The sequence below is a fragment of the Aotus nancymaae genome, unplaced genomic scaffold (assembly GCF_030222135.1).
Source record: "Aotus nancymaae isolate 86718 unplaced genomic scaffold, 86718_ANA_hifiasm-v0.15.2.pri h1tg000010l, whole genome shotgun sequence".
In the NCBI taxonomy this organism is placed as follows: Eukaryota; Metazoa; Chordata; class Mammalia; order Primates; family Aotidae; genus Aotus; species Aotus nancymaae.
The window spans coordinates 76039329-76327686 of record NW_026988421.1 but is presented as its reverse complement, the minus strand read 5'-3'; the positions used below and the strand labels follow the sequence as shown (position 1 = coordinate 76327686).

General features: G+C 38.1%; 1 protein-coding gene and 2 pseudogenes across 7 annotated transcripts; 1 reads left to right on the top strand and 2 right to left on the bottom strand.

Moving 5' to 3' along the window:
- Window positions 1-58121: 58121 nt before the first annotated feature.
- CCSER2 (coiled-coil serine rich protein 2) lies at window positions 58122-269827 on the bottom strand. 7 transcript variants are annotated; one of them, XM_021672267.2, is made up of 12 exons: window positions 269609-269827; window positions 222146-223601; window positions 220766-220962; window positions 160873-160963; window positions 152977-153139; window positions 143353-143548; window positions 114308-114391; window positions 108456-108542; window positions 95145-95234; window positions 76327-76459; window positions 69685-69724; window positions 58122-63237 (listed from the first exon to the last, which is right to left on the bottom strand). In XM_021672267.2, the coding sequence occupies exons 2-12, from the start codon at window positions 223560-223562 to the stop codon at window positions 63174-63176; spliced, it is 2562 nt and encodes an 853-aa protein (XP_021527942.2). In that variant the 5' UTR covers window positions 223563-223601; window positions 269609-269827; the 3' UTR covers window positions 58122-63173. The 7 variants fall into 7 exon arrangements, with proteins under 7 accessions (XP_021527942.2, XP_012294419.2, XP_012294420.2 ...); XM_012438996.3 differs by having other exon boundaries at window positions 76375-76459; XM_012438997.2 differs by lacking the exon at window positions 69685-69724 and having other exon boundaries at window positions 76375-76459.
- On the top strand, window positions 121900-123039 carry LOC110568590 (calcyclin-binding protein-like; annotated as a pseudogene).
- On the bottom strand, window positions 197551-201953 carry LOC105707922 (transportin-1-like; annotated as a pseudogene).
- Window positions 269828-288358: the final 18531 nt, after the last annotated feature.

The window sequence follows — 288358 nt, the reverse complement described above, 5'->3', positions numbered from 1 at the left end:
GAGGCCAAGATCACCTGAGGTCAAGAGTTCGAGACCAGCCTGGCCAAAATGGTGAAACCCCATCTGTACTAAAAATACAAAATTTAGCTGAGCGTGGTGGCGCATGACTGTAGTCCCAGCTACTCAGGAGGCGAAGTCAGGAGAATCGCTTGAACCCGGGAGGCGAAGGTTGCAGTGAGCAGAGATTGCACCACTGCACTCCAGCCTGGGCAACAGAGCGACACTCTGTCTCAAATAAATAAATTAATTTTAAAAAGTGCCAAGATCACGCAACCCAAGGAAAGTCTGAAAACAGCCATAGATTGGAGGAGACCTGAGACCTGACAACTGGGGAAATCCAAATGAAGTCTGTAATGGGTGACTAACTGTCCTGGTTTGCTGGGAACTGAGGGATCCTGGGGCATGGAACTTTCAGTTTTGGAAGATTTTGTTTTTGTTTTTGTTTTTTTTTTTTGAAAGAGAATCTTGCTCTGTCGCCCAGGCTGAAGGGCAGTCGCATAATCTCAGTTCACTGCAACCCCTGGCTCCCAGGTTCAAACAGTTCTCATGCCTCAGCCTCCCGAGTCAGGACTACAGGCTTGCACCACCATGCCTGGCCCTCAGTTTTAAAATCAAAACAGCCCAGTTTGTCTGGAACTGAAGGCTTTCCTAGGATGCAAGGTTTTCAGTGCTAAAAATAAAAAAGGAAGTCCCAGGAAAACCTGGACGAGTTGATTACCCTAGTAATACAGTAATAGATTTCACCAAGGTTCATTTCTTAACTTTGACTAACGTATCATGGTTGTGTAAGACGTCAATATTTAGGGAAGCTGGATGAAGTGTTTACAAGAACACTCTGTGTCATCTTTCTAACTCTCCAGTAAATCTAAAATGAGTTCAAAGTGAAACAAAACAATTGAACTAATTTTTAAAAGTGGGGCTGGTGTGAGAATATAAATATCCTAGTATCTTCACTTTTCAGGGTAAAGCATTGTCAGATGCGCGCCTTCTTCAGGAAGGGACTAGAAATGGAAAAGTCTGGAACTAGACTCCCTTTTCTGTCTCTCCATGCTGCAGAGTCATATCCCACTCCTCTCGCAGCCCTTCGTCTCCCAGCACCCCTGCTTTAGTCTTCTGCCCACCCAGCTTTCTCTTTCTCCACGCACATAGCTGTCCAGCTCTCCATGACTGCCTGCTCTCAGTCTTGGCACTCAGCTAGTAGAGTCTCTGAGTCTCACTGTAAATTTCAAGTTGAGCAAAGCTGGGTCTTGTGCCCAGCTCTGACCCCGATCACTAATACCCAGAGTGTGGGTGACACAGGCTGTGCCCTTCCATCTGCAGAGTCTGAGGAGGTGGGTTATAGGGCAGGGAAATTGTCATCAGAGTGGTAATGTTCATAGTGGTAAGATGTGAAAAAAAATACTGATAATGTTTATTTTGAGCATCTTAGTGTTGCCTCAAGTAAGCAAAGCCATTTTTTAAACAAAAATAAATTTAAAGTACACAATCATGAATAGTCAAGTCAAAGACCAACAGCCACCATTACCTGCCTGGGTCACATGCAGACTCCCATGCAAGACCCCCTACAAGCCCCTGCCTCTCTCTGCTTCCAAGTGGCACGGGAGGGGTGGCCTCCTACTTCCTCTACTTTTTTTCCAGTCTTGTTGTGATGCCTTATGCCTCAGGTTTACCCTTTTGAATTTTGTTATTGTTGTTGTTTTTATTGTTTTTGAGACGGAGTCTCACTCTGTCACCTAGGCTGGAGTGCAGTGGCACAATCTTGGCTCACTGCAACCTCTGCCTCCCAGGTTCAAGTGATTTCTTCTGCCTCAGCCTCCTCAGTAACTGGGACTACAGGCGTGCGCCACCACACCCATCTAATTTTTGTATTTTTCGTAGAAATGGGATTTCACCATATTGGCCAGGCTGGTATCCAACTCCTGACCTTTTGATCTGCCCACTTCGGCCTCCCAAAGTGCTGGGATTATAGATGTGAGCCACCACATCCGGCCTTCCCTTTTGAATCTTAAAGGCCTGTTTGAGGAATCAACTGAAATTTGACTATTTCTTGTTATTGTCCTTCCTACTTACCTTACTTAGCCTGAAGATTGTGTGAGCATCTTGATTGACTACAAGTAGAAATCAGGGGACATGCATGAGGAACTGGACAGGGGAAACATTAAAAGTAACCTTTTGAATTGGACATGCAAAAGGTGTGCCTGAAGAAAATAATGTGAGGAAAGCCTGCAACAGACCTACATGTTTTAAATGTGTTTAGAGGTGGTTCCATCTTGGAGAGAAAAAATAAATATCTTCTGTAATCCCCAGTTACTTCTCTCAAAAGATACAGCATCTTTGCCTCTATTCCTTAATTTTATTCTTTTCCTTCACAACCAGACCATCAACTGGTTCAAGCTGTTCAAGCCCAATAAGTGTCTGATTCTGGAATAAGATTTATTACTTTCGGCATGCCTAACAATTTCCATCTTTATTGCTTTAAATTTATGAAATTACACTTCATGTCTACACTTTCATTTTTTTCCATCTTTCCTTCATTTTTATAAAACAGGGACAAAATGCCATCAAACATTTAAGCAATTCATAAAGGTGCACTGCACAAAGAAGGTATGCTATAGCCAAAACTGGACTGCTGGCCAGTGGACAGTGCCAGAAGCACTTGTTGAAAGGGTCATTCATCAGCTAATGAGCAGATGTGTACATTCAATAATGTGTTTCTTCCTCTTCTTATGTACTGTATTAGGTAAGTTTAATTTCATAACATTTTATGCATTCATTGTAAAAAGCTAAACAACAGAGTTGTATGAAAAACCATTCTCCACCCCTCTCCCATGCCCCTCCATACCCATACATGGAAATATCCAATGTTCATTGCTTGGTGTGTTTCTTTCCAAACCTTTCTCTATACAAACATAAATGTATGTAAATATATGTACACAAACATTTTGTGCTTTGTTGTGTTATTTTTAATCTCAACGGATTCATACTGTAAACATTATCTTGTTAACATTCATACTGTTAACATATATTTTAGTCAATGGCATATAATGGACAGCCTTTTAGATCTCTGTATAGAAACCTAATTAACTTTACCTTATGCACAATATTTCACATTATGGATGCATCATAATTTATTTATCCATTCCTCAAGATGAACCTTCAGATTAGTTCTAGTTTTTTGACACCACTATAAATTACCTCATATATTTACAGAAAAAATAATGACCTATTATTTCTGTGAGAATGAGGGTCCAAAGTAATTTTACTAAATCAAAGGATTTGTGTGTTATTTATATCATTAGACATCCCATATTTGTTTCCCAAAGTTTATGGAAATTCACACTTCCACCAGCAATGTTTCAAAGTGCTTATTTCTCACTACCATGAGGTGTTGTTACTATAGGGGTAAAGAGGATTTTCCTCTCCCTCTGAAGGTTTGAGTCTGCTGAAATGAACTGAAAATAGATCAACAGGAGAAAAGGCATACAAATGTATTAATATGCATAAGCTCACAAGCCATACAAGATATGAGACTCAAAGACAGACCAGATGGTTGAGTCTTAAATACCTTCTTCCCAGGGGAAAGGAAAATGGGTGATGCAGGCAATGATGAGGGGGTAGTAAATGATTTTCAAGGGAAATGAATGGGTCTGAAGAGCAGACAGTAGTTTTTAAACGATTGCTTTAGGAAATTGAATGGGACTGGCAAGTTGTGGGAAGGTGAGGAGTAGAATTGCACTGCGAACAAAGGTCATCTTATTTTGCAGAGAAACTCTTTTAAGGCAGTCTTGGAGATGCCCTCAAAAAAAAAAAGATGAAAAGTCTGTCTGGGTATGGTGATGATGTTTAGTCTTTTCTCTTCTCTGGTGGTTAATCTTTCCTGGTTATTTAATGAGATTCCTAGGGAGGGGGATTAAGACAATTGCATTTCTTTTAGAAAGAAGTTTCTTCATACAGATAAGGAAATTCCAGAGAGCTTCTCTCCCTATACATTGGGGACAGGGGAGAAACAAAACAAGATTAGCAAATCCTTGGTTGTGAAGCAGCTTCTGAGATCTTTCAATTTATTTTAATTCCAGTGCTCTACATGCCAAAGCACCATAACCATACTTTTGGGTATTGTTTTCTGAGCACCAACATTATCAATTGTTTTAACATTTGCGAATTTAATGAGTGAAGAATGAAATCTCATTGTTTTCATTTGCATTTACCTGCTTCATTAGTGAGATTAAGCATCTCTTCAAATGTTAATTAGCTAATACTGTGAATCATCTCTTCCTAATCTTTGCTGGTTTTTTTTTTTCCTGTTGTCTTTTTCTTCCTTCATTAGTTTTCTATTGATACCATAATAAATTACCAGCAGCTTTAACAACACAATCTTATTTTCTTACAGTTCTAGAGGTCAGAAGTCAAAAATGGGTCTCAATTGGATTAAAATCAAGGTGCCAGCTTTCTTTCTGAACATTCTAGGGAAGAAGTTTCCTTGCTTTGTCCAGCTTTTCAAAGCTACTCACATTCTTTGGCTTAGACCCTCTCATCATCTTCAAAGTCAGCAATGGCAGGGGAAGTCTTTCTCACACTATTGTTTCTCTTGTTCTCTGCAGCCAGAAAAAGTTTTTACACTTATGGTCACATTAGATTGAGCCCACTGGGATAATCCAGGATAAATCCTGCATCTCAGGCCTATTAATCACCTCTGCAAAGCCCTATTCATAGGCTCAGGGGATTAGGACATGGACATCTTGGGGGCTGTGACTCTGTCTAATACACTGGTCAATGTATGGAAGCACTTTTTTAAAAGAATATAATCCCATTGTTGGCATAAATGTTGCACACATTCTTTAACCTACCATTTGACCTTTCATGTTGTTTATGACGCTACCCTTTTGAGCATGATGTCTGCTCTCTTCAGACTTGCAAATAACTTTACATTTTACCTTTCTTATGGCTGTATACTTGTGAGACAAATAACAGTTTCTTGAATTTCCTAATTTAAAGCATAAGTAGCATGAAGAGCCAGAATTACAATGTAAGTGATATTCGCACCCTCACCAGGTATCTGAGGAAAAATTTAGGGTAACAATGCAAATTAATCCTGACAATGAGGTCATTTGGGTAGACTTGGATTAATCTGAATACCTTGGACTCTCAAATTCTTCTGAATCATCCTTTACCAATAGAAGTCTCCCCTGTCCCCTCAGTTCTGACATGCATAGCTCTGCCTTACTTCACAATCCTAAGCCAGGCAGGGGTTTTCTGTGTTACCGGAAACGGGTCTTAATCCAGATCCCAAAAGGAAGTTCTTGGATCTCACACAAGAAAGAATTCAGGGCAAGTCCATAGAGTGAAGTGAAAGCAAGTTTATTAAGAAAGTAAAGGGATAAATGGTGACTGCTTCATAGGCAAAGCAGCACTGAGGGCAGCTGGTTAGCAATTTTTATAGTTACTTCTTGATTACATGCTAAACAAGGGATGGATTATTCATGAGATTTCCAGGAAAGGACAGGCAATTCCTGGGACTAAGGGGGGTCCTTCCCTTGTTAGACCATACAAGGTAACTTCTAGACATTACCATGGCATTTGTGAACTGTAATGGTGCTGATAGGAGTGACTTTTAGCATGCTAATGCATTATAATTAGCATATAATGAGCAGTGAAGATGACCAGAGAGGTCAATTCATCACCATCTTGGTTTTGGTGGGTTTTGGTTTTCTTCATTACTGCATCCTGTTTTATCAGCAAGGTCTTTGTGACCTCTATCTTGTGCCAACCTTCTATCTCATCCTAACTTATCTCGGGAGATTAGAATGCTTAACTTCTTTGGAATGCATCCTTATTTTGACCAGCCCCTCTTCAAGAGGGAGTCACTCTGATTCAATTGCCTCTGACAATTAACTACCTGCAATCCATAGGATAATAATTGTGAAAGGATTCTCATTCTCCAGCCCCCACCACTCCTTCTTTCTTGAAAACTCCTAATTAGGATCAGATCCCAGCCTAACTTAGGGGTGTGGATATAAATATGACATTAAAAAGGAGCTAACACCCTGAATTCCAATCTTCTGCTACTTTCTATCAGCAAATACTTGTGGAGTATTTATGGAAAGGGATGCTAAGGGAACTAGACCAGGGAGAAAAGAATATAATTGTGATCCCAGATTAACATATCCATATGGCTACTCTAACCAGACATTCTGATTCACTATATTAGATAAAGCAGTGGCTCTCTTAGACTTCAAGACTGTAACCTAAACCGTGGCGTCAGTGATGGCCTGTATTAAATCAAGTGGAAGTGCTAAGATGTTTTGGTGTAATTTTCTTGGAGAAAATAACTCAAAGATTAGAAACACAGAAATGTTGCCGTGGATTTACATGTGTGACCCACTCATGCACACGCTAAATACATCTCCCAGAAGAAACAGAGAAACCTTCATTAATGAGGCATTAAGAAGTATATTGATGGCTGGGCACCATTGCTCATGCCTGTAATTCCAGCACTTTGGGAAGCCGAGGCACATGTACCACCTGAGGTCAGGTGTTCAAGACTAGCCTGGCCAACGTGGCAAAACCCTGTCTCTACTAAAAATTCAAAAATTAGCCAGGCATCATGGCAGGTGCCTATTATAGTTCCAGTTACTTGGGAGGCTGAGGCAAGAGAATCGCTTGAACCCAGGAGGCAAAGGTTGCAGTGAGCTGTGATTGCACCACTGCACTCCAGCCTGGGCAAAAAGAGTGAGACTCCCTCTCAAAAAAAAAAAAAGGATATTGGTTAGGAACACCAGCATTATTATCAAAGCTCAGTAGTGACATCCTTCACTGGCCAGGAGTGATACTAGTTGATATTGCCACAGAAATGGATCCTTTCTTTCAGTAGAGATGGTGGGATATTGGAGTATTTCTCAGACATTAGCATGCAGCAGAATCACCTGGAGGCTTATAAAAACATAGATTGCTGGGCTCCATCTGCAAAGTTGCTGATACAGTAGGTCTGGGTGGGGCCTGAGAATTTGCACTTCTAACAAGTTATCAGATGATGCTGATGTTATTGGCTTAGGGATCACAACTTGGGAACCAGAGAGCATATCTGAAAGGAATAGAGGAAGCAGAGACACTCACCACAGAGATAAGGGAGGGTGGGTACAATAATTGGCAGCAGATTTAAATGATTTCAAAATGTTTTAACCCATGGAGATATCTGTCAGTGATCAAATCATCTTACTGTTCCTATGACTGAAATAGACTGGGAGACTACCAAAGTCCCATTTCTTTCTGTTCAGCTAATCAGTAACCAAAAAAAAAAAAAAAGATTAGGTCTGGTGACAGCACAAAGATTTCCGGCTTCTCATAATTCTCAGTGTTTTGCTACTTCACTGGTGTGGAGCTGCTTGACTGAAAGGGAATCCAGCTCCCATGTGGAAGAGTCCTAGGACACTGCCACATCCCTCCTTCATACCCACCATGGGACCTTCAGGCACAGGACTGATGGCGCATGGAGAAGGGACTGCCCGGGCTTGTTAGAGATTACTGGACATTGACTCTAAATTGACAGTAATTTCCAAGGATTCAAAACGCCACTGCAGTTCAGCTGTTGAACTGGGGCTTTTTGAAGGCAGGTGATACACTGAGTTTCTGCCTTAGTCCATTTTTACAGTCGGCCAATGGCCATAAACCCACTCTGTAGATATTTATCGAGTCACTGAATACAAAATATATGCTTTCAGTTCTCACTATGTGGAGCTCTACTGGTTTAAAGCCCAGGACTGCTATGGAAGACATGTTTCCACCAGAGGACACTGTAAGCTGAAACTTCGGCTTAACAACTTTGAGCTCCACATGCCACTGAATTAGCAAGCAACAAAGGAGACTTAACTATACAGGCTGGGTTCCCTGATCCTAATTATCAAAGAGAAATGGGACTGCTGATAACCAATAGGGACAGAGGGGAGAATGTCTGAAACAATGGAACATATATTTATTTATATATATTATATATTATTCATATATACACACATATAAACAAAATAATTGCCATCTAAAAATTTTGTAGCCATCATAAGTCTTTTATGTCCTTCAAAATAAAGACAGAATAGATACTTTCTTTCAGGTAATGAAAAACCTAACAGACCTGTGTTGAAACACTCAACACTAAAGGAAATTTTTTCAGGCAGAAGAAAAGCAATTCTAGATGAAATTATAGATTTCCAGAAAGAAATTAAAAACATTAGAAAGAGGCCAGGCGCGGTGGTTCATGCCTGTAATCCCAGCATTTTGGGAGGCTGAGACAAGTAGATCATGAGCTCACGAGATCAACATCATCCTGGACAACATGACAAAACCCCGTCTCTACTAAAAATATAAAAATTAACTGGGCATGGTGGTGTGAGCCTGTAGTTCCAGCTACTCAGGAGGCTGAGGCAGGAGAATGGCTTGAAACCAGAAGGCAGACATTTCAGTGAGCCAAGATCACACTCCTGCACTCCAGCCTGGCAAGAGAGTGATTCCGTCTCAAAAAAAAAAAAGGCATTAGAAAGAATATTATAAATACACACACACAGAGATCTAAATGAATACTGACTGTATGAAACAGTAATAATTATGATGTCATGTGGGGTTTAAAAAACAGACATGCAATTTTTAAGATATGTGAGAATGAACAGTACAAATGGCAAGAAATACATGAAGTACTTGAAAGCCCTTGAATTATCAGGTGTGTAAGATAATTTTTGCTAGGTTTTAATAAGTCAAGAATGCCTACTGTAATCTAAGGTAACCATATATTTTAACTTCAAAGAAATGTAAAAATATCAAACTAATAGAGAAGAATGAAATAAATAAAAACTACCTGATGATTCAACATGAGATTTTTGGCAGGGAACAAAAATTAAAAAATAAAAAACTATTTGATGAATCGATAAGAAAGCAAGAAAGGAAAGAGAACGAAATATAGAACAGGTGGGACCAATAGAAAAAAGTAAATAAGATGATAGATTTAAACTCAAATATATTCATAATTATATTTAAAATAAATTAAATATTCCAATTAAGCTGTAAAGGTTATTATATGGATTAAAACTCAACTATCGTATATCTTTTACAAGAGATACACACAAAATAAATGGATATTAAAAAGATGAAAGTAAAAGACAGAAAAAATGTACCATATAAACACTAATTTAAAGAAAGTGGTATGACTGTAGTAATTAATATCAGACAAAATGAACTTTAGGACCAACAGGCTATATATAATAACGTGGGGTATTTCATAATTATCAAAAAGTCAACAATCAGTACAACTGAAAAAAAATCTAACTTCATATGCACCTAATAGTATAGCATCAAAATATATACTTGGGTAATTAACACACCTAAAAGAAAAAAATAAGAGTTCATAACTGTAGTGTGAAATTTTTAATATAATTCCCTCATAATTGAAAGAGCAGATAAACAAAAATTTAAAAATGAGAATACTTAAACAACATGTTTAGCATACATTACCTAACTGACATATATAAAATACAATAACCTAAACTATAGGTTATTGCAAAATATAACACTATTTTCCAATGCATACTGAAAATTTACCAAAATCAATCATATACTAACTCATAAAGGAAGTATCAACAATATTTAAGAGATTAAAATTGGAGGAAGATCCAAGATGGCCAATTAGGAGCAGCTCAGGATTGCAGCTCCCAGTGAAAGTGCAGAGGGTGAGTGGACGCCGCATTTCCAGATGGATTTTCATTGCCAACAGACCAGGAGATTCCCAGGCAGAGGAGCCCCACGGGTCGCCAGCACGGCTGTTTTGCCGGCACCCCAGCACAGCGGTTCTCCATACAAAATACACTGGTCTGGGTGCCCTTTTAAGCTGGCGGTTGGAGTTCTAGGAAGGCAGAATCACCCATTCATCTGATTAAAAAGGGGACTGAAATAGGGAGACAGGCCAGGAGATTCCCGGGCAAAAAAGCACCACGAATCTCAGCGCCACTCTTTCAGCTGGTGCAGTGGGTCGCCACACGGGAAATAACACAGATCCTGGCACCTTTTCAACAGGCGACTAGAACACCTGGGAGAGAGTCAACTGTTTGACTGAAAAAAAAGGCTCTGAGGTAGGGAGCCAGGTGATCAGGCTCGGCTGGTCCCAACCCCACAAAAACAAAACAAAAAAAAAAAAACAGCAATTGGAAACGCTCTGGATTAAGAGTTTCACAGCAAACACAGCTGAAACCAGGATGGTCCAGCTTTATGGGGGAGGGGCATCCGCAATTACCAAGGTACTCCACCACTACGGAGGTAGTCCACCATTGCTGAGGCAGCCCGCAATTGCTGAGGCAACCCGCCATTACAGAAAGAGTCTGCCATTACAGAGGTGGGCCACCATTGCTGAGGCAGTTCTAACTACACCCATACAAACAGGACTGCAGGGAAGTTCACATGGCAGCTGGGCAGAGCCCACAGCAGCTCAGCGAAGCCTCTGCAGGCAGACAGTGACCAGGCTGCCTCCTTGCTGGGCAGAGCAGCCCTGATAAAAAGGCAGCAGCACAACGGAAACTCATAAATAAAGCCCTAACTCCCTGGAACAGAGCACCTGGGAAAAAAAAGGGGTTTATGAGTTCTGCTGCAGCAGACTTAAATGTACCTGCCCAGCAGCTCTGAATGAACAACAGAGCTCACAGCTCAGCACTTGAGCTCCTATAAAGGACAGGCTGTCTCCTCAAGCAGCTCCCTGACCTCTGTATATCCAAAGAGTCACCTCATAAAAGAGAGATCAGACTGACATTTGGTGGTCATCCTTCTGGGACAAAGATAGCAGAAGAAGAAACTGGTAGCAACCCTTACTGTTCTGCAGCTGCTGCAGGTGATCCCCAGGCAAGCAGGGCCTGGAGTGGACCTCAGCAGTCCTACAGCAGAGGGGCCAGACTGTTAGAAGGAAAATTAAGAAACAGAAATAACTTCGTCATCAACAAACAGGACATCCACTCAGAGACCCAATCTGAAAGTCAGCAATTACAAAGATGACAGATGGATATATCCACAAAGATGGGAAGAAACCAGCACAAAAGGATGAAAACACCCAAAACCAGAACACCTCTCCTCCTACAAGGGATCATAACTCCTCACCAACAAGGGAACAAAGCTGGATGGAGAATGAGTGTGATGAAATGAAAGAATCAGGCTTCAGAAGGTGGGTAATAAGAAACTTCTGTGAGCTAAAGAACATGTTCTAACCCAATGCAAAGAAACCAAGAACCTTGAAAAAAGACTTGACAAAATGGGAATGAGAATGGACAACTTAGAGAGGAATATAAGTGAATTGATGGAGCTGAAAAACACAAAATGAGAACTTAGCGAAGCATGCGTAAGTTTCAACAGCCAAATTGACCAAGCAGAAGAAAGGATATCAGAGGTCAAAGATCAACTCAATGAAATAAAATGAGAAGGCAAGATTAGAGAAAAAAGGGTAAAAAGGAATGAACAAAGTCTCCAAGAAATATGGGACTATGTGAAAAGACCTAATCTACGTTTCATAGGTGTACCTGAATGTGATGAAGAGAATGAATCCAAGTTGGAAAATACTCTTCAGGATATTATTCAGGAAAATTTCCCCAACCTAGCAAGGCAGGCCAATATTCAAGTCCAGGAAATACAGAGAACACCACAAAGATATTCCTCAAGAAGAACAACCCCAAGGCACATAATCGTCAGATTCATTAGGGTTGAAATAAAGGAGAAAATGTTAAAGACAGCCAGAGAGAAAGGTCAGGTTACCCACAAAGGGAAGCCCATCAGACTCACAGCAGATCTCTCAGCAGAAACCCTACAGCCAGAAGAGAGTGGGGACCAATATTCAACATCCTTAAAGAAAAGAACTTTCGGCCGGGCGCGGTGGCTCAAGCCTGTAATCCCAGCACTTTGGGAGGCCGAGGCGGGTGGATCACGAGGTCAAGAGATCGAGACCATCCTGGTCAACATGGTGAAACCCCGTCTCTACTAATACAAAAAAAAAAAAAAAATTAGCTGGGCACGGTGGCGCGTGCCTGTAATCCTAGCTACTCAGGAGGCTGAGGCAGGAGAATTGCCTGAACCCAGGAGGCGGAGATTGCGGTGAGCCGAGATCGCGCCATTGCGCTCCAGCCTGGGTATCAAGAGCGAAACTCCGTCTCAAAAAAAAAAAAAAAAAAAAAAAAAAAGAAAAGAACTTTCAACCCAGAATTTCATATCCAGCCAAACTAAGCTTCATAAGTGAAGGAAAAATAAAATCATTTGCGAACAAGCAAGTACTCAGAGATTTCATCACCACCAGGCCTGCTTTACAAGAGCTCCTGAAAGAGGCACTACACATAGAAAGGAACAACCAGTACCAGCCACTCCAAAAACATACCAAATGGTAAAGAGCATCAACACACCGAAGAATCAGCATCAACTAATGGGCAAAACAGCCAGCTAGCATCAAAATGGCAGGATCAAATTCACACATAACAATATTAACCCTAAATGTAAACGGACTAAATGTGTCAATCAAAAGACACAGACTGGCAAATTGGATAAAAAGCCAAAACCCATCAGTGTGCTGTATCCAGGAAACCCATCTCACATGCAAGGATACACAAAGGCTCAAAATAAAGGGATGGAGGAAGATTTACCAAGCAAATGGAGAGCAAAAAAAAGCAGGAGTTGCAATTCTCATCTCTGATAAAATAGACTTTAAAGCAACAAAGATCAAAAGAGACAAAGAAGGACATTACATAATGGTAAAAGGATCAATGCAACAAGAAGAGCTAACAGTCCTAAATATATACGCACCCAATCCAGGAGCACCCAGATACATAAGGCAAGTTCTTAATGACTTACAAAGAGACTTAGACTCCACACAATAATAGTGGGAGACTTTGACACCCCATTGTCAATATTAGACAGATCAACCAGACAGAAAATTAACAAGGATATCCAGGACTTGAACTCAGACCTGGAACAAGCAAACCTAATAGATATTTAAAGAACTCTCCACCACAAATCCACAGAATATGCATTCTTCTCAGCACCACATCACACCTACTCTAAAATTGACCACATAATTGGAAGTAAATTACTCCTCAGCAAATGTAAAAGAATGGAAATCATAACAAACAGTCTCTCAGACCACAGTGCAATCAAGTTAGAACTCAGAATTCAGAAACTAACTCAGAACTGCACAGCTTCATGGAAACTGAACAACTGGCTCTAGAATGTTGACTGGATAAACAATGAAATGAAGGCAGAAATAAAGATATTCTTCGAAACTGACGAGAATGAAGACACAACATACCAGAATCTCTGGGACACATTTAAAGCCATCTCTAGAGGAAAATCTATAGCAATAAGTGCCCACATGAGAAGAAAGGAGAGATCTAAAATTGACACCCTATCATCAAAATTGAAAGAGCTAGAGGAGCAAGATCAAAAAAACTCAAAACCTAGCAGAAGACAAGAAATAACTAAGATCAGAGCAGAAGTGAAAGAGATAGAGACACAAAAAAAAACCTTCAAAAAATCAACAAATCCAAGAGCTGGTTTTTCGAAAAGGTCAACAAAATAGACAGACCACTAGCCAGATTAATAAAAAAGAAAAGAGAGAATAACCAAATAGATGCAATAAAAAATGATAAAGGGGATATCACCACAGATTCCACAGAAATTGAAACCATCATCAGAGATTATTACAAACAACTCTATGCACATAAACTAGTAAACCTGGAAGAAGTCGAAACCTTGAATAGACCAATAAAAAGGTCTGAAGTTGAGGCAGCAATTAAGAGCCTACCACCCAAAAAAAGCCCAGATCCAGATGGGTTCACAGCTGAATTCTACCGGACATACAAAGAGGAGCTGGTACCATTCCTTCTGAAACTATTCCAAATAATCCAAAAAGAGGGACTCCTTCCCAAATCATTTTATGACACCAATATCATCCTAATACCAAAACCTGGCAGAGATTCAACAAGAAAAGAAAACTTCAAGCCAATATCCATGATGAACATAGATGCAAAAATCCTCAATAAAATACTGGCAAGCTGATTGCAACAGCACATCAAAAAGCTTATCCACCATGATCAAGTAGGATTCCTCCCGGGGATGCAAGGCTGGTTCAACATATGCAAGTCTACAAACGTAATTCACCACATAAACAGAACCAAAGAAAAAAACCACAGGATTATCTCAATTGATGCAGAGAAGGCCTTCGACAAAATTCAACAGCACTTTATGCTAAAAACCCTCAATAAACTAGGTATTGATGGAACGTATCTCAAAATAATAAAAGCTATTTACAACAAACCAACAGCCAATATCATACTGAATGGGCAAAAACTGGAAGCATTCCCTTTGAAATCTGGCACTAGACAAGGATGCCCTCTCTCACCACTCCTATTCTATATAGTACTGGAAGTTCTAGCCAGATCAATCAGGCAAGAAAAAGAAATAAAGGGTAGTGAAATAGGAAAGGAGGAAGCCAAATTGTCTCTATTTGCAGACAACATGATTGTATATCTAGAAGACCCCATCATCTCAGCCCAAAATCTCCTGAAACTGATAAGCAACTTCAGCAAAGTCTCAGCATACAAAATCAACATGCAAAAATCACAAGCATTCCTATACACCAATAACAGACTTCAAGAGAGCCAAGTCAAGAACGAACTGCCATTCACAATTGCTACAAAGAGAATAAAATATCTAGGAATACAACTAACAAAGGATGTAAAGGACCTCTTCAAGGAGAACTACAAACCATTGTTCAACGAAATAAGATAAGACACAAACAGATGGAGAACCATTCCATGTTCATGGTTAGGATGATTCCATATCGTGAAAGTGGCCATACTGCCCAAAGTAATTTACAGATTCAACACTATCCCCATCAAGCTACCAATGACCTTCTTCACAGAACTGGAAAAAACCACCTTAAACTTCATATGGAACCAAAAGAGAGCCCGCATAGCCAAGTCAATTCTAAGCAAAAAGAACAAAGTGGGAGGCATCACACTACTGGACTTCAAACTATACTACAAAGCTACAGTAATCAAAACAGCATGGTACTGGTACCAAAACAGAGATATAGACCAATGGAACAGAACAGAGGCCTAGGAGGCAACAAAACATATCTACAACCATCCGATCTTTGACAAACCTGACAAAAACAAGCAATGAGGAAAGGATTCCCTGTTAAATAAATGGTGTTGGGAAAATTGGCTAGCCATATGCAGAAAGCAGAAACTGGACGCCTTCCTGACACCTTACACCAAAATTAACTCTAGATGGATTAAAGGCTTAAACATAAGACCTAACACCATAAAAAGCATAGAAGAAAATCTAGGCAAAACCATTGAGGACATAGGCGTAGGCAAGGACTTCATGACCAAAACACCAAAAGCATTGGCAACAAAAGCCAAAATAAACAAATGGGATCTAATCAAACTCCACAGCTTCTGCACAGCAAAAGAAACAGTCATTAGAGTGAATCGGCAACCAACAGAATGGAAAAAATTTTTGCAGTTTATCCATCTGACAAAAGGCTGATATCCAGAATTTACAAAGAACTAAAACAGATTTACAAGAAAAAAACAAACAAGCCCATTCAAGAGTGGGCAAAGAATATGAACAGACACTTTACAAAAGAAGACATACATGAGGCCAACAAACATATGAAAAAATGCTCATCATCACTGGTCATTAGAGAAATGCAAATCAAAACTACATTGAGGTACCATCTCACTCCAGTTAGAATGGCGATCATTAAAAAATCTGGAGACAACAGATGCTGGAGAGGATGTGGAGAAATAGGAACACTTTTACACTGTTGGTGGGAGTGTAAATTAGTTCAACCATTGTGGAAGACAGTGTGGCGATTCCTCAAGGACCTAGACATAGAAATTCCATTTGACCCAGCAATCCCATTACTGGATATATATCCAAAGGATTATAAATCATTCTACTATAAGGACACATGCACACGAATGTTCATTGCAGCACAGTTTACAATAGCAAAGACCTGGAACCAACCCAAATGCCCATCGATGATAGACTGGACAGGGAAAATGTGGCACATATACACCATGGAATATTATGCAGCCATCAAAAACGATGAGTTCGCATCCTTTGTAGGGACATGGATGAACCTGGAAACCATCATTCTCAGCAAACTGACACAAGAACACAAAATCAAACACCGCATGTTCTCACTCATAGGTGGGTGTTGAACAATGAGAACACATGGACACAGGGAGGGGAGCACTACACACTGGGGTCTGTTGGGGGAAATAGGGGAGGGACAGTGGGGGGTGAGGAGCTGGGGAGAGACAGCATGGGGAGAAATGCCAGATACAGGTAAAGGGGAGGAAGGCCGCAAATCACACTGCCATGTGTGTACCTATGCAACAATCTTGCATGTCCTTCACATGTACCCCAAATCCTAAAATGCAATAAAAAATAAATAAATAAATAAATAGAGATTAAAATCTTTCAAAGTGTATTCTTTAACTGTAATGGAAATAAGCTAGAAATTACTTCTTTTTATAAATAAAAAGGGTAACTAAAAGATTGCCAAATGTTTGGAAGTTAAGCAGTATACTTCTATATGGTACATAGGTGAAAGAAAGTGTTACAAAGCAAATTAGAAAACGTTTGGAACTGAATGGCAATGAAAACATGGCATATCAAAATTTATGGGATTCAGTTAAAGTTATGAATAGAAGAAATGGTTTACCATTAAGTGAACATATGAGAAAAGATGAAATGCCAAAAGGCAAGGCTCTAAACATTCATCTCAAGAAGCTAGAAAAGAACTGCAAATTAAACTCAAATAAAGTGGAAGAAAATAATAAAGAGTAGAAATTAATAAAATGTAAAACAAATGTAGAACAGAGAAAAATCAAAAAAGCCAGAGTTCAAAATCAAGACTTGCCCTTTGAACACTTTAATAAAATCTGTAAATTTATAAATCACTGGAAAAATTAATCATTAAAAAAAGAAGGCACAAGAAACCACTATCAGGAATGGAAAGGGGAATTAAAAAGAAAATCAAGTGAAAATAATGTGTAATCTGTTGTCGGTACATTTACCTATTTAGATTAAAAAATGAATTTCTAAGAAAAAAATAAATAGAAATTTTAATTGTACTATAAATTTTAAAGAAATTAAATCCATATCTGAAAACCTTTTATCAAAAGGACTTAGGCTCACATAACTACATTGGTGAATTCTTCCAAACATTTAAAGAAAAATAATGCCAGTCACACCCAAACTTTTCCAGAGAACAGCAACTAGGAAACACTTTCCTGCTTGTTCATGTAGAAGCATAACCTTAGATTCCAACCTCTGACAAGGTTATTATAAGAAAAGAAAATCAGGAGCCAATCTGTCTTAAAACATAGAATTGAAAACATTACATATCTAGCAGTTTATAAAAATAATAATACATCATAACCCTAGATGTGCATATTCCAACAAAGGGAACTTAACATTTAAAACTCAATTAATTTAATTTACTACATAAAGAGAATAAGGGAGAAAAATTACAAGATCATTTTAATAAACAAAGATAAATCATTTGATAAATTTTATATTTATTCAGGAAAAAATCTTTTAGCAAAATAAGATTAAAAGGGGATATTCTTCATCTGTTAATTTAGAGATACCAAAAAACTACAACCAACAATACACCCAAATGTAAAATCCTAAAAGCTTTCCCTCTAAGATTAGAAATAAGACAAAAATGGCTGGGCATGATGGTGCATGCCTGTAATCCCAACTACTTGGGAAGCTGAGGCAGGAAAGTTGCTTGAACCAATGAGGCAGAGGTTGCAGTAAGTCAAGATTGCATCACTGCATTCCAGCCTGGGTGACAGAGCAAGCATCGATGAAAGAAAGAAGAAAGAAGGAAAGAAAGAGAGAGAGAAGGAAGGAAGGAAGAAAGGAGAGAGAGAGAGAAAGAAAGAAAGAAAGAAAGAGAAAGAAGGAAAGAGAGGAAGGAAGGCAAAGAGAGAGGAAGGAAGGAAAAAAGAAAGAAGACAAAAACACTTGCTGTCACCACTTCTATTCAACATTATACTAGAGATCCTAACTAGTGCGATAAAGCAAGAACAATAAATGAAAGATTTAAGAATTGGAAAGAAAGGCATAAAACAGTCATAACAGATGACTACATAGACTACACAGTACAAAATAGAAAATACACAAAAACTTATAGACCAACTATTAGAATTAATAAGCAAACTTAGCAAAATCAGTAGATAAAAAGTCAGTATACAAAAAGCAGTGGTAGCATTAGATTCTAACAAATAAGTAGAGAAAAAATTTTAATGTTTCAATTATAATATTGTAAATTTTAAAACCAGAGAATAAATCTAACAAAGAAGATACAAGAAAACTATTCAACATTTTGAAAAATTGAAAAATTATCTAAATAAATGGAGAGATATACATATTCATGAACTGGAAGAGAACATTATACAGGTATTAATTTTGTCTCAAATTAATCTATAGATTCAATGCAATTTCTATCAAAATATCAGCAGGGTTTTCCAATTTGGCTTAGAAATTTATGAGCTGATTTTAAAATGTATATGGAAATACAAAAGTGCAAGAAAAGTGAAGACCCTCTTAAAGTTTTTATGAAAATCTTGCCAAGACTTAGGAAAAAGAACCAGGAAGATCTTAGAAAGAAAAACTATGGAATAATATGAGCTTCTCAATATCAGACTTAGAAGACAAAATAATTAAAGCAGTAATTAAGTCAATGAAATAAGAAACAGAGTCCAGAAATAAAATCCACACAATATGAGGACTTGGTTTATAACAAAAGTAATGTTGCATATCAGAGGAGAATATGATTGTCTTTTATTTTATTTTATTTTATTTATTTTTAAGACTCAGTTTCACTCTTGTTTCCCAGGCTGGAGTGCAATGGCATGACCTCGGCTCACTGCAACCTCTATCTCTCAGGTTCAAGCGATTCTCTGCCTCAGCCTTCCGAGTAGGTGGGATTACAAATATGTGCCACCATGCCTGGCTAATTTTGTATTTCTAGTAAAGACAGTCTTTCTCCATGTTGGTCAGGCTGGTATTGTTGAACTCCTGACCTCAGGTGATCCACCTGCCTCAGCCTCCCAAAGTGCTGGGATTACAGGCATGAGCCACTGCACCTGGCCAATGGTCTTTTAATAAACATGGTGCTGGGTCAACTAGATACACATTTGGGAAAAAAAATTATCTTAACTTCTACTTTGTACCATTCACAAAGAAATCAAACATACAGATTGTAGATTTAAAAAGAAACAGGCTGGATGTGGTGGCTCACACGTGTAATCCCAACACTTTGGTGGGTCAAACCAGGAGAATAGCTTGAGCCTAACAGTTCCAGACAAGTTGCAGCAACATAAGGAGACCTAGTCCCTACAAATATATATATATATATATTTCCAAGATGGAGTCTTGCTCTGTCACCCAGGCTGGAGTGCAGTGGCGTGATCTGAGCTCGCTGCAACCTCCACCTCCCAGGTTCAGGCAGTTCTCCTGCCTCAGCCTCCCAAGTAGCTGGGACTACAGGCATTCACCACCACACCCAGCTAATTTTTATATTTTTAGTACAAATGTTGGCCCTGCTGGTCTCAAACTCCTGAACTCATGATCCACCTGCCTCGGCCTCCTAAAGTGCTGGGATTACAGGTGTGAACCACTGTGCCCAGCCAAAAAAAAATTTTTTAATTAGCAGGGCATGGTGGTACACACCGTTGGTACGTGTTCTTGATTTTCTCAGCTGTGAGACAAAGAACTTCAATACAAAAAAGTTAGGCAGGTGTGGTGCTATTCCCTAAGGCAGGAATATCACCCGACCTTGGCAAGTAGAGGCTGCAGTGTGCTGTGATCACACCACTGCATTCGAGTCTGGGTGACAGAGAAAGACCCCATCTCAAAAAAGAAAATGAAAAATAAACAAAAATTGAAAGAAACATAAAACGATAAGATCCTAGAAGACAATGTAAGATCATTTTTGTATTATTTAAGGATATAAAGATATTAACTAAACAGGACCCCAAAGGTACTAACTATAAAGGAAATAATTGCTAAATTAGACCTGATTAAAACTGGGGACTGCTGTACTCCAAAAAATACCATTAAGAGAATCAGAAGTCACAGAATGAGAGAACTTTTGCTACATATGCATACATACACACACACATATGTATGTGTATGTAGCAAAAGTTACAATATAATATATATTATATATGTATGATTTTAAAAGGGCTTAAGGGCCGGGTGCAGTGGCTCACGCCTGTAATCCCAGCACTTTGGGAAGCCAAGGTGGGTGGATCATGAGGTCAACAGATCGAGACCATCCTGGTCAACATGGTGAAACCCCGTCTCTACTAAAAATACAAAAAATTAGCTGGGCATGGTGGCGCATGCCTGTAATCCCAGCTACTCAGGAGGCTGAGGCAGGAGAATTGCCTGAACCCAGGAGGTGGAGGTTGTGGTGAGCTGAGATCGCGCCATTGCACTCCAGCCTGGATAACAAGAGCAAAACTCCGTCTCAAAAAAAAAAAAAAAGGGCTTAAATCCAGAATATATAAAGATCTACAAGTCCATAACACAGATAATGCAATAGAAAAATGAGACACTTGAACAAGTGCTTCACAAAAGTATATAAAAATGGCCAATAAACATTAAAATGTACAAATTTTATTAGTCATTAAGAAATTATATATTAAAGCCACAGTGAAATATCATTTTATACCCATGGAGACTGTCTAAACTTAAAAAGGCTGGCAATACTAAGCATTGTTCAGTATAGCTATTAGAATTCGTTCTCTTTTTTTTTTTTTTTATTATGGTTTAGGAGTCAAGCAGCTGGAGGCTACCAGATTCTGACCCTCCCTCATCCACTCCTAAAATCAGTGCTAGAGATTTTGAATTTTTTTTTTAAATGACTTGCTTGATAGTTCATATGTGCCAGTGCCAGTACTTGAATATGTTTTCTTTGGCTCTCAGGAATGGTGTGCTTTCCATTAAATCACAGCTGCCAAAGTAGAAATGGAGGCAGAGTAAATATACCAACAGTTACCTAGTGAGACATCTTTTTTTTTTTTAAGGAAGAAAGAAAGAGAGAAAGAAAAAAAAAGAATGAAGGAGAGGAAGAAAAAGGAAGAGAAAGAGGGAGAGAGAACGGGAGTATTGTTTTATTGCCCAGGCTAGAATGCAGTCTAAAAATGGGAATTGAAAACCTCTTTTATGCCAATAATTGTGTTTAACAAAGGAGATAGGAAGGAATAAGGGAAGAAAATAACAAACAAGCAGCCAACCAATATTTCATTTAAACCTATGAAATGCTATGCAATTACTGAGGAGTGATTTACTTCCAATTATATAGTCACTTTTGGAATAGGTGTGATGTGGTACTGATAAGAATGCATGTTTTGTGTATTTGAAGTGGAGAGTTCTATAAATGTTTATTAAATTTACATGTTCTGGGTCTGTTACAGTCTCCCACTATTATTGTGTGGGAGGCTAAGTCTCTTTATAAGTAACTTGTCTTATGTATCTGGGTGCTCCCATATTGGGTGCATATATATTTAGGATCATTAGCTCTTCTTGTTGCATTGATCCTTTTACCATTATGTAATGTCCTTCTTTGCCTCTTGATCTTTGTTGCTTTAAAGTCTAATTTATCAGAGGTGAGAATTGCAACTCCTGCTTTTTATTTATTTATTTATTTATTTTTGCTCTCTGGTTGGTTGGTAAATCTTCCTCCATCCCTTTGTTTTGAGTCTTTGTGTATCGTTGCATGTGAGATGGGTCTGGATGCAGCATACCGATGGGTTTTGGCTTTTTATCCAATTTGAATAATAATATATATGAGTTTAAAACTGCCATTTGATGCTAGCTGGCTGTTTTGCCCATTAGGTGGTGTAAATTCTTCATTATGTTGATGCTCTTTACTTTTTGATATATTTTTGGAAAGGCTGATACTGGTTGTTCCTTTATATGTGTAGTGCTTCTTTCAGAAGCTCTTGCAAAGCAGGCCTGGTGGTGGTGAAATCTCTAAGTACTTGCTTGTTCGCAAAAGATTTTATTTTTCCTTCACTTATAAAGCTTAGTTTGGCTGGATATGAAATTCGGGTTGAAAGTTCTTTTCTTTAAGGATGTTGAATATTGGCCCCCACTCTTTTCTGGCTTGTAGGGTTTCTGCTGAGAGATCTGCTGTGAGTCTGATGGGCTTCCCTTTGTGGGTAACCCGACCTTTCTCTCTGGCTGCCCTTAGTATTTTCTCCTTCATTTCAACCCTAATGAATCTGACGATTATGTGCCTTGGGGTTGGTCTTCTTGAGGAATATCTTTGTGGTGTTCTCTGTATTACCTGGAGTTGAATATTGTCCTGCCTTACTAGGTTGGGAAAGTTTTCCTGAATGATATCCTGAAGAGTATTTTCCAACTTGGATTCATTCTCTTCATCACATTCAGGTACACCTATCAAACATAGATTAGGTCTTTTCACATAGTCCCATATTTCTTGGAGACTTTGTTCATTCCTTTTTATGCTTTTTTCTTTAATCTTGTCTTCTCTTTTTATTTCATTAAGTTTGTCTTCTACCTCTGATATCCTTTCTTCTGCCTGATCAATTCAACTGTTAAAACTTGTGCATACTTCGTGAAGTTCTCCTGTTGTGTTTTTCAGCTCCATTAATTCACTTATATTCCTCTCTAAATTGTTTGTTCTCATTAGCATTTCATCAAAACTTTTTTCAAAGTTCTTAGTTTCTTTGCATTGGGTTAGAACAAGTTCTTTTAATTCACAGAAGTTTCTTATCATCCACCTTTTGAAGCCTACTTCTGTTAATGGAATGCATTCATTCTGCATCAGGCCTTGTTCCGTTGCTGATGAGAAACTGTGATCCCGTGTAGAGGGAGAGGCGTTCTGATTTTGAGTATTCTCTGCCTTTTTAGGCTGGTTTTTTCCCTTCATTATATATTTATCCATCTGTCATCTTTGTAATTACCGACTTTCTAATTAGGTCTCTGAGTGGACATCCAACTTGTTGATTCCCAGCGCCAAAATCTGAGCAATCCACTGCACCAGCCAAAACAGCGGTGTTAAGATTGATGGTCCTTTTCTGCCCAGTAATCTCCGGTCTGGCTCCCTTCTTGAGTCCGTCCTTCAATCAGCTGAATAGGAGACTCTGTCTTCCTGGAGCTCCAAATGTTGGCCAAAAGGGGATCCAGTCCCTCTTACTCTGCACCAAGAACCGCTGCACCGGGGCACCGGCAAAACCGCCGCACCAGCCACAAGAGTCACCCTGGCAACCCGTGGGCCTCCTCCACTGGGAATCTCTTGGTCCGTGAGCAACAAAAATTCATCTGAAAGTGTGGCATCCTCTCGTTCTCTGCGCTTTCACTGGGAGCTACGATCCCAAGCTGCTAGTGATCAGCCATCTTGGATCTCTCTCTCTCTTTTTTTTTTTAATTTTTTTTCCACAGGTCTCAGAAACTATCATTTTATTACTTTTACTATTAGATATGTTTTCAATAAAGAATTTTGTTAATACAGTTTAAGAGTTCTGATTTCTAGTTGAGCACAGTCTCGGCTCACTGCAACCGCTGCCTCCTGGGTTCAAGCAATTCTTCCATCTCAGCCTCCCGAGTAGCTGGGACTACAGATGCGTGCCACCACACCCAGCTAATTTCTGTATTTTTAGTAGAGACAGGGTTTCATCATGACCAGGATGGTCTCAATCTCTTGACCTTGTGATCCACCCGCCTCGGCCTCCCAAAGTTCAGGTAATTCTTTATAGCAATGCAAGAATGGACTGATACACACACAATGGAATACCACTTGACTTTTTAAAAAGAATGAAGTATTTATATGTGCCTGCACAGAAAGAATTCCAATTCATGTTTTTTGAATGATTAGAGTAAAAGGACAAATAGTATATTTCTTATATGTATTAAAAATGGAAAGGGTACAAATATATAAATATTTACATATATTAATGCACTATAATTTTATAAATCTTTTTGGAAATATACAGAGAAAGTGTTAGTAGTGGCTACTTTTAAGGAATAGTACTGAAAATAAAAGAAGGCTTTTACCTTTTATAGTGTTAAATTTACTGCGTGTATTTATTTATAGTGAGTTATGTATATAAACCACACTCATATACACAATATATATATACACAAACACATGCACACATTTATGCAGACTTTTCTTGCTTTAATGCCTAAACTTTTTTAAAAGGTTTCTATATACTTTTTAAATTTCAGCAGACATTTATAAAAAATAATGACTTGGGTTTTGGAATATTGATCTAATGTCCTAGTTCTGGCAATGATTAGATAATAGTCCAATCTACCTCTGAGGACAGGCTTAATTCAGTGCAATAAAACATTTCCTCCCATTTGGGAGTTTAGCCCTGCTGTAAGCATATAATCAAACTAACTGCAGAGTGGAGAGTCAAAGCAGGAGTCTGGTTCTGTGGGAATGAACTCTGGGCATCTGTGGTTTGTTCAAGCAATTCACACACTACTCATCTTATAATGAAGAGGTGAACCGGAGACTACAGATCATTGCTCAACCACCTAATACTTCTCTTGTTTTGCTTTTAGTCTTTTTCCTGATGCATCCCAGTCCTTCCTGGTTCCTGGTTCTGAGTTCACTTTATCTTTCTCTCGGCTTTCTCCTGACTTTTACAATTTTAATAAAGTCTTTTTTAGCTTGTCCTTCCTTAAGTATTTTGGTTCATTCTACTTTTAGCTGCATTTTGTAGGTAACCATTTCTACTCATTAGGATCCATTTACATTTTATAGTATTTATATTTGGCCATCACCAAGCCAAGCGTACAGACAAGGGCGTTTTGGTATTGGTTATGTTCAAGCAAAAACTTGCTTTATCTTAGACCACAGCAATCCCTAGTCTGCTCACAGGAGTGCCTTGAGTAAAGGAATACAGGAACCTAGCATTTGCAGCCAGTTGAACAGACACAAGAAATAGTGGCTATTGATTAATTCTACCATCCATATTTTCATCCGTTATATTACTTGGTAAAAAAAGAAAGAAAATTTTCTTAATTTATACATGGCACAATGGTATTCCTTGATAATTGAAGAGACTCATTTTAAAAGTACTGTCATGATGAATTCAAGTGAATGTGATTTGGTGACTGGATACAAGAAAATTATACAAAGATCACCAAACCAGTTTGTCATCATTGTACTGCTTGTTGTTTTTCCTGTAGCAGTCAGAATTCTTAAATGTAAACAATTAAGTCAAGCTATTTTAACCAGAAATAAAATGTGTTGAAAGATAGGAAAACTCTGGCAGGACCAGAAAATCAGGCCTGGCATTTCGTCAGAGAAAGCTCCCAAATTACTCCACAGAACTGCAACAGTGGAGTCACCGTTCCCATCTTCCCTGGGCACAGACATTGCGGCTTGCCTCATCAACCCAATGGAGGTAAAGCACTGTATGTCACAATGAGAAAATCTGCCTCTGCAGGCTTAAAGTATTGGCCTCAAACCATGCCAGAATGCCTCAGCACATCTTTCTATGTTATTAGCTTCTGAATCCAAATCTGGAAAATGATAACTAAGTGGTAAAGCCAGAGTCAGATGCCTCAGTTTCAGCTACAAGGGAGGCTAGGATATTTCCATAGAGGAGATAGTCTTTACCGCTCACCAAGATACATAAAGTGGGAAATTCCTCAAGCTTCCTGTGCATCTGGATGGCCAAAGAGAATGAGAAATGTCTATTGTAGTTCACTTCTTTAACTGTTCAACAACAGCATATGACCTTCTTCTGTATTTAATCTTCCCAATCACAACAATAATGGTCTCATCTGAAATCATAAAACTATTTACCCCAAAAAATGTACCCATGCTCCCTAAAACAAAGCCTCATTGGGTATTTCATCCAGCTCCATATCTAGGCTCACTGTGTAATGCCCAATCTTCTTCTAGTTCTATATATTGGTATTCTGCATACAATACTCTACATAAAATTACATCAAAAAAGTAGATGGATAAAGAATATAATTAAAATATATTATGTATGACACACCAAGGAAAAAATGCCCATATTTAAGCTTCCAAGTAATAACACGCTTCTACCTAACATAATGCAACTAGTACAGAAGTGTACTAACTGTCTCCCCAAAAAGGGAAGGCCCGGAGCCCATAAGTTACTGTGTCCATGTTTGAGTGATATTTACTCTTCGTGTTATTTAATTACAATTCTATTTTGCTCTCCTGGGTAGCCTAAGTTATATTATAAGGTTAACTCCAACACACATAATATAAACCAGTAGTGAGACAGGGGGAAGAAAAGAGGAATTAATTAATATATAAAAATATATGCATATCAAGATGAGAAAGAATATGTATAGACATCACAATCCTCAATTCTTCAACCAGATATGAGGCTACATTTAGAGATTAGAAATTTCCATTACCATCCCATAATCTTTTTGTCTTCACCATCCTGACCATGTTGTTTTTTTCTTCCTAGATGTTTCCCAGGCTGGCTTAATTCTGTTCAGTAGTATTCAGCAAGTGTCAGAAAACGCTTGCTGGAAAAGAAGCCCCCAGTGTGAGGCTGAGCAGGTAGGATGTGGGAGACCAGTTCCACCTGCTGCTGACACCTGTCCCATCCATACTCCGGCCTTCTCAAGGCCCATCTTCTGTCCTACAAATACCTGGAGGGACCCACTAGAGCAGGATGAGTTCTTGTGACTGTGACTGCATGTGATGGCTCTACAGAGAAGAAAATGGGCCTGCCTGATTTGTTCCCAGAAGCCATTGCAATGCTTGACTCATAGTTAGAAGGCAAGGTGAGGTTTGGGTCACAGCATAGATCCGGAGCTGTACAAATCTAGATATGAAGACCATCTCTGATTATTTGTGAGCTCTGTGATCTTGGCCAGACTTCTTAATGTCTCTGAGCCTCAGTGCTTTGTAAAATAGGAATTTAAATGGCAACTCCTTGCTCAGAATGGTTCTGGGACACAGTGAATGTTCAATATATTCAGTTAATATTATTTCTTTTTACTACTATGAGCACAAAATAAATATTTTTTAATGAATAAGTGAACCTATATTCAGGGAACCTGGAGTCCCTAGCTCAGGCTGAGTGCCAGAGTCTGTCCCCAGCCTCTGACAATTTTGTTTTGTTCCTAAAGAGAGGTCTGGGGCTGAAGAGGGACCCTGCCCCATAGCTCTACCTATTGTCCTGGGCCCAGGCTACTTCCTCTGAGCTGCTTCTGCATGTCCTGTTCTTGGCAGTGTTTGGGGTCTGCCTTAGAGGTAAGCATGTCTCTAGGAACAGAGAGCTACCACTGGTTCAATCATTAATCTGACCACCACCCAGAGGCTGTTGGACCCCACTCCCCACCCTAAGGTTTCCCTGCCCCAGCCCTGGCTGAGATGTAGATGTCAGTCCCGATGCCAACTTCTGCACCTGTTCTCTATGGACAGATGGCTGCCCTCTCTAAATGGGCTTTTCTTACCTCAGTATTAGCATACCTGAGGGCTAAGCTATAGCAGGGAAGGAAATAAGACTGATTCACTGAAAATCTGTTTGCCACAGCCAATTTGTAAATGATTGAGCCACCAAATTATTGAGAATTGATTTTTGTTTTAGTTTTAGCATCACTTTCTTACGGGTATTTAACCACAGAACAGTCTGCCCAGGTAACTGCATATGAAATCCTTGTCTATTTCATGGTTCAAAGGCAGAGCACTTCTAAAGTGGACATCAGTTAACTGTGAACCGTTGGACTTTCTCGTAGATTCAGCTTCCCATCATCTTTACTTTTAGGTACATTTGCCTTACACTTTGAGTAGGTTCTGAGCCCACTTTTACACATGTTTCTTGCTCTGACAGCAAGCTGTCTGCAGCCACCGAGCCTACATACGGCTAAGTGTTGGACAGTGTTCAGGGAATTGGCCATTCAGTAATTTGATGATTCCGCAAATGGATTTTCAGCAAATTAACTCTTGGTGAGTTGGCTTTTGGCAAATTAGCCATTCAGTAAATTAGTTTTCATTGAATTGACCTAGATCCATTGGCAATCTAAGTTCCCAGGTAAAAGAATAGAATACTAACTTATTCTATTAGCAAAGAAAGACACATTTTTCTTGTACTCTAAAGGAATTAGGACTCACTAACTCCTAATCACTGTGTGTACTTATATGCAAGTGCACACACACACACATGCACACACACACATGTGCGATCTTTTAACAAAGCATGCATGTTAAATCTTTTAACACGTGTGCGATCTTTTAACAAGGCATGTTACAGCAGCCAGTCTGTCTGAAATGATCCAGAATTCCAGGAGACAAAGGAGAGGGAATGAGGCCACTTGTCGCATTGCCAGCTAAAAACCAGAGACTGTGGAAGCCTGAATCCACTCAAGAGTTAGTTGCTGGGAAAAAAATAATACCTGGCCGGGCACGGTAGCTCACGCCTGGGAGCACTTTGGGAGGCTGAGGTGGGCAGATCACGAGGTCAAGAGATTGAGACCATCCTGGCCAATATGGTGAAACCCCGTCTCTACTAAAAATACAAAAATTAGCTGGGCGTGGTGGCGCGTGCCTGTAATCCCAACTACTCAGAAGGCTGAGGCAGGACAATTGCTTGAACCTGGGAAGCAGAGGTTGCAGTGAGCCGAGATCGCACCACTGCATTCCAGCCTGGCGCCTGGTGACGGAGTGAGACTCTGTCTCAAAAAAAGAAAAAAAAAATACCTGACTGAGAATCAAATTCAGTGGCTTCACCCTGGACTGCTGGGTCTAATGTTTACGATGTTTGTAAGCTGGTATATGCTGAGCACTATCCACGCACAAGCACCATCCTAACTGCTTGCATCAACCTACAAGTAAGTACTATTATTATCCCCACAACACAGATGAGAAAACCAAACAACAGAGAGGTGAAGTAACTGACTCAGGGTCACACAGCTAATGAATGGTGGAACCGCTCTTAAATCCCAAGCTCAAGCCACACTAGTTCTCTGATGGTAGTCAGAGCTTGGTCTCAGCTCAGATGGAGGGCTAAGAACCATGGCATCAGGACCACAGTCCAACAGTGTGGAACGAAGCCACAGCCCAGGAGTAGGAATAGGAGACCAGAAGGGAAAGGGAGGAGAGAGAACAGAAAATGAAAGGTACTGAACTCCTGCTCTGTGCTAAAAATTGAGGTCACCACTTTCTTCCCATTAGTCCTAATACTTGGGCAAGATTTCTGTTGCAGAAAGGGGAAACTGAAGCCCAGAGTCAGGGCCTACAGCTGGAAAATGGTGGAGACAGGTTTAGTGTTCGAATAGGCTTGACTGTAAAGCCCATAGAAATTGGAGTTTTACTGAAATGTGGAGCTACACAGACAGAGAAGACGGATGATGGGAAGATGAAGGTATTGGTCATTGAAGGTAAGCCAGACCAGGTTCCCTCAGAAGGGTGACATATTTTCCCATAAGCAACAAGGAAAAGTCAATCTCTTGACCCTGGAAGTATTTCCCAAGGAGTAGCAGGATGTTCTGGAGAGATCCACAGCCATCTGGGGGATGTCAGGCACTTGCAGTCGTGTAATTAACCCCCTCCCAGCTGTCAAACACAGCCCACTGAGGCATTTAATTTGGCAGAGCAAACATTGGTTATCAGTTAGAATGCTTATCAAATGTCAATTAGCATTCTGTCATAATTGATGTCTAATTAACATGCCATTGTATGTTGTTGGGTGCCAATTAAATGCCTAAACAGTCCTTTCTATTTTATTGCATCAACAAGACAGTAATTGTACATTTCTCAGTTCAGTAACTTTGGAGTTAATTTTATTGCAAGCCTTTTGGAATATAGAAACCCAGAGAGAATTCTCAGGCAGATATTTAATCGATGTGCTGCTTTGATATCGCTAAAGCCTACCTTATGTTCACTACTTTCCTGAGAAATCAAATTATTCATTTCTAGAAAGGTCAAACTCCACAAGGTGTCGGTGCCACGCTCAGGCAAACACATATGACAGGAATGAGCTGGACAGGCTGGGGAGGAAAGGGACCAAAGCGTGGGTTCAGCTGTCCTCCCTCCCTGCCAGCCTCAGTGTCTCTGGGAAGGTGCTTGCCAAATGCCTGGGACTTACAGTTAGCAGAATATGGACTCCAAGGTAACCAGAGTGGCGATATGTACACGGCTGAGTCTCAGGCCCTGCATGCAGAGGATGTATTAGGTATACACATTTCTCAGTTCCATTTGGAGAGAGACCTTGACACTCTGCCATCGGCTCCCCATGGAAGAGGAACAATAACTACGTGAAAATTAGAAGCATTACAGAACTGCCCAAAAGCTTAGTAGAGAGGAAATGGTTGAGGAGCATATCCTGAAGTCTAAGAGACAAGGCTTCAACCTTGGCCACAGAAAAGTGTACTGTTTACTAAGTAATTGTCTCTCAGCTCCAAACCCACCTTTTTTTTTTTTTTTTGAGACCAAGTCTCACTGCAACCTCCACCTCCCGCCAAACCCACCCTTCTATCTCAGCTCAGTGACGCTGAGGCTAAGATGCTGCAAACCACATTTCTGCTTTGCCTGCTGCTCCCTGCTGGACTTTACCAGTAAAGGGCACTGCAGAGAGAATGGGAACCTGGAGGATGGAGCAGAACTTGCTCTTTCCCATTGGTTTCTGCTCCTGTGAGCATCGCCCCAGCAATGCTTCTTCCCCCCAGCAAAGGCAGTTCCTTCCTGTAGCAGCAGCTGGATTCATTCTGCAGTTTTTTTCATCCCATCTACCCTCCCACCCATTGCAGAAACCCAAGCACCAGCCAGCACTCCCTACTCAATCTGAGTTCCAGTTCCAGGGGGCTTTGCCTAAGCCTTAAGTTTTAATAATTTCATTCTCTTCCCTTATTCCTCCAGCCCTAGCTGTGAGTGCTGCTTCCCGCAGTCATCAAGTCTGTGATACTTTAGATTCTTTTTTATGTCCTTTCAGTTATGGAGTTAACAATGTTTTGCCTAGTAAACAATTCTTTATATTAAATACTCTCTGCTCAAATAACTGCTGTGGTTCTGGCTCCCAGGGGGACCCTGACTAATATGGAAGGAAGGACTAGAACCAGAAGGAGGCCTTGCAGAGTCTACATGAAACGCACTTGTACCAAAAGGAGGAGAAAATACTAGGGGCGAAGGATGGAGGAAGCAGAGGAGTGCAGGTAAGCCCACCTGCATTGGGCATCAGGGGAGAGTTAGCCTGCAGGGCGGAACCCAGCTCTGCTCTGTGCTGTCTGTGCAACCTAGGGCAAGTTGCTCAGCGTCTCTCTGCCCCTCTTTTCTCATCTGTAGAATGGAGATGATACACAAACGTACTACCTCATAAATTTGCTTTGTGTATTTGGTGATGGTTTCCATGAAAGCATCTGACCGAGTGCCTGGCATAGAAGTGCTCAAATGTTGCCTGCTGTCATGACCATCATGAGAGGCTGACGGGAAAAAGGAGGGTAGGAGAATGCACAGAAAGGGAAGTTGCTTGCTCACCTTGGACTCTCACTGGGAAGTATCACTGAGTCCCTTTACACAGAGCTCCTCTGAAGAGGGAGGAGGTGATCCCACCAGCTGTAGCTGCTGAAGTTGCCAACAGGGACTTATTTTATAAATGAATCAAAGATGGCCTTTGTACATTAGCCGGTAGGTTGCTTATTTCTACACTGCAGGCTGAGATCTATTAGCTCAAAAGCCTGCCAGCACCCAACTAAAATTTTTACACATCCAATTATTTTTAAAATAGCTCAAACAAGCAATTTTGTATCCATATTAAAACTGCTAGCTTTGCAAACCTCTCCCCATCTCACCCAACAGCTGTCACCTCTTGATAAGATAGGGTCTTGCAATTATAAGGCCCCAAACTGCTAAGACCCTTCAGAGCTCTGGGCTCAGAGACTCCCCACTTTGAGGCTGAATAATCATTTTCTACCCTTTTAAAACACCATGTCTACTATGAACTAAATTATTGCATTTCTTGGGTATATTTCAGCAATTTAAAATTGCCCACTGATATATCTACTGCTATGCCAGTACCATATTCTTTCAATTATTTTCCCTTTATAATAGATTTTAATATCTGAAGCAAGGTTAACATCTGGAAATTTTTCATACTAAGATTTCAGTGGATATTATTCTATGTTCATTATTTTAGATAAACTTTAAAAATAATTCAATTAAATGTTTTAAAAAATAAGATAATATTTATCTGTTAATATTTTACTTGAATGAATGCTATTTCTAGGTAAAGAGAATTACCACCTTGATAGTGTCAATTGTTCTGATTCCTTCATTCGTTTATTAGATAAGTCACTATTGAAGCCGGGCACAGTGGCTGACATCTGTAATCCCAGCACTTTGGGAGACCAAGGCAGGCAGATCACCTGAGGTCAAGAGTTTGAGACCAGCCTGGCCAACATGGTAAAACCCCATCTCTACTAAAAATGCAGAAATTAGCCAGGCATGGTGGCAGGTGCCTGTAGTCCCAGCTACTTGGGAAGCTGAGGCAGAATCACTCCAATCCAGGAGGCGGAAGTTGCAGTGAGCGGAGAATGCGCCATTACACTACAGCCTGGGGGACAGAGCAAGATTCCGTCTCAAAAAAAAAAAAAAGAAAGAAAGAAAAAACATCATTATTGAGGCCTCCTAAGTGCCAGGTACATTATAGGTGCTGGGACACTGGGCAACGTCAGTTATAATTCCTGTCCTCTCCAAGCTTATTTTAAACTGTATTTATTGAAAGAATCATTTACAGGTGGGTAAGAGTTGAATTCTGGACACAAAGTGGCTGCAAGTGATGCTTGGTAATTAAGGACGTGATGAAGCCTGGATTGGGCTCCACACTTCGCTCAGGCAGTGCTTGAAGGGGGGGCTGTTAGCGCATGTTCCCTGAAGAGCAGCCGGATGCCTCCACCAGCAAGTGAAGACAGTCTTGGACCCCATTTAATGACTCAGAACAGGAACAAGATTTGGAGAAACTGGAAATTAAATGTCTAACTCTGAGTCCTGAGGATTGTGGCTAATGCGCTCACCTTGGGAAGGGGATTGAGATCCTGGCATTTCATAGAAGTGACCAGATTTCTTACTGCCTTCCAGCGTTCTCAGGGAGGCCTCTTGACGAACTGTTGACAAGGAACTCAGCAAGGCTCAGAGACTCTTCATGGAGGGTGGAGCCCAGAAAGCATCCACTGGAATCAGCAGCTCCCTCCCGCTCATCGCCCTGCCCTGTCTGGATGTCGCTATTCTCTATCTGCTCAGACCCTATTACCTAGTGCCCGGATCCCAGACAGATACATCTCCTAAACAGGCCTACACTCATGCAGCTCACCCCCAGGGGACAGCCAGACCAGCTTCCCCGGTTCCAGAGGGCTTGTCTTCTTCATTTCTCCCTTTTCCAGTAAAAATGTACAAGGGCCGGCCCCGCGTCTGGCGCCGAGAGTGATGGAGGGATGTACTGATGGATAAGACAAGGTTGTGTATAACAAAGAAAGGAGTTGGCTCCCAGGCAACCCATTGATTAGGAAGACCAGCTATTTATGGAAGAGAAAACTTGAATGACCAACAAGCATATGAGAAAAGGCTTGACCCCGTCAGTCACCGGGCAAATACAAATGAATCAAATATTACATCATTTTCGTATAGTCAGATTGAACTTGAAGAAAACTCAGGTTTGTTTTTTTTTTTTCAGATGAAATTTGGCACTTGTTACCCAAGCTGGAGTGCAATGGTATGATCTCAGCTAACCGCAATCTTTGCCTCCCAGGTTTAAGCAATTCTCCTGCCTCAGCCTCCCAAGTAGCTGGGATTACAGGCATGTGCGACCACACACGACTAATTTTTGTATTTTTAGTGGAGAAGGGGTTTCTCCATGTTGGTCTAGCTGGTCTCGAACTCCTGACTTCAGGTGATCTGCCCACCTCAGCCTCCCAAAGTGCTGGGATTACAGGCGTGAGCCACCTTGGCGTAGTGGCTCACGCCTGTAATCCGAGCACTTTGGGAGGCCGAGGCGGGAGAATCACAAGCTCAAGAGATCGAGACCATCCTGGCCAACATGGTGAAACCCCATCTCTACTAAAATACGAAAAAAAATAGCTGGGCGTGGTGGCACACGCCTGCAGTCCCAGCTACTCGGGAGGCTGAGGCAGGAAAATTGCTTGAACCTGGGAGACGGAAGTTGCAGTGAGCCAAGATTGTGCCACTGTACTCCAGCCTGGCACCTGGCAACAGAGCAGGACTCCGTCTCAAAAATAAAAATAAAAAAAATAAATAAAGTTGAGGATGCACACATCCTACATAAAGCCAACAATTCCACCACTGGTGTACCTGCTGATGGATTCTTGTTTTGGCAACAGGAGATACAGGCGAGAGCATTCACTGCAGAAGGTTTAGAATGTTGAAAAGTCAGAGACAAATCTACTCACCAGGAGGGAAAAGGATGAGTAACCGTAGTTGATTCTTACAATCGAAAGCACTCCACTGTGGTACTAATGAACAAAACACATTTAGAAATTAACATGAATAATTCTCCAGAGTGCGAATTTCAATAGAGATTTAACACAATTTCAGAAGCCTGGAAGTAGAGGGGAATGGGATAGGGTATTGGGGCTTTAGTATATTTGTATATTTTTAATATTTTATTTCTTCAAAGAGAGAGACAAAGGTAAAACAAGTGTGACAAGCTCTTATCGTCTATTAAATCTGGGTGGTGAACACATATTTACATTTTTTGTGGTTTTTTTTAATGTTTGAAAATGTTTCATAATAAAAAACTGAAAAGAATATTTTGGCTGGGCACAGTGGCTCATGCCTGTAATCCCAATATTTTGAGAGACCACGGTGGGAGGATTGCTTGAGGCCAGGAGTTTGAGACCACCTGGGCAACACATCAAAGCCCCACCTCTACAAAAATAATTTTTTTTTTTTGAGACATAGTCTCACTCTGTCACCCAGGCTGGAGTGCAGTAGTGTGATCTCGGCTCACTGCAACCTCTGCCTCTTGGGTTCAAGTGATTATCTGCCTCAGCCTCCTGAGTAGCTGGGACTACAGGTGCCCGTCACCACGCCTGGCTAATGCTTTTTTTTTATTTTTAGTAGAGACAGGGTTTCACCATGTTGGCCAGGCTGGTCTCAAACTCCTGAACTCAGGTGATCCACCTGCCTTGGCCTTCCAAAGTGCTGGGATTACAGGTGTTTGTCCAGACAAAAATACCGTTTTAAAAAGTAACTGGGTGTAGTAGCACACCCTTATAGTCCTAGCTACTCAGGAGGCTGAGGCAGGAGGATCACTTGAGCCCAAGAGGTCAAGGGTGCAGTGAACAATGATCACACCACCACACTCCAGCCTGGGTGACAGAGTGAGATCCTGTCTCTAAAAAAAAAAAAAAAAAAAACGAAAAGAACTTTAAAACACAGTCTTCCTTGGATCATGAGATAACAATGTGATTAAGAGTTATATGGGGAGTCAGACCATCGCCTGGAAGGACTCAGGGAAGACATCACAGAAGGGGTGACAGTGTGGGTCCTGAGGTATCCATAGGAGTTTTTTGGTTGAAGGAGGAAAGTCTAGGCCCCTTGGACAGATGCACAGGGATGGAAAAGCGTGTTCTGTGGGGGACCTGGATGGGTCCGAGAGGCAGCTGAGGTGGGAGGGTAGAGGCCTAACCAGGAAGGCTCTGGGTCACTCTAAAGACCTCTTCCTATGGGACACTGGGAGAGGAGTGAGGTGCGCAGTTTCTCTGTTCTCGTGTCTCAGACAACAATGATTCGGGAAGGAAAAACAAACCAAAAAAAAAAAAAAAGTGATCCCAAAAGAAGCCGAGTATGATTCACTGGACTTCCGGCAATGGCTTACAAAAGACATCACCTGCAGACCATCTGACTCAGGTGGAGCTCATGGCTCAGGCCTGGCCAGTCAGAGTATTGCTTCTCAACTGATGCAGTTTTAGAGATGAACACACGGCCAATCTAAGTCACAGGGAGGGAGTGATACTTTTACTGGGTTTCCTAGAAAGGGACTCTCCCTCTCTCCCTAGAGCCTAAGAGGATGTGACTGTCCTGCCAGAGGTAGGAGCCTGAGACCAGACCTGACATGGAGGTGACAGGAGCACAAAGAAAGATGGAAAGAAACAGCATTCACTCGGCTTCCTTCAAACCCAGATCAAACCACACCTGAACTCCTCCCACTTAAGCCAATTTGGATCTGGTTCTCCGTCATCTACTTGAGTTAATCCCATCACTTTATCCCTTGTCTAGCTTAATGTCAGTTTCCCTATCTTCAGCTCTGAGCCCCTGAAAGCATGGTCTGTCTCCTCCCAGGTTGATGACCTGAGCTTTGTATCTATCTCCAAGACTCTCCTTGAATAATCCCAGGAGCCCGGCCTGTAGGCAGAGAGGGTCAGATGCCTGATGAGAGAAGGTGAGAAAGACGGCTTGAAAGATTGTGAGAGCAGAGCAAGGAGTGCTCAGAGAGGGGCACAAACACCCGCTTCTCCACAAAGCACACAAGTCACCCGCTGTTTGCTCAGCCCTCCCATTGAATGGGGCCTGCCATGGTGGCTGCATTGCAGAAGGCATATTTAACATCACCCTTGTCAATCTGTGACAGCCATGTCTGCATTCTCTTCTCATTGCCATTAACATAGAAATAGCTCCATAATGACACCAGGCCTTCCCCAGCATCGCTCTCTGCTTATCTCATTATCAATGAGACTATATTGTTATGTGGGTAAACTGGAAACAGGAACGTTCTGTCTCAGATGTCACGGGGCAATTCTCCCTCATTATTTCATCACACCGAGAGAAACTGGAGCGGCTGCTGAAATCTACTCCTGTTTTTGAGCTTTAGAAGCAACACTTTAGAAGAGAAGCAGCTCAGATGTCAGCTGCAGTAAGTCCTAGGGGGCCTGTGAGGGGCATATTTCCCGACAACTCCCTGGTATTATTTGTCTTTGCACAAAATAATGCCCCAGAAAGACACAGGGCAGTAAAGTCTGGGGAGAAGTGGCCAGACCTGGACAGAAATCCCCCCCAGTCAACCACTGTGGTCAGTTTTGCAACAAGGGAGGAAGAGGGGGCCACTGTGATGGCCAAAGCCCGGCTGTAGCGCTGACCTGCGGAGGGCTGCTAATGGCTAAAAGTAGAGGCGAAGGCTTGCCAATCTGTCTAGCCTCCCCTTTTCCTGAGTTCTAATCAGGACTCTTCACGGGATGCGATCTGCCCTTCACAACTCTGCCCACTGTTTGTAGAATGGCTTTTCCTGGCTGGTGGCTAATTGCATTAGAATACCTGCGTTGGGCCCCCGGGTCACCATCTGCTGTGTTTTATGGCTCTTGGAAAGGAAATTTGTATCAGGTGTGTAAACCTGAGGCCAATCAGGATGCTTAGAACATGCTGTTGTACTTGAGCTACGGGGCAGGAAAGCGATGATGCTTGGAAACACCGATATAACTGGCGGTGGTGACTTCCAGGGCTTTGAATGAAGACGAGACAGCTGCTTCAACCCCCGCCCACCAACAGAGAAAAGGAAAGAAAATCAGAATCTATCTATGGGGTGTCAATTGTTCCAGAAGTGGTGGCTACAAGATTTGGAAACAATAAGAATGTTGTATCAAGTTGGGCCCAGCTACCAAGTCTTTGCGGATTCCATCCCAGGGTGACGCTGGGCACCCGCCTGGCCCCTCACCTTGTCCTGGTGGTGCAGGGCATTTGTCTGAACTCTGAATGAAGATGGTGTCCTCCCCTGCCTACACACACACGCATATACACCATACATACCATACAAGCTCTTAGGAAGACAGACAGCTCTGTGGCTTGCACAATCTTCAAAATATCATTGTCTCAATGATATCATTTGTATCATGGAATTGGGCTCTGAGTCATTCAGTGCTGAGCAGTGTTTGGGGACCATGGCCTGTGGGAAGAAGGTCAACCCCTTCTACCTGAGCAGGGACAGCAGAGATTCTGGGCTGTCGGCCGAGGCCCAGCTAAAGACGGGAAATTGGAGGTGGGTGACACCCAGAGGTTCAGAGAGGAAATGACACCTGGATAGCTTGGCCGGTAAGTCCAGCATTTGCCCAGAGGGGTGGGAGCCCACAGGCCTTCTAGCTGGGTTTCCATAGGAGAGGCCTGGAGAATGGAGGGGAGAGCACTTTGGAGTCATCTGGACCTGCATTAAAATCTCAGCTCACTGCTTCCAGCCATGCAATGTAAATTCAATATTTTGTTCTCCCTAAGGCTCAGTTTCTTCCTCTGTAAAATGGGTCCATAGACAGGGTCTGTGGCCTACAAGTGTCTCTGTGGCAGCTCATCGCCCCCCTTCTTCTAGAAGTAGATGGTCATGATCACTAGTTACAGGACCATCAGCATCCTCCCTTGGGACTCCCACACTGAGGCCTGGGGGGAAACCTTCCTTTCCAACGTCCCCATCTCTACTAAAAATCCAATGTCCTCATTTGGCAGAAGGGGAGGCCAGGATGACCCCTAGGCAGTCTTACCCCCAATGAAGAAAGCCCATCTGCAAAGACAGAGCAAAGCCAAGGGAGGAGAGACCAGAGAGAGGAATGGTCAGCCAGTTCCAGTCCCTGGGAACTGGGACTAGCCACACACCTAGGCCAGTTCCAATTCTGCCCATGGAGAGCCAGTAGCCCACCTCCTGTGCTGAAGCCAGAGCCTGGGGTGTGGCCTGGCTGAGTGCCTGGGAAGAACTTAGTGTGTCTGGGCAAGAGGAGCTCCTTCCCTCTCCCCCTACAGGCAGCCCCACCCATGGAAGTTGGGTGGGGGCTCACAGCCTCCTTCGCAGACTGTGGTGAGTTGGAGACCACGTGCCTTGTCCTGGCCGAGGAGGCAGAGCTGTGAGTGTCAGCTCCCTTCAGAGCCCATACTCTGGCTGCCCACACACATGGGCTCTGCCTGGACCAGCCCAACCCTGCACTGTTTTCTTCAGCAAGAGAAAGCCAGGCAGGAGCTTCTCTCTGGCTGGTGACTAAGGTCTGAGAGGCAGGGCAGCAGCCACACTCCAGGACCTGAGAAGAAGCTCAGAAAGTGCTGCCTGAGATGGAGATGTCCCAGCACCACCCAGGGGCAGGGGCAGAGTCCCCTTCCCGTCCTTGTCCTGCCCACCAGGGAGGGGATGGGTGGAGGGGCCACGTTGTCCATTTGGTGTTTATTATTCTTTCCTCTTCCTTTGCTTTCAGACGGTCAGTGAGCAGGTGGGGACCAGGGCCACATAAAGGGGCACAGAAAAGGATCAGCTTGAGTGCTTGACTCTACGCTCATTCCTGTCCAGTCCCTCACCCTGCAGCCCTGGGGGATGACGCAGTCAGCAGATTCAGGACCAGCGCCAGGCATCATCCCACACCAGGCAGAGAGGCCAGTGGGAACCCCTAAGACTGAGGCATCCGGCAAAATAAGGAGCAGAGCCTGAATGACACACTGCACCCCTACTGAGGGGGTGGGCTGACACATGCATGCAACAGAACATGCACACATAGAAACACATGCATACATGCTCACACACAGAAATACATGTACACATTCACACACACACAAACACGCAGAAACACATACAAACACACACACATGCCCTTACACAGAAACACACACACTCCCACACAGAAAAAACACACTCACAGAAACACATGCATCCACACTCAGACACACCCATACACAGACACACACAGAAACCCACACAGACACACTTGACCACACACCCAAGGCTCCAGCTACTCATCTCCACAACCTAGAAGCCACATCTGACCACAAACACACACAGGTCCTGCTGTACCCATGAGCCGCAGAGGCATGCTTCGATACAGGCAATCAATCGGTGTGGAGGAAGGGCCTCCTGAGGGAGCAGAGGCCACCAGCCTACTGTCTGGGGAAGCTGGCTCCTACCCCTAAGGGCCAAGACATGAGCCTTGATTTTAGGGCAGCGGGCAGGGCAGTGGGGAGGCTTTTGCCAGAGGCAAATCCAGGGCACTTCCAGAATGTGCAGAGCCGGAGGAAGATTGCCCTGCACACATCTATGCAGGAGCAAAGGGGAGGTAAGCCCCCTTGAGCGACAGCCCCCATCTGCACCATAACTTCTACCCAGGCTTCTCCAGCACTGGCAGACACAGGGCGGAGGGCGGAGCTGTCTGGCTCCCCAGTGAAATGCCATCTTCTCCATGAGGCTGCCCTGGCCCCCTGATCAAAGATGGAATCACTCACACATATATCACACAGACACACACGTGGACATGTACGCATGCCACACACACACACACACACACACACACCCCACATAACCATGCTCCTTCTCTCCTGTTCTTTCTTTACAGCTCACATTACCATTGAATGGTCTGTTTAACTCATTCTTCTGCCTTATTTCCTGTCTTTCTCCCCAGAATCTAAGCTTCCTGAATGGAGCGGTTGGGGTCTTTTTCTTTTTCCTGCACTGGTGCATCTCTTACACACAGAACTGGCTCTGCTACAGCAGGCACTCTGTAAATATCTGTTGAGTGGAAGAACTCCAGACCTTCGCTTATAAAACAAACAAAAATCCCCCCGTCCTTTGAGATCCCTGCCCCTTGACACCTCCCAGACCCTTCAGGACTAGAACTCTAAGGTGGTCCTGGGCTGCGAACGGCCACAGTTCCGTCCTCCTGCCCGCAGCCCGGTCACCTGGCTAAACCTGGGCAGGGCCGGGCCCAGCCCTCCCCGGAGACCCCTGGAGACAGGCGCCCTGCCCCGCGTGGACGGGACCGAGGCTGGGGAATCCTTGCTTCTCAACGCAACTTTTCCCTCTGGAAAACGGGAGACAGAAACGTGTGGCACGGAAGCACCAGGAACGCGGCACGCCCATACCTCTGGCCTTGGCTCGGGACGCCGTCGGGGACCCCACCCCTCATTCCCAGGGAGACTCCCATGACCCCCGCGCCCTCTCACTCCCCTGCGCCTGAGAAGGACTTGGTGCCGCCAGGTGGCGGGAATCTTCATCGCCTCTGCAGCCCTGGAGGAGGGCGCCGTTTCCACCCCTCACCATAGGCTGCAGCCGCAGGCCAGGACAATGAGCTAGCCCCGCTGGGGCGTCCTTGCAGACAAAGTAGTCAAAGGGATCTCCAAGCGCAGCGAAGTCGCCCCTCGGATGCTCAGGCAGGGTCTGGGGACCCGGCCCTGGGATCCCGTGACCCTTAAGGGCCGCGGAACCAGCCTGACCCAGCCCAGGTGAGGCGGATCCGGAGCGGGAGCCGCGCGCCCTCGTGTGGCCGTGCCTGGGAACTCAGGTCCTGGAAACAGGCTTCCCCGGACTCCGGGCCGGCTGCCAAGGCCCCAGGGAAGGCAGGAGGCGAAGGTAGGGAAGCCCCAGAAGCCCCTCGACAGGCCTCACTCACACTCTGCATGTTGGAACGCCTTTGATAGAACTGAATCTCTTATGATGGCCACAGAGATGCATCCCCTTTGAAAGGAGGGCTGCCAGGTAGCACAGCCCCGCATCCTGTTCCCCAACTTTCCCTTTCCCCTGGAGACTCACTGAGCACCGAGTCACCCCACGAGTTTGCTCTCCCTTGAGAGCTCTAGCCTGACCCTGTGCAAGGCTCCTCCAAGCCTGCCCTGAAGGTTTGGGGGCAGCCTAGGAGAGATAGCCCAGGGTAACAGGAAACAAGACAGTAACAGACGACTATGTCCTGTGGAATCCATTCATTCCACAGGAGGTGGGGCGTGCCCACCATGAGCCAGCCACCCTGGAAGGCTCTGAAGTTGTGTCCTCTGCATGCTACAGAAGGCTTTCGAATTCGACCACCAAAATTCAGACTTATGAAAGGGCAAACCCCACAATGAGTCCTCTGCTCAGCTGGGGTCTTCTAGGCTCCTTCCCTGCTTTTAGCACAGGAAGAGACCTCACATACTTCTGGCCCTATGCACCTCTGATGTAATAACACATTTAAGGAGGAATTACTGTGTGAGGGGCACACACACCTTTCTGATCATTTGGGTGGGCACTGGTCCTACACAATTTCATTCAAGAATTAGAGTGCGATTGATATGGTTTCGCTGTGTCACCACCCAAATTTCATCTTGACTTCTCAGGTGTAGTGGGAGGGGCCTGGTGGGAAGTAATTGAATTATGGGGGCAGGTCTTTCCCGTGACGAGGTCTCGTCATAGTGAATAAGTCTCACAAAATCTGATGGTTTTAAAAACAGGAGTCTCCCTACACAAGCTCTCTTCTCTTGTCTGCCACCATGTGAGATGTGCCTTTCACCTCCTGCCGTGATTGTGAGGCCTTCCCAGCCATGTGGAACTGTAAGTCCATCATATCTCTTTCTTTTGTAAATTGCCCAGTCTCAGATATCTCTTTATCAGCAGCATGAAAATGGACTAATACCTTAGAAGTGCTAAGAGTAAACTGGAAACTTTGAAGGAGTTTATCCAGACAGGTTGCCTCCACATTTTGGCCAGCTGCCTGGGAGCTTGAAGCCATCTTTTGGATTTAGCCCAAGATTCTCAAACTTGTGATCAGTTATACTCCAAGGACTCTGTAAAGGCATTTCTCTTTATTTAGTCATTACATGGAGCATGATGCACTGGGATATGCTGAAATGTTGTTTGATGTGATTGCGAGTTTGTTATTGATATAATTGGTGCAGCCAGAGAAAAGCAGCTAAAGCTTCTGGGAAATTTACTCTTACTATTGTAACGTATAATATAAGGGGAAAGCAGAACCACGATAATGATTGGGGATGTGCTTGAAGATGCGTGTCCTTGGGATGTTGATAATTTACAAAGTTTCATGCCCTCATCTCCTTGCTTTCCAGCCTTTATAAGATCTGAAAGAAAATTCACAAAATGGTCTCTGAAAGCTGTAACTGAAACATCAGCAAATCAGAGCTGGCCTTGGCGAGTGAAGTCTAAATCCTGGGGCCCAGACCTGGACCCCAATGATGGAAGGAGCACTGTACACCTGGAGACCAAAGAGCCCTTTTCAAAAGAGACACCCACTTCAGGTGCAGGGGTGGTTCATTCCACTTCTGAAAAACAAACTTGCATTTCCCCTCTTCTCCCGTTGTTGATGTCACTCCCACCCCAATCTCTGGCCTGCTGACACAGAAAGCACATGTCCCAACTGGCAGAACAAAGTTGTCTGGGGCCACTGAACATTTTAGCCAAATTCTCCAACTCTAAGCCAGCCTGCATCTAGAGGACAAAGAAAAGTATTCTCCCCATGATAACACAGAAGGTTCTTAGGGCTTGGGGGCATTGCACATGTTGACCACAGTGCCTAGTCCACCTCTCTGGAGCCAAGAAGAGAGAGAAATAACCTCTCTGGAGTATTTCTTCTATCTCTAGACTAGAAAGAAATACAGTGTCAGCCACAGACGCATTTTTAAAAAGTCACATTTTATAATGTGAAAAATAAGTAAAATTAATTTTAATAACTTATTTTTTATTAATCCAATATGAAATAATTCATTTCAAGATGTAATGAGTATAACAATTATTAATGAGATATTTTACCTTTTTTATGTGAAATTGGCTGCGGATTTTATATTTCCGGGGAGTCTCAGTTCAGACCAGCTCCAATTCAAGTGCTCAGGAGCCACACGTAAGCTGTGACTGCCTTACTGGACAGTGCAAGTCTAGAGTGCATCTCTGGAGCTCATGGCACAACAGAGTACCATCACTGCCACCATCCAAAGTCCAAACCAGGGGGCCAGGCCCTCAGCACTGCCCTCAAAACATAACTGAAACAAAGCTACCATAAATGTGGGTTGTGTCTGGGCCTGAAAGACCTAGTGGATAGCATTTGCTGACGCCTTCATGGGGCATTCTCATCCCAGGAGTGACTGCTTGCGGAAAGACTGAGCCAGGGCCCCTGTATAAACCGGCTTACCTGTTCCATCGGGACCCTTGGTTGGTTTTTCTAGGTAAATGAATGTCCGCAGGAGAGCACCTACAACATCGTTGGTGCTGTTGTTGTTGAATCAAAAATGAAGTTCAAGGCTAGTCTTATGATGGATCAATCGACTTTTTGTTGTGTAATAAGCAATGGAACACACGTTTCCTTCTTAGCTTTGGCTGCCAGGAAACTCAGAGCCAAGTCGCCTTTCAGTTAAAAGCTACGGCCTCAGTTATACCTCCATTATGATATAGTTGTTGTCCTTTCACTCTTATTTTAATATTTTGGAGATTTGACAGGGTTTCTGTCTTCTGAATCTTTAAGCAATAGTAAATCATTTTTAGAAATGGACAGGTATGTATAGGAAAGTTTTCAGATTTTTACCACTAGATGGCAGCATTATACAATAGACCACCGACTTCAGTCATCCGCGCGCCCTCCCCACGAGCACTCCGGCCTATTCCACTATTTTAACAGCTCTATGACTTTGGGCTATTGACCTTTAACACTCTGAAACTCTGTTTTATCATGTGAAAAAGGAAACGCTATTGTGAAAATGAACTGAGATGAAATATAACTGGAGATGTAACCTTTTGATTAAGTGCATGGATTCTGAGGCAGATGACCTGGTTTCAAATTCTGTTTTGCCATTTAATAGCCATAAGGGCAGGCAAAGTATCTAACGTTAAGCCTTAGCTTCTACTCTGTAAAACGATGAGGCTAGTGCCTGCTTTTTAGGAATGTTGCAAGAATTTTAGGGCAATGTACAAAGCGCTTAGAACAATGCCTGGCCACACAGAACATCAAGGGTTAGTCGCTACCATCATTATTATCATCAACACATAAAGCACCCACCACAGAGCATGGCACACATGCTTTTAAACCCAGTGTGACACTCGTGTGCCTGTTGGTCTATGAGATGTTGGAAATAAGGCCTGCGTGTGGGCTCTTTGTGCCAAGGTGGGAGAATTGACTCCTGGCCCTGCTGCTCTCTGGGGTCAGAGACTGGGTGGGGAGGGAGGGGTGTGGTAGGTGTGCTAGGAAGAAAGATGCCTCGGAGCAGCTTGTGCCGTGGGGAAGGCTTGCGGGAAATGGGCTGGAGAGGTGAACAGGTCTCTACAGATGTCATTGTGCAGACAGTGTATTTGGATCCCATCACCGTTTTTGACAAAGCAAGTTGATAGCTGTTGTGTCTCCTGTCATCCGCTGTGAGTGGCAACTGGAGAATTGGCAGGTGGCATTAGTAACCACGATGGTGTTTTTTGGCTACATGGTCTTCAGTATCCTCTTTGGCCTCCTGGCTGACAGATACGGCCGCTGGAAGATTCTGCTTATCTCGTTCCTGTGGGGAGCCTGTTTCTCCTTGCTGACTTCGTTTGCTCCTTCGTACATCTGGTTTGTCTTCCTGCGGACGATGGTGGGCTGTGGTGTGTCCGGCCACTCACAAGGGTAAATATGTTACCCAGAGGACCCTGAGACAGAAACGCCTACCCCTGCAGGCCCTTACCCGAACCCTGCACTTAATAGACCAAAAGCATTGTGAACCCAGTAAAAAAAAAAAAAAAAAAAACATAATCTCCATGGCCTCAACCACCTTATCTCCCAAAGGAGATAATTCACTATTGTGAACTTTTGGCTGCTGGACTGTGTTTTAGTTTTTCCACCGCGCCCTTCGTCACCACTAAACAAGAGTGGTCCTTCATTTATAATGGTTGCGTGTATAAAGCACTCAACGAACATTAACTATTATTGTTGAGTGATAGAACACTCAATAAACATTACGTATCATTATGTGACCAGCCTCCTGCATTCCACACCCAACTGCGGGTATAATCCTGGGTTTTCTCCAGCGCAGTCTCCACCTGCAGGACCATAGAAAGCCCCAAACTCCCGATGTTTCCTTTGAGACTCACTGTATTTTGCTTTCAAGAACAAAAATGATTTTGTTGAATTTAATTTTCAAGTTTATATTACAGGAAAAGAAACAGATTTGGAAAACAAAATTACAATTGTAGTATTGAATATGCTTTCTTTAAACTCCACCTCCTCAGATAGTCTAATTAACCCTCTGAAGGCAGCTTAACTTTCCCTGAAGCCCCTTGGTTCCATGAGAAGTGATTTCCCCTTCAACTCCATCTCTAAATCTCTTCCTGTGTTAAAAAATCAATATTAGACATGAAGCCCCACCTCAGTTTGGGGAGGATATGTCTACACACCACAGGCCCTACAGTCTGGCATACTCAGCTTCCCAAATCCTCTGTGCTGTATCCCTAAGATTCCCACTACTTTACTCACCGATAAAGGATAATGTAAGACTAATTTTATTAAAACAATTTGGGAATTGTTTGGGGCCCAGACATCGCTCACTACAAAGTGCGATTGGAGGAATAAGGGAGAAATCAGACACAAAATCTTCAGCAGGGCTCTCAGAACTAGGAGTCCCAAACTAGAGGTTTCAGAGGCCTGGGGCCATGCCCCCTGGCCACCTGGGCCTGTGACGGGCATCTGACAATGAGCACAGGTTTTGCATTCCCGCCCCGCCAAAGTTGGAAGGCAGCTGTGCCTCATTGCTGCTGTCCTCCTGGGCCACCAAAGGTCAAAGCACAGGTCCGTAGCCACAGGGAGTCGATCTCTTGGGGATCCCAGCTTCAGCATCATTAGCCTCAAGAGAAGAGTGGGCTGTGCAATCAGCCAAGTACAAGGGAGGGAACAAAGGCATCCACACTGGGAAGGGGACAGTCATACTGTCTATTGTAGATAACAAGCTCCCGTATGCAGAAAATCCCATGGAATCCATAAAAGCACTATCAGAACTAATAAAAAAGATATGTTAGTCTGTGTTTATGCCGCTAATAGAGACATACCAAAGACCAGGTAACATAAAGAAAAGGAGGTTTGGCCAGGCACGATGGCTCACACCTGTAATCCCCACATTTTGGGAGGCCAAGGCGGGCAGATCACGAGGTCAGGAGACTGAGATCATCCTGGCTAACATGGTGAAACCTCGTCTCTACTTAAAAAAAAAAAAAAAACTGTATACATATATATAAAAATTAGCTGCGCATAGTGGCATGTGCCTGTAGTCCCAGCTACTCAGGAGGCTGAGGCAAGAGAATCGCTGGAACCCGGGAGGCAGAGGTTGCAGTGAGCCAAGATCACGCCACTACACTCCAGCCTGGATGACAGAGCAAGACTCCATCTCAAAAAAAAAAAAAGAAAGAAAGAAAAATCCAGAGGTTTAATGGACTCACAGTTTCATGTAGCTCGGGTGGCCTCACAATCATGACGGAAGGTGAAAGTCATGTCTTATGTGGCGGTCGGCAGAGCGAGAATGAGCAGGGGAACTCCCCTTTATAAAACCATCAGATCTCATGAGACTTATTCACTACCACAAGAACAACATGGGAAAGACCCACCCCCATGATTCAACTGCCTCCCACTGAGTAACCCCCATAACGTGGGAATTATGGGAGCTACAGTTCAAACTGAGATTTGGATGAGGATACAGCCTAACTATATCATTCCACCTCTGACCCCTCCCAAATCTCATGTCCTCACATTTCAAAACCAATCATGCCTTCCCAACAGTCCCCCAAAGTCTTATTTCAGCACTAACCCAAAAGTTCACAGTCCAAAGTCTCATTTGAGACAAGGCATGTCTCTTCTACCTATAAGCCTGTAAAATCAAAAGCAAGTTAGTTACTTCCTAGATACAATGGGGTTACAGGCATTGGGCAAATAAACCCACTCCAAATAGGAGAAACTGGCAAAAACACAGGGGCCACAGGCCCCATGCAAGTCCAAAACCCAATAGAACAGTCATTAAAGCTTAAAGTTCCAAAATGATCTCTTTTGACTCCATGTCTCACATCCAGGTCATGTTGATGCAAGAGGTAGTTTCCCATGGCCTTGGGCAGCTCTGCCCCTGTGGCTTTGCAGGGTACAGCCCCTCTCCTGGCTGCTTTCACAGGCTGGTATTGAGTGTCTGTGACTTCTCCCGTTGCATGGTGCAGGTTGTGGGTGGATCTACCATTCTGGGGTCTGGAGGACAGTGGCCCTCTTCTTACAGCTCCACTAGGTGGTGCTCCAGTAGGGACTCTGTATGAGTTCTCCACTCCGCATTTCTCTTCTGCACTGCCCTCGCAGAGGTTTTCCATGAGGGCCCCATCCTTGCAGCAAACTTTTTCCTAGACATCCAGGTGTTTCCATACATCCTCTGAAATCTAGGCATAAGTTCACAAACCTTAATTCTTAGCTTCTGTGCACCTGCAGGCTCAACACCACGTGGAAGCTGCCAAGACTTGGGGCTTGCACCATTTGAAGCCATGCCCTGAGCTGTACCTTGGGCCCTTTTAGCCACAGCTAGAGCAGCTGGGACACAGGGCACCAAGTCCCTGGGCTGCACACAGCACAGGGGCCCTGGACCCGACCCAGGAAACCATTATTTCCTCCTACACCTCTGGCCTGTGAAGGGAAGGATTGCCTTGAAGGTCTCTGGCATGTCCTGGAGACATTTTTCCCATTGTCTGGTGATTAAAATTGGTCTCCTCATTGCTTGTGCAAATTTCTGCTGCTGGCTTGAATTTTTCCCCAGAAAATGGGGTTTTCTTTTCCATCACATTATCAGACTGCAAATTTTCTAAACTTTTATGCTCTGATTTTTCTTGAACACTTTCCTGCTTCTAAATTTCTTCCACCAGATACTCTAAATCATCTCTCTCAAATTCAAAGTTCCACAGATCTCTAGGGCAGGGGTAAAATGCTCCTAATCTCTTTGCATAACAAGAGCGACCATTACTCCAGTTCCCAACAAGTTCCTCATCTCCATCTCTGAGACCACCTCAACCTGGACCCTATTGTCCATATCACTATCAGCATTTTGGTCAAAGCCATTCAACAAGTCTCTAGGAAGTTCCAAACTTCCCCACATTTTCCCGTCTTCTTCTGAACCCTGCAAACTGTTCCAACCTCTGCCTGTTACTCAGTTCCAAAGTTGCTTCCACATTTTCAGATATCTTTCAGCAGCACCCTATTCTCATACCAATTTACTATATTAATCTGATTTCATGCTGCTAATTAAGACATACCCAAAACTGGGTAATTTATATTAATGGACTCATAGTTCCACATGCCTGGTGAAGCCTCACAATTGTGGTGGAAGGCAAAAGGCACATCTTACATAGTGGCAGACAAGAGAGAGAACGATCAAGGAAATTCCCCTTTATAAAACCATCAGATCTTGTGAGACTTATTCACTACCATGAAAACAGCACAGAAAAAAAAAACCCGCCCCCATGATTCAATTACCTCCCACTGGATCCCTCCCACAACACCTAGGAATTATGGGAGCTACAATTCAAGATAAGATTTGGATGGGGACACAGCCAAACCATATCATAACCACAGTGAGTCTCAGGATACAGGATCAATATATAAAAATCAATTGCACTTTTATGTATGAACAAGATATTAAGGATACAATTCCTTGCACAATAGCATCAGAAAATTAAAATAGGAATAAATTTGGCAAAAGGAGTGTAAGATTTATACAGTGAAAATTACAAAACATTGCTGAGGGAAATCAAAAACATCTAAATAATTGAAAAGACACTTCACATTCATGGATTGGAAAATTCAGTGTTGCCAAGATGACTATTCTCTCCAAACTGAATAGATTCCATGCAATTTCTATCAAAATTCCAGCATACATTTTTGCAGAACTTGACAAAATGATCCTAAAATTTATATTGAATTATTAAAGGCCATGAATAGCTTAATAAATTTTGCAAAAGAGCAAATTTGGAGGCCTTTAACTTCCTAACTTCAAAACTTACTGTAAAGCTATAATACAATTATGAAGACAGTGTGGTCTGGCATGAGAAAAGATGTATGGATCCAGAGAACAGAACTGACCATCCAGAAAATAAATTCTTTTATTTGCAGTTAATTTACTTTCAACAAAAGTGCTAAGAGGGCTCCTTGGGTAAAGGATAGCCCTTTTAACCAATGGTAGTGAGACAATTTAGTATCCACATGCAAGAAGATGAGCTTTAACCCTCATCACATGCCATACACAAAAATTAACTCAAAATAGATCACAGACTTACACGTAAGAACTTAAACAATACAACTTTTAGAAGATGGCATAGGAGAAAACCCTCAAGGCCTTGGGCAAGGCAAAAATTTCTTAGATATAACACCAAAGGCAAAATTCAACACCATTTCATATGCAGCACAATGGCTATAATAAAAAGGACAGTAACAAATGTTGTCAAGAATGTGGAAAAATGGGAACACTTATACATTGCTACTAGGGACATAAAATGGTGAAGCCACCTTGAAAAACAGTTTGGCAGTTTCTTAACAAGTTAAACATAAATTTTTCATATAATCCAGCAAGTTGCATTCTTAGGTATCTACCCAAGAGAAATGAAAATAGATTGAAATGGCCTTGTTTTCTGGGGTGCCACCTGAAGTTCTTTGTCTCACAGCTGAGAAAATCAAGGACACGTACACACCAAGGGTGAGGTTAGAGCAGAAGTTTAATAAGGCAAAGAAAGAGAGAAAGCTCTCTGCCGCAGAGAGAGGTCCTGAAAAAGTGTTGCTGTTTATCGCTGTTGAATACAGAGGCTTTTAAAAGAAACCAGTGAGGGTTGCATGTCTCATCTGCATAATGCATGAATTTCTAGTAGCCCCACCCCATCCTTCTAGTGCACATATAAGTCCTTAGCTTGAGTCTTATATGCTTTGTTCCACATTGCTTTGTTCCCCTTACTGTGCACATGTCAGGGGATGGAATTTTCCATTGCAGGCATGTCTAGGCATGTCTCCTGTGTAGACTTTGTTATCTGCAAGACTGTGGGTATGTCTCAGGCAAGCCCCACTGTGCAAGGTCCCTTATATCTGTGCCTGCAGGCAGTTCTTTTGTTTGAAAGAACTCATCCCAGGACCCCCCTAAACTGCCTGCCTAACAGGTTTCTTCCTTCTTCCTCTCTCAATGTGTCCAAAGACTTATACATAAATGTTACTAGCAGTAATATTCATAATTGCCAAAATTTAGAAGCAATGTAAATGTCTATAAACTGGTGAATGAATAGACAATATAAGGTAAGCTCATATAATGGGATATTATTCAACAATAAAAATAAATTATAAGATTCATAGTATGATTTTGGTGAACTTCAAAATCATTATGCTAAATGGAAGAAGGCAGACACAAGACAATGCATCTGATATGATTTTATTTATATGAAAAGTCCAGAAAAAGCAAATAAATTGAGCCAGAAAGTAGACTAATGATGCTTCACTTAATCAGGATGGGGCAGAGGTTAATGGAAATATTCTAATATTCTAAATGGCAAAGGTTGCACACTTGGTAAACTTACTAAAAAAAAATTTTTTTTTTTTGAGACAGGGCCCTAACACTTCATCACCCAGGCTGGAATGCAGTGGTGTGATCATGGCTCACTGCAGCCTTGACCTCCTGGGCTCAAGTGATCCTCCCACCTCAGGCTCTCTAATAGCTGAGACCACAGATGCGTGCTACCATGCTCAGCTAATTTTTCTATTATAAGAAATATTTTAACTGTATATTTGGAATAAATTATATATGTAAAATGTGCTTCAATAAAGTAATGACTCTTAAAAAAAAAACAGTAAAATGAGACCACACAGCTTTTGAAAACTAACCTACTTTTTTTAAAAAATGGTTTGCCTAGGCATGGAAGGTCACATCTGTAATCTCAGTACTTTGGGAGGCCAAAGTGAGCAGGTTACCTGTGGTCAGGAGTACGAGACCAGCCTGGCCAACATGATAAAACCCTGTCTCTACTAAAAATACAAAAAAAAATTAGCAAGGTGTGGTGGCGGGCACCTGTAATCCCAACTACTCAGAAGGCTGAAGCAGGAGAATTGCTTGAATCTGGGAGGCAGAGGTTGCGGGGAACAAAGATTGCACCACTGCACTCAAGCCTGGGTGACAGAGTGAGACTCTATGTCTCAAACAAATAAAATAAAATAAAAATTTTTAAAATGGCTGATCTTCTCACCAGTGAGCGTTGAGTGGGGATGGGGTGGCTTACAGGGCCTGATATCTTATGCGAAGATGCGTCTTCAAAAGTAATTTATGATGTGTAATGCAAAGGACCGAGGGAAACTGAGCAAAATTCTTTTGACTGTTGGGAATACTCGGAAGAGGGAGTGAGAGAGCACAGACAACATGGAATAAAAGAAGCTAAGAAGAGTGTTCCCATCTTGCCTGCCCTCAGGCAGAAAGAGGATAAAGAGCGGCTTCCTCGCCAGCCCAAATCCCTGTGCACGGAGCCCGACCTGGTAAGCATAAGTCTCTGCTCGCCCCTCCGGCCTGGCAGAGAGCCAGACAGTGAATGTACACGGTGCATAAGCACTTGCTTTTGATGTTCTGAGCTTGCCACAGGGCGAAAGGTGTCGGGGCTCGGGGAGGGCAGTATTCAGAAGAAAAGAAAAAAAATCTCATTTTCTCAGGCAGAGAAAAATAATCACTGGTTACATAACGTTGTTTGCAGTTAGAAGTTATTAGAAAAGTGGTGGTAAAGTGTGGTTATAGAAAATTAAATATTGATAAAAAGAGAAAAATAGTTGTTGTGGGAAAAATTTTACTTTTCTGTACAAAAGAAGTCAATACTTGCTTGGATTTTAACATGGTTGCTTGCTTTAGGGTTCCTTTCCCTGTCCTATTTCTTGCATGCAGTCTTGTGTGTCTGTTCCTTAAGGAAGGAAGCTCTGACCAGGCCTTGTGCTGCTGAGAGCTGGGCAACTGGACCCTAGTAGGCTTTCCCCACTCACCCCAAACCAGTGTAGCACTGGCTTAGTGTTAAGGAAACCATAAATCAATGTTATAATTAAAGGTTGGGGTCTCCTTCCGTGGCTCAAATCCAGTGAGCAGAATTAGATGGCCTATTCTCTTTCTCTCTCTCTTTCTCTCTCTCTCTCTCTTCTTTTTCTTGAGATGGAGTCTCACTCTGTCACCCAAGCTGGAGTGCAGTGGTTTGATCTCGGCTCACTGCAACCTCTGCCTCCCCGGTTCAATCGATTCTCCGCCTCAGCCTCCTGAGTAGCTGGGATTACAGGTGCGCACCACCACCCTCAGCTAATTTTTGTAATTTTAGTAGAGAAGGGGTTTCACCATTGGTGAAACCATTGGTCAGACTGGTCTCAAACTCCTGACCTTGTGATCCATCTGCCTGAGCTTTCCAAAGTGCTGGGATTACAGGTGTGAGCCACCGTCATAGATGGCCTGTTCTTTAGCTCATCCCAGCCTCAGAGGCAGGAAACAGCAGAGCAGTGGCTGAACAAACCACAGGAATCCTCAAGCCTGTAACCAGTGTGTGGGGCAAAGCCCTGGGATCTGTCTATTCTGGTTTCTGGCACTATAGAGCCATGCTATAAAAATCTGTCCAATGCAATCTGCATTCTGTCACACCATGCACTAAGGTCCAGTTGATATACTAAGAGTTGACATCCCACAGCAAACAGCCCTCACGCAGCAGGATGCTGGAAAGGACTTGTCAATCTATAAAGATTTCTTTTAGGGCACCCCATTCGGGATGGTGTAGATGGAACTGATGACTAATAAGAAAATATTACAACAAGAGCACAGAGAAGGGTTGACATAAGTAAGGATGAATCTCCCCAAGCTTCCATGCTAAGGGAACAAACTATTCAAGTTTGGGAGAAATATATTTTGTCCCTGACAGTGGATGGATCCTGATGCATAAGGTAATGTGTTCCCAATCCCAATTACCACAACAAAAAAAGGAGTAAAACAATAATGCAGTAGGACTAGTTTTGAGGTCAGGGAGATAGGCCATTTGCTGTGTCTTTGCATAAATGACTAAAATTTTTTGAAACATCATCCCATGATGACAAAGACCACTCATTGAGGCTGTGGCAAGGGAGATTAATTATTGGATGCCTATATGCCAGGTGCTTTACAAATGTTGCCTGGGCAATAGCAATGACCCTATTAGTAAACACACACAGAGACATGCACACACACTTTTCTGATTATAAGAGCATAGTTTCACCATTTTTAAAAAATAGATGTATAAAAAGATAAAAAATAAAATGGCCCATAATTCAGCCACCATTAAGATGCTATTCTTTTATATAGGTGTTTATAAGCATGTATGTATTGATATTGTACTACATTCATGGTTTTGTAACTTCGCTTTTGTTCCCAGTTGTAATGTGAATATTTTGAATAAATATTCTTACAGTGTAAATATTTTGAGTAAATATTCCCCAAGAGCATAAGCTGTGGCATCATCTTGTCATATAAATAATTTAATCATTCTCCTACTGTCAGACTTTTTTTTCTCAATGTTCCACTCTTTTAAAGTTATTTGCACATAAAGATACATAAGCAGCATGTCATTCTGTTTTGCATGTCTTTGACTAACAGCCAAAATCATTAATTTGTTCTGTAATATTGGCCCTTTGTACTTCTGTGGTTGATTTGTTCTTTGACTTAAATAATGCTTCTTGTAATATTCACAAACAATTCTCGGTCCATGGTCTCCTTTGCTTTCTCCTTGAATTCTTAAGGAGCTCTGAAAGGCAGGAAAGCACTGTGTGCTCTGCTTCCCTTCCCTCAGCTGAAATTCTCTTTAGGATAGTAGTCAGAACAATGGCCAGGGTTCTGAGTGCTCAGGTCTGGCCCACAGTCTTTCCCAAACACCTCCTGTGAGCTCTGTCTAGTCCTGAATCTTTGAACCTGGTGGAGGCAGCCTCTGGCAGCAGGAAGTTTATAGAGTGTCTGTGTTTGCATCTCAGTATCACTCTGGAACACAATTTAAGAAACCACTTACATTAACAATCCATCACAGATCCTATTTTGTTTTTCATTGCAATTTACATTTGCATTTGATTTACTATACATGTAAAACCTCAGCTAAAACTTGTGAAAATTTTCTAAATTTCTGATAATTCATAAGTATTCTGAACGTTGATACGTGCTTTAAAAGGTCTTGGGTTAGACCAGCCTGGCCAACACAGTGAAACCCCGTCTCTACTAAAAATACAAAAATTAGTTGGGCGTGGTGACGCATGCCTGTAATCCCAGCTACTCAGGAGGCTGAGGCAGAAGAATCACTTGAACCCGGGAGCAGAGGTTGCAGTGAGCCAAGATCATACCACTGCACTCCAGCCTGGACGACAGAGTGAGACTCTGTTTCAAAATAAAATTTAAAAAATAACATAAAATAAAAGTTAAATAAAATAAAATAAAATAAAATAGGTCTTGGGTTGAATTTATCATTACCTTTACAGATTATGTGATAGTGGTCTAATTTTTATTTAGCTGTGATTAAAAAGAAATCTTAACACACATGAACATTTGTCAAGGAAGAATGGTTTTGGAAGCAAGTTCACCTGTGGTCTCAAATGTCTCCTTCCTGCCCACTGGCTCTCTTACAGTGCTTTGTTTGGGATCCCTCTTGTTGTGTTGCAATTTGATCTCTTCAATTGCAGGGCCTCTGTCTTACCCATCTCCCGCCACAAGATCGAAACCAGGGCTGTGCACAAAATGGGCATTTCAACCATGTTTCTTGTGGGGAATAGTTACCTTTCACTTCAGTAGAGTAACATTTGAGATATACTTTTGCTGCAAAGGATTTGTTCTGTAATCACTTAAAATATTACCAAAGACGGATTATTCATACTCAAAATGGATGTCTGAATGAATTCATGTGAGGATTAATGGATTGTTTTGAGACCTGGAAAATAGTAATACCATTTTTAAGGTTGAGCAACCAGAGAAGTGACTGTGAGGAACTGTTTCTTTCACTCTGATTTTTGCACAGAAAAGATGCTAATTTGAGGGCTGTGTGTATGGGTGGGGGGGCGTGAGAGGATTAATCAATGAGGAAAAGGCTCCTCTGGATGACTTAGATTCCTCCTTAGCGACTCCTTGGCAAGAAATGGTAGGAAACCAGCAACAACAGGAATGAAACTGGAGGTCATTATGTTGTGTGAAATAAGCCACGCACAGGAAGAAAAATGTTGCACATTCTCACTCATGTGGAAGATAAAAAAGAAATGATCTTACTTACAGAGGTATAGAGTATAATAGTGGTTACCAAAGGCTGGAAAGGGTGGTGGAGAGGCGGGGATAAAGAGGAGACAGTTAATGGGTATAAAAATACAGTTAGAAGAAATAAGACCTAGTGTTCAGCAGCACAGTATGGTGACTATAGTTAATAATCTATTGTATATTTCAAAATAACCAGAAGAGTAGATTTGAAACATTCCTAGCACAAAGAAATGATAAATGTTTGAGGTAATGGATATCCCAATTACACAGATTTATTACAGTATATGCTTGTATCAAAATAATACAGGTATTTCATAAATATGTATATTATGTATCCATAAAAATTAAAAAGAAAAATTTAAATAGAAACTGAAACTGTTGAGTAGAACATATTAGATTTGATCTATCCAAGAGAATGGGATAGAAGGAAAAGCCTGGACATGAATTTGAATGTTAAAGGTAGACTTCAGAAAGGGGGATCTTACAGTTTGAGGTTCTAAAAGGGACAGTGGTCTTAGGATAGTTCAAAGGCCTCAAAATTAAATTCTAAGAACCTAAGGTAGAAAGCAGAGTATTTAATATCTTATGTGGCTAACGAGGCAGTTTGTTCTTGAATAAAATAATAAAAAATCAGGTTTTCGAGGGAAATGAAGGCATGCAACCAAACAAGAATAAACATAATATGGGAATCCAAGATGAGAATAGTGCAAGGGAGCTAAAGCCCAGAATGAAATAAAACTGAAGAGGAAACATCAAAGGAGACTGGTAGGTTCAAAGGAAGATAATAAACAGGGAATGCACGGGAAGGGCTCAGCACTGCAGTGGATGGGATGATGTTAAAAATCCATTAGGGTTCCTAAGCTCCATGAGGCAGAACCTGTATCACTGTTACCTTTGTACACCCAGCAGCCAGCACAGAGTAACACAGGTAAGACATCTCACCAAACTTACTTAAACCAAGTTAACGCAGGAAGTCAATTCTTTTAACTCCTGCTTAATTGTCTTTTCTGTAGGGACAAAATATTTTCAGAACGGAAAATGTGCAATCAACAGCATAAATGAAGAAACTGAAATTGCTACACTTGATGACAAAATTAAAAGGGACATTTTTAAGTATAAGAAAGTATTTGCTAATGATAGATGCAGAAGGCAGATATGGGGGACTCTTCAACCAGCCTGTGCACTGGGAGAACTGCGTGGAGCCATGGGAATTTCACACCTTGGGCAGGAGGGAGGAGCCTGGACTCTTTGGCTCCCAGGTGTGTTGGCCTGGGATCAATCTGTGAGGTGGAAATCTCTTAGCAGGATCCCCCACTTCGCTTTGCTGAAATTTTATTTTTTCCTTTTTGCCCAGTGAATTCCATTCCCCACACAATTCAATGTGTCTGTGTGCCTAAATTTTCCTGGTCCTGACACAAGAACCCAGATTTAGCTGACCTAAGGAGCAAAATTCTGCAACACTAACAACTCAGATGGCCTTAAAGTGCATTCAGGTGTCTTAAGAGGTAACAAATGCCATTATCAAACTTATTATTAATAAAATTTCCCTCCTTTTCCAGAATTCATGTAACCATTTTGGATTAATAACATATCACTGCATCAACTTTTTTGTAGCTTATTATATATCATAACTATCATGTGACTAAACGGGAAAACTGAAAAACGATATATTCCTTATTCCTTTTGTTCCTAAAAATTATGTAAAATTTCACTAAACACCTTTCTTGCCTCAAGCTATTTTGTACATACACTGCTTAAAAACAATAAAACAAAATAATTAAAATTACAAGTTTTCTTCCTTGTACTGCATTCTAAATCTAAGGTGTTAATGTTTCTTTAAATATCCATTTACCATTATCCAAATATTCTAAGATAAAGCAGATATTTTATCACAATGGAAACTGAAGTACTAGTTCACTTAGCGAATCTGTGAAGACAAAACAACAAAATACTAATCAACTCCTACTCAATCAGGGCTTGGGGTGTGAGGATGTGTGTGAAGAAGGCAGCATGTAAAATAAAGTATCAGAATTGGGGAAAAAAAATAAGCAAATGAACAGTATCTTAGATCTCTGTGGGAAAAAAGACACCAAAGAAAAAGTAAACATGGGAGTCAATGTTGAGAAAGACAAGAGAACTTTTATAATTATGAACTTTATTTACTATGCCAACATTTTCAGGAGAGACTTTACATCTGTTTTTTTAGAATTCATTTTACAGGTAAATTCTAATATACAGTTTGTACTCTGAACTGACTTTTAAAATCAATGGGAAAAACAATATGGCAGACGTTATTTTTCTTCTTTGTTAGTAATGACTTAGAGACCTTAAATTCTTAGGGTCAGTATTATTTTGTTAAGTAAATGCTTTAGCAAGGAGAAAGTGGGTAAGCTTATTCCCAACAAGATTAAAACATATATCTTCAGTTAATGACATAGCTGTAGATTGGCGCCCACCATCAGAATCATTTATCCAAAAGAATTATTTCAAATTGCTGCAGCAAAAAACTTAAAGGGAGATGTGAAAGATCATTAAAAAACAGAATTCAAGCATCAGAATTTAAAAAGTAACAAGGCCATCATCTCCAAGGAAGAACATCAGGTATCACATCTATAATTAATTTTCAAATGTGTGCATAAGCATGCAAACATAACCAATGTTTCCTAAATATAGGAAATACAGCCAAACTAATTTAAAAACACAAAAACTACTGTTTAAGATGGAAGTAAACTGAAATGGTGCTGCAGTCTTATTGATCTTAATTGCAAGCCCACTTGGTGATTTCAAAGTACATCCCCAGTGCCCTAGAGGCCAGGAAACCAGTAATGACAACCCTGCTCAGAAACCAAGAGTGCACCTCAGTATCTGTAACACCATTTATGCTACAGGAACGTTTGGAAGTGACAGCTGTAGAAGGGTCACGCTCTGTGATGCACTGAGAAAAAGTAAGTAAAATACTTATTGGGACAATGGAACATTCAATGAAAACTTAGTGCTTTAATGGGAAAAGTGACATGCTGGGAATATATTTCTATGAACAGCTGTACTGATATCTTCAAACAGCAACAATTACAAATTTATTTCAATGAACAAAGCCACACCCAATAGGAGGCATTTCGATATTTCAGGCACAACTTTAAGCAATTAAGCTCATTTAAAGTGCAAATCTGATATTTTCTTTCATATTCAGATTTTTACTTGTTAAAGTACTTAGTAAATTCCCTAATATCTATATAAATACAATGAACAGTAGCCTATATGCCTGAAAATATTGCACAAATAAAAATGAGACTCCAAAAAAAAAAATGCTAGATGGTCTGTTACTAGAAACAGTCTAAATGACATAACTCTATAATTCTTCGTTTAATGCCTTAATATCATCTGCACTTGTACCAATAAACTCCTTAGGCCAAACTTCTTTTAAAAATTTGATATGCATCCCATTAATAGCCAAATATCTAATTCTACATACTCTACTAATTTCCTCTTTCACAAATGTGAAACTTAACCGACTCCATAAAATTTCTTCCTCGGGACTTAGAATGCATACACTGTAACTATCTTCACTGATATCACTAGAACTACTAAGACAATAAATGGTTTTGAGTTCCTGTGGAGGAGGATTTGGCACAGAGTTGATTTACATTAATAGAAATAATAAACACAGATCAAGCCAAATCTAAGATTGTATTTGATTATTCAGTAAAGTTACATCCTCATTTCCATTTTGGACTTATTTACTAAGGAGCAGACAAGCATGATATTTTGCAGTTTTTAAGGAAAACTGCAGGCAAATACTTTATGTCATGCAAGCATCCTAGATTTGTTTTCTCTTACTATATTATGCTTCATAAATATACTGATGAGCCTATCTTCTAAAAGATTAAGACTCAACAAAGTTACAGAGAAGTAGAGCTAATTGGTTAACATATTTCTGCAAATCCATCAGGGAAGGAAAAAATAGAGAAAAATGGAATAAATACATGGAAGAAAAAATGGAGAAAAATAAATTACTGGAGTCAACATTTTTATGTAATGGACAACAAAGACATTTCCCTCGGACTAGGGGGTTAAAAATTTAGGACTTTTCCCTTACAGATAAGGCCAACTCGTAAATAATGTTTCATAAGGGTCTAAACCAAATTCTACATAAACAAAAACCACTAAGTCTGGTACATTTTACTTTAGGGAAATATAGTATGATTCACGTATTTGCAATATGTGAGAACGGTTTTCTTTCTCCTTCAAAAAGACAGACCATGTATGACTACTTACAACTGCAGCCCATTATGGGTCATCTCCATGAACAAGTGCTTTGCTGATTTGCCTGACTCTTAACAGTATCTGGACTATGTAAACAACGTTTGGAACTTCACTGCTTCTCCATCAGAAGTGCTGGCATATGAGTGTATAATAACAGATTTGTTTTGCTCACCTGTTACGAAATCCAAGAATGGTTTCCATCCAGTGAATGGCAAATTCATCTAATAGGTAAGGGAATAATGGGTCAAAACAGTAGCAAACACTTCTTTCAAAGTTCTACTAAAAGACTTGCTGTTGCTTTTCTTATAAAGGGGCAATTTCATCAACATACATCTTTTAAAGAAATCTCTAGAAAATTTCAGTGACTTTTTGGCCGTAATCCTGTTTGAAACATTTTTGGTCAGCTGTTCAAAACAAACCTTCACCTTGTAAGGTTACCTATCTGAAAGATATTAATTCATTTAAAGCAGCTGCAGGTGAACAACCTAAAGATGACATGATTTGGGAGAAGAGGAAGGCAGATTTACTGAACTGACAAGTGGCCAAAGCATGATTAGGTTTGTGCACGTGGTCGCATGGAGGTTCCACACCTACCTTCTACAGAGCATTAAAATAAATAAGAATGCTGTCTTCGAAATACCTTCCAGCGCCTTTTTAATAAAACAAAATTTCCCATCTTCAATTCTGTTTTCTTCTCAAATCTACCTTCAAAAATTTGTCTTTCAAAATACACCACAGACGAGGCAAGCGGATCATCTAAGGTCAGGATTTCGAGATCAGCAACAAGGTGAAATCCCACCTCTACTAAAAATACAAAAAAATTAGCCAGGCGTGGTGGCACATGCTTTGCAGTCCCAGCTACTCAGGAGGCTGAGGCAGGAGAATCGCTTGAACCTGTGAGGCAGAGGTTGCAGTGAGCCGAGATTGTGCCACTGCACTCCAGTCTAGGCAATGGAGCAAAACTCTGTCTCAAAAAACAAACCAAAAACCAAAAACCACAGAAAAGGGAAACCTAGGAAATTCAGAAGGGCAAAAAGTATTATGAACTCCAGCTTTCTCAAGATAGTCTTAAATGTGTTATTTTTCTCAAAATATTTTAACTTGTTTTGCTATAGAAAATAGTTTAAAATCCCTATATATGGGATATTTATATCCCATCAAAGTTTTGTGCAAATGTTTCAAGTCTATTATTTCAGTCTTCAGATAGTAGCAGAAAATCAATAAATATAAATATTACAATTAAAGACATAATTTAAAATATATGCTGTGGAAACTTAAAATGGCTATTATGGATCCATAAGCCTATAGGGTTCAAAATTGAATTACCAGCAAAACTCTAGCACCAACATAAGTTACAAATGAATACATCTTTAGGTACAGGTTTCAAGATGTATCTCAAGCTCTCCTAAATTTACCCAGTAACAAATACAAACATAAATGGTATGTGTGTGTATATGTGCATGTGTGTTTGTGCATGTACATGTGCATGTGTTTGTAAAACAAGATGTGAAGCAATATATAACTGATTTATATGTAATAAGAAGCATTTTCAGCCTGGGGAATCTGTCTGGGAAATGAATAAATAGTAACATTAGCTTGCTGACCCTGGCAAGGAAAAACAAAACTTACATAGACTTTCCATTAAAAGCCTAATCTCCTTTATTCATCACAAAGCTTTTGCATAGACCTTTTAAATATACAAAACACTGGCCAGAACTCTGCTTACAGATTATCATCTTCCATTATCACTGTATCTTTAGTTAAAGCAGTAGCTATATTCACAGAAGAGACAAGTGAAAAGGGGTGAGGTTCTGACAACCACAATAAATACAGACCTTAACAGGACTAAACCAGCAAAGCACACTTCTTGCCTGCTCAGGAAAATATGAATTTTCTGACGTGGAGAGGGATGGATAACATGATTTGGGCCTTTGGCAGGCCTCTGAAATGAGTAAGCAAACCTTTGTGTTTACCTGAGATAATTATGCTCAAATGGCATGTACTTCAACCAGGATATAAAATGGAAGAGCCAAACTAGTAGAAGCTTCTACATTTTAATTTAAGATTTGCAGGCTTTAAATGGAACCTCCACCATGGTAGCAAGCTGCACATAAAGCTATTACAGAACAGATTGTTTTTAAGGAACAAATTGGCAGGTGATGGCTATGTACTTAATGTATCTTTGGTTTAGGAAGACGAGAATATCGATTAGAGGCCAAACAATCCCCAGAATGCAAATTGCCATTTGGATTCTGCATGATTTCTTTTCGTTGCGTTAGTGGCCTTGGTATGCTTGTCTTGGCCTGGAAACTTTGAGGCTCTAGTTGGGGATTGTTTGTTTGTTTTTGTTTGAAAGAGCCTGAGGGGGGGCGGAGCTTAGATGCTTTCAGATTCTGATTATTTGAAAGATTTGTTTGACTAGATGTTGGCTGAAGTTTTGCTGAATTACATGTTGTGATTATTGGTGACTTTTTACAAGTGGGAGTCCTACTTGGAGATGATTCAGAAACTGGAGGCGGTACCAAAGAACTCAATATGGATGGCTTTAAAAGCTGCAAGGACTTGGGCTGAGACATACAGCCCACTGAGGGAGACTGTTTTCTTCCAACTCTCTTAGCCTGGTCTACCGTACTTGACTGGGGAGGTGTCTGAAGAGAAGTGGGTATAAACTGCATGTCACTAATTTGATTATTTGCCAAATGATAAGGCTCTTGAGTATTTACAGTCATGTTTAAGTTTGCTTCAGAAGGTGTACTCTTAGCTGCATCCATTAATTGTGGGCTTGATGAAAAAGACTGGTCTTCCAAACCATAGTTGCTTTCTTGTTGCAAGATGTGTGTAAAGCTTTCTTCCAGATGTGCAACGCCCTGATGCGTGTCTTGGATTGAGGATTCACTGTAGGCCTCGATATGTTGCGGCTTTATTAGTTTTCCCTGGGTGTGGTCTGTGGGTCTGGGAAGGCTGCTGGAAGGCTGTAGTACTTGAGGCTGTTAAAATTAAAAACAACATTAGCAACAAGTTATCTTAGAAATTCCACCCAGATTTAATATAAATACCAATTAAGCTGTGTTGGTACTTATTATGGCTTTAATATGGAAAATATGTGGAGTTTCTTTTAATTAAAAAATGAACTGCAATATTCAAGCAAATTAGACACAAACAAGAGTGATAATGCAAACAAAAAATGATACAGGCAGTAAACACTGAACAAGATCCAAAATTAAATGAGAAAAACACATTAAAGTACTAATTTATTATAAAAAAATTCCTGCCATAATAGATTCATTGGGTATTTTAAACCTTAGAGCTTGGCAGAATGATTCCACAGTTTTTGGTTTAACCTCCACAAAGCATTCAGATGTTAACTGTGACCTTCAGAATATTACTCATATTAAAGTTAAAAAAAAAGTTGTACACCACGTTAACAAGTGTTGTACTTCTGTCAAGAATGAAAAGCACTGGCAGATAGACAATATTTAGAATACTATATTCTCAACTTATGTGAAATTCTATTTATTTAACAAATATAGGTCAATACACATAGCTAATGCTAACCTACTTTTAATATTCTTGTTGAAAAGTTTCCAAATAAAATGTTTCAGAGATTATTTGTTCTGTCTCACTGCTATTACGGCTGACATATGAAAAAATAGATCCACCCTGACTAAAAGTAAACATTCATTTACTTAAATTTAGAATAATCAGCCTTTTAAATGATGGCTCAGAGTAAAACAAATCTGAAGTTGCCTCTAACTGGAACTAAAGCACAGAAGCCTATGATGACAAAATTCTCACGGTCTATATGCCTCACATGTACTTCCCTGCTCATTGTGTAGTGGTTTCAAAAAAAAAAAATTAGAGGAACAGTGCAATTTCCATGATTTCGGGGTATCCAGTAAAAAATACAAATCTTAAAGTTATCTTTCAATGGCCCAAATAGTTAAAATATATGGGGCAGGGCCTACTGGGCCTGCCTGATACAGGAGTATTTGCTACAAATGCATAATCTCTCTCTCAATTTCTCTTCCCCCTACCTCTCTCTCTCTCTCGTCCCTCCCCATCCCCCCCTCACATACACACACAGACACAGACACACACACACACAACACACACACACTCTCTCTCTCTCTTTAAATAGTATGGGCTAAAAGTCAAAGAGTTTGGCAAAAGGCTTTACAATGTGAACTTCAAAGGACTATTTCTCACTAGTAACTTTTTTTTATTTGCTAATCCACAAATAAATCTACATAGTATCGATAATTTCCCCATTAGAAGGGGTGGATCTATTTATACGACATCATTTGTGTTTTTTCACTTCTTTCACCTCCCTGACCAGCACTGGACAATGGCTGCCCAGGATCAGCAGCCAGCAATTAGATTATGGCTGGATTGGGACTGACTGTGGGCAAGGCTCATCAACTCATGGAGGATGGTTGGCTATGATGGCATATGGCTGACTTGCTATTAAAAAAAAATGAATACAGTGACTATTTAAAATTTGAAATATGTCACATCAAATCATATTGCAGAATGTTTGAAATAAATAAGCCATCTCAATTGCTGTCTCAAGCTAAATATCTCAGACTTTAAAGTCACTGGGTATTTTCACAGTACATCAACACAAAAATGAATAGACTGTCCTGCAAAATGGAAGATACTAAAATCACCACATAATTAACTCAACAAATTCTCCCTGGGGCTCCCTAGATAAAAATGACTACGGTAAAGTGATCAAAAACCTTGAAAGATTAGTGAAAAAATAGAGTAGGACCATATTAAGCAAACCAAAATCTACCAAAGGGAATAAAAAGTAAAAAAGTAATCAGGAAGGAGGCACCATCAATTGGCTGAACAGGCATTTGTTTTCCCTTTTCACCTTCAAACATGTTAAGATATTCTAGTTCCAAGTTAAAAATCTGAAAGCAATTTGAGCCTTTTGAAAATATCAGTGATAATTTAAAAATGGACTTTATTGTAATATGTCTATTGCCAGAAACAAAGAAGGTATAAATGTACTATCAGTGGAAAGCATAAAAAGAGATGATTTTTCAGTTAAGACAGGTAATTAACTGGTTATTCAGACAACCAACTTCCAGAAATGCCCAGGTAAGGACCATTGTGAACTATAAATTTGTACTATTTCGTACTCACCACTTGTACTGTTTTGATTACTCATAGTACCCAACTGACCACTGCTTAGAGAAATAAATGGAAATACAGCAGAGTCAAAAAGACATGCTACTTGTATTAAATGCAATAAAACTTCATATCAAATATTAATGAATTAGAAAATAGTTTTTAAAGAATAACAAAATGTTGAGTCAACTGAGAGGAATGTAACAGTTATATAAATAAATGTCTAACCTATTAGTTAGACATCTACACTACTAATTAATTACTTTAAATCAATGGTTTCCATATGCTAAATAATATAAATTTTGTATTTTTATTAAAAATTAATTTTGGTGGCATGATATAATTTCCCTATTCCAAAATCAATGTCTTGTTTTATTTATTTGGTAACTATAGTTTGGAAAATCAGTTCCACTACTGTAAAACAAAAAGTCTACTTTATGAGGAATAAGAAACACCTATATAATGTAAGGAACAAGGAAACAACTTGCTCCTGATATGTGGAAGACTACATGGAAGTGGTTATCCACTAAGGGCTGGATTGACGCTAATTACACTTACCAGCAAGTTGAACAAGCTACCTCTTAACCGCTAACAAGCAAAGCAGAGATGTGTTCTGATGGCTTGTTGCTACAGTTTCCCCAAATTCTAAACAATCAACTGTTTTAATATAAATGCAAGATGTTAATTCATCTTGCCCACATCCACTACTGCTTCTATGGCCATTAAAAAAACTCCCTGAGGCATTTTTAGAATGTAAATATAAAAAGAAAGATCCCTCATCCTCTTGAATGATAAGACAAATAGGAATGAATATAAAAGACTATAAACTTTTTGTTTTTTGAGATGGAGTCTTACTCTGTGGCCAGGCTGGAGAGCAGTGGTGTGATCTTGGCTCACTGCAACCTCTGCCTCCCGGGTTCAAGTATTCCTCTGCCTCAGCCTCCTGAGTAGCCAGGACTACAGGTTCACACCACCATGCCTGGCTAATTTTTTTTATTTTTAGTTGAGATGGGGTTTTACCATGTTGGCCAGGATGGTCTCAATCTCATGACCTCGTGATCCACCCCCCTCGGCCTCCCAAAATGCTGGGATTACAGGCATGGGCCACCGCACCCGGCCCATTTTTTAAATGTTTATTATTTATCATGTACTGTAATAGAAGAGAAAATCTGGAGCTGAACATAACTTTGTTCCTGTGTTTGAGGAGCTCAGTGAGGGAGACAATAAGGTAAAGGAGTGATGAGACCATGTCTCAAGCATAACAACATATGGGACCAAAAAGAAAACATGCCTGCCTGGAGAGGTCACAGAAGGCATTCCTGAATGGCAAACAATCTGCCCTGAGTTTTAATAGGGTGAATAGGAGTTCATCAAGTAAACAAGAAGGGAAGAAAGATGTGTAATGAGCTAGTACAAGCGAAACACAGAGGTAAAAAAAGAAAATGGCATGATCCGGTCACTTCAAATTATAGACTGAATTTGAAAGGACAGTGCAAAAGCATAGCTAAGGTCCAGCTCCTAAGGGACTTGTGTCAGGCTAAGTAGCTCTGACTTTGTGTTGTAGATGATGGGAGATGTGGACAAATTTTAAGCAGAGGAATCCCAATATCCAATGTGTGTGTTTTAGAATGATCACTCTAGTGGAACTAGTGAGGAATGTAACCAGAGGGGATGAAACTGTCAGAAAAGCCATATATTAAGCTATTTAGCAAAAATCTCTAACATCTGAAGGTGGCACAGGCAAGATGAGTACTGGCTTGTATCCAAAAAAGGCCTCTGGGGAGCTGTCTACCAATGCATGGATTTCGTAGTCTCAGCAGCCCACGAAACCTAGAGGGCAAAAGGAATCCCCCCATTACTGGGGGGGGGGACTTCAGGAAAGATCCCATATCTTAACTACTCCCTGTAGTCACAAATGAGTAAAACTTTAATCCTGAAACTTGTGCAGGGGTTGGTTACTGAAGCATCAAAATGAGGACCTATCCCCAGGCTTACAGTGCCTCTAACTGAACTCAGTAACTTCAAGTCTTAGTTAGATACGTAAACTTCAGCACACCATCCTGATAATTCTCAAAGAGTTCCATCTGTCAAGGTCAAGAATATCAGCAACAGGCACTACTGGGTGGTTGTGCAAAGACTTCGTAGACGTCTTTAATGATAATCATAAATGTCTATTTTAGGCTGCTTTCCAAAGATAACCAGAGACTGGGAGCTCCTTACAGGCATGTACCATGTACCGTTTTTCATTACAGTTGGTATTTCTAATATTTGGCACAAAGTAGGGATGAAATACATATTTGCTAGATAAATGAATAAGTGAATATTAGCAGTATATTCAAGAATTACTTATCTGGCCAAGAATTATCAAAGTGATACTTTTTTATTAGGCCAATGATGAAGCACTAATAAATAAAAACTAGTTTAAAAAAAAAAACACTGATGAAAAATAAATCTAATAGGAAAAACCTATTGTTCCCTCCAAATAAGTCTGTGGTTAGCTTAATGATTCATGTTTAGAAGGATAGCAGGAAATACTGACTGCATGTTAAACACAAGTACCACTCATAATGACCTTTTAAAAGCTTAGCCGCCAAATGTTTTCTATCTGAAGACTAGAAATAGGTTGGGAAAAGTGTCTTAACAAGCATTCAGCTATTTTCTGTTTCTAATTCTAATAATTAAATATGATTACATATGTAAAACATTTAGCATAGGACTTCCTAGCACATAGTACATGCTCAATAAATTTCATCTGTGATTATTAAAGGATATAAGAATGATGAGTTCAAGCCACAGCTCTTTGTAACTGGGTCTTCAAAACGAAAGCAAGTTCTTTGGCAATATAATAATAAACTAGAATATGAGGTTTCTAGGCTTCAAATACATAGTTCAATAATGTCAATATTATCTAAATGTTTTGAATCTGCATAAAGTATATTTGATATGACACAGAAGTCAAGGATTTTTAAATGCCTTCCTGGAGATAATAACCAGAGCAAAGACATGCAAGTTTAGAGAGAACTTTACAATGGCTCTACAAAGGAGGTAGTACAGCACAGTATTGAATCATTTAGCTTTTAGAATCAGACTGATCTGAGTTTGAATCCTGGATCTTTCACTTATAGATCTATCACTGATAGATCTACCACTGATAGGTGAGATAGTAGGTAAATATAATCCCACTATCCTAAAACGGAATTTCATAATTCACAAAATGAGGGTAGTATCAGTATATATACTTCATGGAATTGCTGCAAATAATAACCAGTGACAGTACAATGCCTGATACATAAATACCTGAGAAATGTTATACTCTGGGCTCTTAGAGAGCAGTGTTCCCTTCTTTCCAATGGTATAGATCCAAACTCTTGAGTTTGCATGCATGATCTCTAGTTATCATGAGACCCCTAGGTGAAAAATATTGTTCTTTTCCTTCTATAAATGAGTAAAGTGGGGTTAAAAAAAAGTTAACACGTTCAAATTCAAACATTTTGGCAAATGAAAGCCAGAATTTGGACTATCAGATAATTTCTTAAAATACAGCCCTAAAATTTAACATTCTGTGCTATCTGGTTAGTTCTGATGAGTTCACAGGCTTTTGGAATATGCAATATAACCAGATGATTATTTTAATATATTTTAAAACACCATAGGCAGATGCAATACCAATATTAAGGAACTAACTTTCCTGGATAATGTCCTATTTCCTTCTTAGATGATCTAGCCTACACAGGATAACTTTCAGACACTAAACTCAAGCCACACTGTGGAACAGTATTTCTGGAAAGAGGTGATTCCACAGTGACCCACTGGGGGAAACATAATGAACATGTAAAAAGGCAAAGTAGCACCCATCAGTGAACAAAACAGTTCACCTTTAATGTTTTACAACACTTCAAAGATCTACAGCATTAGCATACGGAAAAGCGTTCATGCCAGTTTTCATAAGCAGTCTTGTTCTAGGGTTATTAGCAAAAGATGGCAGCTAAAACATCAACTCCTGATTGAGTAAAAATATGTCAAAGTGTACAAAGAAAGCAGGAAATGTTCTAAAGTGTAATAATGCTACTGCATAACAGACAAGATTTACCTAATTTTTTTCCTGGGTACATACAAATTTATTGTTATTAAATACATTTTAACCATAAAAAGGAAAGTGAAAATAGAGCCATCTGTAACATGCCTGTACATTCATGCAGGCTCTGACATGCATCATGCAAACTGGAAAAAGAAAAAAAAAAAAACCAAAAAGTGGTTATGAGGAAGGTGGTAGGAAAAAATCCGAAATTGTACTGTACCACGCTTTGTCAGAGAAGTAATGGACTAACTTCTCAACTCCTTGCCAATGGCATAATGGGAGAGCAGAGACAAGAAAAAGACAGGACAATGGCATCAGAGACCACACACAACACCAAGGATTGCCATGACTGGGTGGCAGCCACAAGTATTTGCTTTGCTATTGTTGTGTTTTCCTAGGCATTATTCATTATTTCATTTAATATATTTGTGCATAATAAAAACACTTAATAGATTTATACTTTCTTATTAAAGTAATTTGTAAGTTAGTACAAATGCTCATAACCACAGAAAGGCATGTGCACAACTTCTCACACTTAAGAGGGATCACTTGAAGACTCTTACCAAATAAAATACTGAAAATAATTCTGGTAAACTTTAATATTCATACTCCAAAGACCTAAAAAGGTTTAGTCCCACATAACCCCTTATGAAAAGGTAGAAATTAAATTTTAAATAATTTCAAGCTTTTGTAAGTTATAAAATTAAATAAGATTCAGTATGTGTTAGTTTAGCTTTATTATCATCATTGCATTCAAGACCAGTAAAGGTATAACCTGATCTTAACCTATGATGCAAATTGTAAGTGAGGTTCTGCACATCAGTATAGAGATGAAAGACTTAACTGTATCTCTAATACTGTATTACAACTAGATTTTAAAGACTTTTGCTTTAGAGATCTCAAGAAGCCAATCACAGCTTCTAGTGCTTTTCAGGAATCAGGAATGCTTATTCTTCTGTATCTCACTATTATCTCAGAATGGTGCCTCTAGACCTCAGAAAATTTAGAGGAGAGCAGATTGATAATATAAATTGTTTATAAATAATTTTGGAAATAAAGAGTTCAATGGCTTTTCTAAGTTGATGACCAGTTAACATTTTATTTTTTTAAGTATCAAAGTGATTAAGAGGAATTTAATAATAGAGGCACAATCACTGTGAGATGATTAATTTTGTGTGTCTATATATCAAAGACACAGAATCTATTAGCATCTACCTCTCAGATGATGCACAGTAGTTCAGGGGGAAAAAACTTAAATCGAATCATAATAGTACAATTCCATTGTTGTGACCAATAGACACAGTATATTTATCCAGAGTACAAGAATACTGCAAGCATTACAGTACAGAAACAAAGACTGGCTAAAAAAAATAAATCCCACAAGCTGCAAAGCAGATTGTAATAAAAGGCTTTATAGAGAAAACACTAATTGTTGCATTTCTCATAATTGCAAGAAACTAAACCATGCCTATATTTGTGGAAGGCCTATTGGACCATGAGTTAGATGCATATTTCTAGTCAATTAACCAATGACTATATTAGATAGTCCCTAATTTCAAGGACTAAGTACCATATTCTATGTTAACTATACTTAAATTAAAAATGAGCATACACAAAATTGAATTAGTAAAGTGTTTTTACTGAGTTACTCTAGTTTGCATTCCATTCAAAAATATTTTATTTTTATGAAAAGTCATCCCAGAGCTAATTTCTAAGGAGGCTGAAGCTATTTTTATGTGTAACATTGATTAAGTCACACATTGGAGTCAATCAGATTGAGCCTTGTTAATTTATACCTTACAAGCATATTTGACAATTCAACAATTGTCAAATACACATTTGACACATCAAGTGTCCTTAGAAAGTGCATACCCTTTGATTAAGTGATATCCTTCTAGGAATCTATCTAAGAAAAGAGAGACACTGACATTGATTTATACACAAAGATAAACTGCTTAGCAATATTCCTCTCTGTAACTAGAAACAACATTAACACCCAATAGTAGAAAAAAATTCACTTAGAAATATTTGCCATGTGAAAATGTGTGTGTGTATATATAAAATGATACTATGTGAAAAAAGCAGAACGACTGAAAATACATAAATTCAATTTTAAAACATAAAATTTAGAAGACTGAAAGAAAATATACCAAAATGCTTCTTCTAATTCCTCCATAATGAGTTAGTACATTACTATTATAAATAGGACAAATGAACATTTTGAAGGAAGAGTCACTGTATTTACAAAAAATATTTAAAGTTCAAACTCTGGAAATAGAATGGAATTTAATTCTGGTTTGTTCACTTACCCTGAGAAAATTACTACCTAATATGCTGATTTATTTATGATTTGCATTTTCCTTATTAGAAAATTGGAATAATAGCTCTGACTCTGAGTTACTGTGAGAATCAAATAATAATTAAAATGAAATACGTAGAAAAGCATTTAAGACATTAAAAATCTTAATAAGTATTCAATTAACATTAGTCTTTTCCCCTTTCTTAAAATGTATGGCTAAATTAAAAAATATATACATAAGAGTTTCCTATAGGAATATTTGTGAAAGTGTAAATTTTAAGTAGCTCTTAGAAAGATTATCCAGATGTATGAATTTCAGGAGAACAGTTCTCCAACCAAACGGACTAAAAGAATAAGGCTAGTGAATTATTAAAGTGGGACAGTGCAGTTGAGGCAAATGGCAAAAGAGGGCATTCAGTGAAATCATCATTTTGGCTGAACTGAGGAAAAGCTGACTCTGTTACAAAGAGTTCATCAGCCATTTGAGCCATTCTGTTAATATTCAACAACAAAATTTTTTTCCTGCCCTAGATAATTCTTAGGAGGCACCACTTAAAAACAGTATTTCTGCAAAAAAAGCTTTACTATGATTATACACACAAAATCTATGCACATCAAATTATCTAAATTTCTTAGCCTTCATATTTAAAGTCAGTATATTAAAACCTAAATGCTCAGATTTATATGGGCAAAACAGACCAATGTTTTTCTAACTGCAGGCTGCTACCAGCATTTAAAAAAATAGAATAGAGGCCGGGCGCGGTGGCTCAAGCCTGTAATCCCAGCACTTTGGGAGGCTGAGGCGGGTGGATCACAAGGTCAAGAGATCGAGACCATCCTGGTCAACATGCTGAAACCCCGTCTCTACTAAAAATACAAAAAATTAGCTGGGCATGGTGGTGCGTGCCTGTAATCCCAGCTACCCAGGAGGCTGAGGCAGGAGAATTGTCTGAACCCAGGAGGCGGAGGTTGCGGTGAGCCGAGATCGCGCCATTGCACTCCAGCCTGGGTAACGAGATTGAAACTCCGTCTCAAAAAAAAAAAAAAAAAAAAAAAAATAGAATAGAGAGAAAAAATGAGAGTATCATATGTTTTAAGAGTATTGTCTATGAATCTTTTATCTGAATTTTAAATACACATACACACGTGAATCAGGTTGTAAATATATTCTTTCAGTAAATACATACTGGGCTGTCATGTAAAATAAATTTATAATCACTGCATATCAAAAATATTTGTGAAACACCCCCTGAAATTTGTTAGGAGGAAAAGGATGTAAGACAATATAAACTTGTCATTCTTAATGTAATTCTGGTGGACACAACTACTTACTACTATAATATAAACTTAGAATAATCAGGCAACATTACATCAAGAAGCTGTCAGGCTATTACGACAAATGTAGATGCATTTAAGTAATTGTTGTTGTTTTAAAACCACTTTTTCCCTTCCCATTAAGTCACTGCATATGGAAGGTAAAGATAAATAGGACTTCTAAATTTCTCAAGCAAGGTACTAAAGAGCAAATTTTAAAAGCTCAGTTAGACACAATAAGAAATAAATATTATTTCAAAACATACTTTTTGAAAAGTCAAGTATTCTTCCTGTAAGTACATGCTCTGGCAAGGATGCTATTTGGAATTACCAGTAAGGCTTTCTACTTGTCAAAAGCAATTATTTTTATTAAATTTTCCTACTCTGAGGTAGGTTATCTATCATTCCCAATTTTACACAGTTGGGAAATTAGAGTAGAAAGACTACACCGATGCCAGTTAAGTGAATCTGTACAAAAGCTCAAGTCCCTACTAACAGGGAAAGACCTCTATATGTCTAAACGTAGATATTTTCTGCTAACCTAGAGAAAATTTAATTTGAAATAAAAAAGTAAGTATCATGAAGTAGAGACTAGTAATATACTTAAGAAATGTAAGTCAAAATTTCCTGAGAAAGAAAAATAATAAAGACCAGAACCTTCCATTTACTTCTATTTTCCTACATTCTTAAACTCAGTATGAACATTGCTGGCCAGTACAGCTTTCTAGAGTGACGAGGGCTAACTATTTTCTGTAAACATTAATTATCTCACTCTGCATATTTGGAATGAACTATATTTTCATACTAGAAGGTTTACTATACTCCTGTAATTTAAAAACAACAGACTGCCCTTACTGAAGACTCACGGCCAAGATTTACCTGGTCTCCCCATTTAGAAGATAAAGGCAGTTGACTCAAGTTGATGTTCAAGAAGTTATCAAAGAACTTTTTAATGAAACATAATGGAGAAATCTCTCAACTATCTTCCATTACTTAAGCACAATTAACCTCTTCAAACATGAGTACTAGGACCCACATAATGACTAAATTTGGAGACAAGTATCACTGACTACAAGTTTATTGCAGGAAAAGATCTATTCCAAAACCCTCTGGAAAACCACTAGATTTATTCTAATAATTTCGTACCTTTCTCCTCTGTATTTTATCACTAAAAAAAAAAACAAAAACCCTTTATTAGTAAACTGCTTTAGCTATTCTCAGGGTGAATTCAAAATAGAGTAGTAGTTTAGAGCATATTTCCCCTGTAAAGGAACCTTTCAAGCTCATTAACAGTTATTAAAAGGCTGTGAACAAGCCCTCTGGTCATTACTTTCCACCAACTGAGTCCTATAGTCTCGAAGATCAAGTCCTAGGCCCAGTTCTTTTAGATGCATAGGCTGTGAGAACTTACTCAGGAACAGACTCTTATATATATATATATATATTATATATATAATGTATATATAATATATATATATATATTTTTTCCTAGATGACAAATACATCCAAACTGTGGACAACCAAAACTTTCTTTTTGTTAATCTGAAGATGTAGAGAAAGACGGTTTGATCTAGAGAAGTTAAAAAAAAAAAAAAAGGCAGATCTTACCAGTAATGTAGAAATTGTAGGATAGTACTGCTTCACAGTTGGAAACAAAAAGGAAAGCTCTGGACCCAAGAAAGGCGAAGAAGCACTTGAAAATGCAGAGCCATTGACTCAGGGAAAAGCCAAGAAAATTCTAAAGCTATACAAATAAACTAATGAAATGGGTATTTCTGAGAAACATGTTTTTAAAAATAAAGCTAAAATTCTATTTGTAATACAGAATAATTAACCCCAAACTTCAATTCCGTATTATAGCTAGCTAAGGGGAAGGAGAAAGGAAGAGGAAAATGGTGAGACCAAAGGAATCGGGCTAAAAGGGGGCTTAAGTACAAAGGTGGGTGTGCTAATCTGAGGGGAAATTTCAAACCATGCTGTTTACTAGTTACAAGCCTAAGAACACATTATAATTTGATATATCTGTCCTTTAAAATTCCAGAAGAATTCACTAGCAATTTAGTATAATTCTTTTTGTGCTAGGATTATTTAAATAGAGGAGAAAAGAAAGCAACTTACTTGCGGACCAGAGAAGTAAAAAGGAGGAGTTACTGAGGCGGTGGGAGACAGAAAAGGAAGAGGACAAAAAACTCCTTTTCCCATTGCTTCCACTAAAGAAATGAACTTGCTACTAAATAACATCATATAAAAGCCTATACAAACTATTTTTCTTTAAAACAAAAGTACAGAAGGGAAGGAGAATTATAGCAGCAAAAAATAAAACTTCACACCTTCTCTGAAATTCATGTTGATACTTCATAATTTTGGCTAATTCCAAAAATAAGATTTTCTTTAAATAAATAAAATTGCTAATTACTTTAAATTTCCTCCTTTTACACCGAAATGGATAATAAAAAAATTGAACAGATCACAAATCTGGATAAATCCTTGGAGAAGGCATAAAAGTATCTCTGATTGACTATATTTATATTTCTTTTTAATTAATAATAGCTTTTTATGGGTGACTTTTCAAAAAAGATAAAATATAACCAACTTACCAGGCATACTTAAGTACATAAAACAAAATAAACCCCACTGTTTTAGAAAGGAGAGTTAATGTAAACAAAAATTTTAAGGTCAAACAACAACTAAATCATTAGAAATGTTAGTAAACCATGCATATTCCAAAGCCATTTCTTCTGTGCTGTAAAGCTGATAAATTACAGAAACATCTTAGTTGTTTTAAACCACTTTTAGATAAAACAATTAGAAATATCATTATTTTAGATGACAGTGAAATGCAATCCAAGCCCTTAATTAGGAAATATTTAAAGAAATGTGCAATGGTCTAGTAAGCCTGCTCCCTACACATTATGCATCTGTCCATCATACCACTGTGGATCGTATGCATATTTTTAAAAACAGATAACACAATAATTTTTATTCACATATTTCAAGTTTTTGAAAATGCATTAAAGACAGATGCATGTCAGTAGGTCTAGGGTCACTGGCAACAGGTTTAAACAGTATTAGAATGAAATTAACCTCAGACAGCTTCCATTAAGGCTCTACGTGGAGGTCTGTTTACATGCAGTCAAAGGAAGTGTTAAGAGAGGAGACCACAGAGTGCTGCTTTAGCAGATGCCTGCAGAGCACTCAGGATAGGAAAGGAGGTGCTGGGGAGGAACAGGTCATGCATAAGGGAAATACCATGAAGGGGAAGCCAGAGCAGGATAGGAGTGAGAGACACAGACTCACTCTGTCTGCGGTGCGGTGGAACAGTCCGTGGGATCCCCTGGAAGGAGCCCTGCCAAGGAGAGAAGGAGGGAGCAGAATACCCACCCTGTGCAGAGAGAGATGGGGTAGGGAGGTATAATAAAAAAGGGAACCAAAAAATAGAGAAACCAAAGTCATACTTTGTTTTACTTTTAAATAACACAGAGCAATAGTGTTAACAAGAAGACAGATTTCATTTTTTAAAATACAGGCAGCTCAAATTGCTAAAAATACATCATAATCCAAACAGTTATTTTAATATTTTTAAAAAAATTATTTTCCTCTAATATTTGTAGTACAATGTAAAAAAATAATATATTCTTTCTGGTATACATTATATTTACCATCATATGTCTCATTAAAGTAGCAGATTCCAGTCTTTTGCAGAAAAGGAAGAAATTTAAAGGGAGAGATAGACTTTAGGTGTTAAAACACACAGAAAATGTATCAATTTATGAATCAGGCAATACAGAAAAAATTACCATACAAAAAATTTTATTTCAGCCAGGTATGGTGGCTCACACCTGTAATCCCAGCACTTTGAGAGGCTGAGGAGGGTGAATCACAAGGTCAGGAGCTAAAACCAGCCTGGACAATATGGTGAAACCTTGTCTCTACTAAAAATACAAAAATTAGCCAGGTGTAATGGTGGGCACGTGTAATCTCAGCTACTCAGGAGACTGATGCAGGAGAATCGGTTGAAACCGGGAGGCGGAGGTTGCAGTGAAGCTGAGAACCCCCACTGGACTCCAGCCTGGGCTACAGAGCAAGACTCCATCTCCCTAAAAAATTTTTTTTAAAATTTCTTCTTAAATCACAGATTTTCAGAAGATTAGCAGGTAAAAATAAAGAATGTTAGCTAAAGGTAGCAAAACCAACACAACATTTAAAAAGATTTAGGATGTTGTAAGAGTAAGTACTATATAAAGAATGTGACATGCAGGCCACAGGTTACACGTGCATGCTTTTTAATTTGAATTTTTAGCTTTACTTATTTTAATCACAGATTATCATAACTAGGGTACTTTTGAAATGTCATTTACTTCAATTTCCTCACTTTACAGATAAAACTTTCTTCAAGAAAGTAACTGATCAATGTTATACAAAGGGAACCATATTGGGTCTTATGTCCCTAGCCTCCTCACTGACTGAAACATATGCACAAATGAAACTACTGAAACACTCTTAAAATATCATCGAGGAAAATGAGCCTATAAATCATCATACCCAGTTAAATCTGCAAAAGAAATTATGTATATTTTTTAGACCAATTAATCCAACATAAAAAATGCTGTATTAAAAATTACTGATATAGTTTACCAGTGTTTTCAGATCTTATGAATGGTTTCAAATGAAAAATTTTTTCTCACTTTCTGTATCAACATTCTTTAACTCAGGTATAAAATCAGATACTTCTTTAAATTTAAGGCTGATCCCACATTGTTCAATATAAAGCAGAAACAAAAAAGATTCATTTTCTATGTTGATGAAGGAAAAAAACACCTACAAAAACTAAATTAACAATCTTTAGAATATTCTAGTAAATTCAAATATTATCTTTTGAAATTTTGCTAATTTAGCAAAAACAGCTTAGAAAATATTGATTAGGGTGATGAACCCAGATGCTCTCCACAGATACTACGACCTGCCGTTCTGCTGTTTGTGAAATGTTTTGGTTCAAAGGCTTTTTACTAAACAAATTCTCAACCAAATCCTCCCCATGCATTTTGTAGAACTAAGCTTCTACCCACTGTACTACTAAGTAAAGAAACTTTCAGATGGGAACTTCATAGATATGTTTAAGAAAACAGTCATAGATTCCTTCATCAAAGAGGTACATTTACCTTTGAAGCTATGTGGAAAGAGCACTGACCTTGGAGTCAGGGAAAACTGTTTTTTTTCCCTTAGCTCTTTCACAAGCCTTGTAACCTTGAGAAAATTACTGATTTTTGAGCCTCAGTTTCCTCATTTGTCAGAGGCAGAGGTGGGACTGGTTCATCTCGAAGAAACCCCTATTTCCGTATTTTACTTAGTCATATCTGTCCCCATCTTCACTCCAGTCATTTTATAACTCTATTTTTAATTTTATAACTCTATTTATATGGCATTTAAAACAATCAACTTTGTATTAAATTGTCTCTCCTGCTATATAATTAATTCCTGAAATAATTTAAGTGAAAGTATCTGTCACAGTAGCTATAATTGGGCAGGAGTTTTAAAAGATATTAAATGTCCCACCTTCCATATCCTAAAACTCCCCCAGCATAGAGCAAACACTAAGTAATTATTTACTGATTTAAACAAAATTAAATCAATTTGCTGTGTTTATCTAGAGATGCATCTGTAGCATCTGCTAATCCTGGTCACACACTACAGCCACCTAAGAAATTTTAAGAACAAAAACAATGATATCTATCTTCATTTCCCCAAGACCAACAGATCATAATCTCTGGCATAGGTGTGAGCATGAGAAGGGAAAGACAACCTTGTGAAATAAATACATAAACAGCACTGCCAGCTACTCCCAAGGGGCACCCATCTATTAGCTGATCAAATAGCTGTATGCCCTATCTGAGCTTATGCCCAGAAAGACAACGAATGTGACTCATTTTGTTTCTGCCACCAAAATGCCTCCTCCACTTCTCTACTCATCTGTTAAGATCCTATCCAGCCCCTTGAAGCTTTTTCAAACCCATTTCCTAAACGCTTTTCCTGATCCTATGTAAATTATGATCATTCTTGTTTATAAATACCCACAGCAATTGGTGGAACCTTTCTTCCTCTTTTCATTACTTTGATTTGAGTATCTTAAAAATTCTTCTACTAAATGTAACCACCCTGAGAATAACAGCGCTCTTACTTTCCTTGGTGTCAACTACTTAGCTTCTTGTCAATTTACTTACACAGCGTAGAAATAACATACTTTGATCAGCATTTAATAGAGGGAATTCCAGTTTCAGGAAAAGATGGAGTAGACACACTTCTCCCTTTTCCTGCTGTCAAGTACAGCTAAAAAACCCTGGGCACTATATATAAAACACAATACTCTGAAAAAGTGAGACCATCTAGGGAACTTGGGACCCAAGGAAAAATATAGTGATTTTCTTTTTGCCTTACGTATCCTACACTGAGTGGTAGAAAAGCCAGCACCTGGAAATGCCAAAAAACACAACAAAATTTAAGAAAGCTTGCACTCCCTAGCCAAAGGATCAGGAAAGAGGTAGCCTAGCGATGCAGAAAACTTGTATCCAGTAACCTGACTAACACCACAGAAAAACCTGGGGTCCTGGCCCCCATTCCCATCAGAAAGGGAGGACTGGGGAGTGTAGGCCTCCACCCTTGCATGGCTGTGATATTGTCTTATGTACTTCTTAAAATACATACAGAAAATATTTAAGACATTTGTAAATGAGGAAAGAAAAGGGACTTAAAGGGACATAAGGTTTCTATATGTAGTAGACTATATATAATTAAACATATATGTGTGTGTGAAATACAATGCCTAGCACAACAACTAAAATTTAATATAAACAGATAAAACACTATATAAATAAAAATGGAATTATTAAAAACGTAACTAATATACAGAAAAGAAAAAGAAAACAGAAATAAAGAAAAAAGAAAACAGAAATTTTAAAAATGGCAGATTTATGTCCTAACATTAGCAATAATGACATTAAATATAAAGGGCTGAAATACACCCATTAAAAGACAGATTGGTAGAGTAGATCATGACCTAACTATATGCAGACTACAGGAAATTCATTTTATGTATAAAAATATACGTATTTTAAAGTAAAAGATGAAAAAGATACACCACACAAAAAAAAATTCAAAGGAAATTTGGTGTGCTTATATTACTATCAAATAAACTTCAGAGCAAAAAGAATTCCCACATATAGAAAGGGACCTCACAAAATGATAAAAAGGTCAATCTACCAAGAAGGCATAGTGATTCTAACAGTACCCCAAACTGCCAAATGTATAGTACCTGAAGCAAAATCTCATAAAGCTGAGAGAACAGCCAAATCTACAATTACAGTTGGAGAGTTCAATATCCCATCCCAACAACTGATAAAATAACTAGACGAGAAAATCAGCAATGATATAAAACTCAAAGACACCACTAACAATCAGCACCTAGTCAATATTTACAGAATATTGTATCTAACAATAGCAAAAAGCTATCTTTTCAAGCATTCACCAAATATTTACCAAGACAGACCATAATTTGGGCCATAAGACAAACCACAACAATGTTAAAATAATTGAAATTATAGATCCAAGATGGCTGATCACTAGCAGCTCAGGCTCGTAGCTCCCAGTGAAAGCGCAGAGAACGAGAGGACGCCACATTTTCAGATGAATATTTGATGCTCATGGACCAAGAGATTCCCAGTGGAGGAGCCCCACGGGTCGCCAGGGCGACTCTTGTGGCCAGCGCGGCGGTTTTGCTGGCGCCTTAGTGCGGCAGTTCTTGGTGCAGAGTCCGGAGATTCCCGGGCAGAAAAGCACCATCAATCTTAACACCGCTGTTTTGGCCAGCACAGTGGATTGCTCAGATTTTGGCGCTGGGAATCAACAAGTTGGACGTCCACTCAGAGACCTAGTTAGAAAGTCGGTAATTACAAAGATGACAGAGGGATAAATATATAATGAAGGGAAGAAAGCAGCCTAAAAAGGCAGAGAATACTCAAAATCAGAATGCCTCTCCCTCTACAGGGGATTGCAATTCCTCATCAGTAACGGAACAAGGCTTAATGGAGAACGAATGTGTTCCAATAATAGAAGCAGGTTTCAAAAGGTGGGTGATAAGAAACTTCTGTGAATTAAAAGAACTTGTTCTAACCCAATGCAAAGAAATTAAGAACCTTGAAAAAAGGTTTGATGAAATGTTAATGAGAATGGACAATTTAGAGAGGAATATAAGTGAACTGATGGAGCTGAAAAACACAATACGGGAACTTCGTGAAGTATGCACAAGTTTAAACAGTCGAATTGATCAAGCAGAAGAAAGGATATCAGAAGTTGAGAACCAGCTCAATGAAGTAAAATGAGAAGACAAGACTGGAGAAAAAAGGATAAAAAGGAATGAGCAAAGTCTCCAGGAAATATGGGACTATGTGAAAAGACCTAATTTACGTTCGATAGGTGTACCTGAACGTGACGAAGAGAATGAATTCAAGTTAGAAAATACTCTTCAGGATATCATTCAGGAAAACTTTTCCAACCTAGCAAGGCAGGGTAATATTCAACTCCAGGTGATACAGAGAACACCACAAAGATATTCTTCAAGAAGACCAGCCCCAAGGCACATAATCACCAGATTTATTAGGGTTGAAATAGAGGAGAAAATACTAAGGGAAGCCAGAGAGAAAGGTCAGGTTACCCATAAAGGGAAACCTATCACACTTAACAACAGATTTCTCAGCAGAAACCCTACAAGCCAGAAAAGAGTGGGGACCAATATTTAACATCCTTAAAGAAAAGAACTTTCAACCCAGAATTTCATATCCAGCCAAACTAAGCTTTATAAGCGAAGGAAAAATTAAATCTTTTGCGAACAAACAAGTACTTAGAGACTTCACCACCACCAGGCCTGCTTTACAAGAGCTTCTGAAAGAAGCACTATACATATAAAGGAACAACCAATATGAGCCTTTCCAAAAATATATCAAAAAGCAAAGAGCATTAACACAATGAAAAATGTACACCAACTAATGGGCAAAACAGCCAGCTAGCATCAAATGCCAGTATTAAACTTATATATATTCTAATTGGATAAAAAGCCAAAACCCATCGATATGCTGCATCCAGACCCATCTCACATGCAACAATACACAAAGACTCAAAACAAAGAGAAGGAGGAAGATTTACCAACCAAACAGAGAGTAAAAATAAACAAATAAACAAAAAGCAGGAGATGCAATTCTCACCTCTGCTAAAGTAGACGTTAAAGCAACAAAGATCAAAGGCGGCAAAGAAGGACATTACATAATGGCAAAAGGATCAATGTAACAAGAAGAGCTAACGATTCCATAGATCAACGAGACAGAAAATTAACAAGGACATCCAGGACTTGAACTCAGACCCGGAACAAGTAAACTTAATAAACATTTATAGAACTCTCCACTTCAAATACACAAAACATACATTACCACCTCACACCTATTCCAAAAGTGACTACCTAATTGGAAGTAAATCACTCCTCAGTAATCGCATAGCATTTCATAGGTTTAAATGAAATATTGGTTGGCTGCTTGTTTGTTATTTTCTTCCCTTATTCCTTCCTGTCTACATCATTAAGTATAATTATTGGTATAAAAGAGGTTTTCAATACCCATTACTAAACTGCATTCTAGCCTGGGCAAGAAAGCAATACTCCCATTCTCTCTCTCTCTTTCTCTTCCTTTTCCTTCCTCTTCTTTTTTTCTTTCTTTCTTTCTAAAAAAAAAATGAGCTACAGCAAAATGATATGATATCTGGAATTTAAAAAAAAAAAAAAGAAATTATACAGAATATGTTCTCTGACCACAATGGAATCAAATTAGAAATCAATAACAGAAAGATGACAAAAATATTTCCAAACACTTGGATACTAAAATTCATACCCCTAAGTAATCCATGGGTCAGAGAGCAAGTCTCAAGGAAACAAAAAACCCCACATTGAACTGAATGGAAAAGAAAATACATAATGTATAGGAAATAGTTGCAAAAAAATATAATATGTAGGAAACAGCTGAAGTAGAGATAGAAAAATAGAAAAAAAATCTCATCAATAAGCTAAACTGGTATCATAAAGAGACCAGACCCCCCGCCAACCAAAACAGTCTGAGCAGCACCAATTAGCCGGCTTTGGTCTTCCAGATACTACCTTTTGTCAGGACTCAGAGTTATGAATGGCTTTCATCACATAGCTGCTTTCTGACTGAGCCTCATTCCACCTTGAATACAAGAGACCCTACAAGTTAGGAAGGAATATCATTGCCCCTATTAAGCCAAAAGAAGCTACCGAAGATGGATCTTGGTCCCTCTACAACCTTTAGAATTACGGGTCTCCTTGTAAAAGGTAGGGAGAAATAAAGGTATTTGAACCAGAGCAATTCCATCTTGAACAGGAGCTGGGTAAAATGAGGGTAAGACTAGCTGGACTACATTCCTAGGACGTTAGGCACTCTTAGTCACAGGATGAGACAGGAGGTTGGCATAAGATAACAATTCATAAAGACCCTGCCGATAAAACATGATGTAGTACAGCAAAAGAAAGTAACATCAGAGTGAACAGGCAACCTACAAAGTGGGGAGAAAATTTTTGCAATCTGTCCATCTGACAAAGGACTAATATCCAGAATCTACAAAGAACTTAAACAAATTTACAAGAAAAAAAAAACCATCAAAAAGTGGACATAGGATATGAACAGACACTTCTCAAAAGAAGACATTTATGCAGCCAACAGACATAAAAACATGCTCATCATCACTGGTCATTAGAGAAATGCAAATCAAAACCACACTGAGATACCATCTCACACCAGTTAGAATGATGTTCATTAAAAAGTCAGGAAACAACAGATGCTGGAGAGGATGTAGAGAAATAGGAACAGTTTTACAGTGTTGGTGGGAGTGTAACTTAGTTCAACCATTGTGGAAGACAGTGTGGCAATTCTTCAAGGATCTAGAACTAGAAATACCATTTGACCCAGCAATCCCATTACTGGGTATATACCCAAAGGATTATAAATCACTCTACTATAAAGACACATACACATGTATGTTTATTGCAGCACTGTTCACAATAGCAAAGACTTAGAACCAACCCAAATGCCCATCAATGACAGACTGGATCAAATATATATACCATGGAATACTATGCAGCCATAAAATAGGATGAGTTCACGTCCTTTGCAGGGACATGGATGAAGCTGGAAACCATCATTCTCAGCAAACTAACACAAGAACAGAAAACCAAACACTGCATGTTCTAACTCATAGCTGGGAGTTGAACAATGAGAACTCATGGACACAGGGAGGGGAACAACACACACCGGGGCCTGCTTGGGGGTGGTGGGTGAGGGGCATGGGGAGAGATAGCATTAGGAGAAATACCTAATGTAGATGATGGGGTGACGGGTGCAGCAAACCACCACAGCACATTTATACCTGTGTAACAAACCTGCACATTCTGCACATGAACCCCAGAACTTCAATTTTAAAAAAATTGATCTTGTATCCTGCAACACTGTTGAATTCATTTATTGGTTCTAATTGTGTGTGTGTGTGTATGTGTGTGTGTGTAAAATTCTCAGGATTTTCTACATATAAGATCATGTCAACAGCAAATAGAGATGCTTTTACTTTTTCTGTTCCAATCTGGATTGCTTTTGTTTCTTTTGCAGTTTTTCTTCTTAATTCTGTCCATTTTTGCATTGTATCTTTTCAGCCTATTTGGTTACATAAAAGTTCAAAATTGTTATAACATTTTGTTATATGAATTTTGCAGTATAATTTTTTAAATATTTCATTTATCATACTTCTTAAATTATTAACATCTTTTATCATTCTTTTAGCATGTAATTTACTAATATGGTATCTTGACTGGTCATAAGATTTTTCTTTCCTTTTCTTTTCTTTTCCTTTTTACAAATTCATTAGGTCATCAAAATATATACCTTTAGTAATTTCATTATGAAATTATGTAACTGAAAGCAACATTTGCCAATGTCTAAACAAATGCAAGATCACAAATTATTTTAATGATTTTTAATCTTGAGAAAGATCTTAATGATGACGTAAGTGTTGCTGGAGTTGTTACGAGTATTTTATAGGTCATGACAACATTTAGATACATTTATCATAAATTATTTTGAAATATAAGTTTTAGTACAACTAGAACTAATGACTTGTAATTTTTCTTAAAATATTTACCTTTTAATATAAATCAGTTTCATGTACATCTGAATTTAATTTTAAATTTAAATTTATACAACAGAATGTTAATGTTTCCTCTGCAATTTCCTGTAATTTATGGAGGTTGTGTAAAATATTAAAAGTGTCTTTTTGATTTGTATATAATTCAAAATATTCACATATTCATTCTGTCACTGTATCTTCAATTATAAGAAAAAATTAATTAAAAAACAAAACAAAGAAACATGATACAGTAAATAAGCTGGCCAAAACATACCACAATCAAGATGGCAATGAAAGTGACTTCTGGTCAACCTTGCTGCTCATTATATGCTATTATAATTCATTAACATGCCTAAAGACACTCCCAAAAGCACTGTGACAGTTTACAAATGCCACTGGAATGTCTGGAAGTTACCCTACATCAGGGGTACCCAACCCCTGGGCCAAGGACTGGTACCAATCCACGGCCTATTAGCAACCTGCAACACAGGAGGAGGTGAGCAGTGGGCAAGTGAGTAAAGCTTCATCTGTATTTACAGGCACTCCTCATTGCTCAAATTATCACTTGAGCTTTGCCTCCAGTAGGATCAGCAGCAGCACTAGATTCTCATAGAAGCATGAACCTTATTGTAAACTGCACATGTGAGAAATCTAGGTTGCTTGCTCCTTATGAGAATCTAATGCCTAATGATCTGTCATTGTATCCCATCATTTCCAGATGAGACCATCTAGTTGCATAAAAATAAGCTCAGGGCTCCCACTGATTCTACATTATAGTGAGTTGTACAATTATTTCATTATATATTACAACGTAATCATAATAGAAATAAAGTGCACAATAAATATAATGTAGTTAAATCATCCTGAAACCATCCATCCTCCTCCCATAACCCTCTCCCTGTCTGTGGAAAGTTATCTTCCACAAAACCAGTTCCTGATGCCAAAAAGATTGGGGACTGCTGCCTTATATAGTTTAAAAGGAAGAGGAACCCAAAGTTCTAGGAAATTCTCATTCCTTTCAGAAAACTTCTAAATAATCCACCCCTTGCTTAGCATATGATAGAGAAATAACCATTAAAAATAGTCAACCAGTAGCCCTCAGGGCTCTGTCTATGGAGTAACAATTCTTTTGTTTCTTTACTTCTCTAATAAATTCACTTTCACTTAAAAAGAGTTAGTAGAATCCTTGAAATTGAACATAGCAAAATAGAGAAAATCAAGGAAACAAAATGTTGGTTCTTTGAAAAGATCTGTAAAATTGGCAAACCATTAGCAAGACTGACAAAGAAAAAGAGAAAAGGTAAATTACCAAAATCGGAATGAAATAAGGAATATCATTATAGACTCTCTGGCCATTAAGGTAACAAAGGAATATTGTGAACAACTTTACAGTTATAAATTTGACAACTGAGAAGAAGGCCAATTCCTCAAAACCACAAACTATCAAAATTCAACTAAGATGAAAGAAGTCATTTGAATAGGTCAATAACTATTAAAGAAGTTGAATTTATAACTTTAAAACTCCTAAAAAAAGAAATCTCCAGGCCCAGATAATTTTACTGCTAAATTCTACTGAATGTTTAAAGAAGAATTAACCATTAATTCTACACAATCTCTTCCATAAAGCAGAGGAGGAGAGAACACTTTCCAAAGTATTTATAAGGCCAGATTTAACTTAATACAAAACCAGACAAAGACAATACAACAAAAGAAAAATGAAGACTAAAGAGCATTAACCCCCAGAATACAGATGTAAAAATTCTTAACAAAATACTACTAACTAGAGTTCAGGAATATATAAAAAGAACTACACACCATGACCAAAGGGAGTTTATTTCAGGTCTATGAGATTGATTTAGTATTAGAAAATCAATCAGTGCAATTAATAGGCTAAAGAAGAAAACTCACAGGTTCGTAGCAATTGCCAGAACAAAAGCAACAAAATCCAACTCTCATTCATGATAAAAACTCTTAGCAATCTAAGAATAGATGGAAACTACTTCAACTTGATAAAAACCATGTCCCAAATATCTATAGCTAACATCTACTTAAAGGTGAAAGACTGAATGCTTTTTCCCCTTAGATTAGGAAAAAGGCAAGAATCCCCATTCTCATAATTCTTATTCAACACAGTAATGTAAGTCCAAGCTGGTGACATGATGCAAAGAAAAGAAACAAAAGACATCCAGATCAAAAAGTGAGAAACACTATTACTATTTACAGATGACATAATGGTCATCATAGAAACCCCAAACTACAGAAAAACTCTCAAAACTAGTGAGTTTAGTAAGTTCACAAAATACAAGGTCAATATACAGAAATCAATTTTATTTCTAAGTATCAGCAATTAGTACAGGGAAAGTGAAATTTAACAAACAGCATCACTTATAACCACCCCTAAATATGAAAAACTTAGCAAGAAATCTAAGAAAGCTTGTAGAGAACTGTGTTCTGAAAACTGGAAAATGATAATTAAAGAAATCAAAAAGATTTAAATTAATGGAGAGATATACCATTTTCATTAAGTGGGAGAATCAACATCTTTACTATTTATTTAAACAGTTTATTTAAATTGTGGTACATCTATATCATGGAATAGTACTCAGCAATAAAAAGTAACGAACAACTGATGCACATAACTACTTGAATGGATCTCCAGAGTGTTACACTAGTTTTAAAAAGCCAAGTTCCAAAGCTAGCTCAACACTGTATGATACCATTTATATAAAATCTGAAAATAACAAAATCATAAAGATGTAAAACAGGTTTAGTGGTTACCAGAGGCTAGGAATGGTGAGAGAAAGTGAAAATGATTATGAATGTAAAGAGGTACCACACAAGGGAATATGCTGTGGCAGTACAATAGTTCTGTACCTTAAATATGACTGTTACTACACAAGTGATAAAATGGAAAAGAAGCACATATGTGCACACGTGCATACACACACGCCATCACTACTGTCAATTTCCTGGTTTTGATATTATATCACAATTATGTAAAATGTAACTGTTGTGGAAAGCTGGTTGAAAGATAAAAAAGATCTCTCTACAACTTTTGCAGCTTCTTATGAATCTTTTGTAATTATAGTACAGGCAAACTTTGCTTCTTCCAATGGATACTTTAAATAAAGTTTCAAAAACACCTTCTATAGTTCTGGTATTTGGTATTGAAAAATATAGATTTAGATAACTGTAAACTTATAAACAATAAACCACTCAATTGCTATAATATCCATATTTAATTTGTTCCTATCCTTAAGAGGCAATTCTATTTTTTCGGTTATTGGTTTAACATGTATCCATGAAAAAAGGTCACAGTACTAATGTTTTCTAAAAAAAAAAAAAGAACAGAAGAAATGACACATATAAAATAATTCTTGTGTTGTCACAAATTCTGCATGCTACACAATGTCTCAGCAACACAAATTGCTCCTGTCAACATTCAGATCATCAAAACACAGGCTGTATTCCATGGCCAATGTCTAATATTGAGTAAACATCGAACAATTTAAAAATAACTGTATGATGAAAGCATAAATATTACTTGACCAACGTATGTGTGATTTTCACTAAAAATACTTTTAGTGGCATTTTAAAATATAAGTAATAGTGAATACAAATAAAAGGCCTTGGCAAAGAAACAATTCCCTTTGGATAATACAAACACACGCACACGCATGGCCTTAACAAAGAAATAATTCCCTTTGGAACACACACACACACACACACACACAAACACACACATGCAACGTCTCTCCAGAGGAAAAAAATTGGCTCATTTAAATTTAAAATCAGGACATTTGATTTGGTCAGGCAAGGTGGCTCACACCTGTGGTCCCAGCACTTTGGGAGGCCGAGGTGGGCGGATCACCTGAGGTCAGGTGTTTGAGACCAACCTGGCCAACATAGTGAAACCCCATCTGTCTCTACTAAAAATATAGAAATTAGCCAGGCGTGGTGGCATGCACCTGTGGTACCAGCTACTTGGGAGGCTTAGGTGGGAGAATCTCTTGAACCGGGAGGTGGAGGTTGCAGTGAGCTAAAATCATGCCACTGCACTCAGCCTGGGCAACAGAGCAAGATTCCATCACCAAAAAAAAAAAAAATATGACATTTTTCCCACATAAAAATTAACCAGTAATGTTGCCCATTTCCAAATTAGGAAAGAATATGGCCTAAGAAAATGGATTTGGGGAAGATTATTCATAAGATAAATCTTTTGCCTGCATCGTGTCTTTCAGTTAGTATTCTATTCCACCTCTCAGGCAAGAAAAAAAAAAAGAGTGGAGTTCTTTGCTGATAAATTTCCATTGTTGTTAGAAACTAGGTAAAGTCTTTCTCCTTTGGAAATTATAAACATTTGATGTGATTTTTGTGATGTAACTGTCATAGTTTTCTGATTTTACCTTATCTATTTTATAAATAGATATGATGGGAAAATACTTGACTCGGTAAATCTGAATTCCAAAAACCTAATTCTAAGCACAAAGAATGGTTGATAATGCTGACCACATTCCAATGGCTGAACTTATATAAATTACATATGCATATTTTTTATATATACTGTAACATGGGTTAATATTTGATTCAGTACTATAAACTAATTTCATCAGATCATTTTTAGTGTACATAAAATCATCTTTTCTTGCCTCTTTGCTACATAAAACAGTTAGTTCTTAAAAATATGAGAGAAAATTACCATTAGATCAAATTATGCCCAGTCAGAATTTTAACTAGTGGGCACCTTTTCACAGTGATACTGGTTCAACGATCTGTTTATTTGTACACTCAATTTTCAGAGTAATCCAGGTCAGGTCACTAAATGACAGGCCAGGTAGATCTTTTGGGTCTATCCTGTGCTCCCTGCTTAGAGATTCAAGGAGATAAGTAATAAGGTATTTGAAAGTATGAGTCCAGAAATGTTTTTTCTAATATTTTGGCTTCTCTGGTTAACTTGAGGTGTTCAAACAAATGGCCTACAAAAGGTATATGTAAGATTTTACAATTTACTTAATGTGCAAAATATCCATATTTTTAAATACTGATGTTAAATGCTTTTAGAACAGTATTAGAAATACACAAAAATTAATTCAGTCCAAGATAATGCTAATCTTTAAGAATATGTTTGTACATGGATCTGTACACTAGTACTATGTTTAAAAATAGTTTCATTAAGTTTTTATGTTTAAAATGAATCTTGATTTTCTTGCATAATCAACATCCTCCAGGAGTATTCACAGTAACATCAACTATTTTCACGTGAATGATTAGGCAATTTTCAAACTGTTATTCTTCTTTTCTTGTTGCCCATTTCTCCATTGCATCTGGGTATTCTGCCCCTCAGATAAGGAAAAATAATTGGCCCACTTTCCTCTGGAGGTATCATTTTCTGCTCTTAAAGCTCATTCTTATCTCTTTTCCCTCTTTTTTCCCCACCTAAATCTGAATTCCATCTTTTGTATTTTCCTTCATTTCTTCTGAAAATTGCTTTTACTGACTTGCCCTTTACTTATTGTTCTAGGTGGCTTTCCATATCCATGTAAGTAGATACCATTAGTTCTAGGGCTACTTTGTCCAAAATGATATCAATTAGCTACATGTGACTATTTACATTTAAATTAATTACAATAAACAAAATTTAAAATTCTCTTCCTTAGTCATACTAGCTACATTTTCAAGTGCTCGACAGTCACATGCAGTTACAGGCTACTGCAATGGACAACACAGAAAGTTGTATAGTAGTGTGCCACTCTAGAGTAGAGCATTCTCAATTCTGGAATATAGTCCTATGGCTGCCCTCTTTTTTTTTTTTTTTTTGAGACTCAGTCTTGCTCTGTTGCCAGGCTGGAGAAGAGTGACGCAATTTCGGCTCACTGCAACCTCTGCCTCCCAGGTTCCAGCAATTCTCCTACCTCAGCCTCCGGAGTAGCTGGGACTAAAGGCATGTGCCACCACGCCCAGTTAATTTTTTGTTTTTTGAGTAGAGATGACATTTCACCATGTTGGCCAGGATGGTCTTGATCTCCTGACCTTGTGATCCACCCACCTCAGCCTCTCAAAGTGCTGAGATTACAGGCATGAGCCACGGCGTCCAGTCTGGCTGCCCTCTTTTTATAATGCAAGGCTTGGGGGAGTTTATAACACTATATTATTGCTTTCCCAAGCAGAAGATAGCTCCCTTACTCCAATGAGAAGTGCTTCACACTGGTCCTCAATGCTGAAAACACTGTTCTTAAAAACTTATACTTAAAAACATCCTGTATTATGCCTACAGCATAGCTTAGGCAGCTCCCTATAGTAGAAGAAATCTTTGTCTTGCCCAAAATGAAAAGACCTACCAGGTGACTAACTACTATTCCCTTGCTGGGTTCAATCTCACAAATAATACCCTAACCAAACCCAAACAGTTTTGATCTTTATCCCTATACCTCTAACACCAAAAGCATCTGTAGCATGAAAGCCAAATTTTCTTACAGGCATAAAAACACTCCTAAAATTCTGAGGATTAATATATATAAAATTAATACACAAAAACAGAGTTTGAATGTATGCAGAAAATAGCATGATAAAACGGTTTCTAGCCAGGAAGAAGAAAGAATTTGTAAGGTAAGAAAACATCACCTAACAGGAATGGTCATAACAGAAATAGTTGGGAGTGGCTTCCTAGTACTACTTGAAATGATGGTGTGGGGCACAAAGGGTAGCCCTCCTGCCCTTGTATTTCCTGTTTTGTGGTGGGCAATAGCAGGGGCTTTTTTTTTTTTCAATATATAATCTAATGACATCAAACACCTGAATCATAACAATCTAACATCATGGCCACCAAGCCATTTTCTGATTATACTTAGTTGGTTGTAGTATAAGGCTGTATAAATCTTTCAGGAAAAAACTGTAGTAATGTATTTCAAAAACCTTACAAAGGACCATCCATTAAATAAATTAATTCCTTAATTTGATTAAAGGTAATGCATTTCTTCATTTGATTTAGCAAAAAAACACACCAAATAATAATAGCAACCACCATTACCACTACCTATGTAGGTTAAAATGCCACATATACAACATAATTACATTTAAATAGATATGACAGATGGCACATACATATATACATACATCATCAAAAAAGGCTGGAAGACCACATATGAAATGTTAACAATGACTGTCATTGGCTTGTATGATTTAAGTACTTTAAATTTTTCTTCAGTTGTTTTGCTTCTCTGTTTTCTATATTTGCTATAGAATGAATATATCATTATCTCTCAATAAAAATAGACAGGGAAGGAAAAATCCAATTTAGAGTACTTCTCTTTTAAGCATATATTTTTTGGCCTTACGTTATTCATAAGGTATCCTTAGTACTCTATTTTTTAATTCTTTTAATGACAAGTATTGAATTTTATTATTATTTTTATTGAGAAAGTTACTTATGTAATTTAATATGTCAAAAGATTTTTTTCATACTCACTTTAGAGTGAACTTAACTTGGTTATAGAGAATTTTTCTTTTATAATCTTACTGAAACTATGCCTTTTTAACCAAAAATAATTTTTTTCCCCAGTAATTTTAAATACAAGTATGTGGTTAGGCATGGTGGATCATGTCTGTAATCCCAGCATTTGGGGAGGATGAGGCAACATGATCACTTGAGCCTGGGAGTGTGAGACAACTGTCTCTACAAAAAGTAGCCACTCATGGTGGTGCACACCTATGTTCCCAGCTACTTGGGAGGCTGAGGCAGGAGGATCACTTGAGCCCAGGAGATCAAGGCTGCAGTGAACCAAATTGCACCATTGCACCCTAGCCTGGATGACAGAAAAAACCTTGTCTCAAAATAAATAAATTAATTAAATAATTTTAAAAATACAAGTATGTTTCTATGGATTATCACAGTGGACTGCCAAGTCTTCTAACATGCAGTGCAAACCTGGGCACCTGTGTTTTTTCTCTCAGGGAAGTAAGTCGTTATTATGATCTCTCACTAAGATTAAGCCTCTGTCCTCCCTTCTCAGAGCTATGACCCTTTTCTCTTCTCTATTCCTTCTAGCCCCGTCACCTCCTGCAACCATTCAAAAGAAAAATAACTAAAATAAGACTGCTGTATACAAGTTGTATAAACATTTGCACAAGTCACTTCTTAGTCTTAGCTTCTTCACATGCAGAAAAAGAGTGAGCTTACTATTATTTAAGCATATTGGAGGTTTATAAAGCATCTTGAGGGATGGAACTGTACCTTCTTTATATTTACACATCCAAATTAAGACGGCGCCTGGCATGAAGTAGGTACAAAGATATCTGCTGAATGAGTAAGTGAATATCTGCCTTTCATCCTTTCTCCTGTTCTATTATTGTGTTTCTTCCTCTTATTTCCTGTTGATTCTCTACTTCAGAGATATTATCTGCAGCCATTAAGTGATACCAAAGTCCTGTCGGACAAATCTATGAATTAAATTTCAGCTAGGCTCAATACATTCAAATTTTTGCTCTGCTGCTGTTGGCAGCAAACCACTCTCCTTCCAAGGCTCTTTAATGTGCTTTTGGGGAAAAGAACCTAGGACTTCTATTAAACAACTGTCTGCAAACAGATGAGCTTCCACAACCTTTTACATTAAAAAATATTACATCATCTCTGTTGGTGTCTTTTGCTTTTCACGATTCCAACATAACCTTCACTTTCTTCACCAAGCTCCTTGATTCTTTCAACCAGACTTTCCCATATCCTTTGAACCTTACAGATACTTACACAGTACTTTATCAATGCATTGCCAGTTTCTTTAAGAAGTACTTATAAACACAGGAATCCTTATTTGTCTGTGTATTTCCTTCCCTAATTCCCCAACTCTAGTTTGAAAGCCGAATATCTGGGATGAGAAAGGATCACCCAACTTTTGTTGACTAAATTAATTCCTATCATCATATCTTATACAGAGTACACAAAAAACTACTTGCTAGATGAAAAGAAACAAAACTCTTCTACAAACTTTAAAGGCTTACGGCTAAACTTTATAAATTAAATTGCTGATTACATTAGCCATTATATTTCCCTTTTCTTTTGTGTTACTAGAATTCCTCTGCTAAATATAAGGCAAAAGAAGTGTCAAGGGTGACTTGCTAGGCAATCTCTTAACAAAACAAGAAATGTCTATTACCTGGCCCCAAACAATAGGAGAATGATGACTAATGTCCATATGATAATTCTCTGGTCACGCACATCCTGAACTGAGTTCTGAAGAACTCAGATTAAATGATAAGAGTATTTTTAGCCCTAAACATGTTTTGAGATATAACATTTTTGAAAAACAAGTGTGGAATATATATTTACTTTTTATTTAAAAGAAACCATTCCCTAATTCTGCCTAAAACATAACTTTTATTTGTCTATATCTTTGTGCCTTTATATTTCCTAATACCCTCAACATTTGAGTAATTATAATAAACGTATTTGAAAAGTTTTAACAAAAAAGGAATATGCTACATCATATATTTTCAAAGTGTCATATGCTGCTAAAGTGGAATGACTGCATACTGGACTGTTGTTTCCTTTAAGGAATGTGGAACTACTCTCTCATAAATACATGCAATAAGAGGAGAGTAGACACGCAAATAAAACGAGCTACAGTGTGCAGAATGGAAAAGCTATTAAATGCACATTCACTTACATAAGACACACAAGAGAAGCTTTAGGAAAGCACATAAACACCTAAGAGACAAGCAAAAATAAATTACCTACAAAAAAATTAACAGCCATGACAGATTCAAAATTATGAGATTGCTGTAAAAAAAGGGAAATAAAACATCAAAATAGCAAATGACAGGAGAGGAGGCTAAGAGCACATGTTACTTACAGGAATTCGTCTCCAAGGTGTTTGGGTATATTTATCAGCATAAGTGCATTTTTCCTCTTTACATTTTTGGTGGCAGTTATACTGAGTTGCCTAAACAAAAATACAAATTTTTACATTGGTTTAATTCTGCATATACATACCAGTGAGGTAATCAGGGCTCTTTTAGTGGGTATATAATCAAATCAACAAAAAAGTCATACATGGCAAAATAGTTCTGGCTACGCTTTTGAAGAAAAAAATGTTATCAACAGCAAACATTAAGGTCTATTCAGTAGCCTCTCATTCAGGGATTGGGTTTGAGAGTCAGCCTATAAGGTTAGGATTTTGAATAATCTAAATTACCCTTGGCAATCTCTTACATTGTCCATAAAAAATGCAATATATGATTTTATGTATATCAATATATAGAGCTAAGTATATGGATGTAGAATATATAGGGATATTCAGTACATAAAGAATACAACTGTAAAGTTTACAGTATTTCCCTAAACTGTCATGGTACTACAGTCACTAAAGCTCAGTTTCTTAAATAAATGCATTTTTTAATGGGACTCTTCTGGACAATGAATACCACCAGTCCACTTGTCAGGATGTCTGTTCTCACATGCAGTGTGGTGAAGCCTCTTTCATGATGTGTTGACTTTACTAGACTAAAATATTTTGAAGAGTGTCAGCCCTTTGACAAGATCCATCTGACCATTTCTGTTCACAAATGAATTCTCCACACGATTCTATTCAAAGCACACTCATTTATAAAACACAAAGTAACTTTCTCAAATAATCATCAATTTCAAAAAAGATTATGAAATATACTGATAAAGAGAATTAATTCCCCTTAGTGCAAAGCTAGAAAATAACCACATTATTTGTTAAACAACCTCAATGGAGGTAGACATACTTTCTCACAGGAAACTAAAAAATTCTTGATTATTACATCAGGTTAAAATGGTAAATTTCTACTTTCATAATATTTATCCATATATGAAATTTTTCTTAATTGCATCAGATCATTCAATTTTTTTTATACACAATAAAATCTAAAAACAAAAATGTCTATCATAGAAACATATTTCCCATTTCTAAGAAACGAGACTGTCACTGAAACAAAATTCAATACAGGCTGGGTGCAGTGGCTGACACCTGTACTCCCAGTACTTTGGGAGGCTGAGGTTGGCTGGTCAACATGGCAAAACCCTGTCTCTACAAAAAACACAAACAGAAACAGCTAGGCATGGTAGCACATGCCTGTAGTTCCAGCTACCTGGAAGGTTGAATGAGAGGATCACCTGAGCTCAGGAGATTGAGGCTGCACTGTGCTGAGATTACACCACTGTACTCCAGCCTGGGTGACAGAGTGAGATTCTTAATTCCAAAAAAAAATCCCCAAAATTCAATATATAATCAAGTCAACTTAGAGTCTCTTGGAATTCACTGTAATAGGATAAACTTTTAACATATATGAGGGGTATACAAACAGAAAAGATAATTTGAAAACACTATCATAATAAAAGCACTTTACTTATTCCATCCTACTGCAATTCCAGAAATTCAGGTGCTCCTTACGATGGGGTTACATCTGAATAAACATAATATTTTTGAAAATGCACTTTTGACTTACGATTATTTTCAACGTATGATAGGTTTATCAGGATATAAGTCCTCTTAAGTTGACAAGCTTATTGAATGAGTATCACTTTTGCACCATCATATAATAAAAAAAGTCTTAAGTAGGAGACTGTAATTTATTTTCTGTATTACAGTCTCCTACAGTAGGAGACTGTAATATATTTTCTATATGCTAACATATGAAAAATAATATTTGGCAAATACATGAGTTTTCCAAAATTTGGAAAGTCTAGTTTCTAGTGACATGTCAATATATATAAAATGACTATCCAAATCATTTTCTCACCATCTGCCTTCTTTATTAATGACAGACTCTACAGATGCACAGCTTCTATTTGGTCCCATACTTGGGAAAATGTGTCCTAATCTCTTACCCCAAGGAGATCTTAATTAGTCTGAACCAATGTGATTAATACCATTCCTCTATGCTTAGGAAGGGACAATTAACTCAAATCTAGCCAATAAAACAGGAAAGTCTGGGGTATTTCTGAGAAAGTGTTCATTAATTTTAAAAACAGACAGACACGGGAGATAACAGACCCTTAACCTATCCTTGGGTATTACCATGTGAGAATGTGACACACACAGCAACAGACATCTTGTGACATGAATGGACAGCCAAGAAGATTTCAAAAAAGCTGATCTGGAACTTAATCAGTAGCCAAATGACCAATAAGCAACCACAGAAATCGATGGCACCTATATAATTTCTTGTTGAGTTTACAACTGTTTTTTTTTTTTTTTAAAAAAAAAACCAACTTTTAGTTAGGGACTTTTACTTGGAACTTAAAACACTATAAGATATGCACAGATTTACACTGGGTGATTTAATGCCTATACAAGAGTTACTATTCATCATGTATCCATGGACCAGGCAACAGGTAATTTACGTATGTAGTTCTATCACAACATAATTATCATAACCCTGTATGGTCAGTACTATTTTTTTTTTTTTTTGAGATGGAATCTTGCTATATCACCTAGGCTGGTGTGCAGCAACATGCAATCTTGGCTCACTACAACCTCAGCCTTCTCCCAGGTTCAAGTGATTCTCCTGTCTCAGTTTCCCAAGTAGTCGAAACTACAGGTGTGTGCCCTCATGCCCAGCTAATTTTTGTATTTTTAGTAGAGATAGGGTTTCACCTTGTCAGCTGGGCTGGTTTCAAACTCCTGACCTCAGGTGATCTGCCTGCCTTGGCCTCCCAAAGTGCTGAAATTACAGGTGTGAGCCACTGTGCCCAGCCCAGTACAACTTTTATTATCCTCATTTACAGACGGGGCTTAGGAGAGATTGTAGGACTCCCTTAAGAGAGAACATGGCTCTTAAGTTTCAAAGTCAGGATCTGAACCCAGGTCTGTCTCAGTTTTTCAAGTATACTATACTGCTAGCCCACTTAACCTGAGTTCTACTGTCTATGTGTCTCCATAAAGGAAACTCTACACTAGCAATTTCCCAAGATTATTCTGAAGATTCCATAAGAAATGTATCTGAACTATTATTTAACTATTATATTGTGGTAAAGATAAATGGGCATTCTTAGCATTTTTGAATAAGATTTGAATAGTTAAACCTCTATGACTTTCAGTTAATTCTCAGAGCACTGTAATCTGATTTTATATCTGCGTATTTTGGATTCAAGATTTTATACGGTCAATGTATTTTTATGAAAGTTTGCAACCAAACCTAGGTTGGAGTTGAATGTATATTTTTTAAAAAGATAAAAAAGGATAGAAGGCTAGAACTGAATGGGAACTTGGAAACCACCTAGAAAAACTTTCGCATTTTGGATAAAGCACTATAGAGAGGTGATGGAAACTGACAGTGCCATTCAGCTAATGCATACTAGAGACAAGTCCTTTAATTTCTAGTCTATAATTCTTCTGATTTTTTCTATTTTAAGAAGTATAGTTTAGAGATGTAAAAAAAAAAAATTTAAATTAGGTGATTTTAATTTGATAGTGTGAAAAATGCTGTTACTTATCTTTGTTTTCAAATGGTTTGTATCTGTTAAAACTCCCTTGGTTTGAACAAGTCATTTTCTTGAGGTCTATAACTAAACTTTATACTATTAAAATCTTTGAATGATTTCTATTTTCTACTATAAAAGGATGCTTGGCTACCTAAAACTGAGGCATTCACTTTACAGAGATTACTGTTTACAATGAATAGCAGTGAATTTTCTCCAATTCTCTAAATTTATGTTGAAAAAAACCACACTAACGTTAGCCTTTACACTACCTGTAAAGAAAATTTCACAAAGTTCTCCTGGCACAAAGAAACAGCTCCTCCGCAATTTGTAAACACACTAATGAGACTGTGATGTGTTTACAGAGGAAATTTCTAGCTGAATGAACCACAGCCTCCCAAGAAATCCATAGAAAAACTATGCACAGCACCTAGAAAAATAACTGACAGGCTCTTTTATGATAAATATGATTTCTAGGTTTAATATACTGAGTACAGAGAATTTCAAGGTACATACTGATAAAGATAAATGCTTTCACTTTTCTGTCTTTAGAAGGTTCTTCAATATTTCCTAAATCTTTCTAAAAATTATTTTCAAGGTGAGATATTGTTTAGGAAAACTGGCACAGTCTCTTCAACAGATCAATTTAAAAAAAAAAAAAAGAATAGTTCTAAATTGAAAGAGACTTAAGGGACATATCCAGGTGTGCATAGTCCTAGATTGAATTCCAGTTTAGGCAAATCAAAAGTACAGGATGTTTTTGGAACAACTGAGAAAATCTTAGTATTAGAAGACGTTAAGAAATTACTATTAATTGCTTAAAGATGATAATATAATTTGAGCTATGAAGACACCTGTTCTTATTTTTTTTAAAGATACATTCTGAGGTTAAAAGAGCACTTCATAAAAACTTTGCGGCATAAAAAGATTCATCTTTCATTATCTATCCTATGTCCATATAAAGTAAATAAAGTAACCTTTTTTACAAATCTTTTTTTTTATGCTTTAAGTTCTGGAGTACATGTGTAGAACGTGCATGTTTGCTACATAGGGATACACGTGCCATGGTGGTTTGTGGAATCCATCATCTGGTCATCTACACTAGGTATTTCTCCTAATGCTATCCCTCCCCTAACCCCCACCCCCACCCATCCCCTGACAGGGCCCGCTGTGTCATGTTCCCCTCCCTGTGTCCATGTGTTCTCATTTTTCAACACCCACTTATGAGTGAAAACATGTGGTGTTTGGTTTTCTGTTCTTGTCTCAGTTTGCTGAATGATGGTTTCCAGCTTTATCTATGTCCCTGCAAAGGACATGAACTCATCCTTTTTTATGGCTGCATAGTGTTCCATGGTATATATGTGTCACATTTTCTTTATCCAGTCATTCACTGATGGGCATTTGGGTTGGTTCTAAGTCTTTGTCATTGTGAACAGTGCCTCAATAAACATACGTGTGTGCATGTGTCTTTATAACAATGATTTATAATCCTTTGGGTATATACCCAGTAACGGGATTGCTGGGACAAATGGTATTTCTAGTTGTAGATCCTTGAGAAATTGCCACACCATCTTCCACAATGGGTGAACTAATTTACACTCCCACTAACAGTGTAAAAGCATTCCTACTTCTCCACATCCTCTCTAGTATCTTTTGTCTCCTGATTTTTTAATGAACACCATTCTAACTGGCGTGAGATGTATCTCATTGTGGTTTTGATTTGCATTTCTCTAATAACCAGTGATGATGAGCTTTTTTTCATATGTTTGTTGGCTATATAACTGTCTTCTTTTGAGAAGTGTCTCTTCATATTCTTCACTCACTTTTTGATGGGGTTATTTCCTGTAAATTTCTTTACGTTCTTTGTAGATTCTGGATAGTAGCACTTTGTCAGATGGGTAGATTGCAAAAAATTTTTTCCTATTCTGCTGCTTGCCAGTTCACTTTTGCTATGCAGACGCTCTTTGGTTTAATTAGAAATCATTTGTGGGAGCCACGGTGGCTCCGGCCAGTTGTCCTGGCGCTTGAGGAGGCGAGGCTATGCGTTCAAGGCCAAGCTGGGCAATATGAGAACCTCTCATTCATTAAAAAAAAAAAAAAAGGAAAAGAAAAGAAATCATTTGTATATTTTGGCTTTTGTTACCATTGCTTTTGGTGTTTTAGACATTAAGTCCTTGCCCATGCCTATGTCCTGAATGGTAGTGCCTAGGCTTTCTTCTAGGGTTTTTATGGTGTTAGGTCTTATGTTTAAATCTTTAATCCATCTGGAGTTAATTTTTGTATAAGGTGTGAGGAAGGGATCCACTTTCCACTTTCTACATCTGGTTAGCCAGTTTTCCCAACACCATTTATTAAATAGGGAATCCTTTCCCCACTGCTTGTTTTTGTCAGATTTGTCAAAGATCAGATGGTTGTAGATGTGTGGCATTATTTCTGAGGCCTCTGTTATGTTCCATTGGTCTATATCTCTGTTTTGGTACCAGTACCATGTTGTTTTGATTACTGTAAAGCTGTAGTATAGTTTGAAGTAGTGTGATGCCTCCATCTCTCTTTTTTTTTTTTTTTGCTTAGGACTGTTTTGGCTACACAGACAGTTTTTTGGTTCCATATGGAATTTAAGGTGGTTTTTTTTTCCAATTCTGTGAAGAATGTCAATGGTAGCTTGATTGGGATAAGACTGAATCTATAAATTATTTGGGGCAGTATGGCCATTTTCAAGATATTCATTCTTCCCAACCATAAGCATGGAATGTTTTTCATCTGTTTGTTTCCTCTCTTATTTCCTTGAGCAGTGGTTTGTAGTTCTCCCTGAAGAGGTTTTTCACATCCCTTATTAGCTGTATTCCTAGGTATTTTATTCTCTTTGTAGCAAGTGTGAATGGGAGTTCACTCATGATTTGGCTCCCTGTTTGTCTGTTATTGGTGTATATTAAAATGTTTGTGATTTTTGCACACTGATTTTGTATCCTGAGACTTTGCTATGTTGCTTATCAGCTTAAGGAGATTTTGGGCTGAGAAGATGTGGTTTTCTAAATATACAATCATGGCATCTGCAAATACAGACAATTTGACCATCTCTTTTCCTAACTGAATACCCTTTATTTCTTTTTCTTGTCTGATGGCCCTGGCCAGAACTTCCAATACTATGTTGAATAGGAGTGGTGACAGAGGGCATCCTTGTCTTGTGCCAGTTTTCAAAGGGAATGCTTCCAGTTTTTGGCCATTCAGTATGATATTGGCTGTGGGTTTGTCATAAACAGCTTTTATTATTTTGAGATACGTTCCATCGATACTTGGTTTATTGAGAGTTTTTAGCATAAAGGGCAGCTGAATTTTGTCAAAGGCCTTATCTGCATCTATTGAGATAATCTCGTCGTTTTTGTCTTTGGTTCTGTTTATGTGATGGATTACATTTATAGATTTGTGTATGCTGAACCAGCTTTGCATCCCAGGGATGAAGCCAACTTGATCGTGATTGATAAGCTTTTTGATGTGCTGTTGGATTCAGTTTACCAGTATTTTATTGATGATTTTCCCATCAATGTTCATCACATATACTGACCTGAAATTGTCTTTTTTTGTTGTGTTTCTGCCAGGTTTTGGTATCAGGATGATGTTGGTCACACAAAATGAGTTAGGAAGTATTCCCTCTTTATGTATTGTTTGGAATAGTTTCACAAGGAATGGTACCAGCTCCTCTTTGCACCTCTGGTAGAATCTGGCTGAGAACCTGTCTGGTCCTGGAGTTTTTCTGGTTGGTAGGCTATTACTTGCTGCCACAATTTCAGACCTGGTTATTGGTCTGTTCAGGAGTTCAACTTCTTCCTGGTTTAGTTATGGGAATGTGTAAGTGTCCAGGAATTTATCCAGTTCTTTTAGATTTACTGGTTTATTTGCATGGAGGTGTTTATAGTATTCTCTGATGGTAGTTTGTATTTCTGTGGGATTGGTGGTGATATCCTCTTTATCATTTTTTATTGCATCTGTTTGATTCTTCTCTCTTTTCATCTTTATTACTCTGGCTATCAGTCTATATATTTTGTTGATCTTTTCAAAAATCCAGCTCCTGGATTCACTGTTTTTTGACAGGGTTTTTTGTGTCTCTATCTCCTTCAGTTCTGCTCTGATCTTAGTTATTTATTGTCTTCCACTAGCTTTTGAATTTTTTTGATCTTGCTCCTATAGCTCTTTTCACTTTTGATGATAGGGTGGTGATTTTAGATCTTTCCTCACTTCTCATGTGGGCATTTAGTGCTATAAATTTCCTTATAGACACTGCTTTAAAGGTGTCCCAGAGATTCTGGTATGTTGTTTGTTCTCATTGGTTTCAAAGAACATCTTTATTTCTGCCTTCATTTCATTATTTATCCAGTAGTTACTCAGGAGCAGGTTGTTTAGTTTCCACATAGTTGTGCGGTTTTGAGTGAGTTTCTTAATCCTGAGTTCTAATCTGATTGCACTGTGGTCTGATAGACTGTGTTATGATGTCCACTCTTTTGCATTTGCTGATGAATGTTACTTACAATTATGTGATCAATTTTAGAATAAGTGTGATGTTTGCTGAGAAGAATGTATATTCTGTGGATTTGGGGTGGAGAGTTCTGTAGATGTCTATTAGGTCCGCTCAGTCCAGATATGAGTTCAGGTCCTAAATATCCTTGTTCATTTTCTGTCTCATTGATCTAATACTGACAGTGGGGTGTTAAAGTCTCCCACTATTATTGTGTGGGAGTCGAAGTCTCTTTGTAGGTCATTCAGAACTTGCTTTATGTATCTGTGTGCTCCTGTATTGGATATGCATACATATTTAGGATAGTCAGCTCTTCTTGTTTCATTGATCCCTGTACCATTATGTAATGCCCTTCTTTGTCTCTTTTGATCTTTGTTGAATTTACATCTGTTTATGATTGCAACTTCTGCTTTTTTTTTTTTTCCTCTCCATCTGCTTGGTAAATCTTCCTCCATCCCTTTATTTTGAGCCTATGTGTGTCTCTGCATGTGAGATGGGTCTCCTCGATACAGCACACTGATGGGTCTTGATTCTTTAACCAATTTGCCAGTCTGTGTCTTTTGATTGGGGCATTTAGCCCATTTACATTTAAGGTTAATATTGTTATGTGTGAATGTGATCTACCATTTTGATGCTAGCTGGTTGTTTTGCCTGTTAGTTGATGCAGTTTCTTCATAGTGTCAGTGGTCTTTACAATTTGGTATGTTTTTGCAGTGGCTGGTACTGGTTGTTCTTTTCCATGTTTAGTGCTTCCTTCAGGAGCTCTTATAAGGCAGGCCTGGTGGTGACGAAATCTCTCAGCATTTGATTGCCTGTAAATGATTTTATTTCTCCTTTGCTTACGAAGCTTAGTTTGACTGGATATGAAATTCTGGGTTAAAAATTCTTTTAAGGTTGTTGAATACTGGCCCCCACTACCTTCTGGCTTGTAGGGTTTCTTCAAGAGATCCTGTGTGTGTCTGATGGGCTTCCCTTTGTGGGTAATCCAAGCTTTCTCTCTGGCTGCCCTTAGCATTTTCTCCTTCATTTCAACCCTGGTGAATCCAATGATTATGTGTCTCAGGGTTGCTCTTCTTGAGGAATACCTTTGTGGTGTTCTCTGCATTTCCTGAATTTGAATGTTGGCCTGCCTTGTTAGGATGGAGAAGTTCTGAAGTGTTTTCCAACTTGGCTTCATTCTCTCTGTTACATTCAGGTACACCTATCAAACATAGATTAGGTCTTTTCACATAATCCCATACTTCTTGGAGGCTTTGTTCTTTTCACTCTTTTTTCTCTAATCTTGCCTTCTCACTTTATTTCATTGAGTTGATATTCAATTTCTGTTATCTTTTCTTCTGCTAGATTGATTCAGCTATTGAAACCTGTGTATGCTTCACGAAGTTCTTGTGCTGTGTTTTTCAGCTCCGTCAAATCGTTTATGTTCTTCTCTACACTGGTTATTCTAGTTTGTATTTCATCTAACCTTTTCTTAAGGTTCTTAACTTCCTTGCATCAAGGTAGAACATGCTCCTTTAGCTCGGAGAAGTTTGTTATTACCCACCTTCTGAAGCCTGCTTCTATCAATTCGTCAAACTCATTCTCCATTCAGTTTTCTTCCCTTGCTGGTGAGTTGTGATCCCCTGGAGGAGAAGAGGTGTTCTGATTTTTGGAGTTTTCAGCATTTTTGCACTAGTTTCTTCCCATCTTTGTGGATTTACCTACCTTCGGTCTTTGAAGTTGGTGACCTTTGGATGGGGTCTCTGAGCAGACGTCCTTTCTGTTGATGTTGAAACTATTTCTGTTTGTTAGTTTTCCTGCTAATAGTCAGGCCCCTCTGCTGCAGGTCTGCTGGAGTTTGCCGAAGGTCCACTTCAGACGCTGCTTCCCTGGGAATCACCAGTGGGGGCTGCAGAATAGCAAAGTTTGCTGCCTGTTCCTTCCTCTGCCTGTTCCTTGTCCCAGAAGGGTACCTGCCAGATGCCTGCCAGAGCTCTCCTGCATGAGGTGTCTGTCAGTCCCTGCTGGGAGGTGTCTCTCAGTCAGGATACATGAGGGTCAGGGAGCCACTTGAGGAGGCAGTCTGTCCCTTATCAGAGCCTGAGCGCTGTGCTGGGAGATCTGTTGCTCCCTTCAGAGCTGCTGGGCAGGGACATTTAAGTCTGCTGAAGCTGTACCCACAACCACTCCTTTTCCCAGGTGCTCTGTCCCAGGAAGGTGGGGGCTTTATTTATAAGTCCCTGACATGCTGCTGCCATTTTTCAGAGATGCCTGCCCAGCGAGGAGAAAACCTAGTGACACAGTCTGCCTGCAGTGGCCTTGTTGAGTTGCAGTGGGCTCCACCCAGCCACTGTGTAAACTTTCCTGCAACTTTGTTTTACACAGGTGTGGCTAAAACCACCTACCTGAGCCTCAGATATGGCAGATGCCCCTCCCCCCATGGAGCTGAACATCCCAGGTCAAGTTCAGACTGCTGTGCTGGCTACGAGAATTTCAGCCAGCGGATCTTAGCTTGCTAGTCTTCATGAGGTGGGATCCACGGAACCAAATCACTTGGCTCCCTGGCTTCACCCTCCTTTTTCAGGGGAATAAGCGGTTCTGTCTTGCTGGTGTTCCCGGTGCCACTGGGGTATAAAAAGAAAAAAAACTGCTCCAGCTAGCTCCGTGTCTTCCCAAATGACTGCCCAGTTTTGGGTTGGAAACCTGGATCATTGGTTTTATAGGCACCAGAGGGAATCTCCTGGTCTGTGGTTTGTGAAGACCATGGGAAAATTGCAGTATATGAGCCAGATTGCCAGAGTGCTGGGAAAAGTCCCTAATGGCTTCCCTTGACTAGGAGAGGGAGTTCTCCAGCCCCTTGTGCTTCCCAGGTGAGATGATGTCCCACCCTGCTTTAGCTTGTCCTCTTTGGGCTACACGCACTGTCTAACCAGTCCCAGTGAGATGAACCAGTTACCTTAGTTGGAAATGCAGAGATTACTGGCGTTCTGCATCACTCCCGCTGAGAACTGTGCACTGGTGATGTTCCTATTTGGTTATCTTGCCAGAAATCCCAAATCCTTGTCTTAAATTTAGTTTTCTAATTTTAATATGTCATTCCTGGTATTTTTGATGAGAATAATTTTATTCTGTCTCCCTTAATCTTTTATTTTATTTTGTTTTTTGAGACAGAGTCTCACTCTGTCGCCCAGGCTGAAGTGCAGTGGCATGATCTTGGCTCACTGCAACCTCCACCTCTTGGGTTTAAGCTTCAGCTTCTCAAGTAGCTGGGGACTACAGGCACACACCACCACACTCAGCTAATATTTTTGTATTTTTAGTAAAAATGGGGTTTCATGATGTTGGCCAGACTGGTCTCAAACTCCTGACCTTCAAGCAATCCACCCATCTAGGCCTCCCAAAGTGCTGGTATTACAGGCATGAACTACCACACCCAGCCTCCCCCAACCTTTTGTGTTCAGCCTTATTGTGCCATTTTCCTTTAGCTAATTTTTTTTATACAAAGGAAGTTACTGCATTTTGCTTTAGATCCTCAAGAAAAGTCTCTCCAAGACATAAGACCATTTGCAATTACTATTATATTTGTTATATTTGGTTTAATTTCTATTACTTTAGTTTTGCTGTTTTTAAGTTTTCCTTATTTTTCTACTTTGTCTTTTCTTTAACTTTTATCTTTTGCAAAATACATTATTCCAACCTACTAATAGTTACTTTAAAGCACTTAATAAACATTATAATTTATGTAAGTATATTTTTAAAAATTAAGAATAATGTAGAATATTCATTTGTAGAAGATAAAAATTTCAGTACTTCTAACTTCCTTCAGCATATTCCTTATCATCTTCCTCAAACTTATTTAATCTGAATATTTTCCAAAATAGCAATTTAAAATTTTAAAATTGAAAATAATCTTTAATTTCAGAAAAATTAAAGATTTAAAAATGCAAACAAATCTTAAAATTAGAATGATAGTAATTTACACTAGGTAAAATGGGCAGTAAGTTTTCTCCAACTAGTGACTCAGAAGTTATACCACTGTTTCCATGTCACCTCATTCATTTTAATCTTTATCTCCTTATTCTCGAGTTATTTTTCAATTAACCTCTCAAATATCTGAAATGCATTAACTGGGTAGCATATATGTCAAGACATTAAAGATCAGAATTTATCTTTGAATATAAACAAACACTTGTGTAGATATAAAATATGAAGTTTATAACCTATTGTCTGAATTGTACAAGACATAATATCCTGTGCTATATAATATATTTTTGTAAAAATCGAAGCTTATAAAATTTCCTTTGTCTTTTTTCTTCTCCCTCAAAGTTGGTTGGGTTCTTGTCTTTTGCTCTAAACACAAACGCTAGGTCTTATTATTTTCCTTTTTAATGTTGTATGTGACAGGACCTCAATTTACAATATCATGCTATTTTTATTCAGATTCATAAATTTTCTTTGTACCCTTAATCATAATATCTGGTCTGCTCTATTTATTCATGAGATGGATCTCTGTGAGCTGACCCCAGTGGCTCAAAGCTCAGTATATTATACCCTTTATATTTTCAGTGAGATTAATATTTCACACAGCCAAATTGCTCTGTTAGACCAAAATATGCTTTTAACTCACAACAAAGATTTCCTTTTGACTGTTGTGATTTTTAGGCCATTATTTTCTTTTTATCATGGCCTTTTATATACAAACTAAATTATAATTAAATTCAAGACACCATACAATTGTTTTCATATGATACTAATATTTGAAATTGCACAATTATTAGATTATAAAAATTTAAACAGGACTCTGGGGAATCATTCAGTATCATCCATAGGAAATAAACATTTTTCTTGGAATACCCTTCAATCTGATAGTTATGCAGCTACCTAAATCTGAATACCTAGTCTAATTCTGCTCACACTGAGAGAAAATGTCCTGTTCTCAACTCACTAGTATTTGTTTTTCTAAATATATCTGAAGAAAATATATTTACCCTTCTATCAACAAAATGAATATAAATTGGTGAATTTTAAATCCCCAAAACTGAGAGCACTGAATCAATGAAAAATTTTCCAAACCAAATACTTAATATTTATATAAAAATTAAATCATATACTTTTATTACAGTGTATATATAATCTAAAAATAATATAAAAGTACAACTTTGAGAGCCAAAAAAAAAAGCTAAACTCTAATTCTGGCTCCTACTTTACACATTATACTACAATACTTACAAGCTGAAGTTCTAATAGTTGGATCCTTTCATCTTTTTTCTTTATTTCCTCTTTAAGTTGTTTTATTTCATTTAATAAATCTTCATTCTGAAATATTAAAAATTTTTTAGATGAGTTATTTAAGATACCATAGTGAGAGGCATGAAATCAATAATAAGACCCAGTAATGAATGATTTGGTCATTAAGCGGGGAAATCCTTTACTAAAAAAAAAAAAATCTAAGATTTCATCCAGTAATGAAGCCTGACACATTGACAATAAGAAATAGTAGCAGCAACAGTTAGCATTCATTGAGCACTTACTAGATGTCAGAAACTAAACACTTTCAGGTATTTAAGCATTTGATTCTACCCACAATCCTGAGGGTAGGCACTGTTATCCCTTTTTTACATATTAGAAAACTGGGACATAGGCCAGAGAGTAAAAAAAAATCCACATACAAAAGAGCAACTTCAGCTGCCTGTGAAAGAAGACAAAGGGCACAAGAAGCAGAGGGAAAAGAATTTAAGGCGCAGAGGCATTTCATGGCTGGTTTAGAAATCAGCAAAAAGATAAATGTGCCTGAAAGGTAACAACGAAGATTCTTTGTCCATGAGCCACTTTTTGAGGAATACCTCCTGAATCAATGAGAGAACATCTTGTCAACTGGATCTATAAGAAATACCTAATACAATTAAATGGAAACCTACTGTCAAGCAGGAATCCAGTTACATTTCCAAACTGTTAATTATTCCCCTATAGTCAGTTCATGTTGTTTGTGTATCATTATTCAGTTATCCAAAAGAGAAAATAGTATAAGCAAGGAAATTCAAATATATATGTGAATAATGTATCTTTCCAGAGAGAAAAACAAATAAGCAAATAACTAGAATGTGTTGGAACTAAGCAAAGAACCTCATCTTCTTTAGATACATTGAGAACAAAAACATATATTCTCTTTAACAAAGAGATCAGAAATAGACATTTTACAAAGGCTTGAACATATCACATAAGCATCTCAAACAACGTGGAAGAGTTTTAAAATATGTATACTATAATTGAAAAAGACTTTATTACATACAAACAAATGATCTCCAGTTGCATTTTAAGTTTACAAATTATAAAAATTCACAAATCAAAATGAAAAAAGATGGACTGCAAATCACGAAAGATACATTTATAAGGATACATTTATAAGAACATATTTCTAAGTTGTGTAGCAAATACAGCTATTCAAAAGAAATGATATATATTTAATTATATAACATTTTAAGGCATCTAAACAATTACCATTAGTTAAAAGCTATTGAAAATCCATGCAAATATGACAGAAGACTTATATCTCAAGTATTTTAAAGAGCCTGTCCAAACATTTAAAATCATTTTTAAGGCCTCAACAGACAAGTAGCCAGTTCTCACAAATATACATATAACTGGTAAAATGTTGTATTTAACTTGTTGAAGAAAGTATTGTTTTACAAATACTAAATTAGTGGTGAAATACCCAATGTGATTAACCAGATTGCAGGAAAAAACAGCACATCATCAGACATAGCAGTTAACCTTTCTGGACAAACATACAGCTGTATGTTTAACAGCCATCAAAATACCTGCGCACTGATTCAGTTATCCTACTTCTAGGAATCTATGTGAAAGAAATGATCTTAAATAAGAGAAAACCTACAACAAGGTGTTATCTGAAAGTCAACAAGTATACAACTGTCCTATAAGAGGACAACTGAAATAAAATGTAGCAACTTGATGGAACACTACCTAGCCATGATTCATGCAGTCATCAGTAGGTTCTGCAGTGTAACACAGGAAACTGACCAGAAAATGAAATCAACAATGTGCTAAGAACATTAATAGCCAGCATGTATACAGCACTTGCTATATGGCAGGCACTGCTCTAAGGACTTTTTTCCCCACCAAAACCATTTCATTGTTTTAATTTTATTTTCAATTGACAGATAACACCGTACATATTCATGGTTTATATAGTGATGTTTTGATACATATAATGTATAGTGATCAGATAAGGGCAATTAGCATATCCATCATCTCAAACATCTATCATCTCTTTGCATTGGGAACACTGATTTTATACATAAAGATAGGCAAAGAAGTGACATCACACATCAGGAATGAGTGACTACAGTGGAGTTCCAAAGGATGAGCACAATATTCAAAAGACAGAGGAGTGTGGTAGGCTTAGAATTTTAGTTAAAGGATTCTAAGTGTCATACAATAATACAAAGGTAAAGGCAAGCATAGCACGTCTGGAGAATTATAAGCAGTGACCCTGTTGCACAAAGGCTCTAGTGAATGGTGAGGAGCAATTTGGCTAGTAAACTAGGCAAGGGCCAGATCACAAAGAGCAATGACTACCACACATGGCCTTAGCTAGGGAGTGACAGATTTGTATATGAGATGGGTTTGACAGATGTTTAGAGGACAAATTTTAACAACAGCAACAAAACTAAGCTAGGCACTTATAAAGTATTGTAATAATCCAGGTAAGAGTAGGAGCCTGACCCAAAAGTGATAAAATAGATGAAAAAAAAAGAGAAATCAAAATTTGGAGACTTTTTGGCAATTCACTGCATGTGAGAAGGGAACAGAGGAGCATTCAAGGGTGACACTGTATTTCTAGCTTGAGTGACATGGTAAGCTGTACCAATAAAAGAAACGGTGAATAAAGGAGAAAAATAAATAAGAGGAATATGTGTATGAGTTTTAAATATATTGTTAGATGGGTGATGGCAGGGCAGGGGGGTGCATGGTGGAGCCAGAAGAGACCTTGAGGCTTCTTCAGTTCAGTATGTCAGAGCACTGTATGTTGGGGTATCGGTTTCTGAGCTCAACAATCATCAAATTTTTCATTAAATAAAGTGTTTAAGACATCACACACAAAAATACACACACATACACACACACACACACACGGGGGTTGAGAAAGAGAGAGTATGTGTTAGAAGTACTTATGGGTGGAACATACAGTAGAAATATGTCCAGTGGGCAACTGGATTACCAAGCATGAAAGAGAGGTTCAAAGAGTACTGGACTAAAGATATAAATCTAACATTTAAAGAAGAGAAGAAACCTACAGAAAAAAATGGTGAAAGGTATGAGGGATTCCAGAGAGAAGTGACAGAAAAGGCACAGGAGAAAGCATTTTTTTTTTTGAAATGGAGTCTTGCTCTGTTGCCCAGGCTGGAGTACAGTGGTGCAATCTTGGCTTACTGCAACCTCCCCCTCCCTGGTTCAAGTGATTCTCCTGCCTCACAGCCTCCTGAGTAGCTGGGACTACAGGCATGTGCCACCATGCCTGGCTAACTTTTGTATTTTTAGTAGAGGCGAGGTTTCACTGTGTTAGCCAGGATGGTCTCGATCTCCTGACCTCATGATCCGCCTGCCTCAGCCTCCCAAAGGGCTGGGATTACAGGCGTAAGCCACCATAACCCGCCGGGAGAAAGCTTTTAAAACAAAGGTCATGTCAAACATCTATAGCAGGGGGGACTGAAACAGTAGCTATTTTCATTGTTCCAAGTTTTCACACTAACTGGAAAGGAGTTTAAAGGGAGTCAAGGAAAAATTTATTTGATTTACTGAAATTAAGTGATATACAAATTTACAAACGAATAATGACAAGTAGAGGAAGCACACTCAAGACAGATGAGAGAGGAGGAAGAGGTGCAGTTAGGCCCTCAAGCAGCAGTAGCAGACAAGAGTTAAGAACACAGAAAAAGAACTATCTTCCACAGCACAGTGGACACTTTTCCCCTATAACTGAAACAAAGAAGGCAGGAAGCAGAAGATATTTAATGGATGACCATAAGGCTACCTGCAGAGGTTGAGAAGCATAGCTGAGCAGGAAGCTTGAGAGGGCTGTTTGGAATTGCTCATTAAAGGAATGGGAGAGGGAGCTGTCCAGAGATAAATGAAAGGATAGGGCATGGTAGGTCCAATGGAGACTTTAGATACAAAAATTTAATGGCACAAGACACAGTATTTGTGACATCTGAAACTGCACTGCTAAAGCATTTTGGATGAAAGGTGACATAGTTGGGGATTTGCTGATTAAAATGAAAGAGAGACCAGAATACTGAAGAAAAGAGACAGTATGACCTATTGCATCTCAGCTTAAATAAGAAAGAAAGACTAGGAATAATCTTCCTGGAAGGAAATGGAGCAGTGACAAGAAATAAATATTATGTCACAATATGTCTATCATATAATATTAAGTATTTAGATGAACTAGAAAGAAATACTGAAAAAAAGTAAAGATACCAGTTGTGTAACAATGTTGAAATTAATTTTTTTTCTTTAAAAAATAATTCTTTGGCCAGGCATGGTGGCTCATGCCTATAATCCCAGCATTTTGGGAGGCCCAGGTGGGTGGATTACCTGAGGACAGAAGTTAGAGACCAGCCTGGACCAACATGATGAAACCCCATCTCTACCAAAAATACAAAAAATTATCTGGGCAAGGTGGCAGACACCTGCAATCCCAGCTACTTGGGAGGCTGAGGCATGAGAATCACTTGAACCTGGGAGGCAGAGGTTGCAGTAAGTTGAGATCACACCACTGCACTCCAGCCTGAGTGACAGAGTAAGACTCCAGCTTAAAAAAAAAAAAAAAAAAAAAATTTTCACAAAAAGAAATTCAGGAAAAAGGTCAACTTTGCTTTTAAAATGTCACTTTTTTTTTTAAACCAGGAGGTCATTAGAGATCACCTAAGTCAATGGTTCTCAACTGAGTGTTGCGAAAGAGACGGCCTGCTGTGAATTGCTGATTTAGAGTATTATACTGAGAGCAGAATGACAGCTCAGGGTTGGGAAATAATTTGGGAAAAGACAGGCAGTCAACAAGTTGAAAAGCCAAGATGAGAGAATAAGATTTACTACTGTACTATACTCTTTTGATTTTGATTTCTTCATATACAATCTTGTTCCCAATAAATCACTCTGCATCCTATGAGAAAATAATGCTTTTCTGATCCACTAATTCCAGGCCTGGCCATGTGAATTGTTTTGAAAGTGATATGTGCCACATCCAAGCAAAATTCACATGTGATCCTATCAAAGTTCTTTTCCCACTGGTACAATAATAACATATCCCACAATAGGGGCTGATCCTTTAGTATGGATCGCAGAAGGAAGAAGACACATGAAGCAGAGTCCCAGCTGATTTGCAGCCAATATGTAAGTGAGACATAAATTTCATTATTATAAGCCACCGTTGCTTTGAGGTTGCTACTGCTGATGACTAGCAAACACTAATTAGTGTACCCTTAAAATAGGACAGAAAAGCTAACAATAACTGACTCGGAAATATTAAATAAATCAATATCTGTGTGTGCTTAAGAAATAAATATGTGCTTAAACAGTTGCAAAATAAAAGAGCTTTCTTCAACTAAAACTAGGCATAATGATAATGAGAATGATAAAAAAAACTTTCACAAAAATACGTCTGTATTCTATAACAATATTTTTAAACATGAAAAAAGGTAACAATCTCGTTTTCATTATATTTCTTCAATTTTGGGATTTACATATGAGAAGTATCTATAACCATTTGAACTTTTATTGGTACTCATATTTTTAAAACTAAATTATTTATAATTATAAGCGACATATTTTCTTTTTACATCCTATAACAGTAGTAATACAGGGAGAAATCATTATCCAACTGATAAATTCAAATGAAAGCACCACAGCAATATCATTTCAACTTAATAAAGTAGCAAAAGAACAAACCTGATGCTCTAGGTATTAACACATTTATTATTAAATGTCTTCATTGTCACTGTATCATTATCTTAGTATTAAAAAAGAATTCTGAAAAATCCAGCATGACTACATAGTCATACCTTATATACTTCATCACCATCTTCTGGTTCCGGACTGGATGGCAATGATAGTTGAATATCATGCAATGAACCACTTCCATCATGCTGTCAGAAAGAAGAGAAGCAAAACACTAGATTAATACAATAATTATGGACATTCAGTTCAACCTGCATTTACCAAGACCTAATGCTAGCATGCTGAAGAACAAACAGGAGATAAAATTTTAGAAATCTTCTTTTCACCTATATGCACTGGTAGAAGGAAATGTGGAAGAAGAAAAAAGGGAGCTATGACAAGAATAATCTGTGGAAATAAATAACAGATACTATATAAGTGGTTGATGTTGGAAGGAAGCCTTGATGTGTATGTGATGGAGTATATGTTGTTTGCTGAGAGGCGATGGCAAGGAACACCGAGCCTTCGCCAGGCAGGAAACTGCTAGAATAAGAAAGCAGTATATGCACTAATTAAACTAGCTCTCAAGACACAGGATATCTGACTTTGTCCCCATTGCTGACTCGCAAAGAGTGTTTTTTTAGCTTATTTCTATCTTAGTAGTGAATAGGTACTATCTGCCTATTTAGTCTATCTTTATTTTATGAAGAAACACTGAACATCTGCTTATTAAAAATAGTCCCTTGTTCACAAAGAATAAATACATGGGTCAGAGTCTGCTCTGGACTGTCAGCTGGGAAATGCTGCAGACCCCTGACAGTCCCACTTTGATCCCACTTTTGAACTCTATCTTTGTTTCTGTTCCTTATATCCTTCAGCGCCACCTGGGTTGGGGTCTCTATGACCAAGTTGGTCTCGGCAGGTTGAAATAGAGAACCATTAAACATGTGAGTAATTTCCTAAAGAATTTTAAGACTATTTCATCTAAGAAAAATGTAAAACAAAAATCAACTGAATCTGCTTTGGTTTAGACATGTTTTGAGTAAAAAAGAGCCATAAAAAATAATATTAAATAACTCAATAAGGCTTAGCAAAAAAATAACTGAATTAAAAATACTACTTACATTAGGATATATGTGGCATAAGTCCATTTATATGAAGTCTGATAAAAGGCAGAATTAATCTATGGTGTTAGAAATCAGAAGAATGATGGTAGCCTAAAGGCAAGGGGGGTTACTGACTAAGAAGGAATACTAGGGAACCTGGTAGGAAGCTGGAGATGTTCTATGTCCTGACTGTATGGCAGTTAAACATTCATATGAAAAGCTCAAGCTGTACATTTAAGAAGAGTACACCTTAACCACTTTACTGGATGCATATCATGCCTCAAAAAAAAAGTTGAAATAAAGATTTTTGTTCTAAAACATTATAAAGAAAATATGATGACAATATTAAATTCCACCCCTTGCTAAATTGGTTTAGTAATAAGAAACATGGCTCAATGGTTCAGAAAGACAGCCTCAAGAAAAATGAACCCATGGAGAATATAACAGGATGATGTGCTACCTTGATCAGGACTAAGCCCCTGACCAAGGCAGCACAACTGAGGTTCAATACCTTATTTGTTCAGATGGTTCCTGGCTGCCTTAATATACCCAGTGACTGAACCAGCAACCTTCAAGGAACACAGCATTGCAATCTTCCTCAGATATATCTTTTCTGGTTCTCCCAGACCATGAATAATGTCTATAATAGGTGAGGTGAGCATGTAGGTTATTTTCTTAATTTATTGTACTGTATACCTACTGACACAAAATCTCTAGGGATGGGGCCCAGAATTTCTAAATGTATATTTACATTTCCTAAATACATTGTATTTAGGAAAGTTCAACAGGTACTGCTGATTGACAGTCAAGAGTAAGTGCCAAATTTCCAGCATAAATAAATTACTTTTCTACTGGTGATGTCATACAGACATTAAGACTTTGAGCTAAGAACACAGGCAACCTTTTAATGAATAGCAATATCCTCAGAACACATTTTTAAAAATGAAGAAATGAAAGTAAAGTTAGTTTTACAGGACTCATCTCAGTAAAAAGTTCATCTCTGTTACTAACGCCTAGACATGTAAAAGCATGGCCAGTCCTACCTTCAAGTATATTTGAAAAGAGAAAGACTGTAAGACGTAAATTATTTCCAAATATCTAAACATCTTCTTGCCAACTGCAATGCAGGAACCCCAAAGAATGTGAGACAACACAAGGACATACTGCTTTGCATTAGATGCTGGTGCACTTGTGAGAAATGTACAGCAGAATAGAAAAAATAAAACAACAGCATTTAGGATAGAGGAAAAAAGAGAAGTCCAGCAAAACAAAAAATAACAGGGAGGTCACAAAATACCAGGAACTTAGTAAAGTAACTCCATAAAGCTGTCTGTGAATTCATCAGTTCATCCCTGAGCAGCAGTTGATTGGACTTCATCCTAAACAGCATAGCAAAGACTTCGAAAAATAAACTAACATCACTTCTCAGATCCCAGACTAGCGTCTTCAAGGTGTATACTCAGAACAGATCTGGAAAGCATGGCAAAAGTTTTGAAAATAGAGCTGGCATTAAAACCACTAACCAAAGACAACTAGCTGGAACTTATAGCCTAAACTCCACCAGATTGTTTGCCTGTTCAAAAATAAGATAAAATAAAGATTTAAAGAAGATCAGGTATCTCATTATAAAATGTTCAAATACTGAATACATAATCCAAAATTACTCAACAGCTAAACAAAGGAGAAAATGTCAACTCACAAAGGAAAAGACAATCAGAAAACATCAACACCAAAATGACACAGAAGTTAGAACCGGAAGAGATTTTAACACAGCTACTGTTAAAATTCTCCAAAAGTAACAGTGAACTCTTGAACTATAAAGAGAAAATCTCAGCAAAAACAAAAAAACAACAAAAGACAAAAAAAGTAGAAACAAATGGAAATTTTAGAACTGAAAAAGTCAAAAACCAAAATTTTAAAATGCACTATAGATGCGCTAAATAGTAGCATTTCAGATTACACAATAAACCTGAAGCATGATTAACAAAAATCCAATCTGAATGATGAAGAAAAAAAAACTGGTTAAAAAAAAAAAAAATTAGTTAAAAAAAATTGACAGAGCCTGGTCAGGAACCTTTGGGGACAATAACAAAAGAGCTAACATTCCTGTCACTGAAGTCACAGAAGGATAGGTATGGGCAGAAAAAATATTTCAAGAAATAATGGATAAACACACCTCAAATTTGATGAAAGACACAAACACAGATTTGAGAGGCCCAACTTAAAAGAACTAAAAATATACCAAAACATGCTCTCTGACTATAAGAGAATTTAACTAGAAATCAATAACAGAAAGATAATCTTCACATACGTGAAAAGGAACAACCTTCTAAATCATCCTTAGGTCAAAGAAGTCGTCTCAAGAAAAACAAAACATTGTGAATTGAAGGAAAATAAGAGACACCAAATAACCAAAATTTGTGGAATGCAACTAAAGCAGAGTAATAAGAAAAAATTGTGGAATGAAATACTTTTATTAAAACAAAGGTGTCAACTCAATAGCTAGAGCAAAATAAACAGAGAGCAAGAAGAAACAAGATAATGAAACTGAAAATAAAAAAAGCACACACATAAACCAATAAAACAATACTTTCTTTGAAAATCGCTAGACATCCAGCAAAACTGCCAAAATGCAAAAAAGAAAGCACAAATCAAAACGTTATCAAGAATGAAAGCAGAAATATCATTACAGACATCTCAAATGCTAAGAGTAAATAAGGCAGTAATATGAATGATTCTACACATACAAATTTGACAACTTATATGAAGCAACAAAATTCCTCAAAAGCAACAAACTCTTGAAACTCACCCAAGATGAAACAGATAGCCTGTGTAAACATATGGCTATTAATGAAAATGAATTCATGGTTTAAAGCCTTCCTCTAAAAAAAAAAAAATCTGAGACTGGATGTTTTACTGGCAAATTACTCCAAAATTTAAGAGAATAACATCAATTCTATACAACCACTTAGAGAAAAATCAAATTAAGTTAAAAAATAAAATCAGTTAATGAGGTCATTAGTTGCACTTCCTTGATACTAAAACAAAGACAGTATAAGAAGACTACAGATCAATATTTTTCATGTATAAGGATGCAAAAGTTCTTTAAAAAAAATCTCACACCTGTAATCCCAGCACTTTGGCAGGCCAAGACAGGTGGATCACTTGAAGTCAGGAGTTTGAGACCAGCCTGACCATCATGGTGAAACCCCATTTCTACTAAAAATATACACACAAAAAAACCAAAAGCCAAAAAATAAAAACAATTAACCGGGTGTAGTGGTATATGCCTGTAGTCTCAACTAATTGGGAGGCCGAGGTTACAGTGAGCCAAGATTGCACCACTGCACTCTGGCCTGGGCAACAGAGTGAGACCTCATCTCAAAAAAAAAAAAAAAAAAAAATCTAAGAATCAAAGTCAACAATATATAAAAAGGAAAATAGGTCATGAGCAACTGGGATTGATCCCAGGAATAAAGCTGGTTTAATAGTCAAAAAGCAATGTAATTCACCAAATCAAGAAATAAAAGGTCTGCACAATTATCTCAATATATACAGATAAATTTCCTGGCAAAATTCAATATCCAATCATGATTTTTAAAAACTCAGAAAACTAGGAATAAAATAACTTGCTCAACCTGATAAAGTTCATTTTAAAAAAAATCTGCCAGGCATGGTGGCTCATGCTTGCAACCCCAACACTTTGGATGACCAAAAGGGGCAGACTGCTTGAGCACAAGAGTCAGTCTGGGCAACATGGCAAAACCCTGTCTCTACCGAAAATACAAAAAATTAGCCAGGCATGGTAGCATGCACTTGTAGTCCCAGCTACTCAGGAGGCCGAGGTGGGAGAATCACCTGAGCCTGGAAAGCCAAGGCTGCAGGCAGCCATGATTCTGGCACTGCACTCCAGCCTGGGTGATGGAGGAAGATCCTGTCTCCACCCTCCTCCCCCTCAAAAAAAACAAAACAGAACAAAACACCCTACCACTAACATCATATTTATTGGTGAAAGATGGAATATTCTACCCCAAGACCAGGAACAAGGTGCCCATATTCAATATAATAGTGGAGTTTCTATCCAGTGCAATAAGGCAAGTAAAAGAAATAAAAGGCAAACAAATACGAAAGGAAAAAATAAAATAATCTCATTTAGACAGAATTTTTGGCATAGAAAGTCCCCAAAGTATCAATAATAAAACTACCAGAAATTAGAGAGGTTGATGTGGGTGGATCACATGAGGTCAGGAATTCAAGACCAGCCTGGCCAACATGGCAAAACTCCATCTCTACTAAAAATACAAAAATTAGCCAGGCATGGTGGCACGCCCCTGTAATCCCAGCTACTTGGGAGGCTGAGGCAGGAGAATCGCTTGAACCCAGGAAGGGGAGGTTGTGGTGAGCTGAGATCATGTCCAGTATGGGCAACAGGATGTACAAGGTCAATATACAAAATCAACTATTTTATGGGAAACAACTGAAAACTGAATTTTAAAAAACTACCATTTATGACAAAGCAAAATCCAAAAGACAAGGTAAAAAAATCCAAAATAACACAAGAAAAATACTTAGGTACAAATCCAACAAAACACAGACTAATTCTGTATATTAAATATATAGGTAGATTTCTTTCACATATACATATATATATGCATATGTATATATATATGTAAAAGAATATTATATATGTGTATATGTGAAAGAAATCAGAGAACTAAATAAATGGAGAGATATCCTCTGTTCATGAAGGGAAAGATTAAATATTGTTGAGATATCAATTCAACTATAGATTCAGTATTCTCCTATCAAAATCCCAACAGAATTTATTTTTTGTAGATACAGAAAAGCTGCTTCTAAAATTTACATGGAAAGGCAAAAGAACCAAAATAGTCAAACAATTTTGAAAAGAGATGGAGGAGTCATACTACTTCAAGACTTATTATAAAGCTCCAGTAATCAAGAGAAAATGATAACAGCAAAAGACAAACAGATCCACACATTTATGGTCAAAGGCATTTTTGACAAAATTACAAAGGCAAAACCCTACAGAAAGGATATTCTTTTCAACCAATGGTGCTAGGACAACTGAACATACACATGTGATAAAAATAATCTTGGTCCATAACTCACACCATACACAAAAACTCTTAAAACAGATTATAGACCTAAATTTTAAACTTAAAACTATAAAACTTCTCCAAATAAACATAAAAACTCTTTGTAATCTTTATTTGAGCAAAGATTTCTTAGACCAAAACCATGATCTATGGAAAAAATAATGGCAAAAAATTATAAATTTTGCTTCAAGAGCAAAACTTTTGCTCTTATACCTGTAATCCCCGCAGTTTGGGAGGCCCAGAGAGGTGGATCACCTGAGGTCAGGAGTTCGAGACCATCCTGGCCAACATCATGAAATCCCATCTCTACTGAAAATACAGAAATTAGCCAGGCATGGTGGCAGGTGCCTGTAATCCCAGCTGCTCTGGAGGCTGAACCAGGGAGGTGGAGGTTGCAGTGAGGCTAGATCCATGCCACTGCACTCCAGCCTGGGCGACAGAGCGAGACACTGTCTCCCCAACCAAAAATAGTAATAATAAATACACACACACACACACACACACACACACACACATACATATAATAAAAAGAGAAGACGTGGACTGGGAGAAAATATCTGCAATCATTCAAATAAAATACTGAGCATAATGCCTAACTCATAGAAAGTATTTTAAAAGTGTTGGCTAATTTTAAAACAACAGTCACAAAAATAATAATGTGAAGGGCTAGGGTTATTAACTCACAATTGTACATAGCTTCCCAAAAAGCTAGTCCCATTTAAAAAAATATCCATTTGTCTCATCACTTACATACCTAATAAAGGAGCTATATCTAAAATATATAAATAACTCTAAAAAATCAGTAAGAAAACCTACATTAGTGTTAATAGGCCAAAAAAAAAAAAAAGACATTTCACCAAAAAAGATATACAAATAGCAAACAGTCATATGAAAGTATGCTCAATATCATTAATCTTTACACAAATGAAAATTGAATCAACAATGAGATACCACTAAACACCTATTGAGTGGCTTTTAAAATATACTGATAATGCCAAGTGCCAGCAAGAATGCAGAACAATAGTTACATTCTTACATTGCTAGTGGAAACAGAAAATGTATAGTCACTAAGGAAAACAGTTTGCTAGCTTCCTCAAAAGTTTTTACACTTACCATACAACCCAGCAATCCTACTCCTAGGTATTTATCCAAGAGAAATGAAAACACATGCTCACATGAAAATCTGCAAATAAATGTTAACAGTATCTTTTTTTGTAACTGCAAAAAACTAGAAAGCAACATAAATACCCTTCAGCTGGTAAATGAATAAGCAAACTGGTAGCATAAAATAGAACACTAATTCTGCAATCTACAGAAACAAATTACTCATGCATACTGTAGGATAAATGAATTTCAAGTTGCATTATGCTAAGTGAAAAAAGCCAGACTCAAAGGCTATATATCATATTCAAAAGGCTATATAATATCCATTTATATGGTAACCTTTTCACATTAGTGGTTGCCAGGAGCTAGCAGTGGGTGTAGAAATTGACTATGAAAGGAAAAAAGGAATTCTGGGAGATGATTGTAATAGCTGCACAACTGTCTGTTAAAGCTTATAGAACTGTACACGGAACTCATGCAGGTGAAGGTCTTTGCTCGATCTGAGGGCTTGGCATGGCATTTCCTGTTCTCTCACCTGTGTGGCTGCAGCTCGGGCTTTTGGCTTGACCCAGCTCAATCTAGGCTTTGGAAGAGCTACAGAAATATCTAGAAGAGACAAAAGTATTGCTGGAAAAGGATACTGGGAAGAGAGTAAGTGATGTCCTTACAGCTGAAAAATCCAAATGAGAGACAGAAATCAAGAACAAGATGCAACAGAAATCACAGAAGAAAGCAGCACTCCTAGATAATGAAAAGCCAGCTGCTGTGGTTGCTCCCATTACAACGGGGTGTACAGTGAAAACCAGTAATTATGAATGGGATCAGTCAGATAAATTTGTGAAAATCTACATTACCTTAACTGCAGTTCATCAAGTTCCCACTGAGAATGTGCAGGTGCATTTCACAGAGAGGTCATTTGATCTTTTGGTAAAGAATCTAAGTGGGAAGAGTTACTCCATGATTGTGAACAATCTCCTGAAATCCATCTCTGTGGGATCAAGTCAAGACTGATACAGTTCTTTTTTTTATGTAGAAAGACGTGGAAAACGGCCAGGCACGGTGGCTTGTGCCTGAAATCCCGGCACTCTGGGAGGCCAAGGCAGGCGGATCACCTGAGGTTAGGAGTTTGAGACCAGCTCGACCAACATGGCAAAACCCGGTCTCTACTAAAAGTATAAAAATTAGCCGAGTATGGTGGCAGGCACCTGTAATCCCATCTACTGGGGAGGCCGAGGCAGGAAAATCGCTTGACTCCTGGAGGTGGAGGTTGCAGTGAGCTGAGATTGTGCCACTGCACTCCAGCCTGGGTGAGAGTGAGACTCTTTCTCAAAAAAAAAAAAAAAAAAAAAAAAGGAAAGAAAGGAAGTGGAAAACACAAGGTGGGATTACTTGGCTCAGGTTGAAAAAGAGTGCTGTTCTTACACTGCTAGCAAAGTAACTGAGACTGGGCAATTTATAAAGAAAAAGAGGTTTAATGGACTCACAGTTCCACGTGGTTGGGGATGTCTCATAATCGTGGCGGAAGGATAAGCAAAGGCTTTTCTTACAAGGTAGCAGGCAAGAGAGCATGCGCAGGAAAACTGCCCTTCATGAAAGGTTTCTCATGAAACCATCAGATCTCATGAGACTCATTCATTTTCATGAGAATAGCATGGGAAAAACCCTTCCCCCCATGATTCAATTACCTCCCACCGGGTCCATCCTACAACACATGGGGATTATGGGAGCTACAATTCAAGATGACATTTGGGTGGGGACACAGCCAAACCATATCAAGTGCAAAGAAAAAGAGAAGCCTTCCTATGACACTGAAACAGATCCTAGAAAGAGACTGATGAATATTAAAGAAAATTTAGGAAGGAGATAATGATATGAAGCAAACCATTAATAAAGCCTGGGTGTAATCAAGAGAGAAGCACATCAAAGGAGACACAGAATTTTGAGACTTAAAAGTCCTTTTGGGAACTGTATTGTGGAAATACTGATGTTTCTAATAAGGAAATATTGGTGAGCTGCATATATAAATTTGACAGCTAACTATTTACACAGCCTTCTTCTAAGTAAAGGCAAAGAATTCTTCATTTCCTACTAGAAGATTTATTTAAATAAAATATGTTTATTAAACACTCAAAAAAATTGTACACCAAAAAGGCTGAATTTTACTGTGTATATCTCAATAGAACTGCACTAGCTTGAATAACGTCCCTGCTCCCTGCCCTAGAAATTCATGCCTATCCAGAACCTGTGAATATGATCTTACTTGAAAATAAGCCTTTGCAATGTAATCAAGTTGAGGTCACGCTGGATTAGGGTGGTTCATACATCCAATATAGCTGATATCCTTATAAGAGGAGAGAAATTTGGATGCACAGATACACAAGGGAGAAGGTCATGTGAAGATGGAAGTAGAGACTGAAGAGATGCATCTACAAATCGAGGAATGCCAACAATTGCTGGTAATCACTAGAAGGTAAAAGAAATACAAGTTTCTCATCCAGAGTCTTCAGACAGAGCAAAGCCCTGATGAAAATGCCTTGATTTTGGATTTCTAGCCTCCAGAACTATGATAAAATAAAATTCTATTGCTGTAGGCCTCCAAGGTGTTTGTTATGACAGCTCTAAAAAACTAAGATTTGATCAAAAACAGTTAAAAGCAAACCAAAAGGAGAAACACCAGATAAATTTCAACAATCACACCCACAAAAAGCTGAAATAGCAGCATTATTGTAACACAAGAAGCAAAGTAGCATTAAACAAGGAAAGTATTAATAAAGATAAACAAAGAATTCTAATTAGTAATCAGAGGACCAATCTGCCAAGAAGATGTACCAATCACAAACATGTGTCTACTCAATAGCCTGAAAATACTAAAACAAAAATGGAAAGCATTAAAAGGAGAAATTGAGACATCTGTAATTATAGCAAGAGATTAACACTACTCTCAGAAACTCACAGATCAAAGGCAAAAATTTAGTAAGGATAAACAAGATATAAATATTATAATTAACAAGCTTGATATTATAGACATACTGCTACCTCAGATACAGAAAATATCTATTCTATTCAAACAAATGGAGCCATCATAAAAACTGATCATGCTGTTGGCTAGAGATTAACAAACTATGGTTCACAGGACAAATCTGGCTAGCTGCCTATTTTTACCAGAGTTAAGAATGCTTTCACATTTTTAAATGGTTGAATTTGAAATGTTTTATCTACACAATAGCCTCAATTTTATGTCTTGCCCCAAAATGCTAAAATATTTACCATGTGATCTTCTAAAGTTTTCCAAACCCTGTTCTAGCCCGCAAAGAAAATATTAACACATTCCAAAGAATTTTCAGAGTATATTGTTCTGATCAATTTAAAAATTAGAAATAAAGTATAAGCCCCATATATCAAGTTATTATTTTTGAAAACTGAAAAAAATTGAAACAAAATAAAAGCATAGGATAGCCCAAGAAAACTAGGAGTTATTAATGTTTAAGTTATTCATATGCCTCCAAAATATTCTGCTCCTTTTTATTAAACAATCTAGCAGTCCAGATTTTTGGAGATCAAAAAGAGAAAAAGCTATTATTTCCATCAAAGCACAAGAGCCTTAAAGATTAGAAATATAACTACAACTGAATCAAATAATAACCATCCCCCCAATAACTCTGACACTACCAATGATTAGTACTCTCTATTGATCCTTGACTAAAATCAAAGTGCCCAAGCCAAAATTAGAAAACATTTGGGCGGGGGGCGGGGAGGGCGGTGGAAGATCATAAAATTGAAAACATTCTCTTTCTAAAAAATACTGAAGAAATAACTTCATGCATGCAATTTTAATGTTTCTTTAGTATTATACATACTAAAGAGCTAACATTTATTGACCAGTGATGGGTACTGTTCCAAGTATTTTGCATGAACATTTATTTAATAAATGCATGGAAGCAAAAATACTACAAAAAATCCATAGCAATGGAACAAAAAATAAGTAATTTATAGTTAACTGACTGTCCGTGAATTCTGGGCTGCTTTACTAAGTGAAGTGTTTTTGCAGTTTCTATGGGTTCTAGTTAAAATTTGTGAACTCTAAATGCAATGAGGATGCTAATACATAATCAGCATTTTATTAAAGATGGATATACATTCCTCTATTCTGAAAGCATTAGAGAACTATTGTCAGCAAACCATCTTCCACTCTTCTTTTTTGACATAGCATAAAGGTAAACTTTTGTTTTAATATTATAATTCTTCCACATATTAACTTGCTAAAAACCCTGTAACAAACTCTATCTTACCCAGGTGCTTCTTCCATGAGTTTGCAAAAACTGAGATCTTCCTATGAGTTCCAGAGCAGCTGCAATGGACATGGACACTTGAAATGACCAACAAAAATGTTTGGCAGCACTGACCAGTCCCTACTAACAAGCATCATCAGTGATGTCAACAAAGCTGCCTTTTGTTTCAGATACACTATAACACAATCACAAGAGGCATCCTAGGAAAGGGAGCAGAGGAAGAGCAGAGAGAGGTTTTCTTTCTTTTCTTTTCAAAAGTTTTTTTTTAAATACAAAGGTATATGCATGAAGAATCATGATACATCATACAGTCTAGAATGTACAACTAAGAACAATTTTTGAGTAATACTCAAAAATTCAACTGTGAAATTTAAAATCTAATAATTCAAGCTACAGTTGAGAGGATTTTGAAAACACAGACTTACAAAATCTGATTTTTTAAGTAAGTGCTTTAAAAGTGAAGTGATCCTCACAGACGGTAAGGGCAAAAACACTTTGAAATAAAAATCATATCTATAATTGGAATGTTGTTATACATAAATATAATCTTTATAATATTCTAAGTAAACAGTATTTACAAATTTTTTTCTGCTTAAATTTTTTATTTACGTATCTGTTATGTCTGTACATATCTGAATCTGGATATCCCTTCCTGTAGGTTTATCACTTAAAGATATTCCTCTTAATTTCTTCTAATTTTTCCACATTTTGATTTTTAAAAAATACCCAACTTCTCAAGCCATCTGTGTTCTGCTATAGTAGAAGAAACTAATTTGTCCTATACCACTAATACATTTTCCTCAGTAATATTTGGATAAAATCTTTCTATATGCAGGTGGGTGCAATGGCACATGCCTATAGTCCCAGCTACTTGGGAGGTCAAAGCAGAAGGATCATTTGAAGCCAGAAATTCAAGGCTGCAGTACTTTATGATCACACCTGTCAACAGTCATTGCACTCTAGCACAGGCAACATAGTGAGACCGCGTTCTTAAAAATAAACGTAAAAACAAACAAACACCTCTCTGCATCCAATTGTCTTTTACTAACTACTTCACATATTTCTATGTTTCCTATTCTCTTTCATTGCTCTATGCTTCTCTTTGTGTTAGTATTATATCCTGCTCTAAAGGGTTTTTTCCCCTTTCTCCTTTTCTATGTACACAAATCTTATCCTTTCGTGTTTCCAATTTTGAAGTCATTTGGATGAATTCCAAAAATAAAGCTGCTGTGATTTTGGCTGAAATTGTATTAAATCTATAAATCATAATGGGAAGAACTGTAGATACACACCATACACTCAAATTGAATTTTATACAATCTTTACACAACACACAATTATACACTCAGATTGTATCTTACATAATCTTTTTGTAACACCTAATTTGTTACCGTTTTCAACATATCATTCTTGTAATTATTTAATACATGTATATTCTCCTAGACTATTAGCTAGCTGTCTTGATTACTACTTTAATATCCATGAACTAAACTAGCATTTATAATACTTAGCCTTCCTATAGAACATAAATTGTTTCTACAAAGTTTCTCAGGATTTTAAAAATAAAGCATCACAAATGTCTCTCAGTAAATTTATTGATAATTTAATGTTTTATTGATATAGTGATAGCTGCTTTATTTACTACTGAAGTCCCAGTTTTATGACTTATTGGCCTTGGAGTCTTGAGCATAGTATTGTTTATCTACTAGAACAGAGTTTTCTTTTTTGGAGGGGAGAGGACATGATCCACAATAAAAATACATTTTGTAACTCAACCAAGTACATATATACATGAATAGGTATGCATTTATGTGTGTATGTATATATCCATGTGTGTAATATAGGGAGATACAAATATATCTCTCTCACTAAAAACAAATTTCACAAAAAAAGTATTTGTCCTTATTACATGTGATGTCCTCTGATGGTTTTATACTCTTTTACTTCATTATCAAAAATTCTAGTCATGATGAAAATTCATTTTAAGACCCACTAACCAGTTTTAACCTACAGCTTTCAGAACAATGTACTGGGTACAGGTAAAAAAATGTGTACTCTTTATTTTTATCTTCATTACTACCATAACCCTTGGTACTGACAGAATAATAATAACTAAACAAATGTAGGTATCGAAGTAATAAAATTAGCTTTCTGGGCAGTTACATAAAATTGTGAGCAATTAAAAACCCTTGACTTTCATGTTACTGCTGTTGCTATTATTAACTGCTAACATGCATTAACTACATCACATGTATCAGATTATGCTGATACATATATCAGCATACTATGCTTAACATTTTAGGATACTATCAGAACAGTATGCTTAAAATGTTATGATACTATGCATGATACTATCTTAGCATTTTATGGGAATTACCTCAGCATTCTTCACAACAGTCCTGAAATAAGAGATATTACAATCTCTATTATTTTTTCTAGGAAATGGCAGCACAGAGAGTTTAAGTAACTTTTCCAAGATTGTACAAGTAGAAAAATTTGCCTGAACCCAAAACTCGACCTTGGAACTGTCGATTCTGATTTTTTCTTTTTCTTCTTTTTACTCTCTCTTTCTTGTTTTGGGTGGGGGGTGGTGGGTGGACAGACTCTTACTCTGTTGCCCAGGCTGGAGTGAAGTGGCATGATCTTGGCTCACTGCAACCTCTACCTCCCGGGTTCAAGTGATCCTCCTGTCTCTGCCTCCCAAGTAGCTGGGACTACAAGCACATGCCACCACGCCCAGCTAATTTTCATAGTTTTAGTAGAGATGGGGTTTCACCATTTTGGCCAGGATGGTCTTCTGACCCCAGGTGATCCAACTGCCTCGGCCTCCCAAAGTGCTGGGATTACATGCATGAGCCACCACACCTGGCCTGATTTTTCTAAATTACATTTATTCCTATTAACTTTCATCATTGAGATGTAGAGATTCAGCATTATCCCAATTATCCCACAACTAAAAAAATTGATAAAATTGTGGTACATATATGTAGAATGGATTGCTACTCAGCAATAAAAAAGAAATGAACTACTGATACTAACAAAACACAGATGGATATTAAAACCATTAAGGTGAGTAAAAAAATTCAGAAACAAAAAGAGTATACATCAATTGGTTCCATTTAGATGAAATTCTAAGAAATATATAACTTTAGAACCAAAAACAGACTACTGGTTGCCTGGGAGGGGTTTCAGAGAGAACTGACTGCAAAGAGAAATGAAGGAACTTTATTAGCTACAGAAATGGTCTATACCTTGAATGTGCTGGTAATTACACAATTGCATATATTCATCAAAATAAACTGTACACTTAAAATGGGTGTGGTTTATCTGAATGTACATTCTGTCTCAATAAAGTTAATTCGTTTTTTAATTCTCCTCTTCACCTTCCTATCCCTTTCTTAATAAGCCATCAGGTGAGACACAGCAAAATAGGTCTCCACCCAAAAAGCCCAGTAGGGAGTTTCAGAGCCTAAGCAGGTTGTAAGAGCATGTCTATGGGGGGAGGTATCTTACCAAGTACACCACATCCCAAAAAGGAGTGAAAACAGCATCCATGAGGGGTGGAGAAACAGCTTGGTATTAGAGTCAAATTTAAGTGGAAAGAATAGAGTGTATGTGCATAATCAACAGCCTGGCATGGGCTATCACCATCAAAGCAGAGTGAAGTGCATATCCACACACAGGATGGCCTGGTGAAGGCTGCCAACACTCACATATGATAAAGAGTAAAGGGCTCAATGCCACGTTTCAGACCCAAAAATGGTAAGGAGGGCATCCATGTGTAGACGCAACTGACGTGCAGTGTCAGAGGCCAAGCAGAGTGAGAAGCATCCATCTGGAGAGGGGGATTGGTGTGGAGTATCAGAGCCCAATGGGCTAACAAGGAGTCAAGAGCTGGAGTAGTATGAGGAAAGGGTATGCAGAAGAGTGGGAATAGCCATGCTTGGGGATTCAGAATCTTAGCAGGATAAGGAGGGCACCCCCTAATATGCATAGCCCAGCAAAAGCTATCAAGCCCAAGTGGCTTGAGCAGAGTAATAATACAGAAGAAATGACAGCTGTAGTAGGAAATTGTCTACACCCAGGAGAATTGATCAAATAAGTAAACATGTTAAGAAAAGTGAAAAACACTTTTCTCATTGCCAAATAAGGGAGTTTATAAATACGTAAAAGGAGAAATGCTATACTTAGACTAGAACTGAAATTATGGCTACAAACTCATAGTTTTCAATATCCGTAGATACAGAAATACAGTCACAAACATATATAAAAATACCTTCGAATGCACACACACACTCACATACCCTGAGATGGCTTAAGAGCACTGATACCCCAAAAGCATTAAGTACACCTAGCCCCCAGATCTTAGCTTCTAAATACCATTCCCCACTAAAAGTAACACAGGGATCTTTGAAAACAATGGTTGTTTTCAGCTCAGGATATGGAAAATACTAAATTAGCCTGGGGCATCTTTTTTTCCACTTCTAAGTTCAGGTGTACATGTGTAGGACGTAATAGGTAAATGTGTGCCATGGTGTTTTGCTGCACAGATCATACCATCACCCAGGTATTAAAGCCCTGCACCCATTAGCCATTCTTCCTGATCCTATCTTTCCTCCCACCATGCCCCACAGGCCCCCACCAGGCCCCACAGGCCCCAGGGTGTGTTGTTATACCCCCATGTGTCCATGTGTACTCATCATTTAGCTCCCACTTATAAGTGAAAATATATGGTGTTTGGTTTTCTGTTTCTGGGTCAGTTTGCTAAGCATCATGTCTACGGCTCCATCCATGTCCCTGCAAAGGACATGATCTCATTCCTTTTTATAGCTGCATAGTATTCCATGATATATAAGCACCACATATTCTTTATCCAGTCTATCACTGATGGACATTTAGGTGATTCCATGTATTTGCTATTTTGAGTAGTGCTGTGATGAACATACATGTGCATGTGTCTTTATAATAGGATGACTTATATTCCTTTGGGTATATACTCAGTAAGGGGAATCCTGGTAATTAAACTAAAGAGCTTTGGGTTTATATTGCTTTGGGTATTTCTGCTTCTAGGTCTTTGAGGAATCCCAAGCCGTCTTCCACAATGGTTCAACTAATTTATACTCCCACCAATAGTGTAAAAGTGTTCCTTTTTCCCCACAACGTATCCGTTGCTTTCTGACTTTTTAATCATAACCATTCTGACTGGTGTGAGATGGTATCTCATTTTGCTTTTGATTTCCATCTCTCTAATGATCAGTGACATTAAGTTTCTTTTCAGACATTTGTTGGCCATATATATATCTTCTTTTGAGAAGTGTCTGTTCATGTCCTTTGCCCACTTTTTAATGGAGTTGTTCTGACTTTTTCCTGTAAATTTGTTTCAGTTCTTTATAGATGCTACTTGATATTAGATCTTTATCAGATGGAGAGATTGCAAAAATTTTCTCCCATCCTGCAGGTCATCTGTTTACTTTGTTGATAGTTTATTTTCTTGTGCAGAAGCTCTTTAATTAGATCCGATTTGTCTATTTTTGCTTTTGTGGCAACTGCTTTTGGAGTCTTCATCATGAAATCTTTGCCCATGCCTATGTCCTGAATGGTATTGCCTAGGTTTCCTTCTGGGTTTTATATAGCTTTGGGTTTTTCTTCTAGGATTTATATAGTTTTAAGTCTTTAATCCATCTTGACTTGATTTTTGCGTATGATATTGTGTAAGAAAGGAGTCCCGTTTCAATTTTCTGCATATGCCTAGCCAGTTCTCCAAGTACCATTTATTTAAAAGGGAATCCTGGCCGGGCACAGTGGCTCATGCCTGTAATCCCAGCACTTTGGGAGGCCAAGGTGGGCAGATCACCTGAGGTCAGGAGTTTGAGACCAGCCTGGCCAACATAGTGAAACCCTGTCTCTACTAAAAATACAAAAGATTAGCTGGGCATGGTGGCAGGCACCTGTAATCCCAGCTACTCAGGAGGCTGAGGAAGGAGAATTGCTTGAACCCAGAAGGCAGAGGTTGCACTGAGCTGAGGTCATGCCATTGCAATCCAGGCTGGGCAACAAGAGCAAAACTCTATCTCAAAAAGAAAAAAAGTGGGGGGTATCCTTTCTCCATTGTCTGTTTTGTCAGGTTTGTCAAGATCCAATGGTTGTAGGTATGTGGTCTTATCTCTGGGTTCTCTATCCTGTTCCATTAGTCTATGTGTCTGTTCTTGTTGCAGTACCATGTTGTTTAGGTTACTGTAGCCTTGTAATATAGTTTGAAGTCAAGTAGTGTGATGCCTCCCCAGCTTTGTTCTTTTTACTTAGGATTGCCTTGGCTATTTGGGATCTTTGTGGTTTCATATGAATTTTTAAAGTTATTTTCTAATTCTATGAAGAATGTCAGTGGTAGTTTCATGGGAATAGTATTGAATCTATAAATTACTTTGGGCAGTATGGCCATTTTCACAATATTGATTCTTCCTATCCATGAGCATGGAATGTTTTTCCATTTGTTTGTGTCCTGTCTGATTTCTTTCAGCAGTGGTTTGTAGTTCTCCTTGAAGAGGTTCTTCACTTCCCTTGGCAGCTATATTAATACCTAGGTATTTTATTCTTTTTGTGGCATTTATGAATGAGAGTTCATTCAAGATTTGGCGCTCAGCTTGCCTGTTGGTGTATAGAAGTGCCAGCCATTTTTGCACATTGATTTTGTATCCTAAGACTTTGCTTAAGTTGCTTATCAGATTAAGAAGCTTTGGGGCTGAGATGATGGGGTTTTCTAGATATAGAATTATGTCATTTGCAAATAAAGATAATTTGACTTCTTCTCTTCCTATTTGAATACCTTTTATTTCTTTCTCTGGACTAACTGCCCTGGCCAGAATTTCCAGTAGTATGTTGAACACGAGTGGTGGAAGAAGGCAACCTTGTCTTGTGCTGGTTTCCAAGGGGAATGCTTCCAGCTTTTGCCCTTTCAATATGATATTGACTGTAGGTCTGTCATATATGGCTCTTATTTTGAGGTATGTTCCTTCAATACCTAGTTTATTCAGTATTTTTAACCTGAAGGAATGTTGAATTTTATCGAGGGTCTTTTCTGCATCTATTGAAATAATCATGTGGTTTTTGTATGCAGTTCTGTTTATGTGATGAATTGCATTTATTGATTTGTATATGTTAAACCAGCCTTGCATCCCAAGTATGAAGTCTACTTGATCATGGTGGATAAGCTTTTCAATGTGTCGCTGCATTAACACTGCATTAACTTTGCCAGTATTTTGTTGAGGATTTCTGCACTGATGTTCATCAAGAATACTGTCCTGAAGTTTTCCTTTTTTTTTCCTTTTTTTAATCTCTGCAGGTTTTGGTAAAAGGTAACACCTGAACAGTTTCTGAGGATTAAATGGTAGTAACGTATCAATGTTTTTAACTTTGCCAGTATTTTGTTGAGGATTTCTGCACTGATGTTCATCAAGAATACTGTCCTGAAGTTTTCCTTTTTTTTTCCTTTTTTTAATCTCTGTAGGTTTTGGTAAAAGGTAACACCTGAACAGTTTCTGAGGATTAAATGGTAGTAACGTATCAATGTTTATTTCCTGATTTTGGTGACTATATTGTGGTTATACCACAAAATATCCTTAATTATAGGAAATACACACAAATATTTGGGGGTAATGCACTTCGGCAGGCAACTTACTCTCAGTGCTTCAAGAAAAAGAAAGATATTAAAATGTAAAAAAAGTACTTGAAAAGTTTTTCTATCAGTAAGACTTTTGAAAAAGTTTAGTATTAAAAATGAAATGGAAAACAAATTTCTTTCAACTCATAAAGGGTATACACAATAAAGATAAAGAAGATATCTCACTTAAGCACTGAAAGCATTCCTGTTAAGATCAGGAGCAAAACAGGAACAATTCAATATTTTATTGAAGTTCCTAGCCCATGCATAAGGCAAGGAAAAATACAAACATTGACAAAGAAAAACATAATTGTCATTATTGCAGCTGACATGGTACCTACATTAAAACTTCTCCCCAAAAATCTGTAGATAAATTATTATAATTAATAATTGCATCAATGTTGAAGACAAACTCAATAAACACAAGTCTATGGCATTTCCATATACTAAGAATCCATTAGAAAAATGACAGCACTAAAAATAACATAAAACTTTCAATACAAGGAGTAAAAAAACTGTATAAGACTTTTATGGGAAAAAAGTATAAAACCTTATTTGAAAACATTTATTAAAGCTAAAGCAATGAGCTTATATATTATGTTCTTGATTACAAAGTCTAAGGATAGTAAACTGTCAATTCTCCCTGAAACTGATCTATTGGTTCAATGCTATTCCCACCACAATTCCAAAAGAGCTTTCACAGAACCCAACAAATGATTTCAACATTTTATGGAAAAACAAAGGACTATGATACTTTTGTAAAGATACTTTTGAAGAAAAGTAAGATAGGAAACCATGTTGATGTCATACTAAGCAACAGTTAAAATATACAATTTGACACTGGAATAGTGTCACATATAATGGACATCTAGTTTATTAAAGCACAGGCATTGTGTATCAGAGGAAAAGGAATGAACTCTTGACTGGGCACAGTGGCTCACGCCTGTAATCCTAACACTTTAGGAGGCCGAGTCGCAAAGATCGCATAAGCCCAGGAGTTCCAAACCAATCTAGGCAACAAAGCAAGACACTGTCTCTACAAAAAAATAAAAAACAAAAATAGCCAGATGTGGTGGTCTATGCCTATCTATAGTCTCAGCTACTCGGGGGGATCAATTGAGCCCAGGAGGTCGAGGCTGCAGTAAGCCGCCACTGCACCACTTGCCCAGTCTAGATGACAGAGCAACACTCTGTCTCAAAAACAAAAAAAAAAGAACTCTTCATACTTTAACCCCTGAATCCACTGATCACCCACAGATAAAAACAAGTGGACCTCTACCTTATACCTTAAAGTAAATGAAAATCAATTCCAAGTTATTTGAGATTAATTGCGAAGGTCAAAATTCTTAATTTTTTTAGAAAAGAATAGAGTATTTTTATGACCTCAACAAGAAAGGATTTTCAAACAAGGATTTCTAAAAGTACAAACCACAAAGAAAAAATTTGATAAATTCAAGTATATTAAAACTAAGAACTTTTGTTCATCAAAGGATATCAGAGAATGAAAAAGCAGTGTACGAAATGGAAGATAATATTTGTAACACATATAACCAATAAAGTACTTACATCTAGAATATACAAAAATCTCTCTTTCTCTCATATACACAAAAGACAAGAGCAGGCAACAAACATTCCATAAATATACAAAGAGGTTCAACTTTATTAGCAGTCAGAGAAATGCAAATTAAACAATTAAATGTCACTATATTCTATCCACATGACAAAAATTCAGAAGTTGGATAATATCAAGTTTGCATACATGTGAAATAATGAAAAACAACATCTACTACTTGGGGGATTAAGGAAAACAGTTTGGTTTTTTTAGAGTGAAATATTTCTTTGTTTCAGGACTCAGAAATTCCAATTCTGATTAGACACTCCAGAGGAACTTTCTCACAGTTGTACCAGGAAAATGTTCATAGCAGTACTATTTGTCAGAGTCAAAAAAAACTGGAAACAAACAAAATGGACATCAAGAGTAAAACAGACAAAGATACTATGGTTTGTTCACAGATTGAAGCACCAATAGAGAAATGAAAATTAATGAAACAGAGCTAAACATAAATGAACGTTTTTAAAAAGTTGAATGAAAGAAGTCACAGAAGAATACTCACATTATAATTTCACTTATATAAAGTTCAAAAAGAGCCAAACCTTATATTCACAGAAATACAAACACAGATGGTAAAAATGAGAAGGAAAACTCTAGACTCTGGAAGGAAAGGTACTGTAATTGGGAAGGAGCATACAGGGAGCTTATTAAGGTCCTATTTCCTAACCTAGGTGGTTGGGGTACAAGCTCCTTCACATTCTAAGTTAAACTGAACCTTTATGTTGCATGTATTTTTATTATGAATATTTAATAAACTATTTTTTTTTGGAGTGATAAGAAAAGCGGAGGGATAGGGAAGCATGCATACTCTGGCTTTTCTTTGGTTCTCTGCTACCAAGTGGCAAACATTCCATAGCCTCTTAGCTCTTAGTGAACCCTACTTAAGATGATGCCACTTCTAATATTCCATTACCTACTATTGCTACTACCCCCAGCGCCCCTACACACAGAGAACAGGATAATTATGTGAGAGAAAAATCACTGGTTTGATTCTAGATGTTGGAGGGGAGAGGGAATAATGAAACTAAACATTTGCATATCACATTTGACAGTTCATAAAACACTATTATATACTCCTTTATTTTTATCACCAAAACAAGCATCCTGAAGTAGACAGAACATAAATCATAGAAATCAAATATTTTCCAATGCAAATAAAATGCTAGAAAGAGGTATCATCATGCCTTTCCATCACTCCATCTTAAATTCTTCATTTCTTATTGCAAGGTCAAAACAGATGCTAAATGTGATAATATGACAAAAGAAAACAAAAAAATAATGAAAAGAAATGAGACGGGGGGAAAGTGGATGGGTATAACTATGTTAGAAAACCTTTGTACTATCTACTAAAGCTGAATACTTATCTAACTTATAACTAACCCAGTAATCCCACTTATAGGTATAAATATAATAAAAATGCATACATATGTTCACCAAAAGACACATACTAGAATACAGCAGCAACACTGTTCATAATAAACAACAACAAAAGGAAATCTGTCTAAATGTCTATCAATTATAGAACAAATGAAATAAACTGTGGTATATTAACACAATGGAATACTCTACAGCAATGAGAATGATGCAAAAAAATAGACGACTCATGAATATAATATTAAGCAAAAGAAGGCAGACATAAAACAAGTATATCCTATAAGATTTCATTTCATTTCAAAGTTCAGATACAGATAAACTCATCTATATTTTCAGAAATCCACTGGCCACCATGACAATGGGCAAGCAGAGGCCTCTGTTCTAGTAATGTTTCATTTTTGCTAGATGCTGGCTACACAGGTATTTTCAGTTTGTGAAAATTCATTATGATACACACTTATTAATCATGCCCTTTTCTGTATGTATAATAATATGCTTTGATAATAAGTTTTTGAAACAGGGTATAGAGACTTAAAGAGACAAGATAACATAAAAAATTATCTTTTTCATCATGTCCCTATGTTCTTCATATCAGGATCAAAATTCTTATTCAAAATTTCTAAATCAAGCAATAAACTGTATAAAGGTGCTAAGCTAAAATCATTAGAAAGCTCTGAGTTTAAAATGTACTCTACATTAATATGCAACTGGGTGACCTTGCAAAACACAATTAAATTTCAGTCTCAGTTTTCTGACCATTAAAATGGAATTACTACTGTTGTCTTTCTTATCCCATAATGATGTTGTGATAAGTAGAATGAGGTATACAAAAGAGCTGTTTAAACTATAAAGTAACCTTGATTTGAGTAAAACCACAAATAAAAAATAGATCAAAGGCCAAATACAATGGTTTACAATTTTTAAATTTTTGTGTGCAGTAGGAACTTTGTTCAAGTGAACTCTTAAACAGAGTAGTATTTAATAAAACAAAGATTCCTTTGCTTGGGTTTCTTTAAGGGGACAAAGAATGATGGCAGAATGAATGCTGTAGGTTACCTTCACACTCTCTTCTCCCTGTTGTCCCTCAAGGTATCTTCTAGAACACCACTGTGTATAATAGGCCTTGGAGTCATAGAGATTAGGGTAAAAAAAAATCCTGGTTTTATCACTAATTAGTCTTCTGAGCCTAATCCTTTTCAACTATGAGGGTGAAGCCAATATCACCTGGTTTTTGGACTAGAAATAATGTATAACAGAGAACCTAGAAAAATGTCCAAATAAACTTAACAACTTTAGCCTAAAATTTGGATGTATGCAACAGCCTCCAACTACTATGACTTAGCTCACTTCCTCTGCTATTCACTTTCTTCAAATCCCTTACAGTAATTTTTAAAAAAAATAACAATTTGGCCAACTCACTTGTCTGGCTTACTACTGCCAACAGAACAATGCCCCAGCTAAATTTGTGGCACACAAGGCCCTTGACAAGCTGCCCTAAATCAATCTATCTCTTCTGCCTCTTCTCTAGCATCCTACATTTTAAAAAATTATTATTATCCTTTGAGTTCTGGGATACATGTGCAGAATGTGCAGGTTTGTTACTCAGGTATACATGTGCCATGGTGGTATGCTGCACCCATCAACCTGTCATCTACGTTAGGTATTTCTCCTAATGCTATCCCTCCCCGAGCCCCCCAACCCCTGATAGGCCCCAGTGTGTGATATTCCCCTCTCTGTGTTCACATGGTCTCTCACTTATGAGTAAGAATATACGATGTTTGGTTTTCTGTTCCTGTGTTAGTTTGCTGAGAATGATGGCTTCCAGCTTCATCCATGTCCCTGCAAAGGACATGAACTCATTATTTTTTAAGGCTGCATAGTATTCCATGATATATATATGTGCCACATTTTCTTATCCAGTCTAGCATTGATGGGCATTTGGGTTGGTTCCAAGTCTTTGCTATTGTGAACAGTGCCTCAATAAACATACGTGTGCATGTGTCTTTATAGCAGAATGATTTATAATTCTTTGGGTATATACCCAGTAATGGGATTGCTGGGTCAAATGGTATTTCTGGTTCTAGATTCTTGAAGAATCACCACACTGTGTTCCACAATGGTTGAACTAATTTACAGTTCCACCAACAGTGTAAACACATTCCTATTTCTCTACATCCTCTCCAGCATCTGTTGTTTCCTGACCTTTTAATAATCACCATTCTAACTGGTATGAGATAGTATCTCATTGTGGTTATGACTTGCATTTCTCTAATAACCAGTGGTGATAAGCTTTTTTCATGTTTGTTGGCTGCATAAATGTCTTCTTTTGAGAAGTGTCTGTTCATATCCTTTGCCCACTTTTGGTGGGGTTGTTTTTTTCTTGTAAATTTGTTTAAATTCCTTGCAGTCTAGATATCAGCCTTTTGTCAAGATATATAGATTGCAAAAATCGTCTCCCATTCTGTAGGTTGCCTGTTCACTCTGATGATAGGTTATTCTGCTGTGCAGAAGCGCTTTAATTTAATTAGATCCCATTTGTTAGTTTTGGCTTTTGTTGTGATTGTTTTTGGTGTTTCAGTCATGAAGTCTTTGCCCATGCCTATTGTCCTGAATGGTACTGCCTAGGTTTTCTTCTAGAGTTTCCATGGTTTTAGGTTTTACATTTAAGTATTCAATACATCTTGAGTTAATTTTTATATAAGGTGTAAGGAAGGGGTCCAGTTTCAGTTTTCTGCATATGTCTAGCCAGTTTTCCCAGTACCATTTATTAAATAAGGAATCTTTTCCCCATTGCTTGCTTTTGTCAGGTTTGTTGAAGATCAGGTGGTTACAGATGTATGGTGTTATTTTTGAGGACCCTGTTCTGTTCCATTGGTCTATATATCTGTTTTGGTACCAGTGCCATGCTGTTTTGGTTACTGGAACCTTGGAATATAGCTTGAAATCAGGTAGTGTGAGCATCCTACATTAACATATCCAGTTACTTAACTAATCACTGGATAAGACACATACCTTTTAAGAAACCTTTTTTTTTTTCCTTCCCAGAAATAATAAGGTATGGAGAATTAGAAATGAGAAAGGCCAGGTGTGGTGGTTCATGCCTATAATCCCAGCACTTTGGGAGGCCGAGGCAGGAGAATTATGAGGTCAGGAGATCGAGACCATCCTGCCCAACATGGTGAAAGCCAGTCTCTACTAAAATACAAAAAATTAGCTGGGCATGGTGGTGTGCGCCTGTTGTCCCAGCTACTTGAGAGGCTGAGGCAGGGGAATTGCTTGAAACTGGTAGGCAGAGGTTGCAGTGAGCCGAGATTGTGACACTGCATTCCAGCCTAGCGACAGAGCAACACTCCATATCAAAAAACAAACAAACAAAAAAGAAATAAGAAAGCACAAATTTTTTTAAAAACACACAAAAAAGAAATTACATTCTCACCATCCAGGTAGTATCACTACTAACACCTTAGTGCATATCCCTCTAGAGAAATATACAGATGTAGATATAGATAGATAAATGATCATAATGTACATACTGCCTTATAACCTGCTTTATTCAGTCAACAATCTCCCCTTTCCATTTTAGTAAATTTCCATCTCCTCTAATATACAAGCCATATTCAAATTTCCCCAACTAATCCAAAATGTCCTTTATAGCTGATCTGTCCAAATCAATATATAATTCAGTTTCATATCATATCTATTTGTCCTTTACATTTCTTTTAATGTAGCACTGTCACCTTCCCCCACCATCTTTTTAGGACACTAAGAAGCTAAAGAGATCTTACTAATTTTCCTACTGAATATCCAACCTTCCGAATTTGTCTTCCTCTCATTCTTTTATCACCACATAATGTATGACCCCTTAAGGTTAAAACTCTGGGAATGAATTGAAAGTCTGTGGAGGAAATGAACATTTTCCCAGTCTTATACCTTATTCCAAACATAAAATCAGGTTTCTTTTTAAGATAAATTACAACCAGTTCAGAAGGAAAAACCTTTCGTTCAGTAGATGCTGAGGCTTCACTGATACCCATCCAACACCATAACATAAAGCCAGCCAGTTCACAAGCCTGGCCCATGTACAGAGTCCTGAGTAAAAAACTAAGAATCATTATAAACGTGAAGAAATACTCCAAAAGAAAAAGAAATAAAAATAAGCATAAAGAACAAAATGATCATTTAAAAAGAGAAAGAATGCAGGGAATCAAAGAATTCTCAACAAGAACAAACAGAGATTCACTACTCAACATAGTTCTTGAAAAAAACAGTTGAATAATATGAATAAGGAATAGTTCTTGGAAATTGAAAATATGATTGCCAAGATAAAGAGTTAAATAAAAATAAAGAACTGGAATATCAAGTTGAGAAAATATACCAGGAAACATAACCAAACCCAAATAAAACAAAAAACATGTAAGAAAAAATAAAAAGATGAAGAGATTTAATTCAGAAGTTCTAGTTTCTGATTACTGAAGATTTCAGAAAGATAACAGAGAAAACAGGGGAAAGAGAATAATCGTAGAAATAACAACAAAATTTCACACTACATTAATCTCCTAAGAGCCTACTAACTGCCAAAACATCAGGTGGAAAACAACCAACCAACTAAAACAAAACTCAAATCCAAGGACATCACTGTGAAACTTCAGAATGCTAGAATTAAGAGATTTAAAATATCCCAGAGATAAAAACAGGCAAAACACAATGTACAATGGACCAGAATGTAGTCTAGACCTTCCAAGGGCTAAATGAGATCCTAGAAAAGCAATGCCCTCAAATTTCTAAGGGAAAACTCTCTTCTGTGACAACCAAACTATTTCATGCCAACCAAACTTATTAATATCAATCAAATGTGAGACCAGAATAGAGATTTTCAGCAATGAAGTAACTTAAAAAGTGTGCCATTCATTAATCCTCTCTTAGAAGTAAAGATATATTCCAGCAAAATGAGAAAATAAACTAGGAAGAAAGAAGACATGCTATCCAGGAAAGAATGTATCCAATCCCAGATTATAAAAAAAAAAAAAAAAAAATTCCAGACTATGTCCCTCCATGACAGCTCTAGAGAAGCTTTGGACAGTAACCTGTTCAGATGAGAACAGGTGGACTGAGGTGGAGAGGGGGCCAGAAATACTGTTTTTTTCATTAAGCCTTTAAATAGTGTATGAATTTTTTTTGAAAACTATGTATACGTATCACATTGATTTTTTTAATTCAGTAAAATCAGAAACAAATTTAAAGAGGCAATGACATAAAATTTTGAACTCAGTCACCTTTTAACTTCTATTAGCATTTGAGAAACTTTAAAGATGACCTAAAACGATGTTGCAATTTTCTTCTCATAATTTTGTTGTCATCACATAAACAAAAAATAAAGTCAATTTTATGAGTGTGTAGTACCTAAGATTTCAGAGGCCATAATAACAGAAAAGAGCCATTAAGAGATTTACAACTTTATATAAAGAATCTCAAAAAAACACTTTTTAACTCTTATGGTACCAATCATTGGTTACCAATTCACCTATTACTACCTGAATTATGCTACTTCTTTCATTATTAGAGGTGGGTTGGTCTTATTAGCTAATATTTAGTCATGCTTCATGATTCAGGGCAGTACACCCAAACACAAAAGATGGTACATGGTATAGCTAGTACAATGATTGGTTCACAGTGGATATCTGACATATTTTACCTATTTCCCACTATTCCCTACCACCTCTTCCCTTTGACACTAAAACTCCTAATCAAAAAATCATCTCCCCAGACCAGCCAGCAGAAAAACACTATATACTAATGCCTATTTTCTAGTTACAGTTAAACTAGGTTGTAAGCTCAATGTCTGGATAATTCAATCATATAATCTATTTCTACCTCAAGAGAAGTCAAACATTCTCAGATGCAAAAAGATTCTCCACTTTTTTGTTCTTTAGCACAGAAAAGTTTCTTTTTAAAAAAGTAGTCATATATCCACAAGACTGGAGAGTAGTACAGAAAATCCATAACTGAGTAACAGAAAACAATTTACCTGACTTTAACAGAATATTTACATTCACCATCATTTCTAACACAGAAGCCAAATTTCACTTCAACTAGCCTTTCGTGTGCATATATCGTGTGTTTGGTTTTCATGGCCACCAGGAATTATAAGACAGAAAGCAAACTGAGCAGCAAAGTCAGGCTGTTCTTTCTCAACTGTAGTTTTAAGCTAATGTTGGCTATTGTACAACGTATAAATATAGATTTAAAACCAAACAAAAGGTATCTATAACTTAAAATTAGTGTTTTATTCCTTGGTTTTCTGCTATACATCTGACCTTGTCTGTAAGTGCTAAATGCTTAAACAAAGTAAGTGCTACTGAATCAGATGCCAGGTTCCAACATCAGCTTATCCTGTGACTTTGGACAAGTGACATCACTGCTACGAGTCTAGACTTTCTCAAAAAAAAAAAGGCTGGAGAATATTAAACTTGAATGTTCCAAACAAAAACTAAATTATATAATTATATAAGCAAAAATTGTTGTTTATTATTTGCCACTTAGCTCAAATCAGAGTAGCAGTCACTGAATACTGAATGCCTATTATGCTTCGGGAATTGGATTGGCCAATTTACAACTACTATTTCTAATTCTATCAACAACCTTACAATGTAGGTATTATGGAAATGAAGAAACAGAAGCAGACAGTGGCTTACCAAATATTATACAATTCATAAACGCCAGGGACTGTGTAATGAGACCATGATGCAATATCCCACAGGTTTTTTCCACACAACTTTCTATTATGTACTATTTACAGGCACTATTGTACAGAAATCTAAAAAGACATTAGTAACCCAAGTAACTATTTTTAAAAAGTAAATCCATTTTACAATTCAAAATATCACAGCTGGAAATGTTCATTATGTACTCACCTGATGCAGGAGACGTTTGAGTTTGAGTAACTGAGTTTTTACAGCAGTGCAATCCTGAACCATGTGTCGAAGGGTCATCTCATCTAGTATCACTGTATTTTCTGGTACATCAACAAACATCTTCTGAGCCTGGAAAAAGGGCATCCCTCCATAGCTTTCAAAATGACCCAAAGGAGATTCTCTATAGGGAGAGCCTCTGGAAGGGCAGGAAAGAACGTGGAGGGAAAACATATACAATTTCAGAAATAAATAAATAATGAAATTATTGCAGTGATTATTACAAATCATTTACCATTATCACCAAGCCTCTGACTTGTACTCACCTCAGTCACTAAATGTGAGTACACAGTTTCCACACAAGGCATAATCAGCTCTAGTTCATTAAAACAATTATCTTCTATATTCTCCATCCTTTTTGTATTTTACACATTAGATGAATAAACCTTCTTTAGGAATCCGGATAGAAACAATACTCTGGAAAGACCTTGTCTGAAAAAATTAAACTTATTCTTCCTTTTCTGCACTGACTGTTGTTCATTAGTTTTTGACTTTGACCTCTCAAATTGTGCACTTTTTTTAGCCCCATAACGATGCTATCAACATTAACTCTCAGTTTGTACACATCCTTGGATTCCCATTTCTTCAGAGTCCCAACAGGCAGTTAAGACAATTTTTTTATTTTTTATTTTATATTATTGATAAAGCATGTTTTCCAACAAAGTTTAAATAAGCTTTTATAAAGGTTTTCTATACACAACATATTTCCTAATCTTACAGTGCATTAAAAAATCTACTCTCAGTGAAAGCCCATCTCTATTAAAAATACAAAAATTAGCTGGGCCTGGTGGCACACGCCTGTAATCCCAACCACTCCAGAGGCTGAGGCAGGAGAATCCCTTGAACCCATGAGGCAGAGGTTGCAGTGAGCTGAGATCGTGCTGCTGCACTCCAGCCTAGGTGACAGTGTGAGACTCCGTCTCAACAACAAAAAAAACTACTCCAAAAATTGTTACATTTCCCTTCAGATTCATACAATAACATACATGCTGAATAAGAAAAAAATTGGCGGGTGAATCACGAGGTGAAGAGATCGAAACCATCCTGGTGAACATGGAGAAACCCCGTCTCTACTAAAAATACAAAAAATTAGCTGGGCATGGTGGCGCATGCCTGTAATTCCAGCTACTCAGGAGGCTGAGGCAGGAGAATTGCTTGAATGCAGGAGGCGGAGGCTGCAGTGAGCCAAGATCGCGCCATTGAACTCCAGCCTGGGCAACAAGAGCAAAACTCTGTCTCAAAAAAAAAAAAAAAAAAAAAAAAAAAGAAAGAAAAAAATTAAAAGTAATGTGTTTCATAGGACTAAAAACAAAATATTTTAACCAGAAGTTATAGTTATAGCAATTTAAAAATTGATACCTTAATTCCAGTTGGTTCTTAAATTGTGATGAGAACTTTTTTTTTTTCTTTCTAAGACAGAGTCTTACTCTGTCGCCCTGGCTGGAGTGCAATGGCACAATCTGGCTCACTGCAACCTCTGCCTCCTGGGTTCAAGCAATTCTCCTGCCTCAGCCTCCTGAACAGCTGGGCTTACAGGCACCAGCTAATTTTTGTATTTTTGTAGAGACAGGGTTTCACCATGTTGGCCAAGCTGGTCTTGAACTGCTGACCTCAGGTGATCCATCCCCCTTGGCCTCCCAAAGTGCTGGGATTACAGTGTGGGCTACCGCACCCGGCCGAGAATTTCTAATATATGTGAAATTGCTCTCATTCTCTCTCTCTCTCTCTCTCTCTCTCTCCCTCTCTCTCTCTCTCTCTCTCTCTCTCTCTGTGTGTGTGTGTGTGTGTGTGTGTGTGTGTGTGTGTGTGTGTGTGTAGTCAGCTAGTTAGCTAGTAAGTAGAGACGGGTTGCCTAGGTTGGTCTTGAACTTCTAGCAAAATGTCAATAAATAAGACAGTGAAAAAATATTCTCTCCAATATAATGGCTATTTTAACATCAAGATTAAATTCTTAATGTATTAAATATGCAAAAATCCCAATGCATTAAATTTCAACCATATTGAAAACATAGAAATATGGTTTCTACCAAATTTTCTAGCTTTTGACAAATGTTTCCAAATCTCTGAATTCTCAAATATTCAATATGAGGTCAATTTTCACAAGATTATTTTTCTCTGAAACTAATTCTCATACATTCTCATAAGTACTTCAGGCCTTTCTTTTAACCCAAGAAAAATATTTTTAGAAATTTTTAAACTGTTGCTCTTGAATCCTATTTATTTTTCAACTTCTTCCCTTACCACACATGCCTCCCTCAGAGTGGCTTCTTAATTCATACCTAATTAACTGAGATTCCAAAAGTATGCTAAACTCTCATCTCCAAACCACAACCTCTGGGGAGTCTTTGCCAGTTTCTCCATTCTGCCCTCCACTGCACACTTGGTCTAGATAATTCCTCTTCATCTTAAATTAGTTGACACTACTTCAGAGAACACTTCCTTAAATCCCTTAACGCAGTATTTAGCACTTCCAAAGCTGTTTTTACAGAGACCTGTATACTGTGTCCCATTACAGTATTTATTACAATATATTTTGTTTGCAATTCAGGCCAAATTATAAACTCCATGAAGGAATTAACTGTGTACTGCATCTGAGTTTTGGTTTTTTAGTTTACTTTATTCAGGATTTTTTGCTTTTTGTTTGGTTGGTTTTTTTTTTTTTTTTTTTTGGTTTTTTGTTTTTTTGATTTTGTACTGAATGGGTAAGGAACATGTATTTTAACCACTAGAATTTTTTTAAAAAGCTTCTATCTCCAAGATTCTAAAATTCTGTAGCTGTCCCATGACAAAAGCACTGCTTTAGAATTATAATCTGAATAGTTAATAATCAAGTTAAAACATACTTCTTATTTTGCCAAGTGAGAGATAGATAAGAATCAGATATGGAATATGGACATATATTAAGCTGATATAAAGGTGATCCAAATGCATGGAACTAATACATTTAAAATGTTTTAGGAAGAGTCAACAAGTCTTGTTCACCAACTGAAACAAAGAACTGACATCTAGAAAAGCCACAACAGCCGCTCTCACCTCAGATTTAGATTTAAATCCTATCTGACAGTAACTAGCTATTGAAAATATTTATTATCTTTGGGCCATAGTTTCTTTAACTCTCAATGTTCTCTACTGCCCACTGGACAAATTTATATGCTTTTGGTTGTATTTCAAATACCTCCACCATGAGATTCAAAATTAAACCTGTATTTACCCCTAGTACTGAAATGCTGCTTTCTTCAGAAACCCCTTCCTGATCCCCTCAACTAGATAAAACTATCATTTTGTGATCTTTAATTTCTTTCACAGCATAAATACTTATCAACTCTAATTGGATTGTAAGCCCTTTGAAAAAAGAGTCACATCTTATTCATTTTAATGTTACATTTGAGTTCAAATTCAGTTGCCACTTACTAGCTACACAACACACAGGGCAAGTTACTGAATCCCTCTATGCTTCATTTTCTAGATTATAAAATGGGCATAATAACAATACTTATCTGCTTAGATTAGTATAAGATTTAAATGAGATAATATACGTTAAAGTACTTGGAGTAGTACATAATATACAGTAAATATTAAATAAAAATAACTTACTATATTATTATCAATAGTTTCCAACCTCTTTATCTTGAAACATTTCTTCAAATAGAAGTATCAAAAGAATACTATAATGAACAACAATATACCCTTCACCTATATTTACCAAGTGTTAAAATATTAACACATTTGCTTTGTATCCATGTATATGTTGCTAAACCATCTGACAGTAAGTTAAAAGTGACATAAAATCCCACTGAGAGGAACACATGAAGTTTTCTGAGGGAAAAAAATGAATATAACTGAGAAATCTAAGAGACAGAAAGAGGCAAAGATGGAACAGAAAGGAAAAATGTAACAGGGATTACTTTCAGAAAATTAAAAGGAGATTGTGAAGATAGGGAGGGAACACAGGAAAGAAAGATAATGAAGATTTTAATATCAGAATTTGAGATTTCAGATTCTGAGGTGATGATGCAGTTCCCACATAAGAAAATAAATTTTAGAATAGGAGGTAAAATCACTTTCTAAGACTAAAGACACAAATCCAAGGGCAAATGTGTAAGAAGGGTAATAAAAAATAAGAGATGAAGGGAGAATTACTGGCCATAATATCCCACATTAAGTTAACAGGTATAAATTTGTACTTCTGTATAAATTTTAACATTCAGGAATTTCTAACAGAAAACTCCGGTAGTGAAAGCAACAAGAAGACTGCAAAGCTGTTGTGGCATGAACACACTAGAATGCTGGCCATGTGTCAGTGAAGTGAGATCTTATGTGGCCAATCATAGCCCAGGCAGGCAAGTAAATATGAAGAAATGAACCCTTAGAGATACAGGCAAAGGCAAAAGTAAGTTCAGCGGTTACAGACGCATGAGAAATGAAAGCCCACTGTCTCCAATATTATCTAATATTTTTTAAGTGCTGCCAATAAAATCAAAAAGAAAGAAGAATAGGATGCAGACAAACTACAGAAAAGAATCTTGAAGAGATAACCTTTACCCACTTAAACTGAATTCACATATAGTTAAAAAAAGAAAGAAAAATAAAGCATGACAAATGAAAAGAAACACTTCCAGAATGACAGAGATTTCTAAAACTCCATTCTTCCATTAAAGCACTGAGAACACTGGCAAATCTGTCAAAATCAACTTTTTCAAAACTCTAAAAATCAGCCAAATGCTTACAACAACTAAGGAGCATTTAATCAATAAACACTGCTCAATCTCAGAAAGAACAGCAAGTTTAAGGCATTTTAATTTATCCAATAGTCACGCCCATCTCCTTAGCTTTGCAGTAACTTGAGAACCAAAAGCCTTACAACAAGCATGGCAGCTGTGAAATCCAGCAGTTACCAGGGACTGGGAGACAAAACAGGTTTAGAACTCTCCAAAAAGCACCACTCCCAAAGAACTGCTATGATTTGATCTGTCTGGCAGCTCCCTAGAAATAGCCCATTCTCAGAAGTTGATTTGAGCTGATTCAAAGCTTGTTCAGTAATTCCCTTATCCCTAGTGCACTGCTTAAAATCTCAGCTGTCTGAAATGGCAATATCTATTGGGACAAACAAGCAGCTGAACAGAAATCATAAAATGAAAACTTGAGGAAAGTAATGTCCACAAGAGGCTTTGAAATGCTCCAATATAGTCTTGGGAATAGAAAAGAACATCTGCATGTGTAGGTTGTGTACATGCCAAGGAAATACCAGAGAATTCCCTAATCTTCCACCTTTGGCTAACTTTGAAATTCTGAACAAGCAGGAAGTGAAGGCTAAGGTAGAGCTGCAAACTACTTACAGGGACTTCAGGTGTACCTAGGCTGCAAACTACGAGGCAAACACACAGAGCCCCCTGGTGAAGGCTGAGAGACTTACTAGTTCAAGAAATTCAATGAAATCTCCATCCAACCATTAGCTGACCAGTAACCAAACCAAGCAAAGACTTCAAATATTTTTTTAAAATACAGACTTTTTATAGAATCGTCTAGAAAAGTCAGTAAACCACCACAAAAAAGAGAAAAAAAAAAAAACAAAAACAAATCCTGGCCAGGGAGAAATCTGATTTAAGTAGTTTTCACATTATTTGTATTTATCTTTTTCATTTTTTTGAGACAAGCAAGGAATGATGCTCATATATTCCCTTAGTTAAGTGGCTAGAGCAAAGTGGGGAGAGGTAGAAAGAACTTAATGACCAAATGTGTCCCAAATTTGATGAAAAACATCAGTCTGCATATCTAGGAGGCTCAACAAACTACATATACGATAAACTAAAAGAGAGGTGCATTATAATTTAACTGTTGAAAGCCAAAGAAAAAGTGAAAATCCTTAATGCAGAAAAAATGGGAGGGACTCATCATGTGGAAGACATGCTCAATAACATTAACAGCTGATTTCTCATCAGAAAACATGGGGGTTAAAAGATTACAAGGAACGCTGTCAATCAAGAAGTCTACATCTGACAAAACTATCCTTCAAAATAAAAGAGAAATTAAGACTTTCCCAGATAAACAAAAACAGAGAGTTTATTGCTAATACACCTTCCCTACAAAATATAGTGAAGTAGGAGACTTGAACACCTCACTTTCAATATGGACAAAACAATTGGACAAAGAGATATGAGAAAGTAGAAGATTTAAACAACATTATAAATCAACAAGTTAAAAAAGACATCTACAGAATATCTAAAAAAAAATTAAATTAGCAATCAAAAAAACTGCCACAAAGAAAAGCCCAGGCCCAAATAACTTCACTGGTGAATTCTAGAAAACATTCAAAGAAGAATTCACAAAAATCCTTCACAAACTCTTCCCAAAAGTAGAAGTGAAAGGAATACTTCCTAATTCAATCTGTGTGGTCCTGATATCAAAACAAGACAAGGATACCTCAAGAAAGAAAAAAAAAAAAACTGACTACAGACCAATATTTCTTGAGAACAGATACACACAAAATCCATATATATATATATACACAAAAATCTTCAATAAATATATATGCACAAAAATCTTCAACAAAATACTAGCAAACGGAATCACGCAGCATACTAAAGAATTGTATAGCATGACCAACTGGAATTTAGCCAAGAAATGCAAGGTTGGTTCAAAATCTGAAAGACAGTCAATGTATTACTAGAATGAAGGGGGAAAAAAAGATTACGTCCATAGACACAGAAAAAGTAATTGATAAAATCCAACATCCTTTCGTGATAAAAACACTCAATAGTCATGAATATAAGGGAACTTCAAACTGATAAAAAGTTTTTTAAAAAATCCACAGCTAATATCACACTTAACAGTAAAATATTTGAAATATTTATTTTCCCCTATTATCAGAAACAAGACACAGTTATTGGCTTTCACAAGGTTGTAGCCATAGCAATTACGCAAAAGATAAAAAGAAATTAATCCAAAATGGAAAGGAAAAAGTAAAACTATTCGCAGATAACATATCTTGTATATAGAAAAATCCCACAGCAGGGGTCCCCAACCCCCTAGCCAGGGACCAGTACTAGTCCATGGTCTGTTAGAAACCAGGCCGCACAGCAGGAGGTGAGCAGTGGTCCTGCATGCAAACATTACCGCCTGAGCTCCACCTCCTGTCACATCAGCTGTAGCATTAAGATTCTCACAGGAGCACAAACCCTATTATGAGCTGTGCAGGCAAGGGACCTAGGTTGCACACCCCTTATGAGAATCTAACTAATGCCTGATGATTTGAGGTGGAAGAGTTTCATTCCAATCCCAAAACCATCCCCCTGACCTCCTGTGGACCATTTGTCTTCCAGGAGACTGGTCCTTGGTGCCAAAAAGGTTGGAGACTACTGTCCTACAGGACTAAGCAAACAGAGGGTTAAATGACTCAGGTACATGAACGCTGCAGCCACTGCCACTACACAGCAAGGCTTTTAATAAAGAGCGAAAGTGGGCCAAGGGTCAAGCCTTTTGTAAGCTCCAGGTAGGAACCAGTCAACAGGAGTTGATTCAGCCAAATGCCCTAAGTCTCAAAAAAAGAAAAATGGACTTAATATTACTTCCTTTAAAAGTGACAATAAAGAATGAAGACAAAAACCCCATCTCTAAACAGGAAAGTATTGGGTGACTGGAAAATAAGAATCTTTGGTGTAAAAATGTTACTGGGGAAGTAGTACATTTGGGAAAGACCTAGGTTTCAGTTAGGATTAGGAGAATGTAGCTGAAGAGATGAAGAATGTGAGTTTGCTAGAATATGAGAGAATTCCAGATAGCATATCAACAGGTGTAGAAGAAAAAGGAGGTCTGGGCATGAAAGAGGAGTGGAAGATTAGGCCAGGTAAAAAGACAGAGCAGTATTATGATGAGAACATGAGAGGATGTATTAGTTCTCAACCACTAGTCTTCCCAACACCCCGGAGTTATGAATAGGACATGATCCTAACCAATGACATTAATAATGGGAATTAAGGGACTGAAGAAAGCGAGGCAACATTCAGGAAGTTTTAGAATGGGAAAAGGACTTTTGCACATACAATACTGAAAAGGCCCTGGGGCTAGTACACTCAAATCTTTTTAATATTAAGGCACAGAGATAAATTAATAGTTTTAAGGTAAGAGGTAAGGCTCATATTGGAGGAGGTTTCTTTTTGTACCACCCATCCCATAACTTGCTCAAGTGGATCTAGGTGTCTGAAACTCAGCACCAACACCCCAAAGCTTGAGGGTTTCAATAAAATTATCAACCAGTGTACCTCAACCCAATTGTTGGGAAGTTCTGTGCTAAGTCAGTCAAATTAGCAACCCCTAAGAATGCTGTGCATTTTTCTCTCCTCAGTAAGAATCACTCGTGTGGATTATCCATACCATAGTTCCTTAAAATACACTAAGTAGAAGGGATTTGTGATCAAACGTTTTGGAAAATGGCTACATATTACACTTTTTACCACCTTTTGCAAAATCACAGTATTATAATATAAAAGCACAGTGGAGTCCACCATTTAAAAAATGTTTATAATCTATTCATTCTCATACTCATTTGACTGGGGAACCTCTTTTACTGCAACTGTTGACATCCAAGGAACACAGTTTTTTTAAAATGTTGCTTAACTTTTCTGACAAATTATTTCAGGAAAAAAATACATCCTTTATCTTATGCATATTGTGTATGTCACAATAAACTGAATTTTATTCTTTGCTTTTGCTGCAAAGAATCTTAGAATCAATTTTTTTCCCTCATTTTAGAAAATATACGACCCCATGTTTTTCTTCCATTATTTTTATACTAGTTGTACTATTTGTATTGTAAATGTGCTACAAAATGACCTCAGATCCCTGTGAAATGGGGTAAGAAAGTGAAAAGGAAAAATTAATAACTTCCATAGAGTGCCTACTGTAAACTAGACACTACTCTAGACACTTTAATCCTTGATTCTCAAACACTGAGAGAAAGATATTATTAATTATGTTTTAAAGATAGTAAAGTGAAGTAGAGATGGCTTAAATAAGTTATCTAAGATTGCAAAGCTAATCTATGCCAGGTCAGGTTTTGATCCCAGGTTTGTATGACTATGGAGCCTCATTACAAATAAGATCTAATCAAATTAAAGACTACCCTCTACTTTGGAAAAGACTAAACAGTACCTTCAGCACTAAACAGTACCTTCTTCTGTTTTTAATGGTACTTGTGGATTTTTTAAATTTTAACTTACTACATGAGCAAAAGAAGACCAATCATTTGGCACTAATTTTAAATATTATTTAGAAAAATGATAAACTTTAACAAAGTTAACATTCAATCATTTCCAAATGAGAGCTAGAAAATCATACCATAACTTGAAGTCCAAAAAGCAGATATAAATAGAATATTTATATTTATGATAAAACTAATGAAAAAACATTTGGGCCACAATGAACAAATGAGACCACATAAAATTCGAAGTGCTTTTTGATGCCTCTAAAAACAAACCAGACAAAAACAGGTTTTTTGAGGGTTGTGGGAAAGGGAGAATTATAACTTAAAATCAGAGGACATCAAATGAAATCTGTTAGAACAGTACTCACCTGCTCAAGTCACTTTTTCCATGGTGATGATAGTGGTCAGGGTGACTGAGGTGGTAATGCTCCTGTCCACTCCACCTCTGGGGTGGCCTTTTCCAAAATCCTTCCTGAGGCTGCCGAACATTTCTGTCTGGTCGGTCAAAGCGGTTCATATTGTCACACTCCACTAGACAGATTCAAAAGCAAAAAGACTATAAACATGTACACACTCCATAAAAGTTAACTACTTATAGCTTGATAATTAAATGCTGCTGAAAATATAAAAATAATATTCTAAAAATACCAGTCATTTATGTGAATCACAATAACAAGATTTGCAAACACATAACCAGTTCTTCTGGTGAAAACTGAACTTAATATTATTCAAAATAAATTAAAATACTTTTATATCACAGTCACGTAAACATTAACTGCCACACTGTTTTAAAACAGGCAAATTATCCTTGAAATCAACATAATACATTTTAAACACTCATAATCAGTTTTAGGTAGTTTTGATCATATCACAAATTGGCTCTGATTTCAGAAAGAAAATGACAGGAAACAGCAGATTTTTAAGAGAACTCATTCCTATAAAGGGCTGCTATAATTAATTTTCACTGATTTCAAGAATCACAAATTAACTTTTCATCATAAACAAATCATACTTTTAAAATTAAGCTCACATTTTCAGAAAGTAAGATGCTTCAATCTGCCTGCAGTAAGAGCTTGTTCAAAAAGTCTAAAATGCCACTGAAAACAAAGCCAGTACTTTGCAGTAACAAACAGTACACTCCCTTAAATTCAAATACCACAAAAACATGAAAAGAATTCTTTTGAAACATCCCAAGCTTCTTCACTTACCCAAATACTTTTTCCTCACATATCTGAGCACTCACTAAGAGAGTTACTTTGCACAAGGGAGACATTATGTTACCGCTGCCTACTCAGACATAGTTGCATACAAGGCACTGCTGAACAGGCCTTCCTTCCTGCTCAACTTCCAGCCCTCCCTGTGGGAAGCAAGCCCAGTTTGCCCTGTGACTCCATCTTCACTCAGTGCTTACATAGCTACTGACTTAAGACGGTTACTAAAAATACTGCTAAACACTAACCAAAGCCACGGAACAGGAAAGATTTCTCTAGTCTGAGAACTACTACATGAGAAAGTTCAAGTCCTGCATGTTCAGAATTCCATGTAACAAAGAGCTATACAATCAACATAATCCCCACTAAAACAAAACAAAACAAAAACTCGCTTATTTAAATTACTGTTTCACTGACCCAAAAACTTGAATTTGAAACAGGATGAGTGTTTCATTACAGTATACTGGATGAAAACAAACTCTGGCATTCCAAAAAAGGATGATGCAGTTTAAAAAGTATAGCTGTTCCATTCTCATATATACTGAATTCATTTTAATGTATTTTCTCTAAATGTACAACAATTCGAATAAATTTTCAAAAAGACAATGAAATTTTGTTTAAATTCATTAGTCACTTTGAGGAAGAAGAAATATACATTTAATAGTGTGAAAATTCTTTTTCATGTTTTAAAAGAAGACATGTTTGAACTTATGTTTTGTTTTGTTTTTTTTTTTAAGTTCACTTACAGAAAACTTGACAAATAAAGGCATGGTGACCATTATGTCAAAAAAGGTCAGAAGTAGAAAACGAGATTGCAAAAGAAAATTTAAAATAATCATCTCAAGAAGGTTTTTCGTTTTGTTTGAGACAGGGTCTCAATCTGTCACCCAGGCTAGAGTACAGTGGCACAATCATAGCTCACTGTAACCCCAAACTCCTGAGCTCAAGCAATCCTTCTACCTCAACCTCCAGAGCAACTAGGACTACAGGCACAAGCCACCATGCCAAGTCTGTTTTTTTTATTTTTATTTTGTTGTTGTTGTTGTTTTAATAGACAGGGTCTTGCTATGCTGCCCAGGCTGGCCTCAAACTCCTGGCCTCAAGGGATTCTTCTACCTCAGCCATCATATATAAATTCATATTTGTATTAAATTCATAGATTCAGTTAAGACCCAGTTACATATTTCTATATGGTATTAAAATGTTACTTTAGTTTAAGTAACTCTATAGAGCAAGGGATAATCTACATTTAACTATTCTGAATTCATATATTTCCTCAATTCAGGCAAGAAAAATTCCACTCACTCCAAAGCAAGAAACATCGTCAAAAAAAAAAAACACTTGATACATTATTTGAATGGTATCAACACAGTGCACACAGAGGAAGAAGCAAGCAAACTGGGAGAACAGGCCAGGAGATGTGTTAAATATTGTGAGCAATTACAATGTAGAAACTGATGTGGTGCTTTTGTATTTGCTAATGTAGATTCCACATATAGACTCCAAATTGAGGAATCTTTATTGAAACTTGAACTCAAACGTTAAGTATAATGGCAAGTAAGCATTGGAAGCAAACATTTGCCATAACCACAAACCTCAAACTGAGACAAAGTGGGCTTAAACTCTAGAGAAATGACTGATCCAAGATTCTGCAGGAAGCGCCATGTTTAACTTCTCAAGGGATACATCAATCACGTGTTTATATATTGTAAAATGCTGCTAAGAAGATAATGTGGAATAACACTGCTGAGGGTTCCTTAGAAAAGATTAGGGTTCCCTGACAAAATAAAAGAAATAATATAGAGAAGAAAAGAGAAAACAAACAAAATTACAAGACGGAGATAAATCCAGTTGTCAGAGATTTTTTTTTTTTTTTTTTGACATGAAGTCTAGCTCTGTTGCCCAGACTGAAGTGCACAATCTCAGCTCATTGTAGCCTCCGCCTCCCTGGTTCAAGCTATTCTCCTGCCTCCGCCTCCTCAGTAACTGAGATTACAGGCGCGCATCACCACACCCAGCTAATTTTTTGTTTTTTTAGTGGAGAAGGGGTTTCACCATGTTGCCCAGGTTGGTCTTGAACTTCTGACCTCAAGTGATCCACATGCCTTGGTCTCCCAAAGTGCTGGGATTACAGGAGTGAGTTGCCATCCCTGATCAAGAGACTGATAAATTTAAAACAGAACAAATACAACTGAAAAAGAAAATAAGTCCCTGTGAATGTGTGTTATACCATAGGGAATGATGTGGTTTGTGGCAAACTAGAGAAAGAACTGGTAAACCTGAAGGCATCCCAATTCAAAAACCCAATATGCTCATCACAACCAATGCAGAAGCAGGCAAGACTGGGCCTTAACTGAGTAGAGAACCCCTGCTAGAGAAAAATATAGGCCTTCTGAAGGAAGTCTTTAGCATGAGATAAGAAACAAAGAAGAAAAAAGTGTTATTAGCAAAAGCATTCTGAGGAAGAAGTCAAGCACCAAATTTTCTGTTTCACCCTTAAGGTCAAAAATAAATTTCTCTAAGTATTAAAGGACAACCTTACAAATGTTTAATTGATACAAGCACTAATATATCAACCTTAAACACCGCACCTGTTACCTTACACTCAGGGTCACCAAAACACTCAGGTGTGGATTTCTCTGTTGAGGATCAGAACATGATACTACAAAGCCTGGCACTTTGGCAAGATGAGTATTTTGAACTGAGGAAAATTGGAAATGCCTCAGAGAGGCAAGGTCCTTCTGATCTTCCTATCCTCACTTTTTCCTTCTTCCTTCTCCAAAGTGAGTCACAGAAACCAGAATTCCTCTCTCAAAGGCAGGTCATAGAAACTAAAAATCCTCTCCCTCAAAGGAAGCACTAAAACCGAGAAAGGTCACTCACTCTCTTTTCCTTTCTTTCTTAAAGACCCTCATTTCAGAGGGGTTCTGCATTATACATAGGAGGCAGGAGTACTACAGAGAATCCAAGAAGAATCTAAACAGACAGTCCTTGTTGGGTTGCCCTCCCTGCCCTCAGTCTATCACTATTAGTTCATAACCCTTTTGTCCAATCGTATTTCTATACAGCTGTCCATTCTTTATCAAGCTTAAGTATAAAATTAGAGTTTTCCCTAGGTCTTCCGGTCTTCATTTCCTAAGAATCTCGTGTCACATAAAATTTTGATTAAATAAATGTGTTATACTTTTTTGTTAACCTGTCTTTTGTTATAGGCATGTCAGGCATGACCCTTTTGATGGGTGAGAAAATGTATCATACTTTTCTGCCCTTACATCTCTGATATGGCTTGGTTTTGTGTGCCAGCCCAAATCTCACCTTGAATTGCAATAATCCCCATGTGTCAAGGGCAGGACCAGGTGGAGATAACTGAATCATAGGGGTGATTTCCCCAGTGATGTTCTTGTGATATTGAGTTCTCACGAAATCTGATTGTTTTATAAGGGGCTTTTCCCCCTTTGCTCAGCACTTCTCTCCTGCCATGTGAGGGATGTGTCTGCTTCCCTTTCCACCATGATTGTAAGTTTCCTGAGGCCTCCCCAGCCATGCAGGAGGTCAATTAAAGTAAGTCAATTAAACCTCTTTCCTGTATAAATTACCCAGTCTCGGGCAGTTGTTGATAGCAGCATGAGAACAGACTAATACAATCTCAAAAAACTTTCCTCCAAAAACAGCCTCCAAATCCCAGCCCACAAATGTCCAGAAAACATTTGACCAATATTGGCTCCTCCGTTGTGCTACACATATGCCACTTAACAGGGAAAGATTAACTGTACAAATGCATTCACCAGAGAAATACTCTCCTCATGGCTTCTTCCATGATATGACAAGTTGACAATTGGCATTCATGAGGTCACAGCAAACTTGTATCCATATTAAAGATTTCAGTGAGGTGCCACTGTTCTGTGGGCAAAATCTCCACTGAGCTTCACTGATATTGGTAAAATTAGTGGCAGTGAATCCATTCATTATGGTTTAAAATGACAAAACTTTTTTTTTTTTTTTTTTTTGAGACAGCATCACGCTCTGTCACCCAGGCTGGAGTGCAGTAGCATGATCTCAGCTCACCGCAAACTCTGCCTCCCAGGTTCAAGCTATTCTCCTGCCTAGCCTCCTGAGTAGCTGAGACTACAGGTGCGTGCCACCATGCCTGGCTAATTTTTTGTATTTTTAGTAGAGATGCGGTTTCACCGTGTTAGTGAGGATAGTCTCGATCTCCTGACCTCGTGATCCGTTCACCTCAGCCTCCCATAGCCCTGGGATTACAAGAGTGAGCCACTGTGACTGGCCCCAATCTAAACTTTTACCAAACCTGCATAATATCATTAACAAACAGAAGCTATAAAGAACTAAAACCTGTAGTAGAAAGCATATTATAAGACTCCCTAAACCTCTACCAGTCCCTGTAACATTCTCATCCTACCAGCCAAAAACAATGAAATGGGTGTGTATTGTCATTCGGGACCTAAGAGCCATGAAAAGAAGAATTTCCCCCTTTCCTATAGTACCAAACCTAGATACTATTTTATCTTTGGTGCCTCCAAAGGCTACATATTTTAGATCCATGTTCTTACATGCTTTCTTTAATGTTCCTTTACTCAAAATAGTCAATAGTTGTTTGCCTTCTCCTAGAAAAATCTAAAATACTGCTTATGTGGGATGTTCCCAAAAGTTTCCTCCTACTTTTCACATGTCCCCATTCAAGACCCCAAAGACTAAATTTCCCCGTGATTCTACTTTTATCTAATACTTGGGTAACTTTCTGTTGTCTGCTAAAGATAAGGCAGGTTCTAAGATGCTTTCTCTCTACTTCCATTCAGAAAGGGCATAAAGTTTCCAAGAGAAATTGTGATAATTCTGTCAAAGTAAAATGTATTATTTAGGATGTGATTTATTCCAAGGAAGTAAATCCCTCACTCCTCACTGACAGCCCTAAAAATTCCCATTAAATTTCCCAGATCATCAAGTCTCATTATTTTTCCCCTATAACTTTCCAATGGTTTATGTTTTTCCTCTGTGTTCTACAATATTCTTCTACTTGATCTTCCAAATCACTTTCAGATTCGACAGCAGTGATGCTTTCTGTCATTTACTGAATAAACTATTCTGTTGGGAAATCTTGTCTTTTAACTCCAGAAAGAATTGTGCTGCAATTGAATCTAAATGATTATTTCCTTGGACTACTCTAATCCTCAGGGTTCTGTCACTTTCCTTGTTCTTCCTGAGTGTTGGCTGGGGTTTTTTTTTTTTTTTTCAGCACTAGAACTCAGCTGTTTACTAGAGCATCCTAAGTGACAGCAGAACTATAAAAAGGTGAAACATTCTCTATCTCTGTGAAAGAGTAGATACTGTCCTCAACTCTTCGTTCTCTCCTTACAGAATTATATATGCAATGTCCTCTATCATGTGCAGAGCCTTCATCACGAACAGTATACTTCCCAGTCCCAAAGGTGTTAGGTTTGGCCATGTTACCTGCTTTGACCAACAGAATGTGCTTAGAAATAAGTGTCCTCTGTGAATGAAGGTAGCTGTCAGGTTAGCTGCAGGGGTGTGAATGTCTTTCCTTTCTTTTCTTTTTTTTTTTTATTTTTAGGGAAGGAGGTAGTTTAATCTTATATGCTCCTTTCTCCCATTTTTTGGTGATCTAATTGCATTGGTTAACAGCAGCTAAGCAGATCTTTACAATATGTTCTCTAGCCAAGTCAAATTTTATTTAAACAATGTAGATGGACAAGGTTGACTGAAGTAAAACAGGAACATTAAACAAACATCAGAGCCCTCACTAATAACACTGTGACTTTGTTGTCAAGTGTAGATTCCCCTCTTCAAAAAAGCTTGTGACCATTTTGAATGGCTTGTCTGGAAACTTCTGTAAATCTTATGTTTTGGTAAAATATTTTTTGTTATTCTAAAAAAAAATGTGCTGGTTCTTAGCTAAGACTTTAAGAAACATAAATATGCATGTTTCTGCTCATACTGTTGCATTTCTGCTGTCATGAGAACAACCTGCCCCAAAGTATTTCTGATCTCAAAATGAAGAAACATGGAATAGACCTAAAGCCAGTCACATGGCCTGAGCTTCCCAGCTAATCCTTAGATCCATGAATGAGAAAAATAAATGTTTATTTTGAAAGCCACTGAGATTTTGAGAATGCTATATCGCATTCTGGCAGGAAAACTAAAAGCCATACCAATATGACAAATATAAGCTGGTAGTAATGCAGCAAAGCAGGCGACTAACACCCCAGTGAAGCACTAAGACAAACACCTCCCCTCTCTGAAATATTCCTTGCATTTTTCTAGCACCATAGATAAAAGGACCCCACTCACCCTTTTTACTTTATCTCTAGCCCATGGAGGCTTGTAAGACCAGCCAAATGTTGACGGACAGGAAATTCTCATATTTCTTAAGTTATCCCTCTTTCTAGAAGCATCCCTATTTCAACCTTTGCCCCCAGGGCTTTTTTATGCTGGTTTCTGGTTCTCCAACAGAAAATCCTACAAGTGCTATGTCACTGGAGGCAAGAGAACCTAAGGCCTGTCTCCCATACGGATTATCTAAAGTCTTATCCCAGCAGTTAATGGGATCTAGAGAGAAAGACAGACTAGAATTGGGAGTAAAATGTACAGAATGATTCATTCAGAAGGTCATCACTTTCCCAGAATTAATCTTTACAAAATAACCAATTAAGATATTATAGTGTTTCACAAGTCAGATGGTATGTTTCTGAAATATATTTCTTCTTACAATCAAAATGAAATAAAGGGAAGAAAAACTGGGTATTTGTACACAGAAAAAAAAGAAAACTTAATCTGCAACTGACTTTATGGTATACAATGTTGTTGGATCACACAGAATTGTATCTAAGACTTACAAAATCAGGTTTTAAATATTTAATTTAGTTTTCGAATGAACCTATTTTACATCACTTTAGACTGATTCTCAATCTGAAAGTCTCCATTAAGATTAAGAAGTCTGTAAGTAACAAATATCAAATTGGCTACAGTCAAGTAGCTTAAGTATATACCTCTGAAGGTTCAATAGTCTCAACTTACCATTTTCAAGAGGTGCATCCTCAGGCAGATCCACGTCGAGCATAAGGTCATCATCCTCAAGGTCACATGATTCAAGATTATTCAAAATATCCTGTGAACAAAGCAGTAAAAAATATACTAGAATTTAGCTCTAAGAATATATATAAAACAATTATTTTTTAAAATATCACTATATGATATCCTGAATTCACTCATTGTCTGCACTGTAAGAATAAAATAGATCATTAAATTTTTTAAAACAAAACTAGATTCAACTAGTTTAAGTAAGCTATTTATAACTTCCTTCTAGTCTTCCTCCTTCCTAGTATTCCTCCCCAACAGATTTTTATTTTCATATTTAAAAACTTTAAGCCCACGTTTTTAACATCTTCCCTGATAAGATACTGAAGAATAAAAAATAGTAAAGAATTGCCCAAAATTTATTCATAATTGGTATAAGAGGTAAGAGGCTGTGTTTTATTATTTCTAGAGATTGGACCACTTGCATAAATAATAAAACAAGTCTTTAACAATGTGGTTAGTCCATTTCCTTTCTTGTGCCAAATCTACCTCCTACTACCATTAGCACCCTGTCACCTTCTTGGCTTGATTCAATTTATTCTTTTTCTATGATAGAACTAGACTTTTCTAACTAGCATATGCACTCCCTGCTGTGTTTTATTTGCAACCTTACTAGCTATTATCTCTTCTCAGAAAAGTAGCATTTTATTTTCAAAGACTGTTGTTCTGAAGCCTAAAGAACTGAATAAACAGAAACTAAGGTTAACGTAATAAATAAACTCAGTTTGACCTACAGCCCACTGGTGAGTGCTTACAATCCAAGAATGGATCCAAATATCTTAAGACCTTTCTTAGTATATATAAGTAAAAAGATCAAAAGTCCAACAAACTTTTAAAAGACTAAGACATCATGGTCATGAAAAACTCTTATAGAAGGGAAATATCTACTTTATTACAGACAATATGAATAAAATTAAAACTGTTTCCTATGTCAGGTGTTCCATTCAAATATGTCCAATTTTTTATTGGGCCCTCCAAAGACTAAAAGTAACTAGAAAAATGATTCGAAAAACAAAATCTCTGGAAATTTTTTTTTTTCATTTTAAAAACTCTATTGCAGAATATCTGACATGCAGTTAAACTGTACATGTTTAAAGTAAACAGGAGAGAGTGCCAAGATGGCCAATTTAAAGTAGCGATGGTCTGCGTCACTCACAGAGAGGACTGAAAGCAGCGAGTGAATTCAGCACTTCAACTGAAATATCCAGGTTCTTGTATTGGAACTGACTAGACAAACAGCTTGACCCACAGAGAATGAAGAAAGGCAGGGTGGGGCAACAGTCCACCAGGAGCAATGCAGTGCCAAAGGAACCCCCACCAGCAGCCAAGAGAAGTGGTGAGTGATTGCGCAATCCAATCTGGGGAAACCACGGTTTTCCCACAGTCTTTGCAACCAGCAGATCAGGAGATCCTCTCATAAGCCCATGTCACCAAACGGAGAGCTGTGTGGTGTCCAGGTAGAGCAGCAACTCGGGCACACACAGAGATACAGGAGTTTTGTATATTCCAGCCCCGGGATTCCTGGCAAGGCAGATTTGTCCCTACATACCACTAGGAGCAAGGCTGAATCCAAGGATCCGAGCAGTGTCATTCTTCAGGCCCCACTTCCATGGCACCTCACAAGTTAAGACCCACTGACTTGGAATTCCAGCCAGCCAGCAGTGACAGGCTGGAGTCTGCCTGAGAAGGGCTGAGTTCCCAGGAGGAGAGGCAGCCACCATCTCTGCCATTTGGTCAACTCAGCAGATCAGTCTGCTGGCTTGGGACAGTCCAGACAATCTGGACAAGGAAGGGTCTCCTACAACGCAGCACATCTGTACTACCAAAAGGCAGCCAGACTGCTCCTTTTTTTTTTTTCCAGCCGGAGTCTTGCATTGTCACTCCGGCTGGAGTGCAGTGGCATGATCTCGGCTCACTGCAACCTCCCCTCCACCTCCCGGGTTCAGGCGATTCTCCTGCCTCAGCATCCCAAGTAGCTGGGACTATAGACTCACGCCACCACAACCAGTTAATTTTTGTATTTTTAGTAGAAACAGGGTTTCACCACGTTGGCCAGGATGGTCTTGATCTCTTGACCTCATGATCCACCCGCCTCAGCCTCCCAAAGTGCTGGGATTACAGGCGTGAGCCACCACGCCTGGCCCGGACTGTTTAAGTAAGTCCCTGTTCCCATTTCTTCTGAAGGGATGAGACCACCCAATAGGTGTCTCCAGCACCTCCTACAGGTGCAGTTTGGGCTGCCAACAGGTCAGTAATCCCTGGGATGGAGTTTCCAGAGGAAAGGTCAGGCTGCCATCTTTGCTGTTTAACAGCCTTCGCTGGTGATACATCTAGGTGAGAAAAAAAACTGAGGCAACTAGGGTCTGAAGAGGAACCCCAGTAAACCCAGCAGCTCTTTACAAGAGTAGCCTGACTGGTAAAAGAAAAACACGTAGAAAACAAAAACAAAAAAATCAACAAAAAAGATCCCACAAAAACTCCATTCAGAGGTCAGCAACCTCAAAGATCAAAGGTAGATAAGGCCACAAATATGAGAAAGAAACAACACAAAAACACCGAAAACTCAAAAAGTCAGAGTGCCTCCTCTCCTGCAAATGACCGTAACACCTCTCTAGCAAAGGTACAGAACTGGGCTGGGGATGAGACTGGCTGAACTGACAGAGTAGGCTTCAGAAGGTGGGTAAATAATAAACTTCACTGTGCTAAAGGAGCATGTTGTAGCCCAATGCAAAGAAGCTAAGAATGATCAAACAATACAAGAGCTGACAGTCAAAATAGCCAGTTGAGAGAGGAACATAAATGACCTGATGGAGCTGAAAAGCAACATGAGAACTTCCCAATATAATCACAAGCATCAGCAGCAAAACAGACCAAGCAAAGGAAAGAACCTCAGAGCCTGAAGACTATCTGGCAAAAATAAAATAAGTTTAGAGAAAAAAGAATGTAAATAAACAAAATCTCCAAGAAATATGGAATTATGCAGAGACCAAACCTATAACTGATTCAGATACCTGAAAGAGATAGGGAGAATGGAATCGACTTGGAAAACATACTTCAAGATATCATCCCGAAGAACTTCCCCCATGTAGCAAGATAGGCCAACATTCAAATTCAGAAACTGCAGATAACCCCAATAAGATACTCCATGAGAAGATCAACCCCAATACACATAATCATCAGATTCTCAAAGTTAAAATGAAAAAAAAAAAAAAGTTAAGGGCAGCCAGAGAGAAAGGCCAGGTCACCTACAAAGGAAAGCCAATCAGACTAATAGCAGACTTCTCAGTGGAAACCCTAAAAGCCAGAAGAGACTGGGGGACAAAATTCAACATTCTTCAAGAATTTCCAATCCAGAATTTCATATCCAGCCAAACTAAACTTCATAAGCAAAACAGAAATGAGATCCTTTTCAGCAAACAAATGCTGATGGAATACATCATCACCCATCACCAGTCTACCTTGCAAGAGGTCCTGAAAGAAGCACTAAATATGGAAAAGAAAAACCATTACCAGATACTACAAAAGCACACTGAAGTACACAGAACAGTGACACTATGAAGCAACTACATAAACAAGTCTGCAAAATAACCAGCTAGCATCATGATAACAGGATCAAATTTACACACAATACTAACCTTAAATGTAAAAGGCTAAATGCCCCAGTTAAAAGACACAGAATGACAAGCTAAATAATTAGCCAAGACCCATCAATATGCTGTCTTCAAGAGATCGATCTCACATACAAAGACACACATAGGTTCAAAATAAAGGGAGGAATATTTACCAAGCAAATGGAAAACTAAAAAGCAGAGGTTACAATCTTGGTTTCTGACAAAATAGACTTTAAACCAACAAAGATCAAAAAAGACAAAGAAGGGCATTACATAATGGTAAAAGGTTCAATTCAACAAGAAGAACTATCCTAAATATATATGCAGCCAATACAGGAGGACCCAGATTCAAAAAGCAAGTTTTTAGAGACCTACAAAGAGATGCAGACTTCCACAAAATAATAGTGGGAGACTTTAACACCCCATTGACAATATTAGAAAGATGGAGACAGCAAATTAACAAGGACATTCAGGACCTAAACTCAGCTCTGGATCAAGTGGACCTGATAGATATATACAGAACTCTCCACCCAAAAACAACAGAAAATGCATTCTTCTCATGCCACAGGGCAGTTACTCTAAAATTGATCATGTAATCAAAAGTGAAATACTCCTTAGTAAATACAAAAGAACTGAAATCATAACAAACAGTCTCTTGGACCATAGTGCAAACAAATTAGAACTTGAGATTGGGAAATTCACTCAAAACTACAAAACTACATAGAAATTGAACCTGTTCCTGAATGATTCTTGAGAAAATAATAAAATTAAGGCAGAAATCAAGAAGCTCTTTGAAAGTAATGAGAGCAAAGATAAAATATACCACCATCTCTGGGATGCAGCTAATGCAGTATTTAGAGGGAAATTTATAACATTAAATGCCCACATCAAAAAGCTAGAAAGATCTCAAGTTAACCTAACATCACAACTAAAAGAACTAGAGAACCAAGAGTAAACCAACCCCAAGGTGAGCAGAAAAAGAGAAATAACCAAGATTAGCGCTGAACTGAAGGAGACAGAGACTCACAAATCCCTTCAAAAAAATAAATCAATGAATCCAGGAATGGTTTTTTGAAAACATTAATAAAATAGATAGACAACTAACCAGATTAATAAAGAAGAAAAGAGAGAAGAATCAAATAAACACAATCAGAAATAAGGGGGATATCACCACTGACCCCATAGAAAATCTAGAAGAAACAAATAAATTCCTGGACATATACACCCTCCCAAGACTGAAAGAGGAAAAACTGATTCCCTGAAGAGACCAATAACGAGTTCTAAAATTGAGCCAGTAATAAATATCCCACCAACCAAAAACAAGCTCATGACCAGACAGAATCACATCTGAATTCTATCAGAGGTACACAAAGAAGAGCTGGTACCAGTTCTACTTAAACTATTCAAAAAACTTAAAAAGGAGAGATTCCTCCTTAACTCATTCTATGAGTTCACCACCATCCTGATACCAAAACCTGGCAGAGATACAACAAAAAAAAGAAAACTTCAGGCCAATATTCTTGTTGAACATCAATCCAAAGATCTTCAACAAAATACTGGCAAACAGAATGCAGTAGCACATCAAAAAGCTTATCCACCATGATCAAGTTGATTTCATCCCTGGGATGCAAGGCTGGCTCAACATACACAAATCAATAAATGTGATTCATCACATAAACAGAACTAAAGATAAAAACCACATGACTATCTCAATAGATGCAGAAAAGACCCTCAATAAAATCCAACATCCTTCATGTTAAAAACACTCAATAAACTAGGTATTGAAGGAACATACCTCAAAATAATAAGAGCCATATATGAGAAACCCACAGCCAATATCATATTGAAAGGGCAAAAGCTGGAAGCATTCCTCTTGAAAACTAGCAAAAGACAAAGATGCCCTCTCTCAACACTCCTATTCAACATAGTATTGGAAGTTCTGGCCAGAGCAATCAGTCAAGAGAAAGAAATAAAAAGTATTCAAATAGGAAGAGAAGAAGTCAAATTATCTTTGTTTGCAAATGACATAATCCTATATCTAAAAAACCCCATCATCTCAGCCCAAAAGCTTCTTAAGCTGATAAGCAACTTCAGCACAGTCTCAGGATACAAAATCACTGTGCAAAAATGGCTAGCATTCCTAAACACCAACAACATGCAAGCTGAGAGCCAAATCATGAATGAACTCCCATTCATAACTGCCACAAAAAGAATAAAATGTCTATGTATCAACACAGCTAACAAGAGAAGTGAAAACCTCTTCAAGAAGAGCTATAAACCACTCAATGAAATCAAGACAGGACACAAACAAATGGAAAAGCATTCCATGGTCATAGATGGAAAAAATCAATATCGTGAAAATGGCCATACTACCCAAAGTAATTTATAGATGCAATGCTATTTCTATTAAGCTACCACTGATGTTCTTCACAGAATTAGGGGAAAAAACTATTTAAAAATTCATATGGAACCAAAAAAAGACCCCAAATAGCCAAGGCAATCCTAAGCAAAAACAACAAAATATACATGCACCCAGTACAGGAGCACCCAGATTCTGGTGGCATCATGCTACCTCACTTTAAACTATACTACAAGGCTACAGTAATCAAAACAGCATGGTACTGGTACAAGAATGATACACAGACCAATGGAAGAGAATAGAGAACTCAAAAATAAGATTGCACATCCGCAACCATCTGATCTTCAACAAACCTGACAGAAACAAGCAATGGAAAAAGAATACCCTATTTAATAAATGGTGCAGGGAGAACTGGCTAGTCATATGCAGAAAACTGAAAATGGACTTCTTCCTTACACCATACACAAAAACTAACTCAAGATGGATTAAAGACTTAAATGTCAAACCCAAAAGTATAAAAATCTGGAAGAAAATCTAGGAAATACCATTCAAGAATGGTTTTTATAGTTTTTATCGTTTTGGGTTTTACATTACAAGAATGCCAAAAGCATTTCACCAAAAGCAAAAATTGGCAAATAGGATCTAATTAAACTAAAGAGCTTCTGCACAGCAAAGGAAACTAACATCAAGGTGAACAAACAACCTACAGAATAGGAGAAAAAATTTTGCAATCTATCCATCAGACAAAGGTCTAGTCACTAGACTCTACAAGGAACTTAAGCAAATTTACTAGAAAAAAGCAAACAACCTCAGTAAAACATGGTCAAAGGACATGAACAGAGGCCAACAAACATGAAGAAAAGCTCAACTTCAATGATCATTAGAGGAATGCAAATCAAAACCAAACTAAGATACCATCTCACACCAGTCAGAATGGCTATCATTAAAAAGCCAAAAAGCAACAGATACTGGCAAGGCTGTGGAGAAAAAGGAACACTTTCACTGTTGGTGGAAGTATAAATTAGTTCAACCATTGTGGTAGATGATGTGGTGATTCCTCAAAGACCTAGAGGAAGAAATGCCATTTGACCCAGCAATCCCATTACTGGGTATATACCTGAAGAAACAGAAATCATTCTATTATAGAGACACATGCATGCATATGTTTACTGCAGCACTATTCACAGTAGCAAAGACATGGAATCAACCTAAATGCCCATCAATGATAGAATGGATAAAGCAATCATGGTACATATACATCACGGAATACTGTGCAGCCATAAAATAGAATGAGATCATGTCCTTTGCAGGGACATGGATAGAGCTGGAAGACATACTCAGCAAACTAAGGAACAGAAAACCAAACACATGTTCTCACTTATATGTGGGAGCTCAATGTTGGGAACACACGGAAACATTGCGGGGAACAACATGCAGTGGGGCCTAGCAGAGAGCAGGGGGTGGGAGGAGGAATTGGATCAGAAAGACTAGCAAATGGATGCTGGTCTTAATACCTGAATGATGGAATGATCTGTGCAGCAAACCACCACAGCACATGTTTACCTGTTTAAGAAACCTGCACATCCTGAACACGTACCCCTAAACTTAAATAAAAGTCAAAGAAAAATAAACTGATAAATTTCGACATTAGAGTCATGCATGGAAACATCATCAAAATCAAGACAACAAACATATACATTAACTCTAAAACGTTCCTCATGCTTCTTCACAAATGTTTTCCCCATTTGAACATAGTTCTTTGTTAAAGAATTAGATGTTAACAGGTTAACAACAGCAACAAAAAAAAGCAAGCAGTTATCTAAAACAGAATTATCCATTTTATGAAAAGAAAACACTATAATATATATAGAAAAAAGTCTGAAGGAAACTAAAACACAGATTAACTTTTAGGAAGATGAGATTCCTGGTCAGGCAAAATGGCTAATGCCTGTAATCTCAGCACTTTAGGATGTTGAGGCAGGAGGACTGCTTGAGATCAGGAGTTTGAGACCAGCCTGGGCAACATAGGGAGATCCCGTATCTACAAAGAAAAAATTTCTTTTTAAATAAATAAATAGGCCGGGCGCGGTGGCTCACGCCTGTAATCCCAGCACTTTGGGAGGCCGAGGTGGGTGGAACACCTGGGGTCAGGAGTTCAAGACCAGACTGGTGAACATGCCAAAACCCTGTCTCTATTAAAAATACAAAAACTAGCTGGGCATTGTGGCAGACACCTGTAATCCTAGCTACTCAGGAGGCTGAAACAGGAGAATCACTTGAACCTGGGAGGCAGAGTTTGCGGTGAGCTGAGATCATGCTACTGCATTCCAGCCTGGGCAACAGAGGGAGACTCTGTCTCAAATAAATAAAATAAAATAAAATAAAATAGACTTTTATTCTTTTTTGGTTTAGAGTATTTATGTTTTCTCATGTACACAATAAGCATTATGATAGAAGTAATTTTAATCCCCCCAAAATCATATCCTCTCAAGAAACATTTGGCTGTTTGTGTATGTATGTCTGAGTATGTGCGAAACAAGATAGCGTTGAGTACCCTGAGCCAGACCTGACAATTAGGCCACAGCAAAGCATACAAGCAATGTAACATCGTACTCTAAGTCCAGAGCAGGGTCTGCTGAGCAGCACTGAATCAGTGAAAGGAGAACTGCCACCACTGTTAAAAAGATACCAAACTTTTAATAAACAACTAAATGCTACATTTGTTTTATGTGATTCTCTGTATCTTTCATTTCATAATGGATGGTTAAAAAATATAGCCTCAAAGAATGGGAGTGAGCCTACTCTAATGAATGCAAAAGTGATAGAATAATTATATCACCCTATGAAGTTAATAAAAAAGCCCAGTCGAAAAGGATGGTGGAAGAAGAACACAAAAGGAAAAGAGGAAGGAAAGAAGAGAGGCCAAAATGGGAGACAGAGAGAGGAAAAAAAGAAAACCATCCATATATAAATAAATCCTTATTTATGATATTTCAAACATTCATCTCATTACATTAAGAAATGTTCTGTAAAATGAGGGAGTAGAAAGGAAACAGATTACATATACACAATATGACTACAATTTTAATCCTGAAAAATACCTGGCAGGTGATAAACTGAAGGACAATTATAATTTTCCACTATGTGAGAATATAAGCACATATTGATGTTTTTTATATTCTTTTTTACTTTTCTGTAATAATAAATTTTCCTTTATATAAAAAGAACATAGGGCTTTTATAATAAGTAAAATCTCATGTTGGATTAAGTCCTGAAACCATTGGGGAATTTGAAACCACACAAACCCAGCCTGTATGTGGGAACCTTCAAACCAGTCCATTCACCAACCATGACAAATGTCAGTGCCACCCGCCCTTCCCTCCATGCAAACCATTCTGAATCAGTGTGGGTGACTGCCTTGTTCTCCCCAGAAAGCCTCACTTTGTGAGTTAAGTCTTTTTAAACATTTCTGGTATATGTGTGGTACCATCAGTCTTGGCAGCCAGCCAATTTGGGGGGGCTAGGCATTGATTCAGAATATACATTATCAATAATTTACAAACACAAATATCAATATATGCAAAGCACTAATCTGGGTACAGGATATGCCCAGGTAAACAAGACTAAAGAGTTTTAAAAAGTGACAAATTGAGATATGCATTAGAGAAGTATTATTCTGGCTGCAGTGTAGGGAAAAGATTTAAGGGAGACAGAAAAACCAGTTTTGTCGTTATTGCAGAATCCATGTGGCATATGACAGTGGCCTGATATTAATCAGTGCCAGTGAGAACAAAGAATAAGCAGTTACAAAGCATAATGAGGAGTTTAGAATCTATAGGATGAAAGTTAACTGAGAAGTAAGCAAGAAGTCATGGATGACTCCTTAGTTCCTGGCTTGAGAAACAAATGTATGATGCGTATTAACTGAAATAAAGCATAAAAAAGGAAGGACAACCTCAATAAAGCTGGAAGAGATTAAACTAATAAATAAAACAAATGATTGAAGCAAAACAAAAAAGGAAGGTCAACCTCAATAAAGCTGGAAAAGATTAAACAAATAAACAAACAAACAAACAAACAAATGAAGCAAAACCAAAAAGGAAGGCCAGATCTGATAAACATAAAAGAATACACGTGGACACAGGGAGGGGAGCATTACACACTGGGGTCGGTGGGGGCAGGGGGCAGGGGGGCAGTGCGCTAAGGGAGGGACAGAGCAGGAGGTGGGGAGGCTAGAATGGATAACAAGGGGAGAAATGCCAGTTATAGGTGATGGGGGGATGGAGGAAGCAAACCACCTTGCCAAGTATGTACCTATGCAACAATCCTGCATGATCAGCACATGTACCCCAGAACCTAAAGTACAATTAAAAAAAAAAGAATACATACATTTTAGCCAGGTGTGGTGGCTCATGCCTGGAATACCAGCACCTTGGGAGGCAGAGGTGGGAGGACAGGAGTTCAAGACCAGCTTAGCCAACATGGTAAAACCCTGTCTCTACTAAAAATACAAAAATTAGCCAGGAGTGGTGGTGCATGCCTGTAATCCCAGCTACTCTGGAGGTTGAGGCGGGAGAATCACCTGAACCCAGGAGGCGGAGGTTGCAGTGAGCAGAGATTGCACCATTGTACTCCAGCCTGGGCAACAGAATAACACTCTGTCCCCTGCCCCCCCCCTCAAAAAAAGAATACATAGTTTTGAAACCCAATTATTTTGATGTGCATGCTGCATCTTTGAGAAGACAAATCCAAAGAACAATTGAATATAGGGATCTAGAGTTAAGCAAAGAGATTTAAAGTGTGAGAGTCATTACCAACAGAAGACAACTAAAAGATGTTGAACAGTAAGTTTGACCAAAAAAAATCATACGGTAAGATTACTGAATTCTAACATCTGCTTTAGGTAATTCTTCCCTTGCCCATCTTTTGGGAAGGTCTATGTTTAACATCAGATTTTAAGCAGAGTTACATCACAGATAACCTTAGAATTGAAGTAGGGGTTCGAGTAATGGGAGAAAGAAAAATTAATTTATTCTAATTTTTCTTCACCAGCTTAGAAATCACCAGCACAAGGTAGAAACTGCATTTTTATTAGGAAGAGAGGAAACCATGTAGTGTGGAAATTGGTTAATGTGGGGAAGAGTTTCTATTCCTTGTTTGTTGTGGCAGCCTCTTTCTCTGGCAGTCCTGCACTTATTGGGAGCCAACATCCATATAGATCTGTTTTCCTTAGTAGACCATTCAAATGCAATCATTAGTTGGGAGTATGACAATGAAAACCAAAATGTGTATATTCTCTGGCTTCCAGAGGCTTCCCATAAGACCAAATGGAATTAAAACTCTGAGCACATATGAGCAGGTTTAGCATAGAACTTCCTTGAACATTGAGAAGACATTTCTATTCAAATAGAGTGAACTGTGAGATGGTGTGTCAGTGCTTCCTTCACACATTTCTCCTTCACTAGAAATTGGAGTGTCAGAAACTCCATAAATGTCTCTGACAAATGAATGACACCATTATTAGTTTAATTATTATACTGTAAAATTAATTTTGGGTGGTATGGTTTATAAATTTTAAGCACAAATATGTGTAAACACCTACACAATTAGGATGCAGAACAGTTTCTTCACCCTTAAGTCCCTCATACTATCCAGTTATAGTTACACTCTCCTCCCATCCACAACCTCTGTCAAACACTGATCTGTTCTCCATCACCGTAGTTTTGCCTTTCAAGAAATATCATATAAATGGAATCATACTGCATGCAACATTTTGAGAATGACTTCATTCACTCAGCATAATGCCTTTAAGATTCACGGGTTTCTTTTTATTGCTTAGCATTCCATTGCGAATGTACAGTTTGTGTATCAATTTACTAACTAAAGGATATTTTGATTCTTTCTAGTTTTTAGCTACTATACATGAAGTTATTATAAGCATGCATGTAAATTGTTGTGTGAACATAAGCTCTCATTTCTCTATGGTAAATACCCAGGAATAGGACTGCTAGATGATACACTGAGTGTCTATTTACTTCCTAAGAAACTGCTAGGTCATTGCCCAGAGTTGCTGTAACGTTTCACATACCAGCAATGAATGAGACTTCTAGTTGCTCCACATCCTCACCAGCCCTTAGTATTGTCAGCAATCTTTATTTTAGCTCTTCTAATATGTGTGCAGTAGTGTCTCAGCATGGCCTGAATTTGCTAATGATGCTGAATATACTTTCATATGTTTATGTGCCACTCATATCCTTTTTGGTAAAGTGTCTATTCAGGTCTTCATATATATTTTTTTATTTGGATTGTCTACTTACTTATTGTTCACTTTTTTTTTTTTTTTCCAGAGATAGCTGAGGTTTTATTTTGGACAAAAAAAATATTGTTGACTTTTAAGAGTTCTTTACACATTCTAGATAAAAGTCTTTTCACAGATATGTGAGTCCCAGATATTTTCTCCCAGTTTGTAATTTAACTTTTTATTGTTTCTTGACAGTGTCTTTGGTAGAAGAAAGGTTTTTAATTTAATGAAATCTAGTTAATTATTTTATGGATCACGCTTTTGGCATAATTTCTAATAACTTTCACCTAATCCCCAGGTCACAGTATTTTAAAAATATGTTTTCTTACTGTTTTACACATTACAATTACATCAAAGGTTAATTTTGGAATAATCTTTGCATAAGACATGAAATTATAATGAAAGTTCATTTTTTGTTTTTTAATACATGAATGATCAAATGGTTCCAACATTTGTTTAAAGATTTCTCTACTGAATTTCTTTTACAGCTCTGTAAAAGATCAACAAGCCATCTTTACGTGGTTCAATTTCTTTTCTGGAGTCTCTATTATGTTCCACTGATTGACCTGACTGTCCTTTTGCCAATGTTACAGTATCCTGATTGCTGTAGCTTTAAAATGGGTTAGTACAATTCCTCCAGCTTTGTTCTGCTTTTCCAACAAAACAGACTGGTACCCCTGCTGGGATTTTGATTGGTATTGCATCACTTTGGGGTGGAGTGATATCTTCACTACACGGAGCCTTCCAATCCATGAACACCACATGACTTTATATATTTATATAGGTCTTATTTTACCTAGATCTTCTTTAATTTCTTTCATAAGATCCCTATACTCTTCAGTATAGACTTTGTTAGATTTATACCTAAGTGTTTTTGCAGATGTTATAAACAACATTGTTATATTAACTCAAGTTTATAACTAGTCATTGATTATATAAAGAAACAAGAATAGTGTGTGTGTTGACTTTGTATCTTGCAACATTGCTAAATTCACTTATTAGTTACAGGAATGCAGTTTTTTTTTTAAGTCAAACTTTAATTGCCCTTTGAGGACAATGATCTAATTGGAACGGAACCCACATTCAGTAGTTCACTAGCTAATTGGGCAAATATGATCAACTGTGGTGGCCCACCAGGTTTGTCCTAAACAAGCACTAATTTCATTTAATGTGAAACAAAATCAAGCAGTTTGAACTCCACATCCAGTTTGTCCCAGTGGCATGTGCTTGCTTCCTGTCCACTCCATTTTAAGTATTTGCATGACTAATCCTGTTCGATATTAAACCACATTTAAAATCAAGAAAATGGGAGCAATAAGCCAAAGGACTAAGAAGACAACCTAAACAACCTTGTTAGTAAGCTGAGGATACTCCCCAACCTGCTTCACCATCAACAAAGGAACTGGAGGGGTAAGTTTGTTTCTATGGGGTTGGCATGGTGAAATTATAGTTATTTGATACTGAGGATCAAGGGATGAAGCTCCTTGTGTATCCTGTGGGTTTCAGGGGAGTTTAATAAAATCAGAACAGAGGTGGCTCCTTGTGTGCCCACAGGATGTGACCCTTTGGCATTTGGCTACACAGCAACCTGGGTAATGAATGTTAAATTTAAACCTAGTCTTATTCCCTCATGACCTGGACCAGAAAGTGAAGATGACAACCCTATTTTCAAAGATTACTGGTTTAGAAATGAATTCAAGGTATGTTCTCTCTCTCAATCTGTAACTCTTGAGTTATTTTCCATACTCTGAACAAAGACAAACTCCGTCTCGTATTTGTTATCTTCTAGAATGCAAAGAGGCTTTTTCCAGCCCAATTTATTTAGCTTACAGCATTTATATATATTTTTTCCAGCTGAATCATTTTAATTCCCACCGGAAATATATGAAATGTTGTTTCTTGGCATTTTCACCAGCATTTGCTATTATCACAATTTTTTATATTGGTCATTCCATAGGTGTATAGAATGTGATTTTAATTTGTTAAAATTAATTATAATGAATGTTTTTCCATGTCCTTATTTCCCATCCATATCTCATCTTTGGTGAAATGTCAGTCTTTTACTCCTTTTCTAATTAAATTGCTTGTGTATTTTTTTTTGAGACGGAGTCTCGCTCTTGTTACCCAGGCTGGAGTGCAATGGCGCGATCTCGGCTCACCGCAACCTCCGCCTCCTGGGTTCAGGCAATTCTCCTGCCTCAGCCTCCTGAGTAGCTGGGATTACAGGCACGTGCCACCGTGCCCAGCTAATTTTTTTGTATTAATAGAGACGGGGTTTCACAATGTTGACCAGGATGGTCTCGATCTCTCGACCTCGTGATCCACCCGCCTCGGCCTCCCAAAGTGCTGGGATTACAGGCTTGAGCCACCGCGCCCGGCCGTGTATTTTTTATTGTTGGACTTGTTTGTTAGATATTTTGGATATGAGAACTTTGTCAGATATATGGTTTGCAAAGTTTTTCTCCCACTCTGTATCTTGTTTTCATCCTAATAGAGTTTTTGCAATGCAAACATTTTTAATTTTAATGAGGTCTAATTTGTCAATTTTTTTCTTATGGATTATGTTTTTAATATCAAAGAACTCTTTGCTTAGCCCTAGTTCCTAATGATTTTATTCTACATTTCTTTTAAAGTTTCATAGTTTACATTTTATATAATCAGTGATCCATTTTGAATTAATTTTAATAGGTGGTAAGAGGTTTAGGTTGAGATTTATTTTGTTTCACCTATGGATATCCAATTACTTCAGTACTATTTATTAAAACTGTGTAGGTCTACTTCAGGGTTCTCTAATCCATTCCATTGATCTCTGTTTCTATGTTTCTGCCAATACTACACTCTCTTGATTACTGTAACTATTAAGTCTTCATATTAGGTAATTCTTGCCACTTTATTCTCATTTTTCAAAATTGTGTAAGCTACTCTGTTCCTTTGCTTTTTTATATAAATTTTAGAATAAAACTACCTATATCTATAAAAAAGTATTTTAGGGTTTTGATGAAAAACTTGCATTAAGTCTTTATAAATTTAGGAAGAATTGACATCTTAATTATGTTGAGTCTTCCATGGAGACAATAATGTCATCTGAAAACAAAAATCCCTTTTCTTTCTTTCTCTTGGCTTATAACACCAGCTGAACTTCATGAACTGTACTGAATAAGAGTAATGAGAATGGACATATTTGTCTTGTTCTCAAATTTAGGAGAAAGCATTTTATGTTTCTTCATTAGCACTAACATAATGTTAACTGTAGGTGTTTTGAAGACAGCCTTTGTAAGGTTGAGGAAGTTCTTTTCTATTAGTTTGGCAAAAGTCATTAATTGATGTTATATTTTGCTAAATAAAATGTATTTTTTCCACCAATTGTTAAGATTTGTTTTCCCATAAAACTGTTAACATGATCGATTATACTCACTGATTTTTTAATCTTGCATTCCTAGGACAAGCCCACTTGGCAAATAGTGTTTTGTTTTTGTTTTGTTTCACTGTTTTACGTGTTGGTTTCAACTTGCTGACATTATATTTTTGGTTTGCTTTTATATCATAGTTTCAATTTGCTGATATTAAGACTTTTAAGACTATCTTTATTTTGAATAAAACTCTTCAGGTTTCTCTGTCAACACAAGCTGGTAGCTACTGTCACCAGCAGCCACCAGAGGCCCAGACAAAAGAGTACTCACAGGGTTCACTTGCATGGATCCCTTCAGGGTAGGCATTGCAGTTATGGGTCAGATTGTGGACATGGTTTCAATGATATAACCACAATGTGAAAGTTTAAGAGTTTTTAGTACTTATAGACCCTGAAGCATACAGGGAATGCTTGGAAGCCACACATGGAGCACAGGTAGGTAGAGAGAAAAAGAGATTTTGGCAACTAGTAGTAGTATTGGGAAACAGGGTATGGTCACTTTAAGTTCCTGGGCAAATATAATGACTGAATGGTTCATTTAATGCAAGCTGAGGGAAAGAGGAGAACCCCGTCTGCTAGGCAGGAGTCATGGCTCTCAATTCTTACCTCTGGCCACCAGCTTATCATTTGGGTGTGGTATAGAACCAGGAACTGTGTCAAGGGTGACTATAGCCTGCCTTTGACACTACAAAGCTAAACCTGCACTCAGAATGGCTGCTGAAGCCACATAAAATTACAAGCATGCACTACAATGTTAATGAGGGATACTGACCTGTAGTTTCCTTTTCATATAATTTCTTTGTCTGGTTTTAGTGTGAGGATATTGCCGGATTTGTAAAATAAATTGGGAATATCTCTCCCTTTTTTACTTTCTGGAAGTTATTTCTTCATTAATTGTTTGGTAAAATTGGCCAGTGAGACACCATATGGACAAGGAAATATATTTTTGGATTTTTTTTCTCCACAAAGCAAATTCTTTAATAATTATAGGGCTATTCAAATTATCTATTTCAACTTGGGTGAAGTTTAGTAGTTTGTGTTTTTAAGGAATTGGTGCACTCAAGTAGTAAAATTTGTGCTTAAGAGTTTCTCATAGTTTTCTTTCATTATCTTTTTAATGTCTGTGGAGTCTGTAGCAGTATCTTTATCCTTCAACCCTGTAATCTTTATTTCACTACGCTTTTGTCAGTCTTGCTAAGTGTTTATCAATTATATTGATCTTTCAAAGACCACTTTTCAATTTCATTCCTTTTTCTTAATCACTTTTGGGCTTTCAATTCCATTAATCTCTATTTTCATTATTTTCTTCCTTCTACTTGATTTGGAATTAATTTTTTACTAGTTTCTTAAGGTACAGGCTTGGATTATTGATTTGAGACCTTTCTTCTTTTCTAATGTAAGAATTCAGCACTATAAATTCTCTTCTAAGCACTGCTTTAGTTACATTCTACAAATTTTGATAACATATATTTTCATTCTCATTCTGGTCAAGCAATCTGCCCGCTTCAGCCTCCCAAAGTGCTAAGATTGATGGTGTGAGACATAGCACCCTTACTTCTGTCTTATTTATTTATTTATTTATTTAGAGACTAAGTTTTGGTATTGTTGCCTAGGTTGGAGTGCAGTGGCATGATCTCTGCTCATCGCAACCTCCACCTCCTGGGTTGAAGCAATTCTCCTGCTTCAGCCTCCCAAGTAGCTGGAATGAAAGGAACCCACCACCATGCCTAACTATATTTTGTATTTTTAGTAGAGATGGAGATTTGCCATGTTGGTCTCAAGCTCGTGACCTGAGGTGATCTACCCGCCTTGGCCTCCTAAAGTGCTGCAATTACAGGTCTGAGCCACCGTGCCCAGTCTCACTCAGATAGCATTTTTAAAGTGGTGAAAGGAAAAACTGTCAACCAATGGCAAAAGAATGAAGTCAGATCAGTACCTCACACCACATACAAAAACGCAAAATACATCAACGGCCTAAATGTAAGAACTAAAACCATAAAACTCTCAGAAAAAAAAAAACAAAAGAGGCTCGGGGCCGTGGCTCATGTCTGTATTCCTAGCACTTTGGGAGGCTAAGGCGGGCAGACTGCTTGACTCTAGAAGTTCAAGACCAGTCTGGGCAACATAGCAAAACCCTTTCTTTTTAAAACAAAACAAAAACATAAGGATAAATCTTTGTGACTTTGACATTGGATCTGGCAATGAATTCTTTGATATGACATTAAGAGCATAAGCAACGGCAACAACAAAACTAGATAAATTGGAGTTCATAAAAATTAAAAACTGTTTTATAGCAAAGGACATTATCAAGAAGCCTGCAGAATGGGAGAAAATATTTGCAAATCACAAATTTCATGAGTCTAGTATCAAGAAAATATAAATAACTCTTACAACTCAACAACAAAAACACTAACAGCCCAGTTAAATGGGAAAAGGACTTGAAATGAAAGAAACATTTCTCTAAAGATAAATACAAATAGACAATAAACACACAAAGAAGTTCAACCTCATTTGAGAATATGCGAATCAAAATCACAATATAATATCACTTAATGACCAGTAAGATGGTTACCAAAAAAAGAAAAAAAAACCACATAGCAAATAACAAGTGAATATATTTGAAATTTACATAGTTAAGTGATTGCCTCGTTTAAAAATAAACTCTATGAAATCTCAAAAAAAGAGCCAAAAAAGGTAAAAGGACAAAGGTTTAAAAAATAAAGAAAAACAAAGAGAAAATAAAAAAGAGGTTCAATAGAGATATAACAACCAACTTTTAGAGGTTCTAGAAAAGAGGCAGAGAAACAATGAAGGGGCTATAATTAAATATAAACCTTTTCTAGATTTAAAAGACTAATGGAACATTAGTCTTTAAACCTTTCCATTTAGGAAGGGTTTAAAAATTCCTACCCTAAGAGATTTCAGGTATAGTATTGATACAAAACTCTTTCTGGAAGTGTGGGAAATACATACACACCATCGAATACTATTCAGCCAGAAAAAAGAATGAAATCATGTGTTTTGCAGCCTCATGGAACTAGAGGCTATTATTAGAAGTAAAATAACACTCAGAAAGTCCCATACCACATACTCTTACTTGTAAGTGGGAGCTAAACAATGGGTACACATCAACATACAGAGTGGAATAACAGACATTGGAGACTACAAAAGATGGGAGGATGAGAAGGAGGTAAGGGCTAAAAATTTACCAGTAGGTACAATGATCACTACTGAAGTGAGGGGTATGCTAAAAGCCTAGATTTCACCACTACACACATGTAATAAAAAATCTGCATCTGTATTCCCAAAATATATAAAAATTAACTTTTTTTTTTTTTTTTTTTGAGACGAAGTTTCGCTCTTGTTACTCAGGCTGGAGTGCAATGGCGCGATCTTGGCTCACCACAACCTCCACCTCCTGGGTTCAGGCAATTCTCCTGCCTTAGCCTCTTGAGTAGCTGGGATTACAGGCACGCGCCACCATGCCCAGCTAATTTTTTTGTATTTTTAGTAGAGACAGGGTTTCACCATGTTGACCAGGATGGTCTCAATCTCTTGACCTCGTGATCCACCCGCCTCGGCCTCCCAAAAAAATTAAATTTAAAAAATCTTCTGGAAAATAGGCTGAGGCCATGACTCTGACTTTCTGTAAAACTCAAATGGCCAGATGTGGTAACAGTGACCAACTTTAAACAAGCTTATAAAACATCACCAGAATACAGGCACTATACAGAAGAAACTTTCTTAAAATATATCTGGTTCCCTAAGAAAACACAGCAGGGCTCTGTGAATATGTCTACACAAATTCTTTACAAAGAATACCCTATGAAACAAAATCTTTACTTAAAAAAAGAAGTCTGTTCATCATTGTATGCCTTCTGAATTATTAACCAGAAAGGGTAGACTTCAGCTATGACTCAATTCTTTACAAATTTCTCTTGTGCTCTCAAGAAGTGATCTTAGACTTTTCTCTATCCTTCCCTGGAACAAATCTACCTTAACACCCTACCTTATTTTATCAAAAAACAAACAGTGCATAAATTCAAAATCTGAGAAATAAAGAGGAAGAAATCAGTAGGGACATACGTAGCTCCTTTCAAAAGTCACACATGAATATTGTTTCATTTTGGGGTCTCCATGCTGAAATTATGGCTTCTCATAAAATATTTTAAGAATTCTACTACGATAAAAACAGGAGTTCCTGAGAAATGAAATAATTTTCCTGATAAGCAGAATAATCCCTGTGAATATGACAGCTTACATGGCAAAGAGGGAATTACGATTGCCAGTCAGCTGACCTTAAAATAGGAGCATTACCCTGGATTATCTGAGGGGGACCAATGTATAATAATCACTCAGAATGGAAGAGGGAGGCAGAAGAGAGTCAGAAGGAGAAAGGTCAAAGAGGTGCAGTGTTGCTGGCTTTGAATATAGAGAAAGGAAGTTATGAACCAAGGGCAGTTTTTAGAAGTTGGAAAGATAGTAAAATGGATTCTTCCCTAGACTCTCCAGGAAGGCAGACAGTCTTCCTGATGACATCTTGATGTTAGCCTGCAGATACCTCTATCTGACTTTCAACCTACAGGACAGTAAGATAACAAGCAGTGTGCTGTTTTAAGCCACTATATTTTTGGTAATTTGTTACAGCAGCCAGAGAAAACTAATACACTCTGTTTCTCAAATGCTATCATTAGACTTGTTTCTACTGTTTTAGAGTCAATCCTATTCCTACTGCATTTACTTTCTATAATTTAAATATTTGTTTCTTCCTTTCTGTGATGCCTCACAGAAGGCTGAAAGAGCAATAGGCCACTACAGAAGCACATGAGCACTTGAAAAAGAAGAGTCAGGTGTGAGTGGTGTGACTTCTAATGGTTGTAGTTATATAATATGTTGGAGACCTCAGCAATAAGCTCAAATCAGGTTTTGCTTGACTGGACTTTACCTAAGCTTTTTAAAATTTACTTTAGCCTTAGCAGTTTTCAGATGAGCCATACTGATTATAATGGTGGGTGGCAGATTTCAGTTAACATATACATTTAATAAATCAAAATGCCAAGTGCATTAGTGGTATGTGTAGTCCTTCTGTTAGATGAGAGAAAATGAATGTACTGAGTGACCTCAATTCCTTTAGCAGTCAGAATTTCCTTATTTTAGGTTCAATTTCCTGTCCTCAAACCAGTCAAGTTACAGTGCATCCATGAATGCCCAAGTAACCTGTGCACAGCCCCATCACACTTTTGCATATTATGTCAAGTGAAGTTTTTTTAAAAGCTTTTCTTTTTTGTTCTGTTTACTGCAAAATTTCATATCTTAAGGACATTATACTTTGGGAGAGGTGGTAACAAAAATATCATAGGATAATTTTATGAGATTATGATAATACCAGAGATTTATTAATCAATGCACTTAAGATTTATCAGTTAAGTTTTAGATAAGAGTAGAAGGTGACTGGAATGTTCTAGGAAAACAGAATATCAAGAGTAACAACTATCATACAGTAATACCGACTAGCACTTTTATATGCAAAAGTTTCTAAACAACCGAACAGGAGCTGGTATGGATACTAGTAAAGTGCTAGATTTGTTTATCTAAATTACAAAAATAATATGCACTATACTAGCATAGTCTTTGTTGCAGTTTGTATCTGTAAAATATTGGAAACAATCTTGATTGCCCACTGTTGGGAGAATAATTGAATAAACAATGCACAACATACAAAATAAGTAATATATAGTGGTAAAAAAAGAATAAGAAAGACCTCAACCAGGTGCAGTGGCTTAAGCCTGTAATCCCAGCACAATGAAAGGCCAAGACAGGTGGATTGCTTGGGCCCAGGAGTTCAAGAAGACCCTTGGCAATATGGTAAAACCCGATCTCTACCAAAAAATACAAAAATTAGCCAGTCTCATAACCTGGTCTCAAAATAAACAAACAAACAAATACATACATAGATTAAAAATAAAATGGAACTTTTAAAAAAGAAGAAAAAATCTCTATGAAGTAATATGAAATAAATGAATACTTTAAATAACCATGATGTGGGCAGAACCCAAAACAAAATACAAACAGCAACAAATAAACCTAAAAGAATTACAAATGAATAATAAAATAACACTGCAAGGATTGAGAACTAAAAGAACATAAGCAAACATGGAAAAGAGTACTTATTGTATACTGTAGAGTTAAAGTTAAAAAAAGATATATATATATACACACACACACCATATTATATAGTATATGTACTCTAGTATAAAATACTATAATAAAAATTAGTAAAATAAAAAATATTTATATTTTAATATAAATATAAATATAAATATTATTTATATTTTAATATAAATATAAATATTTCAATATTATAATATAAATATTTAATATTAAATACTAATATTTAAAATATTTTTATTTTAACATTATTTATATTACAATATTAAAATAAAAATAGGCCGGGCGCGGTGGCTCACGCCTGTAATCCCAGCACTTTGGGAGGCCGAGGCAGATGGATCATGAGGTCATAAGATCAAGACCATCCTGGTCAACATGGTGAAATCCCGTCTCTACTAAAAATACAAAAAATTAGCTGGACACGGTGGCGCATGCCTGTAATCCCAGCTACTCAGGAGGCTGAGGCAGAATTGACTGAACCCAGGAGGCGGAGGTTGCGGTGAGCAGAGATCACGACATTGCACTCCAGCCTGGGTAACAAGAGCGAAACTCCATCTCAAAAAAAAATAAAATAAATAAATAAAAAATAAAAAATAAAAATAAAAATATTATTTTAATATTAAAATATTATATTTATTTATAATGGTTATTTATATTATAATATTTTTATACTATATTATACAATACATATTTTTATTTATACTGTATTATATAAATATTTATAATATATAATTTATAATATACTTTATAAATTATATATTATAATATATATTTTATGTATTTTTATATAATTTATCAATCACATATAATTTATAAATCATATAACATAATTTATAAATTATATATTATATATTTTTAAAATTATATATTATATTTTTATATACTTTATAAATTATATAATATAATATATTTAATATATAAATTATATAATATATAATTTATAAAGTATATAAAATATATAAAATAGTTTATAAAGTATAAAATACTATGTTTATATTATAAATATTTTTATTTATACTATATTAAATAATTATACTATATTATATAGTATATACTATAATACATATACTTATATAATTGTACATTATATAATTATTTATACTATATTATATAGTATATATAGTATATACTATATGATATAAATATTTATATCATAGAGTATAAATAAGATTTTTTATTTATTTATATAATGTAGTATAAATAAGATTTTTTGTTTATACTACATTATATAAATAAATAAAAAATCTTATTTATACTATATTATATACTATAACCAAATACTATAACCCAAATACATATCTATAACTATGTATAAATATATGCTATAGTCATTATATGTACCCATACACACATAAAGTGTTGAATAAGTAAATATATTGTGGTTAATGAGAAACCAAGTTTCTCACTTTCTTAGAAAAGGATTAAAAATAAGAAGAAAGGCTAGAAAAAATTCTGTGGCACTGAATTGGAGTCAAAGGTATCAGTGATCTTTAATATATATGGAAATGGATAAAAAAATAAATATACAAGTGTGGGTATATACATATAATTGTCAGCTCTCTGCCACAGTAACTAAAAGCAATTACATCTCAGTAGCAAGAAGCACACCTGGCCCCCAGATCTTGGTTTCTCAATCTCATTCTCCAGTGAATATCTTCCTTGGAGACATGATGACTCAAGGGCTAGGGGAGAGAAAATACAAGACAAGCCTGGAATATTTTATGGTGCCAGAAAATAGAGAAGTTCTCAGGAAACAATGTGGCATTCCACAAAGACACAAGAACCAACCTGAAGGTACTCCTAAAAGTCAAATTTAGAACAATTTGAGCAACAAAGTAAGTAATTATAATAATTATATACATAGAATTTAAAAAAAACAACCCACAAGCCCATACTAATATAAAGCATTTTAGATAAATGAACAAGAGAGTGAGTGAGATAAAGTAGACAGCTCTTCCTTATAGAATTCCAACTAATAAAGAACCAAGAAATGCTAAAATTCATGGGCAAAACTGTAAGAAATAGGATGTTCAAATAGTCTCAAAGTATCTCTCCACAAGATATTAATTATAAAGGAAAAAAACCCTGGTAACTTTGCATAGGAAGATATCACCCCTTTGTATTGAAAGACACCATCTTAATCTAGTGAACAAAGTTAACATCATCTGTAGTAACACAAACTGAAATCATGTATTTTCTAATATGATGCACTGAAAAGAGCACATCATCTCCATGGCATTATGGCATTCTGGCCAAAAACACAAATCACAGTGAGAAAATATTCACACAAAACCATGTTAAATATCCTTCAATAAAACAATGGGTCAGTACTCATTAAAAATATCAGGATTATAAAGAACAAGAAAGACTAAGAACCATTGTAGATTGGAAAAAATAAGGAGACAGGAAAATCAAATGCAGTGTGGGATCCTGGATAAGATTCTGAACCAGACCAAAAAAGACACTAGTGGGAAAACTGGTAAAACTCAAAGCCTGCAGATTAGTTAGTATTATATCAAGCTTAATTTCCTGGTTTTGATCATCGTAGTATAGACATATAACATATTAACATTAGGAAATGAGTGAAAGGTATATAGAAATTCTCTGTATTTTTTGAAATTAGTTCAAAATAAAAAGCTTTTTTAAAAATCAAGCTGTATCATATATCCCACCTTGTGAGCAGAAAATTTTTCTTATGTGTCATCTTCAGGTTAACTAGAAAGTCTATTAAGCAGTAATAAAGGAAATCTGAAAAATGAATAGGTATAATTTACGAAATTTAAAATTTTCTTATTTCCTTGAGCTGTGGTTTGTAGTTCTCCTTGAAGAGGTCCTTCACTTCCCTTGTTGAAATCAATATTGTGAAAATGGCCATACTGCCCAAAGTAATTTATAGATTCAATGCTATTCCCATCAAGCCATCATAAACTTTCTTCCCAAAATTAGAAAAAAAATACTTTAAATTTCATATGAAACCAAAAAAGAGCCCCTATAATGAAGACACTCCTAAGCAAAATGAACAAAGCTGGAGGCATCATGCCACCTGACTTCAAACTATACTACAAGGCTATAGTAATCAAAACAGCATGGCACTGGTACCAAAACAGATATATAGACCAATGGAACAGAACAGGGTCCTCAAAAATAATACTATACATCTACAACAACCCGATCTTCGACAAACCTGACAAAAACAAGCAATGGGGAAAGGATTCCCTATTTAATAAATGGTGCTAGGAAAACGGGCTAGCCATATGCAGAAAACTGAAACTGGACCCCTTCCTTACACCTTATACAAAAATTAACTCGAGATCGATTAAATACTTAAATGTAAAACCTAAAACCATGAAAACTCTAGAAGAAAACCTAGGCAATACCATTCAGGACATAGGCATGGGCAAAGACTTCATGACTGAAACACCAAAAGCAATCACAACAAGAGCCAAAACTGACAAATGAGACCTAATTAAACTAAAAAGCTTCTGCAGAGCCAAAGAACTTAACATCAGAGTGAACAGGCAACCTAAAGAATGGGAGACGATTTTTTTTTTTTTTTTTTTTTTTTTTTTTTTTTTTTTTTTTTTTTTTTTTTTTTTTGAGACGGAGTCTCGCTCTTGTTACCCAGGCTGGAGTGCAATGGCGCGATCTCGGCTCACCGCAACCTCCGCCTCCTGGGTTCAGGCAATTCTCCTGCCTCAGCCTCCTGAGTAGCTGGGATTACAGGCACGCGCCACCGTGCCCAGCTAATTTTTTTGTATTAGTAGAGACGGGGTTTCACAATGTTGACCAGGATGGTCTCGATCTCTCGACCTCGTGATCCACCCGCCTCGGCCTCCCAAAGTGCTGGGATTACAGGCTTGAGCCACCGCGCCCGGCCGAGACGATTTTTGTAATCTGTCTGTCTGACAAAGTACTAATAGCCAGAATCTACGAGAAATTTAAACAAATTTACAAGAAAAAAACAACCCCATCAAAAGTGAGGATATGAACAGACACTTCTCAAAAGAAGACATTTATACAGCCAACAAACACATGAAAAAAAGCTCATCATCACTGGTCATTAGAGAAATGCAAATCAAAACCACAATGAGATACCATCTCACACCAGTTAGAATGGTGATTATTAAAAGGTCAGGAAACAACAGATGCTGGAGAGGATGTAGAGAAATAGGAATGCTTCTACACTGTTGGTGGGACTATAAATTAGTTAAACCATTGTGGAAGATGGTGTGACAATTCCTCAAGGATCTAGAACCAGAAATACCATTTGATCCAGCAATCCCATTACTGGGTATATACCGAAAGGATTATAAATAATTCTACTATAAAGGCACATGCACACGTTTACTGAGGCACTGTTCACAACAGCAACGACTGGAACCAACCCAAATGGCCATCAATGACAGACTGGATAAAGCAAATGTGCCACATATATACCATGGAATGCTATGCAGTCATAAAAAAAAAAAAACGAGTTCATGTCCTTTACAGGGACATGGATGAAGCCAGAAGCCATCATTCTCAGAAAACTGACACAAGAACAGAAAACCAAACACTATATGTCTCACTAATAAGTGGGAGCTCAACAATGAGAACGAATGGACAAAGGGAGTGGAATATCACACACCAGGGCCTATTGGGGGGTGGGTCAAGGGGAGGGAGAGTATTAAGACAAATATCTAATGCATGTAAGGCTTAAACCTAGATGATAGGTGGATAGGTGCAGCAAACCACCATGGCAAATGTACACCTCTGTAGCAAACCTGCACATTCTGCACATGTATTCCAGAACTTAAAGTAAAACTAAAAAAAAAAAATTTCAGAGATCATCCAAGATGGCCACTTAGGAGGAAGTTGGGATTGCAGCTCTGAGAGAAGGCGCAGAGGGTGAGGGGACGCCGCATTTCCAGACGGATTTTTACTGCCCACAGACCAGGAGATTCACAGGAGGAGAAGCCCCATGGGTCGCCAGCGCCGCTGGTTTGAGCAGCGTGGCCGCTCAGCCTACGCCCTGGGGTGGGGGGCAGTGGCTTCTTATGTAGAGCGAGAGAGACAGAGTTCCCTCTGAGCCAGCAAGGGGAGCTGAAGCAGGGAGTCAAGCCAGGAGACCCCCGGGCAAGGACGCGTCACGAATCTCAGAGCCGCTGCTTCGGCTGACGCAGCGGCACACAGGGCAGCGGATTTTAACTGCCCACAGACCAGGAGATTCACAGGCGAAGAAGCTCCACGGGTTCCCAGCGCCACTGGTTGGACCAGAGCAGCCACTCAGCCTGCACCGGGGGCAGGGAGCAGCAGCTCCTTGAGCAAAGTGAACAAGACTGTGTCCCCTCTGGGCCGGCAAGGGGAGCTGAGGCAAGGAGGCAAGCCAAGAGATTCCCGGGCAAAGAGGGCCCCACTGGAAACACGGCTGAACCCGGGACGGTCCAGCTCTGTGGGGGAGGGGTGTCCTCCATCGGGAAACACCCTGCAGTTCCCGGGGCAATTTGCTGTAACCAAGACAACCCGCCACTACAGAGACTCCGTCACTACAGGGGCGGGCCAGCATAGCAGAAGCAGTTCTAACTACACCCATATAAACAGGACTGCAGGGAAGCTCACACGGAAGCTGGGCGGAGCCCACAGCAGCTCAGCGAAGCCTCTGCAGGCTGAGTGTGACTAGACTGCCACCTTGTGGGCAGGGAAAACGGTAGCAACACAGCTGAAAAGCATAAAGCCCTAACCCCCTGGGCCATAACACCTGGGGGGAAGAAAAGGGGGTTTATGAGTTCAGCTGCTGCAGACTTAAAATTACCAAAATCAGAATGACAGCAACTACAAAGTCAATAGGAGGATAAATCCACAAAGATGGGAAGAAACCAGCGCAAAAAGGATGAAAACACCCAAAACCAGAACACCTCTCCTCCTACAAGGCAGCATAACTCCTCAACAGCACGGGAACAAGACTGGACAGAGAATGAGTGTGATGAAATGACAGAATCAGCTTTCAGAAAATGGATAATAAGAAACTTCTGTGAGCTAAAAGAACATGTTCTAACCCAATGCAAAGAAACTAAGAACCTTGAAAAAAGACTTGATGAAATGCTAACGAGAATGGACAACTTAGAGAGGAATATGAGTGAATTGATGGAGCTGAAAAACACAACACGAGAACTTCGCGAAGCATGCACAAGTTTCAACAGCAGAATTGACCAAGCAGAAGAAAGGATATCAGAAGTCGAAGATCAACTCTATGAAATAAAACGAGAAGGGAAGATTAGAGAAAACAAGGTAAAAAGGAATGAACAGAGTCAACAAGAAATATGGGACTACATGAAAAGACCTAATCTACGTTTGATAGGTGTACCTGAATGTGACGAAGAGAGTGCATCCAAGCTGGAAAATACTCTTCAGGATATCATCCAGGAAAACTTCCCCAACCTAGCAAGGCAGGCCAATATTCAAGTCCAGGAAATACAGAGAACACCACAAAGATATTCCTCTAGAAGAGCAACCCCAAGGCACATAATCATCAGATTCACCAGGGTTGAAATGAAGGAGAAAATACTAAGGGCAGCCAGAGAGAAAGGTCGGGTTACCCACAAAGGGAAACCCATCAGACTCACAGCAGATCTCTCAGCAGAAACCCTACAGGCTAGAAGAGAGTGGGGGCCGATATTCAACATCCTTAAAGAAAAGAACTTTCAACCCAGAACTTCATATCCAGCCAAACTAAGCTTCATAAGTGAAGGAAAAATAAAATCCTTTGTGAACAAGCAAGTACTCACAGATTTCATCACCACCAGACCAGCTTTACAAGAGCTCCTGAAGGAGACACTACACATAGAAAAAAACAACCAGCACCAGCCACTCCAAAAACGCACGAAATGGTAAAGAGCAGCAACACAATGAAGAATCTGCATCAACCAATGGGCAAAACAGCCAGCTAGCATCAAAATGACAGGAGCAAACTCACACATAACAATATTAACCCTAAATGTAAATGGACTAAATGCCCCAATCAAAAGACACAGACTGGAAAATTGGATAAAAAGCCAAAACCCATCAGTGTGCTGTATCCAGGAAACCCACCTCACATGCAAGGATACACAAAGGCTCAAAATAAAGGGATGGAGGAAGATTTACCAAGCAAATGGAGAGCAAAAAAAAAGCAGGAGTTACAATTCTCATCTCTGATAAAATAGACTTTAAAGCAACAAAGATCAAAAGAGACAAAGAAGGACATTACATAATGGTAAAAGGATCAATGCAACAAGAAGAGCTAATGATCCTAAATATATATGCACCTAATACAGGAGCACCCAGATACATAAGGCAAGTTCTTAAAGACTTGAAAAGAGACTTAGACTCCCACACATTAATAGTGGGAGACTTCAACACACCATTGTCAATATTAGACAGATCAACGAGACAGAAAATTAATAAGGATATCCAGGACTTGAACTCAGACCTGGAACAAGCAAACCTAATAGACATTTACAGAACTCTCCAGCCCAAATCCACAGAATATACATTCTTCTCAGCACCACATCACACCTACTCTAAAATTGACCACATAATTGGAAGTAAATCACTCCTCAGCAAATGCAAAAGAACGGAAACCATAACAAACAGTCTCTCAGACCACAGTGCAATCAAGTTAGAACTCAGAATTCAGAAGCCAACCCAGAACCGCACATCCTCATGGAAACTGAACAACTTTCTCCTGAATGTTGACTGGATAAACACTGAAATGAAGGCAGAAATAAAGATGTTCTTCGAAACCAATGAGAACGAAGACACCACATACCAGAATCTCTGGGACACATTTAAAGCAGTCTCTAGAGGAAAATATATAGCAATAAGTGCCCACATGAGAAAAAAAGAGAGAACTAAAATTGACACCCTATCATCAAAATTGAAAGAGCTAGAGGAGCAAGATCAAAAAAACTCAAAACCTAGCAGAAGACAAGAAATAACTAAGATCAAAGCAGAATTGAAGGAGATAGAGACACGAAAAACCCTACAAAAAATCAATAAATCCAGGAGCTGGTTTTTTGAAAAGATCAACAAAATAGACAGACCACTAGCCAGACTAATAAAAAAGAAAAGCGAGAATAACCAAATAGATGCAATAAAAAATGATAAAGGGGATATCACCACAGATGCCACAGAAATTCAAACCATCATCAGAGATTATTACAAACAACTCTATGCACATAAATTAGAAAACCTGGAAGAAATGGATAAATTCCTGGACAGTTGCCTCCTCCCATGCCTAAACCTGGAAGAAGTCGAAACCCTGAATAGACCAGTAACAAGGTCTGAAGTTGAGGCAGCAATTAAGAGCCTACCACCCAAAAAAAGCCCAGGCCCAGATGGTTTCACAGCCGAATTCTACCAGACATACAAAGAGGAACTGGTACCATTCCCCATTCCTACTGAAACTATTCCAAATAATCCAAAAAGAGGGAATCCTTCCCAAATCATTTTATGAGACCAACATCATCCTAATACCAAAACCCGGCAGAGACTCAACAAGAAAAGAAAACTACAGGCCAATATCCATGATGAACATAGATGCAAAAATCTTCAATAAAATACTGGCAAGCCGATTACAACAGCACATCAAAAAGCTTATCCACCATGATCAAGTAGGATTCATCCCAGGGATGCAAGGCTGGTTCAATATACACAAGTCTATAAATGTAATTCACCACATAAACAGAACCAAAAACAAAAACCACATGATTATCTCAATTGATGCAGAGAAGGCCTTCGACAAAATTCAACAGCCCTTTATGCTAAAAACTCTCAATAAACTAGGTATCGACGGAACGTATCTCAAAATAATAAAAGCTATTTATGACAAACCGACAGCCAATATCATACTGAACGGGCAAAAACTGGAAGCATTCCCTTTGAAATCTGGCACTAGACAAGGATGCCCTCTCTCACCACTCCTATTCAATATAGTACTGGAAGTTCTAGCCAGAAAATTCAGGCAAGAAAAAGAAATAAAGGGTATTCAACTAGGAAAGGAGGAAGTCAAATTGTCTCTATTTGCAGATGACATGACTGTATATCTAGAAGACCCTATCACCTCAGCCCAAAATCTCCTGAAACTGATAAGCAACTTCAGCAAAGTCTCAGGATACAAAATCAATGTGCAAAAATCACAAGCATTCCTACACACCAATAACAGACTTAAAGAGAGCCAAATCAAGAACGAACTGCCATTCACACTTGCTACAAAGAGAATAAAATACCTAGGAATACAACTAACAAGGAATGTAAAGGACCTCTTCAAGGAGAACTACAAATCACTGCTCAATGAAATAAGAGAGGACACAAACAGATGGAGAAACATTCCATGTTCATGGTTAGGAAGAATTAATATCGTGAAAATGGCCATACTGCCCAAAGTAATTTACAGATTCAACGCTATCCCCATCAAGCTACCAATGACCTTCCTCACAGAACTGGAAAAAACCACCTTAAACTTCATATGGAACCAAAAGAGAGCCCGCATAGCCAAGTCAATTCTAAGCAAAAAGAACAAAGCGGGAGGCATCACACTACCGGACATCAAACTCTACTACAAGGCTACAGTAATCAAAACAGCATGGTACTGGTACCAAAACAGACATATAGACCAATGGAACAGAACAGAGGTGTCGGAGGCGACACAACATATCTACAACCACCCGATCTTTGACAAACCTGAAAAAAACAAGCAATGGGGAAAGGATTCCCTGTTCAATAAGTGGTGTTGGGAAAACTGGCTAGCCATATGCAGAAAGCAGAAACTGGACCCCTTCCTGACACCTTACACTAAAATTGACTCCAGATGGATTAAAGACTTAAACATAAGACGTAACACCATAAAAACACTAGAAGGAAACCTAGGCAAAACCATTCAGGACATAGGCATAGGCAAGGACTTTATGACCAAAACACCAAAAGCATTGGCAACAAAAGCCAAAATAGACAAATGGGACCTAATCAAACTCCACAGCTTCTGCACGGCAAAAAAAACAGTCAATAGAGTGAATTGGCAACCAACAGAATGGGAAAAAATTTTAGCAGCCTACCCGTCTGACAAAGGGCTGATATCCAGAATTTACAATGAGCTAAAAAAGATTTACAAGAAAAAAACAAACAAGCCCATTCAAAAATGGGCGAAGGATATGAACAGATACTTTACAAAAGAAGACATACATGAGGCCAACAAACATATGAAAAAATGCTCATCATCACTGGTCATTAGAGAAATGCAAATCAAAACTACATTGAGATACCATCTCACGCCAGTTAGAATGGCGATCATTAAAAAATCTGGAGAAAACAGATGCTGGAGAGGATGTGGAGAAATAGGAACACTTTTACACTGTTGGTGGGAGTGTAAATTAGTTCAACCACTGTGGAAAACAGTGTGGCGATTCCTCAAGGACCTAGAAATAGAAATTCCATTTGACCCAGCAATACCATTACTGGGCATATATCCAAAGGATTATAAATTGTTCTACTATAAGGACACATGCACACGAATGTTCATTGCAGCACAGTTTACAATAGCAAAGACCTGGAACCAGCCCAAATGCCCATCGATGATAGACTGGACAGGAAAAATGTGGCACATATACACCATGGAATATTATGCAGCCATTAAAAACGAGGAGTTCACATCCTTCGTAGGGACATGGATGAACCTGGAAAACATCATTCTCAGCAAACTGACACAAGAACACAAAATCAAACACCACATGTTCTCACTCATAGGTGGGTGTTGAACAAGGAGAACACATGGACACAGGGAGGGGAGCACTATACACGGGGGTCTGTTGCGGGGGAGGGGGGGACAGCGGGGGGGTAGGGAGTTGGGGAGGGATAGCATGGGGAGAAATGCCAGATATAGGTGAAGGGGAGGGAGGCAGCAAATCATACTGCCACGTATGCACCTATGCAAAAACCTTGCATGTTTTTCACATGTACCCCAAAACCTAAAATGCAATTAAAAAAAAAAAAAAATTTCATGCAGAGGGAATGTATTTTCAATATAATGTCCCCAATTCATCCAGCAAGGAAGAAAAAACAAGGAAAGAGTAAATAAAGTCCCAGAGGAAGGGGAAAGAAATTAGAATTTCACTGGGAAAAGTCTCCAATCAGTTGATGCAACCTCTCATGGGGGAGGAACTCTATACGTTATGTCATATGAGACACTAATTATACAGCTACGGTTGAAATCTGGGTTTCCCAATGGTTGGTCTAATGTTCTTACACTACTTTCTCCTTCACCCATGTACTAACAAGGTAAAAAGAGGTTCAACAGACCAACTTTCCCATCTGTGTCTCCATGCAACTCAACTGAAGCTTCCAACCTGGCAGCTTCTACTAATACAGGTTGCCGGACTCCCAAGACCAGAAAAGGCATCAAAGATTATGGAAGTACCACCTAAATGCCACTAGAAGTTGAAGAGCCTGAAGGCAATACTTTCAATCACCACAGGACAATAAAATAGAATAGCCTAAATTGAAAAATATTTAATTATTTATTCAGGCTAGAATAGCAACTTCAACAACTCCTAAAATTCATTCAATCAGTGAAAGACGCTTTGCTTCAGTGTCCTCATTAACTATAACAATTTTATAATAGCTATTTGATCCAAATCACAGAATTCAATATTTTCTCCAAAAATATTGCTCATTATACATCTACTCTATGCCAGGTACTATGCTAGGTAAAAGGAATATATTACACTGTGTTCTTTTTTTATTTTTTTAAGACAGGGTCTTGCTCTGTCACCCAGGCTAGAGGGCAGTGGCGCAATCATGGCTCATTGCAGCCTCAACCTCCTGGACCCAGGTTATGATCCCACCTCAGCCTCCCAAGTAGCTGGAATCACAGGCATATGCCACCATGCTCGGCTAATTTTTTAGTGTTTTGTACAGATGGGGTCTTGCCACATTACTCAGGCTGGTCTCAAATTCCTGGGTCAAGCAATCCTACCACCTCAGCCTCACAAAGTGCTGGAATTACAGGTATGATCCACTGCACTCATCCCGCTCTCTGTTTATGAATAAATTAATTTTAAGTTCCCTGACTTTTTCTCTGCAGCACAGGCTTTGATCAAGAAGGAGGTTAGATAATCCAGTAACTTCATTTTTATGAGAAAAAGTGTTCAGAAAAAAATACTCTATGGTCTCATACATAGATGGGAAGTGTGTATGAAGAGCTGATACAGAAATATTGATAATATTTAATGTTATATCTTATTTTAAAAATGATTTATAAATATCATCTGTCCTTTCAGTTTGAGATACTGAATTTTCCTTCCTTTCCACCATCTTATTTCCCTGGGGTCATTTCTAACTACCCTCTACCCCACACACTATATTCTTAGCAATGCTGATATTCCTCTCTTACACATCATGATTTTGTGATACACTCATGCTGTACATGCTGTTCCCTATGCTAAAATGTTCATCCTCTAATTTCCTTGGTCAATTGATAAAACTTGCATTCATTCTTCAACAGCCAACTCAGATGTTAACTTCCTCTTCAAAAGCTTCTGAATGACTCCCTGACACAGACACACCTTTCCTTTTATGTTATTTCAAGACCACATGCATACTAATAATTTATAAATTCATACTATAATCATGTGTTTATAATTTATCGGCCTATCAAACAAGATTATGAACTAATTAATGACAAGGACAATCTTATCCACCTCATTGACCTAAGAAATTAAGAATATATCTGGAAAATAGAAGCTCAAGAATTATTGAACTGAACTTCATATTGTAATATACTTAATCTATAAGAAACATTAATTCTGAATAAAGAAAAATATAAGTCTGTTTAAAGAATCACAACAACTGCATTTAATACATTTAAACTTTTCTTAAAACATAAAAGTTCTATTAATAGGACAAAAAAGGATCTATACTGATAATTAAATGGACATGAAAGATTCACTACTGGAGTTGGAATAGCTTCCTTCTATTCTTTCAAATTTTGTCATTCAATGTCAAAGCGTACCTGAAAGTATCAATTATCAGTTTGAGATTTCTATTTACCTATATTAGGACCATCTCAACTTTCTGTAAGCTGTCCCTCCACTACCACATCTATGCTAGCATCATCGTTTTAGTTACTTGTAGCTTGCTATTATGACACGTGATGTCTTAGAAACTAATTTTGTAAACAGGTTATGTCATAATGTGTATAGAAAACTAAGTGAAAAATACTAACCAGTACCTTTAATTTTTTTTAAGAGTTAATTTAACTAGAGAAAAATAACAGAAAAGCTAAACAAATAAAATGAAGAGGATCCAAACCAACTTTCACTCTGCAGCTTTTAATTTGCACCCTGTGCGCATATATCTAGGGCACAGAGGGCCACAACATGTGCAAAATACAGTGTATGAATTACATCCATTAACTTAAACATATCTTTAAGATCATGCTTTGAACAAAAAAAAAAAAAAGGAAGCTTAGAAGGCAGTATGTTGAGTGGGAATAAACACTGAAATATAGCAATCATTTTTCTTCCACTTCTACAATTGTCTTTATGTGCCAACTAACATTTATGCAGCCTTTTACAGATCTTTTACCTTGTAATTTAAATTTTAGAAGTTTTGATAAAATCACTAGTAGCATATAACCATGCAAAAAGCACATCACATTGACAGCACAGAGGCAAAGATTTTGCACAGGTATATCAGCTTTCCACACTGTGCAGGTTACACACAATACAGTATCAATCTTATTCCTAACAGATCCTAAAGAAGATATTTCAAGGCCTAGCTGTAAACTATAGTTACTTTATATATCTATACTCTTAAGAAAAATAAAATTCACAAATCTTAAAAAGGAACTTTAAATGCAAAGCTGTACTGAATTGGTAAACTGCAACACAAACTGGCACAATATAGGTAAATGAGTATCAATCTCTCTATGTGATGCAACCATGCTACTTTCCCACTAATTTAAATTACTTTCAACCACTGTGAGCCAGAATGCATGCCTGAACCTTAAACTGTACTTTAAAAAATAACATCTTGGCCTAGAAATTAAATCTGATGAAGTACAACCATCAAATTTATACATGCTACATTAATGCTCAAAGCAAAATTAAGAGGTTATCTTTAGTTTGATATGCCCTACTCCATTTATTCCTCCTTCCCTCCCCACCCCAAAAAAGGTAAAAGGAGTGACTCATTTGGCATTTCACAGGGTGCTTCATTGTTTACGCTTGTTTTATTTCCAACTTTTTGGCAGTACCTTAAATTGCAACTTCCAAGAACCTGCTACTCCTATGGGAAGGCAAACTGATTTTAACTATATTAGCTTGTTTGTATAGTTCTTCATCAACACGCAAAACAAGGCCCCATCATGTGGAAAAACTTATATAAAAAAATTTTCAATTAAAAAAAAAGCTTCCTTACTATTTATAACTCCTATTCTTAGGTTTCCTTTATTGTACGCTATAGAAATGTTCCTCTTTCTTGTCCCTATGCATCATTTAGATGGTTCTTGCTTTGGTACAATTCCCCATAATATTCCACAATGTACTGTTTTGTGAGTAGACTGAATAGACTTTTTTTTTTTTGCTTCTTCAAATCCAATGTGGAACTGTAATCGGAGACATATTTCCACCCACAAAAGCTCCAGATGTTAAAACGTATCCCAACAAAGACTTAACAGCAAAACCTCCCTCCCACCCCTCCCAACAGGGTTGTGATTTTATGTATTGTATTCCCTACTGGTTTACCCATCCCCCCTGTTAACATTTTCCCTGGCTACAGAGGCTCCCCCATAGTCTCCAAGACTGAAGGACCCCTAATTTTGGGACTGCAGCTTAAGTCTATTAGATTAAATACCATAAAGAGCTGCAAGACGCTCTTTTAAGGGAAGAGGAAACTGTCAGATAAACACCTCCAATTTTCATCACCAATTTGATTTTTAAATCCATGAAGCATCTTAAAGACAATGTCTCTGAGATCATCTTCTTTTTTTTTGTAATTTTATTTATTTATTTATTTATTTTTTTAATCTGGCCCAAGAGAATTTAGAGAACAAAACTTTTTTTTTTTTAAGAAAGAGAGAAAGATAAAAAGAAAAAGGAAAAGAATGAAGGAGAGGAAGAAAAAGGAAGAGAAAGAGGGAGGGAGAACAGGAGTATTGCTTTATTGCCCAGGCTAGAATGCAGTCTAAATATGGGAATTGAAAACCTCTTTTATGCCAATAATTGTGCTTAGCAATGGGGACAGGAAGGAATAAGGGAAGAAAATGACAAACAAGCAGCCAACCAATATTTCATTTAAACCTATGAAATACTATGCAATTACTGATGAGTGATTTACTTCCAATTATATAGTCACTTTTAGAATAGGTGTGATATGATACTGATAAGAATGTATGTTTGATGTATTTGAAGTGGAGAGTTCTATAAATGTTTATTAATTTTACTTGTTCAGGGTCTGAGTTCAAGTCCTGGATATCATTGTTAATTTTCTGTCTCGCTGATCTGTCTAGTATTGACAATGTGATGTTACAGTCTCCCACTATTATTGTGTGGGAGTCTAAGTCTCTTTAAAAGTCATTAAAAACTTGTCTTATGTATCTGGGTGAGATAATCTTTTAGGTTAATCCATGATGCAACAGCGTCACAAAAAATGTAAAATCTTGGATTACACCACTGAGATTCACACTGATCATGGAACGAATTCCATGGAAGGCTGAATCCTTTTCCTCATTGTCTCTTATGTTTCTCAGAGAGGTGCACCAGGGTCTTATAAACTGCTGTAGCATCGGGGTCACCTCTTGAGGATAAATGTAACCAAGATGACCAGTTGTTATTGCTGTATTCTCTAACAATTTTGGTGTGTTGGGTCTGTTAATGATTTCTACAAGCTGGTGCAACACCATAGAATATAAGGCTGAATCTCTATACCCGTTTGAATGGAACTTTCTCAAATTGCCCTTGTGGCATTGTTGCAGACTGAAATGAATTCTGGATTTAGGTTGGTTCCCAATATTGGCATGAAATCAGCTATACAAGGCTTAACATGCTGAAAGCAAGCTTTTGTGAGGTCACCTAATAGGGCAAAAGAACTCTGTTGAACTTCTGGCATTTTATCCTGCATGCAATAGTGTTAGGATACATTAGTGTTAGGATGTTACTTAGGGCTACCAGCTATTCAATGTTGCCTCCAAGTCCTTCAGCCAGGCCACTCAGTAAATCAAGAGCCACTATCATAAAGTATTTATCTGGAGCTTCAGATTGATCTGGTTGAGCACTGTTTAGCCTGGCTTCTGCAAGTATCTTCTGTACTAGGTTTATACAACACTGATACACAGGTTCACAGTACAGAAGGAAGCCAGACTGCAGTGTTGTGGCAACTAAAGATAGGCACTCAAGTAAAGGGAAGAGATCTTTATCTTCATCCTTTAACATGTCCCACGTCTTGATCAGTGGAGGCATTAGCATCTGAATATATTCTGATTTGTTTGAATGATATCCTACTGAATCTGTTAATATTCCTATGGCACTGTAATGAATGAGCAGGTTCTTATGCTGGTATTTACTGAATGCAAAGACCAGGGTATCAGTATATAAGCAAGGTAAGGAACAAGTTCTGTACAAGCTTCCTAGTGTAGCAAAGGCACTGCAGGCAGCTTCTTGTACTCTCTTGTTGCTATCCAGGATGCACTTTGGCAATTCTGTCATTAAACGGCTTCAGGTACGTGTCTGGTGGCTGGCTGACTACCCAGTGTGCATAGCGGCTAAGAGTACAGCATGTTACGGAACACACAAGAGCCTTCCTATCAAAGAGGCACTGAATAAGGTTAGGAATAAGCTCGGGCAAGTATGGAATCACGCCCGCATGCAACCTTCAGCGATGGCTCCTAAAACCAAGATGTCTGATTCTTTAACAACTCATTCATGATGAAAAAGTAATTCTTTCAAAAGCAGCAAAATATGTGGCAGTAGTTCATCATGATACACATTTGCAAGAACACCTAGTGCAGCAGCAGAACATTTTCTTAGATTCCAGTCAGAAATTGTATCATCATCATCAACATTGTCTTCACCTTCAATTCTATCTTCATCACGCTGCTCAGCCACTGTCCTTGATTGGTGAAAATGTGGCCGTATATGCTGTTCACTATCAGGAATCATCTTGCCTTCTTCAACATCATCCTTAAGTAGGACAGTATCTATATCTGAATACTTCATGCCATTCACTAACACAGGAATCAACTTAGGAAGATACCTTACAAGTAAATTTTTGCATAATGGCTGTTCAGCTAAAGTTAGCCAAAATTCACAGGCTTCTAAAGCCACATTTTCATCTTGATCTTGAGTCCTCTGTAGGATGTACTCAACTATACTATGCATGTGAGGAAGCAGACAATCCATTTGAACTTTGAGCAACATCACAAGTGCTAGGCACACATTTTTCCATACCTCTGGTTCTTCATCACCAGCCAATGCAAACAGAGTCTCAGTAAAAGAATCAGTGTGAAATTCAGTGAAAGAATCAATGTGTAACATCCTACTGACAATAGACTGATTTGAGGGACTATGTTAACTTCTCTTCCCAAGTCCACAATGGGCATGGTTTCAAAGGCAAGAACTTCCCAGTAACACGCCCAACCTGCCTTCATTCCCACCTGGGAACTAGAGTTCTTTGTCTAACTTTCGCCAGCATGGGTTAGGTAGAAAGCCCAGGTAAGCTTCCTTTGTTTAGAAAGCCCACCAAAAGCCTTGGAAGGAGGGGCTCTACTGTGAGCCAGACAGCCAATCCAGCATCAGAGTTGAAGAACAATCACTCCAGAGGGTTTGGAAAAAACTCCTTTCACTGGACAAGAACTTGAATGGGGCCAGAGTAACTCCGGGGTTAAATTCCCCCTACTCCCTTACCTATATGGATTTCCCTCTCTGGGATCCCCTCCCACAGCAACGTGTGAGCCCTCTCTCTCTCTCTCTCTTTATCTGTGCGGACTCCATCTCTGGATACCCTCCCATGACAGTGTGGGAGCTCTCTCTCTCTCTCTTTCTTTCTCTCTCTCTCTGCCTAATAAATCACTTTTCTGCAAAGCTGTTTGGGTCTGATATTTCCTTGAACAGTATCTCCATGGCCGCCTGGGTCTCCTCCCCACTACTGGATGAGTAAGAGCTCAAATACCTGGAAAAAACACATTTGATTGGGGAACAGTGTGTGTCACTGGAATGCCCCCACAGCCCTGCTCCTGTCCCCCGGTTACGGATTGACACGTGCAACAGCGTGAGACCTTATTTTTGGACTACTGTGCTTGAAGAACTGTAAAAATTTGGGAATCATGATGTTGAGAGGATGATCTAAAACATCACTATTTAAAATCTCAGCAGAATCTTCACAAATCTTCTGAAGGGTGTCAAATGCTCCCTGACAGGTGTTATAATCTTCAGAATCCAACAGGCTACAGTTTTGGTAAGAGGTCAGGCCAATTCTGCAATTCTACCTTGGAGACTATAGTTGTGATCAAAATACCAACAGTGGCTCTAATCAGAGGAGAGGAGTCACCAATATTATCTAAACATTCACTTTTAATAAAGCCTGTTTCACATTACTCTTCAAGATGAGACTACTCAATGATCTTGTGGGTTCATCCTCAAATTTTAATTTTGTAAGAAGAAAAATCAAGTGGTTGTTAAAGTCTGGATATTGACTAAGCTGTTCCAGTTTTTGGTGCACAGTTCTCAGGATGGTGGTGTCTGGGGACTGGAACTCCTTCAAAACTTCAGGATTTGCTGAAGCCCTTGCTTGTTAGGTTTCCACTCATACTCCATCTTGGTTTGCTGGTGTGCCCCGAAGGACGTCTCTGAGGGTGAAACCCAGTGGAACTTCTCCTGGCAGCCCGGATCCCCAATGTCTGTTGCTGCTGCAACAGCCACCAAGCGCCAGTATGTTTAATTTAAATGTTTCCATTTATTTTTATGAAAAGGCAATATTTATCACACGTCATCATGACACCCATTTCAACACTTCATTATTGAGTCCTTACTTAGTGCCAGAAACTTACAGGAGAGGTAAGAGAGATAACAAAGTATCAACTATATATTCAGGAACATGTAGTAGTAACTAGAGATTAAAAGTGACTAGACAGACTGAAAAAAAAAAAGTGACAACAGATTATGAAAAGAAGAAAGCCAAAGTTTAGATATGATATAAGAAGGAATGGAAAAGCCACAAGAAAAGTAACAAGTCAAACTGGTTATAAAATAATTTTGCAAAATGAATAAAAGAAACACCAGTTATAACTTCTAAAGGTAAGGTGATGTTCTTCACCTCTACAGTCAATTAATAATGGAATTTGGTCAATGTACCCTCCAAACCCATTTTCAGAACTACTCACCCCATCAGATTCTCCACTTTGCCACCAAAATAGCATAAGCAACTACCACCTCTCACTTGAACATTAGCTTCCAGCATCCTGTCTAGCTCCCCTCTAATTCAAATCTTCATACAGAGCATTTTAAAAATGTAAACTGAATTAAATTTTTTGGAGTTTAAAATTCTCCAACTGCTTCCCTTCAATTTTTAGGCCAAAGATCCAAATCTTTCAAGCTCTGTGAAAGCTCTGTACTGACAGCCTCCTCTCCTGCCACTTCTTCCTCTGAGTCAGTGCTCAGGCTATCCTGGCCTTCTTCTCATAGTTCCTCATACACTCCACAATCCCTCCTGCCCTTTCTAAAGCATTCAACTTCCTCCAGCAGCAGCAAACAGAAAACAATTTTTAAAAGCCAGCTGAACATAAATGAATGAACCAAAAAGAAACATATAGAGAAAACCTTCCATATACTGACTTTTCTCCTTTTGTTCTGAGACCCTAATATATAGTTTGGTACAGAGATAAATAAGTGCAGAAGCAGATAATCTGAATGTCTGGTTTTCAAAAAAGGTTTCTCCGATAAGAGTACAAGTGAACCATTCTCCAAAAGGCAGTCATTTGGTAACAGACAGAAAACAGAGAACAGTGCTAAACAGGTTCTTCTTTATCTTCTTGGAGAAACCCAATACAAATCTATGGTGGCAGTAAAAACAATGACTAGAGTAATTATGTGACTTTACCTTTCTAGGCCTCAGTTATCTTTATCTATGAAATAAATGGATAAGACTAAATGATCTCTATGACCTTGATCTTATAGCATCTAATTTTTCTGCATATAAAATATACTACAGCTTTGCCAAATAGTAAAAGGCTAAGTAAATGAAAGAAGAGAGGTCTAGATGCTCTCCTAGAGCATCCAAAGGAACACAGCCTTGCCCCAGGACACATTTTGGACTTGAGCTTCAAAATGGTAAGATAAATGCTGTTTTAAACTACTAACTATGACTAACTAAGTATGTCACAGTAATGAGAGAAAACCAATACACCAATACATTTACAAATGTGTTTTTTATTCAGTCTGATCCTAATTACAAAAAAAGAAAAAAAAAGTTCTGGATACCTAGCACCCTTAATGAGATTCATTTAAAGGACAGAAAATTCTTTATCTCTACAAATACACAACAAACATAGTATCATATGTGTTATTTTTTTCTTAATAAGCAATATTTTTCCCTTTTGAAATAATTTTGAAAGAGATGTTTCTCAAATCTTTAAGATTGAGCTCATCTCAGGATTCTTACAAATCCTTCCAACACTAGTTGCTGTGCACTTTCATGACTGATTATAATTAAACACTATCACATAAACTGACCATTAAGATAATTTAATTTGCATTCTCTAAAAATCAGGGAAGTTTACACCAAATTTGGAACTATTGTTTGAAAAAAATGAAGCTTTTAGCTCTCTGCACACTTCTAATTCCAAGCTTCCATATTAATCACACTAAATGATCCAGATCCTATAAAGTTATTATACACAGAAGCATTTTTCATGATTTTTTAATGTCATTCGTTTTGATAATGAAACAGATATATGCCTGGCCAGGCGTGGTGGCTCATGCCTGTAATCCCAACACTTATGGAAGCCGAGGCAGGTGGATCACTTGAGATCAGAGCTCGAGACCAGCCTGGTCAACATGGTGAAACCCTATCTCTACTAAAAACACAAAAATTAGAAGGGCATGGTAGTGTGTGCCTGTAATCCCAAGTATACAGGAAGCTGAGGCAGGAGAATCACTTGAACCCAGGAGGCAGAGGTTGCAGTGAGCTGAGGTTGAGATTGTGCCCTGCACTCCAGCATGGGCAACAGAGCAAGACTCCATAAGAAAGAAAAAAAAAAAGATACATGTGAAGCTCTTAGAATATTTGTACTGCATCTATATTATTAAGATTAAGATGTCCAGCCCAGCGCGGTGGCTCACACCTGTAATCCTAACACTTTGGGAGGCCAAGGTGGGCAGATTATCTGAGGTCAGGAGTTCAAGACCAGCCTGGTCAACATAGTGAAACCCCATCTCTACTAAAAACGCAAAAATCAGCTGGGTGCAGTGGTGTGGCCTGTGATCCCAGCTGCTGGGGAGGCTGAGGCAAGAGAATCACTTGAACTCAAAAGGCAGAGGTTGCAGTGAGCCAAGATCACGCCACTGCACTCCAACCTGGACGACAGAGCAAGACTTAGTCTCAAAAAAAAAAAAAAAGAAAAGATTAAGATGTCCAAGATCATCTCCATAAATCCTTCTTCAAATAACATGCATAATAGTGTAGAAGTTTCAGACCCCAAACAGGATGCGACTTCGACATGGAAGAGGATATGGTGGCAGAAATGAAGTGGGTTACAAAGGAGGTTAATCAAGTAAGAACAGTCACGCACCATATAATGACATTTTGGTCAATGACTGGCTGCATATAAAACTGGTCGCTTAAGATTATAATGGAGCTGAAAAATTCCTATTGCCTAGTGACATAATGATGTCATAACTGTAATAACATCTTAGTGCAGTGCATTACCTTTTCTATATTTAGATATGCTTAGATACACAAATTATTATTGTTACAACTGCCTACAGTATTCAGAAAGGTAATATGCTATACAAGTTTGTATCCTAAGAGCAATAGGCTCATACCATATAGACTAGGTGTATAGTAGGCTACAACATCTAAGTTTGTTTAAGTACATTCTATGATGCTTGCACAACAATGGAATTACCTAACACATTTATCAGAATATATTCCCATTGTTAAGTGATGTGTACCTGTAAATATTTTAAGGATAATGGAAGTTAGGTTTCTCAACATCAGAGACAGGGGCTGCAAATATAGAAAGGGAAAAAACTAGAATTGAATCCTGTGGTATTAGGATAGAACTGGAGGTATTAGTATGAATTCATGGTTTTAAAAATATATAATGTGGACATAAATATTGATATGTATGTGCACATATGTATGTGTGTGTGTGTGTGTGTGTGTGTGTGTGTGTGTGTATTCCCCAGCTCTCACCACTGAAGATGCCTGTAAGCAGCAACTTTTCAATAGCAGTGAGCATACCTAGCCCCCAAAACTTGGCTCTAAAACAACATTTCCCAATAAAAAGAACCAGGACTCTAGAAGAAATCATTCATTCCAGGCCTAGGGTAGAAAAAAATGCAAAATAAGACTAAAACATCTTGTATAAAAGAACAAGGGAGTGCTCAAAGAATGATGATAGAAGAAAAAACACAGAAGCCTGTTTGAAGGAGCACTCACTGGCCAGGAGACTGAAGAGACTAAAGTCCATAATACACCAAACCATCATGTGATTCTAACACAGATTTTTTTACTATAGAAGATATTATTGCCTTCAGTTTTTCGCTCAGAGGAAGCCAAGGTGCAACTCTATTTGGTTGTACCGAATCCAGGTTAATCCGACACTAGCTGCCTCTACAATGCTGCTGAAGTTCCACCCCAACAAGATCAAAGTTGTATACCTGAGGTGTACCAGGGTAAAGTCAATGCCACATCTGCACTGGCCCCCAAGATGGGTGCCCAGGGTCTGTCTCCAAAAAAAAGTGGGTGATGAAATTGCCAAAGCAACCAGCAACTGGAAGAGTCTGAGAATTACAGGAAAACTGACCATTCAGAATAGACAGGCCCAGATTGAGGCGGTACCTTCTCCCTCTGCACTGATGATCAGCCCTCAAGGAATGGCTAGGAGACAGAAAGAAACAGGAATATATTAAACAAGGTGAAAATATCACTTTTGATGAGATTGTCAACACTGCTCGAAGATACGGCACTCATCTTTAAGCCAGAGAACTCTCTCTGGAACCATTAAAGAGATCCTGGGGACTGCCTTATCTATGGGCTGCAATGCTGATGGCCACCACCCTCATGAGATCATACATAACATAAACAGTGGTACAGCAGAATGCTCAGCTAATTAAGAAGCACAAAGAAAAACATTTCAATAAAAGATCATTTGTCAACTAAATATATATATATACATATATATATATATACACACACACACATACATATATATGTGTATATATATAAATTATTGGTCAGATGGAGAAACTTGAATGGGGTCCAAGAATTTGGTAGTAGTAATGTATCCATGTTAATTTCATGATGTGAATGGTTATTCTGTGATTATATAGGAAAATATTCTTGTTTCCAAGAAATACACATTAAAGCAAGGGTCTCCAACCCCTGGGCCATGGACCAGTATCAGTCTATGGCCAGTTAGGAACACTCTGCACAGCAAGAGGTGAGCAGCAGGCAAGGGAGCATTACCACCTAAGCTCCGCCTCCTGTCATATTACCAGCAGCATTAGATTCTGATAGGAGCGTGAACCCTATTGTGAACTGCACACGAGTTCACACTCCTTATGAGAATCTAATGCCTGATGATCTGAGGTGGAAAAGTTTCATCCTGAAACCATCGTCATCTGCACCCCAGTCCATAGAAAAACTGTCTTCCACAAAACCAGTCCCTGGTGCCAAAAGGTTTGGGGATCACTGCATTAAAGTATCTGAGGGTCATAGGACTTCAGGTAGGAAGCTTATGTTTAAATGGCTCAGGGGGTAGGAGGACTCATTTGTACTATTTGCTGTCACTTTTTAATAGGTACAAGTACACCGGTTTCTGCATCGCTTTGTAGAGATCATCAACACCATCTATCCTACCCTTCCCACCACTTCATGAGGATGAATGAAAGGGGAAAATAACACTCTACAATGCCCTCGGTAGAAAAGATTTTTAAAAAAGGCTATTAATTCACAGTGACAGGACGAATGTAAACAAGGAAAAGTCCAGCCATGAAATAACCTTATGGATCACAAACCAAGATGTGAGACTTTATTCTAAACTAAAGCAATATAATCTAAATATACATAACTGAGAAGAAGCTTAATACTGATGCAGGACATACAATAAAACCTGAAGTAAAGGGGCATACGCATCAAAAAATGAGACTTTTACTAAAGAAAAATCCAGGTTGGGTGCAGTGGTTCACACCTGTAGTCCCAGCACTTTGTTAGGGCCAAGGCAAGCAGATCAAGAGGTCAGGAGTTTGAGAGCAGCCTGGCCAGCATGGTAAAAGCCCATTTCTACTAGAAATAAAAAAAATTAGCTGAGTATGGTGGTGCACATCTGTAATCCCAGCTACTCAGAAGGTTGAGGCAAGAGAATTGCTTGAACCTGGAAGACAGAAGTTGCAGTGAGCCAAGATCGCACCACTGCACTGCAGCCTGAGTAACAGTGTGAGACTCTATTTCAAAAAAAAAAAAAAGTCCAGTCCAGTCCTTGTCTTCGAAATTATTTCAGTGCAAGTATGAAGATCAATACAAAGTAGTACACCACAAATTAAAATAAAGTGCCAAAAGTAGGAGGAAGCAAATGATTAGATGTAGGAAGAATGGAGTAATTGATTCTAACTGGAAAGAACCATTTATCGAGTACCTACACACACTAAGTCAGTATCACAGCACAAAAAGATGAAAAGAGTCTTCATGATGTAACAGGAAGTAGAAAGGCAGAAAATCAGGGTGTGATTTAAAGTGCTATGGGGTCTCAACACTGAACAATTAACCCTTAGGGTGAGGGAAGAAAATAAAAGTCTCAATACAGCCTTAAAGGAGGAACAGATGGGAGCATTAAGAAAAAACATAAGTAACCTCAAATGGTCTTAGCCCGGGAATGTAGGTAAGGTAGCAGCAGTATGAAAAAGGGCCCTGAACATGGATACATTTTTTTTTTGAGACAGAGTCTCACTCTCAAAGCCCAGGCTACAGTGCAGTAGCGCGATCTCAGCTCACTGCAACCTCTGCCTTCCAGGTTCCAGCAATTCTCCTGCTTCTGCCTCCTGAGTAGCTGGGATTACAGGCACATGCTACCACGCCCAGCTAATCTTTTGTATTTTAATAGAGATTGGGTTTCACCATGTTGCCCAGGCTGGTCTTGAACTCCTAAACTCGGGCAATCCACCCACCTCGGTCTCCCAAAGTGCTGGGAATACAGGCGCGAACCACCAAGTCTGGCCAGATGTTTTTAAATTTTAGATTCATGAGATACATGTGTGAGTTTACTCGATAAACATATTGCATAATGGTGAGGTTTGGGCTCCTAGAAACCCATCACCCAAAGAGTGAACACTAGACCCAATAGGTAATTTTTCAACTCTTAACCCCCATCCATCCTCCCCACTTCTGAAGTCCCCAGTGTCTATTATTTCCATGCTTATGTCCATGTGTACCCACTCTTACTTACAAATGAGAACATGCAGTATACAATTTCCTGTTCCTGAGTTATTATACTTAGAATAATGACCTCCAGCTCTGTCCATGTTGCCACAAAGGATACAGCTTCATTCTTTTTTTTTTTCCTGAGACAGAGTGTTGCTCTGTCACACAGGCTGGAATGCAGTGGCACTATCTCAACTCACTGCAGTCTCCGCCATTGCAGCCTCTGCCGGGTTCGAGTGATTCTTGTGCCTCAGCCTCCCAATTAGCTGGGATTGCAGGTGTGCACCACTATGCCTGGCTAATTTTTGTAGTTTTAGTAGAGACAGGGTTTAGCCATATTGGCCACGCTGGTCTTGAACTCATGGCCTCAAGTGATCCGCCTGCCTCAGCCTCCCAAGTGCTGGAACTACAGGCATGAGCCACCAGGCCTGGTCTGTTTCCTTCTTTTTTATGGTTGCACAGTATTCTATGGTGTATATATACCACATTTTCTTTATCTGATCAACTATTAATGAACACTTAGGTTGACTCCATGACTTTGCTATTTTGATAATTTATGTTTATTGTGATAAACATACAAGTGCAGATATCATTTTGATACAATAACTTTTTTTTCTCTGTGTAGATGTCCAGTAGTGGGACTGCTAGACCAAATGGTAATTCTATTTTTAGTTCTTTGAGAAATCTTTGTACTGTTTTCCACAAAGGTTATACTAATTTTCAATTTTCATTCCCATCAACAGTGTTATAAGCATTACCTTTTCTGCACCTCCTCACCAACATTTAACTTTTTTATAGTCATTCTGACTGGTATGAGATGGACTCTCACTGTGGTTTTGATTTGCATCACTCTAATGATTAGTGATGTTGAGCTTTTTTTTCATGTTTATTGGCTGCTTATATGTCTTCTTTTGAGAAATGTCTGTTCATATCCTTGGCCCATCTTTTAATGGAGTTACACAGTTTTTTCTTGTTCAGTTCCTTGTAAATTCTGAATATTGGCCATTTTTCAGATGCATGGTTTAGAAATATTTTCTCATTTTCTGTAGGTTGTCTGTTTACTCTGTTTCTTCTGCTGTGCAGAAGTTATAATTAAGTCCCATTTGTCTGTTTTTGTTTTTGTTCCATTTACTTTTGAGGTCTTATTCAATCCCTTGCCTAAGCCAATGTTCAGATGAGTTTTTCCTAGGTTTTCTTCACAGATTTTTTATAGTTTCAGGTCTTACATTTAAGTCTTTAATCCATCTTGAGTTAATTTTGGGGTATAGTGAGAGACAGGGGTCCAGTTTCATTCTTCTGCACATGACTAGCCAATTTACCCAGCACCATTTATTGAATAGGGTGTCCTTTCCCCATAGTTTATTTTTGTTGATTCTGTCGAAGTTCAGTCAGATATATGTATGTGTTTTTACTTCTTGGTTCTCTATTCTGTTCCATTGATCAATGTGTCTATTTTTGTACCAGTACCATGCTGTTTTGGTAACTAAAGCTTTGTAGTATAGTTTGAAGTCAAGTAATGTGATGCTTCTGGCTTTGTTCTGTTTGCTTAGAATTGTTTTGGCTATTTAGCCTGTGTTTTGGTTCCACATGAATTTTAGGTTAGGAACTAATTCTGTAAAAACTGATGTTGGTAATTTAGTGGGAATTGCCTTGAATTGTAAATTACTTTGAGCAGTATGATCATTTAAATAATATTCTTCTAATCCATAAGAATGAAATGTTTATCAGTTTGTTTGTATCACTTAAGATTTCTTTCATCAGTGTTTTGTACCTCTCCTTGTAGAGGTCTTTCACCTCCTTGGTTAAATGTATTCTTGGGGGGGGCGTGTGTATTGTAAATGGATTTCAGCTCTGAATTTGGTTCTGTTTGATCACTGATGATGTATGGAAATGCCACTAATTTTTGTATATTAATTTTCTGAAACTTTACTGAAATTGTTCATCTATTCTAAAAGTCTTTCAGAGGAATCTTTAGGGTTTTCTAAGTATGAGATCATGTCATCAACCAATAGGTAATTTTACTTCATCTTTTATAATTTGGATGACTTACTTTTTTCCCTTGCCTGTTTGCTCTGGCTAGGATTATGTTGATAAGAGTGATGGGAGTGGATATCCTTGTCTTGTTCCAGTTCTCAGGGGAAATGCTTTCAACTTTTGCCTATTCAGTATGATACTGGCTATGGGTTTATCATATAGAGCTCTTATTTTGAGGTATGTTCCTTTGATGCCTAGTTTGCTTAGGGTTCTTATCATGATGGGATGTTGGATTTTATCAAATGCTTTCTCTTCATATATTGAGATAAGCATATAGATTTTGTTTTTAATCTACTTATGTAGTGAAACACATTTATTGATGTATATATGTTGAATCATCTTTATTTTCCTAAAATAAAACCCACTTGATCATGATGGATCTTTTAAATTTGCTCTTTGATTTGGTTTGCCAGTATTTTGTTGCAGTTTTGCATGTGTGGTCATCAAGGATACTGGCCAGTAGTTTTCTTTTTTTGTTGTGTCCTTGCCAGATTTGGGTACCAGGATGATACTGGTTTCATAGAATGAGTTAGGGATTCCTCCTCCTCAATTTTTTTGAACAGTTTCAGTAAGATTGATACCAGCTCTTTTGTATGCCTGCTAAAATTCCACTGTGAATCTGTCTGGTCTTGGGCTTTTTTTGGTTGGTATTTTTTTTTTTTTATGACCGATTCCATTTCATTATTCATTATTTTCATTTCTTACTGGTTCAATCTTGGGATGTTATATGTTTGTAGAAATTTATCCATTTCCTTTAAGTTTCCTAGTTTGTGCACACAGAGATGTTTATGGTAGTCTCTGATGAACTTTTGTACTTCCATGGTATCAACTGTAAAACCACTTTTATCACTTCTGATCATGCCTATCTGAATCCTTTCTCTTTCTTTTTGGCTATCTAGCTAGCAGCCTGTCAATTTTGTTTATCCTTACAAAGAACCAACTCTTCATTTCACTGATTATTTTTATGATTTTGTCATTTCAATTTCATTTAGTTCTGCTCTGATCTTTGTTATTCAGATACAGATTTAAAGTAAGAGCAATATGATCTCACCAGAGTTTAATGAAAACAGTCTGACAGTAGTATAATACTATTAAATAAAGTGAAAAACTAGCAAAATGTAGACAAGGTGCAACCACTTGAGATAGTATATGTGAATATGCGTTAGAAAGATTAAAGCATCTCTGGTATCTTTCTTAGAGGATAACCCAAGCTAAGTAAAATGGCACAGATACAAAATTAGAGAGTAATTAAAAACTTCCTAAATTCACTGTAAAACTCAAAACTGAATAAGGCAAATACAAGGCAGGCTTGATATTTTTATATTCTTCTTCTATATATTTAGACTAGAGAAATTCCAAAATACAGTACAAATAATCTAAGAAACTCACATACCCACACAAACACTGCTAAGAATATTATGACATTCAGCAGACATTTAAATCTCAATAAAGTCTAGCTACATCAATCACAAGGTAAAAATCCAAATTTAGCCAGCTCTCCCCTTAGTAAAACACAGATAAAGAAATGTATAACAAAATGTGTTAGCCTCATGAAAATGAAGGCATAACTACTTATTGGTGTGTCAAAAGCATTCAAGTAAGTTTCTGGATCTACTTTTTAAAGTGAACAAGAATGTCATTTAAATAAGGAATTAAACTAGTCCACTAAATGAAGATAAAGCAAGACTGATAAAACAAAAATAAAGCCAGATACTTTCAGTGATCATCTGATTCAAATACTTCTTTGGGCCTCCTATAAAAATCATTCCAAAAATAAAGGCACTCCATGTGATGATTTAAAATTATCACCGCCTAAATATTTTAGTGTTAGAAAATCAATCATCATGACATTGTAATTCAACTATTCTTCAATGAGCGCTCTCACACTGGTCACAGCATTGCTGCAAAGAAGATTCTGAGAATAGCTCACTGTTGCTTACAAGAGAAAAAAATGTTTTTTGCCTAAGACTGTGCACATACAATATGATTGTAATAATATTTACCAGAAAAAAATGGTATATTTAATCTTCAAGAAAGTTAAGTATCAATTAAAAGTTTACTGAGTTCAAAAATTCTGAGTTAGCCTGAGCATATATAAGGCTGAAAATCAAGAACCCCAGACAGAGAGTGTAACAAGTAGTAAACTCCTTCCCAACCTATCAGTGCCAGTTTGCTCAACTCCTCTAGAATTCATCTTAGTCTGAAACCAAAGGTAATAGGTAGTCCGTAGCTATTCCAAAGGATTAATATAAAAGATGACAAACAAAAAAAAAGATGCTATCATGCAGTAAACAAAGATAACTTCATATCAGTACCTGTGTCAGGAGTCCCCAAGCCCACAGCCAAGATAGACAATTCACTAAGAGGAGTCAAAGGATTCAGCATACAGTAATAATAACAACTAAAATTTATTCCAGCAGAAGGACACAAAGCAAAATAAGAAAGGAAAAGGCACATCGGGCAAAATCAGGCGTAAGTTTCCAAGAGTCCTCTCCCAATGGAGTTACACAGGATGTAGTTAATTCCTCTACCAACCAGTTGTGACAACACATGCAAAGAGTACGAAGTCTTGTCCACTATGGATGTTCCTAAGAAACTCAGCTCCCAAGGTTTTCATTGGGGGATGGTCATGTGGGTACATTCTGCCTCACACATACCAAAATTCCAGACTCCCAGAAGGAAATCAGGTATTCAGCATAAATCACATTATTTGTGCAAACAGTTTAGGCATAGCAAACCTACCACATTCTTATCATTTATGAAAAGTTTTATAGCACTGTAGGGAACTGTTTACCAGCCAAGGGTCAACCATTCAAGCAGGTTATCTAACAAGAAGCAATCTTAGAACCTGTGACATTAATTCTTTTCTGCATAGCACCCCAAGTATATCATGGAAGAATATTAATGAGTGTAAATTACTGTGCCTAATATCAACTTCAGATTAATTAAAGTCTTAAAATGTAAAAAAAAAAACAATTAGAAGATAACATAACAAACATCTGTTGAGCTCTTGTTATATCCCTGGCATTAATAAGTACTTTATATGTATGACCTCGGTTATTGTTCACAGTAATCCCATGAGTTTAATCAGAGATGATATTCAAAATACTCAACAACCAATATCACAAGGGAATCACATGTCTGTCATACTATCCAGGTGGACTTCCTAACATCAGCCCTGGAGGTGGGTACAATTATCATCTATATTTTTAAAAAAGGAACACAGAGAATACAAGGAGACATGGCAAGTACATGACAGAGGTGGGGTTCTAACTTAGCTTGTTCCAGAGCTCTGGCTCTTAATCATTATGCACTAATACCTCTTATTAAACAAAATACCTGCATGGCCCTAAGATGGAAAAGGGTGTCTTATACACACACACGTATACACGAGCATGTGAAGCAAAAACCATAAAGAAAAACATTACTAAATCTGTCAAAATTAAAAACTATGAATGGTAAAAAGATACAAAAAACAAAACAGAAGTCATGGGCTTAGAGAAAATTCTCTGCAACACATTTAACAAGAATTAAATTCCAACCACATAAAAAACTTTTCCCCAGTAAGAAAAATGACAAAACAACCCAATTGAAAAAATCGTTGAATTTAAAAATTTACATAAAAGGAAACAAAACAGCCAGTAAAATATGTGAAAAAATGACAAAATCAACAATGGTATAAATGTAAATTAAAATTATGTATTATCTCACACTCACCAGACTAGTTAAAATGTTAAAGTCAGATGACATATGGGGTTAAGATGAGGAGTGATAGAAATCCTCATCCTCTACTGGAAGATATACACTGGTAGGATCAGTTTAGGGAGAAGTTTGGTAATACCTAATAAAGTTGAAAACACACTATTACTAGTTTTATATGCTAGGAATGCTATTGCTAGGTTTCTATCCTAAAGAAACTGACCAACATGATCAAAAAGAATTGAATCCGAATGTTCACTGCTACAACATGTAGACACTATTATTAGCAATAAAGAATAACTGAAATGTCGATTATCAGGGGAACAGAAAAATACTGGTATATTCAAATGACAGAATATTATAAAGTAATAAAAATGAATTTGAACAATATAAATATACATATACAGAAAAATATAATTTTATATTTATAATTTATAATTTATATACAGAAAAAAAATTTTAATTGAGATTAAAAAAGGAATCTAGAATATTATATATCACTTACCGAAGTTGTAAAACACAAAACCATACTGTATACTGTTCATGGATATATAAATGCATTAAGGAAAACTGCCTATACAACATGCCTAAGAATTCATAATTTTAAAACAAGGCACAAAAAAAGAAACTGCTATGTTTACTACTAGGGTGCTTACTGAATGCTTTCTTTCCCAAATAATAAAGCCTTCTCTTTGTGAGAATTCATTCACATGACAGAGAAGGGAGAAAGGCTAAAAAGCAATTATCTAGTTTCCATATCAAAAACTTTGAAAAGAAAAAACAAATTGAACTAAAGAAAAGTAGAAGGAAATAAATAAAGATATAAACCCAAAATCAATAAAAACAGAAAATAAGCAAAACAGAAAAATCAGCAAAGTCCAAATTTGATTCTTGGAAAAGAAAAAAAAAAAAACGGGAAATATCAATTACCAGTATCAGGAATGAAAAGCAGACGTCACTATAAAACCCTAAAGATGTTAAAAAGAGGATGATCCTAAACAACTTTCACCAACAAATGACAAATTCAGATGAAATGAACTAATTCTCAAAAACCAAAAACTAGCTGGGCGTGGTTGTGCACGCCTGTAGTCCCAGCTACTCAGGAGGCTGAGGCAGGAGAATCACTTGAACACGGGAGGCGGATGTGGCAGTGAGCCGGGATCGTGCCACTGCAGCCCAGTGACAGAGCGAGACTCCATCTCCAAAAAAATAAAAAAAGCACTTTCTCATAAAGAAAACTCCAGGTCCAGAAGGCTGAATTCTGGTGAATTCTTCTACATTCTTAAGGAATAAGTACATCAGTTGTACACAAACTCTTTCAAAGGACAGAAAAATAAGAAACACTTGTCAACTCATTATAAAGCCAGCATGATCTCAATACCAAAACATGGCAAGAACATCAAAAAGAAAATTACAGAGTTGAACAATCTTGCTCATGAACATACACAAAATCATACAATATTAGGAGAGCTGAGTATGGTGGCATGCACCTGTAGTCCCAACTATTTAAGAGACCATGGGGGGAGAATCACTTCAGCCCAGGAGTTCAAAGCCAGCCTTGACAATATACTAAGACCCTATCTCTTTTTAAAAAATTAATTTTTAAAAATAATTTTAAAATTTAAAAACTTAGAAAATCTAGTTTAACAACATTTGAAAAAATACATCACGACCAAGTGAATGTATTCTAAGAATGGAAAGGTATTCTACTATTTGAAAATCAAGACATGCAATCTACCACACTAACAGCAAAATACATTTCATTATGTAGAGAAAGCATTTGGTAAAACTTAATATTCATTCACAACAAAAATTCAGCAAACAAAAGAGAATTTCCATACTCTGATTAACCCCCCTCTCAATTCCCCCACAGAAATTTTAATGGTGAACTTTTAAAGCTTTCCCTCTGAAATTCTACCAGCATTTTAATTCAATATTATATTGGTGGTCCTAAGTCGTGTATAGGGGTAGTCCTGGGGTGGTGAGGCAACTTTGCCAATGGTATGATTATATAGTGTATATACAAGTTGCAAAAACATCCACAGGCTAATTATTATAGAAAGTAAGTGAATTTACAAGATTATTAGAAAACTCATCAAACAAAAATCAGGCATATTTGTACATACAGCAAAAACTAAAATTATAAAAATAGTACCACTTACAGTATCAAAATCAAATATGTGTAACATTTTATAGAAAAGTACAAAACATTAGCAAGAAGTATTTCTAAAGTCTGAAATAAATGGAGGACTATATCTCCATGATAAATATGTTAATTCTCTCCAAACTTATCTATAAATTCAATGCAATCCCATTCAAAATCCCTGCAGGTCATTTCTGGAAACTGACAAGCTCATTCTAATATTTAATTGGAAATATAAAAGGCTAAGAAGAGCTAGGAAAAACTTGGAAAAGAACAAAGTTGGAACACTTACACTACCAGCCAGCAAAATTTACTTTAAAGCTACAATAATGAAAATAACATATAATTGACAAAATAAATGGAAATATTTGTCTATGCAATAAAATATTTATATATGCAGTCACTGATTTATGACAAAGATGATCTTGTAGTACAGTGGGGGAAAGATGACTTTAAAATAAATTAATCTTGACCACTATCTCACGCCATACACATAAATAATTTCCAGATGGACTGCAGACCCAAATGTAAAAGATTAAAAATAACTAACACTTGCCAGGCGCAGTGGCTCACACCTGTAATCCCAGCACTTTGGGAGGCTGAGGCAGGCAGATCACAAGGTCAAGAGTTTGAGACCAGCCTGATCAAGATGGTGAAACCCCATCTCTACTAAAAATACAAAAATTAGCCAGGCTCAGGAGACTGAGGCAGGAGAATTGCCTGAACCCAGGAGGCAGAGGTTGCGGTGAGCCGAGATCACGTCATTGCACTCCAGCCTGGGTAACAAGAGCGAAACTCCGTCTCAAAAAAAAAAAAAAAAATTAGCCAGGCAGGGTAGCAGGTGCCTGTAATCCCAGCTACTCAGGAGGCTGAGGCAGGAGAATTGCTTGAACTTAGGAGGTGGAGGTTGCAGTGAGCCAAAATTGTGCCACTGAACTCCATCCTGGGTGATAGAGCAAGACTTTCTCAAAAGACAAACAAACAAAAAACAAAAAATGCTTCTACGCTTTTAGAGTAAAACAATGAAACAAATATGCATGATATTAAGGTGGGAAAAGACTTCACAAACAGTTTTAAAAATTGGTAACAACAAATGGGAAACCTATAAAACTGGACAATATCAAAATTGGTAAGTTATATCATCAATAGACACTATAAGGAGATTTCAAAAGCAACTCGCGGTAAAGAATATAATCTACATATATAAAATGTAAATACACACATGCATACAAATGTCTACATATTGACACAAAATAAAAGATTTATATCCAAAAATATCAAGAATTTTTACAAATCATTAAGAAAAACTATAAATAACCCAACAGAAGACACTTGACAAAAGAGGATATAACCTCATCGCCCAATAAACATATGTGAAAGTGCTCTGTGAGTAGTTATCAAAATATATAAGACAAGATCTCAATGCAATACTACTATACCCACTCCAGAATATCAAAAATGCAAAAAATCAGAAAGCACCAAGTATAGAGAAGAAGGAGAAATTTCTGGAATGTTCATTTACTGCCAATGAGGAGTGTAAACAGGCACAATTACTTTGAAAACCTGACAGCATCTTTATACATCAGCATAGCCTATAACCCAGGAATGTCTTTCCTACACATTTTCCCAACAAAAATGAATAAACGTTCACCAATAAAAACATACATCAAAATCTTCACAATAGTGCATATTCTAATCGCCAGAAACTGGAACCAACCTAAATGTCCATGAACAATAAGATAAGTTGTAGTATTTTCACACAAAGGAATATGATACAACAAGAATAAAGAAACTACAACTCACAAATACATAATATTAATGAAAAGAAGCCAGACATAAACTAGTACATGTTTATGGTTTCGTTTATATAAAGTTCTTGCAGAGTCAGAGGATGACTGAAAGGAACAGGAAGGCACTGTTTCTTTTAAAAAGAAAGACTTACTATAAAAACAATGTCAGCCAGGCGCAGTGGCTCACGCCTGTAATCCCAGCACTTTGGGAGGCCAAGGCGGGTGGATCACGAGGTCAAGAGATCGAGACCATCCTGGTCAACGTGGTGAAACCCCATCTCTACTAAAAATACAGAAAATTAGCTGGGCATGGTGGTGCGTGCCTATAATCCCAGCTGCTCAGGAGGCTGAGGCAGGAGAATTGCCTGAACCCAGGAGGTGGAGGTTGCGGTGAGCCAAGATCGTGCCATTGCACTCCAGCCTGGGTAACAAGAGCGAAACTCCATCTCCAAAAAAAAAAGTCAGCAGAAATAAATAGCTTGGGTGGAACCAAGCTATGTCAGAAGTGACACAGTTGATGTACATTCTAGTGAAAGCTCCTTATCTTGACCTGGACTGGAAGAAGCAGTATTGTAGAGACCAAAAAAAGTGAGAATATGCTAAAGGTCTTTAGGTTAAGTTAGAGATACTATTTTGAACTACTTTGGGGGGGGAGAAAAAAGAACAATTTAAATAAAAATAATAAGATGGCAGAATAAAGTCCAAGTATATCAATAAATGCAAACATAAAAAACTTGAACTTGCTAGTCAAAAGAAAGAGACAAATTGAAAATGTTAACAAAATAAACTATTTGCTACATATCAAAAAGGTTGATAGTAAAGGAAGGGGGAAAATATAAATAAAACTGGTAAGATATATTAATATTTGGGGAAAAGAAGTCTGAAAACAAAAAACATAATTGGAGATAGAGATGATCTCTAAATAATGATGAAAAGTCAAATTCACAAAAAAAAAAACAAAAAAAAACCCAATTCTGAACAGGTACACACCTAACAAAATAAGCCTAAAATTTATACAAAACAAAAAATTCACAGAACTTCAAAGCAAAAATGGTAACTCCAATAGTACTGTAGGAGAATTCAACACACTGTTCTCAACTTTTGCCATCAATTCTCTACCTGTTCTCAGACTTTTTCTTCTCCTTAGATTAGAAACACCGTCTTGTTCCAAAGCACAGAATGAATGTTTTTGTTGTTTCCCATATCATACACATAAACCTACTGAACAAGGAGGAAACTCATGGATCTTAAGGACTAACAGTCAATCCAGATGCATTCTGAACTCTTTTAGATAAAGCTATTTTGTGATTAAACAATAAACTCAAGATTGTTAGCCTCTAAAAACTGTCAGGTACTAAGTGGTTTATTGCTGCCATCTGCTGGATACTGTGTTTATTTGCACGTCAATCATGTTTGCCTAAAAGTCCTATTAAGACAAAGGTCTTAAACTGTTACCTTTCCTGAGCCTCCTTTATCTAATGAGATTAAGATACTCTCTCTAAATTAAATGTTTGTATACAAGGTGTTGATAGAGGTTAAAAAAAGCTTGTGCTATTTAAGCCTCTGGTAATAATGGCTTTTTTAAATAAGAGGTTTATAGGAGTATAGAAAATTATACTGCCTGAAATCCACTTGGAATTTAATATATCCACAAAGACTACCAATTTTCCCATACAACTACTGGAAAATCATATTTTATATACTGAATAATTGCAATGAGTCACTTTAAACATACCAATTATAGTTTACCTATATGGCACATTATCCACATTACTTGCTGTATTTCTTAAAATATGCACATATAAATTCAAGGTAGGTCTTCAACACTTACCCATACCTGGTTCCCTTGCCTTCCAGGCACATAGGAAGATTACACTTTCTGTCTTTAGTACTTAGGTGGGACCACATGATTAGTTCTGGTCAACAGATCACGAATGGAAATGCCAAGTGTTGCTTGCAGGCCAATGCAAGTAATTATATGTGTGAGACCCTCTGGCACTCTCTTCCTCTACCATAGTGACAAGAAGGGACCTCAAAAGATGGTCAAGCCCCAAAATCAAAGCAGCTTAGATCACTAAAGGCAGCCGCCCTAGAGAGCTGTCCAGACCCACAAGACTTTCTAAGAGTAAAAAACAAACTTTTATTGTGTTATCCCACTGAGAGTTGGCACTTCAATGTTATCTCAGTAGATAGAGCACAGGCCAAGGTTTCTCAACAGCAGCACTACTGCCATCTTAGGCTAGATAAATAATTCATTGTGGTCTCTGCCCTGTGCACTGTGGGATGTTAAACAACATCCCTGCCATCTACCCACTAGATACCAAGAAGCCCTCATCAATATGACAACCAAAACCACTTTTTGTCATTGACCTCCTTCCCACTATCTTTGAGAACCACTGGCATAGATTAACCTACTAATATAGAATGTACATATGTATGTACATATGACAAATATCTATGTAAATATGGTAAGTATATTTAAGTCAAATGTCGTATATTCTCATGCTTTATTTCCTACTAGGGTCAGATACTTTATAGGCTCGTAAGAAACATGAATTCCCATTTCTCAAAGTAGTAAAGTTAACTCATAAACTTTTTAAAAAATCAATCATAGCACAAGTGTCTCTATAATTGGGTAAACAAAATGTTCCAAGAGTATATTAATCCATACATACTATGCTGTTCATTTCAGAGGACTCATAGCTCCCAACTGGATGGACATTTCCAATAGGTTCCAAGCCTTCTTCATCCCACATGTATGTTCCATCAGAGCTATCAGATGGAGAGAGTTCAAATGAAGAACCAGCTCTGTAGTCTGTATCCGGTGAAATGAAATTATTCCCAGAAGCATGTTTTGTACATTCACTCCTGTCTTCAATTCATTTAAAGAGAGAGAGAGAAAAGATTACTGACTGACAAAAACATAATTGTTTCTCATGTCCTAAGTGTGTATAATTTGATATATCATAGCAAAAAAGCTGGCTCAAAAAAAAAAAGCACTCATAACTGTAGCATTTTCTATATCCTAAGCAATGAAAACATCGAGGCAAAATCTTTAAAATAACCTACTGAAATATTTTCTAATAGACAAAAAGAAAATTTAGTCATCTTTCACTTCTGTAATATTTCCAAAAATGTAAGTAAAACCTCATATTCCTATGTTTCCCAAGATAATTATTTTTAAATATTGGCCAGGAAACTCCTTTTCCTCTGTGTAAACTATTTAACTTCATAAATTAAATAATGTAGGGTACTCATAATTGCCTCCCTATAAGGAAATAAACTTGTTCTGGCAGTCACTTTTAGAAAACCTATAGACAACCAAGGGTTTGTAAATGCATCTCTATGCACTGATCTGATTATACCAGGGGACAAACTGAACAAACTGAAGGGATTGGACATACCACATGTCTATATCCAATCCCTTCAGTTTGTTCTATTTTCAAGCATATGGGTGCACAAACACCAAATACATTTTCTCTAGCATTTAGTAACAGGATAACTAAACATAAGAGGAAATGTTTAACAGATATTATTTCACTTTCTTCAGTTTAAAAAATAAATAAAGCTCCCTCTGGATGTGTATCTACAAAAATTGCTAAGGAAAAATTTTTTAGGATAAAAAAATCAGATTAGATATAACCTATATTATCTCATTTTACCCTTTGGTACAGCTTTACTCTTAACAAATAGCAATGATATGCTACCCTAAGAGATGGTCTGATGAATATCATACCACTGGTCAAGGTAAGTAGGGGAAAAGTCATTTAGAAGTACTGTCTATACTAAGCAGGAATAAGCCTGTGTATAATAGCCAAAGAACAACAAAGATAAGAGTGGTTTTATTAACATTGTTTTAGATAGGGTGAAAAATAAATGGGGTATGGAGCAAAAGTCACAAGGAAAATAAATGTCACCCCGCTCCAATTTTGTCTAGATCCATCCCTCTATAAAACTGATAGTATCTTGAAATCTATCTGAAGATAATGCTAAATGTAAGTTCAGTTATATTATCTAAAAAAAAAGCAAAGAAACTTAAGGTTAGTAATATTTACCAGAGACACTTATGTCTATCCATTCATCAGTTTTAGTGAGAGCTTTTTCATTTTCCTTGGGGGAATCAAATATATCCTGTGGTGGCACATTTTCATGTTTCTCTTCTTTGAGAGACATTTCCTCTGGAGTTATTCTACTTCTGTTAGAGTCTTCTATATCTATAAAATCATCACTAAAGTCTTCGCTTAAATCATTCTTGTCAGAAGATGACAAAGAAGACAAGGAAATGTCATCCACATCATCACTCAGGTATCTCGTTTTAGCATCATGTTTCATGCTCTGGTTGTTTTTTGTTCTGTAACTTTCATTTTCAATCAGTTCTTGGTCTTTATTAGTAGCTCTGTCCTTAGCCAAAACTGTAGCATCTTCCTCTACATATGTGTCAGCAGGTGAATTTTTATTTCCATCAACTATGATAGTCCCAGAAAATGGAGTTCGGCTAGATTTCAGTAGAGAAGGATGAACCATTCTATAGCCTAAAGTAGAAGTTACACCTGGACCATTCGGTAAAGCCAACTTCTTTCCACCAGCAGCATAAGGCCTATTAAATCCATACCCCAAATGTTCATTCCCATTGAGTACTTCTGACTGCCGGGAATTTCTTGTTAGCATACTTGACCGTAGAGGCACTCTAATGGATAGGTGTTGGTTTTGATAAGGCTTTGTAAGATCCACAGCTCTATTAAAGGAATGTGATCTGGTTATAGATGAAGGTGGAAGGAATGAATTCTGAATGGAATGTGAAAAACTCTGTGACCTTACCATTTTTTCACAATTAATAGGTTTACTACTGTCTGGGGATTGAGCTAAGCTTTCACCAGAACTGCTTCTGGTGGCACAGGAGTTTGCTCTAGGCCTTTGCATGCTACTAGCCGACCGGCTTCCATAAAATCCATTCAACTGTGATTTTGGAGTATTGACTGAAGAATATGAAGTCCTTCCTAATAATGTGCCTTTGGTAAATTTACCCAAATTAGACGGTCCAGAAAAAGACTTTTGGTTTAACTCCTCTGTAGATGACACCAACATAGTGGATGGCTTTGCTAACTTTGATGTGAATAATGAAACACTTTTCAAACCTCCCTTTACCCCATTTTTATCAAACATTCCTTGAGTAGGAACAAGTTTTTCAGGATCAATTATTTTATCAAGTGAATTTTGAGCATTGTTAGGCTCTTCGGCACCTTGTGCACAAAGTTGGTATTTATTTGCTTTTCTCCAATTAAATGAATGAGATGATGAACAATCAGAGCCATTATTTTTGATGTAACTTTTGATGTTAGTATTCTTGGAAGTTCCTAATAAATTAACAGGAGTCCCATTTGACATTGGCTGCAATGTACTTCTTACAGATTTTGTTCCATACTTTGGCAACTTGGAACCCAAAAATGTCTTGATTTGTGTTTTTTCTTCCATGAGCTATAAGGTGCATTTATTCTTAAAATTTGACAGAATCTGTGAAGAGAGAAAAGAAGTACATTAAACATTCTTAAATAAGGATAATTACTTGAATTATTACATAATATGATACTTATACTTTTATATGCAGAAAAGCCCAAAAGCTACTCATGATTTCTACAGAACTCCTAGCAAATAATGAATGCACTAATTAATAACTTTATGTTGGAAGAAAATAAAGAATTTTTTTAACTTTTACGAATGTATGATATGAATGATGACCACAAAATCCAGAAATAATAAAACCAAACTACCAAATTTAACTATGTAAAAAATAATACTCTCAGAGTACTTCTTCCAATTTCCAATCCAAGTAATTTTTTCAATTTGGATAATAGTCTCTCCTTTAAAAATAAGAACATACAGAAAGCCATAGCCAGTTCACTCAGGCAAGAGAATGAAATAAAGGGCATTCAGATTGGAAAAGAGGAAGTCAAACTATCTCTGTTTGCCAATGATGTGATTATATATCTAGAAAATCCTACAGACTCCTTCAAAAGATTCATAGATTTGATAAATACATTCGGTAAAGTCACAGGTTGCCAAAATACACAAATCAGTAGCATACCAACAATAACTAACAATCAAGAACTCAATCTCTTTGACCATAGCTTAAAAAAAAAAAAAAAAAAAAAAAAAAACACCTAGGAATATACTTAACCAAGGAAGTAAAAGATCTCTACAAGGAGAAGTGCAAAACACTTCTGAAAGAAATAAGACAATGCAAACGAACGGAAATACATCCCACACTCATGCATTAGCGGAATCAATATCATGAAAATGACCATGCTGCCAAAAGCAGTCTACAGATTCAATGCAATTCATATCAAAATACAAACATTATTTTTCACTGAATTAGACAAAACAATCCTAAAATTCACATGGAGCCAAGAAAGAGTATAAATAGTCAAAACAATCTTAAACAAACAAACAAAAAATCTGGAGCCATCACATTACTAGACTTCAAATTATACTACAAGGCTACTACAGTACATACATAGAGCAGAGAAACAGAGTAGAGAACCCAGAAGTAAAGCCAAATACCACCAACTGACCTTTGACAAAGCATACATAACAAAAATTGGGAAAAGAACATCTTATTCAATAAATGATGCCAGGAAAACTGGATAGTCACATGTAGAAGAATGAAATTGAATCCCTATCCCTTGCCTTATACAAAAATCAATCCAAGATGAATTTAAGACTTAAATCTAAGGCATAAAACCATAAAAATGCTACAAGAAAACCTAGGGAAAACTCTTCTGAATATTGGTCTAGACAAAGAATTTATGTCTAAGACACCAAAAGAAAATGCAACAACAAAAATAAAGGGACCTAATTAAACTAAAAAGCTTCTGCTCAGCAAAAAATAAGGAGAGTAAACAGACAACCCACAGAATGGAAGAAAATATTTGCAAACTATGCATCTGACAAAAGACTGATATCCAGAATCTACAAGGAACTCCAACTAATCTGCAAGAAAAAATAAAATAAAATAATCCATTCAAAAAGTTGGCAAATGACATCAATGAACATTTCTCAAAAGAAGGTATACAATGGCCAAGAAACATGAAAAAAATGTTCAACATCACTAATCACCAGGGACATGCAAATTAAAACCACAATGAGATATCACCTTATCCCAGCCAGAATGGCTACTATTAAAAAGTCAAAAAACAATAGATATTGGCATAGATGTGATGAAAAGGGAACATTTATATACTGCTGGTGGAAATATGAATTAGTACCACCTCTATGGGAAACAGTATGGAGATTTCTAAAAAACTAAATCTACCATTTGATCCACAATCTCACTACTGGGTATCTACCCAAAGGAAAACTGTCTTTAAAAAACAGCTGCATTATGTACGTTTATTGCAGCAAAATTCACAATTGCCAGATGTAGAACCAACCTAATTACCCATCAACTGATGAGTGCATTAAGAAAATGTGGTATATATACACCAAGGAATATTACTCAGCCATAAAAAAGAATGAAATAATGTATTTTGAAGCAACGTGAATGAAGATGGAAGCCGTTATTCTAAGTAAAGTAATTCAGGAATGGAAAACCAAATACCATATGCTCTTACTTATAATTGGGAGCTAAGCTATTGTTATGCAAAGGCATACAGAGAGGTATAATGGACACTGGAGACTCAGAAGGGGCAACAGTGGGAGGGGGATGAGAGATTTTTTAAAAACTACACAATGTAGAAGGGTACAATGTACACTCTTTGGGTGGCATGTGCACTGAAATCTAACTTCACCGCTATACAATTCATTTGTGCAACCACAAATCACCTGTTCCCTTAAAGTCAGTGAAATAGAAGTTAAAGAACATATTTTTTTTAATGTATATAATTTTATAAAACCTGGAAGACATCTGAAAAACATTAATTACTAAAGCCATAGAAGTATATAGGTGAACAATATAACAGTACCAAAAAAATTATTTTGGCATCAAGTGTTGAGTAATAGGCTGTCATTTTAGGCAACTATCTCAAAAGAATTTCCATCTAGTAACATAAATACACATTACAGTTAGTGCCAGGGTGAGAGGTATAAAAATTTAATAAAGTTGATTTGTCCATTAATCTCAATCTTACACAATTTATTTTATTTTATTTTATTTTATTTTATTTTATTTTTTGAGACAAGGTCTCGCTCTGTCACCCAGGCTGGAGTGCAGTGGCATGATCACGGCTCACTGCAGCCTCCACCTCCCTGGCTCAAGTGATCTTCCCACCTTAGCCTCCCGAGTAGCTGGGACTAAAGGCACACAGTATCACATCAGCTAATTATTTAAAAAAATTTGTAGAGACACAGTTTCACTAAATTGTCTAGGCTTGTCTTGCACTCCTAACCTCAAGCGATCGACCCACCTTGGCCTCCCAAAGTGCTGGGATTAGAGGCATGAGCCACCGCACACAACTTGTATTTATTTTAAATATAACACAAAACTACAAAAACAAAAAGGTTCAATGCACACACAAGAGCATAAACTAGAAACCACTAGTGTCCTCTATTTGAGTAACTTTTTAATAAATTATGATATATCATGTGATAAGATTATAAAAATGAGCTAGAAATATTAAAATGTTTGTCCTAATATTAACAAAAATATATGGTCACTATATGCTCACTGTAATTATATAAAAATTCTGCAAAAACACAAACAAGGGAAAAATGGAAATTTAAAAATGCCTTAGGGTCACTGATGTTTTTAATGTAGTGTATGACATTGTCTTTAATTTTGTTTTTTTAAGAGGTCTTGCTCTGTCACCCAGATAGAATGTAGTGGTACAATAACAGATCACTGCAGTCTCAAACTCCTGGGCTCAAGTGATCTTCCTACCACAGCCTTCTGAGTAGCTAGGACTGACTACAGACGCATGCCACCAAGGCCAGCTAATTTATTTTTACTTTTTATAGAGGTGGGGGCCTTGCTATATTGTGCAGGCTGGTCTCAGATTCCTGGGTTCAAGCAATCCTCCCACCTTGGCTTCTCAAAGTGTTGGGATTACAGGCATGAGCCACTGCACTGAGCTAAATTTTTTTAATTTTGTTGTTGTTGCTGTTGTTGAGAGGGAGTCTCACTGTTGCCCAGGCTGGAGTGCAGTGGAGTAACCTCAGCTCGCTGCAACTACCGTGTAGCGGGTTCAAGTGATTCTCCTGCCTCAGTCCCCTAAGTAGCTGGGATTATAGGTGTCCACCACCACGCCCTGCTAATTCTTTTTATTTTTTAGTAAAGACGGGGTTTCACCATGTTGGCCAGGGTGGTCAACTCCTGACCTCAGGTGATCCACCCACCTCAGCTTCCCAGAGTGCTGACATTACTATAAACCACCACACCCTGCCAACTTTTTAATTTATAAAACAACTGATTCCAAGTCAACCCTAGCCTAAGTAGTAGAGTTCCTATAATACATAAGTGTTATTATGTCAAAAGTAAATATTCAGAAAATTACACAAATGTTCAAGTAAAGACGTCAGAGTGAAAAAGGACTAAAGAACAATCTGTTACCCACTAATACGATATAAATGTATATACATATGTGTATGTGATTTTTTTTTTTACCAGAAAACCCACCAGCTACACACAATAATACAAAAAGCTATTTAAGCTAAGAACCTACAAACTTTAAAAAGTAGTGGATGGAAAAAAATCTGTATACAGTATGACTAGTAGCCTGATTACTGCCTACAAGCAGCAGTGAGAAAGAAAGGTGAAGAAAAAAATTTTGAAAATTTTAAGAAATACCTGTTTGGATAGAAAAATTTGATTTGTCATGCCCTAGAGAAGTTGAGGAAAATATCTTGAGCACAAAGGCTTCAAAACCTAGGCAGAGGCATCACCAGGATCTGCCAACTTCTAAGGCCCTATACTGAGTTGAGGGAAGGATCTGAAGCACATAGAAACATACTATACCCTCAGCAGTATGAACTGAGACTGGTATAGGACACTTAACACAATCTAAGGAGATGGGAAAGCGTAGGGCCACAGAAGGGCAAAAGCAAAGTCTTGACCTAGGTATCCAAATTAAGCCTGAGCAAGACAAAAAGAAATGGCCATACAACCATATAAACAGTTTCTTGCAACACAGAGCAACCTAATAAGAACATGCATCTAATGAAAGAAAAGCCCAAAGATGAAAAGACAAAACAAGTAAATTAAAAAGAAAAGTTTTGGCATTAAGGAAAACAATTAAGAAGAACAATGAATTTGGAAAAAAAAAAAAGGGCAAGGAAAAGAACTAAAGACTTAAACAAATGGCAAGGAGAAAAATCTCAAGATAATAAGAGTATTGAGGAGGCCAAATGGTGGATCACTTGAGTCCAGGAGTGCGAGACCAGCCTGGACAACGTGGCAAAACCTCATCTCTACAAAAAATACAAGAATTAACCAGGCATGGTGGCACACACCTGTTGTCCCAGCTACTCAGGAGGCTACAGTGGGAAGACAGATTGAGCCAATGAGGTCAAGGCTGCAGTGAGCCATGACCACACCACTACGTTCCAGCCTGGATGACAGAGCAAGACCCTGTATCATAAAAAAAAAAAGAAAAAGAAAAAAGAAAGAAAGAAAAAAAAAAGAAAGTTTAAAAAAAAAGATATTAAAATATCAAAAGAAAAAAAATCTAGGACAAAGGCTGAACAGAAAGATAATTAGTATCTCTGAAGTAGAATAATTAATTAAATGGAAGAGAAAAGGCAGAAGGATATAATAGAAAATATCCCAAAAATAAAGGTGAAAAAAATCCATACAAGGAAAGAAAAAATATACCAAATCACAGATGGAAATATATATATATCCCAGTTAATGAAATACCAAGGATAAAGAAATAATTCTCCAGAAATAAAAGCAGACAAAAAAAAATCACCTTAAAAAATTTTTTTAACTTGGCATATACAAAGGAAATTACTAGATATCCTCCCAAAGAAATGCTGGGGACTCTAGTGATAACTTAATCCTATAGGAATCACATTAACTTTACCTTTAAAATTTATTCTAAATTCACCATTTCCATTCCAGAATTTTAGTTCTTATGCTCATCATTTTTTCCTTTACTACTAAGAAGGATTCCTACATTTATGTCAAGATTCCAACCTTACTTCTATTCAAACTGTCAAGAGTTATCTTCTTCTTAACAGACAGATCTGGATCACATTATTCTACTGATTAAAAACCGTGTGTGAGACCAGGAACAACAAAATAAAACCCAAAACCCATTGTACAGGGAGGAAGCTATTCTATTTGCTTCTAATTTATCTTTGTTATGTACTTAAGCCAAGATACATTATTTGTCATTCCCCAAAATCCATTCTGCACTTTCTATCTTCTATACCTTTGCTAAAGACCACTTTGAACAGTCTATCCTCAAAATTCAAAATCACCACCTGGGCAACAGAGCAAGACTCCATCTCAAAAAAAAAAAAAAGAAAACAAACTTAAAAAATAAATTAATTAATATTAAAAAATAAAAGGATTCTGAGGTCAAATCTAGCTTCTGAAGTAGTTACATGATCAAGCAGCAATGTTTGCCAGGAGCAGAGCAAGGGACAGTGGCAATATCCATGCCACATAACTGTCTTCTTCATTTTTGATAATGGTCTTCCTATAAAACATACTCCTATACCCACAACCACTTTCAGTATAAACGTAAGAAAGCTGGTAATGATATTACATATTAGGGTCATTTTGCAAATCAATAAATAATACATGTTAAAGATTAAAGAGCCTGTGAGTCAGAAAGGCTTTAACATTTCCCTGCCAGTCACAAGTAGACCATGGAAAGAATATTCTATCCTTTCCCTTCTCTATGCCTCTATTTTCCTGCCTAAGATGAGGGTAATACATGTTATCTCCCAAGAGCATCTTAAGTCTTAATAACTTAGAGGCACAAGATGAACCCAAAAATCAGATAAACTGTTACTAGTGTTTGTGACTGTAACACTTTGTGGGGGAAAGGAATAATGTTAGAATCTGAATGTGCTATTCTCTATGAAGAATATTTATTGATATTCAAATGTGCAAATAATGTCAACACAAATGACATTGATCACCTTGAACTTTGGTCTTAAGATAAACTAGTCTGACAGCTCCACTATAAAGTTTACATTATGAATATTATCACTGCATTTGCTACTGTCTTCAAATGTTCATGAAATTTCCCCTTATATTTGCTTATACTTTTGAAGTAAAATAGACATTGTGAGTCTGCCTCATTTTGGTAGCCATGCTGTCTTTCATGCACTTTACCTAATTTATAATCTGTTAGGTGTCTAAAAAATGCATTCATTAACAATTTGAAAAAAAAAAACATGTTGCCTACATCATCTAATGATATAATCTTCTATTGAGGAAGGAGACCAGGCATCTGGAATCACCTCCCCCTCGACTTCCACACTACATTTCAATAGAAGAAAAGGCTGGGTGACTATCCCCTCCTGAATCCCCTTCCTGTAGAGAGCAGACTTGGTATTGGGGAAACTCTATTGGTATTGGGGAAGACACTGTTTTTACTTAAAACAAGATCAAACCTCCATCCGAAGACCAGAACCTTTTCACGTGATTTCTAAAACTGTAAACCTGAAACCCTTTTATATGTGATTTCTAAAACTGTAAACCTGAAACCTTTTCACATGTAATTCCTAAAACTGTAAACCCAAAACTCTTTCATATGTGATTTCTAAGGCTGTAAAACCTAAGATTCATCCACGCATAATATCTAGAGTATAAGCCTATATAAAGGCAGAACTTTCCTTTGCTGGACGAGCTGAGTTTAGACAAATTATCGCTTGGCTCCCAGCCGGAATAAACACTTTCCTTCCCCATTTGGTGTTCGAGAGTTCTGTTTCTTGCAGCCGCTCCTGCTACACTATGAGACACTTTAATACCATCTGTGAGGTTTAATTTAATGGTGAACTAAGACTAATATCTGATACAGTACTTGGAAATGTCTGAGTCTTTTTGGTTTCTGGAAAAACAATTTTTTTAAAGTATAGCACATTTATAGTATCAGTATTTCATATTTTAAAAAATTTTTTCAGGCCAGGCATGGTAGCTCACGCCTGTAATCCCAACACTCTGGGAGGCCGAGGCAGGCAGATCACCTGAGGTCAGGAGTTCGAGACCAGCATGGCCAATATGGTGAAACCCCATCTCTACTAAAAATACGAAAATTAGCTGGGCACGGTGATGCACATCTGTAATCCCAGCTACTTGGGAGGCTGAGGCACAAGAATCACTTGAACATGGGAGGCAGAGGTTGCAGTGAGCCTAGACTGCACGATTGCACTCCAGCCTGGGCAACAGAGCAAGATTCCGTCTCCAAAAAAAAAAAAAAATTAAAACTACTTATAAATGCCTCTTTTAAAAAACTGTATATCAGGTTTCTTGCTTTTAAAAGGAATCTACAACTGGATAAGGGAAAAGCAGAAGCAAATATTATTAAGCACTTACATGACAGGTACGATGCTTACCACTTCATCCTTATTGTTTAATCTTCATAACATTATAAAGTAGTAGATTTCATCCCATATTAAATAGCAAAAACCAAGATTCAGAGAGGCTAATATACTTGTCTAAAGTCACAAATTCATACACTGTCAAAGAGGATTCAGGTTCAAGTTTACCTGATTCCAGGGCCAATGAAAACTGCCTTCATGACAAAGGAATGAAATACAGTCAATGAGCCACATAATGATGTTACAGTCAATGATAGACTATATTTATAACAATGATCCCATGAGATTATAGTGGAGCTGAAAAATTCCTATAACCTAGTAACATGGTAGCCATTGTAACACTGTAATGCAATTACTTTATTTTTTACATATTTAATGTATCCTGTGTGTACAGTGTTTATAAAGTCTACACTAGTGTGCAATGATGTCTTAGGCCTTCACATTCACTCACCACTCACTCACTGACTCACCCAGAGCAACTTTCAGTTCTACAAACTACATTCAAGTGCCCTATACAAGTATACCATTTTTTCTCTTTTATATACTATTTTTATTGTAACTTTTCTACATTTAGATGAACAATTCCGTACCATTGTGTTACAAGTGCCTGTAGTATTCAGTACAGTAACATACTGTATAGGTCTGCAGCCTATGAGCAAGAGAGTATATTATATAGCCTAGGTGTGTAGTAGGCTATACCATCTGGGTCTGTATAAGTATACTCTATGATGTTCGCAGAACGATAATGGCCTAAGGAGGCATTTCTCAGAACAGATCCCCTTCATTAAGCAATATATGCCTGTATTCTGAGAAGCTTACTGACAGCAAGGGACAAGAATGAAGGAAGGGACTGAAGAGCTAGTGTCAGAGAAGAAGCATAAAGACTGCAAAGGGCCTAGATATTAATTACAGATATTTTGCAGAACAGTAAGAGCTGTTACTTTTCAAACTCCTTTCATATCCATTACCTCATCATCTGAGGAACCACCCACTCACTTTTCTTTTTTTAGTTTTTCAAATAATTTTTTACAAGGTATAAATTGTCTGCATTTTAGGGACTGAAACAGACAAATTCACTATTAAGTACAAGAGCAGTTAACTGAACAACAATACTGATGACTATACATGTATAAGCAGTTACTTCTGAAATCTGCTTTCACATTCAGATAACCAGGTCAGAATTTAAAGTGATTTTTTTTTTAACCTTATGTTACTCAATTACTTCTTTCCTATCTCCTTTCACATTTTTCCTGGCTGTCATCTGTGGTATAAGTTGATTCAAAGGCTTGATTATAGCAACTAAATAAGCAAAATTGACAACTTTAGCCAAATTAAAGGTTTAAAACAGTGCACTTACTTACAGATTCTTCAAGGCTTTAAAGAGGACATGCCATGCTCAACACAAAGCCTCATTATTATATCAATTTGACCTTTCTGTTCTCCAGCTACAACTTCATTTTCACTCACTTAAATGGAGTTCAAAGTAACTTGTAAAAATTAGGCTCAAAAGGAATTTGTGGTTTAACAACATTAAATAAGGTTATTATATAGATCCAATGTATATTACTTCCTGAAATTTCCATTTAAAAAACAAAAATACTAAGAAATAAAGAGAAACCAGAAGTTCCCCTGGCCAAACCATAAAAATTTGTCCCTCCAAATTTTACCAGTTGGCACAGGAACACAAACTCAAATACCTATAGGGCATGCAAATGTCATTAATGTGCAGAGGGCTAGGAAAAGATGACACATGCCAAACTACATGAATACTAAGCCATATACTGCCTTTTAAAATAGTAGACAGGTATAACAATTAAGTACTGACATTTTACAAACACTGGGTCAAATCACAACAAGCAAACATTTAACATTTCAGTCTATATAAGATCTGCTTGAGCAAAGTTCCCTCAATTAAATTAAATGGGCAGAAAGGACAGGGCTGTAGGAGCTCCAGCATCAGGGAGAAGAGTAACAGGAGTAACATTAACATGAATGGAAGACTACTAGGCCATAAATTCACTAATGGCACATACTGGGTTTGATTCACAAGAACACATTACTCAACCCCAAGCTTGCTCAGTACATGACAAACAGCAAATACCTAAACATGAAACATTTTATAAAGAACTACATACATTAGAATTCTAGTTTCATAGAAAGATATTAGCAGCAGTTTTTACATAATAGAATACAACATGGTAATGAAGACCTAATTATTGCTATATGTAACAATACAGATAAAACTAATAGGATCCTTTAAACAGGATCCAGAGACTTGAGAGGAAAATGGTGTGGTTCCATTTATATGAAGAATCCTATAAACAGACTCCAGAGACTTGAGAGTAAAAATGGTGTGGTTCCATTTATATGAAGGTCAGATTTCCATTTTCAATGTAAAAAGCTGGAATTAATATCACTCTTATCTAAAAACCTGGAAGAGCCAGATAATGTTCAAAATCATAACCTTTCATAAGCCCATCAGAAAGCTGGTATTATAAGGCAACCAAGTTGACCAAATTCCAAAGGGAGACAAGCCCCTCCAAGGAGAGATGGGACATTTACAGTTTCACTTTTGGCTGAGCATAAGAGACAGAAATGACCACCATAACAAGAAGTAATAAGGTAACATTTTAATGTTGGCTTAAAAGCCAAATGTGGACTAGTACAACAGCAAGCTCTTCCACATGGGCCTCAACCTGGTGTTCAAGAGAAAAACATGGGAAAGCCCCCTCTTAATGGCACACGCATGCAGGAGGTGATCAAAGGCTGCACTGGGACAAACATAAAGCCTCTCACTTTCCTGCCTCCTCCTGTCCTCTAAAGCAAAAGCCTTAAACTACTGGGGAAGGAGCAGCAAGACTTCTCACCCAGGAACAAAGGAAAAAGTCCACTGCATCTGGCGGAAACAGAATGGAATGTGAGAAATGTTCAGTTGATCCATTTATGTGAGTGTAAGGTCATGAACTGATTAATTATGATAATACGTGTTAGAATAGAGCAGTGGTTCCACAGTGCTTGTGCGTATCAGAATCACCCGGAAGATTTCATTAAAACAAGATCTCTGAACTCCACTTCCAGAGTTTCTGAACCAACGTATCTAAGGTAAGGCCTTAGGAAAATGTATTTTTAACAAGTGTCCAGGTGATGTTGATTCTGCCAATCTGGAGTTCATATGTTGAAAATCCCTGGGATAGAGATTAACTCTGCAGGAGGTGGCTAACTGAAAAGATGTTGACTGAGAAGTTGGCAACTTGATCTGGATGCTGTAAAATTCACCAAGAGTACATCATTTAAGATGTATGCATTTTATTGTATGTAAGTTATACCTCATTTTTTTAAGTTTCCCTTAAAAAATTAAAAGACTTCAAACTGCTTCTAATGCTATAAATAGTAAAAATGAGCCTTACTGCTGACAACTTATTCTACAAATTGATAAAGGAATTAAGCATGTATCCTGCTCTTCTCGTACTTCAAAGCAATCAAAAGATTGACAGAAAACCTTTATAGAAGAACCACAACTAGTAAGTACAGAAAAAATGATGGAATCACAAAGTAAGAAAATCTGAAACACTCCATTAAATACCAAAACACCTCTCAAAAAACGGAGTGTGACAGTTAAAACTGAAACTATTAAAAGCTGAGTGGTAAATAACACTAGGGATTAATTATGCTGTTTTCTCTACTCATGTTCGAAAGCATCCATATATTTCCATTTAAAAAAGTAAACTCTGGCTGGGCACAGTGGCTCATACCTGTAATCCCAGCACTTTAGGTAGCTGAGACAGAACCTGAGGTCAGGAGTTTCAGACCAGCCTGGCCAACATGGTGAAACCCCATTTCTACTAAAAATACAAAAAATAGCTGGGCATGGTAGCAGGTCCCTGCAATTCCAGCTGTATGTATCTCAGGGATAACACAAATGGTTTCGTAGAGGAGGCAATGCTTGAGCTGAGCCTCAAAAGATAAACAGCAAATAGAAATAAAGACACTGAATGTGACAAACAATAAAGCCTAAGACCATAAAGAAAATTATAGAACCCAGATTCCAACAAGATGGCCGAACAGGAACAGCTCCAGGGTGCAGTTCTGAGAGAGAGAGAGAGAGAGAGAGAGAGAAGGGGCAGAGGGCAAGTGATGTCTCCATTTCCAACAGAGGTACCTGGGTGATTTCAATGGGACTGGTTTGATGGTGGGTGTAGCCCAAGGAGGGCAAACCGAGGCAGGGTGGGGTGCTGCCTCACCCAGGAAGTGCAACTGAATGGAGGATTGGGGACTTACCCCCTACCCCCACCCTGCACTCCAGTTCAGATACCATGCTTCTCCCATGGCCTCTGCAACCCACAGACCAGGAGATCCCCACCGGGCTGAAAAGCACCATGAGTTAACAGCACAGATCTAAGCAGCAACTCCAGACAGTGCCGCGAGTTGTCAGCACAGATATGGGCAGACGTTTTGACTAGCACCGAGAGCACCTGTGGGACAGAGCTACCTGCTCCCCAGAAAGAGGGGAGCTGAAAGCAGGGAGACAGGTGATACCCATAAAGTCCAAACTGAAGCCCTCTTACTCGAGAGTTTCACAGCCAGCACACCAGTTCAAGCTCAACCCACGACAATGGAGCTCAGGAGGAAGAAAGGTGCCATTGCTGAGGTGGGTCTAAACCTACTGGTATAAACAAAAGCCAGAGGAAGCTTACACAGCAGCTGAACTGAGTCCGTGACAGCCCAGCAGTGCCTCCACAAGTAGACAAGAGACAGACTGCCTCCTCAAGTGGCTCCCTGACCCCTGTATAATCAAAAAGATGCCTCATACATGAGACCTCTGGCTGACACCTGGTGGGTACCCTTCTGGGATGAAGCTACCAGAAGAAAGATCAGACAGCAATCCTTGCTGTTCTGCAGCCCTCATGGGTGATTCCCAGGCAAGCAAGGTCTGGAGTGGACCTCCAGCAGTCCTACAGCAGAGGAGCCTGACTGTTAGAAGGAAAACTAAATAACACAAAGAAATAGCTTCAACATCAACAGAAAGGATGTCCACTCAGAGACCCCATCTGAAATCACCAACTGCAAAGATCAAAGGTAGATAAATCCACAAAGATGGGAAGAAACCAGCACAAAAAGGATGAAATTAACAAAGACCAGAACACCTCTCCTCCCTCCTCAAAGGGATCACAATACCTAACCTGCAAGGGAACAAAACAGGATGGAGAATGAGTTTGACGAACTGACAGAAGCAGGCTTCAGAAGGGGGGTAATAACAAACTTCTCTGAGCTAAAGGAACATGTTCTAACCCAAAGCAAAGAAACTAAAAACCTTGAAAAAAGGTTAGACAAAATGCTAACTAGAATAACCAGCTTGGAGAAGAACATAAAGGCCTGATGGAGCTAAAAAACGCAGCATGAGAACTTCACAAAGCACACACAAGATTGAATAGCCGAATCGATCAGGCAGAATAAAGTATATCAGAGATTGAAGACCAACTCAAGGAAATAAAACAATAAGGCAAGATTAGAGAAAAAAAGAGTGAAAAGAAATGAAAAACACCTCCAAGAAATATAGGATTATGTGGAAAAAAAACCCTAATCTACACTTGAACAGTGTTACCTGAATGTGACAGGGAGAATGAATCCAAGCTGGAAAACACTCTTCAGGATATTATCCAGGAGAACTTCCCCAACCTAGCAAGGCAGGCCAACATTCAAATACAGGAAATACAGAGAACACCACAAAGATATTCCTCAAGAAGAGCAGCCCCAAAGCACATAATCATAAGATTCACCAGGGTTGAAATGAAAGAAAAAATACTAAGGGCCACCACAGAGAAAGGTCAGGTTACCCACAAAGGGAAGCCCATGAGACTCACAGCGGATGAGTCTACAAGCAGAAACCCGACAAGCCACAAGAGAGTGAGGGCCAATATTCAACATCCTTAAAGAAAAGAACTTTCAACCCAGAATTTCATATCCAGCCAAACTAACCTTCATAAGTGAAGGAGAAATAAAATCCTTTCGGACAAGCAATTGCTGAGAGATTTTGTCACCACCAGACCTGCCTTACAAGAGCTTCTGAAGGAAACACTAAACATGGAAAGGAACAGCCAGCACCAGCCACTGCTTAAATGTACCAAATGGAAAGACCAAAGACGCAGTGAAGAAACTGCATCAACTAATGGGCAAAACAACCAGCCAGTAACAAAATGGCAGGATCAAATTCACACATAACAATATTAACGTTAAAGGTAAATGGCCTAAATGCCCCAATCAAAAGACACAGACTGGCAAACTGGATAAAGAGTCAAGACCCATTGGTGTGCTGTATACAGGAGACCCATCCAACATGCAAAGACAAACACAGACTCAAAATAAAGGGATGGAAGAAGATTTACCAAGCAAATGGAGAGCAAAAAAAAAAAAAAAAGCAGGCACTGCAATCTAGTCTCTGATAAAACGGACTTTAAATCAACAAAGATCAAAAGATACAAAGAAGGGCATTATACAATGGTCAAAGGATCAATGCAACAAGAAGAGCTAACTATCCTAAATATATATGCACCCAATACAGGAACACCCAGATAGATAAAGCAAATTCTTAATGACCAACAAAGAGACTTAGACTCACACACAATAATAGTGGGAGACTCTAACACTCCACTGTCAATATCAGACAGATCAACGAGAGAGAAAATCAACAAGGACATACGGGACTTAAACTCAGATCTGGACCAAGCAGACCTAATAGATATCTACAGAACTCTCCAATCCAAATCTACAGAATATATATTCTTCTCAGCACCACATCGCACTAGAATTTACCACATAATTGGAAATAAGTCATTCCTCAGCAAATGCAAAAGAACAGAAGTCATAACAAATTGTCTCTCAAACCACAGCACAATCAAATTAGAACTCAGGATTAAGAAACTCGAAGAAAACCACACAACTACATGGTAACTGAATAACTTGCTCCTGAATGATGACTGAATAAACAATGAAATGAAGGCAGAAATAAAGATGTTCTTTGAAACCCATGAGAAAAAAGAAACAATGTACCAGAATCTATGGGACACATTTAAAGCAGTGCTTAGAGGGAAATTTATAGCAATAAATGCCCACATAAGAAGTGAGGAAAGATCTAAAATCGACACCCTATCATCAAAATTGAAAAACCTAGAGGAGCAAGATCAAAAAAACCCAAAAGCTAGCAGAAGACAAGAAATAACTAAGATCAGAGCAGAACTGAAGGAGATAGAGACACAAAAAAACCTTAAAAAAAAAAAAATCAATAAATCTGGGAGCTGGTTTTTTGAAAAAAATTAACAAAATAGACTGTTAGCCAGACTAATAAAAAAGAAAAAGAGAGAAGAATCAAATAGATGCAATAAAAAACGATAAAGGGGATAACACCACTGATTCCACAGAAATAAAAACTACCATCAGAGATTACTATAAACAACTCTACGCACAAAACCACTAAACCTGGAAGAAATGGATAAACTTCTGGACACTTATACTCTCCTAAGACTAAACCAGGAAGAAGCTGAATACCTGAACAGACTAATAACAAGGTCTGAAGTTGAGGCACTAATTAATAGCCTACCAGTCAAAAAAAGGCCAGGTCCAGATGAGTTTACAACCTCTACCAGACGTAAAAAGAGGAGCTGGTACCATTCCTTCTGAAACTATTCCAAACAATACAAAAAGAGGGAATCCTCCCTAACTCATTTTGTGAGACCAACATCATCCTAATACCAAAACCTAGCAGACACACAGCTAAAAAAGAAAACTTCAGACGAATATCCATGATGAACATCGATGCAAAAATCTTCAATAAAATACTGGCAAACCGACTGCAACAGCACATCAAAAAGTTTATCCATCAAGATCAAGTAGGCTTCATCCAGGGAATGCAAAGCTGGTTCAACATATGCAAATCTATAAACGTAATCCATCACATAAACAGAACCAAAGACAAAACCACATGATCATCTCAAGAGATGCAGAGAAGGCCTTCGACAAAATTCAACAGCCCTTTATGCTAAAAACTCTCAATAAACTAGGTATCGATGGAATGTATCTCAAAATAATAAAAGCTATTTATGACAAACCCACAGCCAATATCATACTGTACGGGCACAAAAACTGGAAGCATTCCCTTTGAAAAGTGGCACTAGACAAAGATGCCCTCTCTAACCATTCCTATTCAATATAGCATTGGGCTTTAGAGCCAGAGCAATCAGGCAAGAAAAAGAAATAGAGTATTCAAATAGGAAAAGAAGAAGTCAAATAGTCTCTATTTGCAGATGACATGATTGTATATTTAGAAGACCCTATCGTCTCAGCCCAAAATATCCTTAAGCTGACAAGCAACTTCGACAAAGTCTCAGGACACAAAATCAATGTGCAGAAATCACAAGCATTCCTATACATCAATAACAGACTAACAGCCAAATCATGAGTGAACTCCCATTCACAACTGCTACAAAGAGAATAAAACACCTAGGAATACAACTAACGAAGAATGTGAAGGACTTCTTCATGGAGAACTACAAACACTGCTCAAGGAAATAAGAGAGGACACAAACAGATGGAAAAACATTCCATGCTCCTAGTTAGGAAGAATCAGTATCATGAAAATGGCCACACTGCCCAAAGTAATTTATAGATTCAATGCTATCCCCATCAAGCTACCTATAACTTTCTTCACAGAACTGGAAAAAACAAACTTAAACTTCATATGGAACCAAAAGAGAGTCCACATAGCCAAGACATTCCTAAGCAAAAAGAACAAAGCTGAAGGCATCACACTACCTTACTTCAAACTATACTACAAGGTATAGTAATCAAAACAGCATGGTACTGCTACCAAAACAGAGATATAGACAAATAGAACAGAACAGAGGCCTCGGAAGTAATGCCACACATCTACAACCATCTGATCTTTGACAAACCTGACAGAAACAAGCAATGGGGAAAGGATTCCCTGTTTAATAAATGATGTTGGGAAAACTGGCTAGCCATGTGCAGAAATCTGAAACTGGACCCTTCCTGACAACTTACACTAAAATTAACTCCAGATGGAGTTAATTTTAAGACCTAACACCATAAAAACCCTAGAAGAAAACCTAGGCAAAACCATTCAGGACATAGGCATAGGCAAGGACTTCATCACTAAAACACCAAAACCAATGGCAACAAAAGCCAAAATGGACAACTGAGATCTAATTAAACTTAAGAGTTTCTGCACAGCAAAAGAAACAATCATCAGAGTGAATTGGCAACCAACAGAATGGGAAAAAATTTTTGCAATCTACCCATTTGACAAAGGACTAATATCCAGAATCTACAAAGAACTAAAGCAGTTACAAGGAAAAAAAAAAAAAACATTCAAAAGTGGGCAAAAGATATGCATGGAAACTTTTTAAAAGACGACACTTATGAGGCCAACAAACATGAAAAAATGCTCATCATCACTGGTCATTAGAGAAATGCAAATCAAAACCACATTGAGATACCATCTCACGCCAGTTAGAATGGCGATCATTAAAAAATCTGGAAACAACAGATGCTGGAGAGGATGTGGAGAAATAGGAACACTTTTACACTGTTGGTGGGAGTGTAAATTCGTTCAACCATTGTGGAAGACAGCATGGTAATTCCCCAAGGATCTAGAAATAAAAATTCCATTTGACCCAGGAATCCCATTACTAGGAATATACCCAAAGGATTATAAATCATTCTATTATAAAGACACATGCACACATATGTTCACTGCAGCACTGTTATAATAGCAAAGACCTGGAACCAACCCAAATGCCCATGAGTGATAGATTGGACAAAGAAAATGTGGCACATATGCACCATGGAATACTATGCAGCCATAAAAAAGGATGAGTTCATGCCCTTTGTAGGGACATGGATGAAGCTAGAAACCATCATCCTCAGCAAACTGACACAAGAACAGAAAACCAAACACCGCATTTTCTCACTCATAGACGGGTGTTGAACAATAAGAACACATGGGCACAGGGAGGGGAACGTAACACACTGGGGTCTGTTGAGGGGTGGGGGGCTAGAGGAGAGACGCTGCGGGGTGGGGAAGTTAGGGAGGGATAACATTGGGAGAAATGCCTGATGTAGGTGATGGGGGGATGGAGACAGTAAACCATCATGGCATGTGTGTGCCTATGCAACAATCCTGCAAGATCTGCACATGTACCCCAGAACTTAAAATACAATAAAATTAAAAAAAAAAGAAAGAAATGTATAGAACCAGCATGACACATTCAGATAATTGTTATTAGCTTAACAATGGTAGTGAACAGCATTTCAGAAATGCCTAAGAAAAAAGAATAGTGAAGACAATACATCCTACAGAGTGGCTTATGTGCCATACTAAGAAGTTTGGGTTTTACTATGGACAACTAGGAAACTAAAGGGTTTTAAACCATAAAAAAAAAAAAAAAAAAAAAAAGATCTGACCTGAATTTTGAAAAATCACTTTGATTTCAGTACGGAGGAGATGGGTTAAGAAGGGGAGATGGGTTTAAGAGGTTACAACATGAGAAAGAAAACAAACATTGTAGCAAGAAGGTACAAATATAAAAGATATCAGCAATATTAAATCTAAAGAATTTTGTCACAATAATAGGCACAAAATGATAGCATAGTATTTAGCAAATAAAGGGATGAATGATTGATTAGATGTGGGAGATGAGAGGAAAGAGCTTAAAATTCTAGGCTTGTCTGACTGGACATGATCTTTTTCCCCCAGACATAATGTTTGCCTTTCATTGAGGGCAAACATTATGTCTGGGGGAAAAGATCATAAACTTAGCACATCAAGCTAACTTTGAGGTGCATATAGAGAGCATAGGCAAGGGTTTTTACTGTTCAAAGGAGTACGAAATGCAAGGGCAAAGTGTGAAAGAGAGATGATGATTTGGGAATTGTCAGTACTGGAATGATGGTCTAATTTTCCACTGAAAACAAGTGAGGTCACCTGGAAAAGATGTACAACAGGGAGAGAAAGGCTAGGGGCACTGTACTGGTATCACCAACACTTAAAAAAAGGATGGGAGGAAAAGAAGGGGGTTGGCGCAGAGAACATATAATCCAAGAGTAAAGAAGAGAATTTAAAAAGTAATTTGAAAGAAAATTTGAAGATAACAAGCAGTAGTGTCAAATTCCACATACAAGTAAACTAAAAACAATAATTGGGCCTGATACTTTACAAATCTGCTCACCTGCGCAGAGCAGTTTTAGGAGACAAGATGAGGTACAGAAACCTGACTACAGCAGATTCAAGAATAAAGAGATAAACAGTCAGGAAACATATCCTATTCTTTCAAAGACAAAAAAGAGAAACAAACAAAAAAAAACCAGTAACTTGAGACAATATAGAGGCAATCTTCTTTGTTTTTGTTTTTTGTTTGAGATAGGGTCTCCCTCTGTCACCCGCCCAGGCAGCAGTGAAGTGGTGCAAACACGGCTCACTGCAGCCTCGACCTCCTGGGCTCAAGCAACCCTCCTGCCTCCACCTCCCCAGAGGCTGGGATTACAGGTGTGTACCACCACACCTGGCTAATTTTTAAAAGGTTTCCGCCATGTTGTCCCAGCTGGTCTTGAATTCCAGAGCTCAAGGAATCCACCGCCTCAGCCTCCCAAAGGGTTGGGATTACAGTCATGAGCCACCACGCCTGGCCTGGGTTTTTTTGTTTTATTTTCATTTTGTACCCTCTTTTCTGCAGGAAAAGAGCTCAAAAAGAAGGTAAGAAAATAGTGGGGACAGTATTTGTAACAAGATCCCACGATGAGATCAAGGTGGGCTTCCAGTCCCATTAGGAGACTAAAAATGCTAACTGTGAAAACAAGGCAGAAGTTCTGATTTATAGCTGAGGCCAGAAGGTGGCAGTTTGATGGGAATACTGAACATTGTGCCTATGGTAGCCATAATAATTCCAGGCCCCACTCACCCACCTAAGTTAGGATTAGTGAAACCTAAAAGGTGTGGCAATTGTACCTGCAGCTGAATGGGGCTGGAGAAAGTAAGGACTAGGTCTTACTAAATGTTATGAGCAAACTCAACCAACAAAAACATACAGAACTTGACCAATACAGTAATTTCAAAAACATAAGCACAGTGAAAATATCTATAACATACACTCAATAGCCTAATTAAAGACTCATTTTTTTTAATACTCAGTATCTACCACAGAGCCTGGCACATAACAGATGTTAGTACATACAAATGAATAATGTTCTGGGGCTGGCTCAGGTTACTATCTCAAGAGACTGGAATACCTGTGGAAGACAGGCTATACAGGGTCTCCATGATCCAGCCATGAAATTGCCTTTCTATGCAACCAAAGGGTAGAAAAAGGCTTAACTGTTCCTGCTGAAAACAAAAGAGGAGAACATGACTGTAAGGGCCCTTAATGATAACTCATTTTTACCAAGTAGGTTTATGTGTAGCACTGTGTTACTCACTTATAAGAATTATCATATCTTAGGCTGGGTGCAGTGGCTCACACCTGTAATCCCAGCACTTTGGGAGACCAAGGCAAGTGAATCACCTGAGGTCAGGAGGTCGACATTAGCCTGGCCAACATCGTAAAACCCTGTCTCTACTAAAAATACAAAATTAGCCAGATGTGGGGGAGCATGCCTATAATCCCAGCTACTTGGGAGGCTGAGGCATGAGAGCCGATTGAACCTGAAAGGCGCAGGTTGCAGCGAGCCAAGATTGTATCACTGTAATCCAGGCTGGGTGAGAGAGACTCTGTCTCCAAAACAAAAAGAAAGAATTATCAAATCTTAACTTCTTACCTTAATAACTAACAACTAGTAAAAAGGTGTATTTATTCCCATTCCACAGATGAAGAAATAGCTTTAGAAAAATTAAGTAAATTGTCCAAGTTCATACAGAGAGTAAGGGATCAGGTTCAGTGGCACTTAATATGGTAGTAGGAGGAGAAGGTGGTGGAGGTGGAGGAGGAGGTGGTAGAGGTGGAGGTGGAATGAGGTGGAGGTGGCAGTGGTGGCAGTGGTGGCAGTGGTGGTGGTGGTGGTGGCAGCAGCAGCAGTGATAGGGTAGCAACAGCAGCTAACTCTTTTATAGCTCTTACTATGTGCTATGCAATATTCTAAGGAATTCACATATATTAATTCATCTAATCCTCACAACTTAATGAAGTAAACATAATCTTTATTTTACAAATGAAGAAACTAAACAGGGTCACACAACTAGTAGTGTGGGGCCAGGATTTAAATTTAACCATTAACCTATACAGCTGCTCTCCAACTATTTTTCTTAAGGTAACCCTCAATGTATCTGTTTCCCAAACTGCAGATCATGACATCAATTTCTTGGTTTATGACAAGCAGATTTTGTTGGTAAATACAAAGAATAGAATAGAATGAACTATCCCATTCCTTTCCCAGTACCTTCACTAGTGCTGGAACGAGATGACTGAGATACTGGAGGTGACAAACTATAGGACAAGCTTAGGTAATGGTTGCATTTAGTTTTGTAATGAGTAAGGGGAGGAATAATCAAATTTAACAGTGTAAAATATTTAAGAACATATTTATGGAGCACAAATCAGAAAACCTATTTCTTCTGTAAGTGCGAAAGTCACATAGAACAGAGAAAATATTTAAGAATTACTCAAAGCAACTGCAGAGTTAGTTTCAATGAAAAAAACCAAAAGAACAATCAATTTTCTTAAGAAATCAATACTTTAGGAAAGTTTTTAGAAGAATATGAGGAAAAAAGAGGGGGAAGGAGAAGCAGAAAGTTAAAGAAAATGCTCAATTTAACTTTAATAAGCCAAAAAAATTTAGTCACAAAACACAAGCATGCAAAAACAGAGGGGGAAAAATGATGCCACTAGAGCCTCCTGAAGAACTGAAAATAAATATACAAATTGCAGTTTTATCAAGAATATCACAGTAAAAAAAAAAAAATTATTTTTAACAATGAACTATAAGATAGACAGGAACTGTATCTTAAAATAACTTTTTGCACAAACATAGCTAATGCCAAGAAAATGTAGCACTGAAAGAAAATCACACAACTACCACAAACAAAGAATTAAAAGACTCTTAAACATTAAGTAAAGAAAACACTTCTCACCACCTCAAGAAACTAAAGGTGGCTGAGAAATCTACAGAGAAAAGGGAAAAGCAATGTTTTAAACAAGACAATGACGTAAAACCAATGGAAGTACACCTGGGTGGTGCAGGGAGAAGTTTTGAAAAGCAAGTTGAGAAAGATATCTTAAGTAAAGGGAGAGATAGTGAACTGAAAACCAGTCAGCTTGATAATTAAAAGGAAGTTAAGAAACAAATAGAAATTCTGTAAACAAGCCAGCCAGTGAAAGATTAGACTATAAAATAGTAAACAGTATTATACTGACTCAGCTTCCTAAAGCCAGTCCTCATAAATGGGATCAGTGCCCTTATAAAAAGCCTTATTTTCCCCTTCCACCATGTGACAACACAGCTATTAATATAAGGCACAATGTACAAGAAAGAAGGTCCTCAGCAGACATCAAATCTGCTAATACCTTGGACTTCCCAGCCTCCAGAAATGTGAGCAAAGAATTTCTGTTGTTTGTAAGTTGCCCAATCTAAGGTATTTTGTTACAGCAGCCCTAACAGACTAAGACAAGTACAATAAAATGCATTTATTTTATATACATATTTTTGCTTTAATAAGTATCTCATATAAGCAAAGCCAACATGGAACCTAAGATGGTTACAGCTTCTGTGGCTTTTTTAACGTTCAGTTGCTTTCTTTAAATTAATTTGGCATATCCTAAAGCAGTCTTTTCCATCTTAATAATGGGTAAGTTATCTTTGCCACAACAATAAAAATACAATAGACAATATCAGAAAACATCATATACAGTGAGACTGTTTTTGACACAGTTTCAGTTATAACTCCGGATATATGTGTACCATGTAAAATACATTTCTATTGAGTCACAGTCAAAAAAAGCTTGATGGGCACTACACTACACTATGAAATGTGGGAGTCTTTCCCACAAGAAGTGAGCAAAGAGCCCCTGAGATTCCAGGTTAGGAACTGGCACTAGAGCACTTCATAAAGCATCAGGGGAAGCTTTGACAATTATGGCAGCTAAGACTTTGTTGGAGTGAACCAGCCCAAGACAGCTCCACTGCCCTGTTACAGAGACACCACTCTCTATAGAGTCACTTGGTTAACTTCTTTACGGCAAAACAGAATTAGTTGACAATCGACTACTAAAGACTAATCGCTGTTCCACAAAAAGGTCTTTTTCAAATATGCCTCTTTAAATTCCCTTGAACATTACAAGAATAAAAATACATAAAATACATAAGGCCAAAAATATTTTTATGTAAATGTCTAAGAATTTCTTTCTGTATAGGCACTCTTTGAAACATAAAGACCCTATCAACGAACTTTTACATACACGGAAACCTTGCACACTAGCTCCCACCCACCTGGAGGACTGCTATCCTCATTATTCCTACTCCCAGAGTGCTTCTCCAGTAACTAGCAGGCCTAAGGAGATACTGCCACCTAATGGCAAGTGCAATGAACTATGTCTTGCGGCCCTGTTTCCACACCTCACCTTTGCTCCTCTACCTTCAACATTAGGCCTCAACAAGATTGGATGCACACAAGTCACCATTTTACCTATCTTGCTCTCATGAGTGATCCATCTCACACAATCTCTTATTCCAGCACTATCCATAGAACATAGTGCCATAAGAAATGTTCCCTATCTGTCCTTACCCAATACATATATCTGCCCTGTCAATACAGTAGCCACTAGCCAAATGTGGCTATTATTACAATGTGATAAGGTCACAAAACAAGCATTCGTAAACTACATTAAAGAAATATAGTCTTAATGCAGACCAGTGAACTCTCACTTAATTCTAGTTGCAATGACATTTCCAAGCATTAGATTTTCCCCTTTCGTATTAAAGTAACTATAAAATACTCTGTATTTTAAATTTTCTGGGCCAGGCATGGTGGCTCATGCCTATAGTTCAAGCTACTCAGGAGGCTACAGTGGGAGGATCACTTAAGCCCAGGAGTTCGAGTCCAGCTTGGGTAATATACTGAGACCCAGTGTCAGAAAAAAAAAAAAAAGCCAGGCACAGTGGCTCACACCAGTAATCCCAGCACTTTGGGACTTTGGGAGGCCCAGGTGGGTGGTTCAACTGAGGCCAGGAGTTTGAGAACAGCCTGGCCAATAGGGTGAAACCCCATCTCTACTAAAAATACAAAAATTAGCCAGGCATGGTTGCAGATGCCTGTAATCCCAGCTACTCAGGACACTGAGGCACAAGAATAGCTTGAACCTGGGAAGCACTGATCTGAGATCACACCACTGTACTCCAGCCAGGGAGACACAGTGAGACTCTGTCTCAAAAAAAAAAAAAAAAAAAAAAAAAATTCTCCCTATAATTCTACCACCCTAACACAACTACACAACTATTCTCTTACGTATCCTTCTACATTTGGCTACTGGCTACTGTACTGACAGGGCAGATATATGTATTGGGTATGTACCTTTAGAAGGTACTCACGTAGCCTTCTAAATTTCATCTACACACACAGAGTCAGCTATATTAACTATCTAGATACAATTTAATGTTCTACTTTTAAAATATCATTGTTTTATAAATACATCCCACAGTTCTACAGTTATATTTCTTATTTTAAGGGCTACAATATATTACATTGAATTAATGTGCTATAAATCGTTTAACCACAGATGACTGGACCAAAGATTATAACTATCTTTATCCTTCAATGTACCACTTTTAAAGCTACTCTGGCAAAATGAATGCAGAAGAGGTTAAAGAAACATGTCACATGATGAAAAACTGAAGCACTTATAAATGGTTTAGCCTAACAAAGCCAAGACCATACATAACTGTTGCTGTTAAATAGTTTAAGGTACTATATAGAGAGTCAAAATAGGTTAAATTGTGACAAATGGGCAGAACTAGATCAATGAATAGAAATAAGGAAAGGGCAGTTTTCAGCCCAAAATAAGGAAAACTTTTCAAACTATCAAAATTATTAAAAAAAGTAAACTACATAAAAAACACTAAGCTGTCCATCTGTAAAGCATTAAAAAAAAATAAGCTAGATAAGCACTTGTCAGAGATAGTGCAGACTCTTACAACAGGTGGGAGGCAGTACTAGATAACCTCCCAGGTCTCCTTTCACTCAAATATTCAAATATTTATTAATCACCTGCTATAATCCTGGCGATGTGCTAGGTATACAAAAGTGCACAAAACAGACAGGTTCCCTATGCTTTTTCCACTTACAGTCTAGTGTAGCAAATAGAGAAAAAGAAAAAATAATAATTACAAATCACAAGTGCTGTAAAGGAAAACGATGAAATGCTATAGTAAAAATAACAAACTGAGCATCAAGGAAGGCCTCTCAGAGGGAGAATATTTAAAGTTGTGGACTAAAGAAGAGTTCAAATACGCAGACAGCACTCTGGAGCAGTGGAAAGCCACTTAATATACAAGCTGGGGAGCGACACAATCTGATTTACCTTTCTAAAAGATCACTCTGGCTGTTATATGGAGAATGAATAGGAAAGAAGAAAATGTAGAAGCAAGAAAATCAGATAAGAAACTAGGTAGGAGTCCAGATGAGAAATGATGATAGACTAGGCTGGTTGAAGTCAATGGATAAAAAGGTATACCAAGTTTCTTTCTTTGTTTTGAAACAAGGTCTCTCTCTGTCATCCAGACTGGAGTACGGTGGGGTTATCACAGTTCACTGCAGCCTTTACCTCCTGGGCTCAAACAATCCTCTCATCTCAGCCTCCCTAGGAGCTGGGACCACAGGTACATGCCACCATACCTGGCTAACTTTTTAATTTTTGTAGACAGGGAGTCTCACTGTGTTGCCCAGCCTGGTCTTGAACTCCTGAGCTCAAGTAATCCTCCTGCCTCCCCAAGTGCTGGAATTACAGTCATGAACCTCTTCAACCCAGCCAACAGAAAGGTTTCAAGACATATAGGGGAGACAGACACTACAGGACTCAGTGATGGGTTAAACACAAAGGATAAAGTTAAAAGAGAACCCAAATAAGCTTCAGGTTTCTAGCTTGAACAACTAATGGGATTGTACTGTCATTTTCTGAGATAAGAAAGTTCAGGGGAGGCATGGATGTGAATTAAAACAGGAATGCAACTTTAAGTATCCATGATTGTCTTTCTACCCTTAATAGAAAGTTTCTACTAAAAATTGCTCATGACTCATTCTTTTCTCTTTAAAAAGCAGTCTGTGGAAGGGGAAATACTATAAAAGTGACTGTGCCAATTGAAAAAAAAAATTGGAACACAAATGGTAGATTAAACTATTGCGTCAATGTTAAATTAGTGAGGTCCATACTGTACAATTTTTTTTAAATCCCTATGGTTGGGAAAGTACATGTTGAAGTACTTAGGAGGTAAAGTGCCATCATGTGCATGTAAGTATATATATACACACACACACATACATATTCATATATACATATATATGCAAGAGAGCAAACAATAAGAAAATGTCACAAAATATTAACAACAGGTAAACCTGGATAAAGATTTTGTACTATTCTTGGTCTTGCAACATTTCTCTGAGTATAAATTACCAAAATAAATACAAAAAATGTTTTTTAAGACAGTCCCAGATTTATCTTATTCACACCAAATAATTCAAATTCCTTTAAACTCGTATGTATTTCCCTCCTCAAACCATTCCATCATGCCTTATCCATTACCCAGGGTAGTGTCTCCATCAGGGAGACAAGGAACATACACAACATACTCTATAAAGAAATGGCATAAGAATTGAGGACTGCAAGAGGTTTCTTGCAATCTGCCATCTCCCATAAAGTAGCATGTCCTTAACTGTGCTCTCTGAAATGTACTATGTCCTTACCTGTAACAGGTGGCTGGATGACAGACTCCTTTCAGTTCTAGATCTACTCTTCTCATGTAATATACAGCAATTAATCTATCAAATTAGCATGATCATGTGATATCTGCAGATTAGATGTTCCTCCTACAAATGCCCATAGTTTAGCTGGGTATCCTTGGGTACAGCAATTATTACACTATTTTATTTTTAAAATCATGTTTTCCTGTGTTCTACTTTCTCCAGTAGACTGAGAGCTCCCTGAAGACAAGCAGCATGAAATATTTAGTTTTTTTTTTTAATTCCTAAAGACTATTCTAATACATAAAAAAACACTAATAAAAGCTACTGAGTGAAGAAATGAAGATCACACTGAAAAATCTTTCTTATGATTGCAGCTCTACTAAATGTTACTTTTTTTGCCCTTGGATATAGCAGTATGTAGAAAGAGTTGTACTCTAATTCAGTAGTGAAGGAGACATAACTTCTAGGGGTTGCTGATAAACAAGCGAAATTGCCTATAACGTGATACATAATCCCAAAATCTTGTTTACTTCAATAATTATCATTATAATTTTATAAAATACGCTTAATAAAAAGTAAAATATCTTAGGCCTGAGTCTCAACCACACCTTAAAGTACATTATATTTAACCCACAGTACAATTGGTCAATACAAGGAATACTTCAGTGACAAGAAAACAAGTCATAGTCTAGACAGAACTTTGTTCTGTATTATCAAAGAATCTAAGTAAAATTATGTAAGGTAAGAACAGTCAACTGAGTAAACAAATTAAAATCTAATCATTTTACTGTGAAAGGGCAGTTTTTCAATGCTACAACGGAACTTGCCAAAGAGAATACCATTCAATGAGAATGTACATAAAGTACTCCAAAAACAAAACTGTGTAAGTAGGTATGTATCTTTATCCCAGATGATTATATGGTAACACTTCAAAATGTCCCAATACCAAATGTCAAAATAACAAATGCTTTTAAGGTATGTTTATGAGCTATATTAAGAGGAGTAAAACACAGTGTTTCTTACTCAGCTAAGTATTCTGTCCATATTCTTGCTGTCAATTCTCCTATTTCCCTTTAGATCTCCCCACCTCATGAAATATAATGCACGTGATAATTTGCAATAGTTCTCAAACCCATCCATCCTGTCCTCTCCTCTCCTCATTTCTTAATCTAGAATCATATTAGCCAGTATTCTAGCACAGGCCTACTTAATTTTCTGCCTTCCATTTCTTCCCTTTCAAGCAAATTTTCACAATTTTCCTGAGGTTAATATTTAAAATTCTGAGTCTGATCGTGTCACTCTTCAATTTAAAAACCTTCAGTAATTTGCTAAACTACAAATACCTAAACACAGCAGCTGATATTTATTAGGTACTTGTGTGCCAGGTACCAATGTTACCCAATTTAAAGCTCACAACAATCCTACAGTGCGGATATTTTTATTAGTCTCATTTTGCACATTTAAGGAAATTGAAATTTAGGGAAATCATATATAGACACATAGCTAGTGAGTGAGTGCAGCTAAAATTAGTTAAGCCTTCAAATTGTGTCTATGGCATTCCTTTACAGCTGCTCTCTCACCACTAACCAACAAACCCTGCCTTCCAACTACACCAAACCACCTAAGGATCTGTAACCATAAGATGCTCTTTCAGGATTCCTTACCGAAGTGCACCCTACTCCCTTGACTCAAAATGCTACTTGTTCACCATGGGAATTCTCTCCAAAGAATTTTTCCTTTCTTTTCCACCTTCCCTAGGGAAAATGCCCTGGGCAGAATAACATAAACCAAAATAATACACAAATCCAACTATCAACTTCAAAATGCTACAATACAGAGTACCCAAATAGATTTTCCAACATAATGTCCAGGTGACAATCTACTGCCAGCCTCATAAACCCCCAAATTCATCAGAAAGTAAATAAAGATCAACAATAAAGCAACATGTATTCAAAAGATAATATTAAAAAAGAAAAAAAATAAAACAGCAAAATTTTAAAAACCGCTTTCTAATACTTCTGTAAAATAGTCACAAAATAATAATTCGGTTATTCTGAAATAAGTGCAAAATATTTAGAATAAGGGAATCTTAAGCTTTAAAGTAGAAAATTACTGCAAATTTGGACTTTTCTGTGATGGCACAAATAAGATAAATCCTATCTAAGATCTACTATTAGCAAACCAAAAAAAAATTTCAAGAGACTAAAGAGTTTTGCAACTATGCCTGGGTTCAGAAAATAACTCTTCAATACTAAACAGCATATGCTTATGAAACATATTAAATGACACAGAGCTACAGTGATTATGTTACCACATCTCAAGCATCAGCACATTATGCCAGTATCTTCCAGGAACATGCAACAGTGATATCAGGAGTTTCTCCTGGGTATTAACTGACAGTTAAATAGCATCTCTTCACATACTACTCAAATACATTAGGTTACAATTTCACACACTAATACTCGAATTTTGTCTATTTCAGTCTCAAGATCTTCCTGTAGTTGACTGCTGCTCTTATACCGTCATGTAGATAAATAAGGACCTAACTTTATATGTGCAAACTTTTATTTTTTATTTATTTATTTTTTTTTTTGAGACGGAGTTTCACTCGTTACCCAGGCTGGAGTGCAATGGTGCAATCTCGGCTCACCGCAACCTCCGCCTCCTGGGTTCAGGCAATTCTCCTGCCTCAGCCTCCGGAGTAGCTGGGATTATAGGCACGCACCACTATGCCCAGCTAATTTTCTGTATTCTTAGTAGAGACGGGGTTTCACCATGTTGACCAGGATGGTCTTGATCTCTTGACCTTGTGATCCACCCGTCTCGGCCTCCCAAAGTGCTGGGATTACAGGCTTGAGCCACCGCACCCAGCCTTATATGTGCAAACTTTTAATCTTTTCTTGCCTTTTCCCTGTAATACTAACACATCATCTGCTTAGGCCTTAAATAAATTTTTTGTAAAAAGTAAAAATTACTTCATAACAATGTCATCTAATTGAGATATTTAGGAAATTGTCCTTTAATGGATATAGAATAATTAGTCCGTGGTTTAAGCCCTATTCTAGGGTCATCAACTCAAAACCATATTTTGTGTTTGGCATTCCTACTGGCTATAACCAAAATGCATTTCCCAAATATGTGTTACATATAAAACCCAGGACCAGGTGAGGACTTAATACTAAACGGGTTTTTTATAGTGGTGTACTCTAGATGTTAGATCTAGCCCAAGGAAATAGTAAAGAGAATGAAGAGAGAAGAGATACCTCACCAAGACCTGACAACAAATGGAAAATGAAAGATAAGAGAAGCCTGGATTACTACCAGCTTTATAATTTGGGCAACTGAACGACTGGCAGTATCATTAACTAAAATGGGAAAAGAAGCTGAATAAAAGAACAAGAGACAATAAAGACAGCTGGAAAATAAGAGGTATAAAAGAGAAACAGGGCCAGGCACGGTGGCTTACAGCTATAATCCCAGCACTTTGGGAGGCCAAAGTGGGTAGGTCACTTGAGGTCAGGGAGACCAGCCTGGCCAACATGGTGAAACCCCGACTCTACTAAAAATACAAAAATGAGCTGAGTGTAGTGGCAGGTGCCTGTAATCCCAGCTACTTGGGAGGCTGAGGCAGGAGAATCGCTTGAACCCGGGAGGCAGAGTTTGCAGTGAGCGGAGATTGCACCACTGCACTGGGAGACAAAGTGAGACTCCATAACAAAAAAGGGAGGAAGGGAAAGAAAGGGGAGAGAGAGAGAGAGAGAGAGATAGAGAAAGGGAGGGAAAGAGGGAGGGAGAAAGGGAGGGAAGGAGGGAGGGAGAAAGGGAGGGAGGGAAAGAGAAACAGGAGAGTGATGGTTTGGAAGACAAGAAAGTGTCAAGAACATGGGCATGATGGTCTAAGGTTTACCGTGGGTTTAACAATTAGGAACTATGTCAACAGATACAGTTTCAGTAAATAGAGGAAGCAAAAGTAAAATGTTGGGGGAGAATTAGTACAAAATCAAGGCAAATAAAGAATGTGTGAAGTGTGTTTGGAACAGAATACAGAAGAGTTTTGCTGGATGAAAGGTTCATGTAGCAGAAGACAAGAAAAGAAAGTCTGAGTCAAGGGCTTTGAATTCTAGATTTTATTTTAGGAGTTCATTCTGTGAACAGGAGAAGGAAAGGCATGTAACATTTTTTCCCTTTTTAAGACAATTTTCTGATGACAGGGTGCATGAGGAACTGGAATGACAAGAGTTAAGGCAGGACTAGCTATTAAAAGGTCTTACAATTACCTAAACATAGTAATAAGGACCTGAAAGAGATTGGCAGTAGCCAAGTAAAAAAATAAGGAATATTTGAAAGAGATGTTCTTCATTCCCAGGCTGCCTTTGATACTGTGATATGATAATATATTACATATATATTTGGTCCCCGCCCTGGTTCAGGACACACAGCTCCTAAAACCCGTGGAATCTCCAAAGTGATGAGTGTCTTTTGTATGCTAATTGACTGACCACAGGATGGAAGCTGGTCACCAGAAAGACCAGGCCATGAGTACAGGGTTGGGACTTTTCAGCCCCATTCCCCAACCTCCATGGAGGGGAAGGAGACTGAAGGTTGAGTTCATCACCAATGGCCAACGATGTAATCAATCATACCTATGTAATAAAGCCTCCATAAAAGGCCAAAAGGACAGGGTTCAGAAAGCCTATGGATTGCTGAATACATGGAGATACCTGGAGAGTGGTACACCCAGAGGAGGAGGCAGAGAATCTCCACGCCCCTTTCCATGCCCTACCCTATTCATCTCTTCCATCTGGCTGTTCATCTATATTTTTTGGAATATACTGTTTAATAAATAGGCAAACATAAGTCAAGTGTTTTCCTAAATTCTATGAGCTGCTCTAGCAAATTAATTGAACCCAAGAAGGGGGTCATGGGAACCCCAATTTATGGCCAGTCACAGGCACAGGTCATAATCTGGAGCATGCATCTGAAGCAGGTAGGGGCAGTCTCGTGGGACTAAGCCCTTATCCTACAGGATTTAACACTACCTACAGGTAGACAGTGTCAGATTGGGCTTAAATTATAGGACATCCAGTTGACCTTCACTGGAGATTCTGGTGTCAGAATTGCTTAGTGTGTGGCAAAACAATCTCCAAACATTTAGTGTAAGTGGTGTTCTGTGACCAGGTGCTGTGGCTCACTCTTGTAATCTCAGCACTTTCAGAGGTGGAAGTAGGAGGATCACTTGAGGCTAGGAGTTTGAGACCAAGCCCACACAAGATAGCAAGACTCTGCCTCTTGAAAAAAAAAAAAAAAAAAAAAAAGGCCGGGCGCAGTGGCTCACGCCTATAATCCCAGCACTTTGGGAGGCTGAGGCGGGTGGATCACGAGGTCAAGAGATGGAGACCATCCTGGTCAACAAGGTGAAACCCCATCTCTACTAAAAATATAAAAATTAGCTGGGCATGGTGGTGCGTGCCTGTAGTCCCCGCTACTCAGGAGGCTGAGGCAGGAGAATTGCTTAAACCTGGGAGGTGGAGGTTGCGGTGAGCTGAGATCGCGCCATTGCACTCTAGCCTGGGTAACAAGAGCGAAACTCTGTCTCAAAAAAAAAAAAAGAGTTACAAAGGCCAGGTGAGGTGGCTTATTCCTGCAATTCTAATACTTTGGGAGGCCAAGGTGGGAGGATCCTAGAGGCCAGGAGTTTTGACACAAGCCTGGGCAACATGGCAAGACCTCATCTCTACATAAAAATGTTTAAAAAAAAATTAGCTGGGCATAGTGGCACACACTTGTGGTCCCAGCTACTCGGGAGGGCACATCACTCAAGTCCAGGAGGTCAAGGCTGTGATGACCCATAATCAAGCCACTGCACTCCAGCCCTGGTGACAGAACAGGATATTGTCTCAAAAAAAAAAAAAAGTGTTGTATTGAGTGGTATGAGAGAGTAGAAGAAAACACTGGATTTTTTATTTCCCATCTTCTAATAGTGCCCTAAACATTTCATTATTACTATATTACCATACTCATCACATTGTATCATAATCATTTCCAGACTAGGACCTTCTCTTATTCAGCTTCTTACTAATACTAACAAGATAGGAACACAGGAAGTGGCCAAAACATGTTTGCTCAACTCAGTAACTAATCATATGTAGAAGTAAGACCTACAGATACTACAGAGAAACCTAAATGACTTGTAAGCTGGTGACAGAGAAAACACTAATGGAGAAGTCAAGAAGGGGATCAAGTTTAGGGGATGAGTGTTAGGATAGAGGATGGTTAAGGTCAACATCCAAAGAGAGAAGTCAAAGAGGAAAACAAATGAAACCAGAGGAGGAAAAAAATTCAGAAAAAGTAGAGATGTGGGTTAGAAAATAAGTAATAAGTCTCAATACTTGCTAATGAAGAGGAATATTTAATAAGTATAAATTTCCTAAGACACTTTAGGATACAACTATCTTTAAGAACACGGTTCGAATTGCTCATTTGTATATTCTGTACAAACTGAATGATGTAAATTCCCAATCAAATGGGTCAGTCAAAACTGGATCAACATTGAATAATTATTTGCTTTCCTCATTCATTCAACAAAAAATTTATTGAGTGTCTATAAGTTGGGGGCAAGAGGAACCTGTCATGAAAGCAAACAGTAAAATACAGCAATTACTACAACAAAATAACTGCGTAATGTTAACAGGAACACAGGTAACAGAATATAATGAAGGATAGATGGAAGAGGCATAACGAACATATGTCTAGCAGCTTTCTAGGAAGAAGAGGCATCTAAATTGGGCTCGTAAAAAAGGACAAAGTGATGGCCAGGCTCAGTGGCTCACGCCTGTAATCCAACATGTTGGGAGGTCGAGGAGGGTGAATCAGCTGAGGCCAGGAGTTCAAGACGAGGCTGGTCAACATGGTGAAACCCCATTTCTACTAAAAAATTACTACATACAAAAAAATTAGCCAGGCATGGTAGAATGCACTTGTAATCCCAGCTACTCAGGAGGCTGAGGCAAGAGAATCGCTTGAACCTGGGAGGCGGAGGTTGCAGTGAGTCGATCTCACCTTTGCACTCCAGCCTGGGCAACAAAAGTAAAACTTCGTCTCAAAAAAAAAAAAAAAAAAGATAAAGTGATTTAATGAGAAGGCTAACGAGATGAATGGTATTCTATTAAAAAAAAAAAAAAAGGAATAGTGACCGGGCATGATGGCTCACACCTATTAATTCCAGCACTTTGGGACGCCAAAGCGGGCGAATCACCTGAGGTCAGGAGTTCGAGACCAGCTTGACCAACATGGAGAAACACCATCTCTACTAAAAATACAAAATTAGCCGGGCATGGTGGCGCATGCCTGTAATCCCAGCTACTCAGGGGGCTGAGGCAGGAGAATCACTTGAACCTGGGAGGCAGAGGTTGTGGTGAGCCGAGATCACACCATTGCACTACAGTCTAGGCAACAAGAGCAAAACTCCATCTCAAAAAATAAAATAAAATAAAATAAATAATAATAAAGGAATAGTATGTGGAAAAGCAGAGAGATGTCAAAGTACTTCTCATTATCATGGAAGCTCCTCTTGGAGGACTACCTGTATGCTAACAAAAAATCTGGTCTTTATTCTACAGTCCTATGGTAAGAAACATCACATGTGCATTAGAATCCCCTAGGGAGGCAGGGCACAGTGGCTCACACCTGTAATCCCAGCATTTTTCCCAAGGTGGGAAAATTGCTTGGAACTAGGAGTTCAAGACCAGCATAGTCAACACAGCAAGATATCTTAGTGAGCACTCCAGATCCCCTAAAGCACGTGCAGGCAAATGGTGGGTAAAGAGGCAAAAAAAGAAAACTAACTTCTGCAAAGAATAGGGAGTCATGGACGATATTTTTAGCAAAAACAGAACTGGTCAGATCTGAGTTTCAGAAATCCAAAAGTCAGGAGCATGGATCAGAGTCTAAGGTAAGAAAATCTGGAGAAAGAGCAATGAAGAGGGTTAAGAAGCAACTGCAATGATTTTCCAGCACTAAATATTGACTACTACTTACTCAAACATAAATGAACCACTAAAAGAGGCTTATAAAGTGCTATAACTGTAATATGTGCTTTCAACATAGTTTCTGAACTTATCTCAAACATCAATTCAATAATCATAAACAACTATGGTAAAATGCGCTCAGGTACATTTGAAAAAAAAGAAAGGGGTGGTAGAGAAGAGCAGCCATCAAAATTTCCCTGGAAGGCCAGGCGCAGTGGCTCACACCTGTAATCCCAGCACTTTGGGAGGCTGAGGTGGGCTGATTATGAGGTCAGGTGTTCAAGACCAGCTTGGCCAAGATGGTGAAATCCCATCTCTACTAAAAATACAAAAATTAGCTGGGCAAGGTGGGAGGCACCTGTAATCCCAGTTACTCAGGAGGCTCAGGCAGAGAACTGCTTGAATCCAGGAGGGGGCGTTTACAGTAAGCCAAGATCACGCCACTGCACTCCAGCCTGGGTGACAGAGCAAGATTCCGTCTCAAAAAAAAAAAAAAAAAAAATCCGTGGAAAAGTTGCTCATTTGTTCTTCAATTTAATTTTTATTTTTAAAAAGTTAAAACCACCATAACAAACAGGTTGCTAAATCAAAATTTAGAGGCTACTACAAGGCAAGCACTGCACCAAACTTCTAAGAATAATCAACAGAGAAAAATAAGTTAGCACATATATGGCTATTTAACTCATTTTCCACTAATCCATAAAAAAACTTTGTTAATCATATATAAAAACAACAGTTTTTATATTGATAAAAATTCACCCACTCCACCTACTAGAAAGTAAGTGGGGGTCAAGCGTTCAACATCTCTCCCCAGTGGCCATGATCTTCATTTGAAAGAAAGAGGGAAATTACATGCAAAGACATATACATGATGATGATGGACCTTGGGTGCAAAGATTAAGATACAATTAATCTATGTTTCAAAGAAATAGATCCTGTATTTCTTTCTCTGTTGAATCATTTTGTTAACTACATACACTTGTATTGTGAAAGTAAAAAATTAGAGCACTAATTTCACTATGCCAAAAGAAAAAAAAGGTAAGCTGAAAGCTAAGTCACAGAAGAAGCTGCCTTTCCTTTTGTTCTTGTTTTGTTTGTTTGTTTTTGAGATGGAGTTTCTTTCTTGTTACCCAGGCTGGAGTGCAATGACCTGATCTCAGCTCACTGCAACCTGCGCTTCCAGGGTTCAAGAGATTCTCCTGCCTCACCTTCCCAAGTAGATGGGATTACAGGCATACACCACCATGCCCAGCTAATTTTGTATTTTTAGTAGAGATCGGGTTTCACTATGTTGGTCATGCTGGTCTCAAACTCCTGACCTCAGGTGATTCACCTACCTCGGCCTCCCACCAAGCCCAGCCCCCTTTCCTTTTGTTTCTAAGCTGATAGCTACAGATAAAAAGTTAAATATATCCACGAGTAGCATAGCTACTCTGTGTTCACCTTATCTTATGTAAAGCACCAGTATACTGAGCGCTAGACAAAAACACAACTGACTATTCCCCTATCTGCTCTTTTTCTTTTGCAATGTGTGGATTCAGTAATGGGATCATTTCCTCTCTCTTGCCCCTCCAACCTGCTTTTTCCATTTAAATAATGAAGCTCAAAATCATCTTTGGAGAAAGACACAGACCTGTCTCCCTGGCATACATCCTTAACCCTGGCAAAATAAACTTCTAAATTGACTGAGACTTGTCTCAGATACTTTTTGGTTTACAATATATATACATGAGAATACCAAAAAAAAAAAAAAGCACCTATCTTTAAAAAGAGAATTCCTTGACAACTGGCTATTCCCCCCAGCTACCACTGGCTTTTAGCTTCACTTTATAGCAAACTCCTTGAAAAAAATGTCTATCCCAGCAGTCTACAAGTCATTTCCCCCAATTCTCTCTTAAGCCCACTCCAATCAAGTATTCACTTCCACCACTAAACCAGAAACAACTTGTTAAGGTTGCCGATAATTTTCATATTGCTGTATCTTAGTCCTCAATCTAATAGCATCTGACACAATGGGTTACTCACTCCCTCCTTCTTAGAACATTTCACTTGGTTTCATTGATACTACTCAGTCTTAGTTCTCTTCCTTCTTCATGGGGGTGCTGCTTCTTGGTCTTCTTTGTTAGTTTCTTTCCCTCTGAATACATTACAGGATCCCAAGGCTAACTTGTGGGACTTCGCCAACCATACTCACCCCCTAAATTATTTTAATCCCTTCTCATGGCATTAAATACTCCCTCTCTAATACTGGAAATTTATATATCTCTAACCCAGATCTCTGCTGTGAACTGCAGACTCATGCATACTCAGCTCTCTACACAATCTCTGCTCTTGGATTACTAACTTAAAATGTCCAAAATTGAACTCATTATTTCTCCCCCTAAACCTGCTTCTTCTGCACTCTTACCCATCTCAGTAAATGTTAACTCCATGTGTCCAGTTGTTCAGGCCAAAACTCACAGCCCACATTCAATCCATCATTAAATTGTTGGCTCTGCCTTCAAAATGTATACAAAATGGGACCACTTCTCCCAATCCCTGCATAAAATCATCCCCCACCCAGGATTACTGCTGCAGCCTCCTAAATAATCTCGTATGCACTACCCCTGACATTCTCTACATAACAGTTGAGAGTTCTACTTAGAACAAGTCAAAACTCTGGTGGCTTCCCACCTTTTAAAAGCCAGTCTCTCCCAGCACTTTGGGAGGCCGAGGCGTGTGGATCATGAGGTCAAGAGATCGAGACCATCCTGGTCAACAGGTGAAACCCCGTCTCTACTAAAAATACAAAAATTAGCTGGGCATGGTGGTACGCGCCTGTAATCCCAGCTACTCGGGAGGCTGAGGCAGGAGAACTGCTTGAACCCAGGAGGCGGAGGTTGCAGTGAGCTGAGATCGCACCATTGCACTCCAGTCTGGGTAACAACAGCGAAACTCCACCTCAAAAAAAAAAAAAAAAAAAAAAAAAAAGCCAGTCTCATTGGCCTACAACGCCATATATGATCAGACATCCCCCCAACCCAACCCACCTCTCTGACCACATCTTCTACCAATCATTTCCCCTCAATGCCTCCACTGGCCTACTTGCCACTCCTAGAACAGGTCAAACAAGCTTCAGCCACAGGATCTTTGCATTCCATTTCTGTCTTCATCGAGTACTCTCCCTCCTAAACATCTGCATAGACCACATTTCCACTTCTCTGAGATCTCTGCTCAAATACTAGTTTTTTTTTACAGCCTTCCCTAACCACCTTAGATAAAACAGCAGCATCCCCCTCACATGCTCTTTTCACCTTATCCTGCTTTATTTTTCCCACAGAGATATAATAGCTGACATATCACACATATACTTTTTCATTTTCTGTATCTTGTTATTAGCATGTAAGCTCCACAAAGGCAGAAAACTGTCTTGTTCACTGAACTATTCCTAGCAAATGTTCAGAATACATTTCTTGAGTAAATGAATGAGAAAAATCCAGACTGAAGATCTGTTCTCTAAGCCAGGATTGAAGAAATTTAAAGTGTAGAACATCTCAAGTCCTGGAAAAACAGGACTGCAAGAAAGGCCACAACAAGGCTGGGCAAGGTGGTTCACACCTGTAATCCCAGTACTTTGGGAGGCCAAGGTGGGCGGATCCCAAGGTCAGGAGTTTGAGAAGTGCCTGGCCAATATGGTGAAACCCTGTACTAAAAAATACAAAAAAAACTAGCCAGGCAAGGTGACGGACACCTGTATTCCCAGCTACTTGGGAGGCCAAGGCAAGAGAATCACCTGAAACTGAAAGGTGGGGGTTGCAGTGAGCCAAGATCGCACCAATGCACTCCACCCTGGGTGACAGAGTAGACTCTGTCTCAAAAAAAAAAAAAAAAAAAGAAAAAGAAAGAAAGATAAGAAAAGAAAGGTCCACAACAATGACCAAGTCTACAACTCTAGCTGGTACCAATAATAAATAAAGGTTGACAAGCCATACTATTCCTAAACTGAGGAAAATACACTTGAGGAAAATTTTTTTAAAAAAAGATGGCCATTCCTGACTCCCCACCCCTGAAAAGAAATATCACCTGGATGTTTCCTATAAAGTGGCCTACCAACTCTGACCAAAATATCACGAAGTCCATTCTACAGACTTAAATAGCTGTTAAGAATAGTCCCTGTTTTTCTAAGCTAACGTCTTCAGAGAAAATTATTATGTAACTTCCAACCCTAACACTGGCTGCCAAGAGATAATGGTCAGAGAAAGCTCTCAAATTGCCCTAAAGCACTCAGGCTGCAACAAAATACCATTAATATGATGACAACAACAATTCAAAGTACCTTCTGGTATCTGTCTTGCTTCTTTGTCCCTAGGGTAATCACTAGGGGCTCCATCACCAAAGGTTTTGCTATCTTGATATGGGGGTAGTGTTAGGGAGGAGGAGAGACAATTCAAAAAAACAGGACTGGAATTTAATTTTGCATTTTAAAGAAAAGTAGGGGCAGGTGTGGTGGCTCACACCTGTAATCCCAGCAATTTGGGAGGTCAAGGTGGGAGGATCACTTGAGCCCAGGAGTTTGAGCCCAGCCTGGGAAACATGGGGAGACCATGTCTCTATGAAAAATTTTAAAAATTAGCCAGGCATGGTAGTACATGCCTGTAGTTCCAGCTACTCAGGAAGCCAAGGCAGGAGCATAGCTAGAGCCTGGGAGGTCAAAGCTGCAGTGAACCATGATGGCACTACTGGTGACAGAGTCAGACCCTGTCTCAAAAAAAAAAAAAAAAAAAAAAAAGAGAGAGGGCGAGAGAAGTAGAATGCCAGGGAACAGAAAACATTTGCTCGGATACAAGATGTCACTGAGTTGGCTTTTCAATACCAGGCACCAAAACAGAGATCACAAAAGGACCAAAACCCTGAGATGCCCACCATTCCTCAGCTAAAGAGCCATGCCTTGCATTTCTATTCCCACACACAGACCTCAAGATACAGGGTAGGAGACCATGCCAAAGTGAACAGCTGGGAGCAGTAATGGCAGGGAGAGCAGTAATGACTATCATAACAAAGGGAAGGGAGGAGCTTCACTCATGCTTTTTCTGTTTTCCCCTTCCTACTGTTCTTACCAAGGCCAGAAAGCAGGTAGATGAAAACCAGAGAAGGCAGAAAACAGAGGGTAAGGATGGCCAGAAGCAAATGGTTGTAGAAAAAATCAAGAGCAAATTCCTTTACCAAGTAACTCATTGAAAAATAGACACATGAAGTTAGTAACTGACCAAGAAAATGTAAAACAAGCCCCTACGTCTATATACTTTGTATACAGTATAAAGAAAACAGAGAGTTCTTAATTATTTGGAATAATCTGTGGCATTTTTAAGACCAACAATCTTCAAAGATGATCCAACTACATTCAAACTAAGCTACTGATCAACTTGGAAAAGGAAACAGGTGAAAAACTTCAGTGCTCATGGATCCAACCTTTAAGAATCCTCTGGCTTCCCAATGGCTCCAAACCGTAATATAACGAACCAGAAGTCTTTAAAGGTAGAGAAGTAACTCTAGGGTATTCCAAAGCAATCAACTTAGCAGAGAAGAGCTAAAAACTCAGAGATTACATCTCACATACTGTGATTGGTCAATTCACTTAAAAAGAAAGGACTGCCGGGCACAGTGGCTCACACCTATAATCCCAGCACTTTGGGAGGCTGAGGAGGGTGGATCACGAGGTCAAGAGATCGAGACCATCCTGGTCAACATGGTGAAACCCCGTCTCTACTAAAAAATACAAAAATTAGCTGGGCATGGTGGCGCACGCCTGTAGTCCCAGCTACTCGGGAGGCTGAGGCAGGAGAATTGCCTGAACTCAGGAGGCGGAGGTTGCGGTGAGCCAAGATTGCACCATTGCACTCCAGCCTGGGTAACAAGAGCGAAACTCTGTCTCAAAAAAACAAAAAAAAAAAGAAAGGACTGTTCTCACTGGTTAATCTCAATAGGCTGAATCACACCCCAGCATCACCACCTGCAGCAAGCAGAAGTCAGAAGCCAAAGAGGCAGAAAGCAATCAGATACTCAGAGAAAGCTTGGCGGGGAGGGGAATGGGGGACATGGGGGGAGCGGTCTGTAACAAAGGAAAGACAAGTTCACCCCATACAACCACTCGTCAGCTTATGACAGCAGGCCACATCAACCACAACTGTTTGTAGCCTGAGGTGGCAGCATTCTACATGCTCACATCTGTGCTAATACTTTCCTCCCCTCTGCTCCCTCCCTGATGGCTCTTTCCCCATCCTCCCTGACAGCTGTCACATTCTAGAGCTCCTCTTCCTCCACCCACTCTTTCATTTTGGTGATTTGGTTTTTCCCAGTTCAGTCTCTTGATGTCTTTCTGTATTATCTCATCCTATATTCACTCATTCCTCTACCCAGTTCCTATCCTTGACAAGCACACAATCCAGTGGGGGAGACAGATGTGTCACTAGAATAGGTACAATACATCATAGTCAGTGCTGTGAAATAAATGTAACAAAGGGCTGTGAGCACATATTCATCTTTCATTACCCCACTCTATGTCTTCCAAATCGATACTCTGCCTTCCCAGTCTCTTATAGATCAGTTACTAAATCCTGTATCTTTCCAAAATATCCCCTGATCTCCACTTCCACCTCAAAGTTTAGGCTTCATTTCTCACATGACTATTTCAACCACTTCCTATTATAAACATAATTCAATATATAGCCACTTTGTCACATAAGCAATCTCCCCAAATGAGGTAACATACCATACCATCCCCTTGCTTTGCAACACCTAATCTTTCCAATGTCTGAGAAATGAAGTCCAAATCCTTGGTATCAAATAGGATCTTTTAAAAGCAGGCTGAGTTCCACTTCCAATGCTTACTACCTATGTTATCTTTGGCAGGTCACTGTCAGGAGCATCACATTCATTCTCAGATAACACAATCAAAAGACAAAAATCACTGACTTTTTTCTTTTATCTTTTTCTCTTTTTAAATAGAGATGGGGTCTCAGTCTGTTGCCCAGGCTGGTCTTGAACTCCTAGGCTCAAGTGATTCTCCCGACTCAGCCTCCCGAAGTGCTGGGATTACAGGCATGAGTCACTGCACCCAGCCACACTGACTTTAAAATAAATACATAATAAATTTAATAATATAAAACCTACAAAGCCTATAATAAGGAAAAATAGATCAGAAATATTTTTCAAGAGATTAATATATTTATGATACCAGGGCTAATGAAAATTGGTGAGAAGAGTCCAATAAATTTATGGATGATGGACAAATAAAGGAGAAAATAAAACTAGAAGAATACTGCATTTGTTTTTCTACTAGGGACTATGATGTTAGACTGCAAGTAACCTTATCATCATTTTTAAAAAACAAGTTTTTAAAAGCAAAAACCTATGAAGTATGATAGAACTAGTCATCAAAACTCCAGTATACTGGAGTCAGTATAAATGTATCTTTTAGAAGTAAATCTGATAATATTTTTCAAAATTAACAAAACCTTCATACCCTCTGACTTTGTAATCCTGCTCCTAGGCCTTTAGCTTAAAGGAAAGAAGCAGAATGATGAACTATACACTAACTGTATTAGCTTATACACTAACTGCATTATCTGCAAAATAATAAGCAATCTAGATGTGCAATATTAAGAAATAAGTCACTGTAACACTGGATAATCAACTAAAGGTATAAAAACTACAGCAAAAATGAAACATCAAATATGAAAGCAAATATTCAGCATTACATTTATGCTTTATCGTTTAAAATCACTTAGATATGACAGGAGATAAGAAGAAAAATTAAAAGTTTGTTATGATTCTTAAAATTCCTTTGACCATTAAGTTGTTTGTAAGATAAAAAGCCTTTTGGAATTGGTCAGGCCCACATCACTAAGTATACCTTTTAAAACTGACTTTTTAGAGGCAGTCACAATCATCAATTTTTTTCCCCCCAAAATCCTATCACATAGGAGTAAGACAGGCTCTTCTCACAGATAAGCCACATAAGTAATTTTAGCCATGCTATTACCCAGCTGCAACCTTCTTATATTAAAATCTCATTTTACCATCAAAACTTAACTATATGAGAGATCTCCATATGGTGATCAGAAGCCACTTGTTATGGGGCATCTGGAGAGAGGGCCCCAAGCACTGATGTTAAAACTATCTGGCTGAGTGGAATAGTGAAGGTTAGGTTTCTTATATCCCCATATGAATTATCATGTTTCTCAGCCACAAGGGTTCTAAGTCCCTAGGAGTGGCAGCTATGGATTCAAAGAGGGATAAAGTGCAAGCAGATTTGCACTCCCTCTGAAAAAAACTAGCAACTCCTTCATTTCACCCCAAAGCACCATGGAGTAGCGAAAAAGGCACAATCACAAGGTCAGGAGATATGAGATATAGGTGAGCCTAAGCAATCCCAAACAAGTTATTTGTCTTTTCAGGCTGGAGCTGTTTAATGCTAAAATTTTTAGAGTTAAACCAAATAATCTGTTAATTCTTTCAAGTTCAATATTCTATTAATTTAATATATCCTTTATTCGGTACACCTCCAATTCGCTCACAACCCCCATTGGAATTGTAAAACAATTAAAATTTAGAATTAGGAGACTAGAGGCAAAAGTCAAATATAAAGATGGTCAAACCTGGAATGTATTCCTTGCCTTCCCTTTCTACCTGCATGACTTTGGGCAAATTACTATGCCTCAAAATAAAGTTGTAGGACCAATGAAGCAGCAATCCTTATTGGTCATGCCCTTAAATTCCTGTGTCATAAAATGAACTTTTTAAAACATAACTGGGGCTTCATTCCTAACCAGCAACAATTTTTGCTTCATTCTTGGATATTTAAAACAACCTTGTGCATTCTTCTTTTCTAAATTATCTGATGCTGAATACAGTGGTCTAACATATTTCACCTATCTTATAGCTATATTCAAGACTCGGATTATTTGTCAAAAATGCATTGAGTAAATGGTTTTTGAGCATTGGCACCACACAACTCTGTATTAGGGTTGCAAAGTTCTGTTCCCTTAAGAAGCCCAAAAACCAGGCTGGGCACAGTTGGCTCAGGCCTGTAATCCCAGCACTTTGGGAAGCCAAGGCGGGTGAATCACCAGGTCAGGAGCTCAAGACTACTCTGACCAACATAGTGAAACCCCATCTCTACTAAAAATACAAAAAATTAGCCGGGTGTGGTGGTGTGTGCCTGTAATCCCAGCTACCGGGGAGGTTGAGACAGGAGAATCTCGTGAATCCTGGAGGCAGAGGTTGCAGTCAGATGAGATCAAAGCCAAATGCACCCTGGCCTGGGCAACAGTGACAGATACCCTCTCAGGAAAAAAACAAAACAAAAAAAACGAAGAAGCCCAAAAACTTGGTGGAGACAGACATACAAACAAATCATTAACTACCGGTTATCAAATACTAACTGCAGAATGTACGAATCAGTTAAGACAAGAGGGATGAGCTGTCTAGACAAGCCTCAGAGATAACACTTTAGTAAGGTCTTCAAGGGCAAGTTTTTACTAGGTAGAGAATTCTCAACAAAGGAATACTGAAAAACCACAGAGGAAGATGTCATCTTCAGAGAACTGCAAGCAGTCTTATACGGAGAGGGCAGGCATAATGGTAGAAGATGACACTAGAATGTTGACGAATATCACTAATCATGAAGGACTCTGAATTTTATTGATATAGATTATGGAGTCACTAAATATGGATTCAAAGTCCTTTCTTCCACCATACAGTCAAAGGAGTTGAGTAAAAGCAACAAAAACGCAGGCCTGAATGTGGAAAGGTAGAATTTTTACAGAATTCTTAATGGAGATTTTCTGCTTGCTTTCAGGATGGCTTCTAGCGCCTTCTTAACTATGGCTTATTAATAAGATGCTGAAGTACCACAGTATGAATTATGGCTAAAAGGTTCAACAAAGTGTTCATTTTTAACCTGAAGATTATTTGAACCCAATGTGTTGAGAACACAAACGAAAACAAAAAATAACAGTAAAGAGTTTTCATAAATTAAGAGAAGCAAACAATAATGAAGTCCAAGAGAAAGAACACTGATTTCAGCAAACACTCAGGAATATTTACATCGTTATCATATACTGATCACGGATAAGATGTTTTCCACCTATCTTTTGCAGGAGAGCATCTTAAGTTCCTTTTGGTTAAAGAGCAGCTGCCATCTCTAAAGTCTCTAAACTAGTCTAAAAGAGGATGCTCTAAAAACACTGGCCAAATTTATAAGCTCTGCTATATTTTAATGCTCGGGAAAAAAGGAATGCCTTTCATATGGCCATTTTGAAAAGCTTAAAGCTCAATTTCTCATCTATAGGAGTGAGCAACCAACACTCTAACCTGAGACCACAGAGTCCTTGCATCAGTCATTTCCACTCCGCTAAGGCCTAGTCTGGGAGCAGCCAGCCTCATTGGCCGGGGAGCCCACACAGATGAATATGCAATTATTGAAATGAAAACTTGAGCTTCACCACCAAGGGCCACCACAAAGGAGTCCTTTCATTCCTCCTTTTACTTTCTCAAGAAAGTAGGTGCACTAAAAATAAAATGTATGAAAATACATCTAAAGAGAAGAGAGAAGATCTGAACTTATGGCAACAGTGTGCTCCGCCAAAGTTTCACCTCAGGATGTGTTTTAGGGTGTGTCTTTGATTTAGTCCCGAAATTTAAAAAAAAAATCCCACTCCTTCGGGGCGCCCTGGTACTTTCACCACCACCCTCACAAGCTACCAGGCTCTGAAATCACTGAGTACCTCAGCCTCGCCCTGATTTCCCCCGAAAGGCGGCGGCGTCCGCGGCCCGAGGCCCCATGCTGTTACACCGCAGGGAGGGCTCCCTCCAGCCTCGCAGGTCCGCGCCCGCCCCGCATCCGCGGGGAGCTAGAGAGACTCACCCTGGAGGCCAGGGTACTGCAGGGCGCCACCACCTCAGCCCGAGAGCCCGGGCCACCGCCCCGCCCCGGACTGCGCGCCTAGTCCTGGGCTGCCCCCGGAGCCCGCGGCGACCCCGGCCCCGGCTCCGGCCCTGAGTCCCGTTCTCACCGTGCGGAGGTCGCGCTGCCTCCTCTTCCGCGGCCCAGCAGCAGGCCGCCCCGCGACCCGCAGGCCCGAGGACGGAAGGTGAGGCTAGGGCCACTTGTCACATCCCCGCCGTCCCCGCCGCTGGAGCCTCAGCAACCAGCATCGCGTCCGCGGCCTGAGGGAGCGCCGGACTCCAAAGCCGCCGCGCCCCCTCCCTCTGCCGGCGCCCGCCTGGACTCCGCCCTCCAGGATCCGCGAAACGCGCGCGCGCAGCCCCGCCCCGCCGAGGGGCCGTGCGCAGGCGCGAACCTCACGGAGCTACGAAGCCCGCCCCTACCGCATGATCCGGCCTCAGCCCACCTCTAGCCCCGCCCCTCCCTCGCACCAGACTTTCCCAAGCTCCGCCCCACGTGGGGCCCCGCCCCCTCCACTGACCTTGCTTAGCTGCCTCCTGACTCAGGTTTTTGCTCGACCCACGCAGTGACGCCAGTCTTGCGGACGACCTCACCTCTAGCCGTCCCCTGGACTACATTTGCTGCTTGACCATGGTCAAACCTGACAGCTCCTTCTCCAGGATGTGAACAGTGAGGAGTGGTCTGAGCATTGGGCATGACTGAACCACGTACCTGCCTTCCGCTTCAAAACACAGGATCTTGCTAAGGCTGAGGGGAAGGGCACCCCAAATGCTAATCTGGTTTTCTTTTTTCTTTCTTTTCCTTTTTTTTTTTTTTTTTTTTTTTTGAGACAGACTCTCGCTCTATCACCCGGGTTGGAGTTCGGTGGCGCTATCACAGCTTACTGCAGCCTCCTGGGCTCAAGCGATCCTCTCGCCTCAGGCGTGCATCTCCACGCCTACGAAATAATTACATCTAAAACTAAACTGGTCAAAGTAAGCTATCACATGTTGACCTAAATACACGGCTAATTTTTATATTTTCTTTTTAGAGACAGGGGAGTGGTCTCACAGGCTGGTCTCAAACTCCTAGGCTCAAGCAGTCCTCCCACCTTGCCCTCCCAAATTGCTGGAATTACAGGCTAGAGCCACCGCTCCTGGCTGATGTGGTTTCCTTTGCCAGAAACCAGGTCCTTTGGGCCGTCCATCTCCCAGAGACCATCTCTTCCCCTCTTTTCTTCCTCGACCACGGCCAGCACTGCCCGAGATTCCTAAGCCTGGAAGACTTCCTGCCCTGGCCGGCTGTTTAAAGCGCTGGAGCTGCCCTTATCTGGTTGTAGACTTGCAGTTCTCTTAAATCCTTGCCCGCCCCAACAGCTCAATTGCAATAAATAACATTTCAGGAGAACTGCTTGAAAAAATAACAGTTCTTTTATGTCTCCAGATCAGTGATACTCAAATGGGAAAAGCATAGGGATGCCTGATTTGTATGACCATATTTCATTTAATAATATACTTTTATATTTAGAAAATAATGTCTTTTAAATATCAGTCCCTAAAAGATTTTATTGGACGAAAATGTGCATGCTCAAAATGTTGAGAAAGAGTAGGTCTAAGCGCTGTGCAATTTCTCCTTGGATTAAGTGAGATTAGAAAAGCAAACACCAGGCTGGGCGCGGTGGCTCACACTTGTAATACCAGCACTTTGGGAGGCTGAGGGGGGCAGATGAGGAGGTCAGGAGTTCCAGTCCAGCCTGACCAATATGGCGAAACCCCGTCTCTACTACAGAAATTAGCCAGGGGCGGTGGCACGTGCCTGTAATCCCAGCTACTCAGGAGGCTGAGGCAAGAGAATCACTTGAACCCCGGAGGCAGAGGTTGCAGTGAGTCGAGATTGCGCCAGTGCACTCCAGCCTGGGCGACAGAGCAAAACTCCATCTCAAAAAAATAAAAATAAAAAAGGAAAGACAGAAAAGCAAGCACCAGATGGAACTCTTCAACACACCCCTCAAGAACATCGTTCAAGAGATGCAGTTATGAAAATGTGCTTTGGGGTTTATGCCACCAGCTAAATTGAGAGATGGTTCAAGAAAGGGATCCCCATACCTTATCCTTGGGAATCAGGGATGCTACATTATCAAGCCTCCCTCCATATGATGATGAGGGAAAGAAACATCTCTCAATTCCCAAAACCAGGCAGAGCTATGCTCCTCTAAACTGCTAGGTTGTTGTCTTGTGATTGATTGCCTGATTACTTGAGATGATCATGTGTTCTTTTATCTGTGGCAGTTGTGACATGCTCAGTCACCCTTCCCTTCCTCCTCCACAAAGTTAGAAGGCTTACTGGGTGCTTGCTGCACATGAGTGTTTCCCAGCTTCATCTAATTTTCCCTATTCCTATTTTGTCTTTATCTCAATGTTCTCATTTCCTTGGTTGTTACCATGTCACATGAATTCTATTTCTATTAGCCATTTGATTCCAAATGTACAGAATTTTAATTTATGGAGATAACTAAAATGACACGAGGGATGTCGATACATTGAAAGAAGAATTTTATTACCTACATTTCTCAGGGTCTCGGAGCGTGCCTCTCCATACAGGGGCACATGGAGAAGCACCAGGTTTGGTCAGGAGGCAAGAGCAGAAGTGAGGGGAAAGGCCAGAACTTTAATTGAAATTTCTGGTGGAAAGGCAAGACAAGGAAGGGGAAAAAGCTTGGGATTTCCTGATTTGAGTAACATCAGCGAGCTCTGGGCTATTAGGGTGGTCTCTAGTTAGCTGGTACCTGACCTTGGGTGAGTTAGGAAAGGGGAAATCTTGGCTTGGTGTGAGAGAGTTACATAAAGAGGGTGGTTCGAACTATGGACTTGGGTTTGGTTGGAAGGCTTGCAAAATGATTTTTACACACTCACAGAAGCTAGATTGCAGGGGAGGTGTAAACAACTTTGACCATTAGTTTGGCTTTGTGATTAATGGATGTCAACTAGACAAATACAGAATCTGAAAACAAAAACAAACAAATAAACAAAAATGCAGGCCAGGCGTGGTGGCTCATGACTGTAACCTGAACACTTTGAGGGCTGACGCAGGAGGATCACTTGAGCTTATGAGTTCAAGATCAGCTTGGGCAACATAGAGACCTTGTCTATGAAAAAAAAAGTTACCCAGGCTTAATGGCATATGCCTGTAGTTCTGGCTATTCAGAAGGCTGAGGCAGTAAGTTTACTTAAGCCCAGGAGGCTGAGACTACAGTGGGCTATGATCATGCCACTGCAATCCAGCCTGAGTGACAGAGCAAGACCCTGCCTCAAAAAAAAGAAGAAAAACAAAAAGAGGCTAGGAAAAACATTCCCATAATTCTAATACATGTACATACTTAGCAGACTCACAGTAGCATTTTAGTGTATTTTCCTAATTTTATAAGCATTCTTGATATATTTTATTTGTTTTGAGTTAATTTTCCTGGCCCTCTTTCTTTTTTTTTCTTTGAGATGCAACGTCACTCTGTCACCCACGCTGGAGTTCAGTGGTGCTATTTGGGCTCACTGCAGCCTCCACCTCTCAAATTCGTGCAATTCTCCTGCCTCAGCCTTCCGAGTAGCTGAGATTACAGGCATGTGCCACCACGCCCAGCTTATTTTTGTATTTTTATTAGAGACAGGGTTTCACCATGTTGGCCAGGCTGGTCTCAAACTACTGACCTCAAGTGATCCGCCTGCTTCTGTCTCCCAAAGTGCTGGGATTACAGGTGTGAGCCACCACACCTGGCCTGCCCATCCTACATCTTCAAAACCAGCAAGAGTAGTTTGAGTCCTTCCCACATTGCATCACTCTGACCTCCTCTTCTGTCTCAGTCTTCTACTTTTAAGGACACGTGATTATGTTAGATACAACTGGATGCTCTAGAATAATAACCTTATTTTAAGGTCAGTTGATTAGCAGCCTTAATTCCATTTGCAACCTAAATTCTTCTTGGCTGGCATCCTCTTGATGTAAGAGAGAGACATTCTTTCAGGGGAAGTTTTAGAGCTCCATGACTAATAGCACGATGAAACATTTGTCAGAGCCCCAGTAGGAGATGATTCTGGAGACCATCCCAAAACAGACAAGCTGGGTGCAATCTCACACACCTGTAATTCCAACTACTTAGGAGGTTGAGGCTGGAGGATTGCCTGAGGCCAGGAGTTCAAGCCCCACCTGGGCAACATAGCAAGACCTTGTCTCTTAAAAATAAAATACAAAAATACAACAGATGAGAGTCTCTGATGAAATCTCCTGGCTAGGCATGGTGGCTCAAGCAAGAGCTTTAGGTGGCTGAAGCAGGAGGATAGCTTGAGGCCAGGAGTTGTGACCAGCTTGAGCAACATAGAGAGACCCCCACCCATCTCTACAACAATAAAAAATAATAGAAGTTATCTGGATGTGTTGGTGCACCCTTGTATTTCTAGCTACTCAGGAGGTTGAGGTGGGAGAATTGCTTAAACCCAGGAGTGTGAGGCTGCAGTGAGCTATGATTGCACCACCACACTCCAGCCTGGGAAACAGTGAGACCCCTATCTGTAAATAAATGAGAATAAAAGAGAAATCTCCTCCTTTCATCTCACAAGTATTTACTGAGCATCGACAGGCACTGTTCTGGATTAAGTCATGAACACAGACACAAGTCAATAGGATTGACATTCTAGAAAAATCACCAGTTTTCCACAGAAGGCAGTCTGATGATGGAAATTCTTGGCTCCCACAGTCACAGAAAGTTTTCTTTTTTGGCCCTAACTTCTCTTCCTTTGGATGCCCTGATGCCTTCTGTATCTAGAATCTGGCAACAAGGAGCATCTTCAGCAGTAAAGGATAGAGTATCCAAGATCTGGCCTCCTGGATGAAGATGGAGAAATCCTGCTTCTCAGCTCTGAAGATGACAAACGGGAGCAAAGTAGAATGAATTCCTTCCTTTAATTCCCTAAATTTCTGGGCCCAAGCCCAGAAAAGTGAAAAACAACGTATTCGTCAGGGTTCTCTAGAGGGACAGAACTAATAGGATAGCTGTTTATTAAGGTGTATTGACTCACGTGATTGCAAGGTCAAGTCCCACAATAGGCCATCTGCAAGATGAGAAGCAAGGAAGCCAGTCAGAATCCCAAAGCCTCAAAGGTTGGGAAGCCAATGGTGCAGCCTTCAGCAAGAGCCCCGGGCAAATCACTGGTGTACGTTCAAGAGTCCAAAAGCAGAAGAACTTGGAGTCTGATGTTTGAGAGCAGGAAGCATCCAGCATGGAAGAAAGATGAAGACCAGAAGACTCAGCAAGTCTAGTCCTTTCATCTTCTCCTGCCTGCTTTATTCTAGCCATGCTAGCAGCTGAATAGATGGTGCCCACCCACACTGAGGGTGGCTCTGCCTCTCCCAGTCCACTGACTCCAATGTTAGTCTCCTTTGACAACACCCTCACAGACACCCCCAGGAACAATACTTTGCATCCTTTAATCCAATCAATTTGACAATATTAACCATCACAAGTTTACCCCTTGTCAACCTGAACTCATACACATCTCCTGAAATCATACATAATCTTCAAATAAAGGCAACAATAAGGTCATAATTTTGCCTAACAGAATACAGCTATCCTTCATACAACTGGAAGTGCACTAATCCTTAACCTAAATACTATTACGTAAAGTTAACAACACTTAAATGCTGATATGAAATCAATAAATCTTATGTCACATGATAAACAAAAAATAAAGGAAATAAAATGAAGATATTTTCTTAGTACAAGTGTATACATGCACAAACATGTTCTTAACAAAACAAGGAGGAAATACGACAATTACAGTCCTCTTTGCTGCAACTGGTCATGTGGTTGTTGATGACTACATTCTTCTACTACTCACTCTATGTTCCCCTTGACCTCAGCAAGCACCTCCGCAGGTCATGGTTTTTTACCTGGTAGAGTGACCCAAACCTTCGTTCCTGAAGGGTCTGGGCTATTTGTAGTCCTGTCTGAATTGGGTTCTTGTAGTTCCCCATTAATCTTAATCATAGGTCATCATAATACTGAGAGACACCCTTAGGGATCTCCTGTATTCCACTCATACTCTTCCTTATCTCCATTGTGGAGTAGTAGACTGATTTCATCTTGATAGTACAGCTCAATCACCCCAGCCAACACCATAACTTCCTTCTTAGCCTGCTGACTTAGAGGTAGGAGGAGCCCAAAGTGGCCAGGTGGCAATCTTGCAGTTTCATAGAATCATTGTTGTGTCTCCTGGTGGCAGCATTCCTCCCTCTAGAAATAAGACCTCCAAGCTAGCAGAACATAAAGTTGCAGGAACAGGAAGCAAAAATTTTGCTAGTGGGTCACTAGGGGTGATGAGGAGTGGAGATAATGGGGAGTGGTGTCACTTCCACTTCCAACCCTTGATCCCCGAACCCATGAATTCTGGTCATGGGAGAAACAGTATCATACATCGGATGCTGATTCTGGAGAACTTTTCCCCAGCCCTGCAAAGTACTGTCACCTAGGTGGCATTGTAATTGTGACTTTAAAAGGCCATTCCAATGTTCTATCAATATGGCTGCTTCAAGATGATAGGGAACATGGTAAGCCCAGTGAATTCTGTGGGCATAAGTCCACTGCTGCACTTCTTTAGTTGTAAAGGGAGTGCCTTGGTCAGAGGCAATGCTGTGTGGAGTAATAGGATGGCAGATAAGGGACTCTGTGTGTCCATCGATGATAGTCTTGGCAGAAGCATTGCGTACAGGATAGGCAAACCCATATCCAGAGCAAGTGTCTATTCCAGTGAAAACAAACCACTGCCCTTTCCATGATGGAAGAGGTCCAATATAATCAACCTGCTACCAAGTAGCTGGCTGATCACCCCGAGGAATGGTGCCGCATCAAGGGCTCAGTGTTGGTCTCCGCTGCTGGGAAATTGGGCACTCAGTGGTAGCCATAGCCAGGTCAGCCTTGGTGAGTGGTAGTCCATGTTGCTGAGCCCGTGCATAACCTCCATCCGTGTCACCATGCCTCTTTGCCTGGCCACAGAAGGCATCATGCCTGTACATTGGCATCCTTCCCCTCATCTCTCATGCAGAGTTCACAAAATAACAGCACTAGATAAAATTCAGCCAACAGGTACATTTCATTTGGCCACACAATGATTTTTAAAAATTGAATTCATTGCCAAAATTTAAAAATTGATGATTTCACGTATTTTAAATATTCACATTTTCAATTCTCTCCAATTGGCCAGAAGTCTACAAGGCCCTTTTGTCTACACTGACTCCATCCACTCATTTGCTTGCCTGTTTCCTGTAAGTATTGCAGTTTGTGATCCTGCTGTAGAGGTTGCAGAGAGAGGATGGATTCTACATGATTTGGCTTACAAATTCATGGAGAGTTCACAATGCTTCTGTGTTTTCCTCTCCTCTGAAGGAAAAATTAAATTAACACAATTGTGAACCTCATATACATTAGATTTTTTTTTACAATGGTTGTGGTAAAATACACGTGAAGTCTACCCTCTTAACCATTTTTAATTGTATAGCTAAGTAGTTTAAGTCACTCATGTTGCTGTGCAACCATCACTACCATCCATCTCCAGAACTGTTCTCACCGTGCAAAACTGAAACTCTATACCCATGAAAGAACAATTCCCCATTCCCCTCTCCCCCAGCCCATGGGAACCACTGTTCTACTATCTGTCTCTATAAATTTGATTACTCTGTGCACCTCATATATGTGGAATCATACAGTATTTGTCTTTTCATGACTGGCTTATTTCACTTAGCATAATGTCCTCAAGTTTCATTCATATTGTGGTATGTGTCAGTATTTTTCTTTTTAAGGGTGAATAACATTCCATTGGATGTATAGACCACATTTTGCTTATCTGGGCATCCATTGATGGACACTTAGATTGCGTCCATTTTTTGTCTATCATGAATAATGCTACTATGAATATGATTGTGCAAATACCTCTTCAGGACTGTGCTTTCCATTCTTTTGATTATTTACTCAGAGGTGAAATTACTAGATTGTATTGTAATTCTTTTTTAATTTTTTGAGGAAATGTCATACTGATTTCTATAGCAGTGTGTGAATCCATTCTTGCATTGCTATAAATACCTGAGACTGGGCAATTTACAAAGAGGTTTAAGTTACTCACAGTTCCTCAGGCTTAATAGGAAGCATGGTGCTGGCATCAGCTTGCCCTCTAAGGAGCCCTCAGGAAGCTTACAGTCATGGCAGAAGATGAAGGAGGAGCAGGTACATCACACGGCAAAAGCAGGGGCGAAAGAAAGAGTGGAGCGGGGGATGCCAAACACTTTTAAATTACCAGATTTCTTATGACCTTGGAGCAAGAGCTCACTTATCACCAAGTGGATGGCCAAACTATTCATGAGGGATCCACCCTCATTATCCAAACACCTCCCACCAGGTCTCACCTCCAGCATTGGGCATTACAGTTCAACATGAGATTTGGTGGGGACATATGTCAAACTATGTCAGTGACATAGGCAGATCTGCAAAGACAAGAAATATGTTTTTCTTATGAGAAAGAAATTAAATATCATATAAGAAGAAGCAACTGAAATTAACCATGAATATTAACATGTAGGCTAACAATAGACCCATAAGAGATTTAATTATTTAAAAATTCTGAGTATGACTAGTTTTATAGTCATTCATTTGATAATCTCAATGAAAGAAAAATTTCCACTCAAAATTATCAAATTTAATTCAAGGTAGAAGAGATCTGAAATGCCTTTTTAAACTCTAAAAGAAACTGTTGGCCAGACACAGTGGCTCATGCCTGTAATCCCAGCACTTTGGGAGTCCAAGGCAGGAAGATCACCTGAGGTCAGGAGTTCAAGAGCAGCCTGGCCAACATGGTGAAACACCATCTCTATTAAAATACAAAAATTAGTTGGGCAATGGGGCACATGCCAATAATCACAGCTACTCGGGAGGCTGAGGCATGAGAACTACTTGAACCTGGGAGGGAGAGGTTGCAGTGAGCTCAGATTGCACTACTGCACTTCAGTTTGGCTGACAGACTGTATCAAAAAAAAAAAAAAAAGAAAGAAATTGTTAAAATTACTTAAAAAATTGATACAATAAAAGATACTTAGATACTTGAATATTTTAAGTACATTATTTCATATTTTCAAGGAGAAACTAATTACCACAAGAAAACTGTGAATTGGAAAAATAACTCGTACTAAGAATACTTAAAGAACTCATCAAATTAATAATGAAAAGATAACTGTAATTTTGAAATGGGAAATAGCACTAAATAGACACTTTACAAAAGAAGACATGTAAATGAGCACATGAAAAGTTGCTTAACATCATTAGTCACCAAGGAAGTGAACACTAAAGTTTAATGACATCTCACATCACATTAACATATAAGTTGGCTACGAATTTTAAAGGATTGACAACACCAAATTTTGGAAGAATATGAAGTCACTGGAACTCTCTCATATGCTGCTGGTGAGAATTTAAAATGATAAAACTATTTTGAAGCTCACTCTGTCAGATTTTTATAAAGTTAAACATGTCCTTGCTCTGTGATCCAGCAACTTCAGTTTTAGATATTTACTCAAGAGAAATAAAAACATACGTTCACAAAATGACTTAAGTGAGGATGTTCAACAAGGCCAAAACTGGAAATAATTACTTGTTTATGAACAGGTAAATGGATAAACAAATTGTGGCATACAAGAGTAAGTCAGCATTTAAAAGGAATGAACCACCGATATATGCAAGAGAAACCAGACAGTAAAGGATACGTACTGTATTATTTCATTTATATAAAATTCTACCACAGAAAAAATTAGCCTATGATGATAGAAATCAAAATAGTGGTTGCCTCGGGGGCAGATGGGAAAATGGTAAAGGAAAAGTGGCATGATAATACTTTCTGGGGTCTTGGAAATGCTTTATGTTTTGATTGACATGGTGGTTTCATTGGTGTATAAATTTGTCAAAATTCATTGAAGTATTCAAACAAAAGTGGTGCATTTTTATATAATAATTATACCTCAATTAAAGAGTATTATTTTTGGCCAGGCATGGTGGCACATGCCTATAATCTCATCCCTTTGGGAGGCCTAGGTGGGTGGATTGCTTGAACCCATTAATTGGAGACCAGCCTGAGTGACATGGTGAAACCTTATCTCTACAAAAATTAGTCAGGTGTGGCGGCATGCACCTGTAATCCCAGCTACTGGGGAGGTTGAGGTGGGAGGATCACTTGAGCCTGGGAGGTTGAGGCTGCAGTGAGCCATGATTGCATCACTGTATTCCAGCCTGGGTGACAAAGCAAGAACCTGTCTCAAAAAAAGAAAAAAAAGTATTTTTTAAAGTCTATTATTTCCTCACTGGTTTAACATTTGGCTATGTCATCTTAATATTTAATATTGATACATTGTCATGTATTACTTTTTTTTGAGATGAAGTCTTGTTCTGTCAGCCAGGCTGGAGCACAGTGGCACCATCTCGGCTCACTGCAGCATCTTCCTCCCAGGTTCAGGTGATTCTCCTGCCTCAGACTCCTGATAGATGCCATATGATCGTAATCTCTTTTTAAGTTGTATTACCTTTTCAAATTCAATGTAGTCTATTTTTGTATGTTAAGATTTTGTATATATTGAGCCACTGTCAAAATGTTTTAAATATAGAAACCAAATAATATATTTTAATATCTGGTAAAGCTAGCCCCCAGCCTCACCATTTCCTTTTTATTTTTTTTTCCAGGAGTTTTCTGGTTATTTTTGTTCTCTGTTCTTCCAAATCAATTTTATAATCAACTTATCTAGTTCCAGGTGAAAAGGTAGATGGCATTTTTATTGAATTGCTTCTTTTTTTTTTTTTTTTGTAAAGACATCTCACTATGTTAATTGGGCTGGTCTTGAACTCCTGACCTCAAGCAGTTCCTCCTGCCTCAGCCTCTCAAAGGGCTAGAATTACAGCATGAGCCACTTTACCAAGCTACTTTGCATTTAAATTGGTTTTACAATACCTCATATAAAACATCATCTTTCAGGGCACATTGGCTTGTGCCTGTAAACCCAGCAGTTTGGGAGACCAAGGCAGGTGGATTGCCTGAGTTCAGGAGTTTGAGACCAGCCTGGCCAACCTGGTGAAACCCTATCTCTACTAAAAATATGTAAATTAGCCGGGCATGGTGATATTTGCCTGTAATCCCAGCTACTCAGGAGACTGAGGCAGGAGTATCTCTTGAACCTGGGAGGCAGAGGTTGCAGTGAGCCGAGATTGTGCCATTGCACTCCAGCCTTGACAACAAGAGGGAAACTTCTTCTCAGGAAAAAAAAAAAAAACAAAAAAACACAAAACAAAAAAACCCTCGCCTTTATGAGATTGAATCTTCTTATCCAGCAACTTGGCATGTCTTCCTATTTTTTCAAATCCATTTTTGTGTTTTCAGAATTATTTTGTGGTTTTCATCTTGTGGACATAATCTCTTATTTTTATGCCTGGTATTTTGTGTGCTGTAATAATGGTGTCTTGTTTTCCATTTTGTTTTCTGTTTCTAGTTTGTATGTATTAATTTCTTTGGTGTTTTTATGTTAATTTGATTTTAAACATTTGGTACTTTACTACATTATCTTGTTTGTATGAGTCTTCTCACCAGTTCTTCAAGGTTTTCCAGAAATAATCATAACCTCTGAAAACAGCATTTATTGGTTAATGCTGACAACTTTATGTTTCTTGTTATAGGATATAGTGAAATCTTTGTTTTCTTCATTGCTTTAGCAGAAAAGCTAGTAAGATGCTGACTTCTGGGCTATGACATATTTTTTATCATATTAAGATATATCTATCAATTCCTAGCTTACTGAATGTTTTGTATTTAAAAAAATACACAGATTGAATTTGCCAAATGTCTTTTCTACATCTGCAGAGATTATCACATAGTAATGAAAAACTTTGCATTCTCAAATTTCAATTTGACATTGAAACACTGCATTCTTAAAATCAACCCCACTTGATCACAGTGCATCTTTTAATCTGCTGTCAGAGTCTATTTTGAGTTTTCTACATTGAAATTCTTTTTTTTTTTGAGATGGAGTCTCACACTGTTATCCCACCTGGAGTACAAAGGCGTGATCTCTGCTCACTGCAACCTCCGCCTCCTGGTTCAAGTGATTCTCCTGCCTCAGTCTCCAGAGTAGCTGAGATTATAGGTGCCCTCCACCACATCTGGCTAATTTTTGTATTTTTAGTAGAGACGGAGTTTCACTATGTTGGCCCGGCTGGTCTCAAACTCCTGACCTCATGATCTGCCCACCTGGGCGTCCTAAAGTGCTGGAAAGTACAGGCGTGAGCCACGGCGCCCAGGTCTGCATTGAAATTCTTAAGGGGGAATTGTCTATGGTTTTCTTTTATTGGAATAAAAATCTTCGAAGTTTATTCCAAACAAATCTGAAATGTATTGGAAGAAAAACAATGCAATCTTTGTCAGGCTGGGGGATTAATATTATAAGTGCTTCCTAAAATGAAATATCCTGAAATAATTTAAGTAACAATGGAATTAGCAGATCTTTAAAGATTATGCAGAGTCCTTTGTGATTTCATTTGGCTTAGTATTTCTTTGTTTCTGTGAAAGAACTATTCAGCTTTTCACTTCCTCCTCAGAAATTAGTTTGTTTAGACTTTCTGTTTCTACTGGTTTCTATTTTACTAAGTTGTGTTTGTCCAAAACAAAATATCTATTTCTTCTAAATTTTCACACTTATTTGTGCAGAGTTTACAAAGTACTATCTTTTTAAATTGCTTTCTGTTTTTTATGCTATTATTTCTTTATTTATGTATTTATCTTTTCTCTCTGTTTAAAGCTAAAATTAGACAAGAGCCTGTGTATTTTTTCGCTTTTCAAATATCTAGCTTTTAAATTTACTATATTTACTCTTCTGTTTTCCAAATCATTACTTGTAATTTTATCTTTGTTAATTCTTTTTTTGCTTCTCTTGGTTTACTTTGCCATTTTGTTTTCTATTTTGGACATTAAATTTATTTGTATTTATGCTTTCATTTTTATTGCACCAGATACTTAAAGCTATACATTTTCCTGTAATAACTGCTCTTAGAGAAAAATGTTCAAACCATGCTTTTTCTCTGCTTTCACTCCACTGCAGCAATCCACACAGATGTCTGTGACCAGATGTGTGACCTTTTCCCCACCAACAAGCAACGGACATCAGCTGCATATAATCCAATTCCATTGTGATACTATTTACTTGGAGATAGTGTCAGATCTCATAGGTTGGGGGCTCTCAGTCCCTTAGACTACTCTCTCTCCCTTTAGATACCCAGTGGCAAGTCGGAGACTCTGGGACTTCTCAGTGATGGGCTTCAAGTTGGGGTTACCAACTGGGCATGGTGGCTCATGGCTGCAATCCCAATGCTCTGGGAACAGGAAGATCACTTGACAATAGGAGTTTACCACCAGCCTGGACAACACATTGAGATCCCATGTCTATTAAATAAGAAAAGCTAGGGTTACCATGACTCCCTCTTTGGGTTTAATTTACTGGAGTGACTCTTAGAACTCCAGGAAACACTTACTTATCTTTAATGGTTTATTATATTTTATTTTATTTCTGAGACAAAGTCTTGCTCTGTTGCTCAGACTGGAGTGCAGTGGCGCGATCTCGGCTCACCACAACCTCTGAATCCCAGGTTTAAGCAATTCTCTGCCTCAGCCTCCAGAGTAGCTGGGATTACAGGTGGTGCCACCACACACAGCTAATTTTTGTATTTTTAGTAGAGATGGCATTTCACCATGTTGGCCAGGCTGGTCTCAAACTCCTGACCTCCTGATGTGCCCACCTTGACCTCCTAAAGTGCGGGGATAACAGGCGTGAGCCACCATGCCTGACATGATTTTTTTCTTTAAAGGATATAACAAAGGATACAGATGAAGAGATTGTGTAGGCAGAGGTATGCCTGATGGGTGTGCCGTTCTCCAGGAACCTCCAGGTATTCAGCTACTTGGAACCTCTATGAACTCAGTCCTGTTGGGTTTTTATGGAAGCCTCATGACCTCAGCATTCTTTCCCAGAGTGTGGAGTGGAATCCTCTCTGGAATAAGGGTCTTATGATCCACAATCAGAAATGAGGAAAGATTAGATTCATGCCTTGGGGCAGGTGAAAGAAGGACAGAAGGTCATAGAGATTCTGTTTCCTGAGACCTAACACACCCAACATTGTAAGAGAAGACTAACAAAGGCTATGGGAGTTATGAGCCAGGAACTGTGGACAAACAACAGTATATGAACTATAACAACACAACTGTTTTAGCATTATCACAGAGATTACATGTCTTGTTTTTATCATTATTTTCAAGAAATTTTATAATTTTATTTTCCAAAGAGCTGCTTAAAAGAGTATTTGTAAATTACCAGGAAAAAGGAAATTTCAGATTAAAAATACTTGTCATTAGTTTCTAGTTTTACTGCATTATGATTAGAGAATGCGGTTTTTAATTTCTTTTCTTTGGAATTTCTTGAGATTTTCTTGGGGGCTAATATTTGGTCAATTTTCATTAATGTTTTATGGTCACTTAAAAAAGAAGGTAATTTCTCTTTTACAGAGGAACAGAATTCAATATTCTTTGGTAGAATTCAATAATGTTTGAATTCTGTTCCTCTGTAAAAGAGAAATTGCTTGTAGGATCTGTTATTTTGCCGTCCCCACCTAACAACATATAAGAAACCAAAATTGTAAGATGCTAGAGGACAACCTCTAACATGGAAGATAGAGACCTAAGGAAATAAAACTGAAAGAACCTGGAAACTGCAAGAACACAACGCCTCTGATTCTTCCTTCCTAAAAACTATAAATGATATGTCCAGAGAAATAAGAAAAAATATTGCATCCATGAAGCAAGAATAAATGTCATAAAAAACACAAAAGAGTCCTTGGAAATGAAAAAGATATAGCAGTGATGACAACTCAATAGAAGGGCTAAAAAATATAGTTGAGGATATCTGCAAATGGGAGCAAACAGAAAAAGAGATTGAGAATAGGATAAAAAGATGGAGAGAGAGATCCAAGATGGCTGATCACTAGCAGCTCCGGCTAGTACCTCCCAGTGAAACCGCAGAGAACGAGAGGACGCCACACTTTCAGACGAATATTTGTTGCTCACGGACCAAGAGATTCCCAGCAGAGGAGCCCCATGGGTCACCAGGGCGACTCTTGTGGCCGGCGCAGCGGTTTTGCTGGCGCCTGAGCATGGCAGTTCTTGGTGCAGAGTCTGGAGATTCCCAGGCAGAAAAGCACCATCAATCTTAACACCGCTGTTTTGGCCGGCGCAGTGGATTGCTCAGATTTCAGCGCTGGGAATCAACAAGTTGGACGTCCACTCAGAGACCTAGTTAGAAAGTCGGTAATTACAAAGATGACAGAGGGATAAATATATAATGAAGGGAAGAAAGCAGCCTAAAAAGGCAGAGAATACTCAAAATCAGAGTGCCTCTCCCTCTACAGGGGATCGCAATTCCTCATCAGTAATGAAACAAGGCTTAATGGAGAACGAGTGTGTTCCAATAACAGAAGCAGGTTTCAAAAGGTGGGTGATAAGAAACTTCTGTGAATTAAAAGAACTTGTTCTAACCCAATGCAAAGAAACTAAGAACCTTGAAAAAAGGTTTGACAGAATGTTAATGAGAACGGACAATTTAGAAAGGAATATAAGTGAATTGATGGAGCTGAAAAACACAACACAAGAACTTCGCGAAGTATGCACAAGTTTAAACAGTCGAATTGATCAAGCAGAAGAAAGGATATCAGAAGCTGAGGACCAGCTCAGTGAAATGAAACGAGAAGACAAGATTGGAGAAAAAAGGATAAAAAGGAATGAGCAAAGTCTCCAGGAAATATGGGACTATGTGAAAAGACCTAATTTACGTTTGATAGGTGTACCTGAATGTGACAAAGAGAATGAATCCAAGTTGGAAAATACTCTTCAGGATATCATTCAGGAAAACTTTCCCAACCTAGCAAGACAGGGTAATATTCAACTCCAGGTAATACAGAGAACACCACAAAGATATTCTTCAAGAAGACCAACCCCAAGGCACATAATCGCCAGATTTATTAGGGTTGAAATGGAGGAGAAAATACTAAGGGCAGCCAGAGAGAAAGGTCAGGTTACCCATAAAGGGAAATCTATCAGACTTACAGCAGATCTCTCAGCAGAAACCCTACAAGCCAGAAAAGAGTGGGGACCAATATTTAACATCCTTAAAGAAAAGAACTTTCAACCCAGAATTTCATATCCAGCCAAACTAAGCTTTAAAAGCGAAGGAAAAATTAAATCTTTTGCGAACAAACAAGTACTTAGAGACTTCACCACCATCAGGCCTGCTTTACAAGAGCTTCTGAAAGAAGCACTATACATATAAAGGAACAACCAATATCAGCCTTTCCAAAAATATATCAAAAAGAAAAGAACATTAACACAATGAAAAATATACACCAACTAATGGGCAAAACAGCCAGTTAGCATCAAATGCCAGTATTAAACTTATATATATTCTAATTGGATAAAAAGCCAAAACCCATCGATATGTTGCATCCAGACCCATCTCACATGCAACGATACACAAAGACTCAAAACAAAGAGAAGGAGGAAGAATTACCATCCAAACAGAGAGTAAAAATAAACAAATAAACAAAAAGCAGGAGATGCAATTCTCGCCTATGCTAAAGTAGACTTTAAAGCAACAAAGATCAAAAGAGGCAAAGAAGGACATTACATAATGGCAAAAGGATCAATGTAACAAGAAGAGCTAACGATTCTATAGATCAACCAGACAGAAAATTAACAAGGACATCCAGGACTTGAACTCAGACCCGGAACAAGTAAACTTAATAAACATTTATAGAACTCTCCACTTCAAATACACAAAACATACATTACCACCTCACACCTATTCCAAAAGTGACTACATAATTGGAAGTAAATCACTCCTCAGTAATCGCATAGCATTTCATAGGTTTAAATGAAATATTGGTTGGCTGCTTGTTTGTTATTTTCTTCCCTTATTCCTTCCTGTCTACATCATTAAGTATAATTATTGGTATAAAAGAGGTTTTCAATACCCATTACTAAACTGCATTCTAGCCTGGGCAAGAAAGCAATACTCCCATTCTCTCTCTCTCTTTCTCTTCCTTTTTCTTCCTCTTCTTCATTCTTTTTTTTCTTTCTTTCTTTCTTCAAAAAAAAAAAAGAGAGAGAAAAAAAAATGATCTCGAAAGCTTGCCGAATTCCTGGGGCACTAAGGGGGAGCACCTCCCTGGCAGCTAAGCTGTAAGGAGGATTCATGGTGGGACATGGGTTTAAGGAGCTTCCCCACTGGGCGGGGCAGGCAGGGTATGTGACCAGCACTGCAGACTCCTTTCCCACTGCTGGGCCTGTGCTGCTGAGTTGCCTCTGGGTGCAGGACGCCCCTTCTCTGGTCTAATATCCCTCCTGGGCACTTGTCTAGAACCCCCTAATGCCCCTTTCTCCATTCAGATCTATTCCAGACCCTATACCACAGATGGGACCGTTGACCAATGGCCAGGTTCCCAGACTCAGGACCCAGAGGCCTCAGCCCTGTTCCCTACTCCCAGTCTTGTCTTAGGATGCCAGCTCCAAATCTCTCTAGTACCACTCCTGCAAACACTCATTTTGCTTCCTTTCTCTCATAATAAGGCTTAAAGTCCTTTCAGGTAAAACTTCTCAAAAAGGAACTCTAACTGTTAACAAAGAAAAAGCGTGTCTTCCCTTTAGGTTAAGGAGAACTCACCAGTCTTTAGAAACACAATGACCAATCTCTACTTCTACTTAGAAGAGAGGAAATGAGTCCATTCTTTCCAGATGAGTCACTATTCCTGAAGGTGGACAGAAGGCTACTTGTTAAAGCAGCAATATGCAGGCTTCATTTTTATACCCTAGAATAAAACATGGAATTCCATGTGGCTCTTAATTGCAGTAAGTGTATGTGTACTGACCTGCCAAACTACCAGGAAGTATCTCCCCCCCACCAAGAGAGCATCTTGCTCTGTCACCCAGGCTGAAGTACAGTGGCATGATGTCGGCCCACTACAAACTCCACTTCCCAGGTTCAAGTGATTCTCTGGCCTCAGCCTCCTGAGTAGCTGGGATTACAGGTGCCTGCCACCACGCCAAGCTAATTTTTGCATTTTTTGTAGAGACGGGGTTTACTGTGTTGGCCAGGCTGGTCCCAAACTCCTCACCTCAAATGATCCACCCAGCAGGGCCTCTGAAAGTATTGGGATTACAGGCATGACCCATCACCCCTGGAAACTAGCAGAAAGTATCTTTAAGTTAAAAAAAAAAAAAAAAACAAGTTTCCCTGTGCTGGGAAGAGCACAGCCCGGCCATGTTGCTCTAATCCTGGCTCTGCCTTTTCTCACTTCCATGTTGTGAGGCTTTGGGCAGGCTACTTTATTTCTCTGTCCCCCAGTTTTCATATCTGTAAATAGGGATTAAATTAGATTACTATGAGAATTAAGTAAGTTTACTTACATAAGCCTGGCACATAGGAGGTGCTAAAAAACTAGATATTGCAACATACTCCTATTATGTGAAAATTTTAAGATGTTACCAAGAAACAGGCTCACTGTCTGATGCACATATAAGACAATACTAGGGCACCAGCTTTTGAAAAATTGAAAGGTTTTATTGCAAGGTCAACCAGCAAGGAGATAGAAGGCTGGACTCAGATTTGTTCCCCCCATCTGGGAGTTAGGTCAAACAATTATTTGTTGTTGTTGAGACAGTATCTCATTTGGTTGCTCTGGCTGGAGTATAGTGGTGCAATCACTACTCACTGCAGC

Bases quoted from the DNA above. Each gene is read 5' to 3' on its own strand.
- CCSER2 (XM_012438994.2), bottom strand. From the start codon at position 223,562: ATGGAAGAAAAAACACAAATCAAGACATTTTTGGGTTCCAAGTTGCCA. The intron at 160,964-220,765 runs GTATGTATGGAT...CTTTGTTCACAG, and splicing joins CCTCTGAAATGAACAGCATA to GATATTTTGAATAATCTTGA. The intron at 153,140-160,872 runs GTAAGTTGAGAC...GAATCTGTCTAG, and splicing joins GGATGCACCTCTTGAAAATG to TGGAGTGTGACAATATGAAC.